The sequence below is a fragment of the Trichomycterus rosablanca genome, chromosome 19 (assembly GCF_030014385.1).
Source record: "Trichomycterus rosablanca isolate fTriRos1 chromosome 19, fTriRos1.hap1, whole genome shotgun sequence".
In the NCBI taxonomy this organism is placed as follows: Eukaryota; Metazoa; Chordata; class Actinopteri; order Siluriformes; family Trichomycteridae; genus Trichomycterus; species Trichomycterus rosablanca.
The window spans coordinates 25,313,283-25,526,526 of NC_086006.1; the positions used below are offsets into that span (position 1 = coordinate 25,313,283).

Below are 213,244 nucleotides of genomic sequence, written 5' to 3' on the forward strand. Positions count from 1 at the left end.
GTGTGTGTGTTATTATATCTAATATATAGTATATTAAGCTGCAAAAAGATGCTTTATCCTCTTCAATGCTTCGCAACTGTATTACCGTAAAACGGGGTGTGGGCGCACAGTAAAATTTGTAGCGCAGACAATCCGTGCGTACGGTTTACTAAACCGAGGGTACGGATTACTAAACCGAGGGTACGGTTTACTAAACTGAGGGTACGGATTACTAAACCGAGGGTACGGTTTACTAAACCGAGGGTACGGTTTACTAAACCGAGGGTACGGATTACTAAACCGTGCGTACGGTTTACTAAACTGAGGGTACGGATTACTAAACTGAGGGTACGGATTACGCTCTTCATATTTTTCCTTAGTGACCCCTAAGGGGCTCCGTAGATTTTAATAAAGACAATAATGTAAATGGTTTGTACTTTGGGCCACATGGGTCTTCACGTGAGGGGGAAAGCACGTGTAATACAGCATGTACCCATCCGACCAAGTACGCAAAGCAAGCTCAGCATATACAGCTTTCTAAACCGAGCAATGCACTTACAGTTAATGCACAGCACAAAAGCAATAATTTAGGTAATGTAACTGTGGTTATTATTTATTTGTTCATTTTTATCTTGCACATTCATGTTACTGTGGGAAACACAAGTGCGCATGCGCTCTATGGTTACGTGTGGTACGTGTGTTGCATGAAACCAGCTCTAATGCTTTTTTAATTCCACATAAATGAAAAGTAATACCTTAATACATTTATTTTATTTATTCTTCTTACTTTTGACTATTATACTGAATACATACACCAATTAGGCATAACATTATGACCACTGACAGGTGACGTGAATAACACAGATTATCTCTTCATCACGGCACCTGTTAGTACAAGCAGGAAAAATGGGCGAGCGTGAGGATCTGAGCGAGTTTGACAAGGGCCAAATTGTGATGGCTAGACGACTGGGTCAGAGCATCTCCAAACCTGCAGCTCTTGTGGGGTGTTCCCGGTCTGCAGTGGTCAGTATCTATCAAAAGTCGTCCAAGGAAGGAACAGTGGTAAACCGACGACAGGGTCATGGGCGGCCAAGGCTCATTGATGCACGTGGGGAGCGAAGGCTGGTCAGTGTGGTCCGATCTAACAGACGAGCTACTGTAGCTCAAATTGCTGAAGAAGTTAATGCTGGTTCTGATTGAAAGGTGTCAGAATACACAGTGCATCACAGTTTGTTGCTTGTGGGGCTGCAAAAGGGGGACCAACACAATATTAGGAAGGTGGTCATAATGTTATGCCTAATCGGTGTATACACTGAGAAATATGAAGTGTGTGGACACCTGACTATGCCCCATTAAAATAGTGTTGACCTCGCTTTCTTTGCAGCTGCAATGATCTGGAAAGACTCTCCACAAGGTTTAAAAGTGTGTCTGTGGGAACCAGCCAAAAGAGCATTTCCGAGGTCCGGCTCTAATGTTAGACAGAAAAGCCTGACATGCAATCGATGTTCTAATTCATCCGAAATGTATTCTGTTGACCTGAACTCTGTGCAGGTCAGTGGCTTGCTTTTTGCACAGGGCCACTGTCATGATGGAACAGGGTTAGGGTTAGGGTTAGGGTTAACCCAGCTGTTGGCTGGATATATTTGGTTGGTAAACAATTCTCAGTCCAGCAGTGACAACACACACTAACACACCACCACCATGTCAGTGTCACTGCAGTGCTGAGAATGATCCACCACCTAAATAATACCTGCTCTGTGGTGGTCCTGTGGGGGTCCTGACCATTGAAGAACAGCATGAAAGGGGGCTAACAAAGCATGCAGAGAAACAGATGGACTACAGTCAGTAATTGTAGAACTACAAAGTGCTTCTATATGGTAAGTGGAGCTGATAATATGGACAGTGAGTGTAGAAACAAGGAGGTGGTTTTAATGTTATGGCTGATCAGTGTATATAGATGACAAAATACATCTACATTTATATTTCTGCATTAGATGCGAGCAAGGTCATAATGAGTTGCCTTCAGGAACATTAATTTAGCTAACTAATGCTCTGAGAGCTTGACTTCTGCTTTTTTCTGTATTTCTCCAGCAGTAAGACTTGCTCACCGTCTTTGTTATACTCGTCCTTCAACACTTTTTTTCTTTTATTCTCTGCAGGCAAAATTTCTCTTTAAAGTTTCGAGGCCACTGCACACTCTCCTACGTACTTTTTCAGCACACTCGCTTTGCAAACGTTTACCTTCTTTCTATCCAGCCTCTTACCTTTGCACCACGCGTTTTAACATGTCATTTCCGTCACCACGGTAACCCGAAGGACGGTGCATTGGCGTCAAAGTGTTCAAAATTAACAAAACAATTTATTTATGGCCTCGGAGAATATCAAACCGTGTGGTTATTACTGTACACGTCAGACATAATTTCACATAGAAATCAATAAGATTTACAACCAATAGCTTCAACACTTCAGACCTCTTGGATCGGTGGACAGCTAACCATGGGCTTGTTGGACGTGCATTACCAAAATCATGAGCATTAATTTAAAGCTCTAGTATCTCCACAAGAATTCTGAGTATGCCTGTGGGAATTTGTGGCCATTCAGCCCTCAGCCCCACTGAACAGCTTTGGAATGAACTGGAACATCAACTGAGGCTTTCTTGACCAGCATCAGTGCCCAGCCGTACAAATGCTCTTTTTTTCTAAATGGACACAAATCCCCACAGACACACTTCAAAGTCTTGCAAGAAGCCTTCTCGGAACAGTTATTGTTTTTATAGCTGAAAAGTTTATGTAGAGGTCACTATTTTTATATGTTTTTAAAGTGGCTGGCACGGTGGCTCAGTGGGTAGCACTGTCGCCTCACAGCAAGAAGGTCCTGGGTTCGAGCCCCCGGCGGGACGGTCCGGGTCCTTTCTGTGTGGAGTTTGCATGTTCTCCCCGTGTCTGTGTGGCCAGGTTAATTGGAGACACTGAATTGCCCTATGGCTGTGTGTGTGTGTGTGTCTGCCCTGCGATGGACTGGCGCCCCATCCAGGGTGTTACTGTGTGCCTTGTGGCCATTGAAAAGCTGGGAAATGCCCCCCCCCCAACTATTTTAGCCAAACAATTCAATGTCAACAAGGCTCAAACCTTAACTAAAACTTCCTAAGCCAGACCTCCTCAAGCATTGTCAGTGCTCGAATTATGGGCACAAATTCCCACAGAAACACACTAGAAATTTGTTGAAAGCCTTCCCAGAACAGTGTCCACAAAAGGCGAGGGATTGTTTTGGAATTGTCAGGTGTCCACATATTCTTGGCCACACAGTGTGTGAAGGAGGTTTTGTTTTATAAAACAAAAGGAGGGAGGACTGCTGCCCCCTACTGTCTGTAGTGAGTAATTAGCAGTAAAAGTCGAAAAATGTGGAGATAGAGGAAGAAGAGGGGAAGGAAAGATTAAAGCAGCGTACTGAATCTTAGTGGATATGAGATTGTGTGCACATGTTTTGGGACATGTAGCTCGATTGTGTTCTTTATTCCCTGCTTTTCTTTCTTTTCTAGATGTCTTTGATCAGCATTAATGCTTTTGCCATTACCATTCATGTGTTTTTGTGTAATGCATATTGATCCATATTTCCATTAGTTCTTGTCTGTCAGGACCAGTAAAATAGGTTGGATGTGTACTATGTACCTGTCAGTCTTGATAAAAGGAGTAAAGCCAAGCTACCTTTCAGTCCTGTGATTGAGGATATGTGCTGATTAACACAGGTAAAGTCACTGTGCCTGTCAGTCCAATTGAAGAAGAAAATCTGTGCCCTGTGTGCTTGTTAGTCCCCGTTAGGAAGGTTAAAAAGGTTTGGATAAGTGTGGTCTGTCAGTCATATTGAAGAAGGTATGATAGTAGGTATGGTATTGTTTCTGATGTCTGAGGTTCAATCCTAAGATTACTGGATCCTCGTCAGGTCACTTCCTCGTATTTCTAATGTTAACCCTCTGTATGTGGGTTTGTGGAATAGACAATTCCCTTAAGTTCTGTGTTTCTAACAGGCATTAGACCCACTGTGAAGCCTGACCAGGAGGAAACACTCACTCACTCACTTCCTTAACCGCTTATCCAATTAGGGTAGTGGGGGGTGCTGGAGCCTATCCCAGCTTTTCAATGGGCGCAAGGCACACAGTAACACCCTGGACGGGGCGCCAGTCGGGGCAGGGCAGACACACACACACACACACACACACACACACACCCATTCACCTATAGGGCAATTCAGTGGCTCCAATTAACCTGACTGCATGTTTTTGGACTGTGGGAGGAAACCGGAGCTCTCGGAGGAAACCCACACAGACACGGGGAGAACATGCAAACTCCACACAGAAAGGACCCGGACCGCCCCGCCTGGGGATCGAACCCAGGACCTTATTGCTGTGAGGCGACAGTGCTACCCACTGAGCCACCATGCCACCCCAGGAGGAAACAGGTTAGTAAAAATACAAAAAAGGGAACATCAGTACCAAAAATTAGGAACACTGATGGGCAAAAATCTCTGCTGAATTCTGCCATTCATCATATTTAGTGTACTGATTAAAATATAAAATGCCAGAAAAGGTGAGCTGTGTGCTGGAGCCAGGAGGGACAGAAGAGAAAATGGTAAGTTTGAATAGCAGCGCAGCTCTCACCTTATCTCAATTCATCGAGGAAAATAACACATCATAATATGACCTTGCTTTGCCGAAGATACAAATGAGAAATGTGACAATGTGTAACAAGAAAGTCTCTCACCACCAGATCCGACAAAAACGAGCACTGCGGAGAAACAGATGATGGGCAGCTTGAGAGATTTTCAGTCGATATTTTCACAGTTTCTGGTTCTGCCTGTGATCTTATTATGGCTAAATGTGAAAATATGTTTTTCATGATCTCATCCCCCCCCCCCCACAGAGTTTGAGTGAGTCATTATGTTTTCCTCACACTTTAAATATAACCGTAATGACGAAGACACGTTTTTCACCACCTCTCCCAGTGATTCATGTATGATGAAATATGTTTTCAATAAACGTCACTGAATACATTTTGAATACTTCGATATTTTTAATGAAGTGGATTTTAGGACGTATTGCTTCATCTGCTGTATCTGGAGAGCATACACCCATCAGCCATAACATTAAAACCATCTCCTGGTTTCTACACACACTGTCCATGTTATCAGCTCCACTTACCATATAGAAGCACTTTGTAGTTCTACAATTACTGACTGTAGTCCATCTGTTTCTCTGCATACCTTTTTAGCCTGCTGTTACCCGGTTCATCAATGGTCAGGACCCCTACAGAGCAAGTATTATTTGGGTGGTGGATCATTCTCAGCACTGCAGTGACAATGACATGGTGGTGGTGTGTTAGTGTGTGTTGTGCTGGTATGAGTGGATCGGAGTTTTTAAATACCGTGTCCACTCACTGTCCACTCTATTAGATACTCCTACCTAGTTGGTCCACCTTGTCATCTATTGCTGCTGTTTGAGTTGGTCATCTTCTAGACCTTCATCAGTGGTCACAGGACGCTGCCCACGGGGCGCTGTTGGCTGGATATTTTTGGTTGGTGGACTATTCTCAATCCAGCAGTGACAGTGAGGTGTTTAAAAACTCCATCAGCGCTGCTGTGTCTGATCCACTCATACCAGCACAACACACACTAACACACCACCACCATGTCAGTGTCACTGCAGTGCTGAGAATGATCCACCACCTAAATAATACCTGCTCTGTGGTGGTCCTGGGAGAGTCCTGACCATTGAAGAACAAGGTGAAAGCAGGTTAAAAAATTATGTAGAGAAACAGATGGACTACAGTCAGTAATTGTAGAACTACACAGTGTTTCTATTTGGTAAGTGGAGCTGATAAAATGGACAGTGAGTGTAGAAACAAGGAGGTGGTTTTAAAGTAAAGCTGCCTATCAAAACTAAAACTACAAATATAACCAAACAGCTCACAATATCTTTTCTTTATTCACTTATTTATGTATTTACTTTTGCTAACTGCTTTATTCTGGTCAGTGTTGCATAGGTTCAATGTAACAAAGAAACCCACAAGGCAGGAAAATACCCATGAGGCCTGAGAGGGCACCGGTCAGTTTAATAGGAACACACATTCGCTCACTCACTCACACATGAGAGCAACTTGGTGTAGGCAATTTATTTTCTTGTATGTTTTAGTTAGGTTGGAGGAAACTGGAGTACACAGAGAAAATTCAAAAGCTTTTAATTACTTTTAGGTCTAAAAAAGTTTAAATAAAGTTTTAAAGTTGTTTGTTTAAATAAATATACACAGCTCATCTATGATTTGGTTATGTGTACCTGTATTTAAGGATATAAAGACTTATTATATTTATGCAAGCAATTGAGAACATGGCAATATTAGTTGTTAAGTGCAGGTTAATTTCATGCTTGCAAGCAGCAAGTCAATATAATTTCATGTGATATTCAATTAGTGACGAAGGATAAGTGTTGATCCATGATGACATGTGATGTCTTAAGTATTAAAACGCTAAAATTTGACCTTTTAAATGCGTGAGAAAACATGCTGTCACTTGGGAAACTTAACCGTAGCACCATGTTCACCATGCACAATTTGGAGTTGATTTCTCACACCCAAATAAATTTAAGGTCATTTTACATATGCTTACATATCCTTTACATACATAAATCTGAGAAATTTCTGATTAATGTTTAATTAGGCTTAACTGACACGTTATAGGATAGATATGATTAAAGTTTAATCATAAAATAAATATTGTGAAACTATTTTAGAGCACATTGAATGAGAATAATGCTTTCACCTGAATAATGGTTAGATTAGCTTTTTACCTTGATCAGCCACTTTAAATAGCCACCCATTTTTTTCCTTTTCTGAAATGTACTTTTCAATTCAGCAGTGTGAATTATACAGTGACAATTGGGGAGGAGGGGGGTTTAAATTAATATATACGTATATAGTTCACATATTCATGCATATTCATATTAGACCGTACCACTTACTAGACGTGTCGGACTTAATGTTCTTTATTGCTTTCTGAGTTACTGAATTAGTGTCAACTTGCTACTGATGAATACTAAATCAGCTAGTTTCTAAGTTTCGCCTGACGTTACATTTTAGCAAACTAACTAAACTCTTTTTGGTGAATATTGTCTATATTATATATTGTATACTTTAAACTGTTAATTTGTCTATTTTTTTGTACTGAGTGCCTTGCTATCCCTTTGCTGCTGCAACACTGTGAATTTCCCCACTGTGGGACTAATAAAGGTTTATCTCATCTTATCTTATCTATAAAATATTTTTTTTTTTTTTTTTTTTTTTTGGAGGGGGGGAGGGGGTGTTCTAAGTATTAATTAAGAGGGTCAGACCACTACACAACAGTAGTCCCCCCCCACACACACTTCTCTTTGCAATTTAAACCATGAAGTCCACATATTTCTGATAAGGATAATGCCTGGACCTTGTAAATCAGTACAGTGTGAATTATACAGTCTCAATTGGGGAGGGGGGAACCTTATATATATACTGTATATATATATATATATATGTATTTCACATATTCATGCCTGAAAGAGTAAGTAAATCAAACACTGTCATGGTCAATTCACCTAATTCACTTAACATGTTTTTGTACTGTGGGAGGATACCGGAGCTCCTGGAGGAAACCCACACAGACACGGGAAAACATGCAAACTTCACACAGTAAATCAAACAGCCAATTTTGTATCTCCATTTCACCTCACTTACATGTTTTTGTACTGTGGGAGTATACCGGAGCTCCTGGAGGAAACCCATGTAAACACGGGGAAGAACATCCAGACAGAAAGGACCCGAACCACTCCATCCAAACCACTTCATTTGCAAATCAAACCCAAGACCTTCAATCCAAATCCAAGTCTAGACTACACTGGAAGGACGGGTCATTTCAAGGTCTTGGTTTCTTTACTCATAACATTTAGGAAATTCTCTTGCCTTTGTTGCCACAAGCTGCTCAGTCGGGCATTTTAGATCTTGATTGTCTATTTTAAAGCGATTTACACATACGCAGGACTTAATTATTAACATCATGGTAACTGAAATGATTCTGGAGAAGAAAAACAGATAAAATGAAACTCCTACAGTCATTATTTCTGGCAGCCACAGATTCTCCTCAGCTGCTATGGTTACCTTCACACCTTCAAACCACGTTCACCAGGGAGTTCAGGTGCTCGACTAAAGCTAAATGTGTCTGTAGTTCTACGTCAGGGAGTCACTGAACTCATTATCCTCACATCACACATTAAATCATCCATACCGCAACAGGTTACACGCAGGGCTGATCTACTCTGAGTTGAAAAAAGGACCTTTGTACGTTTGCCCAGAACCTTGGCAAATGTTGATCAATTCTCAAAATTCTTTCACACGAACATTGTTAGTTTGTAAGTTGCAATTGCGACAGCAGATAATCGATGTTAAATTAGCTGGTCAATTGACATTTTATTGTTTACAGGTTGTCATGTATTGTTAATAAAACATTGTTTGTAAGAACTATAATTTCACAGGGTATTGTAGACACGTCTATGGTGTGGTGGATGATTTAATAAATAGAAAAATGATCATCTTTTGCCAAAATTATGGGCAAAGATACAGAGGTCCGCAGTGGTGTAACTAGGAGCTCATGGGCCCCAGTGCAGAAAATTTTTTTGGGCCCCCTCAACAGATTTCATATATATATTTAATATTGTTAAAAGATTCAAGTTCGGCGAGTCTCATAAACAAAACTAACTGCAGAACGTCCGATAGTGTAATATAATAATAACCACATGGCGAGTGCAACCAATGGGGGGGCTGTGCGGTGGGGGGTTGAGTTCATGTCGTGGAGGGGCCTCCTCCCGCCATGGGCCCCAGTGCACCGGACCACCCTGCCCCCCTGGTAGTTACGCCCCTGGAGGTCCGTTTTTGACTCACAGTGTCTATCACAAGCAAATTACACCAACCCTCACATAAAGGTGAATTATATAATTATATTTAATGTTTGAAGGTAGACCTATTAGGTAGAATTTAGATGCATGAGGTATCAGTGCTGGTCGTAGTTCTGTTTTACGGGTTTAGTTTTGGTGCTGCTGTCAGAAAACACATGAGTAGGAGATGCTGGTGTAGCTAAGAGATGGAGGATTGTAAACACAAGCAGTGGAGCACTAGGGCATATAAACAAGCCTTTTCCGAAGTGGGTGCATCGATAATTGGGATTATGTTTGAACAAGGCCGGTGCAGGATTAATCATTTATACAGGACCAGGTTTATCCAACACAGACGAGGACTGGGTATAAGCAGAGACCTACACACAAACTTCCTGACACTCTGAACATGTGGAAGAACAGTCTAGTTTTTCTAAACTCCTTTTCACACACAGACACACACACACACACACACACATTACAGCTTGCCATAGGCTTCCTGTGCAACACTCATTCACTCCAAGAATGAGGAAATGCAACGAGGACCACGTAAGCTTCCGCTGACCATCCATTCATCTATTTATCCGTCCCTTCATTCATGCTGGGAAAACTCTAATTATGGTCTTTGTGAGAGTAAATTCTGTATAAACCTGCATGCTCAAGGTTTTTCTACAACAATGAAAATCTCTAATCATCTGAAGGTCAGACAAAAATGCACTAATTACTGGGTAAAGAATTTTCCTCTCAGTTAAGTGTGGGTTAGATTAAAATTTTTTTTATTTTTATACAACGTTTGACATTGTAGCTGCTGAATGAGAGTAGCGGTGAGTCACATTACATTTTAGGTATTTAACAGACACCTTTATCCAAAGCGACTTACATTACAGTATACAGTCTGAGCAATTGAGGGTTAAGGGTCTTGCTCAAGGCAGTGGCTGCTGGTTACTAGTCCAGTACCTTAACCACTAGGCTACGGCTTGCCCCGACCGTGCCCCTACTGTGCCCCTACTTTTTGCATTACCATTTTAGCAGATAGAGGGAGCATGGAGGCGTGAGCATTAATTCGCTACAGTTGGAAGTTTTTTAATACATCTTGGTTTCTCCCTTTCAGATGTGCCATCTCCTCTCCTGGAAATGCTGCTGTTTTTACGATGTAATGTATTGCCATAATTATTTTTTTAACACAAATCTTTGTTCATATTAAAAATGAACAATGAACACTGCCACATTACCTCACTGCTGCGTTCTCTTCACTGGCTTCCTGTAGCTGCCCGCATTCAGTTTAAAACACTGATGCTCGCCTACAAAGCCAAAATGTACCAGCCCCAAGCTACCTTATGCTTGGTTCACACTACACGATTTTTGCCCTGATTTTCGCTCGCCGACTGGTCGCCGTTAGATGTGGCAGCTCGGGAGCAACTCTGCATTCACTCGGCGATCTAAACTCGGCTCTCAATCTAGCTATGTGTGAACTGCCCAACGACTTGATCTGAGACTGAGGAGAGATATCTAGCATGCTAAATATCTGGATCAGTCGGTTGATGAGTGTGGTGAGGGGGATAATATAGTTTCTATCAGAATACATCAGCACACACACAAGCTTTACAATATTTATGAACTTATTGTCCACGCCAAACCATAATACCCACAGTGCATTACAAAAAATATTTATTAACCTCCAACTCACTACAGAACAAAACAATCCCTGCTGGTCGCGTTGCCAAATCCACTCAGATTCATTTATTTTTCTCTTTGCTTTTATGCTGCACATCAGCGCACAAACAACTTTGATTGCTCGCTACTTGTTGATGTGCATTTTTGGACATGGTATCAGTAAACCACTCATCACTTCTCACGTTTGTTTTTGTGACAAAACGTAGTTTGGGAGACCAGAGAAGTTGGTGATAGATGGTGTAGTGTGAAACCCCCTATCACCGATCAGTCGTGTAGTGTGAAAGCCACACAGACTAGAAAGACTCCCGATTACAAGAGATCCAGTTGTGTAGTGTGAACTGTACAGCAATCTGTTGACTTGGAAAGTCGTGTGGTGTGAACTTGGCATTAGAGAACTCATAAAACCTCAGTCTGTACCACGCAACCTCTAAGGCATTACTCTCTCTTGCCTAGATCCTCCACCCAGAACTCAAGGAAGACAAGCATCAGCATCAAAGCTCTTCTCTGTACTTGCACCCGAGTGGTGGAACAAGCTTCCCTTGTCTGTTCAAACATCTGAGACTCTCGCTGTCTTCAATTTAAAACCTTCATCACCTCATTACTAAGCACTTAAGCTGACATGTACTTACTAATGCTCTTGCTTATTTCTTTCATTAAAAAAAAAAAAAAAAAAAAAAAACTTTGGTTCTAACAGGGTCTTCAGCAGATTTGTGTTCTTGGACTGTTGTTTACTTACACTAGATTAAGGTAATGTTCACTATGGAAGCTTTTCTGTAAGTCGCTCTGGATAAGAGCATCTGCTTAATGCTGAAAATGTAAATGTAAAACTTAAAGTGAATATATGCACTGGAATTATATTAGAAACAAATTCAATGGTTGAATATTTATTTTCACCAAAGCTGGAAGAGAATTGGGTTGGCTTGACATGATCCTAGGAGTCACTGTAACAGATCAGACACAGTCTTTAATAAACACAAACTCCCTCATAAGAATACTGCAATGAAGGTTGCTTAGGAACCCATAATCAGAACAAATGAAATCAGTGTGAGATCCTTTAGCTCATTATTAAGATAATACATTTGCAATAAGACACAATTCTGTTTTTGATGTAATAACATGAAATGAAATACTTATTATTTACCTTATTTTTCATCAAGGAACTTTGGAAAATAGATCTATTACTAACCCACATTCAAAACCACAAGTGAGTCACGAAAGGTGATGTGAACATGTTTTCCAGTGTGCAATCAAATGTGTTCTTATATCTTTAACTACAAGGACTGCGCTGGTCTTGACCTTTGATCTTCATCAACAACTTAACAAACCATTCGGCTTTGTAGTGGCACAAAGAAAATTACACTCATTAGCATTAGTACTATGAGCTATTGTAGCATCTATATTAAGTATGCTATTATTTTGTTCAAATGATAATCAGCACTATGTGTTATTTTAAGCTCAAAAACATGACATGTTAAAAAAACATCCAATCCATGGAGATCCATGGAGACCCCACCTAACAACTTACAAGATTGCTACTCCTGTCTTCGTGCCAAGTACCACTGGACACAGCAGTGTAGTATTTTGTACCCATAAATGCATGCTATGTCCAAATCCTGACCCACGGTGCAAAAACACTCACTGTGTTTGTCAATATTGAACCCAGCACTGAGTTTGTTAGATTTCCAAATCGACCAGAATTGTTTTCTTTTAGGTCAGCTAAATTAAAGTGCTATTCTGGTTAGTTGTTGTGAGCTTCAACCAGAGCATTGGTGAGAATTTTGTCCCATTTAATAGGGTAATGTTGTGTTTGCTCAGGGTCCATTACCCCCCTCTTTGTTCTCCCTGGCTGCAATTGATTATAAGCTAGATGAAGGAAGCATCATGACGACAAGTTCTTCACTTTGTTTGCTTTCTCATTTGGAAACTGAGGTGACTCATCAGCCGTCACAGTATAGGGTAAATTCAAGTAAATTGGGACATTAGCTAAAACGGGCCGAAGCGCCCCGGCTCTTTACATTTTTATTCGTCTAGTCGTCATTTCATACTGTTGCCACAACAGTAGTTGATATTTAATAAATAATTTAATTGATTAAATAATTCCATAATTAGTGTCCACACATGCAAAATGTTACTGTTATATAACAAGATTAATACATTTAAACCCCACCACCACCAAGCTGCCGCTGTTTGGGCTTCCAGTTGCTTGGGTTGTATCCTTTAGATAAAATGGAAAACATTGTAAGCCACAACTGGACCCCACATAAAACAATATTAAACAGATGTTTCCTCACAAGACAAAAACACACCCTAGACAGAACTCTCATCCTTCTCTGAGCAACAAGCTCTAAAATATACACTACCTTACACCTCAATACAGAGAAGCCAGCTGACCTTCTGTATGGTTTTGTGACCTCTTCTGAAAAGTCTTCTCACAAGAAGGATATCTGTGGGAATGTGTGCTCATTCAATGCAATAATGCTGGTCAACTCCTGTTCCTTCCAAAGTGGGTGGCATGGTGTAGGTAGCGTTGTCGCCTTACAGCAAGAATCACCAGGCGGGGCGGTCCGGGTCCTTTCTGTGTGGACTTTGCATGTTCTTCCCGTGTCTGTGTGGATTTCCCACCACAGTATAAAAACATGCAAGTCAGGTGAACTGGAGATAATAAATTGTCCATGACTGCGTATGATGAATCTTGTGTAATGAGTATACCGTTTATGTCATGAATGTAACCAAAGTGTGTAAAACATGACGTTAAAATCCTAATAAAATAAATAAACAGATCCTTTACAGAGCTTGGTTTGTGCAAGGTGGCACAGTTATGCTGAAGCAGGAAAGGGCCTTTCCTAAACTGTAGCTGCAAAGTTAAAAGCCAATAGTTTCCTTTATATAATTGATATATTCCACCTGTTAGCACCTGTTAGATTGGTACCAATGTTTTTTGTCCTTTTTGTATTTCCAATCGTTAGCATTAAAGATAATGACAGCTCGGCGTAATGAACAAGAATCTCCAAGCACTCATGTGATTCCTTTAACCACCCTTGAGTTCATTAAAGCTGTAAGCGTTAACAAGTTAATTGAGCACCATGTGGGTTAATTAAATCCTGGAGGTGTTCACTCACTGAGGGATGACATGTTAGTTATCAGGAGGTAAAAGGGAAGGTGGGATGGGGGGAGGAACGCGTGGGTGGGCGCATGGAGAACGGGCGGGTGAATACATGGATGGATGGAGGTGGGCGCCAGGTTCCTGCTCCGATTGGTCAACGAAACACGGGCACTCTGATGGCAGTGGGTAAGGGGGCTGTGGGCAGCGGGCACACGGAGGAATAAAGAGGAGAGAACCGGAGAGATCAGCAGCAGAAAGACGCGCTTTATTACAAGGCGCTTGTTTATTAGATAGGAACTACATTATCACGCGGAGAAACACACGGACTGTTCCAAACAGGTAACGCGCCTGGTTTATTACTTTTATTATCACTTTTATTATCACTTTTATTACAACTTTATTTACTTCTGAACAACCAAATCGTTGTTAGCTTTTATTACTATTTAAAAGTGAAAAGCAAAACCTCGGTGGTTAAATGTACTTAAATGTCGTAGTTAGTCAGGTGCATCTAATAAAATCATAAATGCAAAAATGTACATACACAAAAAAATGTAGCTCCTTAAATTTACTTCATTTAAAAGTCATTTAAAAAGTCTTTTTTCATCATATTCACATTAATAAAAAATTTAACTGAATTAAAGTGTAGCTGAATCCACTTCCACTGCTACTACTTATACTACTACTACTATTATTATTATTATTATTATTATTATTGTTATTATTATTATTATTATTATTATACATGGTTAAAGATGCCATGCAGCCACATTTACGAGTGATTAATATATGTTTGAGTTTTAAACCAACTGAATCCATTTAATTAACATTTACACAATTGTCACACTTTTGCTGACTTAGTGTTTATTAAGCAACGAAACATGTAAAATTACTTGGTGTTTTGCTCTGATATCGGGGAAAAAATGGAATTTGTGTCAGTATTTATTTATTTAATGGGCAAAAACACTGGGTTTTTTTTACTGAAAAGTGACCCGTTGATTATTAATACAGATAAATATTGTATTTCTAGAATGTAAATATAATATGAATACACTATTTTAATACTTCTTATATATTAAAGAAAAAATCTGAATTTGCAAACTGAAACACCTGGAACATTTAAGCTTTTCTTAATGTATTTGTCAAATCAAATAATGTATTCATTAATTTATTCAATATGGGCACAGAGAAGTCACCCACTAAAGTCAGTCATAATTAGGAATTAAGGCCATACCACAAAGTTAAATAATACTCTAGGATTTTCTACATTGTAAGTGAAAATTGGACGAAAGTACTGTATATGTTACAGCCATTCAGTCACAGACAAAGAACAGGTGCAGATATTATTAAAATCCCTAGTGTGTGTAAACCTTTAGATTTGATTTGAATATATGAGTTTATTCATCTACACTGTCAAATTAAAACACTAATCCAACTTTACAATTAATGTACGTTCATTAGATCTTACAGGTCTATTTAGGTCTAATTATCTTAAATTACATCTAGCATATACTATCCTGTTGTATGTAGAGTGGTATGAAAAAGTAATTGCCTCCTTTCTGACAACAAATTAAAGCATTACAATGCATACAGGACCTTCCCCAGGTGAATGGGACTTATTATCCTGCTGCAGCATCGTCACAGTGAAATGTGGTTGCAAATACAGTAAATGTGAGCAATCAGTAAAAACAAACAGACAACTGGAACCTGATATTAACGTGTTTGCCATGTAATTATGGAACTAAAAAGTATTAACAAATAAAGCAACTGAGGGGTAAGTACAGCAACATGCTGGTGATGAGGCTTAAAACCTTGACATTCGGTTTAACATCTGGTAGAGCGAGAGAGAGAGAGAGAGTGTGTGTGTGTGTGTGTGTGTGTGTGTGTGTTTACGTTCCCCTGTGATAGACTGCTGCCCTGTCCATTTTTGCCCTGTGACTAGTGTTTTCAGGTTCTGCTGGACTTACAGCAAGACCTTACAATATGATATAGCAGTTAGTATAAATAAATGATGCATATGTACAGTATGTGGACACCTTTTAATTATTGAGTTCCGGTGCGTCCAGGTGGGTCCAATCTCAGTGCAACAGGTAATCAGGTAGATAAAACCAATATGATAAAATAATATGTGGGAACATTATGGAAAGGCTGTTTCAGTCTGACAGTGCTCTGTGTCAAAGTGAGGTTCATAAAAACATGGTTTGGCATGTTTGGTGTGGAGGAATTCCAGTAGCCTGCTCAGAGCAAGCAAGAACTTATAGCATCAGTACCGGACCTCGCACATGATTTTTTTACTAAATGGGCATACATTCCTGAAGCAGACCCCAAATTTTGTGGTAAATCTTACAAGAATAGTAAAGTCAAAATCACAAAGAGGAGCCAACCACATATTATTGTTCATGGTTTTAAGTATTAGCATTGGAGGTTTGGTTTGCAGTTAATAGGACCAGGGAAGTTCAAAACTTAAGAGGTTGTGCTGATTATATATGTTTTTTTTTATTTTGTGCAGGATTTGGAGCAGAAGAAATGGAGTGGTACATCTTGGTGTTGATGCTCAGTTTGCCCTCTGTTTGCTGGACAGATTGTTCTGAAAAGTGTCTGAAATGCGCCATGCACGTCTCCGACTCCCCACCTAACCTGCTGGTAAGATACCCATGTCAATATCTGACAAAACCATGTGGTGCTTATTAGACCAATTTTAAATGATAATAGATCCAGACTGACTTACACAAACATATACAGAAGGTGGACAAAATATTAGACCCTGGCGACACTATATTGTTTTGTTTGTTTATTTAGGATTTTAATGTCATGTTTTACACTTTGGTTACATTCATGACAGGAACGGTAGTTACTCATTACACGAGATTCATCAGTTCACAAATTTATATCGAACACAGTCCTGGACAATTTAGTGTCTCCGGTTCACCTCACTTGCACGTCTTTGGGCTGTGGGAGGAAACAGGAGCACCCGGAGGAAACCCACACAGACACGGGACCCACACAAACTCCACACAGAAAGGATCCGGACCGCCCCACCTGGGGATCGAACCCAGGACCTTCTTTCTGTGAGGCCATAGTGCTACCCACTTAGCCACCGTGTCGCCCCAATATTGTTTTAGGGACTATGACCAGTCTTTGCCACCAGAATGGCTTAATTGCTGTTTTTCTTGAGTCTTGAGTGGTTTGTAGTTTGATGTTAAAAGTATGGAAATAAATATGATGTATTTTGAGGATTGAGAAAGGTTCAGTTAACCTGTAATATGCAGCATTAAAAAAAAGAATTTGCACCATAGGGTGCACATAGTCTTGTTTAAATTTGTAAGGTGTTGTGTGGTATTTGTGGAGAATTCAGTAACTATTCTGTTAAGTTGTGTCCGTCCATGTCAGCCTATTTCCACGTGTGACCACTGTTCCTCTGGCTGATTCTGTAATCCATGTATTACAGTTGTAGCCTAGCGTTTAAGGTACTGGACTAGTAATCAGAAGGTTGCTGTTTCAAACCCCACTACTGCCAGGTTGCCACTGTTGGGCCCTTGAGCAAGACCCTTAACTCTCAATTGCTTAGACTGTATACTGTAAGTTGCATTGGATAAAAGCGTCTGCTAAATGCTGAAAATGTAAATGTATGACATTCACTGCCATGACTGTGGGGACTGTTTCCTTTGAATCAATATATGCTCACTGAGCACTTTATTAGGCACATCAGTATGGTGCTCATATTTATTTATAATTTATGTGCTACACTTACCATACAGATGAACTTTGTTGGTATACAATTACTGACTGTAGCCCACCTGTTACCTTCCTGTTTCCCATTTATCTGTCAAAATGACCCATATAGTACTCTCACTGATCAGATCATGTTTGTGTGGTGGATCATTCTCAGTATGGTACATGGTAATAACATGGTTGTGTGTGCAGTACTGGTATGAGTGTGTTAGGTGCATTAATGTTTTCTGTTCTAGGGCTCTCCCTATAAAGACTAAGTATAAAATATGACCCGACTGTAAAAAAAAAAATAGTGACAAAAAGGTAAATTATGAATTTAAAAATGTAATAAAGTGTTTTATCTCATTTATAAATTCAAATTTCCTTTTTTCCTATCAGGCCTGCACTTTAGAGTGTGAAGGGACTCTTCCATCCAGCGGTGAGCTAGATCGATGTGAAAAAGCTTTACAGCAACAAAATGAGGACGAATCAGAAGATCCTTCAGTGTCAAACTTAGTGAAGCGCTACGGAGGATTCATAAAGAGGATCGACAAGAACAAGAACAAAAAAATACTCACTTTACCCTGGATGGAGAACGCTGTAGACAAGGGATTGCTGACTAAGAAATACGGCGACGCTTTGCTAAAGCTAGTGGAGAGGAACCTTCCCGAAATGACGGAGGATGTTGAAGGGGAAGACGTCACCTCGCAGAACGAAGAGGGACTTTACGACGGCGAGAACGTTTACAACAGCATGATTCCTCTAAACAAGGTGAAACGCTACGGAGGCTTCCGGAGAAAATTCATCCCAAAGAGAAGTGAGCCTGAAGAGGAAAACGGCCAGCAGGAGCTGCAGAAACGTTATGGCGGGTTTATGAGGAGGATTCGTCCTAAATTAAAGTGGGACAACCAAAAGAGATATGGTGGCTTTTTACGCCGCCATTTTAAAATTTCGATGCGGTCCGACGAGGAGCCTTCGATATACGATGACTTCGGTCTTTAAATCATCTTGTAAAGAGTAGCTGAACTCATACTAGAAGTCGAAATATTCACGACTTTTCATTGTACTAGCCAAACTTGCTGCTAAACATTTGGACCATGCGTTCACCTTTGTGGCTACCGTGTATCTAAATGATCCGGCCATTTCGTTGTTAGCCGATAGTAACAGATGTAAATAAACATATATGCTGCAGTTAATGCTTGTTCAAAATTATAATAAAGGTTGAGACCTTGTTTTGCCAGACTTGCACTGGAATTATGTTTTGTGTGAATTAATTTAAAAAGAATATTTAATAAAATAAAAACATTTTGTACTCTTCGGAAACGGTGAACTATTGAGTTTGTGGTTTATTGTTGCCACCATGTGGTCAGGTGTGGAATAACAACTGCAAAATATACATGTACCATCAGGGACGTGGCGAGTTAGGATGGGTCCAAGGGCAAGAATTTCCATAACGTCATGTTTCTCCATACGTTTGGGCTCTCTGTATCTGCTCCTGGCATTTATTAAGAAGTTAAAGGTTTAACCCTTTGTGACTTCCTGAATGAGTTGTCAATAAGTCTAAATTAGTTGATAACCTGTTGGCAATGACCATATAAATAACCTTAAATATTGTGGCGCCGGCGAGCAGGAAGGATAGCGTCGGGGCCGCAAGTGAGCTGCCTTTGGCAGTTCACTCAGTGGTTTAGGGACAGACACCCATTCATACACACATACAATCATACAACAGACAAACATATAAGCTACTTACCCAACCCTCACCGCAGCCACCCCACTCCCAACAACGGGATACACGGCTACGGTGAGCTTAGACACCACTGCCGCAAGGCTTTCCGGGTAAAGCCCGTGTCAGGCCCCCAGTGGCGACGCTACATTGCCCCCTCCCAAATGGTCAACCGACCCGGTGACCAACTCACCAGCGTCCACTGGGTGGCTCCATGTCCGGACCGCACCCCATTACACTGCCGAGCCGCCGTTCTACCCACTGCTGCACCTGGCCTACTGGAACACCGCACTGACCCGATCAGTGGGCAGGGCACAAGGAGACGAACACCGTCCTCCCAGCCACCAGTAACACATGCCCCCGCAGCAACACCTGGGCTAGCGCAATCAGACAGATCGGGCATATTGACCCACCAAACCATCAGAGCCACCCAAGCACCACGATCCCACTTCTGACACCAAATGTGGCACCGGCGAGCAGGAAGGATAGCATCGGGGCCGCAAGTGAGCTGCCTTTGGCAGTTCACTCAGTGGTTTAGGGACAGACACCCATTCATACACACATACAATCATACAACAGACAAACATATAAGCTACTTACCCAACCCTCACCGCAGCCACCCCACTCCCCACTCCCCACTCCCAACAACGGGATACACGGCTACGGTGAGCTTAGACACCACTGCCGCAAGGCTTTCTGGGTAAAGCCCGTGCCAGGCCCCCAGTGGCGACGCTACAATATTAAGTTCAGCCGACCACTTTTGATAGACTCACCAGGGTTCCATATTTTGCATGCTGGTGTTTCTGCATTTCTTAGCAATAGGTTGATATAAAACCCACTAATGAACTTTTTTTCCATCTTAAAATGGGTGTAACTGCACATCTACTAAATCCATGGATGAAAAATCGGTTATAATCTGTTCCCACAGTGCATCACTGCCTTGTGCATTTATTATAGCTGTAAAACACACGTTTCTCCTGGACTGGAATATTGCAGGCTATGTCTCATATGGACATCCAGTAATAGACACCATAAAGCCCTATATTGAATTGTGAATTAAATGTGTATAAGTGGAAACCAGAACATTCTGGGATTCCAATGAAATTGTAAATATACTGGATTAAACCTGTGGTTGGGTATCACAGGGCATTAGTTAAATATATGACTGGTTATAATATATAATATATAGTTTCCCTTTAACTGCTGATACAGAGGTGAAATAAAGTGACTAAGCCAGCTAATGCCATCGAAAAATGCCATTTAAAATGTTCAAGATCTTTTTTTCCTCCAGAAAGGCAGTAAAACTGTGACATTTTCATCAGCATGCAGTCTGGCTAAATGTTAATTAGCTGTGTAGGACCATGTTAACACGTCTATGATGTGACAACAGGATATCAAGACCTGAGGCTTTAGCTCAAACAATTTGGACACTTTGGAATATATACAGTATCCTTGAATATGTATGTGTGCATAAAAACAGAACATTCAGCATTTAGCAGATACTTTTATCATTAGTTGTGATCGGATGCCTCGTTTAAGGTCCCACTAAAGGCAAATGTAGATTGTGGTGGTGGTGGTGTGGTTCAGCGACCCTCTGATCACACGTTTAGTACCCTATCCACCATGCTACCACTGCCCATCACTGATGTCTGATTCGTACACATTTATTAATTTATAATATACCTACAAACTGTCAACTAACGGAGAAAACTCAGGAGTGTGTCCTGCAAAGACCACACCAAGATCATGTCCGATTTCATGCACAAAGCTATAAGAGATCAATAAGATCCAGTCATTTCCAAAACTTGCTAAATAATTTGTTTGTGTTTAATAAAGGAACAAAAAAGTGCTGAAAGATGGAAAGAACAGAAGAAAACACTTTAAAAAGCAGCAGGTGTGGAAGTTGATGCTCCAGTAGAAATCTTCTGAATCTGAATCAAACTGAATCATCTATATTGGAATCAAATAGAAATCCTCTGAATCAGAATCAAATAGAATTCCTCTGAATCAATATCAGAAGTCTCTCGCTCCTCCTGCTCAGTGTCATTTAAATGTGTCTCACAGCAGCTACTGTTGGAGCCACACAGCTCCAGGGACCCAGGTTTGATCCTTAATTCTGGTCACTTCTGTATTTTCTCCTGATAGTCCAATGTCCAAGAAACATGTCAGTAGGTGGATTAGCTCCTCTCAGATATCCACAGGTATGAGTGAACAGGACAAATAATGAATAAATAAATTCATAAGAGACTGCAGCAGGTGCTTTTATTTCATTTATTCAGTAATAATAATAATTTGGGTTATAATAATAATTTGGGTTATAATAATAATTCGCTGCTGGTGGTGTCCACATGTTTCTCCTCTCCCAATGATGGCCTCCATATCTCCAGGTGTTCCTCTCATCCATCCTATAATTTCTCCACACAGGTTCTGGGGGGTGCTGGCCATATTGGTACCAGTCTTGTCCATACCAGCTTCTTCCTCCATAAGCATTTCTCACCACCTCTGAATAGGCGGCTTCTCTTCGTCCTCCTGCTCTTTCCTGACCTTCAGCAGATCTTCTCTGTTCTTCTGCCTTACCATCAGCTGCAGCTCCTCCGTGAGGCTCTTTATTCTCCACAATCTGTTCCACTGTGGTAGAGAAACAGAGAAGCAGCAGCAGTTTCATAACACGGAATCCAATCCAGAGGGTTAAATCACATGAATACACATCAAGCACAGCTGAACTGTCTTGTGGAGAAAGTTCTACTGTCCACCTGCCGAAAACATGCAGAAGGTGGATTGGCTGATTTAAATTAGCACTAGGTGTTCTACTGTTGCCCATGTTTGTTTTTCTTTCTGATGTTTTACCTTCTTCCTTCTTCTTGTAATTAATTTTTCGTCCTTTTCCTCTTGTTCCTCTCCTCCTCCAGTTTTTGGGTTTTCCACCCCCATCTTTATCCACTAACTTCATTGTGGGTTCTTTTTCTGGAATGGTTTTAAATAATAATAACGTTATTATTTAATTACCAGCAGCTGATGTTCCTGATCATCATGATCTACTGATCATAACTCACCCTGATGTTGGTCTTTTTCGGATTCCTCTTTTTCTTTCTTCTTGTAATTGATTTTCCGGCCATGCCCCCGTGTTCCTCTCCTCCTTTTCATTGTTAGGGTTCCCTCCCCTCCATCATTCAGGAGCTCATCTTTCTTAATGTCCTTCTCTTCATCTTTAATCACTGAAAATTAAAAGCAGAAGATCAACCTGATTATCATTGTTATATTGTCCAGGTGAACAGGTATCTGCTCTTCAGCTTCCACCTGAACTTCAGCTTCCATCAGCAGCTCATTTCCTGCTTTCATTTAGAAAAGATCAGTAATTATCTGGCCGTTCTTCTTCTAAAATGAGATGTTTCGTTTTCATGTCTTACTCAGAATCTGCTGGTTTATCTTCTCCATCTCGTCCACTTCATTCTGCTGCTTTGTTACTTTCAGCTCGATCTCATCCAGGACGAGGTTCAGTATCTGTTCGACCTCAGCTCTAATGTCGTTTTCATCTTCCACCACATTCTTCACCTCCACCACCATTTCTGCTTTAAACATCCAACCAATACAATTATGAGCTGGATCATTAGCAGAACATCTGGTGCTTTGTAGCAGCTACTATCCATGTTTTACTCACCAAGCCCTTCATCCATGCTGGCTTCACTCTTATTGAGGAGAAACTTCTTCACGTCCTCAGCAGTCTCAACTGCTTCATCCATAACTTCTGGAACCTTCTCTCCTGCTTTAACATGAAGAAATAATCAGAACTGCTCGACTGCTCTGCTGGATCTCCATCACAGTAGCTGATATTAGGTGGCTTCACTTACCCAGAAGCTGCTCTCCAGATCCATCCAGATCATCCAGCATGTTCTCCATGATGTTTTCAGTTTTATTAAGGAGAAACTTCTTCACGTTCTCAGCCGTTTCAGCCTCAACTGCTTCATCCATTACTTGCATGTTGGCTTCATTCTCATTAAGGAGGAACTTCTTCACGTCTTCAGCCGTTTCCATCTCAACGTCTTCATCCATAACTTCTGGAACCTTCTCTCCTGCTTTAACATGAAGAAATAATCAGAACTGCTCGACTGCTCTGCTGGATCTCCATCACAGTAGCTGATATTAGGTGGCTTCACTTACCCAGAAGCTGCTCTCCAGATCCATCCAGATCATCCAGCATGTTCTCCATGACGTTTTCAGTTTTATTAAGGAGAAACTTCTTCATGTTCTCAGCCGTTTCAGCCTCAACTGCTTCATCCATTACTTGCATGTTGGCTTCATTCTCATTAAGGAGGAACTTCTTCACGTCTTCAGCCGTTTCCATCTCAACGTCTTCATCCATAACTTCTGGAACCTTCTCTCCTGCTTTAACATGAAGAAATAATCAGAACTGCTCGACTGCTCTGCTGGATCTCCATCACAGTATCTGATATTAGGTGGCTTCACTTACCCAGAAGCTGCTCTCCAGATCCATCCAGATCATCCAGCATGTTCTCCATGACGTTTTTAGTTTTATTAAGGAGAAACTTCTTCACGTTCTCAGCCGTTTCAGCCTCAACTGCTTCATCCATTACTTGCATGTAGGCTTCATTCTCATTAAGGAGGAACTTCTTCACGTCTTCAGCCGTTTCCATCTCAACGTCTTCATCCATAACTTCTGGAACCTTCTCTCCTGCTTTAACATGAAGAAATAATCAGAACTGCTCGACTGCTCTGCTGGATCTCCATCACAGTATCTGATATTAGGTGGCTTTACTTACCCAGAAGCTGCTCTCCAGATCCATCCAGATCATCCAGCATGTTCTCCATGAGGTTTTCAGTCTCAGCTTCTGCATCTTGTACATTCAGAAGCTCAATCTTTTCCTCTGTCTTTTCCAGGAGAACGTTCACCAACTCTTTAACAAGTGCAAATCCACCTTCTGCATCCATCTCCTCTGTGATTGGATCTCCTACTTGAACAAGAAGAAATATTGAGAACTTCATATCTTTTGGGCCTCTGTTAAAACAGCATGTTTTTGTTTACTTACCCAGAAGCTTGTTGCTCGGTGTCTCCACATCATCCGTCATGTTTTCCTTAAGCTCTGTGATGGCCTCAACCTCAGCTTCTGTATCCTTCATCTTTAGGAGCTCAATCTGTTCCTCAGTTTTATCTTGGAGGAAGTTCATAAGCTCTCTAATATCCTCATCCTCAGTCCCTGTGTTTAGGTCCATCACTTCCAAGGTCTCATTTCCTGCTTGACAATAAAAAAGTTCTTTATTTCTCCAGGTGGTGTTCCAATAACCACTTTTACCCTGTGCCCAGCCGTGTTGGTACCATGTGACCTGATCCAGGTTTACTTTACTCACCTAGAAGACGCACGGCACCAGCCTCATTCTCATCCAGTGGGAAGTTCCCGACATCTTCAGCAGCTCTATCCTCATCCAGCATGAAGTTGCTGAGATCTTCAGTAGCTCGTTCTTCAGCTGCTGTATCAGTTCCATCTAGGATTTGATCTGGAGCTTTAAAATGAAGAAATATTATGAATAATGAACTTCATGATGGTTTCCAGCATCACACCACCCTGTTATTGATGATGTTTCTATTATAGGACCCTCCCCGTCCTGTTCAAGTGGTTTCATCTACTCACTCTGCTGCTGGCTGATGATCTTCTCAGCTCCATCCAGCCTGCAGCTCATCAAATCCTCTCCATCTGCAGGATCAGGTTCAGGTTTCTCCACCAGAGCCATGAGCACTTCAGCACCATCTTTATGGTCCATGTTTGATGGCCTCGGTGTTACACTGCTCTGTCCTGCCTCTCCATCACCCTCCACCTTCTTCTTTTTCTTAAAAATCCTCCTCCAGTTTTTACCCGTCCATTTCTTTCCACGTTTGCTTTTTTTCTGGGTCTCAGGTCCGTCCTCTTCAGGGTCGCCATCCGGCCGTTCCCGGGTCTTCGGACGGAGCTTCGACAAAAACCACAGCAGACAAGACATTTTTTCACCTGCTCTCTTCCACGGTCAAACTCACACTGAGCTGAAATGCTCCGGTGCTCAGACTTACCTGCTGCAGAACCATTATGACATCACACAGTTCTATACATCGTCACATCAGTGCCCCCCCCCCCCCCCACACACACACACACACCTCTCCACTCTCACTGCTCAGCCCTCACACACCTCTCCACTCTTTATTTTAACCACCCACTTTATCCTGGTCAGGGTTGCGGTGGGTCCGGTTCACTCCCAGTAACATTGGGTGTGAGACTCGAATATTTGGACAGTGTGCCTGCCAATCATCACAGGGCTTCAGACAATACCCCTCAACCCAGGAGACACAGCCAATCATGCCAACTGACAGCCAATTTTTACCTGTTAAAACATTTTAGTTTACAACTTTGTTATTTTACCATTAAAATGGTTGATGGAATTTTGGTCATTTTACATTTCAACTGTCAGACTGAAGCAGAAAATATCAGATTAATCAGATTAATCAGACACACATTCATTTCCACAATCCATGTATAATCACAAGGTTTTTGTCTAATTAATCTGATATGTTCAACTGTGTTAAAGTGAAATATTGAAAAATAATGATTGTAACGACAGAATTATGGGCCTGATTTTACTTTTATGTTAGTCTAGTGCCACACTACGATGGCGTATTAGGGCCACTGTAAAAACAATATTTTTATGTTTTCATTACGAGAATAAAGGCGTATAAGTTTTCGATTTTGAAACAAAAGTCTAAATGATTTTGAGATTAAAGTCGAAATATTATGGCCAAAGAGTGTTCAGCCGTCGCAGGCTTGTCAGTTCAGAGAAGCTCGGGTCTCAGTACCTGGATCGGCATGCAAGCGCCGAGAGCAGCTTATAATGAGCGTTATTGTGGTTATTCAATAACCCACGATTATTTCTGGGTGCTTGTTTGTGTTGTACACTTCCATCCACATGACATGACGACTAAACCTGTCAATGCAACCATTTACAGCGATGCCGTACGGCTTTAGTTTATCGTATACAAGGCTCGGTTGAAGTACTGCTGACGACGCAGACGCCGAACGCACTGGTGGCGCACATTCTTCTAAATAAACCCAGTTTATTGCAAAGCCGTTTCACTGTCCTTATACTAATAACAAACTGGTGCTGATGTGCAGGAGATTGGGGATTTCTTTATTTGTAAAACCGATATGAAAGTATAACAAATCATGAACATCCCTTATTTTAACTCAAGGAGGTTGCTATGGCCATAATATTTCCACTTTAATCTCGTAATTATTTCGACCTTAATCTAAAACCTAAAACCAAAATTGAAACTTGTACGACTTTATTCTTAAAATATTTTGACTTTTTTCTCAAAATCAAAACTTATAAAAATATTTTTCTTTAAAGTTGCCCTAACACGCCGTCATAACACACTGTGCACTGGTTAACATTATAACACAACGTCCTGTAACGGTTCAGCCTATTAACACCAACAGTTCTCATCTAACAGAGAGGACATGTACATAAGGGCAGAATGTAGTAAGCAGAAGGTTGCTGGTTCAAGCCCCACCGCTGCCAGGTTGCCACTGTTGGGTCCTTGAGCAAGGCCATTAACCCTCAATTGCTTGGACTGTATACTGTAAGCCACTTAGGATAAAAGCATCTGCTAAATGCCAAAAATGTCAATACATAACAGGGTAACCACTTAAATAGTTTCTACACCTTTAACATCAGGTTTTATATGTTTAAAATGTCTAATTTATGATGAATTGATGAAATTACTCTGTTTTTGCTGTGGTTAGCTATAGATGGTGATGTTACTTGTATTAAATTTGCAGCTGATTCATGCAGTAGTAGTACAAACCATTACGTAACCTCAGTGTCATGGATGTGTACATCGTGCCCTCAATAAACACAAAAAATGAGTCTTTTTAAAGAAATACTTTTTATTTTTCATTTACTTTAAGTACATTTACAGCATCGATTCTCAACCCGTTGGTAGGTAGCACGGAACACCACATTCAGAACACCATGGATTTTGTGGACAAGGTGAAGGGCGTCATCATTGAGATGGAGGAAACAATGGTCTCGTATGATGTTACATCCCTCTTCACATGCATTCCGGTTGCTGAGGCAGTGGAGGTGGTCCGTAGGAAACTACAAGGCGACCGCACCCGGAGCACGAGGACCACTCTTACCACGGACCAGGTGTGCACACTCCTAGAACTGTGTCTTCAGTCCACCTACTTCTCGTACAGAGGACAGTTCTACAAACAGAAACATGGGTGTGCTATGGGGTCCCCAGTCTCACCTATTGTTGCAAACCTGTACATGGAGGAAGTGGAAAAGAAGGCACTAAGGACCTACTCAGGGACACCACCGAGTCATTGGTTCAGATATGTGGACGACACCTGGGTTAAAATAAAATCAGAGGAAGTACCACATTTCACGGACCACATCAACTCGGTGGACAAACACATCAAGTTCACAAGGGAGGATGCAAGCGACAACGTTTTATCCTTCTTAGACTGTGAAATTGCTAGTAAAGATGGGGGACGGTTGAAAGTAAATGTTTACCGCAAACCAACGCACACGGACCAGTACTTAAGGTTTGACTCCCATCATCCTTTGGAGCACAAACTAGGAGTCATCAGGACGCTGCACCACCGGGCGAACAGCATCCCCACAGACACTACGGCCAAGGATAGAGAGAAATCTCATGTCAAGAAGGCCCTGGGTGAATGTGGTTATCCCAACTGGGCATTCGTAAAAGCGGGAAAAATGCCCAAACACAGCTCCAGTGGATCGAAGGGAGGAGAAGAACAACCGCGGTCTAAGCGCAAACCAGTGGTGATTCCGTATGTGGTGGGAGTATCGGAACAATTAAGACGGATATTCTCCAAACACCGTGTTTCAGTTGCTTTCAAACCCCAGAACACGCTACGCCAGAAATTAGTTCACCCTAAGGACCGGGTTCCTCGACACAAACAGAGTAACGTAGTGTATGCTGTTAGGTGCCGGGAGGATTGTCGGGAACTGTACATCGGGGAAACTAAACAGCCACTGGCGAAACGGATGGCCCAACATAGAAGATCGACCTCTTCTGGCCAGGACTCTGCGGTTTACACCCACCTGCAAGCCAGCGGCCACTCATTTAATGATGAAGATGTGCAGATCCTTGACAAGGAGGAACGCTGGTTTGAACGTGGAGTCAAAGAGGCCATTTACGTGAAGAGGGAACGACCATCTCTGAGAGTACATCTCTCACCACCATCTCTCACCATCATACAACGCCGTAATTGGAGCTTTACCCCAATCATGTGTGAAAGACACACATGGCCATTGTAATTAATGGTCATTGTGAATTTCATATGGACCTGATCACCAGTTCCATTGTTATGCAGTGGGCAGTGATCAGTGATCGGTCATTATGCAAATCAACTGCATATAAGGTTGGGGTTATTCACCACCAGCTCAGACTGAAGAAGTCATTCGGATTGAGTGACGAAACGTATCTCTACAACAAACTTGTGTCCAGATGAACTGATTCAACTTTGTGGATTTGTGTACCTGGATTATTGAGCATGCATCAACAGATACATTTATGCATGTGCTTTTTATAAGCCATACGTCAACCTTTATCTGAACCTTTTATATAGGATTAATAGTGTTTAAGAACGTCACACTTCTGCCAGTTCTGATAATGGAACAGTTGTTTAGGAGAAACTTTTAATTTGATGATATGTAGATTTTAGCAAAATCTGCATTCCGTTCAAGTAACAAATAAAACAAAACTTGCTAAATAATTTGTTTGTATTTAATAAAGGAACAAAAAAGTGCTGAAAGATGGAAAGAACAGAAGAAAACACTTTAAAAAGCAGCAGGTGTGGAAGTTGATGCTCCAGTAGAAATCTTCTGAATCTGAATCAAACTGAATCATCTATATTGGAATCAAATAGAAATCCTCTGAATCAGAATCAAATGAAAATCCTCTGAATCAATATCAGAAGTCTCTCGCTCCTCCTGCTCAGTGTCATTTAAATGTGTCTCACAGCAGCTACTGTTGGAGCCACACAGCTCCAGGGACCCAGGTTTGATCCTTAATTCTGGTCACTTCTGCATTTTCTCCTGATAGTCCAATGTCCAAGAAACATGTCAGTAGGTGGATTAGCTCCTCTAAAATATCCACAGGTATGAGTGAACAGGACAAATAATGAATAAATAAATTCATAAGAGACTGCAGCAGGTGCTTTTATTTCATTTATTCAGTAATAATAATCATTTGGATTATAATAATAATTTGGGTTATAATAATAATTCGCTGCTGGTGGTGTCCACATGTTTCTCCTCTCCCAATGACGGCCTCCATATCTCCAGGTGTTCCTCTCATCCATCCTATAATTTCTCCACACAGGTTCTGGGGGGTGCTGGCCATATTGGTACCAGTCTTGTCCATACCAGCTTCTTCCTACATAGGCATTTCTCACCACCTCTGAATAGGCGGCTTCTCTTCGTCCTCCTGCTCTTTCATGACCTTCAGCAGATCTTCTCTGTTCTTCTGCCTTACCATCAGCTGCAGCTCCTCCGTGAGGCTCTTTATTCTCCACAATCTGTTCCACTGTGGTAGACAAACAGAGAAGCAGCAGCAGTTTCATAACAAGGAATCCAATCCAGAGGGTTCAAATCACATGAATACACATCAAGCACAGCTGAACTGTCTTGTGGAGAAAGTTCTACTGTCCACCTGACGAAAACACGCAGATGGTGGATTGGCTGATTTAAATTAGCACTAGGTGTTCTACTGTGGCCCATGTTTGTTTTTCTTTCTGATGTTTTACCTTCTTCCTTCTTCTTGTAATTAATTTTTCGTCCTTTTCCTCTTGTTCCTCTCCTCCTCCAGTTTTTGGGTTTTCCACCCCCATCTTTATCCACTAACTTCATTGTGGGTTCTTTTTCTGGAATGGTTTTAAATAATAATAACGTTAATATTTAATTAGCAGCAGCTGATGTTCCTGATTATCATGATCTACTGATCATAACTCACCCTGATGTTGGTCTTTTTCGGATTCCTCTTTTTCTTTCTTCTTGTAATTGATTTTCCGGCCATGCCCCCGTGTTCCTCTCCTCCTTTTCATTGTTAGGGTTCCCTCCCCTCCATCATTCAGGAGCTCATCTTTCTTAATGTCCTTCTCTTCATCTTTAATCACTGAAAATGAAAAGCAGAAGATCAACCTGATTATCATTGTTATATTGTCCAGGTGAACAGGTATCTGCTCTTCAGCTTCCACCTGAATTTCAGCTTCCATCAGCAGCTCATTTCCTGCTTTCATTTAGAAAAGATCAGTAATTATCTGGCCGTTCTTCTTCTAAAATGAGATGTTTCGTTTTCATGTCTTACTCAGAATCTGCTGGTTTATCTTCTCCATCTCGTCCACTTCATTCTGCTGCTTTGTTACTTTCAGCTCGATCTCATCCAGGACGAGGTTCAGTATCTGTTCGACCTCAGCTCTAATGTCGTTTTCATCTTCCACCACATTCTTCACCTCCACCACCATTTCTGCTTTAAACATCCAACCAATAGAATTATGAGCTGGATCATTAGCAGAACATCTGGTGCTTTGTAGCAGCTACTATCCATGTTTTTACTCACCAAGCCCTTCATCCATGCTGGCTTCACTCTTATTGAGGAGAAACTTCTTCACGTCCTCAGCAGTCTCAACTGCTTCATCCATAACTTCAGGAACCTTCTCTCCTGCTTTAACATGAAGAAATAATCAGAACTGCTCGACTGCTCTGCTGGATCTTTATCACAGTATCTGATATTAGGTGGCTTCACTTACCCAGAAGCTGCTCTCCAGATCCATCCAGATCATCCAGCATGTTCTCCATGACGTTTTCAGTTTTATTAAGGAGAAACTTCTTCACGTTCTCAGCCGTTTCAGCCTCAACTGCTTCATCCATTACTTGCATGTTGGCTTCATTCTCATTAAGGAGGAACTTCTTCACGTCTTCAGCCGTTTCCATCTCAACGTCTTCATCCATAACTTCTGGAACCTTCTCTCCTGCTTTAACATGAAGAAATAATCAGAACTGCTCGACTGCTCTGCTGGATCTTTATCACAGTAGCTGATATTAGGTGGCTTCACTTACCCAGAAGCTGCTCTCCAGATCTATCCAGATCATCCAGCATGTTCTCCATGACGTTTTCAGTTTTATTAAGGAGAAACTTCTTCACGTTCTCAGCCGTTTCAGCCTCAACTGCTTCATCCATTACTTGCATGTTGGCTTCATTCTCATTACGGAGGAACTTCTTCACGTCTTCAGCCGTTTCAATCTCAACGTCTTCATCCATAACTTCTGGAACCTTTTCTCTTGCTTAAACATGAAGAAATATGCAGAACTGCTCGACTGCTCTGCTGGATCTCCATCACAGTATCTGATATTAGGTGGCTTCACTTACCCAGAAGCTGCTCTCCAGATCCATCCAGATCATCCAGCATGTTCTCCATGACGTTTTCAGTTTTATTAAGGAGAAACTTCTTCATGTTCTCAGCCGTTTCAGCCTCAACTGCTTCATCCATTACTTGCATGTTGGCTTCATTCTCATTAAGGAGGAACTTCTTCACGTCTTCAGCCGTTTCCATCTCAACGTCTTCATCCATAACTTCTGGAACCTTCTCTCCTGCTTTAACATGAAGAAATATTCAGAACTGCTCGACTGCTCTGCTGGATCTCCATCACAGTATCTGATATTAGGTGGCTTCACTTACCCAGAAGCTGCTCTCCAGATCCATCCAGATCATCCAGCATGTTCTCCATGAGGTTTTCAGTCTCAGCTTCTGCATCTTGTACATTCAGAAGCTCAATCTTTTCCTCTGTCTTTTCCAGGAGAACGTTCACCAACTCTTTAACAAGTGCAAATCCACCTTCTGCATCCATCTCCTCTGTGATTGGATCTCCTACTTGAACAAGAAGAAATATTGAGAACTTCATATCTTTTGGGCCTCTGTTAAAACAGCATGTTTTTGTTTACTTACCCAGAAGCTTGTTGCTCGGTGTCTCCACATCATCCGTCATGTTTTCCTTAAGCTCTGTGATGGCCTCAACCTCAGCTTCTGTATCCTTCATCTTTAGGAGCTCAATCTGTTCCTCAGTTTTATCTTGGAGGAAGTTCATAAGCTCTCTAATATCCTCATCCTCAGTCCCTGTGTTTAGGTCCATCACTTCCAAGGTCTCATTTCCTGCTTGACAATAAAAAACAGAGTTCTTTATTTCTCCAGGTGGTGTTTTAATAACCACTTTTACCCTGTGCCCAGCCGTGTTGGTACTATGTGACCTGATCCAGGTTTAACTTTACTCACCTAAAAGACGCTCGGCACCAGCCTCATTCTCATCCAGTGGGAAGTTCCCGACATCTTCAGCAGCTCTATCCTCATCCAGCATGAAGTTGCTGAGATCTTCAGTAGCTCGTTCTTCATCTGCTGCATCAGTTTCATCCAGGATTTGATCTGGAGCTTTAAAATGAAGAAATATTATGAATAATGAACTTAATGATGGTTTCCAGCATCACACCACCCTGTTATTGTTGATGTTTCTATTATAGGACTCTCCCCGTCCTGTTCAAGTGGTTTCATCTACTCACTCTGCTGCTGGCTGATGATCTTCTCAGCTCCATCCAGCCTGCAGCTCATCAAATCCTCTCCATCTGCAGGATCAGGTTCAGGTTTCTCCACCAGAGCCATGAGCACTTCAGCACCATCTTTATGGTCCATGTTCGATGGCCTTGGTGTTACACTGCTCTGTCCTGCCTCTCCATCACCCTCCACCTTCTTCTTTTTCTTAAAAATCCTCCTCCAGTTTTTACCCGTCCATTTCTTTCCACGTTTGCTTTTTTTCTGGGTCTCAGGTCCGTCCTCTTCAGGGTCGCCATCCGGCCGTTCCCGGGTCTTCGGACGGAACTTCGACAAAAACCACAGCAGACAAGACATTTTTTCACCTGCTCTCTTCCACGGTCAAACTCACACTGAGCTGAAATGCTCCGGTGCTCAGACTTACCTGCTGCAGGACCATTATGACATCACACAGTTCTATACATCGTCACATCAGTGCCCCCCCCCCCCCACACACACACACCCACCTCTCCACTCTCACTGCTCACCCCTCACACACCTCTCCACTCTTTATTTTAACCACCCACTTTATCCTGGTCAGGGTTGCGGTGGGTCCGGTTCACTCCCAGTAACATTGGGTGTGCGACTCGAATATTTGGACAGTGTGCCTGCCAATCATCACAGGGCTTCAGACAATACCCCTCAACCCAGGAGACACAGCCAATCATGCCAACTGACAGCCAATTTTTACCTGTTAAAACATTTTAGTTTACAACTTTGTTATTTTACCATTAAAATGGTTGATGGAATTTTGGTCATTTTACATTTCAACTGTCAGACTGAAGCAGAAAATATCAGATTAATCAGATTAATCAGACACACATTCATTTCCACAATCCATGTATAATCACAAGGTTTTTGTCTAATTAATCTGATATGTTCAACTGTGTTAAAGTGAAATATTGAAAAAAAATGATTGTAACGACACAGAATTATGGGCCTGATTTTACTTTTATGTTAGTCTAGTGCCACACTACGATGGCGTATTAGGGCCACTGTAAAAACAATATTTTTATGTTTTCATTACGAGAATAAAGGCGTATAAGTTTTCGATTTTGAAACAAAAGTCTAAATGATTTTGAGATTAAAGTCGAAATATTATGGCCAAAGAGTGTTCAGCCGTCGCAGGCTTGTCAGTTCAGAGAAGCTCGGGTCTCAGTACCTGGATCGGCATGCAAGCGCCGAGAGCAGCTTATAATGAGCGTTATTGTGGTTATTCAATAACCCACGATTATTTCTGGGTGCTTGTTTGTGTTGTACACTTCCATCCACATGACATGACGACTAAACCTGTCAATGCAACCATTTACAGCGATGCCGTACGGCTTTAGTTTATCGTATACAAGGCTCGGTTGAAGTACTGCTGACGACGCAGACGCCGAACGCACTGGTGGCACACATTCTTCTAAATAAACCCAGTTTATTGCAAAGCCGTTTCACTGTCCTTATACTAATAACAAACTGGTGCTGATGTGCAGGAGATTGGGGATTTCTTTATTTGTAAAACCGATATGAAAGTATAACAAATCATGAACATCCCTTATTTTAACTCAAGGAGGTTGCTATGGCCATAATATTTCCGCTTTAATCTCGTAATTATTTCGACCTTAATCTAAAACCTAAAACCAAAATTGAAACTTGTACGACTTTATTCTTTAAAATATTTTGACTTTTTTCTCAAAATCGAAACTTATAAAAATATTTTTCTTTAAAGTTGCCCTAACACGCCGTCATAACACACTGTGCACTGGTTAACATTATAACACAACGTCCTGTAACGGTTCAGCCTATTAACACCAACAGTTCTCATCTAACAGAGAGGACATGTACATAAGGGCAGAATGTAGTAAGCTGAAGGTTGCTGGTTCAAGCCCCACCACTGCCAGGTTGCCACTGTTGGGTCCTTGAGCAAGGCCATTAACCCTCAATTGCTTGGACTGTATACTGTAAGCCACTTAGGTTAAAAGCATCTGCTAAATGCCTTTAGCATTAAAGGCATTTAATGACCTTTAACATCAGGTTTTATATGTTTAAAATGTCTAATTTATGATGAATTGATGAAATTACTCTGTTTTTGCTGTGGTTAGCTATAGATGGTGATGTTACTTGTATTAAATTTGCAGCTGATTCATGCAGTAGTAGTACAAACCATTACGTAACCTCAGTGTCATGGATGTGTACATCGTGCCCTCAATAAACACAAAAAATGAGTCTTTTTAAAGAAATACTTTTTATTTTTCATTTACTTTAAGTACATTTACAGCATCGATTCTCAACCCGTTGGTAGGTAGCACGGAACACCACATTCAGAACACCATGGATTTTGTGGACAAGGTGAAGGGCGTCATCATTGAGACGGAGGAAACAATGGTCTCGTATGATGTTACATCCCTCTTCACATGCATTCCGGTTGCTGAGGCAGTGGAGGTGGTCCGTAGGAAACTACAAGGCGACCCCACCCGGAGCACGAGGACCACCCTTACCACGGACCAGGTGTGCACACTCCTAGAACTGTGTCTTCAGTCCACCTACTTCTCGTACAGAGGACAGTTCTACAAACAGAAACATGGGTGTGCTATGGGGTCCCCAGTCTCACCTATTGTTGCAAACCTGTACATGGAGGAAGTGGAAAAGAAGGCACTAAGGACCTACTCAGGGACACCACCGAGTCATTGGTTCAGATATGTGGACGACACCTGGGTGAAAATAAAATCAGAGGAAGTACCACATTTCACGGACCACATCAACTCGGTGGACAAACACATCAAGTTCACAAGGGAGGATGCAAGCGACAACGTTTTAGCCTTCTTAGACTGTGAAATTGCTAGTAAAGATGGGGGACGGTTGAAAGTAAATGTTTACCGCAAACCAACGCACACGGACCAGTACTTAAGGTTTGACTCCCATCATCCTTTGGAGCACAAACTAGGAGTCATCAGGACGCTGCACCACCGGGCGAACAGCATCCCCACAGACACTACGGCCAAGTATAGAGAGAAATCTCATGTCAAGAAGGCCCTGGGTGAATGTGGTTATCCCAACTGGGCATTCGTAAAAGCGGGAAAAATGCCCAAACACAGCTCCAGTGGATCGAAGGGAGGAGAAGAACAACCGCGGTCTAAGCGCAAACCAGTGGTGATGCCGTATGTGGTGGGAGTATCGGAACAATTAAGACGGATATTCTCCAAACACCGTGTTTCAGTTGCTTTCAAACCCCAGAACACGCTACGCCAGAAATTAGTTCACCCTAAGGACCGGGTTCCTCGACACAAACAGAGTAACGTAGTGTATGCTGTTAGGTGCCGGGAGGATTGTCGGGAACTGTACATCGGGGAAACTAAACAGCCACTGGCGAAACGGATGGCCCAACATAGAAGATCGACCTCTTCTGGCCAGGACTCTGCGGTTTACACCCACCTGCAAGCCAGCGGCCACTCATTTAATGATGAAGATGTGCAGATCCTTGACAAGGAGGAACGCTGGTTTGAACGTGGAGTCAAAGAGGCGATTTACGTGAAGAGGGAACAACCATCTCTGAGAGTACATCTCTCACCACCATCTCTCACCATCATACAACGCCGTAATTGGAGCTTTACCCCAATCATGTGTGAAAGACACACATGGCCATTGTAATTAATGGTCATTGTGAATTTCATATGGACCTGATCACCAGTTCCATTGTTATGCAGTGGGCAGTGATCGGTCGTTATGCAAATCAACTGCATATAAGGTTGGGGTTATTCACCACCAGCTCAGACTGAAGAAGTCATTCGGATTGAGTGACGAAACGTATCTCTACAACAAACTTGTGTCCAGATGAACTGATTCAACTTTGTGGATTTGTGTGCCTGGATTATTGAGCATGCATCAACAGATACATTTATGCATGTGCTTTTTATAAGCCATACGTCAACCTTTATCTGAACCTTTTATATAGGATTAAGAACGTCACTCTTCTGCCAGTTTAGGAGAAACTTTTAATTTGATGATATGTAGATTTTAGCAAAATCTGCATTCCGTTCAAGTAACAAATAAAACAAAACTTGCTAAATAATTTGTTTGTATTTAATAAAGGAACAAAAAAGTGCTGAAAGATGGAAAGAACAGAAGAAAACACTTTAAAAAGCAGCACGTGTGGAAGTTGATGCTGCAGTAGAAATCTTCTGAATCTGAATCAAACTGAATCATCTATATTGGAATCAAATAGAAATCCTCTGAATCAGAATCAAATAGAAATCCTCTGAATCAATATCAGAAGTCTCTCGCTCCTCCTGCTCAGTGTCATTTAAATGTGTCTCACAGCAGCTACTGTTGGAGCCACACAGCTCCAGGGACCCAGGTTTGATCCTTAATTCTGGTCACTTCTGTATTTTCTCCTGATAGTCCAATGTCCAAGAAACATGTCAGTAGGTGGATTAGCTCCTCTCAGATATCCACAGGTATGAGTGAACAGGACAAATAATGAATAAATAAATTCATAAGAGACTGCAGCAGGTGCTTTTATTTCATTTATTCAGTAATAATAATAATTTGGATTATATTAATAATTTGGGTTATAATAATAATTCGCTGCTGGTGGTGTCCACATGTTTCTCCTCTCCCAATGACGGCCTCCATATCTCCAGGTGTTCCTCTCATCCATCCTATAATTTCTCCACACAGGTTCTGGTGGGTGCTGGCCATATTGGTACCAGTCTTGTCTATACCAGCTTCTTCCTCCATAGGCATTTCTCACCACCTCTGAATAGGCGGCTTCTCTTCGTCCTCCTGCTCTTTCATGACCTTCAGCAGATCTTCTCTGTTCTTCTGCCTTACCATCAGCTGCAGCTCCTCCGTGAGGCTCTTTATTCTCCACAATCTGTTCCACTGTGGTAGACAAACAGAGAAGCAGCAGCAGTTTCATAACAAGGAATCCAATCCAGAGGGTTCAAATCACATGAATACACATCAAGCACAGCTGAACTGTCTTGTGGAGAAAGTTCTACTGTCCACCTGCCGAAAACACGCAGACGGTGGATTGGCTGATTTAAATTAGCACTAGGTGTTCTACTGTGGCCCATGTTTGTTTTTCTTTCTGACGTTTTACCTTCTTCCTTCTTCTTGTAATTAATTTTTCGTCCTTTTCCTCTTGTTCCTCTCCTCCTCCAGTTTTTGGGTTTTCCACCCCCATCTTTATCCACTAACTTCATTGTGGGTTCTTTTTCTGGAATGGTTTTAAATAATAATAACGTTATTATTTAATTAGCAGCAGCTGATGTTCCTGATTATCATGATCTACTGATCATAACTCACCCTGATGTTGGTCTTTTTCGGATTCCTCTTTTTCTTTCTTCTTGTAATTGATTTTCCGGCCATGCCCCCGTGTTCCTCTCCTCCTTTTCATTGTTAGGGTTCCCTCCCCTCCATCATTCAGGAGCTCATCTTTCTTAATGTCCTTCTCTTCATCTTTAATCACTGAAAATTAAAAGCAGAAGATCAACCTGATTATCATTGTTATATTGTCCAGGTGAACAGGTATCTGCTCTTCAGCTTCCACCTGAACTTCAGCTTCCATCAGCAGCTCATTTCCTGCTTTCATTTAGAAAAGATCAGTAATTATCTGGCCGTTCTTCTTCTAAAATGAGATGTTTCGTTTTCATGTCTTACTCAGAATCTGCTGGTTTATCTTCTCCATCTCGTCCACTTCATTCTGCTGCTTTGTTACTTTCAGCTCGATCTCATCCAGGACGAGGTTCAGTATCTGTTCGACCTCAGCTCTAATGTCGTTTTCATCTTCCACCACATTCTTCACCTCCACCACCATTTCTGCTTTAAACATCCAACCAATAGAATTATGAGCTGGATCATTAGCAGAACATCTGGTGCTTTGTAGCAGCTACTATCCATGTTTTTACTCACCAAGCCCTTCATCCATGCTGGCTTCACTCTTATTGAGGAGAAACTTCTTCACGTCCTCAGCAGTCTCAACTGCTTCATCCATAACTTCAGGAACCTTCTCTCCTGCTTTAACATGAAGAAATAATCAGAACTGCTCGACTGCTCTGCTGGATCTTTATCACAGTATCTGATATTAGGTGGCTTCACTTACCCAGAAGCTGCTCTCCAGATCCATCCAGATCATCCAGCATGTTCTCCATGACGTTTTCAGTTTTATTAAGGAGAAACTTCTTCACGTTCTCAGCCGTTTCAGCCTCAACTGCTTCATCCATTACTTGCATGTTGGCTTCATTCTCATTAAGGAGGAACTTCTTCACGTCTTCAGCCGTTTCCATCTCAACGTCTTCATCCATAACTTCTGGAACCTTCTCTCCTGCTTTAACATGAAGAAATAATCAGAACTGCTCGACTGCTCTGCTGGATCTTTATCACAGTAGCTGATATTAGGTGGCTTCACTTACCCAGAAGCTGCTCTCCAGATCTATCCAGATCATCCAGCATGTTCTCCATGACGTTTTCAGTTTTATTAAGGAGAAACTTCTTCACGTTCTCAGCCGTTTCAGCCTCAACTGCTTCATCCATTACTTGCATGTTGGCTTCATTCTCATTACGGAGGAACTTCTTCACGTCTTCAGCCGTTTCCATCTCAACGTCTTCATCCATAACTTCTGGAACCTTTTCTCTTGCTTAAACATGAAGAAATATGCAGAACTGCTCGACTGCTCTGCTGGATCTCCATCACAGTATCTGATATTAGGTGGCTTCACTTACCCAGAAGCTGCTCTCCAGATCCATCCAGATCATCCAGCATGTTCTCCATGACGTTTTCAGTTTTATTAAGGAGAAACTTCTTCACGTTCTCAGCCGTTTCAGCCTCAACTGCTTCATCCATTACTTGCATGTTGGCTTCATTCTCATTAAGGAGGAACTTCTTCACGTCTTCAGCCGTTTCCATCTCAACGTCTTCATCCATAACTTCTGGAACCTTCTCTCCTGCTTTAACATGAAGAAATAATCAGAACTGCTCGACTGCTCTGCTGGATCTCCATCACAGTATCTGATATTAGGTGGCTTCACTTACTCAGAAGCTGCTCTCCAGATCCATCCAGATCATCCAGCATGTTCTCCATGAGGTTTTCAGTCTCAGCTTCTGCATCTTGTACATTCAGAAGCTCAATCTTTTCCTCTGTCTTTTCCAGGAGAACGTTCACCAAATCTTTAACAAGTGCAAATCCACCTTCTGCATCCATCTCCTCTGTGATCGGATCTCCTACTTGAACAAGAAGAAATATTGAGAACTTCATATCTTTTGGGCCTCTGTTAAAACAGCATGTTTTTGTTTACTTACCCAGAAGCTTGTTGCTCGGTGTCTCCACATCATCCGTCATGTTTTCCTTAAGCTCTGTGATGGCCTCAATCTCAGCTTCTGTATCCTTCATCTTTAGGAGCTCAATCTGTTCCTCAGTTTTATCTTGGAGGAAGTTCATAAGCTCTCTAATATCCTCATCCTCAGTCCCTGTGTTTAGGTCCATCACTTCCAAGGTCTCATTTCCTGCTTGACAATAAAAAACAGAGTTCTTTATTTCTCCAGGTGGTGTTTTAATAACCACTTTTACCCTGTGCCCAGCCGTGTTGGTACCATGTGACCTGATCCAGGTTTACTTTACTCACCTAGAAGACGCTCGGCACCAGCCTCATTCTCATCCAGTGGGAAGTTCCCGACATCTTCAGCAGCTCTATCCTCATCCAGCATGAAGTTGCTGAGATCTTCAGTAGCTCGTTCTTCAGCTGCTGTATCAGTTCCATCTAGGATTTGATCTGGAGCTTTAAAATGAACTTCATGATGGTTTCCAGCATCACACCACCCTGTTATTGTTGATGTTTCTATTATAGGACCCTCCCCGTCCTGTTCAAGTGGTTTCATCTACTCACTCTGCTGCTGGCTGATGATCTTCTCAGCTCCATCCAGCCTGCAGCTCATCAAATCCTCTCCATCTGCAGGATCAGGTTCAGGTTTCTCCACCAGAGCCATGAGCACTTCAGCACCATCTCCATGGTCCATGTTTGATGGCCTCGGTGTTACACTGCTCTGTCCTGCCTCTCCATCACCCTCCACCTTCTTCTTTTTCTTAAAAATCCTCCTCCAGTTTTTACCCGTCCATTTCTTTCCACGTTTGCTTTTTTTCTGGGTCTCAGGTCCGTCCTCTTCAGGGTCGCCATCCGGCCGTTCCCGGGTCTTTGGACGGAACTTCGACAAAAACCACAGCAGACAAGACATTTTTTCACCTGCTCTCTTCCACGCCCAAACTCACACTGAGCTGAAATGCTCCGGTGCTCAGACTTACCTGCTGCAGAACCATTATGACATCACACAGTTCTATACATCGTCACATCAGTGACCCCCCCCCCCCCCACCCACCTCCCCCCCACACCCACCTCTCCACTCTCACTGCTCACCCCTCACACACCTCTCCACTCTTTATTTTAACCACCCACTTTATCCTGGTCAGGGTTGCGGTGGGTCCGGTTTACTCCCAGTAACAATGGGTGTGAGACTCGAATATTTGGACAGTGTGTCTGCCAATCATCACAGGGCTTCAGACAATACCCCTCAACCCAGGAGACACAGCCAATCATGCCAACTGACAGCCAATTTTTACCTGTTAAAACATTTTAGTTTACAACTTTGTTATTTTACCATTAAAATGGTTGATGGAATTTTGGTCATTTTACATTTCAACTGTCAGACTGAAGCAGAAAATATCAGATTAATCAGATTAATCAGACACACATTCATTTCCACAATCCATGTATAATCACAAGGTTTTTGTCTAATTAATCTGATATGTTCAACTGTGTTAAAGTGAAATATTGAAAAATAATGATTGTAACGACACAGAATTATGGGCCTGATTTTACTTTTATGTTAGTCTAGTGCCACACTACGATGGCGTATTAGGGCCACTGTAAAAACAATATTTTTATGTTTTCATTACGAGAATAAAGGCGTATAAGTTTCTATTTTGAAACAAAAGTCTAAATGATTTTGAGATTAAAGTCGAAATATTATGGCCAAAGAGTGTTCAGCCGTCGCAGGCTTGTCAGTTCAGAGAAGCTCGGGTCTCAGTACCTGGATCGGCATGCAAGCGCCGAGAGCAGCTTATAATGAGCGTTATTGTGGTTATTCAATAACCCACGATTATTTCTGGGTGCTTGTTTGTGTTGTACACTTCCATCCACATGACATGACGACTAAACCTGTCAATGCAACCATTTACAGCGATGCCGTACGGCTTTAGTTTATCGTATACAAGGCTCGGTTGAAGTACTGCTGACGACGCAGACGCCGAACGCACTGGTGGCACACATTCTTCTAAATAAACCCAGTTTATTGCAAAGCCGTTTCACTGTCCTTATACTAATAACAAACTGGTGCTGATGTGCAGGAGATTGGGGATTTCTTTATTTGTGAAACCGATATGAAAGTATAACAAATCATGAACATCCCTTATTTTAACTCAAGGAGGTTGCTATGGCCATAATATTTCCACTTTAATCTCGTAATTATTTCGACCTTAATCTCGTAATTATTTCAACTTTAATCTCGTAATCATTTCGACTTTAATCTCAAAATTGAAACTTGTACAACTTTATTCTTAAAAATATTTTGACTTTTTTCCTCAAAATCGAAACTTATAAAAATATTTTTCTTTAAAGTTGCCCTAACACGCCGTCATGACACACTGTGCACTGGTTAACATTATAACAGAACGTCCTGTAACAGTTCAGCCTATTAACACCAACAGTTCTCATCTAACAGTTCTCCACTTGGCGGATCCAAGATGGCGGCGCGTTAACACGCAGCGGCCGCTCTGGGGTCGAAAAACGGTGTTTTTTTGTTGTTTTCAGAAAAAGTTTGTAAGTTTGTTTAGGACAGTTTTGTTTATAAACGTATGGAAACCACTTTTGACTCAGTTTACAACCGCCAAACACTGCTACAACTGAGGAAACAGTCAGAAACTAACCTGCGGGATGATCTGCGGCGAACTCTGCATGGACTCTGCCTACTTCGCGAACCAGGCCTACAGTCCTCGGTGTTACCTGAAGCAGGTGACCGGGGGAGGGGGCGCCGCAAGCGGTGCTCGAGGAAGCAGAAGCGTGGAAAGCGAGCCGGGGTCCGTGCTAGGCTAAAAGCTAACCCAAGCCGGCCGGCTCTACCATCGTTATTCCTCGCAAATGCATGCTCTCTGGAGAATAAACTGGACTGTATCAGACTTCAGCGAACGACCCAATGTGAGTACAGAGACTGTTGTGTTTTAATTTTCACTGAAACATGGCTTAGCGACAACATTCCAGACAGTGCCATTCAGCTAGACGGGCTGGCATCGTATCGCGCCGATAGAAATGCAGCTCAGTCCGGTAAAACACGAGGAGGAGGCGTTTGTGTTTACATTAACACCGAATGGTGCAAGGACTCTGTGCTTGTTGTGGCGTACTGTTCTCCGATGGTGGAATTTGCTATTGTTAGATGCAGACCTTTTTATTTACCACGGGAATTCACCAGCGTGCTTATTGTCGCGGTGTATCTCCCACCCAGCGCGAACGCGAAGGAAGCATTAAGCGAACTCTACAGAGCCATCAGCGAACTACAGACCATTCATCCAGACGGACTGTTTATTATCGCTGGGGATTTTAATCATGCAAATCTCAAGTCTGTTCTCCCTAAATTCCATCAGAATGTGGACTTTGCTACGAGAGGAGCGAACACGCTGGATAATGTTTACACTAACATTGCCGGTGCGTACCGGGCGGAGCCCCGCCCCCACCTCGGATACTCAGACCACATCTCTGTAATGCTAATCCCAGCATACAGAGCACTCATCAGGCGCTCCAGACCTGTACAGAAACAGGTGAAAACCTGGCCAGAAGGATCCATCTCTGCTCTTCAGGACTGTTTTGAGTGCACTGACTGGGACATGTTTAGGGAGGCTGCAACATACGGCGATTACACTGATCTAGAGGAGTACACGACTTCAGTGACCTGCTACATCAGCAAGTGCATTGAGGACGTCACTACCACTAGAACCATCACTTCCAGACCCAACCAGAAGCTGTGGATGACTCCAGAGGTGCGTGCACTGCTGAGGGCCCGAGACTCCGCTTTTAAAGCAGGTGACCAGCCGGCTCTGAGAACAGCGAGAGCCAGACTGTCCCGGGCGATCCGAGAAGCAAAGCGCGCACACGGCCAGAACATCCACAGCCACTTCCAGAACAGCGGTGACACACGGCGCTTGTGGCAGGGCATCCAGGCCATCACCAACTACAGGACGACTCCACCCGTCTGTGACAGTGATGCCTCCCTTCCAGATGCGCTGAATGACTTCTACGCTCGGTTCGAGGCACAGAACAACATGTTGGCGAGGAAGATGATCCCACCTTGTGATGACCAGGTGCTTCGTCTCACCACAGCGGACGTGAGGAGAACTCTGCACAGAGTCAACCCACGGAAGGCTTCTGGACCAGACAACATTCCTGGCCGAGTGCTCAAGGGATGTGCAGACCAGCTGGCAGATGTATTCACTGACATCTTCAACATCTCCCTGAGCAGCGCCATCGTTCCAACGTGCCTCAAGACGACCACCATCGTACCCGTGCCAAAGAAGTCATCTGTGTCATGCTTCAACGACTATCGTCCCGTAGCACTCACGCCTATCATCACGAAGTGCTTCGAGAAACTAGTCATGAGGCATATTAAGACACTACTGCCTCCCACCATGGACCCACTGCAGTTTGCGTACCGTCCTAACCGCTCAACGGACGACGCCATATCCACCACACTTCACCTGGCTTCTACACACCTGGACAGAAAGAACACTTACGTCAGGATGCTGTTCATAGACTTTAGCTCAGCATTCAACACCATCATTCCTCAGCATCTAATTGGAAAGCTGAGCACGCTGGGCCTGAACACCTCTCTCTGCAACTGGATCCTGGACTTCTTGACTGAGAGACCTCAGTCCGTCCGGATCGGTAAGAACACCTCCAGCACCACCACACTGAGCACCGGCGCTCCCCAAGGCTGTGTGCTCAGTCCACTGCTGTTTACTCTGCTTACGCACGACTGTACAGCTATGCACAGCTCGAATTCCATCGTTAAGTTTGCAGACGACACAACTGTGGTGGGACTCATCAGCAACAACGATGAGTCAGCGTACAGAGAGGAGGTACAACATCTAACGGACTGGTGCCAAGTCAACAACCTGTCTCTGAACGTGGATAAAACCAAAGAGATGGTCATTGACTTTAGAAAGACACTAAGGGACCACTCCCCACTGCACATCGACGGCTCATCTGTTGAGATCGTCAAGAGCACCAAATTTCTCGGTGTTCATCTGGAGGAGAATCTCACCTGGACCCTTAACACCAGTTCCATCACCAAGAAAGCCCAGCAGCGTCTCTACTTTTTGAGAAGACTGAGGAAAGCTCATCTGCCACCCCCCATTCTCACCACGTTCTACAGAGGAACAATCGAGAGCATCCTGAGCGGCTGCATCACTGTCTGGTTCGGAAATTGTACTGCGTCGGTCCGCAGGACTCTCCAGCGAGTAGTGAGGACAGCTGAAAAGATCATCGGGGTCGCTCTTCCATCTCTCACGGACATTTTTAACACCCGCTGCATCCGCAAAGCTCTCAGCATTGTGGACGATCCCACCCATCCATCACATGGACTTTTTACTCTGCTCCCGTCTGGGAGACGATACCGCAGCATCCGGACTAACACAACCAGACTGTGTAACAGTTTTATCCCTCAAGCAATCAGACTCCTCAATTCAGTACTATAACAATTTCCTCTGGAAATTTTCTGCTGCCACACACTAAACTGTATTGACTGTTACTTGCATTTTTGACTATGTTACTTGCATTTTTGACTGTTACTTGCATTTTTGCACACCTCCTGGAAATGCACAATAATTTCTGCACCTTACTTGTATTTTGCACCATATTTACTTTTTAGGCACCTTATCTGCAATGCCAATTTTACGCTGCTAATGTACAACATGTCACTACCTCATGAACCATTGTACCATCTATTCACCATCATGTACTAACACTTGTCTTTAGTCCTGTCTTCTAAGTACTTGTTTAGATTAGGGATAATTAGGAATATCTTTTGTAGTTATTTATTATAGGATTTTTTGTATTATTGTTGTATTTGCACTGTTTTGTATTGTCTTGCACTTTTTGTACCGTGTTACACCGTGATCCTAGAGGAACGCTGTTTCGTTTCAATATGTACTTGTATGTAGCTGAAATGACAATAAAACCTCTCTGACTCTGACTCTGACTAACAGAGAGGACATGTACATAAGGGCAGAATGTAGTAAGCAGAAGGTTGCTGGTTCAAGCCCCACCGCTGCCAGGTTGCCACTGTTGGGTCCTTGAGCAAGGCCATTAACCCTCAATTGCTTGGACTGTATACTGTAAGCCACTTAGGATAAAAGCATCTGCTAAATGCCAAAAATGTCAATACATAACAGGGTAACCATTTAAATAGTTTCTACACCTTTAACATCAGGTTTTATATGTTTAAAATGTCTAATTTATGATGAATTGATGAAATTACTCTGTTTTTGCTGTGGTTAGCTATAGATGGTGATGTTACTTGTATTAAATTTGCAGCTGATTCATGCAGTAGTAGTACAAACCATTACGTAACCTCAGTGTCATGGATGTGTACATCGTGCCCTCAATAAACACAAAAAACTTTTTATTTTTCATTTACTTTAAGTACATTTACAGCATCGATTCTCAACCCGTTGGTAGGTAGCACGGAACACCACATTCAGAACACCATGGATTTTGTGGACAAGGTGAAGGGCGTCATCATTGAGACGGAGGAAACAATGGTCTCGTATGATGTTACATCCCTCTTCACATGCATTCCGGTTGCTGAGGCAGTGGAGGTGGTCCGTAGGAAACTACAAGGCGACCCCACCCGGAGCACGAGGACCACCCTTACCACGGACCAGGTGTGCACACTCCTAGAACTGTGTCTTCAGTCCACCTACTTCTCGTACAGAGGACAGTTCTACAAACAGAAACATGGGTGTGCTATGGGGTCCCCAGTCTCACCTATTGTTGCAAACCTGTACATGGAGGAAGTGGAAAAGAAGGCACTAAGGACCTACTCAGGGACACCACCGAGTCATTGGTTCAGATATGTGGACGACACCTGGGTTAAAATAAAATCAGAGGAAGTACCACATTTCACGGACCACATCAACTCGGTGGACAAACACATCAAGTTCACAAGGGAGGATGCAAGCGACAACGTTTTAGCCTTCTTAGACTGTGAAATTGCTAGTAAAGATGGGGGACGGTTGAAAGTAAATGTTTACCGCAAACCAACGCACACAGACCAGTACTTAAGGTTTGACTCCCATCATCCTTTGGAGCACAAACTAGGAGTCATCAGGACGCTGCACCACCGGGCGAACAGCATCCCCACAGACACTACGGCCAAGTATAGAGAGAAATCTCATGTCAAGAAGGCCCTGGGTGAATGTGGTTATCCCAACTGGGCATTCGTAAAAGTGGGAAAAATGCCCAAACACAGCTCCAGTGGATCGAAGGGAGGAGAAGAACAACCGCGGTCTAAGCGCAAACCAGTGGTGATTCCGTATGTGGTGGGAGTATCGGAACAATTAAGACGGATATTCTCCAAACACCGTGTTTCAGTTGCTTTCAAACCCCAGAACACGCTACGCCAGAAATTAGTTCACCCTAAGGACCGGGTTCCTCGACACAAACAGAGTAACGTAGTGTATGCTGTTAGGTGCCGGGAGGATTGTCGGGAACTGTACATCGGGGAAACTAAACAGCCACTGGCGAAACGGATGGCCCAACATAGAAGATCGACCTCTTCTGGCCAGGACTCTGCGGTTTACACCCACCTGCAAGCCAGCGGCCACTCATTTAATGATGAAGATGTGCAGATCCTTGACAAGGAGGAACGCTGGTTTGAACGTGGAGTCAAAGAGGCCATTTACGTGAAGAGGGAACAACCATCTCTGAGAGTACATCTCTCACCACCATCTCTCACCATCATACAACGCCGTAATTGGAGCTTTACCCCAATCATGTGTGAAAGACACACATGGTCATTGTAATTAATGGTCATTGTGAATTTCATATGGACCTGATCACCAGTTCCATTGTTATGCAGTGGGCAGTGATCGGTCGTTATGCAAATCAACTGCATATAAGGTTGGGGTTATTCACCACCAGCTCAGACTGAAGAAGTCATTCGGATTGAGTGACGAAACGTATCTCTACAACAAACTTGTGTCCAGATGAACTGATTCAACTTTGTGGATTTGTGTACCTGGATTATTGAGCATGCATCAACAGATACATTTATGCATGTGCTTTTTATAAGCCATACGTCAACCTTTATCTGAACCTTTTATATAGGATTAAGAACGTCACACTTCTGCCAGTTCTGATAATGGAACAGTTGTTTAGGAGAAACTTTTAATTTGATGATATGTAGATTTTAGCAAAATCTGCATTCCGTTCAAGTAACAAATAAAACAAAACTTGCTAAATAATTTGTTTGTATTTAATAAAGGAACAAAAAGGTGCTGAAAGATGGAAAGAACAGAAGAAAACACTTTAAAAAGCAGCAGGTGTGGAAGTTGATGCTCCAGTAGAAATCTTCTGAATCTGAATCAAACTGAATCATTTATATTGGAATCAAATAGAAATCCTCTGAATCAGAATCAAATAGAATTCCTCTGAATCAATATCAGAAGTCTCTCGCTCCTCCTGCTCAGTGTCATTTAAATGTGTCTCACAGCAGCTACTGTTGGAGCCACACAGCTCCAGGGACCCAGGTTTGATCCTTAATTCTGGTCACTTCTATATTTTCTCCTAATAGACCAATGTCCAAGAAACATGTCAGTAGGTGGATTAGCTCCTCTAAAATATCCACAGGTATGAGTGAACAGGACAAATAATGAATAAATAAATTCATAAGAGACTGCAGCAGGTGTTTTTTTTTCATTTATTCAGTAATAATAATCATTTGGATTATAATAATAATTTGGGTTATAATAATAATTCGCTGCTGGTGGTGTCCACATGTTTCTCCTCTCCCAATGATGGCCTCCATATCTCCAGGTGTTCCTCTCATCCATCCTATAATTTCTCCACACAGGTTCTGGGGGGTGCTGGCCATATTGGTACCAGTAGGTTGTTTTCATTCTGTATTCTTGTCCATACCAGCTTCTTCCTCCATAGGCATTTCTCACCACCTCTGAATAGGCGGCTTCTCTTCGTCCTCCTGCTCTTTCATGACCTTCAGCAGATCTTCTCTGTTCTTCTGCCTTACCATCAGCTGCAGCTCCTCCATGAGGCTCTTTATTCTCCACAATCTGTTCCACTGTGGTAGACAAACAGAGAAGCAGCAGCAGTTTTATAACAAGGAATCCAATCCAGAGGGTTAAATCACATGAATACACATCAAGCACAGCTGAACTGTCTTGTGGAGAAAGTTCTACTGTCCACCTGCCGAAAACATGCAGAAGGTGGATTGGCTGATTTAAATTAGCACTAGGTGTTCTACTGTGGCCCATGTTTGTTTTTCTTTCTGATGTTTTACCTTCTTCCTTCTTCTTGTAATTAATTTTTTGTCCTTTTCCTCTTGTTCCTCTCCTCCTCCAGTTTTTGGGTTTTCCACCCCCATCTTTATCCACTAACTTCATTGTGGGTTCTTTTTCTGGAATGGTTTTAAATAATAATAACGTTAATATTTAATTACCAGCAGCTGATGTTCCTGATCATCATGATCTACTGATCATAACTCACCCTGATGTTGGTCTTTTTCAGATTCCTCTTTTTCTTTCTTCTTGTAATTGATTTTCCGGCCGTGCCCCCGTGTTCCTCTCCTCCTTTTCATTGTTAGGGTTCCCTCCCCTCCATCATTCAGGAGCTCATCTTTCTTAATGTCCTTCTCTTCATTTTTAATCACTGAAAATTAAAAGCAGAAGATCAACCTGATTATCATTGTTATATTGTCCAGGTGAACAGGTATCTGCTCTTCAGCTTCCACCTGAATTTCAGCTTCCATCAGCAGCTCATTTCCTGCTTTCATTTAGAAAAGATCAGTAATTATCTGGCCGTTCTTCTTCTAAAATGAGATGTTTCGTTTTCATGTCTTACTCAGAATCTGCTGATTTATCTTCTCCATCTCGTCCACTTCATTCTGCTGCTTTGTTACTTTCAGCTCGATCTCATCCAGGACGAGGTTCAGTATCTGTTCGACCTCAGCTCTAATGTCGTTTTCATCTTCCACCACATTCTTCACCTCCACCACCATTTCTGCTTTAAACATGCAACCAATAGAATTATGATCTGGATCATTAGCAGAACATCTGGTGCTTTGTAGCAGCTACTATCCATGTTTTTACTCACCAAGCCCTTCATCCATGCTGGCTTCACTCTTATTGAGGAGAAACTTCTTCACGTCCTCAGCAGTCTCAACTGCTTCATCCATAACTTCAGGAACCTTCTCTCCTGCTTTAACATGAAGAAATAATCAGAACTGCTCGACTGCTCTGCTGGATCTCCATCACAGTAGCTGATATTAGGTGGCTTCACTTACCCAGAAGCTGCTCTCCAGATCCATCCAGATCATCCAGCATGTTCTCCATGATGTTTTCAGTTTTATTAAGGAGAAACTTCTTCACGTTCTCAGCCGTTTCAGCCTCAACTGCTTCATCCATTACTTGCATGTTGGCTTCATTCTCATTAAGGAGGAACTTCTTCACGTCTTCAGCCGTTTCCATCTCAACGTCTTTATCCATAACTTCTGGAACCTTCTCTCCTGCTTTAACATAAGGAAATAATCAGAACTGCTCGACTGCTCTGCTGGATCTTTATCACAGTAGCTGATATTAGGTGGCTTCACTTACCCAGAAGCTGCTCTCCAGATCTATCCAGATCATCCAGCATGTTCTCCATGACGTTTTCAGTTTTATTAAGGAGAAACTTCTTCACGTTCTCAGCCGTTTCAGCCTCAACTGCTTCATCCATTACTTGCATGTTGGCTTCATTCTCATTACGGAGGAACTTCTTCACGTCTTCAGCTGTTTCCATCTCAACGTCTTCATCCATAACTTCTGGAACCTTTTCTTCTGCTTTAACATGAAGAAATATTCAGAACTGCTCGACTGCTCTGCTGGATCTCCATCACAGTATCTGATATTAGGTGGCTTCACTTACCCAGAAGCTGCTCTCCAGATCCATCCAGATCATCCAGCATGTTCTCCATGACGTTTTCAGTTTTATTAAGGAGAAACTTCTTCACGTTCTCAGCCGTTTCAGCTTCAACTGCTTCATCTATTACTTGCATGTTGGCTTCATTCTCATTACGGAGGAACTTCTTCACGTCTTCAGCTGTTTCCATCTCAACGTCTTCATCCATAACTTCTGGAACCTTTTCTTCTGCTTTAACATGAAGAAATATTCAGAACTGCTCGACTGCTCTGCTGGATCTCCATCACAGTATCTGATATTAGGTGGCTTCACTTACCCAGAAGCTGCTCTCCAGATCCATCCAGATCATCCAGCATGTTCTCCATGAGGTTTTCAGTCTCAGCTTCTGCATCTTGTACATTCAGAAGCTCAATCTTTTCCTCTGTCTTTTCCAGGAGAACGTTCACCAAATCTTTAACAAGTGCAAATCCACCTTCTGCATCCATCTCCTCTGTGATCGGATCTCCTACTTGAACAAGAAGAAATATTGAGAACTTCATGTCTTTTAAGCCTCTGTTAAAACAGCATGTTTTTGTTTACTTACCCAGAAGCTTGTTGCTCGGTGTCTCCACATCATCCGTCAGGTTTTCCTTAAGCTCTGTGATGGCCTCAACCTCAGCTTCTGTATCCTTCATCTTTAGGAGCTCAATCTGTTCCTCAGTTTTATCTTGGAGGAAGTTCATAAGCTCTCTAATATCCTCATCCTCAGTCCCTGTGTTTAGGTCCATCACTTCCAAGGTCTCATTTCCTGCTTGACAATAAAAAACAGAGTTCTTTATTTCTCCAGGTGGTGTTTTAATAACCACTTTTACCCTGTGCCCAGCCGTGTTGGTACTATGTGACCTGATCCAGGTTTAACTTTACTCACCTAAAAGACGCTCGGCACCAGCCTCATTCTCATCCAGTGGGAAGTTCCCGACATCTTCAGCAGCTCTATCCTCATCCAGCATGATGTTGCTGAGATCTTCAGTAGCTCTTTCTTCATCTGCTGCATCAGTTTCATCCAGGATTTGATCTGGAGCTTTAAAATGAAGAAATATTATGAATAATGAACTTCATGATGGTTTCCAGCATCACACCACCCTGTTATTGTTGATGTGTCTATTATAGGACCCTCCCCGTCCCGTCCAAGTGGTTTCATCTACTCACTCTGCTGCTGGCTGATGATCTTCTCAGCTCCATCCAGCCTGCAGCTCATCAAATCCTCTCCATCTGCAGGATCAGGTTCAGTTTTCTCCACCAGAAGCACTTCAGCACCATCTCCATGGTCCATGTTCGATGGCCTCGGTGTTACACTGCTCTGTCCTGCCTCTCCATCACCCTCCACCTTCTTCTTTTTCTTAAAAATCCTCCTCCAGTTTTTACCCAACCATTTCTTTCCACGTTTGCTTTTTTTCTGGGTCTCAGGTCCGTCCTCTTCAGGGTCGCCATCTGGCCGTTCCCGAGTCTTCGGACGGAGCTTCGACAAAAACCACAGCAGACAAGACATTTTTTCACCTGCTCTCTTCCACGGTCAAACTCACACTGAGCTGAAATGCTCCGGTGCTCAGACTTACCTGCTGCAGGACCATTATGACATCACACAGTTCTATACATCATCACATTAGTGCCACTCTCACTGTTCACCCCTCCCACCCCTCTTCACTCTCACTGCTCACCCCTCACACACCTCTCCACTCTTTATGTTAACCACCCACTTTATCCTGGTCAGGGTCTCAGTGTGTCCGGTTTACTCCCAGTAACATTGGGTGTAAGACTCAAATAGCCTGGACAGTGTGCCAATCATCACAGGGCTTTGGACAACCCAAGAGACACAGCCAATCATGTCAACTGACATGTAAATTTTTACCTGTTAAAACATTTTAGTTGACATTTTTGTTATTTTACCATTAAAATAATTGATGGAATTTTGGTGATTTTACATTTACACTGTCAGACTGAAGCACAAAATATCAGATTAATCAGACACACATTTATATCCACAATCCATCTGTAATCACAGGGTTTTTGTCTAATTAATCTGATATGTTCAAAAGTGAAATATAAAAAAAATAGTGAGATTTTATGATTGTAACGACACAGAATTATGATCCTGATTTTACTTTTATGTTAGTCTAGTGCCACACTACGACGGCGTATTAGGGCCACTGTGGAAAAAAATTTTTTTTATGTTTTCATTACGAGAATAAAGGCGTATAAGTTTCGATTTCGAGATTAAAGTCGAAATGATTATGAGAATAAAGTCGAAATATTATGGCCAAAGAGTGTGCAGCCGTCGCAGTTCAGAGAAGCTCGGGTCTCAGTACCTGGATCAGCATGCAAGCGCCGAGAGCAGCTTATAATGAGCGTTATTGTGGCTATTCAATAACCCGCGATTATTTCTGGGTGCTTGTTTGTGTTGTACACTTCCATCCACATGACATGACGACTAAACCTGTCAATGCAACCATTTACAGCGATGCCGTACGGCTTTAGTTTATCGTATACAAGGCTCGGTTGAAGTACTGCTGACGACGCAGACGCCGAACGCACTGGTGGCACACATTCTTCTAAATAAACCCAGTTTATTACAAAGCTGTTTCACTGTCCTTATACTAATAACAAACTGGTGCTGATGTGCAGGAGATTGGGGATTTCTTTATTTGTGAAACCGATATGAAAGTATAACAAATCATGAACATCCCTTATTTTAACTCAAGGAGGTTGCTATGGCCATAATATTTCCACTTTAATCTCGTAATTATTTCGACTTTAATCTCGTTATTATTTCAACTTTAATCTCGTAATCATTTCGACTTTAATCTCAAAATCGAAACTTGTACGACTTTATTCTTGAAATTATTTAGACTTTTTTCTCAAAATCGAAACTTAAAATAAAAATATTTTTCTTTAAAGTTGCCCTAACACGCCGTCATAACACACTGTGCACTGGTTAACATTATAACAGAACGTCCTGTAACGGTTCAGCCTATTAACACAAACAGTTCTCATCTAACAAAGAGGACATGACATGTACATAAGGGCAGAATGTAGTAAGCAGAAGGTTGCTGGTTCAAGCCCCACCGCTGCCAGGTTGCCACTGTTGGGTCCTTGAGCAAGGCCATTAACCTTCAATTGCCTGGACTGTATACTGTAAGCCACTTAGGATAAAAGCATCTGCTAAATGCCAAAAATGTCAATACATAACAGGCTAACCACTTAAATAGTTTCTACACCTTTAACATCAGGTTTTATATGTTTAAAATGTCTAATTTATGATGAATTGATGAAATTACTCTGTTTTTGCTGTGGTTAGCTATAGATGGTGATGTTACTTGTATTAAATTTGAAGCTGATTCATGCAGTAGTAGTACAAACCATTACGTAACCTCAGTGTCATGGATGTGTACATCGTGCCCTCAATAAACACAAAAAATGAGTCTTTTTAAAGAAATACTTTTTATTTTTCATTTACTTTAAGTACATTTATGCATGTGCTTTTTATAAGCCATACGTCAACCTTTATCTGAACCTTTTATATAGGATTAATAGTGCTTAAGAACGTCACACTTCTGCCAGTTCTGATAATGGAACAGTTATTTAGGAGAAACTTTTAATATGATGATATGTACATTTTAGCAAAATCTGCATTTCGTTCAAGTAACAAATAAAAGGAATAAAATACAGTAATACAATACACTGCATTAAAATAATAAGACATGATACGAATATAATGTTCTGCAGTGGCCGATTCCTCTTTTTTTAACAGTCCAGTTCAGTCTTTCAGTTCCAGTATGAAATATTTACCCAGGAATTAAAAATTGTTTGATTTTCAAATGTATTCTTACAAATCAGTACATTTCAGTAGAACAGCAATCGTTCCTGACATGTCATGTAAACACACCCTTAAAAAGAAAGCATATATCTATCTGTGTGTTAAACATTACACATTTATTTCCACAATCCATTTATAATCATGCAGAAGGTTTTTCTTCGTCAAACGAAACTGTAGTGATTTTAATTGACTTAAAATTCATTTTGGCTGTGTCCGAAATCACAAACTTAAACAGTACATACTAGATTGGAGGCAGTATGCACTGCTCAGCCGGTAAAGTAGTACGCTCTTTCAGTACGCAAGTGTGCACGCAACCTCGTACGTACTTATATTTCTTATAATATTTCTTATGCATTTCTTTAGCCTATTCAATTAATAATTTTAACGAAGTCTTTTATTTACTTAATACTTTTTTCTATTGTACCTTGAGCTGTTGTAATACTTGACTTTCCCTCTGGGATTAATAAAGTGATCTATCTATCTATCTATCTATCTATCTATCTATCTATCTATCTATCTATCTATCTACCTACCTACCTACCTACCTACCTACCTACCTACCTACCTATCTATCTATCTATCTATCTATCTATCTATCTATCTATCTATCTAATGTATACAACGTATTCAGGCACACTACCCTCTCACGTACTGCTTTCGCGTACTGTTCAGTATGGAAGTATGCGATTTCTGACGCAGCTTTTGTCTCTTCTGACCAAATGAGTTTGCACATACAGATAAAAAATTAAACCTTTAGAGAAATTTGCACACAAGTCATTACAATGTGATGGAAGCAAATAAACCAGTGAGCAGTAGCAGTAGCGTAGCTGAAGACAATTTTATGGACCCCGCTGAAATTACAGCCTCACGAATGGAACTAATTGTCATCATTTCCAGACTGGGTTCCACTTCAGCGTCTGATACAGGACTATCTGTCATTCTCATGTCCAGACTGGGTTCCACTGAACCTTCATCCTCTGGTGTTGGACTGACTGTCGGCCACATCTCCGGACTGGGTTCCACTGAACCTTCATCCTCTGGTGTTGGACTGACTGTCGGCCACATCTCCAGACTGGGTTCCACTGAAAATATCTCTATATCATCTGTAAGAAAAATGAATTGTTTTTATTATTTTACTGTTTACAAAATGACTGAAATTCAGAACTGTAAATGTATTAGTACTCAGTGACAACTGAGATTTAATCTGACTTTTAGAAAAGATCTCTAGACTAAAAAGGCAAAGTAAAGATGAAACAGATTTCTTCCAGAATGATGTACTACATTATACACTTAAGCAATTCACATCCTACCCCGCTGTGTGGCATGAGCAGGCAGTTTTGTTATTTGTTTTATTTTTCTTCCATTTTCACCTTTCTTTCTCAATTGAATTTGCTGCTTGCACCACCCCCACGCTGTCCGAAGAAGGCAGGTGAACTCAGCCACTTCTTTACACCAGTCAGTGTTAGATTGTCATTGAGAACCATACGGTGTAAGGAGGTTGTCGCTGTGTCCTATGTGTCTCCATTACTCGTGTCAGTGCCTCGACCAGACAGCTAAGATTGTTTGGTGTTGTTTTTCCTTATAGAGTATAATCACTGACACTTGGGTGGTGAAGCTCTGCCCTTACTCTAGCCCACCACTGCTGGAACAAAGGTTTGAATCTCAGTGGTGCAACTGGCCTGGTCAGGTGCTATACAGATATGATTGGCTGTTTTTGAGGTAGGCAGATGAAGAATGACTGCATTGTCACTGCAGCAGCGTCTCCTACTGTCTGAAATGCTTGAGTCTAGTGTGTTCCTTCAAAGCTCTATGAAAGAATTCAGTGCTGGCTGGTGAAATGAAGAGTCTGATAGCGATACACTTACCAGAGGGGGTACATGCTAATACAATTCAATTAAGACTTTCACAATTATGTCTTTTAGACTTGTGTGTTCTAATCATCTGTTGTTTTAATTCCCCCTGCAGAGTGAGAACTTCAGAGTCCTCACTGCACAGAGTGAACCGTTCAGATGGGCTAGAGCATAGTGATGATCACTTTAGAATAAACAGAAGGCTACATGTAGAGGAAAGGAAGTTAATTTTACCACAAGCATTGTCAATGCAGTCTGCCTTATCATCCGGGCATCTGGAACATGACTCTCCTGCCTCATATGGCTGGACTCCTACCATATTACCACTAGAAACAGAAAGAGACGTAGCTTAGATGCATGGATTTAGCAGTTGATGTTATTGATATACAATTAACCCCATCAGATACATTTAAATTAAAATAATTAAATAAATTAAAATAAATCCATCTGTTGCTTGGTTATTAAGCATGTTGTTTAAGAAGCATAAAAATAGCTCCTGAGACCGGTCTTGGTTCGGGAGCCTGGTCTAAAGACCGCTGTGCCCTGATCTTGGTCAAACCACCATGACTGTGTCAGTCTGGAGCACTTTTATCTTTGACTTGTCTTGACCATTCAGCTACACACAGTTGTAAAGCTCATGCATATATTGACTTTGTCCAAAAAAGTTCACAGAAATTAGTTTTTTAAGTTAGAAACTGGTATAGCATGCACAATACTAAGCTCATCCCAGCCCCAAAAAGCCCCTGCTTTAGGATCAGTACCAACATAGCTTGACTGAAATCTGTCACTACTTACGATAAGCAAGCACAGAGCACAGACTTACGCTGGTTCATAGTTGCAGACCAGCAACCATGCGTGTTTATAGTCCGAACCTTGAACAGTCTCACAGAGATTTGCAGCACAGCCGACCAGAGTGCTCTGAGCCCAAACCATCTAAAACAACCACACAACGTTTAGAACCACTAACCTTCCTTATAGTACACTGTTTAATCAGAATTTCTTACAATTGTATTTTTATTCACAAATAAATACAGGCTAGGTTAGGTTAGGCTAGGTATGCTGGGAGGATCTCACCTGTGTGTAGTGTCCACACAGTTTATCGGCAGCACAGTCATCACTATCGAAGTCATAATGCTCACGTTCATTAAACCTGGTTGGAAAAAATAACTGCATTTGATTCATGATTACGGTAAAATCCAGTCACACGAAGCATTTTATTATATGATGTACTGTTAGGTTAGCTTTGTTGAATGAGTTATAGTTTGAGCCGTACCAGTTAGCCAGGCTTTTGTTGATGTTCGGTGATCCGGTGGTCATGAAGAGGTTCTCCCCAAGTGTTCCCTCTATGTCTGGGTTATGATTCCATATGCACTGAGCAGAATAATTCACAGCCACCTTACTGATTCTCTCAGCCCATTTCTAGAACAACAGAAATCCACATAGGTGCATGATTTCATTCATTCATTTTTATGTTTGACCAGGGTACAGTGGGTCCAGTTTTCACAGGATCACTGAGCACGATGTCGTAATGCACCTCAGACTGGACGCCAATCCATCGTTGGGCCTCATTACTCCAAGGATCATGATTAGGATTTGCAAAGATGTTGACATTATAGGGGTTAACAAGTCTCAAAATTCTCAAATACATGCCACAACTCAGCGCCAACAAACCATTTAAAAGGTAAAGTAAAAAAAACCACTATTTTCTCTTGAAGACTGAGGAACGCCTCAGATTCTTTGCTTCGGCTTCTTTAGTATTATCTGTTATAGGAGAAGACTGAATGATGTTAACTTGTGACAAATGTTATAAAATATTTTAATGAGGGTTCATGTTAATAAAGTATTTAATACCTCTAATATCTCCAGTTTGAGATAGAGCTAATTAAACACAAAATCACATTTTATTTATCCTGGTTAGTCAAGTTCACCAGCACTATCAATAGTCCTGTACATCTGTGGTTCTCAACCAGGGGGCCAGAAACCTTTATCCAAAGCATCTTACAACTGAGACTGTATACATTGCAAAAAAATTTAGGATTAAGGGTCTCGCTCAAGGGCCCAACAGTGGCCACTGGCAGATGATTGAACCCGCGACCTTTTAGTTACTAGTCCTGTACTTTAACCGCTCAGCTACCACTGCCCTTATGTTCAGTGTTCCGGTGGTTTGTTCAGTGGTTCAGTGGTTTAAATGTCACCAAAAATGAATAAATAGCTGCAATAAATCATTCAATTAATTTAATCAAATTAGGATTCAGTGTGAAGTTTAGAGCTCAAATCACCAGCTTTGCCTTTTACCTTATTTCACAGGAAGAGTGTAACAGTAAGATGCAACCCCTGACACATTTCTGTACACATCACTGCTGAATCAGCAGAATTCACACAAATAACCGCTAAAAGCTTTCCGTCAAACGTACACTCCAAATGTCATGCACTCACTTTCACCCCTGAATCTAGCCAAGCAGGATGCCAGAATGAACACATGAGAATTACACACACACACACACACACACACACACACACACACACACACACACACACACACACACACACACACAGGGTGTACACAAACCTGGACACAGACAACACTCTCATTCCTCTGTGTGCTTTCATATCTTGCAGTGGTATTTACAGAATCATCGACCATCTACATCCCTCTACACCCCTCTACACGCTGTCTGCTCAGTATCAACACTGGAATGTAGAACTGATTATACGGAGTTTTTTCAAAAAGTTTTAGCACTTTTTAAACTCTATTTATTAAGATTAAGATTATTATATCATTTTTCTATATCTGCACCTTTCGATGCATTTTTTTTTTAATGCCATCAGCACATAGCCACTGACACAGTGCTGATGCAGCGCATGAAAATCTTATTCCCCTTAAAGCTTTGAGCGTCCAAAAAGGTGGAAATCAGATGGCGCTAAATCCGGAATATAAGTGTCTCTCAATCTCTCAGACACGACTGATTACTCCTCCTCCCACCCTCACCGCTGATGACCAAAATATAAAAGTGCAGAAACTTTTTGAAGATGCTTCGTAGAACCATGTTCAACACTTTAGTTTTTAATAGTTTGGTTGTTTAATTCACTTTTAGTATGGATGAAATAGGACACAATAAAATTATGTATTTATCAGTATAAACAATGGCATAAAGAAATAACTAGCTTTTGCAGCACTGGGATTTAGTTATGGCCCATTTCTTTTGGCACACTGTCTTCAGTTCCACAATGTTAAGACAAATTCTTAATAGGATTCAGGTCATAAAATTGGATAGGCTATGCTCCAAAAATATTGGCGGAGAAGCCATCGCATATTATGATGCTCCCACCGCCATACTTCACTGTGTGTGGGGTGTTCTTGAGATTATATACACAACCTTCATAAATTATATAAAGGAAATGATACGCTCACATGACTTGAAGAAATACTCGGTTTGAAGAAACTCCAGTGTATGACTGGAACAGATATGGAAACACTGTTAGAAGTAAAGGCTGGTTCTAGTCTATTTTTGCCTCTTTAATCATCCACCTCACTGAGCATGGAGACATTTACATATACATCCAAAGCGACTTACAGTATTGTGACAGTATACTGTCTAAGCAATTGAGGGTTGAGGGCCTTGCTCAAGAGTCCAACAGTGCCAACCTGGCAGTGGTGGGGCTTGAACCAGCAACCTTTCAATTACTAGTCCAGTATCTTAGCCACTAGGCTACAACTTTTAAATAAACAAGGTTTATTAAAGTTCTGGATTTTTCTAGAACTTGCTAGATAATTCTGGATGTACATGTGCCATCAAATGTTATCACTAATAATCTGTCACCCAATCGCTTGTGTTCTGTGTTTATAAAGCTTCAGGTTTCTCACACATCAGCTCTGTTATGAACCTCGATTTATAGGCTGTAAAATCCACAGTTAATCACAGTCACGAGAAATGATCTAGTGCCCGAACTGCATCACTAGAGAACATTGTTCACAACCCTTAAACTGTCACTTATAAAATTAATAGAAACATTATTTTGTTTCACAAATCCCAAATGAAACGTCTGACATCTGTTTGAACAAAATACACAGAGCTAGAGATGAAATACATGAAATAAAACAAGCACTGGCCAAACCCAAATGAATAAAATAACACACGTAATTTCATCCAGATGTCAGGTTTAATGGTTCTGCTGTTTGCTTTACATGATGTTTCAACATCTCTGATTCCCAAACATAAACGCCTAGAATATTTATACAATATACAAACAATGTCCGTTTAAAGTGAAGTATTCTTTAGGGGTCCAGAACAGTCTAGCTTGGTTTAGGACAGTTCTAGCACAGTTCTGTGATAACATTGCTCAGTTATTTCAGGTCCGGCATTGTGCAGCCCAGTAAACTAGTAATTTACTAATAATTCCAGAGGTTAAAATGAATCCATTTACCTGAAGAGCTCACAAATGTTTAGTTTAGTTGTCAGTTATGGTAATAATACAAGAGAGGGTCAAATCAAAAAGTGCACAGAGCAACACATGCACTACAGTCAGTAATATTATATATTATATTATATATTATACCTGTAAAGTGCTTAAACCTATAATGAAGTATAATGAGTGTACATACCAAATAGCTGAACCTAATAAAGGGGCAGATTAAGAAATAAATAAATAAATACACATGCTAGGTGCTCAGGTGGCACAGCAGTAAAACACGCTAACACTCCAGAGCTGATATCTCAAGCTTTAGGATGCCTACATGAACAATGATTTGCTCATCAGAGGAAGGAAATGCTGAAGAGGATTCTTCATAACTGCTGCAATTGCGACCTCTGCTGGCTGATTGATGGAGACAGGGGATAATGTAGATCAGTGCGTGACCCTCCGTGCACAATACAGATCTCCTTGTGTCTCCTTAGTTATGGTCCTACGGTCATGAGGTGGTGAAGGTCAGCAGCATCAGAGGCGGAAAATACAATCAGGTATAATTGGATACGACTAAATTGGGAGAAAAACTAAAGGACAATGCAAATGCAATGTGCATCTGGTAACTCTTACTCAATTTCTATTTAATTCTATTCTGTTTAATTTTGTTTAACATAGAATCAAAGTAAATGCACTTTATGACCCCTCCTAATTATTGAGTTCAGGTGTTTCAGCCACACCCACTGCTTAATAAAAAAATAATAATGTGCAGCTTGACTGTGCCACTGTGAACAGTGACATGATTTGATGCGTTTGGTGTGGACAAGCCCTGACCAAATGGTCAGAGCAAATGACTCTAAGCACACCCCAAAATCCTTTGGAAAAGCCTTCCCAAGTGGAATGGGGGGGGGGGGGGGGGGGGGGGAGTCGTCATAACAGTGACAATTGTAACTATCCAACAAGCTCATGGTCAAGTGTCCACATACTTTTAGCCATATAGTGTAGTTTTTATTGTAGTATAGTGTAGTCCTTGTTGTTTACAGCCTGTACTGTAGTTCTAAAATGAACTAGTTGTTAGATTAAACATCTACGTCTGCACACAGTCGGCATGTTCGGTTTGTGGGACTGAGAGACGTGGGGTTGTGTTTATTGTGATGGGTTGCCCCTATTAAACATCTAAGATGGCTCTGTTCTCATTTGATAAACGGGCATTTAGTACACCTGCTAGTTGTCCTTATTAGCCCAGTGATGTTACATGAACTCGTTATGGGGTAGCTGGCTGGTTTATTGGGTTAAAGGAAAAGCGTGCCAGCCTTTACCCTTTGTAGTTGGTAAGTTCAGAAGAAGGAATTAAGATTGTCTATATTAGGGAAGATTTTAGGTAAAAAATAAAGGCATCCTTGGGGTTTAAGGTAAGAATGACTGTGGCATCATGGATAGCAAACCTGGTCAAGGTAGCCAAACTATTATCTTTGTCGAAGGCCAACTAAATTACTGTTTTCTTTGAGTGATAAATTTTAGCTGCACTGGAAAATAAGATGCCATGAAATACCGTAGTACAGTTTGGCATATATTTATAATGCAACCCCACCCTATTATACCACTGCTACCCACTGTCTATTAAATTCCATACATGTGCATTCTGATGCAGGTGTATTGTAAGCTCACCATTCTTATCATATTGGCGGCACTGGGTTCCACCTTGGAGCGGTACATGTTGTGCAAATCCACAATCTGCTCCTTCTGCTCCTCAGTGAGATGGCCGGTCACGGTGGTCAAGACGAGCCAGAGTTGGGTGCAACAGATGGCTGCTTTCCAAATCATCCTCTCCGAGCAAGTGTACTCCTAGAAATGATCACTATTAAACGTCCAGATACCTTTTGTAATGTAAATCCAGATCTAGTCCAGGTTCAGTTCAGGTTCTGTGCAGGTTTGGTCCAGGTTCAGTTCAGGTTCTGTGCAGGTTTGGTCCAGGTTCAGTCCAGGTTCTGTTCCAGTTTAGTCCAGATGTGTGCACGTAAAGGTATGTGATGGTATATGCGCAAAGAGAAGCTGGAGGGTGTTTTTGAGTTAAAGAGGAGTCACTGGACCCTCTCAACGCCTGCAACTGGAACTCCCACACGTCTAACCCTTGCTCAACCCTCTCTGAGTCAAGTTACAAAAATCGTTCATGCAAATACCAGCTGACACAAACACTCAGATTAGTCACCGACATCTGCACTGTAAATCCTAACTCATCGTCTCAGATAAATCTTACCCATCTTCCGCTGAAAATGTCATGGCCTGTAGCAACAGATCTAAACGTACTGGCCTTGTTTCCGCCTCCCAGGGTTTCATAAGTGAAAGGAATGCCACAGAAAACAAATGATGCAGTGAGATTCACCTCACCCTTGTTTTCTCTACTGTACTCGAGTTACTTTCATCATTTCCTCAGTGCAGGGCTGCAGAATTTGGGGATTTCAGATGCAGCCCAGGGCTTGTTCTCAGACCAAAATCAGACAGGAACTTTTGTTATTTTTATAGACCAGAGTGTAAATGTAAAAAATAAAATAAATGTAATGTACCATGTCCAAACAGTTTTAGAGAGGAAGTTTCTTAACAATGGTAAATAATTTTATTTATGTATAATCAAAGACCTGTTACTTATTGCAATACATTAATTCACTCACTCACTTTCTTAACTGCTTATTCAATCCGGTCGCGGGGGTGTGGTCCTGGAGCCTATCCCAGCTTTTCAATGGGCGCAAGGCACACAGTAACACCCTGGACAAGGCGCCAGTCCATCGCAGAGCAGACACATATACACACACCCATTCACCTATAGGGCAATTCAGTGTCTCCAATTAACCTGACTGTTTTTGGACTGTGGGAGGAAACCGCACGCACATGGGGAGAACATGCAAACTCCACACAGAAAGTACCCGGACCACCCCGCTCTAGGATCGAACCCAGGAGCTTCTTGCTGTGAGGCGACAGTGCTACCCACTGAGCCACCGTGCCTCCCTATTGCAATACAACATTATGTAATTGTTATTCATACTCTATAGCTTTTTATTTTTCTTTAGCTAATCTGCCAGTGATTTGTTTACAGTTTTAGGTTGGCATTTCCATAAGAATTTGGAGGGTGTCTGTGAGAATTTGTGCCTATTCAGTCTGTTTGTGAGGTCTGAGACTGATGTTAAATGAGAAGGCCTGGCTCACAACCAAATGTGTTAAGTAAAGTGTGAAACCATTTATTTTTATATAATTCATGTTTCATTTACCTGTCAGAAGTGAGTGTGGCTGAAACACCTGATCATTAAGAAGGGTGTCCAAATACTTTTGGCATGTTATCTTTAGCAGTACTACTACTAATCTTAACATTTTTCTTAAGCTTAGTCAGTCGCTTATTTCGAAACGATCACACTCATGCAGGTTGTTCAGTCACATCAGCGATTCGTAATCCAGGTTTGAGATGATCACACCTAAGAAATATGAAGAGGAACCACCAGACCCAGGAAAGCCAGAGCGTGGGAGGAACCCAAAGGTATGTTGGGAACTTGCATTTACTGTAATATGGGAACCTCTGGGAATCAGAGGTGGTGAGTGAAATATTTCTACTCAAGTGTACGTGCAGCCAGAGGTGGACGTCCATATGGACATGAATTGATGTGGAGAAACTCTGTTGGCCTACACAGCTCCCTGACCTGAACCCCTTTTGGATGAATTGGAACTTGATTGACTTTAGTACCTAACCTCAATATTAACTGACTTAAATGGGTGCAAATTCTCAGAGACACACTCCATGACACCTTGCACCAGAAAGTTATGGACCTGAAACTGTCAGGAACATGGTCTCCCCCCATGCAGCTTTTTTGACCGGTCAGCAAAATGCTGCAATTTGCAATTTTCAAAATGTATGTGACCCAATCGTTGAAGACAGAACATTTGAAGGAATCATGACATTCAATTACAACACAAATTGATGTAAAGTACACATACCTTGACCCCTAAGCAGTCTTTTTTGATAAAGATGAAGATTTAGTAAATTTAAGGTTCCGATAATTGTGAGCTGACCCCTGAGTCCCTGTGGTTTAAATTTAAAGCTGGGCTCACAAATCCAGGAGACGCATGGTGGTAAGTGTACCTAGCCATTAGGGGGACACAAATCATATAAGTGCACTATTTGTGCAGGTCCCAAGCCCTGATTGATAGGAGGGATGCATTAGGAAGGGTAAAAACTGTGGATGTGGATGAACAATCAGCTCAGGCGAGCCCTAAGGAGAGCAGTCGAAAGAAATCATTCATACCTTCATTTATTATGTAATGAAATTATTTACAATAAGTAATACATAGAATTAGAGTTGTATTCACTGGGGTTTAAGGATCAGATATTAAAAACTTGAACAATATTGTGCTTGTGCACTTAAGATAAAATTCATCAATTCTGTTTTGGTCTGTTATCGTAGTAACGAGAGCTAACATAATAAAAGCCTGATGATTTTGGTTCAATGTGGTTTTAGAGTGTAGAGCCACACCTTTATGTGTTGTTCACAGCAATGAACGGAACAGTATGTTCTCCAGCTGGGTCCAGACCAGTTGTTCTCATTTCATCTTAAAAAAAATCATCGTATTGCTACTTACAGGGCTGAAATAGTGGAGCGACTTAGCTGTGGCTTTAATCAAATCATTTATGATTCATTTTAATTATCTTTTTTCCCTCTGGGGCAGATGGGTGCTTGGCATATTTAAGTATAAAGTAAAAGTAAAAACAAACTTAGCAAAATAATAGTGTTGTGAAGATGCCAAACAATCCTCTATAACAATAATTCAGAAAAGAAGTCTTGTTGTCGTCAATGGTAACAATACTAATGATCATTAGATCAACACTGATATCTGAGGTGTTAAAACAGCATTTACATTGATGGTAGTTAGTAGAAGCTTTTGTCCAAAGCAACTTACAATTATGAGTGTGTGTGTGTGTGTGTCTGTGTCTGTGTTTGCATGTAAATATGTGTACAAGTGTGGTGTATGTGTCTGTATGTGTGTCTTTTAGTGTATATGTGAGTATGTATGTGTATATACTATGTGTGAGTGTATATTCGAATGTACTGTATGTGCGTATGTGTATGTGCATGTGCCTGTGTATGCATGTGTATGCATGTGTATGTGTGTTTATGTATGTGTATGCATGTGTCTTTGTGTGTATGTGTGTTTTGTATGTGTGTGTGTGTGTGTATTTGTATGTACTGTATATGTATATGTATGTGTCTATGTGTATGTGAGCATGTATGAATATGTGGGTTTATGTGCATGTAATTTTGAGTGTGCATGTGTCTATGTATTTGTGTGTATGTATGTGCGTATGCATGTGTATATGTGTGTATGCATGTGTATATGTGTATATGTGTGTATGCATGTGTATATGTGAGTATACATGTTTACATGCATGTTTATATGTAGGGGGCCAGTGATAGCTCAGTGGTTAAGGTACTGGACTAGTAAACAGAAGGTTGCCGGTTCAAACCCCGCCACCACCAAGTTGCCACTGTTGGGTCCCTGAGCAAGACCCTTAACCCTCAATTGCTCATTGTGTAAGTCGCTTTGGATAAAAGCGTCTGCTAAATGCTGTGTGTGTAAGTGCATGTATCTGTGTATGCATGTGTATATACTGTACGTGTACTATGTAGTGTATGAGCATGTACAGTGTATCACAAAAGTGAGTACACCCCTCACATTTCTGCAAATATTTCATTATATCTTTTCATGGGACAACACTATAGACATGAAACTTGGATATAACTTAGAGTAGTCAGTGTACAGCTTGTATAGCAGTGTAGATTTTCTGTCTTCTGAAAATAACTCAACACACAGCCATTAATGTCTAAATAGCTGGCAACATAAGTGAGTACACCCCACAGTGAACATGTCCAAATTGTGCCCAAATGTGTCGTTGTCCCTCCCTGGTGTCATGTGTCAAGGTCCCAGGTGTGACTGGGGAGCAGGGCTGTTAAATTTGGTGTTTTGGGTACAATTCTCTCATACTGGCCACTGGATATTCAACATGGCACCTCATGGCAAATAACTCTCTGAGGATGTGAGAAATAGAATTGTTGCTCTCCACAAAGATGGCCTGGGCTATAAGAAGATTGCTAACACCCTGAAACTGAGCTACAGCATGGTGGCCAAGGTCATACAGCGGTTTTCCAGGACAGGTTCCACTCGGAACAGGCTTCGCCAGGGTCGACCAAAGAAGTTGAGTCCACGTGTTCGGCGTCATATCCAGAGGTTGGCTTTAAAAAATAGACACATGAGTGCTGCCAGCATTGCTGCAGAGGTTGAAGACGTTGGAGGTCAGCCTGTCAGTGCTCAGACCATACGCCGCACACTGCATCAACTCGGTCTGCATGGTCGTCATCCCAGAAGGAAGCTGACGCACAAGAAAGCCCGCAAACAGTTTGCTGAAGACAAGCAGTCCAAGAACATGGATTACTGGAATGCCCTGTGGTCTGACGAGACCAAGATAAACTTGTTTGGCTCAGATGGTGTCCAGCATGTGTGGCGGCGCCCTGGTGAGAAGTACCAAGACAACTGTATCTTGCCTACAGTCAAGCATGGTGGTGGTAGCATCATGGTCTTGGGCTGCATGAGTGTTGCTGGCACTGGGGAGCTGCAGTTCATTGAGGGAAACATGAATTCCAACATGTACTGTGACATTCTGAAACAGAGCATGATCCCCTCCCTTCGAAAACTGGGCCTCATGGCAGTTTTCCAACAGGATAATGACCCCAAACACAACCTCCAAGATGACAACTGCCTTGCTGAGGAAGCTGAAGGTAAAGGTGATGGACTAAACCCAATTGAGCACCTGTGGCGCATCCTCAAGTGGAAGGTGGAGGAGTTCAAGGTGTCTAACATCCACCAGCTCCGTGATGTCATCATGGAGGAGTGGAAGAGGATTCTAGTAGCAACCTGTGCAGCTCTGGTGAATTCCATGCCCAGGAGGGTTAAGGCAGTGCTGGATAATAATGGAGTCACACAAAATATTGACACTTTGGGCACAATTTGGACATGTTCACTGTGGGGTGTACTCACTTATGTTGCCAGCCATTTAGACATTAATGGCTGTGTGTTGAGTTATTTTCAGAAGACAGTAAATCTACACTGCTATACAAGTTGTACACTGACTACTCTAAGTTATATCCAAGTTTTATTTCTATAGTGTTGTCCCATGAAAAGATATAATAAAATATTTGCAGAAATGTGAGGGGTGTACTCACTTTTGTGATACACTGTATGTGTACTTAAATTACCCCATTTCGGGGTAATTTATCATAGCCAGTCCACCCTCTGTCATGTCTTTGGTAGATGAAGGAAAATCTACCTACATATGTACAGGGAATCTTTTGGAACAATGGTGATCCACCCCTCCAGTAGAACTGAAACGGCACCGATGCTTACAAATGGTATTTTTCAATGCATAACAACAAAGTGCACCACTATGGTGGCCATACCCAATAAAAACATCCAAAAAGGTTACCCACGTAAATATCAGCTTATAGATGGGCTGCGAGTGCAGAATTGTTCCCACCCAAAATTTAAAGTACTTAGCCATGACCCTCTCCAGATGTTTGAGAGGAAATGGAGCTTGACGCTTAGGGGATCTCCATAGTCCAGGCCTTCACGTGTCCCACAGATGTTGTCATTGTGTGGACCCACCCTTTAGCTGCATGGATTTCAGTTTTGCTCCCAGGGCAACCACGAAACATAGCTGAGATGTTTGTGGCTGGGCTGTTACAAAACAAAACGTTGTATGACTCGGAGTATCTGTAACAAATCTGTAAAGTGGCATCAGTACCAGTGAGTGAGCTTTCATTTGTGACCACTGTTCCTCACTGATGACTTGTCAAAGTGTTCCTCTTAAAACAGGGGGAATCTCAGGTCTGCAACCTATAAAATAAAGAAATTTATTTAATATAGATTATATTATACACCGATCAGGCATAACATTATGACCACCTTCTTAACTGTCTGCAGTTATGCTGCCCCATACACAACAAACTGTGCTGCACTGTGTATTCTGACACCTTTCTATCAGAACCAGCATGAACTTCAGCAATCTGAGCTACAGTAGCTCGTCTGTTGGATCGGACCACACGGGCCAGCCTTCCCTCCCCATGTGCATCAATGAGCCTTGGCCGCCCATGACCCTGTCGCCGGTTTACCACTGTTCCTTCCTTGGACCACTTTTGACAGATACTGACCACTGCAGACCGGGACACACCCCACAAGAGCTGCAGTTTTGGAGATGCTCTGACCCAGTCGTCTAGCCATCACAATTTGGCCCTTGTCAAACTCGCTCAGATCCTCAAGCACGCCTATTATTCCTGCTTCTAACATCAACTTTGAGGATAAAATGTTCACTTGCTGCCTAATATATCCCCCCCATTAACAGGTGCCGTGATGAAGAGATAATCAGTGTTATTCACTTCACCATCATAACATCATAACCATCATCACTTCACAGTCATAATGTTATGCCTGGTTGGTGTATATAAATATATAGCCACAAACATCTCAGCTATGTTTTGTGTGTGTGTGTGTGTGTGTGTGTGTTTGTGTTTCAGCCTCAAAATCTGCTGGCAGGTGCTAGCACAGGTGTATAAATCTTTTATAATCTATTTTTATAACAGAAATGATATGCGTCCAACTTTGTAGTAACAGTTTAGGGATGGTCTTTTCCTGTTCTTCAGGTTTAAGAAACTTAAGTGTCCTGCTCAGTTCCCTGACCTCAGTCCCACTGAACTGCTTTCTAACCAACAAACATACCCAGCCATATACATGCTCTGTTGACTAAAAAGGCACAAATTCCCACAGACATACTTCAAAATCTTGTGAGAAGCTCTCAGAGAAGTGGCTGTTGTTATAGCTGAAAAGATCACATGGATCACATCACTGTTTTATTACCATTTGTTTTTTAAACGAGATCTCCAACAGACTCATGGTCAGGTGTATTTATACCTAATCTGCACTTTTGAACATGAAACGAAATGATTAAGGTCCTAATAATATTGTCAGCTTATTGCGTTGCATTTCAGATTTCTTCCTCTAGAGGACGCTGTGAACTAGACATTAAAACCAGAGCAGAATTACTGCAATGCCTCCTCACCCTTTGTCAACATGTCATATAATAAAGTCTTTTATATTTAACACGGGCTGGGTACCATTCATGGGGGGGGGGGGGTCCATTCTCAAACATTCCTGCCTTATCAGCAACTAATGGGATCACTGACAGATCTTAACTTTACGCAAAGCTAGTAAGTGGAATATGTTTATTTATCATTTTGGCATCTGTATATGGGGGGGGGGGGGGGGGGGCATTTAGAGCATAGAACTAAAGAATTAGAATGGTCATGATGAAGACCAGAACACTGACCCATAAACTCTGATTTAAAATAATAATAAACTCTATCCTCACTCATCCAGGTTTTTCATATTTAATACTAATACAACAGGTTTCTGTTTGTTGTTGTTTTCCAGGGTTCCAGGGTTTGAATCCCAGTGATGCTCTTGGGTGTCTACGTACAAACATGACTGGCTATGTTTAAAAGTGAAAACCAGACCCACCGTGACCCTGACCAGGATAAAGCACTCAGGATTAAGCTAGAATATCTCTTTTAAATTAAGGCAGCAGTGCAGCAGCTGGTAGAGTGGGTGCAGCTCATCCACATTGCTCTGGGTTTGATCCTTGATTGTGCTCCCTGTTGTTGAGTTGAACATGTTCTCACCGTGTCTACATGGCCGTCAGTTTTCTTTCAGCCTCCCAAATAAAAGCAGACGGTAACTGAAGTCTGTTCTTCCCAGATGTGAGTAATCGAATTGCCAGTCCATCACAGTGCAGACAAACACACACACACACACACACACACACACACACACACACACACATTTATAAGCGCGTGTCCCATTAGGAATAGAATCTGTTATTTTGTAAATGTGCTTATAATTAAAAACCTCAAAACTTTTCCCGGTTGTGAAGTAAAACACGAACTCGTTAGAAAGCCAATCAAGCGTTTTATTGACACATCATCTGTGTGACGCAAACTGAATAAATGCAAATAACAGCATCAGATGTATATATATATAATTGATATAATTGTCACACATAACTAATGTTAACACATGCTGACGCTAGGGACTCTTGTTGTTCACGAGTCATTTTTTGTGAGCCATGAGTCCGAGTCAAATCTGAAGTCGCTGTTTGTGTGACTTGCCCATCTCTGCCCAGGCCTTTCGCCTATGAGGCGACAGCGCTACCCACTGCACCAATGTGCCACCCTGAGTGAAAATGAACGACAAAGTAAATTTAGTTGACGTGTGAGTTGGGTTTTATTTAGTTGAATTTGTGCGATTGTTTATAAAGGCTGGGTTCAGTTTTAGCTGTTGAGTTTTAGGAATGTCTGATCTTATAAAAGAATGCATGATTCACATGAGTATCGCATCGGCCTCGTCATTCTGTCCATGGAATGTACAAAATCTTTATCGTATCATGACCGGCCTACGAGAACCTTATCTGTACGTGTGTCGAGTACAGCACAGCATAACTAAATGTTCTATAATGTTTTCCTGTCTTTGTTTTTAGCTTTATATTTACACAGTGCTGTTGTTTCCAGCCTAACAGAGCTAATCTACAACTTATTTATTTTTTTATTGTTGAAAAGCCATTAATAAGGTCCTAGGAATGTACCGAAACACAGAAGGAGCCATTTTAACAACCAGTTTTGTGCTAGGCGTAGGTTTCATATCATTCTTCTGCTGGAAGATCTAACTCTAAATCTAGTTTTATTTAAATCTCCTGATACTTTATGGAGTCCATGATGAGTTTTTTTCAACCCCAAATGATCACACATTTCCCACCATACAGTACACACAGTTACAGTTACACGGTTTGTCATTATACGGCGCCCCTGGAGCCATGAGAGTTAAGAGTTTTGCTGAAGAGCCCAACAGTGGCTGCTTAGCCAAGCCGGGTTTCGAACCCACAACGTTTGGGTTATCATGAGATAAAAAAAGAATTTCATTGCACTGTACATGTGTATTTGTTTAAACAGTATGACAAATAAATGCATTTTAGTCTATTGTGCCCATGTGGATTTGGCATGTTCTCCCTGTGTCCCCCTGTGTGAACGTATCCTTCATGTACTCTGATTTCCTCTCATCTACTAAAGTCATGCTGGTAGGTGAATTGGTTTCTCTAAATTGCTCTTAGGTGTAAGTGAATAAGAAACTGTGTGTATGTTTGTGTGTGTGTGTGTGTGTGTGTGTGTGTGTGTGTGTGTGTGTGTGTGTGTGTGTGTGTGTGTGTGTGTGTGTGTGTGTGTGTGTGTGGGTGGGTGTGTGTGTGTGTGTGTGGTATGTGTGGCACGTGGCGCAGCTGGTTGAGTGGGTGGTGCACAGTAACACTGGGACTTTGGACCTGGGTTTGTTCATTACCTTGGTTTAGTATTTAATGCAGTTATACAATATAGCACTGGCAAAACTCTGACCGAATATGGTCATACTAATTAAGCTTATTGAATTAAAAACTGATTGAGTATGGGTGAGAAGTTTTGTATGTTCTCCACATAGGTCTCCTCCCAACTCCTAAAACATGCAGAGGGTGTATTGGCTATCTAAAACTGCCCCTAGACCAGTGGCGGCTGCTGGTCTTTCAAAGAGGGGAAGCTCATTGTCGGCTTCCATCATAAAATTTGTCAATTTATTTATATATAAATGTATAAATTCTCCCCTTTGTTAGTTTTCAAGAAAATGGCATGAAATGGGTTGCAGTTTGTCTATCGACTTCACTCGCAAAATCCGCGATGGGACTGAAGCTCCTAGTGATAGCTGTCAATCAAAACGGGATTCAGCCTTTCGACTGATCCTCCAATCATCTTGCAGAAGCTCAGCGTCCAGACCCGCCCACAGCTCCATTCACCCCCAGAGACGCTCAGCGTCCGGGGGCGAGACAAAATCGTGGCATTTATCTAATGACCGGCGAGTTTCGAAGTCCCGCCCATGCAGCCCCATAGAAGCAAAGAGACGCTCAGCGTCTGTGGGTAAATGCATTGACGCTCCGGGAACGTATGAGTTAAGTTAACAAAATCGAGTCGATTTGTGATAAGTAGCTGATTCTGAACGAACTCGTCTTCAAGATGAACGTGTTCTAACGCATTTGTAGTCAATGAAATGTTAACACAACTGTACATATTTCACCATTTAATTTTTGACATTTTAGGGGAAGCTGAGCTTCCCTTGCAGTCTTAGAGAAATCGCCACTGCCCTAGACCTACATTTACATTTTCAGCATTTAGCAGACACTTTTATCTAAAGTGACTTACAGTACTGTGACAGTATACTGTCTAAGCAATTAAGGGTTAAGGGCCTTGCTCAAGGGCCCAACAGTGGCAACCTGGCAGTGGTGGGGCTTGAACCAGTGACCTTTCGATTACTGGTCCAGTATCTTAACCACTAGGCTACAACTGCCCTTACTTAAGCCTAGACTTGAGTAAGTGAATGGTCATGTGGGGGCCCTACAATGAATTAGTGCCGTGTCCAGAGCACCGGGGTATTCCAGATGTGTGCCCAGTGCTCTAGATCAGCACAAACTTGACTAGAATGAAGTGGTGAATCAGGATGAATGATGTGCAAATAATTTAAAGTGGATTTTACCCATCTACCCCTCTAAGTAAAATTAGAGACATTACTATAATTACCGGTGTAAACATGAATCTGAATCGTACTTAATCGGCTGCAGGTAAATTATATGAACGGTGGGCACCCACTCAAAGCACTAGCCCACCACCACTACTGAGATCTTGAGCTCAGCGAGATCCGAATTCCGGCTGGTGCTATTGACCTGGCTGGGCATCCAAACAAACAGACATATCTGGCTGTGCCTGAGGGAGTAAGGGCAACTGGGCTTTATTGTCTGTGTACAAGTGTGACCTCTACTGTCAGGTTGAGGTGCCTACACCAGGGTAAGGTGTTTGTGGAGGTCATGGCGTGTTTTTCAATAATTGGTACAGCTCTCTCAGAGACTCCGCCACTGGCAGGTGAAAAGACTGAGTGAGGGGTGTACACTATATGGTCAAAAGTATTTGGACACCAGACCATGATATATAAAAGAGTGACTTGTATGTGATCATTATGCGAAGGCATCTCACAAGACTTTAAACTATGTCTGTGGGAATTTGTACCCGTTAAGTCAGAAGAGAACTTGTATGGCTGGTCAAGAAAACCTCGACTGATGTTCCAGTTTATCCCAAAGCAGTGGGGCTGAGGTCAGGGCTCTGTGCAGGACACTGAGCTTTTCTTCATGCCTTTATAGAGCTTGCTTTGTGCACATGCAGGGAAAGCAAAGGGCCTTCCCTAAACTGTTGCTGCAAAGTTAAATAAATAAAGAGTAGAATGCTGTCAGACATAAAAATTCCATGACAGTAATAACAGGCGTGAACCTGCGTTGAAACGATGTCTTGCGTGCAGCACACGTGCTTACTCAGCAGGTAACACATCAGGGCAGGTAATTCAGGCTCTGGACTGGAAATACACTGGGGAAGGGCAACGTGTTAAAAGGTGCAGCAATGGGCCCGGCTTGTCAGACTAGTCCCAAGTGTGAAGATAAACACATTCACATGTCAAGAAGCCACGCCAAAACAAGCAACACCTACAGCTGATTGCGCACAACGTCACGTCAAATTAACCTCATGTTCTCTAAAGTAACCGCATTATTTTAAGTGGAGTTTGTAGTATAAACATAAAGCTGTAAAATGTAAACGATGGGCCAAACAGGAAAAATTAAATCCTGATGGTAGATTATTATATACTGTACATACTGCTACAAATCCATACACACATAAACATTTGAATATGTTTTTCTCAAATACAGTGGTAACCTTGTAACTCAACGTTCCCTAAACTCACTGCCCTTTGTTGAGAAATTTGTGCCCTTAAACTCAACGTTTCCCTTAAACTCAACGTGTTTGGTTTGTTTTTTAAATTTTTTGATTTATTTAATTTTAAATTAACAATGAACAGTCGCTTTGTTCAGTGCTCGGCTTGATCGGTGTGGTAAAATGTCATCAAAGTGTGAATATGAGACAAATTTGCATTTGTGTGGAATAACCATCGAATCCACTCTGAAAGCTCCACATATATCTGTGTTTAGCTGGATTTTCCTTCTGTTTCACTTTTAAACTTGTGTTACAGCTCGGGGTTCTGAGAAATTGTAAGAACCATCTTTTTATTTCAGCGATTTTATATCATATTTGTGTTATTTTCAGTCTATAAGTGTCAAAAACAACCCCATTATTTTATATTAGTCTAAATTATATGCAAGTCCACGGGACCATGGAACACATTAACAGGTTTCTCAAAAATCCTTATGGGAAAAAATACCTTGAAACTCAACGCCAGTCCCAGAACCAGTTGACAGTACCACTGTAACTCTAATTATTAAAAAAAGTATTTGGACGCCCCTTCTAATTTTTGAATTCATGTATCTCAGCCACAACAATCGCTAACAGGTATAATAAATCAATTACATAAAGGAAATGATATGCTTCCGACTTTGCTTTGCAACAGTTTAGGGAAGGCCATTTAATGATATCTGACAGTCTGAACAAATTTAATGTCATCACCAAAAAATAAATAAATAATATGAATTGCTTCATGGATTTTTTTTTTTACAAGCAAGACTCATAAAACCCAGAATAAACTAATAAAATCTCAAGACTGCTGTGATGTTCGTGTCCCTAATGTTCTTATGTTTTTGTTGAATATTTGTAGTTCAATATTACCATTTAAAAATCTAGCTTAATGGAAAAAGAGCTGATAAAGGAACTTAAATATTTAAAAAAATAAATACATTATGCCATGATTAAATAGGAATTATTCACCAAAAGCTAATTAAAATGCCACTGTGACCATGCACTCATTTCTTTATCTTCCTCTTCTGTTTGCTAAAGGTTATTGCGTAATACCTGACCCTTGCTAATATCAACAACATGAATTCTGCCTTTGTCAGCCTTCTGAAATCAAAACTTCCTTTATTTATCTACACAAATGTGTGTTATTCAAATCAAAGTTCAGTGCCTAACACTGCCAGTAATAAAAAGATAAAACCCTTTTTGAGTTGCATTTTGTTACTGTTAACACTGTTCCAGGATATTACAACCAAAACATGATCTTTTTTATTGCATTTGTATCAAACACTTTGTCCTGATCAGGTTTGTGAGGGTCCGGTTTCTTCAGAATCACTGGGTGCAATGCAGTAACACACCTCAAACCGGATGGTAATCTATTGCAGGGAGTCGCCATTCCTGCTTCCCTTAGACATAGCCAATCATGTCTGTGTAGACAACAGTAGTTTACTAGTGTATAAAAACACGTTTTCTGACATAAATTGTAATTGTAGAGTTAGTTTTAATCTTGTGCAACTCATTGCCTCAGGCCAGTCGGGCATCTAAACAGTTATGATCAGCTAAGTCTGGGATAGCAGAGCCTTTGCGATGGATTGGCGTCCTGTGCAAAGTATTTCTACCTCGTGCCTAGTGTTTCCTGGTGGAACAGCTTCTGCTGTGACCATGACCAGGAGGGGTGGCACAGTGGCTTAGTGGGTAGAACTGTCGCCTCACAGCAAGAAGGTCCTGGGTTCGCTTCCCAGATGGGGCAGTCTGGGTCCTATCTGTATGGAGTTTGCATGTTCTCCCAGTGTCTGCGTGGGTTTCCTCCCACAGTACAAAGTTGTGCAAGTGAGGTGAATTGGAGATACTAAATTGTCCATGACTGTGTTTGATATTAAAAACTTGAACTGATGAATCATGTGTAACCAGTAATTATTTGTCCTGTCATGAATGTAACCAAAGTGTGTAAAACATGACCCTAAAGTCCTAATAAATCAATAATAATAAATAAGGGAATGGACCCTGACCAGTGGTAGATGAAAATAAGAAAAAAACATCAAATTTAGTTTAAAAATGTGTCGAGTTTTTGAGTAATAGATATTTGGAGTCAAATGAAACAAGATACAAATAATCACAGTATTTTACTCAGAACTAAAAGAAAAACCAATGGTTTATTTATTTATACTGTAGTAATACCTGACCTGAGCTTTTCCTGTAACCTGTTCACTACACCTGTGCACGTCAGGCCCCTCCCGTTCACCTCTGATTGGTTGAAAGCTGCAGTGGGCGGGCTTATGTGCTCTGTTTCAGGCTGTATGGTGAACTGTAGTGTACAGAGGTTAATCAGCTGGAGATTTGCTGAGATTTGTGTTTCGTGTTGCTCTACAGACTCTCACAGCAGAGTCGGTGTAACTGTGTGTGAGCTCAGGTGAGACGCTCAGGACAGGTGTGGTGCTTCACTCAAGTATCAGCGGCTTCTTTCCACACAGGTAAGCACTTCTGCTTCAACATCAACACTTTAGAGAACTTTTTCCTGACGACTCTAAGTGTCTTCTTGACCTCTGTGTTATCATGTTATCGTTATAAAACTCGCACTTTGTACTCAAAACAAATATAGAGTAGATACTGTTCAACAGACTGGAATGGTGTCAGGTTACACACACTGGTCTGTGTATGTGTGTGTGTTAGTAACACAAAATACCTGCGAGCTGAAATTGTTTGGCTGAATACCAGATGTATCTCTGTTTCAAAAGCACTGCGGTGTGAGGGTGTAAAAGATCTGATTTATACTTAATGCACTTGATACTTAGGGTGGGACTTTCTTTTAAACAAAGGATCACTTTTTTAAGATTGTCATTGCTTTGAAAATACTGTTTTAACTGTTAGAAACAAGGTAAAAATGATTTGCTTCAACAATGCAAGCAAGCAAGTGTAACTATAAAAAACGCATGACTGGGCGGTTTAGTGTGTACTGATGAAGATCTAGAAGATGACCGACTCAAACAGCAGCAATAGATGAGCGATCGTCTCTGACTTTACATCTACAAGGTGAACCAACTAGGTAGGAGTGTCTAATAGAGTGGGCAGTGAGTGGACACAGTATTTAAAAAGTCCAGCAGCGCTGCTGTGTCTGATCCACTCATACCAGCACAACACACACTAACACACCACCACCATGTCAGTGTCACTGCAGTGCTGAGAATGATCAACTACCTAAATAATACCTGCTCTGTGGTGGTCCTGTGGTGGTCCTGACCATTGAAGAACAGCATGAAAGGGGGCAAACAAAGCATGCAGAGAAACAGATGGACTACAGTCAGTAATTGTAGAACTACAAAGTGCTTCTTTTTGGTAAGTGGAGCTGATAAAATGGACAGTGAGTGTAGAAACAAGGAGGTGGTTTTAATTTTATGGCTGATCGGTGTATTATATATATATTGTAAATTACAATTATAATCACCAAAATAATTATTATATTTTCAACATTGCCAATAATAAGCCAACAATTTGACCCCGATATGCTCCTGTATATAGGGGTCACCAGAGCGAATGTGGTCTGCATACCAGACTTGGCATGGCACCATTTTTACCCCGGATGCCCTTACTGGCACAGCCTCCTTTTTGTATTTGGGAGTTTGAGACTGGCACTGACAGCGCACTGACAGGTGCACCTCCCAAGGGCTGGGCTGTTCCCTTAGGTAACTCGTTTTGACACTCCCCCGTCTGCATCCACAGAATTGGTTGGGAGTTTTCCAAATGCAGTTATCCGAGTCGTGTTTTTAGCTGCTTTACACTTTGACATCTTGGACATTTTGACCAACCAATTGCTAACTGAACTGCCGTAGGATTGCAAGAACATACCAGTGAACACTGGCCACAACATTATACAGGATGCCAGTCCATCGCAGTTCACCACATACCCATTTACTAACCCACACCGGTCAGATCCTTTCTGCACCCTTTTGGGAGGTGGGAGGAAATCCTTTAGAAAAGATTTTTACAGAACAAATCAAACTCTTGGAGGCCTCTTGAACCCTGTTTTAGGCCAGCCTGGAGATGTGCAGCACCCACACTACTTTCGTTTTTGTACTGTGCTGAAGCTGGATGGCTTTTCCCTTGTTATTATATTCAGGCTTGGTACCAGGACTGAGAGTGCACTGACAAATGCACCTACCAATGGCTGGACTGTCCGGCTACCCCCTCTCAGACATAGTCAATTGGGTCTGTGTAGCAGTGCTGGGATTCAAACACCGGATCTCAGTGGTCATGGGCTCATATATTGTACTACTGCACCACCTGAGTGCCCCAATAATGATAATAATAATGATAATTAGCTTCATTTTAAAATGTATTATTTAAAATAACCTTTCACAATTTTGGCAATTGAATTTTAGCTTTTTTTGGTTATAAAAGCTCCATGGATTTGTACAGTACACAAGATTTACATCCACATCCACATGTTTGGAACACAACAGAGGAAAGAATTCCATAGAAACTTGTTTTTGATCACTTAAATAAAGAAAAAAGCCCCCTGGAGAAGGTGTTTTTGATTATATACGACACAGATCAAGTTATCCGGCCCAGTTGAGTCATTCAAGCCCAACAAGAATCGTGTTCTGGAACTATTTTACCGTAAATGAATCATGTGTGTAGCAGAACGTGGACAGAATAATAAAGAACAAAGATTTCTGGAGCACAGTTGAATCTTCCAGCAGGACAAAGTTGCCAAAAGCACAATAGACCTGTTTTGAAAGGCTAAATCAGGTTAAAATTTGGCTTCTGGAATGACCTAACCTCAACTCTGCCAAAAATATGTAGACTGCATAAAATGTCTATGCCTGTTAGAGCCAGAGTTGTGACATAAGCTTGTCGATGACTGTTGAAGAAAGAGCAAAGGGACTCGAACCCAAGTCCCGAATATTTACTGTACTTCTTGTATTTTTATTAATAAATCCTCAATTAACTTAAATTCTTAAACATTTCTGGAACAAAAAAGTCCCGGACACATACAGCTGCATTCCCAAAACTATCAGACACACTAAATAGCCAAAAGTATGTAAACACCAGGCTGTGAGCTTCTTTTACAGCCCGTTCTGAAATCATTTGTGATATGAAATTGATATGAAGTCCTTTCTCCACTTTTTTGTTAAAATATGAACCAGAATTTTGGAGTGTGTAGGAGGGAATTTTTTGTTTAAAATTTGTTTAAAAAGAGCTCTTGCTCACAACTGACACTTTAGGTCATCCTACCGGTGTTCAGTAACATTTCATTTTGTTTCAGGGTAGCTCAGTGGTTAAGGTACTGGACTAGCAATCAGAAGGTTGATGGTTCAAGTCCCACCGTTGCTAAGTTGCCACTGTTGGACCCCTGAGCGAGGCCATTAACCCTCAATTGCTTGAAATATTGGATAAAAGCATCTGTTAAATTCTGCAAATGTAAAATTCTTTTTTGTTGTTTACCACTGCTTTATCATGGTCAGGGTGGGTCCACCTTCCCCAGTGTTTAACCCTAACTGTCCAAATATTATCATCATCATCATTATTTTCATAGTAGTGGTAGTAATGTGATGCACCAGTGTTTGCCACTGTTGGGCCCTTGAGCAAGGCCCTTAACCCTTGATTGCTTAGACAATATACTGTCACAGTACTGTAAGTTGCTTTGGATAAAAGTGTCTGCTAAATGCCGTAATTGTAAATTAATAATTAATAATGTGCCTATGTTTAATTTTCAATAAATTTGCAGCCCCATCCAACAGCACTTAGAGACGTACAGACATGTTTCAGTGTGTCAGTGTGTTTTCCATCACATGCGCATTAGTGATATCAGTTCTGACAGTACACTGATGTTCACAGCAGGATGATCGTGAAGAAACTGCGTCATTTTCACCGGTCTGGTTTTGCATGAGCTCTAAGTGTCTGTGTATCCGTTAGGAAAGATTTAATCCAGGAGAGTCACAGTACTTAAAAATAGCCTGTGCTGGCCGTGCTGCTAGGTGTGTGTATGTGTTTACTGTTAATCATTGACCAGTTCTGATGACCAACCCCAGTTTCAAAGCAAATGTTTTACATTCCTCTTAGCTCTGGTTGTGTTATCTAAGTAAATCTACACTATTTTGAATAGAGTATGATCCGTGGAACTGGAATTACAAGTCTTTTTGTAATGTAATATTATTATAGGCTGGATTCAGGGTAATGTCTTCCCAGAAATGTAGTTTTTGCACCATAAGATGAACAACATGCCAAACAAAAATGCCATTTTGATTATTCAGTGCAACATGCAATACCTTGGAAATGATAAAGGAGGTGAATATTTTATTACACCAGCACAATTATGTTACTGCAATATACACTCACTGGTCTCTTTATCAGACACAACATACTAATTCTGGTTATGATCAATCCTTGTGTTACAAACATTCCTTTCATATGTCGGTCCATGTTGACAAGATTACATGACCTAATTGATGCAGGTGCTCTGTTTTATTCAAATCTGATGCCTGGAGAGGCCACTAAAATACACCTAACCCATAGTCATGATCATTAAACTACAGTAGTGTAAGATGCTTTGTGAAATTGAGCATTATCATACTGGACATAGTCATGATAAGATGGTAAACTGCGACCATAAAAAGATGCACATGGTCAGTGCAGGATTTATAGTCAGTGTTCCAATGCAACCCAAAGATGTTTAATAGGGTTTAGACAGGTTCTCCTCACCAGACCTGCAAACCATGTTTTGGTTGCACAAACAGAAAAGGGCTTTTCCCAAACCAAATCTTATATTGTTATCTCTCTATATTTATATTTTCTTTATGCATTTTCTCCCCTTTTTCTGCCTTTTAGCGCGTCCAATTGCCCGATTGCGTCATGCTTCCTCTCCACCAATGCCGATCCCTGCTCTGATTGAGGACAACAAAGCTAACCCACGCCCCCTCTGACACGTGGGCAGCAGCCGTATGCATTTTGTCACCTACACTTTGACGAGTGCAGTGCGGATCAGCCCTGTGTACGGAGAGACACACCCTGATCCGCACTCTTTTTCCCGTCTCTGTGCAGGCGCCATCAATCAGCCAGCAGGGGTCGTAATTGCATTAGTTATGAGAGAGACCCCATCTGCACAACAGGCCAATCGTTGTTCATGTGGCTGCTCAGCCCAGTCGGCAGGCAGAGCTAAGACTCGATACGATGTATTTGAGATCCCAGCTCTGGTGTTATATATATTGATATCTCTTTAATTTATCAATTTATATAATTTTTACAAAAGTTAACAATGTTTACACAATCAGGTAGACCAAAAGTGACCACACCATTGGAAAACCATCTCATAACAGCAACGTCTGCTCAGATACAGAATGTGCTGAGTTTAGAGCAAGCTGCTCCAATTATAACAAAATACAGTATAATAGATAATTACGTTATTGCTTAGTGATAGATGACTGTTATGATAGATAATTACGTTATTGCTTAGTGATATATGACAGTTATGATAGACAGCTATGTTATTGTTAGTGATAGATGACTGTTATGTAAGGAGAGGAACCAGAGAGATTGATTGAACCAGAGAGATAGTGTATTAAAACTATACTGAAGCATGGTGGTGGGAATATTCACGTCTAGGGGTGTTGTGTCTGCTCTAGAGTGGGGTACCTGAACAGAATCGACTACACCCTGACAAAGGAGAAGTACCACTCCATTCTTCAAATACATGCTGTACTACATGCAGCAGGATAGTGACCCAAAACATCTCAAAGCTTTGAAACAACAATCAGAAGACTAAAGATCAAAGAGCGCTGACTGTCATGAATGTTTCCCACAGTCATCTGACCAAAACCCCATTGAACATTTATGTGGGGCAGCTGAAGAGAGAGAAAACCAAGTGTTCAGTAACATCATGAGCTGCTCTTTGGAATATTGGGAAATCATGCTGGGAGAACATGGATCACTAGATTTTACACAGACCTGCAGGGTCCATGCCAGCTCCAGTGCATGCTGTCATTATAGTAAAAATACTAATAAATTCAAAAATATATATGTGAATTGTTTAACAGTTTGACTTGTTACTGTTATACCAGTTTTATGCATTAAATTTGACCAGCCATGAATATTTTACACCTTCCAGTATGACTTAAAGCATTTCAAGATCTCTTAGTTTTTTTAAGATTCCAAAATATGTATTTCACATAGGAACATCCCAAATACCAGCCTATATTAAGATACAACCGATGAATGTATGCCCCTAAAAATAACTCATACTCCCTTTACAACCTCCTTAATCTTCACAATTCAGTTCCATGAGCAATTAACTTCTATTGAAACCTGACATAAACGTATCCAAATCCTGCTGCATGACATCATTTGTTTCCCCTCCGTCAGACTCCTTCGTCCGTCCTTTTTTATGACATGAAAAAAAAAGACTAGCGTGTCAGAACGTAACCAGAAACGAGAAGGACAACTTCACGCACAATAACTTTCCAAGACTAATATGATCAGGTATGTGCAGGCGGAGACCTGCTCCATCGCCCTACCCACTCGCTATTCAGGTTCACAGGGAGGACTAAACAGCTTCATCTCTTTGTGCATCTTTTAATGACGTCTGACTTCTCTTTCAATTAACAGGGTTTAACGAGGCAACATTAAAGCCTTTGGCATGCCGAAGAACTTGAAAACCTCTCTGTCGTGAACAATGTTCAGCATTCAGGCTTGTTTTGTGTTCCATAAAGCTCTGTCCTCTCCCAGCCTGAACTATTGAAGAGAACTGGATATGAACTTGATTCACTTGTTTTATATGGTACCACCCACAAGAGCTTAAAATCATTCTAATATTATAATTTAATCGTTCTTTGTGGATATTTATTAGCGAGAAATGAGAGGTTTGAATCCTCTAGGATACAAACTTGTATTTATACAACAACATTCAAGTTCACGTTTACGTTCAAGTGGCTTTATTGTCATTTCAACTATGTACAAGTTCATACTGAATCAAAACAACATTCCTCCAGGACCAGGACCAGACCAGGGTGCAACACAATACAAGTGGAAACAATCCAATACAGTACAGTAAATACAGGCACAGTGGTATTCTAGTAGAGCTTTGGGTTATTAATCGGAAAACTGAGGGTTTAAATCCCGGCTCTGCCATGCAGACAGTGCATGCCGTACAATGGCTGACCCTGCGCTCTGACCCCGTACTCTGACCCCAGCTTCCAAACAAGCTGGAATATGTGAAAAAAGAATTTCATTGTACTTTACTCATGTATCTGTATATATGGAATATACATGACAAATAAAGACGTTCTGTTCTTCTACAAGGTACATTTTTGGACCTACAAAAGTGAGGGGACGGGACACCATGGGTGTGATTGTGTTTACACAGGCTCTATCCTGAACCACATCCAAACATAACACATGCTGTTGTAATGATATGTCAAGGATGTACTGATTATACTACAGTACTATAGTTAGTACTAAAGGTGCAGCGCGTTATTTAGAAAATTGCAGAATTGCATGACCTAATAATCCAGTCCGAGCAAGCGCCCAGATTTTGGAGTGTACAGGTTCGGCAGTCCGTGGATTTATATTTGTAAACTTCTATTGCTAAGCACAAAATCTTTACCAGTTTGGATTTAGAAGGTTTTGTTTCACCGTAAGCTACAAATTAGTACAGAGCAGTTTAAACACTTAGGTAAGAATGTAGCCTGACATCTGTGATGGGCGCAGTCAGGTTTGGGACGTCCAGCCCTTCTGACACCTTTCATTTTAACAAAACAGAGGAGCCATGGAGCGTAATGGGACATATGATTTTTTTTAAACTCCTTCATGCATCTCATTGGTGTTGTTTTTTTTTTAGCCCAGATGTAGTGAATTGTTTTCCTATGTAATTGCAAGAGACCAACACCAGAAGAGGTTTTAGAATGACAAACTTTGAAAATCAGTGGGACCAAGTTGTATGTTCCAGATGCTGCAGTGGACATACAAAACCCTAAGAGGGGAAGGTACCCTAGACAAGGGACTGGCCAAACTCCCCTTACAGTCAACCACTTACTAACAAAATGTGAAGCACCACATAGCACCAACTATAAAGGACATTTTTACTCAAACCAAAGCTGAAATTGTACTCAACTTCTGGGAGGACTATCAGGACCTAAAGCACGCATCTGATACCCCCACCATACCACCACCACTACCATTCCCACCAGGAAAATGGTCTATGAGTTGTCCTTGGTGTTAAATCTCCAGTAATTCCCATTCAACTGGGAGAAAATTCAACATTTTACTGATTCCATCTTAGTTTAACAATAGATGTGTAAGTCCTTTTCACCTTAATATTTTAACACTGTGCACATTTTAATGATTTGTTTGTCTCTGTTCCTACAGTGTGGTAACGTTCCTCTGAAGCAGCATATCTGTAGCATATCGTCCGGACTACCCACCAACATTCCCCATGTGCAGAGCCAATGTATAACTCCTGGCAATGTGGCGTCGGATCAGGATCTCCAGTCATTATGAATAGTGCAGGAAGCTGTGACAGCATGATCAGCATCAACTCCGGCTACGTAAGTTCCTTTGCACTGCATTTATCGTGAAATAGAGCTGGTGGAACCTGGTCCACCCTGACCCTGATCAGGATTAAGCAATATACACAGGTTTTAAAATATTATCTTTCATTTTGCACTGTGTAGAGTGACGACAGTATGGAGCACCTCTCTCCTGAGGAACGGGCATGCCTTATGTTCCTGGAGGAGACCATCGAGTCTCTGGAGGTAGAGGACGACAGCGGCCTGTCGAATGATGAACCAGAGCGGCCACCTCTGCCCAGCAAAACGACACACCTCGGCTCCAGTAACCAAACTGGTGAGTACCAACCTCTGCATACAATGTCATTTTCCTCCTAATCTAGTCGTATTCAAAAAACCACTCAAATGCAACATGGGTGTTTGTGTTCCATTTTAACCTAGTATGTTAGATATGCAAATAAGAACCAGAACCTAATTAGCTGCACCTCTGCTACAGGCTAAAAGCTGTAAATCTGCCTGCCACTCCTCAATAGTGAATCTGCACAGAAAAAAAGGGGGTTTTGTAAACTGCTACTCATTGCATGAGGCACTTTTTGAAATAAATAAATTGAGGGAGTCTGCTAAGCCTTCACATGCGTTATTGTGATTCTTCTATAAATGATCATACAGGTAGCAAACAGAGGTAAACTACAGACGTACAGAGTACATTTTTCATTCATTTTATTTATCATCTGCTGTATCCTGGTCAGGATCACTGCAAGTATATTACACCAGTTTCAAACACTTCAGAACCCCTCCCACCCCCAAACCCCCTTCCTGTGAGATTTGAACCCAGATCTCGGGGGTAGTTGTCAAGCATAAAAAATGATTTTTCAAAAGAAATAGGCTTACAACACCTTATTAAAGGAAAAAACAACCTGTATAACCTGCTGAATGCTCATCACACTGAAGCATTCATATAGAATTCCCTAAATACACAAATACAACAACTACACGTCTGAAACCATAAAAGATCCTCATCCACGCCAACACAAGACATGTTCTAACTTACCTTGAGCCATAAAAATAAAAATGAAAATATAAAATAAACCCTAGATATAAATACGGAAAACAAAGATATCAAAATATAAGTGGTGGCAGTTGTAGCCTAGTTGTTAAGGAACTTGACTAGTAATCAGAAGGTTGCTGGTTCAAGCCCCACCACTGCCAGGTTGCCACTGTTGGGCCCTTGAGCAAGGCCCTAACCCTTGATTGCTCAGACTGTATACTGTCACAGTACTGTAAGTCGCTTTGGATAAAGGTGTTTGCTAAATGCTGAAAATGTAAATGTAAATATAACACCCGGTCTGCTATAAATTACACAGATATGTGTTCTACATGGTGTTAAATAAATTAAATAAAGAAATAAGCTTAGTATTTGACTTAGTTCTCTCAAATATGTTTTAATTAAACTACAGTACTGTACTTTCAGCATCCTTATTTAAATTAAAACCCTTGTGTTTATGTTCCTACGACCAAAGCAGCTAATTCCTTTAACATCTATTAACTTGGACTGTGATCAGCAAACACACACAGTACCATGATTTACTTTTGCTACCTGTAAAAAGAGTAACTGAACAGCTAATGCCATCAAATATCAGCAAGTAATGTGTGTATTATATTCTTCACGGTCACATAACTCGACGTTTCAGGTGTTTGCTTAATTGTTTACTTATTTATTATTTATTTTGTACGCCTACATTCATGGTTATGACCAGAAGGCATTGTTTACACAACATACAAGCGATTTTCTGACTGCATCTCTAAACACATTGTATGTGCTACATAGTGTATAACTATTCCATAGTGCACTAGTCAGACAGAATATTTATTTATAATATTTTGTGGTGTGGAGTGCAGCCTATTTTAGTTGCTGCCATTTATCTGGACTCTGTCTTCAGAACCTCTGAGAAGGAAGTCTGGCCATGCCGTTATAGAGCTTTTTAATTAGTTCAAGTCTGCAGTTTATTCTTAAAATATGTCTCATTTTTATGCCCACTTTTATGCAAACAGGGTCAAAGTTCAGTCAGATTGAACTTTAAATCAGCAGCACCACCCAACTCCATATGAACATGGAACATGGCCAGAACCTAGATTTCCAGGACCTTAGTTCTGCACAGCATTCACTTTACCTGCTTCACCACCATGTTGCATAATATGTAAAATATTGTTTTTAAATTTGACACTTATAACTAAAAAACAAAACAAAACAAATGTTCTGGCTTACCTGTCTGATAACTGTCTCTGATTAGTCAACTTTCTGCACTTGCCTGTGTGACTGGGAGGTTTTCTAGTCTTAGTTGCTTCTTGCTTCTGTGGTGATAAGATCTTCAGTACATTTATTTACACAATTGTTTTTTTCTTTCAGAGCTCCTGGACCACGATGATCCCAACAGAATCCTGAGGAAAGACCATAAACTCAAAAATCTGCTTGTGCCAACTCCACTAGTTATTGCTAATGGCAACGCCAACCTTGTGAAAAAGCCAGCTCTTCTGGCCAGTAAACCTAATTCTCCTGCATTAAAATCCTTCCATTCTACAAATTTCCTCACTAGTGGACCTCCTAGATCTCCTTCAAGTCCTGGTGCACCTCCAAAGTCACCTTCAAGTCCTGCTGTACCTCCAAAGTCCTTATCAAGTCCTGGTGTACCTCCAAGGTCTCCTTCAGGTCCTGGCATATCTCCAAGGTCCCAATCAAGTCCTGGTGTACCTCCAAGGTCTCCTTTAAGTTATGACATATCTCCAAGGTCCCAATCAAGTCCTGGTGTACCTCCAAGGTCTCCTTTAAGTTATGACATATCTCCAAGGTCCCAATCAAGTCCTGGTGTACCTCCAAGGTCTCCTTTAAGTTATGACATATCTCCAAGGTCCTCTTCAATGTCTAAAACACCTGAATCAAATGGTGAGCTTGCTGATTTGCCACCTTCTTTTATTCCAAGGCCTCCCATAAAATCTGGCTTTTCCAATGGCGCGAATGTTAAAGAAAGTCCTTCAACAAGCTATCAGGATCCCAATCTGGACCAAAGGCACGAAAGTTCTTCATCTCAAATGGTAATGAAACTGCTTCCTCCTCCTTCCGACTTCATGGATGAGCCAGGAATTAATTCTAAAGTAAGCCCTCTGCCAACAGAACCAAGTCAACCTCAAGCCTCAAGTCAACTTCAACCCCATTTCCAGAAACAGTCGCCTCCACAAGGTATAAAAGTTCCCCATCGCTCAAGTTTTGGTATGCATGAGGTTGATGGTTCTATAAGCCCAACAACTTCATCCCCCAGAGGAATGTTGACCCCCAGCACACTAGAAAACTTGCGCAAAAAAGCCTCGATGAAAGGAGTCCCTGACAGAGTACCAGTACCTGTAGTGGTACCTCCAGCCCAAACGGTGCCTAACCAAGCAGGTTTTCTTACGTCTGGTCAGGATATACGTTCAGCACATACTGTGGACTCTGGTGAACCTAAAAGCCCACCAGCTGTGGCACCCAAACCCAAGAAACTACCTTCTAGCATTGTCTTAAAAAACCACAAAGATTCTGCACCTGGTCATTCGCTTGTTTCACCTGGTGATCGTGTGATAATGAACCCACAGAAGGTTCACACAGAAGCTTTAAAGAAACTGGGCTTGCTAAAGAGTGATGTACCAGACTCCGTCCCTGGCCTCAGTCCACCACACAGGGTCTCTCCTCGAGCGTCCTTTAATGCAAGTACTCATGCTGCACCCCCTTCTGTACAAGAGTCTTTTCCTGCAGTGCTGACAGAGTCACCTCCGCCCATACACCCTAAAAGAGGATCAAGGGAAAGTCTGTTGATTGCAAAGTCACCAAGTCAAAAACCTTTTGAGATGAAATCAGCCACACTGGAGAGACCACGCACAGATCCAAAAAGCCTCACGCTTGAGCGCTCTAACCCTTCCCGGGAAAGAAGTCAGCATGCAACAAGCAACATGGAGTTGTTGCCCGGAGAGTTGAGGAAAAATCGATCTGCCTCTGCGGGTAGCAGGAAAGACTTTGGTATTGACCAGTTGCCTTCTAATTTAAACCGAGAACCAGAGATCAGGACATCTCGGAACTCGTTACTCGCTCATCCACCTGTACAGCTGAGCACGGAATCACAGAGGTCTTTACGGTCACATGGCATCAGCGTGGTCATCTCTCCCCAAAACAAGCAGGCCCTAAAGAAACTGGGACTGATGAAAAATTAAGGATGTTTAGATGGTTTACTGGCCCATTGTGCTTCTTATGACAGAAATGCTGATCCAAGATCAGTCCTTGACATTACCTAGTAATCCGGCTGGATTGGGGCACTTTTACTTCAAGATGTAAATACAAATTGGTCTCTAATATAAAGTGTATTGGACATTCTTGTATGACAAAAGTTGCTGGGGACTTTTTAATATTATTTTTAGGTGCTGTAGGAACTTGCTTGACTGGTGGACCTTGAACAAATGGTGACTTAACAAGTGAGCTGGCTGACTTGCCACCTTTCAGATCTGGCTTTTTAGCTTCTTCCTTCTCCTTTAGCCCTTAGACCTGGATGAGCAAGCACTTACTTTCACGCTACATCCTCAGCCAGCTAAATAGACTTCAGATATGGCCACTTTTCAAACCGCTGCCAACAAGGACACCTGAACACACTTGGAGGATAAAGCCTACTTACTCTACATTCAGACCGGCAGCAAAGCAACACATGAAAGCAACCGGCTGTCATTTATTTTTAATTACAGGTGCCGATTTCCAGTGACAAGAAGCAGTGTGAACATTGGTGACACGGAGTGGGAACAATGTGGCGATGATCAATAGGAATTGAGCATTGTGCAGAGCGGTACACACTTCATCTCCACTGTTGTGAAATGTTATATTACATTTTTGGTTCCTAGATGATAGTTCCAACTAGAGATGGAAGAGAAACGTATGGTCACAGTGTCGAACTTCCACCAATAGATGCAGCGATTGCAAAGACCAGACACAGTTTTCTTTTTATGTTGACTGCACAGACAGTGATGGACTATTTAGAGATTAAATTAATAGACAATCAGTTTTCCTCCAGGATTTTTTAGCAGGAACACGTCTGATTTGTGATAAAAACTGGGTGGGAAGGAATCTGATTTGTATCTGGTTTTAGGTAATATTGTTTTTTTTTCCTATACGCTCTGTAAATAGCCAGTAAAGTACGCTGCACTGTGTCATGGCACTTTTTTCTTTCCTTGGCATCAGATAAACTTGGGCAACTAAACACGTACAGGCGAAGATGCCTGTGTAAACACAATCACTGCCAGCGTGACTGTAGGGTAACTACCTAGTAGTTTCTACTACTGTATGGAAGTTACTACTTAAAGACCAGACGTGGCACCTTTCAAACCGTTCCTTGTGTAACGCCATGCGCCATCTGAGCATGCTCTGATTAGGGTGTTAACTTCTTTTCTTCATTTTTATGAGCCTATATATCAATCCTTATGGAAAGAAATGCAATCCTTCCCAGCCAAAGCTCACAGTCAGTTGTGGTGACCTGGAGTCCTAGCCAGAGATGACTGGTATTATCAGGATTTAAACCTTTGATCTTTTGCAAAGATCAAGCCCTACATGGTGCACCACTTTACTGGAGCCTTGGAGAAAATAAAACTGTGGCGAGTATGTTGGCACGTTGGCTCATTATAAGTTTGTAAATGTATATTTTTTATGGAAAAATGCAATATTAAGGGAGGTTTTATAATGAATTGATTGTAAATAAAGGAGCTGCCATATGTTAAAAAAGTTTTATTGTAAATGACATGAAGTGGAAGCTGCTTTGCATATTCATGAACGATACGCTTTGTTTACATTAAAATCTGCTGTCCTTCAACAAACCATTGAAATGCACCAATTGTCATTTTTCAGTTTGTTTTCTTTTTGCCCCACTTTAGGACAGTGTAGGTTCTAATACCTTTACTTTGTAATAAAAGTATACTGTAGACTAATTACAGGTGCACACTGGGGTTGAAGTTCAGCGAGGAGATTTCCTAGCTTTGTCATGCCTGCTATGCCCGGAAATGATCAGATAACATGTCTCAGATGACGTGTGAGCAGGGAAATCACCGACCTGTGTTGAGTCGGGCCGGATTTGTGCAGATCAGCATATTGTTTGGAAAAATTATGAATAGGTGAATGTTTGTGTAATTAGCATTGTGTTTAATAGATGATGGTGTGACATAAAGGCATGAGCTACAACTGAAATCCAAAGTCTTTCATAGATCTAAAGGGACAAACACTAGATGACCAAAAGTATGTGGACAACGCTTCTGTTTATTAAATTCTAGTGTTTCAGCCACTCCCCGTTCTAAAATATGTGAAATCAATATTTTTTGAATATTTCAATATAATAAGACTTTGTAAAAGTTAGAAATAAATGTATTAACTGCATCACCAGTTGTCTCTATTAACATGGTCAAATAATGTTAGCCGGCAAACACTGGTGGTTGTGACCTGTTCTGTGGCATAAAATACATTTTGCTCACTGTTTCATTCATCCATTCATTTCTTTATTTATTCATCTTTATTATTTGTTTATCCTGGTTATGATCCACCTAATGAAAAACTGCCCTGTGAGGCAGAAATACCCAGTCCATTAAAATGTAATGCCTACTTACCCACCGACTCACAACCATGCAGACACAAAACGGCCTGGTTCCACTGGGGAAAACAGAACTGGCACAGTTGGTAGGTTGAGTCTAATATTGGGTGTTTATTGGCAAACAGCATCCAATAAAAAGTCTCTTTAATCTGGTCAAGATTTCAGGCTCACTTCATGATTTTAGAAACACAATGTGCTCATCCTGAAGCCTATAAAAAGAGTTATTGTGTTTCTATTACCAAGCTAGAAGAAGCAGTGCTGATCTAGGGTCAGTATGTTGTTAAATACACTGGAAGAACCTGATCTGAACTGGTTTGTGAATGCCAGTACATGGAGATCAGAGTGTGATGTACAGATCTTAAGTCATCAAGTTCCCAGTTCATTCAGGCTCTGACGTACAGGGAAAAAAACCTTCGTCATGTCCTCCAAACATGCTCATCCATGTTTTAATATCAACACAGGTACCGCATACTTCAGCTTCTTTTCATAGCTTCAGCAGGTTCCTGTCTAATCTGAGAGAAACCGGTCAAACCTGATGCCAGGCATTAGGCCTTAATGTTTTTGGGTCTGTTTTCTGTAACATTACCCTATTCTTAGCTTGTAATTTACACCTACATGCCTTTAGGATGTTCAAGGTTTCGACAGTCTTATTTTTGGTAAGAACAGTGATGACACAGATTGTAATCACAGTGGCAGAATGTAAGGGAGATTATTTTGAAGCGTTAGTGGTGATGCTGAAGTGAAAATGAAAATAAATCATATATAATACTATAAAAAAATAAAAGATATAATAAAATTAAATCAAATGTATGTTTAAAATGAAAAATAAAACTTTTTTATACAGTTGAATACATTGAATATTGTATAAAGATTTTTATGTTCAGGCTTGAGACTTGACCTGTTTTAATTAAATTTATTTTATTTATTTATTTTGTTTCAAATTAACTTTTGGTGGTGATACGGTGGCTTAGTGGGTAGCATGTCGCCTCACAGCAAGAAGGTCCTGGGTTCGATCCCCAGGTCCTTTCTGTGTGGAGTTTGCATGTTCTCCTCGTGCCTGTGTGGGTTTCCTCCCACAGTCTAAAAACATTGTCAGGTTAATTGAAGACACTGAATTGCCGTGTGTGTGTGTGTGTGTGTGTGTGTGTGTGTGTGTGTGTGTTTGTTTGTTTGTCTGCCCTGCGATGGTGTGCCATGCGCCCATTGAAAAGCTGGGATAGGCTCCAGCGAGCCTAATTGGATAGGCGGATAAGACAATGAATGAATGAATTAACTTTTGTCCAGAATTGACTTTTAATTTACAACTACTGTTTTGTTAATGTGTGTTAATGTTTCCCATCTGGCCCGCGGTAAAAAAAAAAAAAAAAATCAGATTTTTGGGTTGCAGCATCATCTAGTGGATTTAAGAGTACAATACAGCACTAGTAAATGTGCAACTCATCAAAGTTGCATTTATTTTATTTATTTATTCTATAAATGTGTTTATGCACACAGTTAACAGAAAATAAAATACATAAGTTGTTATTATCAAATACATGAAGTCCACAGTTAGGCAAGGCAGGGCAAAGTTTATTAATCCAGCGCCTTATACACAACCGTCAAGGTCAGTATCAGTCTTTGGAATTCTGAAACCTTCAGAAGTCTCTTTTACCCCTGCTAATTGAACTAAGAAAGCAAAAACTTATGAGTTTAATGCAAATAACTAATAAAATATAACATTTCCAGCCACGGGAGGAAGTTACACCATAAATTGGACCTGGTTCTGTAAAATAATCCCATATCTGGTAGCTGTTATGTCCTTGCAAAGCAAAAATCTGACCAAATGTTTTCACTCAGATGCGGCTAATAACATTGTGAATATACCACTTTATTAAAGTTGGCAGCAGGCATTGTGGGATGGAAGAAACTTTTGTCCAAATTTGTTCCAAATTGTACATTTTAACTAAAGTTTACTGGAATGGTTTAGTGAAAATGAAATATTTAATGCATAAAATATAATTATTGAATTTGGCTCTGGAGCTACAATGCTAATGTAGACAACATAGTAGTCATACTGGATTCTATATAAATAAACAAAACGTCACCTTGTAGCTAAACAGTATTCCACAAAAAATCAGATGCTGTATTTATGCTGTATAGCTTTATTTCTATTTTAAACACATTATGTGGTCAAAGAAATAGCATTTGTACCTCTGGGACCTCACGGGTGTTGGAATATTATGTCTAACAAGCTCATGGTCAGATGTCCACATACTTTTGGCCATATGTTGAATGGCAGTGGTTGTAGTTTACTTAATAGAATTGTTTGGGCACAATGACAAGAAGTAAAAGTAAAAGCAGGAAATGATGGGGCATTTCATCCCAACAATACTGTACCTACTGTTATGAAGCCTTTAGTGGAACTGGTGCCTTAAACAAAGAGAATAGAGCATTAAAAAGGCATTCATATATTCATTAATTTTCATGTTGTACCATTGCTATATCCTGGTTAGGGTCACTGGGGGCCCAGTTTCCCTGGATTCACTAGGTGCAATGTAGTAACACACCCGGACAGGATGCTGATCCATCATGAGGCCTCGGACATCCATACCAACCCAGATTTTACCAGAGTTGTACCACCTGAGCAAACCTCCTGAGGAAGGTGGATTACTTTTCAGTTCCTGATCTTTAATTATTGCGTGTTCAGTTAGACACACTGACCTTGGCTGATATTGTTGCAACTTTTCTTTTTGGTTCTGAATGATTAAGACGAACCTTTCAATCGAAAAACACCATTACAATCACATACATGTCCCAAACAAGTGCATGTAAACTTTTGACCCTGGCTGTAGCTTTTGTAAGCTTGTTTTTATGGAACGTTTTTGAATAAGATTCCAGTAACGCAAACGTCATATGCTAAATGTCTGACCATAAAAAATCCGGTATGCTTTGTTTTTGCTAATCTGTTCATTGGAGCATCTTGTTTTTAAGAACTGAGGTGACACATTAGCTGAGAAGTTGGAGAACTCTGTAAGCCCACACAAGAGGACGAGGATGATGAGTAACATTAGCGTCCTGCTGATGTGGTTTATGTCTCACAGCTGCTCCTTCCAGCCTCTCAGCATGAGGCCGCTTCCACATAAACAACAACCAAAGGCCTGTGGTTCACCAGCAATCTGCTTAATAACTCCCACCAGGCACCACGCTAATGCCTAAACAACGGCTCGGATATTTGCGGACATCATGCTGCGGCTGGCGACAGATCTAATGCTTAGTGAATTTGTGCCTCTCCTCTGTTTGTTGATTTGAGGAGGGAAGAAATTTGCATTTCAAAGATTAAGAGGTCTGTTTTGCTGTAGGACTGAGGTCGACCTCACTCTGCTGGAGCAATGATGAGAAATTAAAAACTCTAGGCTAGTTAATTCTACTTCATTAAAATGTTTGTGTGAGCGTGTATCAGTGGGTGTACTGTAGTGCACAGTGGTAGAGCTAATAGAGTGGGACCTGGTTTCATGAAGTTTCACATGTTCTTCACTTGTCTGTGTGGGTCTCCTTCAGGTAGTCTGATTTCTTTGCACCTCACAAGGTCGATTTTGCAGAAGGTGCATAAAAGCGTTGGTGTCTAATGTTTAATATTGTAAGTAGATTCGGATAGAAATGTCTGCTAATTGCTGTAAATGAAATTCATCAACGTTTTTTTAGGGCAGTGGCGGCTCAGTGTTTAAAGTACTGGACTAGTAATCAGAATGTCACTGGTTTGAGCACCACCACTACCACGTTGCCACTGTTGGGCCCCAGAGCAAGGCCTTAACCTTTGATGGACCCAACTGATTAACAGTAATTAGCTACTGTGAGTCACTGTGGATAAAGGCATTTGCTAAATGCCAATAATGTAAATCTAGCCGCTCAGGTGGCGCAGCGGTAAAAAGAAACGCGCTGCAACCAGGGCTGGATTCTGAGAAGCGTGGTATCGAATCCAGCCTTGCTTTACCGGTTTGAAGCGGAGTGGCTATATGAGCAACGATTGGCCGGTTGCTCATGTGGGGGGTGGGACAAAGAACCGGATGTGGGTCTCTCTCTGTCAGAATGCGATTGCGTTCTCTGCCGGCTGATTGGAGGCGCTTACACAGAGATGGGAGAGGGTGCCCTTAGGGTGTGTCTCTCCGCATGCAACGCTAGGTGGCGCCAAACTCATCAATGTGTGGGTGGCAAAGATGCATCTGGCTGCTGCTCGTGTTTCGGAGGGGATACGGGTTAGCTTCAATCACCTCCGTCAGGGCAGGGTTCGGCATAGACAGAGAGGAAGCACGATGCTAATTGAACAATTGGATGTGCTAAAAGGGGAGAAAAAGGGGTAAAAATTTAAAAAATATAAAAAATTAAAATTAAATAATGTAAATCTAATGTATTAACTACAAAAATAAGGAAACTAAGATTGACTTGGAAAAAAGAGTTGTCTCCTTTGTTAATAGACTTGTGGGTTGTATGGATTTAAAAGAAATGAAATAAAACAAATTCAGGGTAGCGAGTGCATTTCCTGATCCTGCCCTGAACGACGACTGCTTCTTGTTTTGTCTGTTTGCTGTAACAAGATTCGCAACTGAAAAAAGAACAGATAAGCATAATTAAACATTGTAAATTCAGAACATCCTTTGGCCTTACTGATTCACTCGAGGACATGAACAGACTGTAGAATAGAATCAAATATCTGGAAGCTCATTGCAGATCAGTAGGCAAACATCTGGTGCTGGTGACTTCATGTTAGCCACTACACAAGGCTGAGTGTGTGATCTCAGTGTGTAATGAGATTAATTTAAGAAAGGTGTTTTCAATGGCTTAGAGATAGAGACTGATAGATTGTAGTTTAGATATGGTGCACAACACGATTGTAGGTGCATTGACTGAGTAAATTCAGAAATAAGACTGACCTAGTGTTCCATTGTATAGACTAGGTGAGAAGTTGAGTAACCAGTTACCTTTTCACAAGGCTGATATGGGTGTTGGATCATTTTGTTTCCTAAATATACGCTTTTTATCTGCACAAAATGTGTTGTGTATCCATGTTTTTCCTGGTCATAAACACCTGGACGGCCAAAGCCTTCCCCTAGTCCAGAGTCTATTCCTGCATTAAGCGTATTGTTTTTGGGATAGGCTTTAGGCCCATCATTACCATGTCCAGAGTTAATAAATTAAAGTGGTAGGGAAAGTTTACAAGACAGTAGTGAGAACTACTATGTTGTACGGCTTGGCACATGTGGCACTGACAAAAACACAGGAGAAAAAGCTGGAGGTGGCAGAGATGAAGATGCTGAGATTCTCCATGGGAGTGACAAGGATGGACGGAGGGCAGGACGTTTTGGAGACAGACCTAGAAAGTCGAGATTGAGACAGGAGTTTTGTCTAGAGAGGGGTGCTGAGAAGGAGAGGGAGGTCAAATGGGAGGTGTATGGATGCGCTGAGGGAGGACAGGCAGGATGTTCAGGACAGGACAAGATGGAGACGAAAGATCTGCTGTGCCAACCGTGAACGATAGCAGCTGAAAGAAGAAGACTGTAAACAGAATAGCTAATCATGGTATTTGAACGAATTAACGTTTAACCACCATGTTTTGCTTCTAGCCTGAGTTAAGCGCATCTGACCATATTTAATACTATGTCGAAGAGCACCATCTCACTATATATCAGCTAGAAATGTATGCCAAGTAGAAAGATGAGGCTCAGCAAATTAATCAACCACGTGTTGACTGTAAATACCAGTGTAGTTTGAGCTACAGGATGAAACGTGCCTTCACCTGCTTTACTCCACAAGTTTTCAGGATAGAAAATTGCTTATTGAAGGCAAAGCTGAAACACTTCAAATGAGTTTCATTTACACCAGTGCTCACACTGCACCGATTAGAATTAGAATATACGATTAAAATACATTCAAATATGTAGCGCAGGCAAGGGACACTCTGTGGACCGGGACACGTTTAGGTGTGGCCCTTACTTCTGTACTTTGTTTTATTTTATTATTTTACCAGCTTTTGTTAGGTGTTATGGCCTATTTTGCCCAAGTAACTGACAAAAAGCTGTGAGCCACTGCCCCAGGACTTGATTTAGAACTTGAGTTGAGAAGACACTAACGTAGAGTCCATAAACTTGCAGACTTTTGCCAGCAGGGGGAGCCAGCACTCGTGTGTGAGGATGACTGAACCCGCAGGCATGTCTTTAATTACTCTGTGGTTTAATTGATGTTAAAACAAATAGAAAAACTTTGCATGTCTGCTTAGACATGCCAAAACATGATCTCGCTTCTATTTGAATATTGCATAGGTAAAGACAGAATTTAGTCACAGTGTTCATTTGCACTAATGACAATGCTACTGCTCCAGTTTAAATGTTAGGAACAGGCTGCTGTGGTTTGATTTTTTGCTCCCAGTTTACTGTTCTTTTGTCCACATCAAGTATTATGGTTTTCTTAATATGTTCCCACCTTCCAAAAACATGCGTGTATGTGAATTGGTTACTCTAAATCACCTCTTGGTGTAAGTAAATTGTTTTGGGTTTTTTTGCATCTGCACACTTACACATCTTTGTCATGCCAGTCCAGAAAAAAACATGCTCCTACTAAAAGCATTACAACCCCAAATCAAAAAAGGGACAGCATGGAAAATGCAAATAATAAAAAAAACACAGAGTTTCTTACATTTATTTTGACTTTTATTTCATTGCAGACAGAATATCTCATGTCAGAGATATCTCATGTTTTTTTCTGCTCAACTTAATTTTATTTATTAATAAACATCCATTCCTGCATTTCAGGCCTGCAACACATTCCAAAAAAAGTTGGGACAGTAAAGCATTTACCACTTTGTAATTATGCTGTTCCTTTTCACCACACTTAAAAGACGCTTTGGCACTAACGATACCAAGTGATTTTGTCTTTCAACTTTTATTTTGCAATAGTACGGGGTCGTCGTGGTCACATTTTTCGTTTCAAAACTCCCCACATTCTCTATTGGGGACAGGTCAGGACTGCAGGCAGGCCAGTCCAGTACCCGTACCCTCTTCTTCCACAGCCATGCCTTTGTAATGTGTGCAGCAGGAGGTTTTGCATTGTCTTGTTGAAAAATTCATTGTCATCCCTGGAAAAGATGACGTCTTGAAGGCAGCACATGTTGCTCTAAGATCTCAATGTACTTTTTACTAACCACTTTTTACTGGTCAGGGTCATGGTGGATCTGGTTTCACATTAAAACAATCCCTGCAGGCAGTACTACTGCACCTAGAGACAGTTAAATGCTTTGAGTTAGTGGTAAAAGGCTAGTGTATCTGAAAAACACCAAACTGGACATGGAAAGCACATGCAAAACTTGTACTAGACAGTGACTGGAGGTTAGAATCGTTCCAATGTCGCCAGGCCATGGTCATATTGTGGATCCTAATTTGCTAGATAACAGTGTTTTGTAGACAAACTGGTTCAATAGTTTATGTTCCTACAGTCAGTTTTGATAGTCTCATGATTGTTTTGGTGATGCTAATAACAGTGCTGGTGTTGACCTGTCGACTCTGCACGCATATGTATCGACTGTGACCATTTTGGTCTCTCATACCTTAATGTCCAGTCCATTGATCGGACGCGGTCTTGCAGCGTCTGACCTCTTGCGCCTACAGAAGCCCTCTCCATGGCAACCCCCCACTTCGGCCAATTGTGAATTCCACCCAAAAAGAGAGACAGGGCGAGAGAGAAAGAGGTAACACGGGGAAGGGGGAGGAAAGAGACTCTCTCTCTCTCTCTCGCTGTATGTGCGTCTCTCTCATTCTCCTATAGAAACAGTTCGGTGGAGAACATGAGCAGTGGCGCGCGCTCCTGTCGCGAGCCGGACACTGCAACCCGTGGCCGCGCGCTGAGCAACATAACGCAGAGAGGATCAGCGCGCACGGAATACTGGACGCAAACCGAGCGCTCCGGAACCATATCAGACAAGAAGGGGTGTGTTTACCCCTAATAAAAACCTGGAATATCCAGATCCAGAATCATAAAGTCCCGGATAATCATTCGGTTTGTTTGTGCCCGAGCGCGCTGACTGAGTGAATGAGATGTCGGTGCGGGCAGTGCTGCGCTCCTGTGCCGGGTGGCTCTCCTTCCTCCTGCTCGCCTTTGTCCCGCAGCCAGCGGTCACATCTCTCCGATCTGCACACGGTGAAACTTTATAAACTTTATTCCTCCACTTATTCTCCTCCTGCGTGTGCATGTGCGTGTGTCTGTGCTCTGTATTTCTGTGCACTTGAGTATGTTTACATCCTGCAATCATGTTGATTGAGATAAATGCAGTGCGCGTTTAAAACTATGTGATCACTTTATATAGGACTTGTTTTACTATTAATGAGTGATGACACTTGATCTTGATCATGTAGATTGCTACAACTACACATACAGTGAAGTTTTCACTTCACCTCATATCCTTCCTCTGTCCTTGTGTGTAATGCTGTTGCAGTGTAAGTGTGCATTTAAAGTCCACATCATGTATACTGCTGATGTCAAAAGTTTGCATGCACTTTAATATATATATATATATATATATATATATATATATATATATATATATATATATATACTGGGTCAAAATACACATCATGCAACTTAGATTATTAATTGGGTGGCATCTAAAGTTTGTGATTATTATATTATTATTATTATACATTTCTCTGTAAAAACTACATCTAGTCTGACTGCATCATTGACATGACATGAAAGAGTGGAAAAACCCAGTTATCTTACATGTATTTAGATAGAATGATTAGATAGAATTCAAGAACCATCAAAACAGTTCTGGCCTAAATTAGACCTAAAACTGTCCACACCATGAGCTTCAAAGCTGCACAGTCAAAGTTTGTCAAAGTTGCTGATCATATATAGGACTTGGGTTGCTATTAATAAGTGATGACATTTGATCGTGATCAGTGAGTGCATTTTTAGATTGCTGCAACTACACCGTTGTGATTTTCTATAACTGATTAATTACATTAAAACACATACTATTTAGATATATACATTCTGCAGCTTGGATTATTAATTAAGTGGCATCCAAAGTTTGTGATTATTTAATTAATATATGTGGTGACTTACCGGTGCCTATAAAATAGAGCTAGTCTGAATGCACCCATCATTAAAATGACACAAAAGAGTGGAAAAAAACCCTGTTACCTTACTTATTTACTTTAAGAACAATCAAAACAGTATATTTGAAGATCGTGGAACATAGGTAAAACTGTCCACACCATATGCATCAAAGCTGCACAGTCAAAGTTCGACTGAAGTTTGTTGCTCATCACACAAACAAAGGAAAAGCAGAAGGAAACTTCAATCACCTGACTGCCACGACAAAGATGTACCTTACGAATAAATTAAAACTTTTGATTTGAACTGTATAGACTGGCTCTAAATGGTGCTGTATAGAGTTGCATTTCACATCCTGATAATACCTGATTAATGTAGTTTTAGTTCAAGTCTCAACAGTTTCCTCAGACAGTTTCCCTCTTTATTTTTGGCCGATTTAATGCTGAGTTTTTTGCTATTATAGACACATTATTTTACTTTTACAAAGGATCAACCCATAAAAGTTTTGATCTACATTACCTACATTTACAATTAGCTGAAACCTCTTACAGCTGTGACAGAGATCAATTTAAGCAATTGAGGCTTGAAGACTTGCTCACAGCCCAAACAGCGGCATCCTGGCAGATACAGGTAGATACAGGCAGATACAGATTGAGCCAGCAACCTTCAGATGACTAGCCCAATACTTTAACCACTGAGCTACTGCTGCCCCACCCTGACCTGCTCTTGCTTTACTACACAGTTAAGCTGCAAGTTACTTTAAATAATGTAATTTAGCTACACCAAACTGCTTCTGAGAAATGTAGATAACTACACTACAAGCTACAAAAGTCACAGAACTACATTATAAAATTACCACATAAAGCTATTAAATAACAATCATGCTGCTCAGGTGATGCTCGGATCTATCACGCTAGCACATCACTGCTGAATCTAACCGGTGCTATCGGCAGGCCGAGCGTCTACACAGACATGATTGGCTAGGTGTAACTACTCATTGCACCACTGTGCTGCTCCAGCTGCAATCAGCAAATCATTACGTATTACATTCTTAATGACCGTTGCTTAGACCAGCATTAACATTACTCGTCTCATATTAATCTTGAGATTGAGAGAACTGAAACAGGTGAGCATCACATAGTGCCCTCTGGAAAGGGCATCCCTTAAACTCGTGCTGCAAAGTTGGAAGCATATAGTATCCGTTATGTGTCCTACCTGATTTTAAATGGCTAAGCAAGGAACTGCATCAGGAATGCACCACCTCAGCATCCTGCACTGTGTGTGAGGTGCACAGTTAAGGTTCACGCTCATACACACAAAAAAGTCGTCCCCCTGGGCCACTGACAGGGACAGAGTATTGGAGGGGGGGTGCATCTTGGGTGGTCTGCTTTCCATTGTGGGAAAACCCAATATTTACATTTTGCAGTTTGAAGCACTTTTCGTGTTTTTCGGTTTCCACAACGTACAAACGTACAACACATTCAACATCAGTGGTACAGGGCTGGAGGTGTTGGTGGTGGTGCTGCACCTGTTCACTGTGTGCTGTCCGACAGTGTGTGTGTGTGTGTGTGTGTGTGTGTGGCTTATCTCCAGGTTTTAGCGAATATCCAAAACATTTCTTGAATAATGAAGATCTTACTGATAATGTAGGTGTTTAGATGATGTTTATGAGTCCTGGAGAGCTCACTTGATTTTAGTGGGTATCCGGACCTGAATGAGGCAGAATGAAGTTAGGAGGACCTTTCTCAAACTGTTGTCATAAAGTTGAAAGCATAAAGTACATTTTCTCACAATAATTTGTTACACATATTAGCTGAAACACCTGAACTTAATAATGCGGTGTCTACATACTTCTGGCTATATAGTTTATATAATTCTCTAGTCTTTTAGTGCAGAAACAAGCTGGATTTCATTCTACAGGCTCCCTAAGTTGGTTAAATCTGGTCATGTAAGCATCATGTAGGCAGCAATTTTTGACCGTTTCTTTGTTTTATAAAGTAGTAGTTTGGCTAAACATGTTACTAGTCAACATTTACCTCAGGATAACTAATCGCAAACTATTGCTATGTAAAAATTGACTAGCTAAACTAGTTTTCTGGCCAATTTTGCAATGTTCATAGACGTTCGCAAGTTACTTTCACATCATTGGTAGTGGGGTGATTGGAACGCACCTTTAGTCTCTGTCTTGATACGTCTCAGTTGTTTTATTTCATTTATGATTACAATTATGGCATTTAGCAGATGCTTTAACCACGTGCTTGCATGGTACTCAGTCATAATTGTAAGTTGTAGAAATGTAAACATGGGTTTTAAAAATGCATCCGAAAAGTGGTCAAAACTCAGTGTGTTACCAGGATGTGGATCATGTGGTGCAGTAACAATTACGGTATTAAAATAGAGTGACCTCTATGTGGTCTATTCTCTGAAGGCTTCTCACAAGACTGTGAAGTATGTCTGTGGGAATTTGTGCCCATTCAGTCAAAATTTGTATGGCTGGGCACTGATTTTTCCTTTCAAATCTGTTTAGTGGGGCTGAGGTCAGGACTCTGTGCAGGTCACTGGAGTTTCTATACTTGAAACTGAGCTTTTCTTCATGTCTTTATAGAGCTTGCTTTGTGGGCAGGGGCACAGTCATGCTGGAACAAGAAAGGACCTTCCCTAAACTGTTGCTGCCAAGTTAGAAGCATATAATTTCTTTTATGTAATTAAATTATTACACCTGTTAAAGATCTTTTTGGGCTGCTATTGCAACAACTGAATCACGTCATCCAGCCCTTAGTACAAGACACTGATGTTCCGATTTCTCGAGTGCGACCTGACTACATGATTGTGGTAAAATACAATGACTTTAACTTGTTTTTTATTATATTTATATTTCGAAGTTATATTAAAGGAAAAAAAAGGGGTCCAAGAGAGTTGATTGAGAACTGGTGTGTATCGTAGCACCAAGGCAACCGGTGGGTGAGATGTGACATGCTGCAGCGGTGTGTGTTGGTGTAACCTCTGCTCCATCTCCCAGCCAAAAACCCCCTCAAGTCCAAACGAGAGAAAGCAAGACGGAGTAGGAAACGCTTAGCGAGAGTCTCCCAGACAGAGATGGATGGACTGATACACAGTGAGAGCGTTATGTGTGTTACATGAACCATCTACAGGATGCTCCGTCTCCCTTTTGCTCAGTGTGGGAACTGAACCCACTGGCCTGATTGAACTGAGCACCGGGTGCCAGAGAGCAGAGAAAAGGCCAAACTGGTACCGCAGACTCCCACGGAGAGGGGAGGGGACGCACCAATACAACTTACTCCCTCTTTATTCCGCCGGGGGGTTTGTTTGCTTTGTCTTGCCTTTCACTCGGTGCTTTTGTCGGCTCGAGCAATGGCCTTGTACGCAGCAGATCTCCTGCTGTAGCCTGCTGCTGGTAGTTTCTTAGTTAAGGCTACCTATATGATGAAAGGCTAACGTCCAAACTCATGTTGACATCAGAAGTTTTATTTTTAATGATGACTGTTTGGTGTTTTGTATCTTAGATAGCCACTCAGTAAACAGCTGGAATTCATGCATTGGTAAAGACGTGTGTCAGTTCTAGTGTGAAATTATTATCGACAGTACTTTTTAAATATTGTCACCTTAGTTGACAAAATCTGGTGGCACAGTGGAAAATTGAAGCAGCCCACTACCACTTGGATCCGGGTTCGAATCTTCAGCTGTGCTATCGGACAATCATGCATCTACGTAGAGAAATTGATTGGCTTTGTCGAAGGTGAAGAGATGGCAGCATAAATTCATTTTCATCAACCACATTATCTTGGTTAGGGTTGTGGCGGGTCTAGTTCCATTAAGAAACACTATGCACAAGGCAGGATTACCCTGGTTCTGTTATTTGGTCCACCTGTATATACCAGTGTCCTTTAATTTGTATTTAATCTGTTCTTTACCAGAAGCTTTTGAGCGAAGTGCAGATGATCCCACCACAACCCCAGTGCACACCTCCGAGCTATTTAAAACGCATTACTGTGCATAAGTGCATATTACACACATTGTTAGCTTCATAAACATACATAAAAAGTCTATGCTCATAAAATTAAGACATACTGTGTTTTTATTCTAAAACATTTCTGAGATTTAATGGGAATTTAATGTTGAGAACTGCTGTTTTTAACATTTAATTCCAGAACTGTGAGTATCATATACAGTATGTGTAGAGCTCAGGTTGTATTAAAGGCTGTTATTTTTGTAAAGGAACAATAACATCTTTATGGTCGACCACATGGCAAACTGGCTTTACTGTCCAGATTAAACTTGGCTGAAGACTAAGAAATATATTTTATTGAACAACAGCAGTGTTTAATAATAATAAGAAGAAGAAAATAATAACAGTAATAATAACAATACAATAATAATAATAGAAATAATAATAAAATAATAATAATGAATATTAAGTGCTCTTATTAAGTAAATGGCAAAAAGTATTCTTATCTGTACAGTGACTTTAGACACACATACCCATCATTTATTTTATTTATTTATTTATTTATTTATTTTTTAGCTGTCCTGGTTCTTCCTTTATAAAAATCCAGAAGCTATGTAAAATACTTTTCTTTTATCTCCTTTGGAGAGTCTCACACTAAATTATTTTGTATGCAAGAATAATGAGAGTAAAGCTTCTTCTTTTTCTTAAGATGTATATTATCTTATAAATCTGACTTCATTTGGAATTATGGGCTGCACATACGTACTGGGGTCCTGGGCTAAAACCTTGTTACTGTATGTGAAGAGTTTGGAATGTTCTTCCCGTGTGCGAGTTTCCTCCTGGTATTTGTACGGTCCTGTTTTATAAGTTGGTTTGTGATACAGTGTTGGACTGTTCTTCACATTTAATCTTTTGTATTTTGTAGATTTAACACTAGGAGGCACTTCTCTGTTGATGAACTACTTTTCTTTGAAACGTTCAGTAAAACCACCATGTTAATACAGCGTGAAACTCCTACACTGCTTGGAAAACTCATTTTTCATAGAAGCAGCGGACGGCGTTTTGTGTTGTCCAGAACAGCTACAGAGTCTCAGAGAAACCCATCAGTGTTACAGTTTCCCTTCATTCCTCATGTGGTCATGGACATTCTCGTGTAGTTGTAAAATCCTGAGTGTGTCAGACAGGCTTCTATTTTCGGGACCTGCTCAGTGTCTGAGAGATGAAACTGTTATTTTGCTTTTCACTGGATTTTGTGTTTTTCTTCTATTCACACACAATCTCAGACACAATCTCAATATCAGTCGTTTTCCTGACAACAAAGCCGATAAAAGACACCAAGTTTATGGTACACTAGACATGCAGACATTTTGACTGACAGTACAGACGAAACAGACAGTTTTTGACAGACGGTCTGTAAATGCAGTTTCAAAGATTGCAATCTACTTGTTTACTCACTCACATTCTGAAAAATTGTGAGTAAAATCTTCTAGCCAATATTAAATAAGGAACTGGTAAGAATCCTCATGTAAGTTGTGGGGTTTGTTAAATTATATACAGTACATACAGACGTCCTCTGTAAATCCCATACATTTATTTTACTATTTCTGTGAGCTATAGTGCATCTTCTAGGCAAACCCAACAAAATATAGAGTTATTATAGAGTCCTGTCTAACACAGTGGTCATAGTTATGTTAGGGCTGTTCATCCTAGTTAGTATCAAGTAATCAACCTCCTTTTTATACTCATAAAGTGACCATTGTTCCATGTGGCTAGGCAGTAAAATACTAAAAGCGACCACTCCTATTATGATAGAAATGTTTCATCATATTGAACAGGTGGTCAGTCAGAAAAACCTTGCAGTGACCTTTCTCTATTTCATAGGAAGCCACCGTACCCCCTGACTGTAGGGGTCTGTACTGTATACATGTATCACTTACCACACTTCTGTAGACCGGTCACTGTTTTTTGGACCACAGATTGTCTTATTCCCCTGCCATGTTAATCCATTATTTTGAATTTCACTGCCTGGTGACACGACCTGCGTATGTTAATGCAGGACTCAGTGTTTAACAGATTTCCATCAATTAAAAAAAAGACGGCTGCAGTTGGAGCTCTGATCATGTTTTGTCCAGAGGGAAATTTCTAAACCACTGTCAATTTTCAGAGCTGGATCCAATCAGATATAACCAAAACATCTGATATCATCCTGGCCACCTCTGTTCTAGGTCTGAATCTGATTAGCATTTTAATCACTTTTTTATTAAAACAATAAGATCGCTGTATGATAGGAAACCATGAAAAATGCTCTCGCCATGTGGAAGTTGGCACAGATCTTGACTATTGAATTATTCGAAACAGGGCTGCATTTTGTTAAGCACGGCCCAGCTGTGTAGTTCTTAAACATCAGTTTCTGCCCACAGCAGGTGGGGGGCAGTGTCCGTACAGTCAGACTGCCAGGCTCATCCAGACATCATGTACATATACTGCTAATTTTTCTGAAACAAATTGAATATTTGAATGAACATGTGCAGTCTAGTAATTGCATTTTCTGGCTGAGAGAGACCGCAGACTCCCACATGTCCCTTACGTGTCACGCCTTTGGCTCTTCTTTTCAGCAGCCAGCACCGGATTTCTTCTTAAACCACAAACTCCAGTAATTAATAGTGTGTCCTATTAGTACCTTATCAAATTGGGTTTGGGAATTTAAAAAGAATAAAGTTGATGTTCAGCTATATGCAACAGTAATGTATGGACCATTATGATTTATTAATTTATTTATTCTTAGGATTTCAACCTCATGTTTTACAAACTTTGGTTACATTAATGACAGGACACGTAATAACTGGTTACACAAGATTCATCAGTTCAAGTTTTTCATGTCAAACACAGTCATGGACAATTTCACATTTCCACTTGCATGTTTTTGGACTGTGGGAGGAAACCGGAGCTACCGGAGGAAACCTACACAGACACAGGGAGAACATACAAACCTCACACAGAAAGGACCGGGCTCGCTCTACCTGGGAATCAAACCCAGGACCTTCTTGCTGTAAGGCAACAGTGCTACCCACTGAGCCACTGTGCCACCCAACCATTATGATCCTACATTATTAAATGCACTGACTGATTGATCAATGCAACTGATTGATCAATGCAACAAGAATTGTTAACATTCTTTTAATTTTTTCCCAGAAATACTCTCTGTCTTAAAACCACAAGATGAATCAATTCTATTTTACATTAAAAATTACAGCTGCGTGGGTAGCACAAGGAGTCTGAAGTTTGTAGCATAGACACATGTGTGCTAATGACTAAACAGAAAGCTCAGAAAACAGTGCAGGCCCCTGGTGTTATGGAACATTAAGCTGTATGTGTGTTGCTGTTTGGTTTATGTGTTTACCGACGGAAAGTGTTTACAGTTCAAGCCCTGTAGTAAATGAACCAAAGGAAATGCTTTATTCTGCTGGGCAGGAAAAACAGTCCACGTATTCAGCTTTTTAAAAACTGAACGTTGATTCATACTGGCTTTACACTGAGATGGCACAGTGGTGATGACATTTAGAGGTGCGATGGCAAAATCAGAGGAGCCGTGTGAATATTACAGCTGACCCGGCAACCTCCACATGAGAGACCTGATGTCACACGATGGGTTGAAACTGCGACTGATGTTTGGAACTGCGAAAACGGTGGCCTGCAGTTTGTCCTCAATCACATGCACATGTTGATTGTGCACTAACGCAAATGTTTCATGAAGTGTAGTAGGAATCAGCCCGCTGATTCAGATTTTTGATTTAAATATTGTTTAAATATTGTTTACTGGCTCGAGGGTTGAATGTAGCATGCAGAAAAATGTCATCTGGCTTCTGATTTCTTTTGTACGATACATTTATAGATTGCTGTTCATATGTTAATATGCTTAAATGCTAAAAAAGATAAATTAGCTGTTAGTTTATTCAATTTATTTTTTTGCCATACAAAACGATGACCACAGGTTAATGTACTGGACTAGTGATCAGAAGGTCTCACATACCTGCTCATATTAGCATATGTTACATAAAATGTAACATATTTAAATTATTATTATTTATTCATTTAAATTTTTTTTTGCATTTTCTCCCCTTTTTCTCCTGATTTTTAGCGCTTCCAATTCCAATTTTTACCCAATTGTGTTATGCTTCCTCTCTACTGGAGCTGACTCCCTGCCCTGATTAAGGAGAGCGAGACGTCCCCTCCAACACGTGCGCATTAATCGCACATCTTTTCACCCGCATGAGACGAGTTCACATGCCGATCAGCTACACCCTGATCCACACTCTGATCAGCATTATTCCTCGACTCTTGTGCAGACGCCATCAACCAGCCAGCAGAGGTCGTAGCTCACTCAGTCATGAGGAGACCCTGTCCGGCTTGTCCTACCCTATGAACAATAGCCAATCGTTGTTCATACAGCCGCTCAGCCCAGCTGGATGGCAGAGCTGAGATTCGATACGATGTATTCGAAATCCCAATTCTGGTGTGCTAGCGTGTTTTAGCGCTGCGCCACCTGAGCGGCTATTAAATTATTATTTTGAAACAACTTGCACAAAAAACAAATCAGCAGATTTTATTTTAATGTATAGATTTTCTCCACTTGCTTTAAAAACGCAGGTATGATGACAAAGTGGCATCAGTGGAAACCAGACCCAGTGCAACCCTGACCAGGATGAGATGTAGTGAAACATAAAAATGAGGCAAAAAGTGCTTTTTTGAGGTACAGTACAAGGTGGATCTGTAATAGAGGGCAGGTTTATGGTCTAATGGGGACACAAGCCGAGGAATGTGAGGTCGTCTGATGTTGAAAGACCTGAAACCCCAATATACAACACTAATGATGTGTCCCAGCATGGATCCAGAGGATGTATCTTTAAAGCTTGAGTAAATTTTGTTTAAAATGTGTCTTATCTAAATAACGAAGTGTTTAAAATAAGAGCCCTATGAGGTCAGTATTGACATTATGCTCACTAGCCTCTTTGATTTATAGACTATTAGCAATGTTAGTGTTTGAGGTAGTTTTTGCCAGTGTAATCTATAGAAGTCAGTATATATATATATATATATATATATATATTTTTTTTTTTATATATATACTGTATATTACACTGGTAGGATAGTTGGTTTATTACGTTTACTGAGAGTCCATCATCATATATCAGATCTTTTATGTGGCGGACTAAATCTAACTGTGTGCTATAAAACGCTGTTATTTATTCATGTTAATTTTTAGCACCTTGCATACAATGTAGTACAGTGTGCAGCGCTTGCTGCTAAAGAGCCGTTTCTATGCTGCCTTGATCACCCAGACCCAGTAATTTTATGGTTTGGTTCTACAGGAAATGCCTAAAATATCAGACTAACACTTGTGCTGTAATTGCCATGTTGGCTCCTCTTAAAGCCACTTTAGTAACGAGCTAAAGCGGTAGAGCGAAAGGCTAATTGGCACCTGCAGTGAAGAAAGAGACTTAGCACCTCAGTTAGCCTTAGTTACAAGTGTGTGCAATAAAACTCTCAGTATCAAACTCTATAAAAAGAGTCGGACACCATCAATTCAAACCTTATAGACTTGTAGTCTGCCCTCCCTGACATTTTGAAAATGGATATGTTGGTTTATCCCTAAGGGGTGGAATACGACCAGGCGTATGTAATTTGCAGAGATGGGTTCATTAGTCTTTTTATTCCTACCTGAATACATTTGTAAAGACGAATCTGTATCCTGACCCACCAATACCCTGTGGATTCATCTCAAATCCCCGTTTCATGAACTCCTTTTCCACATGTAAGTTTGTCCTGTTGAATATTACTTCATTGATATTACTCATGAATGATAATAACCTAAATGGGTGATGGGGTGGCACAGCGGTAAAAAAGCTAGCCTGCTAAGCTTATCACTGCTATAAGTCTACACAGACCTGACTGTCTATGTCTTCAAGAGGGTAGTATTTGGTCAGGTAGGGAAACTATATATATAAATATGGAGTTCCCCTACCTTACCAATAACAGGCTTCACTAAATTTTGGAGTGTGTGGGAATTTGTTCCCATTTAGCCAAAAAAGCATTTGTGATGTCAAGTGCAGAGTTTGGATTAAAAGGCCTGGCTTGTAATTGATGTGTTAAAGGGTTGAGGTCAAAACTGTTTCTCTATACTAAACCCTTCAAACTATAAACCTTGCTTTATGAACCTTGCTTTGTGCACAGGAACACAGTCATGCTGGAACAGGAAGATGACATTATTTACACTTATTTAGTATAGTTGATTTTAATTTTAACTTTTTTATTATACTTAACAATATACAGGGTTGTATAGTGCAATTCTAGTCATTGCAGCAAAGCAAATGACTTAAGTTAAGTTAAGTTGTAAAATGCTGATGCTCTAGATGCTGAAACTTGTTTGGACACTTTTCTTGTGTCGCTTGTCTGATTCTAGTAAAAACATTCAAGAGAAAATTGGTGACGCTTGAGTTTGAAGTGCTGATGAGTAAAAGTTGCTTAATGAGAATGATTCTCGTAATCCCTTTACTTTAAGCTTTACGTGACTTCGTGATTCATGTTGTGTTTATTTAATTTGGCGTTATGCTAATGCAAACATCTCATGACCGGGTCATGATGCATCATTATAATAATAAACGAATATAGATAGTAAATTGATTCTAGTTCATTTGTAAAGGAAAAAAGATTTAAAGACAGGGATGAAAAAGACAGAAAGTGGCTGGAAAAGAAAGCAAGAGAAATAATGAAAAAGAAACAAGCACAACAACAACAATAATAACAATAATAATAATAATAATTAACTATGTGCGTTTTCTAAAGAAAATACGTGTGATTGCATCTCAGCAGTGGCAGTCTAAAAGAGTCGACTCTTTAAGCTTCTAATCGCCCCTTCACTCAGTACTATTGACTCATCAAATTGACTCTTAACAGCGAGTCATCTCCTGATAATCAATTAAGAGAATCGGTTTAAAGATTCTCATTCAGCTCATTCGACTCATTTGAATTACGTGCACGCGACGTCATTTTTCCAACCGTCAACTTGGAGACTGAAATTAAAACGTCGACGTTGGATCATTTTTCGTCAAAGTAAATAAAGGTAATAAATTATTTTGTATGTTTTAGCAAATTAATCATCTATATAAACTGTATATGACGCTTGTTTTTAACTTCAGTTATCAATGTACGTACTTGCTGGTTGACGTAGCTAGCTTGTCAAGTGCAAAAAACGAAGTTCAGAACGACTGGTCATATGTTTATATTAACCTCACACACAGTGAGGAGGATGGTTCAAGTGGCCAAAGAATCTCCAAGTATAACACTTTGCAAATTTGCAAATATTAATTAAGTATTGAGGTCAGAAATCCCAGCTACGATCAGATGTCACCAGACAACACTAGACAGATGGCATTGGAGAACGTTGATCCATCTGTGCAGCCAACCATCGCAAAGTGATCACTGAGTAGTGGCATGACCATAGGAACTTGTTTTGTGGTTAGATGAGACCAAAATTTGACAATAAACAGACACAAAGATGGTCATTCAGAGAAGTACCTCATCCCAGGTGTGAAGTGTGGTGGTGAAACCCTGATGTTGGATTGGATTGTTAAATCAAACCCTGAGTGCCTGAGCCAGGAGGTTTAATCTGGATTGTACAGTAGCTTGATATTCCGACAGGTCAGTGATTTAAAACAAACCTTAAAATCACCAAAAGAATGGTTCACTGACCACAGAATCAAGGTTTTGCCATTACCAAGCCCCCTGACCTAAACCCCATAGCAAACATGTGAGATGAGCTAAAGAGGACAGTACACAAGCATAGACCTTAAAATCTGAAGGATCTAGAGAGATGTAATGGTCTCAGATCCCCTGCCATGTGTTTCACAGCCCTTTAAAGATTATTTTAGCAACATTAGGCTGCACAAAATACTAAATGAAAGGGTTCAGACAGGGACTCTCTGGCTTTTTCATTTGAGCTCCTGTCAGCAGTTTTAAGCTTTAATTTCTGAGAACTTAGTGGGTAAATGGTACCAATGATACTTACTGTAATGATACTTACTAAGTCTGATCTCAAGTAAATGAAATCTAATTATTTTATGATCGGAGCCTAAAGACTTATCAGAGCCTGCATACTTCTTGACTGAGCCAACTAGTTTTAAGATTTTTTGTCACCTTGGAAAATGTTCTTGCTGCATGGACAGACAATTTCACCAGTATTAAATCATTTTCTCCTCAAATTCAGTGTTTTTTTTGTATTCTAGCTAATCGTTTCTGCAGTGTAGAGTTTGTTGCCCTGCGCTGAAGGTGCACATGAATATTGGTGGCTGTCGGGTAAAGGAAAGTTTTTTTGGTTTTAAAAAAAATCAAATAATCGGATCGTATATAACAAAAAAGGCGATTTTTGTCTTGTGTCCAGTGTTATCAGGGAAACTGAATTTATTGTGACCTTGACAAGATTAAATTAGTGCTAAAAATGAAATGAAAAAAAAAAAAAATTATGTATATATATACAGTATATAAAATGTTGATGATTGATAAAAGCTGGCTTAATGGCTCAGTGGGTCGCACTGTCACCTCACAGAGTAAAGAGCCTGGGTTTGATTCCTTGGCCAGGCCACCTGGAATTTGCATGTTCTCCCTGTGTCCTTGAGGGTTTCCTCTGGGTGCTCCGGTTTTCTCCTGATGTGTGTGCAATGTATGTGTGTGCCTTGTGATGGACTGGCAACCTGTCTGGTGTGTTTACTGCCTTTCGCTCAATGAATCATACCCACAGCGACCCTGACCAGGATTAAACTGTGGTAAAACAGACAATGAACGAATGATGCGTGGTATCAGCAATTTGAAATATTACCTGTGCATTATTGGATATTCCTAGTTAAAGTGTTTAGGAGTGTCTTCTATTCAATGTTGAGGTGTTGCTCAGTGTTGTTATGTTGGAATAACAGCACATTTAATCCAACAGTAGCGATTTTCTTGTTTTACCGCTGCTTTATCCTGGTCAAGGTTGCTTGACAGGACGGCAGTTCATCGTGAGTCCTCTGCCACATCCTCTCAGCTCCAGACATAGCCAATCATGTCTTTATGTAGATGCCTGACTGACCAAAAGCATCGCTGGTAGTGGGCTAGTGTAGTTTACCGCTGAGCTACTCGAGTGCCACATACATGGTTTTATTTAACAAAAATATATCGATCATTTTCTTTTTAAGGGTGTCAATAATTTAGAAGTTAATTTCACATGTTCTGTAAATGCAGAAATCCCCTGACCCTAGGGCAGGTTTCACTCAGGGGCAAGTGGCAAGCATTAGCAGCGCTCGGAGGATAAGTGGAAGCAGGTAGAGTAGGAGTGATATTTCTTTTATGAGCTGCTCCATCTACGCACAGTGCGCTCCTTCATTAGCCTTAGGGAAAAGGGCAGGAAGGGCGAAAGCTAAATTCTGCTCTCATGTTGATGTCTGCATTTCATCAACAACCTTTTTTTGGCCGAGCAGCCTGCGCGTCGCCTAATAACCCAGTGCCAGGCAGCGTGATGAGCTGTCAGTGTTTTCACCCCCCTCACTCACATACGCTTTACAGCACTTCATCACTCGCTGATTTTCTTAGATTCAGTGGCGCAAAGCTACAAGTCTGTCAAAGCTCTTCTCACACGCGCAGGTTTAGCCGAGTTTTACCGGCTTTCATGTGTGAAAGCTTGACACACGTGTGAACGAAAGCTGATATGTTAGCAGAGATGAGAAATACTGAGGCTAGTGATTTAAACATGAAGTGTAAATGTGACACGTGGTATTTGGACATCTGCTCTGTATCTGTACAGTGATGCTACTGTAGGACGGCTAAAACGCTATATTAAGTTAAGGTTGATGAAAGAACAAGCTCTAGCGTCGCTCTCAATAGGAATTAAGCATCAGCTGTTAAAAATAAATTTTAATGACATTTAAATAACTAAAATTTTTTGTTGATTATTGGTTAACTGGTAAATCATTGCTCATTTGGACAACATGCTTTGTCACACAACAAGAATGTAGTTTTAATAGAGCTTTATTATTTTATTTAACTAATTGTATTTTCTTCTATTCTATTTAAACATTTCCCCACCAAATTTCTCCCAGTGTTGTTGTATCCAATTACCTGATTTGCATTTTGGCATCCACTGCTGCAGTCCTCTCCTCCTGATCTGAGGAGAGCCACAACCATCGCACGCCCCCTTCGATACGAAGCCTAGCACTTCTTTGTCACCTACAAAGAAGGTGTACGGAGAGACATGCACTGTTCGCTATTATCCCCCTTGTGCAGGTGCAATCGAGCAGCCAGCAGAGGTCTTAATTGCAGCAGTTATGAGGAATCCTCAACAGCATTCCCACCCCACAGGCGAGCTTATAACTGGCCATATAGGTGCCTGGCCTGCCGATAGCAGAGCTGAGATTTGAACTTACAAATTTTATTGGTAAGAAATGTATACAGCAAAGGTCTCTCACACAGGTTCTATAGAGGATTATTTCTAGTAACTGAGGTCAAGGGAGGAGGTGATTAAGTGTGAGTATATATATGTGTATAAACACTAATGCTCTCAGAGCTTTAAGTAAACATCACCCCGTGTTTGAACTGTACAGCTTTTTAATGTGACCGGCACCTAAATATACCCACCAGCACCTCAGCACTAGAGCCAGAGGGCAGGAAAAGGAAACAAACTCCTGTGACAGACTCAGGAATTAGTACAGAGCCCCGGGGTAAAGAACAACACAACGTAAAGCACACACGTGTGTACAATCACTGACTGTAGCTCACCTGTTGCACTTTACACTTTGTCAACCTCTGTACCCCATAGGATCCCAATAGAACCTCCAAAGACCTGATGTTATTTGGATGATGGATCATTCTTAGCTCTGCAATGACCCTATCATGGTTATGACGTTCTGATATGAGTGTATCAGGTGCAGCAGTGTTGTTGGGATTCTTAAGTACTGTTTAAACCTACCAGCCTAACAATGATATACACACCAGAACAACACACACCGCTTTCTCATTACCATGTTAGCATAATTGCAGTGCTGACCACCCAAATAACATCTGAACAGTGACCTCCAGGGGTCTCTTTTAATTGATGAATGGGTTAAAGAGAGTGGCAGACTGTACAGAACAACAGATAGGTTGCAGTCAGTATTTGTATGCCCACAAAGCTTATCTATTTTAGTCAATGCATATTTGGGTCCGATCACTGGGCGCAGTGAGGTACAACATCCCGAACAGGACAACAAACCATTGTGGGCCCTCGGCCACCCTTAGACATAGCCAGTCATGTTTGAATGAAGACGTCTGACTCTGAAAGGCCAACAGCACCGCTAGAGATTCAAACCATGGATCCCATGCATAATTCTGCAACACCCAAACGCCCATGTATATATTGTGAGTCAAAGTAGAAACGAGCTCTAACCTGTGTAAGTGTGTGTGTGTGTGTGTGTGTGTGTGTGTGTGTGTGTGTGTGTGTGTGTGTGTGTGTGTGTGTGTGAGTGTGTGTGTGCGCGAGCTATATAAACTACTATATAACTGAAATCAGACTCTTCAGACCTAATAACTGGTAATAGCAGCCTGGTGTCTGATTGATGGATTAGGGGTTTTGACAGCACTGTAATCTAACAGTTTGTTTACGTCATGATTAAATTACAGTGATTATGATTCACTAAGCTTCTGACTTGTAAAAACTGCTCCCCTCTTTAGCAAACTTGCAATTACCAGCATAATTGCAAAGAAACTGGTAATTGGGAAACACTGACAGTTGTTAGGGTGAAGTAGGGCATTCCCATTCCCTAGGGCTTAGATGGTGGGTGGCAGGAGTGATGATAGTTTCGGTAGCAGCAGAAGCGAGAGAGATGTAATAGATATGATGTTAGTTATGAAGTTTCTTTGCATCAGTGAGTTTATTAATGTAAAAACAAGTCACAGTTTCATTTTAATAATCATTTTTGGTCAGAATTATGAGGGGCATTAGTTAGGAAAGCAGCTTAAAGACCAAAGGTAACTCCTTGAATGAACCGAAGAGATCCACAGCGTAGATGAATCACTGTGGACACTCTGGACAGCACAGCCATACCCGGGCAATCCACAAAGCTAGGTTTAATGAGAAACTAATAAAACATTTTCCTGTCTGATGAGATTAAAAGTAACCTTTTAGTCTTGCTGTGAAACTCCATCACCACAGTGAATCATGGTGGTGGCAGCATGATAATGTTTTTCATTACTGACCCTAAGCATACTGCTGGAGTTACATGAGAGTGGTTAAAGAAACAAGAACCGTAATATTTTAGACTAGTCTAGTCGAAGCCCAGACCTCAGTCTGATTAGGAAACGATCTCCATCCAGTCTGACAGAGGTGAAACAATTTTGCCAAGCAGAATGTTCAGGTCCGGTTGTGTAAGGCTGTCAAGTATTGACCTGGGGGTTGATACTTATGCAACCAACAAAATACTTTTAAGTTGCAATTTTATAGAATGTGTGGAGTGGGGGGTTAATTAATGCCGGATACTGTATATCATATTTTATGTATTGTTATAGTGATTTGTTTGGATTTTTAGTAGTCAGTCCCTCCAAAATCTGTTTATTAATCTATTTAAGATATAAACCAATGGACAGGAAAATGAAAACATATATAACTATAATAAGTGTGTTTTTTAGTTAATGGTAATACCTATACTAAAAACATAAAATGTACCAAAGTCTCTGGGATGAAGAGCAGATTCTCATGGGATTGAACATGTTTTTGTTTGGGATGTAATTTTGGCTGACCTGTCGGAGTAAAAAATTGGCACATAATTACTCAATTTATCCCCGATCATCTGGAGAGCAGCATTTCTGACCCTGAGCCAAGGCTGATTAAATTAACCATCATTAGCCAGTCCTGCAAGGGTCGGATCTGTCCAGACTTTCCCTCACAGGTTCACACACCAATCATTTCAAAGCTTTTTCAGCCGTATCCAAATTTAGTGAGCTTAAGCTGGCATCACTTTCTCTCTGTGAAGGCACATCGTCAGGAATAGTGTGGACATCAAATCACATCGCAGTGATGAAAAGGTGATGTGTTTGAGCTACAAATTAAAAAAGATCATCTCTACATTTTTGCCTTGTTAATGTTCATGAAGATAAAAATGGGAAATGACCCCTCGTTCTCCTGCCATCCCATGACAGGAGGTTGTCCAAGTGCTTAAAAGATAAATGAGCTAACCATGAGCTTGATGGAAAAGCATGTGCATTATCATGGAGCTGTTCCTTCACTTTTGTGGAAATAACAGCCTCCACTCTTCTGGGAACAATTACCACAATTTTTTGGAATATGTCTCTAAGAGTTTGTGCCCATTTAGAAAAAAACAGCATTTGTAAAAAAAAAAAAAAAAAAAAAGGAATGGGTTTTAATTAATGTTCCAATTAATCTCAAATGTACTTAATGAGTTTAAGGTCAGGGCTTTGTTGAGGCCAATGAACTTCCTTCACATTAAACCATATCTTTATGGACCTTATGTAATTCTACTTGTATTTATATTGCTGTACTTATATATTATTTTATATACATGTTAGCAGTGGGTGTGAGTAAACACCTAATTAAAATAATAATAAGGATAGGTGTCCACATATTTTTGGCCATACATCGTCTGTTGGTCTGCTGCGAACATCCTCACTCGTCTGCTGTGTCTCATCTCAGTGAAGTGATAGTGGACCCGGTCTGCATTACTCTTCATTTTAGGACGTCCTCTGACACGTGTGTTAAGTTGAAGCGTTCTGTTGATTTACCAAAGCGGCTCTAAAAGCCTCGTCATGTAAACAGATTTTTATCTGATGCACTTTAGAAGTGAGTTTTATCGAGTAATATCATTCCTGGCTTTAAAAATGATTCAGCACAAAGCTGACGATATTTCCCCACATACCCCACCACTCACTTTTACAGAAAAGCTCATCTTTGTACTGTCATAGACAAAATAAAAACAACAGCAATCACAGGGGTTCAGCAGGTATTTGGGTGGCACATAATAAAAATGGGTCCTGGAAAACTGGGATTGATCCTCCTTTTCAGTAATGATTTGGTATGTTCTTCCAGTGTGTGCACAGGTTTTCTTTTCTTTGTGTAGTTCCGTTGCTCAAATTAATTTAAGGTGTGAATCAGTGAAACGTGTGTAATGGGTTTTGTACTCAACAGAACCATTTGAAAAGGTAAGCCTGGTCCTCTGTACATGCTGAAATATCTGGGAAAATCTCTGCAGTGCTATCAGCCGGTCAGGCATCTACACAGACACGATTGGTCAAGTTTGGCTATGTCTCCTGTCCTGTTCTTGTTATTTTATTTTTTGTTTCTTACCACTTATTTATTTTGGTCAGGGTTTCCCCAGACTCACTCTGCACAATGCAGTAACACATCACAGAGATGCCAACCCATCGCAGGCCTTGGCCATCCTTCCCCTCAGACACAGCCAATCATGTCTGAATGTAGACGTGCGAGAGGCTGACAGCACTGCTGGAGATTGGAACCATGGATGACAGTGGGCTAGCCTAATTTAGCACTGCCCCACCTGAGTTCCTGTTATTTATTAATTTTTTACTATTTTCTTTTATTTTTGATGTTGCCTTTTCCCCTAATAATAGCTTTTAGTCATGTATCATGGGACTTTTCATTTAAAAATAATGAAGTATCCTTTTTCCCATTAAATCGGTTAATAGTTGGTTATTGTTGTACTGGCTCTTATTTTAGTGTCTTTTCTTTCAGGTTGTAAATAACAGTGTATGTGGTTCGACTTCTTTCCCCTCATTTTGATCTTTTTTTGTGTGAAAATAACTTATGCTAGATGTTTGAGTAGCTTAAACCACTCTAAACTGTTAGCCAGTTTAGAAAGTGTGTTGTGGTCAGTTTTCTTATGAAGGAAAGTCATTAACAGTCGTTTCCTCTTATTTATGGTTTCTCATTTCTTTGTTTTTAATGTTTTAATGACTCTGTGTGATGCAGTAGTTTGGACAGTAGTACAACTTTTCATTTTCATGTACATTATAACAATAAGCTGTGTTACCTTATGAGGTCTAAAAAATTCCCTTTTCTGGAAGGGGTTGAAGCCGCCGCTGGGCCTACAATGTTTTATGGATGGAAACTTAAGTCTCTAACCTTATTAAGTCTACCAGGATCAGTTTATTTATGACTCTAATTAGCTAGAAATATAAAATTGGATACCAAAATAAACATTCCATTCCAGGTCAGTTCCACTTTTCCAGCCTTGCATCTCCGGTCAGGAATTTCTCTGAGCTTTCGTTTAGAGGACATCGAGTTTCTGGGGTAAAATTCGAACTTTTTCATATTAGAAAAAGACGAGCGCTGTATTGAAAGTGGCAGGCAGCTGCTTCTGTAATGACTAGCGCTCGGTATGTGATTATTCAGTCATGATTTGGATAAAACTTTTTCCTTCTCTCATCTGTCTGCAGGGGCCTGAATAAGTGAAAGCCATGTGTAATGTCAATCACAGGCACTCTTGATGTGATGCAGCAAACGTGATGCACAAAGAAGCAGTAATTTGCATTGTTGCCGTCCACATTCTTTTCTGATTAGGCTGTTTATTGCCAAATTAGTGCCATGTCTGCTCCTATTAGCGCTAACATCAGAACTGTTTGTTGTTCTGTTGAAAATGTGAGTCTCTGTCTAACTTGTTCAGCATGCAGCCACGTCTTAGCACGTTTTTAGGTATAAAACAGCGGCACACGTTTTTTATCCCGTAAATCAATGCCAGATTATCACAACAGGCCAATCATGATCATTATCCAGGCCTGAAGAGATCTTAAGCAGATATCAGCCCCGACTTTTGCTGATTTTAAACAGTGTAGGTAGAAGCAGCTAGAAGGTCCGGGAACCACTGAGTAGGTTTTCTGAGGCGGGAATGATCTTTTTACGGGAAACGTGGGTACAGGAAATTATAAAGAGAGAATAAAGGTCAGCACTTATTTAAAATAATAGTAAATAAAGATGTGCAAGAGAACTGACTGCAGATTAGAACCTTCAGACACGGTCACAGCAAAACATGCGAAATGATTTACTGTTAGAAGTCATGATGTGGACAAAACAACAGAAACCCGTAACATTAACATAACATTACAGCTTTAATCTTTGTCCTAAATAACAAGGTCAGTTTTCAATCCTATTTTTGCATATTTGCATATTAATATTAGACAGACTCAGATAAACACACAGTGCTTTTTTATTTCATTTATTGAAGGAATAATGTCTATGTATTTGCTCCCTTAGCTCCTAAATCAACCAGTCAACCAAATTCAGTTGACAATTGGGTTCAATATTATTCAACACACCCAGGAACGATTTCTGCCAGATCTGTTGAATCTAAACACCACTTAAATAAAACCTGTCTGCCAGTGGAAAGCCATTTCTAAGGCTCTGGGACCTTAACAAACCACAGTGAGGGCCATTATCCACAAATGGAGGTAACTCGGCACAGTGGTGAACCGTCCCAGGACTGGCCGGCCAACCAAAATTACACCCAAGAACCCACCACGACTCACCCTTCAAACCTTTTAATCATTAATAAATGGAATGATTATTTAAAAGCTGCATTTTGTGTTTGCTTGTGACTTCATTGTTTATTAAAATTAGTTGGAAATTTACATTTTAATTGTGACAGGAAATTATAGAAGAAATCTTGAGGGGCAAATACTTTCTCACAGCTCTCTAGCTCTCACCTTATTGCATAATCTACAGTTACAAGTGCTTGACAGTCACGGTACTTTTTCTTTTTAAGACATGAAAACAGCCGGACACACGAAGGTACTGAGTGATTAAATCATTTACAGATGAAGTCGGTTGGATTGTGTTCTTTGCCGTGTTAATGTAAATTAATGAAAGCTTTAAAAAATGTTTTCTGGCACACTGGCTAAATCTAATCAGTCATTTTGAGACACCACATGTTTTCACTCCTCCGTTGTGCTTATTCATGGCTAACTTCAGCACCTCCAAGCCAAACCTTTGATTCTGTGATGACATGCACCATAATAAAAAAACAGGTCAAAGCAAGTCGCGTCTGCTGATAAATGTCTTGTTTTTAACTACTTGCATGTAATTTCAAACACGACTGCTGTCTCCTGTAAGCTGAACACAAGCAGAAGAAATCGGAGCCGATTCCTTCAACGTATTTTCTCGTGTGTGTTTCCTCTCTAGACGTGGACGAGTGTGTGGAGACCACCGACAACTGCAGCATCGACGCTATCTGCCAGAACACACTGCGATCGTACAAGTGTATCTGCAAGTCCGGTTATAAAGGAGACGGAAAGCATTGTGAAGGTGAGACTGAGAAGCAGAAGGACTCTGATTATGATGATCATTATGATGATGATGGCCAGAAATGGTTGTGCCACACTAAACAGTAACAATCTGCAAATAAATGTTTGTCATCTGACCTTCCCCAGTTGATGCTCATTCCCCAATTATCAAGCCTTCCATAAATACCCTTCCCTCCAGATTCAGTGCATGGCATTACACCTCTTTCATGTGTGTTCCTTGTTCAGCGGTTAAGGTACAGGGCTAGCAATTAGAAGGTTGCTGGTTCAAGCCCCACATCTGCCAGTTTGCCACCATTGGGCCCTTGAGCAAGACCCTTAATTCTCAATTGCTTGCAATGTATGTGGTTTCTTTTTTCTATTTGAGTCATGTTGAACACTGCAGTGTTGCTTGTATACCCCCCCCCCCCCAAATCCAAAAATAAAAACGTAAAATTTAACATGCCGCCCCAACTCAAGAAATCACTGGAAATAAATCGTAAGTGTAAAATACATTAATAAATTATAACTGTAAAATAAAACATTATCTACACCTGACCAGCCAAACTGTGCACCCTGGCTATATTTTATAGTCCTGAGGCAATACGAACCTTTTATTGCAGTATATTAGTGTAAAATGATGCTGTGTGATTTGAGAAATAGAGTTTGACAGATCTGTGGTAGATTGTCATCAGTACTTGGAAGTGCATGCAGACCTTTAAAATTAAATATTTAACCTGTAATACTTTTTTGTAACCCAGCTGTTAGTTTGTATGATTTGTGTTATGTTCATTAACTGGAATTGTAAATCCCTATGTGTGTATATGCATGATATTGTGTGTGTGCACGTGACTGGTTAAGCTCCTTGGCTGCACTTTCCAACTCACCATAGGGAACGTAGTTCAGGATCAATTGCACGCCTAAAAAAGAAGTGTTTAGATTTTATGAAGCTCTCCTCACTGGCCGTGTAATAGCAGGAAATTTATTACACATGTATAGCAAATGAAATTATAAGTCTGCAAACGCTGCCAAACGGACAGAAGTGATTCTCCGCAGGGGATCCCCGAGGCAGCCGGCTGATTTTCGCTCCAGCTTTTATGCTGATCTTGGATCTCGCTAAACGCTCGTCCATCTCAGGTTTATCAGTCAACCCATTTTCACCCTGTCCCATCAGCATAACTCCTTACTTGAGCCTCTTGGCCTTGTGTTGTATTTGGCCGGCCTTCATTAATGTAATAAACGTTATAAATGAGGACATAAAGCTAGTAATAAAAGTATGGAAAGCTTAGACGTTGGTGGCGAAGTGCCTGTTAAAGAGAGGATGTCCGCGGAGATTTGCGGTTTAAGCGGCCGCTCTGTTTGCCCGGCTGCCTTGGCTTTCCAAATAACGTTCTCTCTGGCTTTCTCGAAAGCGCCCCGGGCGGTTCAGAAGTGTTTGTGCTTTGGTTGGATTGCTGTCCTCACTGACCTAGGTTCAGTCAGTCTCTAAGGTCCTTTTAAGCCACATGATGCTGCAAATGTGGGCAGACGAGGTTGTCTGGATGTCCAGTGTCCAAACTGTACATGCATCAGTCAGAAAGAATTAAAGATTCGTTTTTAAAGAAATACTCAAAAGTCATGGCGTTACATGTTAGACATAAACAGTGTCAGCAAAAAGAAACAGTGGTTGCCATTAAAAATAAACGAAGACCACTTTAAAGGATGGTTAAATGGCTCAAAAGTATCATGAGCCTAAAGAATAGCAACATGAACATCTTTATGATATGATATGACATCTTTACAAGAGACACTGCATCTAGAGAGGACGATAGACTGCAAAACACCAAACTCAGAAAGACTGAGATTTTTTAATGAAAACGAGACACGAAATGTGCTTAAATCTACAGCACCAGGGAAAATAATCAGGGAAGTTTATATTGCCTCAGCAATATAATGGCCTCTCTGATAGAATCACCCTGTGTTTACAGTCCTTTAGGGTTTAATAGAATAGAATCTTTTAGTCACTATACACAGGTACAATGAAATTTTGCATGGCATCTCTTCAATAGAGGTAGTAAAAATAAAGAAAAATAGTAGCAGTACTCACAAAAAGTATTTACACTCTGACTCTGACGGCTGCAAGTGCTTCGTTCAAGGTGTAATAAAGCAATAAGCCACCAGAGACCCTGCGTTACTGTGATTTTATCACTGGGAAGGTTGTTTTGGCACGACGGAAGCGGAGCCATAGCAGTAACGCACGGTCTCGAGTGGCTTATTGCTTTTATAAAACGGCGGTCAACATGACATAATAAAATACAACAATGTTCAATTTATAAATGTTTTTGTTTACAAAAACACTTACAAAAAGCATTCTTCCGCGACCCCAGGTAGTTCGTTAACAGTGTTGCTAGGCAACATGAGGGCGAACATAACATTCACTTTTTCTTTTCAGTGGCGTATTAATATGGAATGATGTGAGGTGGTCCTAGGTCTGCGTTTATCTGGGATTTTACAACGACTTAGAACACGGCTCAGCCAGTCAGATTTTAGGACCGGAACTATCCGTTTAATAATGATGCATAAATCATGTGATTATTATAAACTAAGGTGAAGAGAACTACAGGGATGATTAAAACTCGGCCCTGTTGAAGTTCCTCTCCTCTGACCTGGTGTTATGACTCAGACGTTATTGTTTGATTTATAGAGTCCAAAATACAATTCTGTTACGCTTACTGGACCGTCGATTCCAGAAATCCCTGTCTGACCAGACTGGTTTCCTGGACACAATTACTCAACAGATGATGGCTTTAATTTTAAGTTCCATTAAAGCCTTTTTGACACGTCACGGGGAAAAAAACAGATGTGTTTAGTATGAACCCAGGCCGAGGTTCAGGGTTCCTGACTCTTTATCTACTCAGGCATAAAGAACTGCAGGAACATGGCTCATTGAGAAAGAGAGGACAAAGCAAAGGACAAAGCTTAGTCTCTAAGCTGCAGACCTAAGTTAGACACGCCTACACTTCCAGAGTACGAGTGATGTCTGGGTTATTAGCACCAAATTAGGCGGCAAACGAGAGGGGCCATCTGCATCCCCCTGACCCTGTTATGTTGAGAAAAAGAAGAAAAATGTTCCTTCTGGTGAAGCGGAAAGTTGGAAAAAAATAGTTGTTTCAACTGTTGAGTTTCTCAATATCAAATCAACAAGGTCAAACTCCTGTTGCCGGGCAGCTTAACAAAAAAAAACAAAAAAAAAAAACAGTCGCAGCCTATATTATGTCCATTTTACAACCGAACTGTCAATTTGTTAATGGACGTGGTAGTCCACAACAGTAGACATGTCATATCTTAATTCTACTCTTAAGTTAAAGACCTAACTTGGTCTTCAGTGCTGAGATCTCAAGCTCTTGAATTGGGCGCCTAGACAGACACACGATCGGCTGTGTGTCTGCAGGGGGCGGGACAATGGCTGGAACAGGGTTCCTTGTCGCTGGTTCAAGTGCGGCCTCTGCTGACTGGTTGCCTGGTTGTGCGTGGCTCTCTGCACACGATACCTCGCCCCTAACAGGTAAAAAGAAGCGATCGCCTGGTGCTCATGTCAGTGGTGGTGTGTGACAGCCTCAGCTCTCCAGGAGCAGGGGTGGAAGTGGCAGCAGTAGTGAAAGAGAGAAATCACTTTAATTGGCCATGAATGGATTGGATATAAAAATAATAAAATGTAATTAAAATAAAAAATAAACCCAATTTTCTCTGTTCAAGCCCCAAGCTAAGAATAGCCACCAAATGTAATTAATCTTGAGTAGTTTAATTGTGCTGTTTTACTGCCTCACAGCATCATTAAGCTCTTTTTTCTTTTTATTTCAAACAGAGGCTTTAATGAACCGAGTAAAAATGAAGCCGCCTGCTCAGAGTTAAAAAAGGAATGCGTCTCCGACCAGAAATGCACCACAAAATATCTGGACGGGCTTCATATCGGTCTGTGTATCCATTACTGGAACGAAGCGGTGCGATGGATAGCAGAACTGCACAGCTGCTCAGAATATAAATGATTGTAACTTGTTTTTAACAAGAACAGCACGACCACCTTAATACCATTTAATACCACCTTATTAAATACTGTTTAACACGGCATCTCACAACAGAGTGGAAGCTCCGTCCACATCCATTCACACATCTGTACTAACTCATTACTGCGAATGCCGGTGAAGTTTTCAGGCGCCTCTGGTTCGGAGAGTGTCCTTTTAGGGGGTCTGTTGTCCCTCTCAGTTCCTGGTTCCAGAGTTGATGTAAAAGCTGATGTGGAACGTCGTGTCTCATCATCCTGCCCGTCTGTGTGTGTATATATCGTCCCTGTCTTTGCTAGTGGGCTCTTCAAAGTCTTGTTAGTGTTTACTTAACCATGTTTCCTCATTCCTCAGTTTGCATGTATCTCTTATTCAAGTGTTTTTCTGCTTTAGCTCCTTGTTTCTGGAATTTCCTTCGTTGACTCATGAGCTGATTCTGTACTTACGGCTCATAAATACAGGCCAAATAAAATGACTTGGCAGCTTTTTCAAGGATTCAGGGAGCAAATGTGAATTTCTATTAGACAAAAATGAGAAAATACAGTTGCTGTATGTTATAGTGGACTCTTATCCAGAACGACTTAGAATTATGACTCAACACAATTCAAGCAATTGAGAGTTAAGGGTCTTGCTTAAGCGCTAAGTTAGCACTGTTTTGTTCCATGCTCATCATGTCTCTTTTCTTCTTCTCTCTCTTTTTATTCAGATATTGACGAGTGTGCGAGCGAGTATAACGGAGGATGTGTCCACGAGTGCATCAACATCCCGGGGAACTACAGGTGCACGTGTTACGATGGCTTCCGTCTAGCCCACGACGGTCATAACTGCCTGGGTTAGTCCATGTGTGTGCATGTCTGTGGATGTTTGTCTTGTTTCTTTGCACAGACGCTCAGTAAAAGCCAGTAAAAGTTCACGTACCGCTTCCGAAAACGACAAAACAAGAGAAACCAGTCACAGGCTTAAACTCAGGGTTAAAGTCAATCCTGTAGATCTCACCTCACCGGAGAGACTTAATAATAAAAATAAAAGTCTGGAGAAACTTTCAAAGAGATTTGTAGAGATTTTAGAGTTAAAATAAGGTGTTACTACAGCAGGAATAAACTCATTACAGTTTTGAAGCTTCTCAGTCAGAAATGGAGGTCTGCACCACTAGAGAAAGCAATTTCAGGTATAATTGGATATGACTTTATTGGGGGAGACAATGCATAAAAATAACAAACTTTTACAAATTAAATTACGTCACACTTTAAAAATTAATAATTAATATTTACATTTACATTTTAGATTTTTACATGGTAGCATCTAAACCCAAGGGATTGTCAATCTTTTTTTACTATAGACACTCATGTCACTCATGTTTTATTCATTCATTCATTAACTGTCTGTTTTATCGTTGCTTTATCCTGGTCAGGGTTGAAGTGGGTCTGATTTATTGTCCTAATTATAGGAAACACCCTGGACAGGTCCCCAGTCCATCACAGGGCAAACACACACACACACACACCCAGGGCAATTTTCAGTAGCTCTCATTGTCATGACTGCATGTCTTCGAACTTGTGAGAAGAAACCGGAGCACCTGGAGGAAACCCACACAGACGCAGGGAGAACATGCAAACTCCACACCTGGCTGAGAAGTTGACACCTGGCTGACCAGGCCCTTCTTGTTGTAAGGGACAGCGCCACCCACTGCACAACCATGCCACCTAGAATCAGATCCATGTTTTTGCAGCTTTAAATTCATAACAGGACGTTTTTTGGTTTGACTTCCGACTACCATTTACCCACAGCGTTCTTTATATAGCCACTTTTTGGTGAATTATTGGATGATAAGTTATCACTAACATTCCTGCAAAAGAACTGTAGTCGGCCATGAGGTTTCTGAAAGAAGCTTAAATGTTTCGGGTACAAATGTGACGGTTTGTTTAAAAGAACAAGGGGAAGCTGACCGTAAACAACACATGAAGATATGGCAGATATCAAAGGTGGACCAGAGAACCAGGGGAAGCAAATAACACACCTGCCAGCACGGTCACAAATGATCCACACCAGGATCAGTGAGGCTTAATGAACTGGAAGGACTGGAAGTGTGTTTGGAAGTGAAAGGGAGATGAAGTGAGAGATTGCTCGAGAGCTCTTAATGGATGAGGATTTGATTACTTTGTGTGCCTGGTGATAGAGATCAGTTAGAAAAAGCTTTAAGAGGGACAGCTTGTTCCTCACCAAGCCCCCACCTGCAATCCAGAAGTCGTAAACAGCCGTTGTTATATTTTATACAATTTAAAAGCATTTTTTTAAAGCGCAATAAGCAGAGTAATACAGACGAAGTGTTTCACTAACAGGAATGGAATGGAACACAGTGAGGGGAACGAGTGGTTCTCAGTGGTCTGTGAGACGAGACGATGATTTATTTACTGCACAGTCATCAGCTTATTGGGACAGAAAATGACATTGAGATTAAAAGAATTTGTTCATGTCATAAAGTTTCTCAAAGTGTAAATATGCTATCTGTACTGCCCTCCACATCCAACTAGGTCTTTCCAGTTTCTGCACCATTTCTCTGATACGGAGCACAGGCCAGGCATGTTCTTTACGCTGCTTGGTAATTTAATATTATTGCTTTAAAGAAATCCACTCCGATTGTCTGTGAGCCGAGGGGATAATTCATCGTGACCGCCAAGATCTGTGTATCAAACGTGTGTTTGTTTGTTCCGTTTCAGATCTGAAGCAGTTACGGAACTCAAATCTGAATCACACAGCTTTGTTTAGATTGGCGTCACTTATCTGGAACTGTCAGTGGTTGAATATAGAAGAAACAAATACACTAATGCTAACCATTTAACAATACTGTGCTGTGTTCAGCTGTCTGCTGGGACTCAGATCCTGAACCTGTTCAGTTTTATATCAGTTACCTGTGATCATCAAAGCACTTGACATGAGAAACTTGACATATGATGTAGTCAAAATGAAGCCCTGACACGCCTGAGAGAAACAGATTCTTACTGTGAATGCTGCGTAAATGTGCTTCCAGCCTCACTGTGAACGAATTCGAATCATGTAAATTTTGAAGTTCAACCCTTATTGTAACAAATTCCACTATGATTTGTATTTTTTGCTCTCACATAAAACTGGTGTAGTTGGACCCTATTAATCATTATGACAACTAATTCAAATTAATACATGAAAAAACACACTAGCTAACCAGTGCTGAGATCTCGAGCTCTTAAGTTTAAATATCAGCTCTGCTATTGGTTGGCTGGGAGCCTACGCATGCATGATTGGCAGTGTCTGAGGACGGGCAGACCGAAGGGATTTTTCATTGCTACTGCAATTGAGGCCTCTGCTGGCTGGTTGATGGAGCCTGCACAGAGATGGTGAATAATGGAGAGCAGTAAGCAAGAAGGCCTTACTCGCAATCAACATTCCAAATCATTCCAGTGGTTTTCAGCAGGGTTAAGGTTAAGGTTTGAAATATCTCAACTTACTAATTAGGAGGGACGTCCCAATACTTTTTTCCACATAGTGTACATCAGTAATTTACTGCAGGCTGTAGCATCACGTTCCAGCCGCCTGGTTAAACTGAGTTATTGTGAAGTTCTGGCGTCTCCCAAGTGCAACTAAAAATACCAGACTCTGCTGACTCCTCGTTTCCATGGGAGGAAAAAAATCCTTTAATCTCGTCAGGACGACTTTACACTGTTTGTTTGAATTTGGTTTTACCCGCGCCCGTCCCTCGAGCTGGTGAAAGGACGGGTTCTGTTTTGTAGGTGGATCTTTGGATTAGTGTCGAGAGAGCTGAGTCTCGGTCAGATCTTTTGGTCGGTTCGGAGTTTTCCACCTTGCCTGCTGAAAGCCAGGCCGAAGCCAGTGTGGTGTTTATGTTCGTCATCATTTCTGCTCACCTTGCTAGCAGAGGCGTGTGGCTGGATATTTGTGGACGTGCGCTTCGTTTGGTGGCGCACCGAAAGTCATGTAGTCTCTAAAAGCCTTCAATTAAAAGCACAAACACTGTAATGGGAGGCCACAGTCCAGGTCAGAGAATTCAGAGACTGGAGCTGACCGAGCTGGAGCAGTTTTACCTGAACTGGTTGGACAAGGCCAGTCTGTGTTAGGCTGCACACACACAAGGACACACTAAGACACACACACACACAAACCACAATGTGCGTTCTTTAAAATACGTTTGCTATGCTATCAGCCGGTCAGGCGCCTACACAGGCTCACGATTGCAAGGGCAGTTATAACCTCTGCTGACCGGTCAAGGCACCTGCACACGGACGCACCCCATATCAGACTAACACTGCCTACTTGACCTCGCTTCACCAGCACATTCTGCAGCATTTGATTTTCTACTTCCCAAAAAGAAGAGGAAATAAGAGGGAGTGAATTTCAAAGCTCATCTGTGGTTTTAAATTAAGACATATTAATATGAAATCGACAATAGATTAATTAATTGATTAATAGTCTTGCTCTTGGCCAGTTCATAATAAGAAATTAGGAACGGCTAATCTACACAATTCAAGTGTCATTATGATCATGAGTGACCACTGTAGCCATTACAGCCTGTTAAGTTATTTAGAAGTCCAGCAAACCTTCATGCAGCCTTGATGCACAGGCTCTTATCTGACCCGAGATCAGTTTTTGCTTCATCACTAATGATCACTGGAGCAAAAACGGGTCACCGGGGTTCAAAACGACCACTGATAGCATTAACCACACTATTATGTTTTTTCCCCACCATTTCCACTGAGCTATTTTGAGTGTGTGTGTGTGTGTGTGTGTGTGTGTGAAGGAGACAGAAAGATGTCTCATTTTTTAGCTCTGAGGTACTGCTTTTAACTTGATTGCCTTCTCTGTCCTCTCTGGAGAATTTTTAAAAAATCCTTTTAAGTGCAAATAACCTAAACGCCGGCCAAAATCCCTTTCCTTTTCAAAATATTTGCATTGGAAGGCCGCCACCTCCATCACAGCGCAGGCCTGTGTAGGAGCCGAATGACGAGGAGACGCTCTCCGCCGAGGAAACGGCTCATTTAAAAGTGTGAGAGAGAGTCTGGTTATGCGCTAATGTCCAAACTGGATTATAACATCTGGTCCTCGAATCAATGATCTCGCGGCGCTGGTCCTGTATTTTGTGTACTCATGAGTCTCCAGCTCAGCTCATTTTTCATTGATTACTTTCATCTGCATTAAAGGAAATTCATCTTCGTACTCCAGATGTTTCTCCTGTCCGAATTTATTATCTTTGCATTATATTACAGCCCTCAGTTATTCTTTGATACGGTGATTAATAATTTAATTGTGAACCAGAATTGCTTCAACATATCAAATAAAGATTAAACCATTATTTTATTAAGGTCAGGTGATGACTTGGAATTGAATTAAAAAATGAAAGGCATGACTGGGAAAAATATCTGTTCTACAGATTTCATCACAAGTAGTCAGTCAGCTGGGACATGTTTGTGTTCATTGTCTTTGGTTTTACAGACTAATTTAGCCTAATTCAACCTCAGACTGAATGTGAGTAATGATTTAATAATGAATGAATGGATTGTATAGTTTGTTTGTTGAAAGGAGAGTTAGATGAGTGGAAGTAGAACAGTAGGTATTACAAAATGTGTTATATATATTGATAGACAAATAAAAGCTTTGGTTGCTTGGCCAAATGAATAGATAGATGGATGAATGAGAAGATAGATGGGTAGATCATTGGCTGGACATAGATAGATAGATGGATAGACGAACAGAAGGACAGACGGGTTGAGGTATGTTTAGGGAAGTAGGGTATGGCAGGTATGTAAGGTAGGGTATACAGGTAAGGTATGGTATTTAGGTATGGTAGATAGGAGGGTTATGGTAGGAAGGTAAGGTACGGCATATAGGTAAGGCACGGTAGACAGGGTATGGTATGTAGCTACGGTAGTGCATGTAGGTATGGTAGGGTATGGTATGTAGGTGAGGTAGGTAGATGGATCTGCCCCCCTCCCCTTGATGTATATTTATGGCTTTTAGCAGACTTACAATTGTGACCGATACCATACGGCAAGCAATTGGTACTTAAAGCCCTTCCTTGCTCAAGGACCTAATATTGCAACTTGGTGGTGGTGGGGCTTGAACTAGCGACCTTCTGATCAACATACATAAAGGTCTTGATTGCAATTCACTTTCCAGTTCAAGTCAGATTGATTGCAAACCTGATATTGCCATCCAACATAAGTACCTAACCCTAAACATGCTCTTCTAAATGTTGGAGCACAAATTCATACAAATATCCTATAAAATCTTATGTAAGGTTTGGCTGTTAAAGCCACAAAGAGGGTTTTAACTCTATATTAATGCCATGGTTTTAAAAGATCGTGTCCAATAAGCTCATGGTCTGGTGTGCACACACATCTGGCTGAGTTGTGTAAGTTTTGTTCACTTCTGACATTTCACCTTCAGAAAATGAAGTGTGTATATAATAGAGAGGAAGATGAGAAGCACTGATCGAGATTAAGTTTCCTGGGGCTGAAAGTGATCAGAAACTTTTATCTTCTGTACTTTTTAGCCTGGACAAATAAACTGAATTAGTTCTGCATGAAGACTTATTAAGAACGAGCTTATGAGTTCTGGCTCTTACTGATGATACTGGATCACTAACGGGATTGAGTTGCATCCAGGCTGAAGTGTTAGCCAGACAACACAGAGAGTGCTGAACAAATGTGTGTGTTTAATCAGAGGATCTTACTGTACAATCTCACGGGCACTTTAGGTGGCACAGCTGTAAATTCTGCTTGCCCACTACCAGCCACTGATGTGCTAATGGCCAGTCGGGGACCTACACAGACGTGATTGGTTCTTCTTATGATAATGTGTTCATAATAACATCTGGGCTGCGAGTAAGTGCACTGACAAGTGTGCCTGCTAATGGCTAGGCTGTTTGGGCTTGATAGACCGACAGCAGCACTGAGATTTGAACCCTGGATCCTCAGATCTCAGCAGTAGTGGGCTAGTGTACTTCACCACCTGTTTTTCATGATTTTTATACGTCTGCTATTTTTGCACAGGTCAAGGCTCACCATGGTTTCTTCCTGTAATTTTAGGGGAGTTTCTTTCTCGCCACTGCTGCCCTCGGCTTGCTCAGCTAGGTTTTTTTTGGTCTGTCGGACCAGGATTCTGTAAAGTTGCTTCAAGACAACGTCTATTGTAAAAGGCGCCATACAAAAAAACTTGACTTGACTTGAATTTGACATGACCATGGCCAAGTTGTCAATGTTGAGCTTCTGAGCAAGACCCGTAACCCTCAACAGCTTAAAATGTATTCAGACGCAGTTGCTTTAGATTAAGGGTTTTTCTAAATGCCATTAACACGTGAAAAAAAAAAAACATTTACAGTAAGAAAACTATAAAAAGTGGGAATTTTGCAGAATCCTTTTAACCATGAACATTTACAGCATGTCGTTTTTTATGAGCCTAATGTTGCAGTGATGGTTATGATATTCTGTGCAGATTTTAAAGCTGTAGACAGAAACCTGGAATGAAAAGAAGGAAAGCAAAAGACTGACTGAAGTCCCAGTGTAATATTTTCCTGACTGTCTCTCAGTCTCAGCTTTACAGCCCTGCAGAAATCATCCTCCCCCTGAGACTTGTATATTCTGTACAAAATGGGGTGCAGATTCAGACTGATGGAGCAGATATTATAATAAAAGTGTCTGTCTCAGCGCTTTGGCCTGAGCAACACAGAGCTTATTTTAGGAACGTATCACACTCAGGAATATTACCGTGTCTGCAGGGGGCGAAGATCACGGCTGAAGTTTAGAACATTTTTCTTTAACTTTCTATCTTCCCAAAAACCTGAGCGCAGGCTTCATGAGCCAGACGGTAACGGCAGCAGCTCTGTAGCAAACCCGATCTTTTTACGAGTCCCAATAACTCAGCAGGGGTTTTTTTAATGCCAGTTTTACTGACTATTAGCTTGAATATACGCCCGCGTGAAAAGATTTACAACAACAGAGACGGACGTTTAGAGGCACGAATTCACATGTAAGTGTAATGAAGAAATTTCACGCACGAGCCAGAGCAACATAAATTTTTGTGTCTTGTTTTCTTCAAATAATGAATTATTATCCTCAATTTGTTTTATTGAGATAGAAAAAAAGCTAGGCTGTGGAATTCTTTTGAATCTACACTATATGGCCAGAAGTATTCGGACACCTGACCACGAGCTTGTTGATGACCATGATCTTTCAGCTAAAACAACAGACCCTGAAGCATGTTTATGTGTGGGAATTTGTGCACATTCAGTCAAAAGATGACAGCATTTGTATCTTGGTCAGTGAAGCCTCAGTTGATGTTCCAGTTCATTCCAAAGCTGTTCAGTAAGGCTTAGGGTCAGAGCTCTGTGCAGGACACTGGAGTTCCTTTAAACTGAGGAGGAGGAGGACAGTCATGCTGGTACAGGAAAGGGAAATGGCCTTTTCCAAACTGTTGCAACATTCTGGGAAGCATATAAGTAATTTTACATGATTGATTTTATATTTTTGATAGGAATGAGTGTGTGAAATATTCAACTTAATAATTGAATGGGTGTCCCAATACTGTTGTTTACATGTAATACTGTTGTTCACCATATAGTGACTGGAACATAAAGCTGTTGAGGGTAAATGACCTTGAAATACAACATAGTTTACTAATTTTAAATTCTTATTGAACATGAGTAAGTGAAACGTACAAAACCTTTATTTTTAAACATTTTAAAGAAATTAGAGCCGAAAGCAGAGCCGCTAATCTGTGGAGAAAAGAACAGGACTCGACTCGCTGGTCTCATTAGTCTCTGCCTCATACGTTTGTCATCTGTAACATATGGAGACGTTTCGTCGGGCACTATGTCTTGCTGATTGCTCACTGTGTCTCTGCAGATGTGGACGAGTGTGTGGAGGGCAACGGCGGCTGTCAGCAGGTGTGTGTGAACATGATGGGAAGCTACGAGTGCCGCTGCAAAGAGGGCTTCTTCCTCTCTGACAACCAGCACACCTGCATCCAGCGGCCCAAATGTGAGTGGTTCCACATTCGCTCTACCCTTAAACGTTCATCTTCATGTTTGTTTGTTTGTTTATTAGAATTTTAACGTCATGTTTTACACTTTTGGTTACATTCATGACAGAAACTGTAGTCACCCATTACACAATGGGTTCATCAGTTCACAAGTTTATATCGAACACAGTCATGGACAGTTTAGTGTCTCCAATTTACCTCACTTGCATGTCTTTGGACTGTGGGAGGAAACCGGAGCTCCCAGAGGAAACCCATGCAGGCACGGGGAGAACATGCAAACTCCACACAGAAAGGTCCCGGACCGCCCCACCTGGGGATTGAACCCAGGACCTTCTTGCTGTGAGGCGACAGTGCCGCCCCATCTTCATGTTTTATACACTATGTGGCCAATACAATAAATACAACTAGTACATTGTACATGGTTTATGACACGAGTTTGCCAGTGATGTGAGAGGAAATAAAACTCAGCTTCACACCTCTATATGGTTTTTTTTACGCAGCCTAATTTAGCCACACCAAGCCAGTCTCGAGATCCCTGAACTCTCTGTGTTTGCCTTTCATAAACTCGGTGTTATTTTGAGTGTGTCAGTCGTCGGATCGTGTGTTTCAACTGCAGTAAGAAGCAAAAGCCTTCGTTGTGTTTGCTTAAATCTTTCTCTTTCCCCCTCCTGTTAGAACGAGCTTAATAAATGTCTCAGCTAATCCTTTTTTTCCATATTTCATGTTAGTGTTGGTTTTATTTCTCCCTAATTAAATCCTCTTGGACAGAGGGGTCAGAATTGTAATAAATCCAGCAACACCACGTCTTTGCTCCCCGGTTTACTCCTTCCCTCTTCCCACAGCAGTACTTCTCATCAGCAATTCACTTCTCTGCTGCTGAGGAGAATAGCAGGTGGACCGGAACGTTAGTTGTGACAGAAAATGCTAAGAAAACCCAGACTAGCACACTAGACTTCTCTGACACATGTAAAACATTGGGCCTTGCAGCCCGAGTCCTTAGAATGCTGATATTCTTTTGTTGCTTATTCATCCACAGTGGCCAGACATTAGAACTCGTTGTTGCAGCCGCAATAAAGAGAATCTCCACCAAAGGCTCTGGCATTAAACAGCCTTTTCTGGTAACGATACAATGATCAGAGTCAAGATGATTTTAAACTAAGCATTATGTTAGAATACATCTAATACATCGTATCGAATTTCAGCTGGGCTGGGCGCCTACATGAACAACGATTGGCATAAGCCGGAACAGGGTTCCTCATAACTGGCGCAATTACGACCTCTGCTGGCTGATTGATGGTGCCTGCGCAGAGGAACAATGCTGATCAGGGTGTGGCTCTCCGTGCGCAAGGCTGATCCGCATATGAACTCGCTTTGTGCAAAGATGTAGTCGGTACTGCACACGTGTCGGAGGGGGCGTGTGTCAGTTGCGAAGCTCCTCAGTCAGCAGTGGAGGGTTGTATCAGTAGAGGAGTAGCGTAACGCAATCAGGGTACTTGGATACGACTACATTAGGGGAAAAAATTGGAGAAAAAGAAAAAAAAAAAAACATTATGTGCATTTAAGGTGTGATTGTGTTTTTTTTTTTTTATGCCCGTAGTGGCAGCATGAGTTGATGTTCTGTCAGGTCGGCTGATATTTTTTTTCCCCATTATCCTTGGTTATATGGGTGCTCAGCCAGCTACTCAGTCCACCAGTGAATTACAACTCTGATTTTCTGATTTATAACCGCGGTCGCCTTTTTCCCAAGCACCAGTGCTTATTTTATATGTAAACATATGCAAAGCAGCTGCTTTTCAAAAGAACCACCAGTTTCAGGTTTTGGTCATAGTAGAGCGCCAACAAGTTTTACAGCTCTAATAAATAACCCGATATGACCAAATTGTCGGGAAACTACATCTCTCTCACCTCAGGAACTTCAGGAAGTGGATCGAAAGTAGCAATGCCCTTGATGCAACATGACTGGTCAGATAAGGACAGCAAGTTGGCTGGATGTAAAATCTTGTGTTAATGATATAATAGTGGACGTTGTCTGTTTTATTCCTATTTTTTATAACTAATAATTAAAAACTAACTGCGAGAATACTTAACTACACCCAGTGTGTGGATGATTTGGTTGAAACCTGTTATTCAGATGCTGTTTTTTCCTCATTATTGCAGTTACTGGCGAGTATTACACCACTCTATAAATCTCATTTTATGTGTCTGTGGGCTTTTAGGTGCTCATTAGAGCTGTTGAAAGGTGTAAGGCTTTAATGGTTAGGAACCTTTAATCACTTTTTCTGTTTTTAACGGATCATCAGTGTGTAGTACTGATACTGACAGGTGCTAATAACGATTAATTCCAATAAATAAAGTTTGTGTGTCCATTCAGCCCGGCCGACCGATAGCACTGCTAACATTCGAACTCTAGATATTCTCTGCAGTATTGACCTTTCCTCTGCACCACCTGAGCGGCCAGTTCCACTTACCTTTTTGGCTTCAGTAAATTTTATTAGATGACCAGAAGCATTTAACAGACAAGGCCAGATGTTTTTTTTTCTGTGGAACACAAATTTAACCGACTAAAATGTGCATCTCCACTTTGTACCATTTACTCCCACACTGAAGGAAAACTATTAATTAAAAATACAATACATCGTACCACCAGCGTATTGTATTGTAGCCCTAACCACTAACATCTAGAAGGATGTTGTTCAGCACAAACAAGACCTTAAATCCCTTAGCTTTTTTTTTAATTGAACAACCAGTGTCACTGGTTGGACTGTATTTGCACAGTATCTTTAAAAAATACAAATACTGATCTAGTCCCATCTGCCTTATCGCCCTTCTGTAGCTACATGAAAACATGGAAATTGAGAGAGAGATTTGGGAACTTCTCCAAATCACAGGGAATTAAATGGCACATTTTTTGGCAGCAAAAGCAGCAAACAGGAACTAATTTAACAAAGGAAAGAAAGCAGATGTGAGAGGCTGTGAGGAAGTAATTGAAACCAAAAACGCTCAGCCCTACTGATATATCCATGGATATATCGGCTCCTTTTTGTTTGGCAGGGTTACAGTGACGGGATGGAATGATGTGATTCTACGTTGCTAGTGAGTTGCCGATGTGTACATGTACAGTGTAATGTAGTCTTGTGAGAACTGTCTGATCGTTCTCTTATTTGGACTGACGGGCAAAGACTCCACTTTTCCACTGTATTTAAAACGATGGCTGCAGAGGCTGAGTTTTATTTACTGGGACTGACAGGTACTGAGATCAACAAATATCCATTTATAGACATCTACTTCCATTTATAGAGGCAACAGGTACTTTCATAAACATCATATGTTTGACTGTGACTGAGAGGTAAAGTGGCCACACTGCCTTTATTGTGACTGACCAGCCACTCTTTTGTACATACTGATTTGTTTTTTTATCATGTTATTATCATCATCACTGTTATTCATGCACCACTGAAAACTTAATTTATACTAATTTCTTTACTTACATATTATCAAAAGTGAGGCTTTAGTTTAATTCTAGCCTTTATCCAGGTTTCTGATCAGATCCTGGTCCCAGATCATCTTCTTCACACCCCTACTGCTGACCAGCTTTAGCAAGCTACTATTTTCCCATTCCCATGTGGTGAATCTGTTGACACAGATGCATCATGAGATCAGGAGTCACTTGGGTGCCACGGTTCTCCTTTTACTGTTTACACAAGGCTGAGCAAAAGTGAGCACCAGGGTCAGTCGAAGAAAAGCATCGTCTGATGCTCCTTCATTCCTCCGTGGCTGCTGATCTTCCACTCGACTGTCTTTATGTACTTTATATACTGTTCCTGCTTTTTTCTTCTTCTTTATAGTGTTAAATAAAGAGATTTTTCAATAAACCTCAGCCAAGCTTAATGACCAGTGAAGTAAGTGTGTGTGTGTATCTGCTGGCCTCTTTACAGTGCGTATGAATGGAACGAAGGATAACCCGAGCTGCATGGACAAGAACCACGGCTGTGCACATATCTGCAGGGAAACCCCAAAAGGAGGCATCGCCTGCGAGTGCAGACCAGGATTCCAGCTCACCAGAAACAACCGCGACTGCAAGTGTAAGCGCATTTATTTATTAGCATTAAAACCTACACTACATTTAAAAAGCTTGATTTATAGAAACTCCAGTGTCCTGCACAGAGCCCTGATTTCTGCCCTACTTAACAGCTTATAAATGAACTGGCATCAGCATAAGTGCCCATCCATACAACTGCTCTTTTGACCAAATGAGCACAAATTCCCATACTTCAAAGTCTTGTGAGAAGCTTTCTTTGAAGAGTGGCTGTTGTTCTAGCTGACAACAGGATCACAGGATGTCCAACAAGCTCCCATTCAAATACTTTTGGCCTTATAGTGTACCAGCCGGAGTTCATGCTGTCAGTCTGTGAGATGGATCGGCTGGTATCTGGAGAAGTGTTACTCTCTATTTTCCACTTGCTAATGAACAAGGGCAGGGAAGGACAGATGGGAGGGTAGAAGGGCGTGTGTAGACAGAGCTGCGGTGTGCAGACGAGGCCGCTTTCTCATCCTGTCATCGGCTGTCTGATCCGGTCGACACACTTTTCACTCTCACCTCTATGAACTGAAAAATCGTTTCACGCTGCAGTTTTAAACTCGGTTTATGAGCTGTTACAGAGGAGCTGCCTTCACGAGTGTTAAAAACACCTTAAAAAATGAGCACATGGCATCAAGTGCCCATGTATCGTTTGGCACATACCAATCATCCACACTATATTATATCAGCTATAGAGGGTTCAATTATTGATCGCAGTGGCATGGTACTGTAAAATCGAACCAAACCAAACAGAACAGATCAGAACAGAACTGAAGAGAATAGATCAGAACAGAACTGATCAGAATAGAACAGAACCGAACAGATCAGATCAGAACAGAACTGATCAGAATAGATCAGAACAGAACTGATCAGAATAGATCAGAACAGAACTGAACAGATCTGAACCGAACTGAACAGAATAGATCAGAACAAATCAGAACAGAACCAAATAGAACAGATCAGAACAGAACTGAACAGAACCCAACAGAACAGAACCAAATGGATCAGAACAGAACCAAACGGATCAGAACAGAACCAAACAAAACAGATCAGAACAGAAGCAAACATAAGCAAACAGAACCGAACAGAACCAAACAGAACAGAACCAAACAGAACAGAACCAAACAAAACAGAACCAAACAGAACAGAACCAAACAAAACAGAGCCAAACAGAACTGATCAGAACACAACCAAACAGAACTGAACAGAACCAAACCGAACAGGTCAGAACAGAACCAAACAGAACTGAACAGAACCAAACAAAACAGATCAGAACAGAACCAAACAGAACAGAACAGAACCAAACAAAACAGAGCCAAACAGAACTGATCAGAACACAACCAAACAGAACTGAACAGAACCAAACCGAACAGGTCAGAACAGAACCGAACAGGTCAAAACAGAGCCAAACAGAACTGATCAGAACAGAACCGAACAGGTCAAAACAGAGCCAAACAGAACCGAACAGAACCAAACAAAACAGAACCAAACAAAACAGAACCAAACAAAACAGAGCCAAACAGAACTGATCAGAACAGAACTGATCAGAACAGAACCAAACAGAACCAGATAAGTTCACACTTGTATTCTTTACCTCATCAGTGACGTGTAACTACGGTAACGGCGGCTGTCAGCACATCTGTGAGGAGACGGACCACGGGCCACGCTGTTCCTGTCACATGAAGTTTGCCCTGCATACCGACGGCAAGACATGTGTAGGTGAGTCAAGCGCTCTGATCCAAACCCTCAGTTCTGTTATCCATCCATCCATTCATCCATATATGACCACATTTCTACCTGACTCCACCTGGTGAGGAAGTCCTAGTCATGTCCCTCGCTATGATCACAGTCTTGTGTCCCTCCCTGACCAAACCCAGGCTGGGTAAAACTTTACCTGAACTTCTAAGGACCTTTTCAGCCATACGCTTACTAAATCCCGCTTGGAAGCCCTACACACTCCTTGCATAAACCATCTAACATATAGAATTAAGCTAGCAACAGGCAGCTTGGCTTTGCTTGCATCATTATTATTATTATTTGTGATGTCAGTCAGGTGGCATCGCTAATAAAAAGCTTGGTCACATAAAGTGAGAAAAATTATCAGAATTGCTTGCAATTTCTAGAAGTTTGGCTGTGCCATTAGCTATCTAAAGATCCACTTTCCTCCAGTAAGAACCTGTTTAATCTCTCAGACTCTACTTGGTCAGGTGGGGTTGTCTTGCCTTGATGCAACTCTACATACACCGGTCAGACCATGTTGCTTAAGTGTTATTTTTTCTTTATTATAAAATCATGCATCACGTCCTGTCTCTGTAGAACCCTGTAGATCCCTTAAGCAGCGTGGAGCATTTAAAGGCTAAGCACCAGCTAATATTGAAGTTTTAAACAAATACATGCATCGAAAGTTGAGTTCCTAACTTGTGATTATTGATAGTTAGAAAAATTTTTTTTTTTACAAATTCAAGGATACGGCTTAAAATTCTGTTGTTTTGCGTCGCTCGCGGTGTTCGGATTCTGTCACAGGCGTCGCACGTGTGACGTAGATGGTGGACAACAACTCAAGAAGTTTTGCAGTCCAAGTCAGTCATAACGGTGTAGTAGTACACTGTTGTCCACCAGTGACGTCACGCTGCAACTTCCTGGAATTTCCGGAGCGACCTCGGGTTTTTCCGTCAATTTACTTGAAATCGTCGATTTTTGAGTGAATTAAACAAGTTATTTACATTTTATTCATGTTTATGGTTTTTAACTAGCTAAACTAATGCGAAATCTTTAGAGTTGTCCATTAGGTGGTGCTTAGCCTTTAAACGTGCTGCATTTTTTACTGTTATTTAACTGACACTATTTGAACACTGTTAAGTTCGCCTTTTTATACATTTTTTAAATCAACTCTTGCTGTCAAACTTGGAATTTTTGCTATTGCATATTTTTTGCAGTATTGTGATCTTTGCAGAACGTCCACTTTTAGGTAGAGTATGGACATTGCTAAATGTCCTACATTTTTATACACATTCGAAGGCCTTTCAATAGTGACACATCTTCTCATTTGTCTTCTCACATGCTTTTTGAATTGTTTTGTGATCATGACATGGTTCAAATGACCAAACTGTCTTTTCTAGTCAGGGCAGGGCACATCCACAGCCTACATTCATTCACTGTGTGTTTTATCGTTGCTTTATTCTGGTCAGTACTGCCATGGGTACAATTAATTGGGCAAAAGGCAGTAAACTCCCCGGATAGGATGCCAGTCTACACACACACACATTTAGGACACTTTTAAGCAGCTCCAGTTGGTCTGGTCTCCACTCGAACGCACACAGACACAGGGAGAACATGCAAACTCCACATAGAAAGGTGAGGTGACAGCTCTTCCCACTACACCACCCTGGTGCCCCATAACCTATATATCTTCAGTAAAAGCCACACAGAAAGGACCTAATCAAACAAAAGCCTACTTTGCTGTAAGGTGACAGCTCTACCCACTGCACCACCTTGGTGCCCATAACCTATATATCTTCAGTCATTTCATTAAGTGTCCCGTGATGGCTGGCGACCTGTCCGGGGTGTTTCCCGCCTTTCGCCCAATGAATCACAACCACTGTGACCCTGATCAGGATAAAGCATTGGTAAAACAGACAATAAATGAATAAATTAACTTTTAAAAGATAAAAAGAAAAAGAAATGTTTTTAAAATGAGTAATGAATTGTGTTCATAAAAGGTAAAACGTCTGATTGTTTGTGTTGAGGCAGAACAGGTTTATAAATCATTCTAACCTGGCTAAACATCAGACCACATTTTATTAATAATCACTGTAGAAATCTTCGGTCATTCCTAAGGTTTCACAAAGTCTTCTCTTGTAACCGTAGCTGTTTTTATTCGAATATGAAAGCTAAAACTGACTCCAGCTTTGATTTATGCGTTTGACCCTGCGACTGGGTTCAGTCCGTGCCCAGAAGTTCTCGTCACCTGATGAGCGATGGGCTGTTCTGCAAAGACACTTTAAGTGTTCCACAATGTGCTCATTGTCCTATAGTAATGCTCCATTTCAATCCATACGTTCCAGCCGCCGTTACTCCAGTCACGAACGAGAATTTATCAGCATCCAGGGAGCAATAAAACCAAAGCTGACTACACAGTCACTTACTCACCAGATAGAGGAGTTTCATGTGTGTGTGACGCCGTATCGGACGTTCGCTCTGTAACTCGGCCAGCGCGGGAGCCGTGGCTCTGCTTGCTCTAACCCAGTACAGCCGTCGCTCAGCGTGAGGCTCCGCTGCTCAGTCTCGCTCGTTTTATGTGCTGGATGTTCATGCTGCTTCCTTTTGATTTTCCACTGCTGTCCATTTTATTGCTGGAGCTGATCGTATGAATCATGATTTATGTAAAAAGCACTAACTTACTGTCGTGATGAATTTGTAGAATCTGTCAACCTTAACAATTCAAGTCAAGGAATTACACTAGATGGCCAACAGTATTTGGACACCTGACCATGAGCTTGTTGGACGTCCCATTTAAAAAAACAAGTGATATTAAAATATAGTAACCTTTATGTGATCTTTTCAGTTATAACAACAGCTTCTGAGAAGACTTCTCACAGGACTTTGAAGTGTTTCTTTGGAAATTCCTCAAGAGATGACAGCATTTGTATGGCTGGGCACTGATTCTGGTCAAGAAAGCCTCAGTTGCCGCTCAGGTGGCGCAGCAGTAAAAACACACGCTGGAACCAGAGCTGGGATCTCGAATACATCGTATCGAATCTCAGTTCTCCCTGCCGACCGGGCTGAGCGGCCACATGAACAACGATTGGCCTGTTGTTCAGATATGGGCGGGACTAAGCCGGATAGGGTCTCTCTCCCATGACTGGCTGATTGATGGCGCCTGCACAGAGATGAGACAAGAGTGCTCTCAGGGTGTGTCTCTCCGTACACAGTGCTGAGCTGCACTGCACTCGTCAAAGTGTAGGTGATAAGATGCATACGGCTACTGCCCACGTGTCGGAGGGGGTGTGGGTTAGCTTCGTTCTCCTCAATCAGAGTGGGGATTGCCATTGGGGGAGAGAAAGCATGGACGTGCTAAAAGGGAGAAAATGCATAAATAAAATATATATATCAGTTGATGTTCCAGTTCATTCCAAAGCTGTTTAGTGTGGCTGATGTCAGGGCTCTGTGCAGGTCACTTTTTTCTTCTTGTGAAGTTTTACATTTACATTTACATTTTCAGCATTTAGCAGACGCTTTTATCCAAAGCGACTTACACAATGAGCAGAACACGAGGGTTAAGGGCCTTGCTCAGGGACCCAACAGTGGCAACTTGGTGGTGGCGGGGCTTGAACCGGCAACCTTCTGTTTACTAGTCCAGTACCTTAACCACTGAGCTATCACTGGCCCAAGTTTTGTGTTTGCAAGTGAAACAGCAGAACGTTCTTCAGCAGAGACCGATAATTTACCCTTTCACACGATTATTACTGAGTAATTAGAACCATAGATTACAGTAGAAAGTAGAAAGCAAACTTTGGATTTCAGAATCTCTAATGTCCAATAAAGTTCAATTTATTGATTCTATTATGATAGCAGCACTGCCACCTTGCTACTGGAAGATTGAGTTTGATAGAAAAACAACACTGGTCGATGCTGTTTTAACAACTTTTAATGCAAAAAAGAAGTTTTGCAGACATCTTGCTCTCTAAATTCTACAGTGTGTGAAAATTAAAAGATCTTTAGAAAGTACTACTGTGTTACCGTGTCCTGATCTCAACCCTACTGAGCACCTCAAATACAACGTTGATTGCAAGCCAGACCTTCTAGTACAATCAGTGCCTGAGCTCACAAATGTTTCTTTGATTAAATGGGCACAAATGTCCACAGGTACACTGCTAAATCTTGTAAGAAAGCCCTCACAGAAGATAGAATTTCCTGTTACACACACATAGACAAACACACATACTTTTATTTACATTTACATTTTCGGCATTTAGCAGACGCTTTTATCCAGAGCGACTTACAATTATGACATGAACATGATTTTAAGCAGTTGAGGGTTAAGGGTCTTGCTCAGGGGCCCAACAGTTGGAACTTAGCAGTGGTGGGGCTTGAACCTGCAACCTTCTGATTACCAGTCCAGTACCTTAACCACTGAGCTATCACTGCCCTTTTATTATAGTACTTTGTGACTGAATGACTGAACGTGGGCTCATTCGGCCTCTTTCTCTTTCTGCTCATGAATGGAAGCAGGCAGCCTGTGATTAGCCCCCGGGCCGGTTCAGACCTTCATCCAGTCTGCGAACGAGACGTCTCGGGGGGCAGAGAGGGTTGCTCGGTCTCAGCAGGAACCCGCTCTCTTTCCCTCACCCCCCGCAGGCATTACCAGGCCTGAAAACCACAATGAAACAAACACAGCTTCCTAATGAGATTTAACCGAGAGGCTGTGAGTGACGGCGAGAGCGCTAAACATTTCAGCGTGTCCTGTGAACGTTCTAGAAACGTCTGTGATCACTGCAGAGACGTCACACCTCTCGGCTCTTCTCTGCTGCTGGTCAGCTGTCTGCGGGTTTGGACTATCAGGCAGCTCATAGCCGTTACAGTCGAATGATCCGCACGCTGGTTTCTAGGGGAAGTTTTTCCACAACGCGGTCGCTGATTTTATTTGTCCGTTAATGCGTCCGTGAGTCAGTCAGACAGCCGGTGTTTATGTTGGCACGGAAAGGTCGGTGGTTTGGAAAAGTCTAGTGGTGGTGAATTCCTGATGAAAACACATCCTACAATCATGTCAGTTTATAATATCTGAATAAAAGTTGGTTTGCTTTGTGGAGTTCACTAAAACCTCAGTCACGCTAGGGTTTCGTCAGCCAGTTTGTGCAGAGTAACATACAATTCTTGGGGAGCAGTGGTTTCACATTGAATATTGCATATTGTCATTGTGAAACTTACTTCACTAGTGACTCTTTAACTAAAGGTACATAGAAATGTGCTTTTTTGGCCAATAGCACAACAGCTTTACTCAGGAGAAGCAGTTTTATAGAGTAGTTGTATGGACCCTTTCTAATTATTGAATTCATGTGTTTCAGCCACTACAATTTCTAACAGGTAAAATAAATCAATTATATAAAGTAAGTTATGTGCTTCCAATATTGCAGCAACAGTTTAGGGAAGGTCTTTTCCTGTTTCAGAATGACTGTGCCCCCGTGCACAAAGCAAGCTCTTTAAAGTCATGAAGAAAAACTCGGTTTAAAAAGCCCGCACAGAGGGGACCGCTCAGGTGGCGCAGCGGTAAAAACACACGCTGGAACCAGAGCTGGGATCTCGAATACATCGTATCGAGTCTCAGCTCTGCCTGCCGGCTAAGGCTGAGCGGCCACATAAACAACGATGGATGGGGTCACCAGATCTCTCATGACAGGTGCAGTTACGACCTCTGCTGGCTGATTGATGGCGCCTGCACAGAGATGAGAAAAGAGTGCTCTCAGGGTGTGTCTCTCCGTACACAACGCTGAGCTGCACTGCACTCGTCAAAGTGTAGGTGATAAGATGCATACGGCCGCTGCCCACGTGTCGGAGGGGGCGTGGGTTCGCTCCGTTCTCCTCAATCAGAGCAGGGATCGGCATTGGTGGAGAGGAAGCATGATGCAATCGGGCAATTGGACGCACTAAAAGGGAGAAAATGCATAAAGAGAAAAAAAGCCTACATAGAGTCCTGACCTCAGCCCCAATGTACAGCTCTGGACTGAACTGGAACATCAACTGAGGCCTTTTTGACCAACATCAGTGCCCAGTCATAAAAATGCTCTTTTGACTAAATGGACACAAATTCCAACAGACATACTTTAAAGGCTTGTGAGAAGTTGAGGTCACTCTATTTTATTACCATTTGCTTTGGAAATGGGACACCCAACAAGCTCATTGCCAGGTGTCCAGATACTTTTATACACTTGTACTTTTTTTATAGTGTAGATTAGTATGAGTAGGTACGTGTCACTTTACTATTTTAAAAATGTGAAATCTAAGCGGTGGTTAAATAATTTGAATGCAGTGACAGGTTAATCAGGCTGGCGCGCCTTCATTCCAGTTTCCACCAGATCTGTTAAATACGATGAGCAGATGCTTAAAAACTAGCGTGAAAACACTGACACACACACACACACACACACACACAGATCACTATTAAATATAGCCAGAGAGAATGAAGAAAACAATTACAGCAGCATGAAAGCATTTTCCTCCCGTTAGCCCAGCCGAATGAAAAATCCTGCAGGTCTTTTTAAACTGGAGGGTCGATCAGTCTCCTGTTTAGTTCTGATGAACTTCTGAAGTCATGAGCATTGCTGGAAAGCGTCTATAATCTCTTATCGAAATCACTAAATGAGGAAACGGTCATGCTGCTAGAAAACTGGATCTTAATCACACGTTCTGTAGCACGGCAGGTTCAGGCAGAACCCCAAATTAAATCATTAGAATCGATTTATGAGTCTAGCTAGCGTGATCCTGTTTAACCACTGCTTCAGACAAATCGAAACACTAATCAAATCCACATCTGCCTGTAAATCTGCAATAAGGCTGATTTCTAGTTCTAATAAATATTAATAACTTAGTACAAATTGTGCGTGCGTTCTGTTATCCTGACGTAATTCGGTCCCTGCTGTTTTAGACCAGTACTAAACCTGTCTGTCATTGTTTAGGCTGCTAAAACCATTAGCTATATGCTATAGTTTCGCTGGCTATCGAGGTTCTCATGAGAAGATTCACTAAGGGTGAGTTTTCCACACACACGATACAGTAACTGCTAACAGGTGTAATAAATCAATTATATAAATGTAAATATATTGCTTTAAACTTTGTGGCAACAGTTTAGGGAAGGCTTCTTCATGTTCCAGCATGAATGTACCCCTGTGCACAAAGCAGCTCTATAAAGACATGAAGAAAAGCTCGATTTAAAGAAACTTAAGTGTTTAAGTGTAACTTAAGAGTCCTGACATCATCCAGATTCAACAGCTCTGGAATGAACTGGAACATCTGCTGAAGTATCAGTGCCCAGCCATACAGATGCTCTATCGACCAAACGGGCACAAATCCCCCTGATATAGTTCAAAGTCTCATTAAAGACTTCTTCTTGGCTGAAATGATCACACAGAGGTCACTCTGTTTTAATAGCATTAGTTTTTGAAATGTGATGTCCAGCACTCTCATGATCAGGTGTCCAAAGACTTTTGGCCATATAATAGGATGATAAGTTCACAGGAGTTCAACAGGCAGATGTTTTCCACATATTTCTGTGATTAGGAAATTCTGTCTTGCTTGCGGATTAGGAAATTTAAATCTGATTCTTGATTAGGAAATCGCTCGTGTTTACTTTTTCGAATCGTAACGGGACCAAACTGTGGGTCAGATTATTGGCTGCTGTGTTTCAGATGGGTCTGTCTTCGAGATGTGAGTCTAAAAAGACGTAGTGTAATGAATTGAGCAGAAGGACCTTAGAGATTGGAGTGTTTAATGATGAGAATAATGCAGCTAATTACTTGTAATAGCAAATCAACACTACAGTGTGTTTTCTTTCTCTTTGTCAACCAGCCAGTTATTTTTAGCCGACGGAATTTTGCTGTTACCTTTGCATCATGCTGTCTATGTGCACACTGCCACCGCCTCAGTGTGCATCCATATATATATATGCAGGTGTACAGTACAATGAATGAATTATTTCCTCGCATATCCAAGCTTGTTTGAAAGCTGGGGTCAGAGCGCAGGGTCAGCCATTGTACGGGCCCCCTGGAGCAGACAGGTTTTAGGGCCTTGCTCAAGGGCCCAACAGCTGGGATTCAAACTCTCAAAGCTCTTGACAAAAAGTTTTGCACTTTTCTCCCTGTGGTGCTTCTTAGTAAACGTTACTAAGCTTTATTATATGTCGTTCAGCCTACATTATTGTCTAGTTTTACCTTTGTTTTTCTCTTTTTTCATCCAGTGCAGTCGTGTCTATTTAGAGTTTATCTCTCGCTGCCCTCATCCACGATCAAGGCAGGCCGAGTCGGTCACTCCCCTCTGAAACGCATGCAGAATTCGATCGCTTCTTTTCACCTGCCAGGGGTGGGGGCTTTGCTCTGACATTCGTGATCAGCTGCCACACCCGCCCATACAGGCCCCTCGACCTGCAGCACCAGCGAGGCCACACTTGCACCAGCAATGAGAATCCCGGTCATGTGTCTGTGCAGTCGCTCGGCTGGCTGATAGCACAGCTGAAATTTGAACTTGAGAGATGGAGATCTCAGCACTGGTGGGTTAGTGGGTCCGATTCTTCAAGCCCTTGTTTGATGTCTTGTTTCATACGTTGAAAATTGATCTGCATTTGGATGCAGATCAACGTAAATGATAGGAATGTCAGCGGCTGCACATATTATGAATATTGTACATTTAATGTAATACTTACAGTAATAATGAAAATCAATAATAATATTAATAATAATAATTAGAGCTGTCGAAGTTAACGTGATAATAACGCATTAACAATTTAACGCGATTTAAAAAATAGTGCCGTTAACGCAAATTCTATTTGGCCCTGCGAGTCATCCGTAGTTCATGTTGAGACTTGACCGTGCACGGCATCTCTCATTAAGAGTAGAGGAGTAAGTGCCCAGTGGCGGAGCCAGACAATTTTCACAGGGGTGGCCAGACTGAGACCATTGCTCACACAGGGGTGGCACAGAAACTGATACCTTTTTTATGTGGTCACTCACTCATTTACCTATACAGGCAGTAAGTGCCATGTAGAATTACATCACGAAGACCCGCATTGTTATGTTTTGTACTTAACCATGAAATACAATGACACTAGTTATATGGAGAACGAGTTTGTCTTTATTGCTTAATCCACAACTTGGAGCATCACACTTAAACATAACACGCCGTTACCCGCTGGTCACCTGATACACATATCAGCTCAGTGACGTACAGCGGTAACGTGATACGCAGATCACGTAAATGATATATATCACACGCATGATAATAATAATAAGCTTTTTTCTCTCTTAATTTTCCCTGACAAGTGAAAAACCAAAATATAGCAACCTTAACATTAAGAGGAAGAATTTCAAAGATATTCCTTTGCAATACTTTATCATTTCAAGAATATGACACAGACTGACCAACACTATTAAGCCAAATCAGCATTGAAAATTGACTTTACTTTTAATAGCCTTCTACAATGCTGGTGCTTCTTAAAACTAAATATTTTCTTTTAAACAGAAGTGTTATTTAAATGCTATTAAATTGTTTTCCAACAAAATCCGCCCAATTTGGCGGATAACCACCCAATCTGGCAACACTGGAACGCGTTATTATTATCGCGTTAACTTCGACAGCCCTAAAAAAAAACGTATTCTGATATCCAGTTAGCAGCGGAGGGTTTATATAGCAGCAGGTAGAATAAGGTGCAAAAACAATGCAATATTGTGCAAAGATGCAAGTAATATAGTCACTAGTATGAGTTGTCAGAACCCAGGGAACAAGACTGTGTTGATTGTGAATGAGTTTTTGTGTGTTAGTGTATGTACACCGATCAGCCATAACAATAAAACCACCTCCTTTAAAAAAAAAAAAAATGTGATTAATCGCGATTAACTATATGAAATTCTGAGATTAATCGCGATTAAAATTTTTAATCGTTTGACAGCCCTAATAATAATACATTGTACTTGATGCACCTTTAAAGTTTGTAATGAATTGTGTAGTTACTTTAGCGATGTTTTGATCCTGATCATTTTTCTATTTAAAATGAAATAATTAAAATTAATAGTAATATTAATAATAATAATACATTGTACTTGATGCACCTTTAAAGTTTTTAATGAATTGTGTAGTTACATTGTCGATGTTTTGATCCTGATCATTTTTCTATTTAAAATGACACAGTTGAATAAGAAGCAGAGCTGGCCATGCTACATCTGGCGGACAGCACCGCTAGTCTTATCGAGCGTTTATCTAAGATTAAGATTGGCTCATACTGGCATGAATGGGGATCGCTGCGTATACAGGCCTGCTGTTAATATGCTTGTGCTCGGCTTGTGTGTCCATGTAATACTTTATGTACGTAGTGATACGTGCTTGTCTGCTTCATCCTGCTGCTTTGCGCCGTAACCCCGCTCCTGCTCGAGGCTTCGCTCTCACTAACACCCGCCTGAATCACGAGCGCCTGCAACTCATTTGCTTCCCGCCGCGACAAGTGTAACCTCAGTGCCCTTTATTGCCATCATTAGGGTGACAGTCTAATTTAGAGCCGGTTAATCAGGTCACGGTCAGATTGTAAACGAAAACAGGCCATTATTGTTAACGGGATCAGTTATCTTGAAACTAATCAGGGATCACATGTCAGAATCAAGGGTGGAAATTAGAACACGCTTTGCTACATGTGTTGCTAATGGTTGAAACCAAACAGCAGTTGGTTACTGTTGCTGCTAATCAGGGGCTGCAGTACAGAAACAGCCTGTCTGTCTGATTCATTTCTGATTTTATTTGCAGAACATTTATGATGACGACTGAAAATTCACACAGCAGTCCCAACTGTACATGAAACGTTTGCCATGACACTTACGTAAGCACTTAATAAACCTATCATGCTGCTGTTATAACAGGTGGCTGCTTATTACAGGTGATTGTATAAGATATTATAAACTGTGTGACAGGTTTATGACAATTTCACACCATCATTGAGAACCTGGCCACAGAAATGTCTAAAAGGGGAAAGATTGGCGCCCTGTCCAGGTTATTCCTGCTTTGTGCAGTATGTTTCCCGGTGGTGCCTTGCCCACCATGACCCTGACCAGAATACAGCAGTTAAAGGAAACGAAGTGGAATGAATGAAGTGGAGTTTTGTGAAAGATGAAGTGTAACTAAAAATGTATTTTATGTTTAGAAATTTAATAGATGACCAGTAGCATAGGAACAACCCACCTACTGGAATTTGTTGAAATGGTGTGACATTTTATTAACACTGTAGCTCACATTTGCACAGTCATTGAATAATGTCAGGCACTTAACGTCAAGCCACATTTGTCTGGTTGATGGACGACACTTTGCAAGCAAGTTACGCAGAATGTCCAATACGTGGTGCTGGTGTCTTTTTATTATTTATTTGTTTCAGTGGATTGGATTAAAAAATGTTAAATTCAGTATGAGCCAGCAGTTTAGGCAAATACTGACACTAATACAACAGTTCAGTTCTCATGTGTCAACAGATACTATATGGACAAGAGTTTTGGGACACCCCTTCTAATTATTGATTTCATGTGTTTTAGCCACAACAATTGTTAACAGGTGTAATAAATCAGTTATATAAGGGGAAAATATATATGCTTTCAGCTTTGCGACAAAAGTTTAGGGAAGGCCTTTTCCTGTTCCAAGATAATTGTGTGCCTTAAGACATGTTTTAAGTTGAGTCCTGACCTCAGCACCACTAAACAGCTCTGGAATAAACTGGAACGCCAGTCTAGTCTTTCTTGACCAACATCAGTGCCCATCCATTCAAATGTTCTTTTGACAGAAAGGGAACAGATTCCCACAGACATGCTTCAAAGTTTAGTGAGAAGCCTTCTCAGAAGAATGGCTGCTCTTATAGCTGAAAAGACCACAAGGGCTCCTCACAACAAGAAGGTCCTGGGTTCCTTTCTGTGTGGAGTTTGCATGTTCTCCTGGAGTCCGCGTAAGTTTCCTCTAGAAGCTCCGGTTTCCTCCCAAAGACGTGCAAGTGAGGTGAATTGGAGAAACAAAATTGTCCATGACTGAGTTTGATATTAAACTTGAACTGATATCTTGTGTAACCAGTAACTACCTGTCCTGTCATGAATGTAACCAAAAATCATAACAATAAAATCCTAATGAATAAATACATAAAAAAACACAGCAGTCACTCAATTTTAATACCAATTTTTTTTTAAATGTCCAACAAGCTCACAGTCAGGCGTCCAAATACTTTTGGCCATACAGTATTTTTGTTAACAGACTATGAGTGAGTAGTTGGATTTTTCTTATATTGTAAAATGTAGCTTGTTTAATCCAGATCTTGAGATCTTAAGACGGGACGTTTCTGTATCGCAGCCCCAGAATCATCACTGTCTGGTGACACTGGCATTTGTGTGAGCACTAAACGAGTGTTTTTATTTTTGGATCTGTGTGTGTGTGTGTATGTGCAGAGGAAAGGAGTATCCAGCAGCAGCTACATCAGCCACAGCTGTTACCTAATGGTAAATATCCAAAATCTGTTTCTTTAGCTCCAATTCTATTTGGCTTTACACATGTTGGTGATGCTGGAACTCTTGACTAACCACGTGGCGACGCTTATTACTCACCTGCCCGCGGCCAGGGTTGGGCTCGGTGACGTCATCTCATCAGGACCGGGGAAAAATCTCTGCATGGCGATTTGCACTGGCTGTTTATTTAATTTGATTTTGGTTTGAGGCAAAAAACAAAAACATGGATGAACAGAGATTAGAATGAGCCCAACCCTGAATGAGGGCACTTCCTTTTTCCTACTTAAAGCATGTGTTGCCGCATCAGTACGCCGGGTTTGGTTCTTAAAGCAGTCACTTTAGCAATGACCAGGTCAGCAATAAAAGATAATGTATGCTTTCTGAGCAAATTAATGGATGTTTCATGGAATCCATCGCTACGTCTATGCTTGCAATGTTTCCTGTGCCTCTGGCTGCCACACACCGCTAAAGCATTATACATTTATGCCCACGCTTTGTTTCATCAACAGCTGCTTTGTTTCTTTTTTAGCAGAAGTCTTTATCATTCCACAGCTCTCGTTTTAGAAACACCGCTGGCTTGTTCAGAACTAGTGTTGCATTATTAAATCGTAGCTGCGTGTTGCTTTAGCTTCTATTTAATCTGACTTATCAGTAATACTCACCCTGTTCTCACACAGGCAGTGATGTTACCCAAATCACTGGTCACTCATCACCCTGTGTTCACACTGGCACCATCATCCTCGCCTGTGGCTGTTTGGTTGCCATGGTTTAACTGATGCCAAGCAAATGACATGGCGGAACAGCTTATCTACAGAGTTATAGAGCGTATAGAAAAAAACAATCTGACCACAAATCAGATACAAATCAGAATCCTTCCCACTCAGTTTTTACCACAAATCAGACATGTTCCCACTAAAAATCCTGAAGGGAAATCGCTCGTCTGTAAATTTCATCCCTGACAACAAAACTGTGTTTGTTCTTTGCTGTTGCATCCAGACACTGTGATCTAGACAACATTAAGTTTCACATTAGCAGAGATCAAGTGCATATCTCTCTGCTCGATGCTTAAATCCTGTTGGTAATCACCACATCGCTCTGCTCCTAATTTGCATACAAATAAACTTTGCTCAACTTTGTCCCATCACAGACTCCACCCACTTCGCGTTGCCAATATTTGCTCCACCTCCTGTCGCCGGAAGTTGCCAGCTCTAACTGTACATTTACGAGAGCCGGTCGCTTTGTCGTATCGCTCCTGGTGAGAACACAGGGTCAGAGATGAGTTTGTTCCTGCCCATTTCTTGATAACGTTTTGTACAAGTCCTAAAAAATCATGTTTGCCAATATGTCTGGGTTAGTTGTATCTCCATTGTCCTAACTCACGACGATCGAATTCAACCAAATTTCTAATCATGATGTGTGGTGGAAAGCAAAAAATGCTGTACAGGAGGTCCTCGACTTACGTCGGAGATCCGTTCCTACGAACTCGACGTAACGTGATTTTCGCCGTAAGTCGGAACCCACCTACATAAGCATCTACGTCACTCACGTGGAGCACATACACAGTACGGTAATGAAGTGAAACAGTAAAAATATTCGTATTCGTCCGCTCCGCTCGCCAACTAGTTCCGTGCGAACTTTGTTTTTACATCTCAATATCGGAACAAGACTTTCGAAACGCCGTATGTCGAGTCCGCCGTAACCCGAGGACTTACTGTACAAGGTTTCAGTTCACCGCAGGACTTTGACCATCCCGTCAGACATTTCCAGTCGTGTCTGTGTAGACGCCGGCTGATCTCTGCGGTGGTGGGCCAGCGTAATCGTAATTTAAGTACCTGAAATTTGCACACTTTTGACATAAAGGCTTTTTTAAATTGAATAAGCATTCTAACTGCTATACAAAAAAGATCCCATATACATGTGCAAAGCAACAAAGTTCCCTGCTGATTTAAAGTAAGCAGATGTGGATTTTTCAGCAGCAAGTGAACAAATTGCCAAACCCGGCTTGAGCTATTTCATTCGCTTACTTGATCCGTTTTACATGTTGTAGCGTAATAAGTCTGTCATGAAAACAGCACTGATGTTTCATTCTGAGCCACACACTTGAACTCGACTCTGCGTGCATGTTGGCTGATGATAAACTTCTGCCCTTTACTCGTCTCCTGGCATCTTTCCATTTCCACGCACTCAGCCATGACCTAGCATGAAGACAATCTTTGTCTCACCACTCAGAAGCCTTTCCCCGATGATCTGTCAGCATCTTTCTGTCAGCTCTGCCTTTTCTTTTAATTCAGAAGACTTTCAGCACTTTGAAAAAGGAACACGTGTGTTTGCACAGCGCTCTTTTAGCATCTCAGCCGGCTTAGCGTAGGATTCTGAAAAGCCTTGTGCCAAGGGCTTGTCATATTTACCAAATAGCTTTATTTGGGGAGGGGGGGGGGGGGGGGTGCATGGATGCATGTTCCAGACTTGTTTGGAGGAATTCATTAAGCCGTAGTGCCAACTTTCTGCAACTGTGAGCAAATTCCGATCATTATGGTAGTTTAAACAAACACCGGAGACTCGACTCTGTGTGCATTATTGGCACAGCATGAAACAAATCAGTTTTAGTGAATCACTCTGGAGTTCTGTTTTGCCTTCACGTTTCTTTCTTTAGGCTAAGAAATTGAGATTAATTAATAATTGCCTGTCTATTGTCTAAGTTTGGCTGAAATCTGAGATCTGTTTGGTTTCAAAGTGTCGTGAGACGTGTTGGAACTGAGTACAATCAGTTACTGGAGATTACTGCAGCTAACAATTAAAATGGCAATTAAGTGACGACTGTAAACAAACTGATTCTTATTTGTTCTTGCTGCAAATAAAGTTTTCCTTTAGTTGGTTTATTTTCTAAAGTATAATTTTTAATACCAACTGTAAATGCATAATACCAATTTAAAACAAACTACACACAAACACATATATAACTACACTATATGGTCAAACGTTTTTGGACACCTGTTGGGCGTCCCAAATAGAGTGACCCATGTGATCTTTTTAGCTATAACAACAGTCACTTCTCTGAGAAGGCTTCTCACAAGACTTTCAAGTATGTCTGTGTATGGGAATTTGTGCCCAATCAGTCAAAAGAGCATTTGTATGGCTGGTTCAGAAAGCCTCAATTGATGTTTCAGTTCATTCCAGAGTTGTTGAGTGGGGCTGAGATCAGGACTTTGACTTTAAATCAAGCTTTTGTTCATGTCTTTATAAAACTTGCTTTGTGCACAGGGGCACAGTCATGCTGGAAAAGGGAAAAGCCTTCCCTAAACTGTTGCTGCAAAGCTGGAAGCATATCATTTCCTTTATATAATTGACTTATTACCTGTTAGCAATTGCTGTGGCTGAAACACATGCATTTAAAAATTAGAAGGGGTGTCCCAATACTTTTGTCCATACAGTGTATGTAGATTGATGGGTGTACTGTATTTATCCCCGGGGGAAATTTGGAAAAATGATAGAATTTGTGTTTTAAATGGGACATCCATTAAGCTCATGGTCAGGTGTCCAAATACATTCGGCCATACAGTGTATATGACGTTTTTGGGCTTGGTTCAGGTGTTCTGGTGCACTAATACACAGGAACAGGACCTAGCATGTTAATTGTTGATGTTTGCTGTTACTTAGCTGGTTACAATTATTGGCTCATATTTGACCCGCATTCTTACACTGGTACCCGGCCAGAAGTTAATGGACCTGAGGAGGAAGTAAATAAATGGCTGAATATAAACAGGTCTGGTCACTGGTTTATAATAAATATAAACAAAACATTATTGTTTGGACTCCAACATCTGATTTAAGTAGTTTTTCCTGGAATGTTCTTGAAGTTCCTATGAACGGGAGATCTACAAAGTATTTAGATTTTCTCACTCGCGGATGCAGTTAAGCAATTTTAGGCCAGTCACACACACACACACACACACACACTTCACTAAAGTTTACATGTACATTGCTTAGCATTAAGTCACAATCATCATACTGTGAATTTTTGTCGCCCTCCGCGCTGCTGATCATTCCAGTTAATGCGGTGACTCTAAATGAGGGATGTCATGACACCTGATGCAGCCTGCCTGGATCCTCCTTTATCTGTCTCTCGCTTCACATTTTAGGAACATTTTCTGCAGTGCACTCACAGGTGTATTAATGGTTTCTAGGGTCTGGTGCTGAGTCAGTGCTCCAAGTGCCCAGGGACATGGACATGGGTTTAAATCTCATCTCGAGTTACTCTGCCTGTATTGTGTGGCATTTTCTCCCTGAGCTTGCCTTGGATTCCTCCAGATATTTAGTCATATGGTTTTGGTTCCACTGCCCAACAACATGCCAGTAGATGAATTGTTTAGGGAATGATATACTTCTGACTACAGCAGCAGTTTAGGGAAGGCCCTTTCCTGTTCCAGCATGACTGTACCCCTGTGCACAAAGCTAACTCTATAAAGACTTGAAGAAAAGCCTGCACCGAGCCTCAGCCCCACTAAACAGCTCTGGAATGAACTGGAACGAATATTCTTTTGACTGAATGGGCACAAATTCCCGCAGACATACTATAAACGTTTGTAAGATTCTCTCTAAGAAGAGTGGATGTTGTTATAGCTGAAAAGATCACACAGAGGTCACTCTGTTTTAATACCATTTGTGTTTGGAATGGGACGTCCAACAGGCTCGTGATCAGTTGTCCAAATTCTTTGGCCATCTAGTGCCATCTGATCGCACTGTCTGTGTTCGGCATTACTGTTTTCTCATTTTATTTAAACCCAGCACAGATAATGAGCAAACAAAAATAAAAACGCTTTATTAATGAGCTTTTGTCAGTCCACGCAAAACATCTGATCTGAGGGAAGAATCAAGTAAGAAATGATGGTAGAATTTCACCGTCAAGGTGAGGAAATGTTAGTGGGTCCGGCTACTCTGGAATCACCGGACTCGATGCAGTAACACACTCTATGTTGGACGCCAATCCATTTCAGGACCCTGACCTTCCCTCCTCTAACACAGCCTGAGCGCCTGGAGACGTTACTGCTAACTAAAAGTTCTAAATATAAGCAACACTGGTACTGATTTGATTTCAGAGCTGTTAGTGATGAATCTCACTAGTGTGTGTGTGTGTGTGTGTGTGTGTGTGTGTGTGTGTGTGTGTGTGTGTGTGTGTGTGTGTGTCCTCAGAGACGTGTGCAGTGAACAACGGTGGATGTGACAGTACGTGTCATGATGCTCTAACAGGAGTGCGCTGCAGCTGCCCGGTCGGATTCACCCTCCAGCCTGACCGCAAGACCTGCAAAGGTTACACACACACACACACACACACACACATTCACACACACACAAACAACATTCACTTTCATCGCTGTGGTTACAGAGAACAAAAGAAACGGACCACTGGCAGAACTGGCAGAAGAAGACTCGGGATTCGCTTCATGCTAGAAGCCCTTATTTTGTCCAGATGATGACAAACCCTTTCTGAGATAAACGCCTCATTTACTGAGATGATTCACCGCTAATTAAAACCATCCAGTGCTTCTACGTTCTAGCTACGCTCCTGCAGTGGCGGTTTATGTACTGGGATCAAACAGGCTGAGGTTCACGGCACAGACTTCTGACAGTCACAAAAATCCCTAAAATATTATAGAAATTAAAAATTGTGTTTGTCAGGACTGAAAACCTCAAGAAAACCATTTAAATTTTGGCTTGGAAAAGGTTTGGAATTTTGAAGGAGTGTTTATTTTATTTGTACTCAGCAGATTATATGAATTCTGTAAGTTTGGCTGAACCCTACAGTACACTTCATTCATTCATGCATTCATTCATTCAGGTCACGGTGGGTCTGATTCTTTGGATGAAATGCAGGAAACACCCCACACAGGTCGCCAGTCCAGACACACACACACACATAGACACACACACACACACACACAGTTATGTTTACATTTGCAGCATTTAGCAGATGCTTTTTTTTATCCAAAGTGACCTACAATTTTTACTGAATACAGTTTAAGCAACTTGGCCGCGGTGGGGCTTGAACCAGCAACCTTCTGATTACTTGTCTAGTAACTTAACCACTAAGCTACCATCACAATCTTAGTAGCTCCAATTATAGTGACTGTTGACTGGCAACTTATTGTAAGTGTGGGAATGGACCCACATCTGGGGGGCGGCACGGTGGGTAGCACAGCAAGAAGGTCCTGGGTTCGATCCCCAGGTGGGGCGGTCCGGTTCCTTTATGTGTGGAGTTTGCATGTTCTCCTTGTGTCCGCGTGGGTTTCCTCCGGGTGCTCCGGTTTCCTCCCACAGTCCAAAGACGTGCAAGTGAGGATACAAAATTGTCCATGACTGTGTTTGATACCTTGTGAACTGATGAATCTTATGTGATGAGTAACTATCGTCCCTGTCATGAACGTAACCAATGTGTAAAATACGACGTTAAAATTCCAATAAAACAAACAAACCAACCCACATCTGGACTGGTCTTGAGTTAAACTCTGGTTCCACCAGGACCTTGATCAGGTTAAAGCACTAACTGAAGACGAGTGACTGCATGGATAATATGATAACTAAAGAGTAACTTTTAGCGGCCACACTATGTAGCCAAAAGTATTTGGACACCTGACCATGAGCTTGTTGGACCAAACAAATGATATTAAAACAGTTTTTACATAATTTATTTATTTCATGTGTAGTTGTTGTGACCGAAACACATAAATTCAGTAATTAGAAGGGGTGTCCCAATACTTTTGCCCATAGTGTGTATTTGGAACCAAGACTTTTTGTTTATTTTTTCATTGTGTCTTTATTGGCTTTTTCTCATTTCTTTATCTTTTTTTTTCACATCTGTCTTCCCAGACATTGATGAATGCCGAATGGGGAACGGCGGCTGTGACCACATCTGCAGGAACACAGTGGGAAGCTTCGAGTGTAGCTGCAAGAAGGGCTACAAGCTGCTGACCAACGAGAGGACCTGTCAAGGTAAGAGTCCAGTGTCCAGTCTCACAACCCCGTTCACCTCGCAAATTCAATTACGGGGAATTCGTCAGTATCCGCCCCTCCGGCAAAACTGACTAATTGTGGGATCTCGGAGGTGAGACTCGTTTCCTGGAACGGTTCCACCGGGGCGATGGAAGAAACGCTCTGCAGGAGAGCAGGAACTCTGAGCCGCTGAGCAAACAGAGCAGCACGCTGGGCCATGCGGAGTCGAGCCGAGATGCAGGTGTGGAGAATTAGAGCGAGCGATCATCTCTACCTCCCCCAACATCTGGAGGCCTCGGGAGAGCGTAAAGCAAACAGAGCCTGCAGAGGAACAGCAGCGAGAGGACAGAGTGGAAATTGAGGGAGGGAAAGAAGAAGAGCAGGGAAATGCGAAGAAGAATGTGTTTAGATATGGTGGTGTGTCTTGTTTTGCCCTTTCTATGTTATTATGAGGATCAGAAAAAGATTACACTGAAATTATACATGTTGAATCACGCAAGTTTTGACTAAAAAAGTTAAAAAGCAACCACACCAGTGCCGATCCAAGTTTGCAAGACCAGTTGTACCCTAGCGGTTAAGGTACTGGACTAGTAAGCAGAAGGTTGCTGGTTCAAACCCCACCACTGTCAGGTTCCAACTGTTGGGCCCTTGAGCAAGGCCCTTAACCCTCAGTTGCTTAGACTGTAAGTCGCTTTGGATAAAAGCGTCGGCTAAATGCTGAAAATGAATCTCAGCTCTGCTAATGCCTGACTGGGCGCCTACGTGGACTATGATCAGCTTGTCCAAGAGAGGGCGGACTGGAGGGGATTCCTTATAACTGCTGCAACTATTACTTCTGCTGGCTTATCGATGGCATCTGCAGAATAAAACGGAGAATAATGGAGATTGGTGTGTGACTCTCCATGCGCAATACAGATCCCCATATGACCCCGCTTTGTGCAGGTGAAAAAAAGTGCACTGCGGAGTTTTTCAAACCCTTGGGTGGGAAAAATAATAATTAATTATATAAACCAATATTAACAGGCACAAACACAAAATGAACTTGTACACAAATGCCCCTTGTGGAGGCTTTACATTACATCTTGTAAACCACAGCGGGACCAGATTGCCACCATTTTCATTAATGAAGTATATTTCGTTTTGTGTTTCATTTTATTGCATTGCTTGTGTTGCCTGGGCCGCCATAAAAGTCATGGACAAAATAGGGGGTCGCAGGTCTGCAGCAGTAGAGGAAGCAACATGTGATCGGGTAATTGGATACGACTAGATTGGGGGAAAATGGGGTAAAAAAGCAGTCTGGTTCTACTAGGAAACACTGGGCACAAGGCAGGAATACCCTGGACAGGAGGGCTATCCATTGCAGAGCTTCAGCCGAGTCAGACAAAGCCAGTCATGTCTGTGTACACCAGACCGCCTGGCCGACAGCACTTTTTTTGATGAATTTGCCTAGAAATGTCAGTTTAATCACCTAGCATGTTTAAATTTTCAAAAACGCTCTGGTACACGGTAGTTTAAATCTATTTTGGTACTTTTTGCGACCAGCTTCACGTTCGGCTGTGTTATTTCCTGCCTGGAAAGCATGAAAGCATTTTATCAGTTACACAAGCACCCAAAAATCTTAATGAAAATTAATGAAATTAGAGAATGCAGTGTCATCATTTAGACCCAGCATGCTTCAGTGCTCCACCGAGACTTTGCTCCATGACCTCTAGTTGTTTTCTTACCCCACTCCCCACCGGGCCATGGGTGAAAGCACGTGAGCGTGGTCAGCACTTTCGCCAGGCTGCTGGGAATGACCTTATTATGCTAATCTGAGAGTCATTTTTTTTGCTGGACCAGTTTTCCTTCGACTGGTTCGTGTCATGCTTCCTGACAGGCTGGTCATGCTTTACGCAAGTCATTAGTGAAGCATCACCATCTCCAGAGCTCGACCGTTTGCTGAGCAGCGTGTGGAATGTTGGGATGAAGTTTGGGGAGTGGACATGTGTGAGATTTGGCCCGCCATTGTTATGATAGGGAAGCGGTGTGTAGGTGTGGGCCGTCAGGGAAAGACTCTTATCTTTATCCTGTTCTCCACACAATGCTGCTTAAGTGCACACTAAGGTGAGGGGTCAAACAGATCGCTAAGCTCAGCGCTTCTCATCTTCAATGCCGTCAGTCCACAGTAGAGCCCCTTCACGCATGCACTTACACTCAGGAATTTACTGCTTATGGGGAACGCGGGACCACAGGCCGGAGTTCCAAGAAGACCGATGTTGCAGTTTACAGTTCGGGACCTTGTACTATTAGCAGCTAAATTTGTGATCACACCGACTTTCTTGGTGTCCCTTGGCATCGCAGAATGATGTGAAAGGACACAGAAAGAGATGCTGATGAGCAACCAGCTGCTGTTTTACCTGGTTGAAGAGGCGTAAACGTACCCACAGATAAAAGCAGTTTATATTCTAACCTGATCTTTGTGAGGTTTGTTCATGACAAATTCGGATTAGATCTGATAATTGTAATTTGTTTTTCTTCCCTCTTCACCTGACGTACATAAATAGAGCGCCTCTGATTGGCTGAGGCATGATAACAGATGAAGATAATCAATAATCTGGGGGAGGTGGAACGTCTTTATTTGTTGAATAGGCATATACACCAATGAAATTCTCTTTCCATGTATCCCAGTTTCTTTGGAAGCTGAGATCAGAGCACACGGGCAGCCGTTGTATGGTTCTCCCAGAACCGAAAGTGTTAAGATCCTTGTTTAAGAGCCCAAAAGTAAGACTACTTACAGCTATGCCAACTAGGCTGCCACCGTCCCAAATGCGAATTCATAGGAACAAGGATGTAATTGTCATACATACAGATACACATTTAAGGTATTATTAAAATCTTGGCTTTGAAGGTCAGGAGCCAGAAGAGTTAAGGCCCAACGTCACTGCTTTGCTTTACTTCATTCTCATCAACCGCTTTATCCTGCTTAGGATTGCAGTGGGTCCGGTCCACTCGGAAACACTAGGTTTAAGGCTTGCATATCCTGAACAGGGTGCCAATCCTTTGCTGGTGAAGCCAATCCTGTCTGTGTAGGTACCTGGACGACTGATAGCGCTGCTGGAATTCCAACCCAGATCTTTAGTGTAACCCTGCACCACCCAATATTTCTATAGACGAAGCTACGGATTAGAAAAGTGTCCAGACATTTGTTATAGTGTTTGTATGTTTGTATAAGCCTAATTAGATTCATATAAAGTAATAGGACTTAAGGAGGCACTCAGGTGGTGCAGAGGTAAATTACACTAGCCCACTACCACTGGGATCCAATGTCCAGGCTTCAATTCCCAGTGGTGCTATCAGCCAGTCGAGTGTCATGCAGACATGCACGTCTGAGTGGGATGGCCGAGGCTCTGCAATGGCGTGTGTTACTGCAATGTGTCCAGTGATTCCGGGAATACAGAACCCACCATGACCCTGACCAGGACAAAGCGATAAAAGGAAATAAAATGAAAAAGAGGAATTCTGGTCAAATACTCGGTCAAGTGAATTTAGCATTAGCATTTGCAAAACCTCTCGGAACATGCCGGTTTCTCCATTCAGAATACGTTTGGCTTTATCTGGTCACGTTCCACCGAGGGGAATCTGTCAGCAGCCACTTGTTTCATCAGTCAGGATGCAGCTTGTACTTCACCACCCTGGTTAAGATCTAGACATTCCTTAAGTGTTGCTAAACGTTTAACTCTCCGTCCTCATCAGGTCATTCAGACGAGACTCTGATCTTATCGTGCCACCATGTCCCTAAAGGCAGAACTCGTATCTGCGCTCTGTTGTTATCTTGTTTGAGAGGGCTATTGTTTCAGTGCAGTGGCCAAGAAGGGCGCTGGAGTTAGCATGAAGGGTGCAAAGGCACCACTATGGAATTTTTTTTTAATCTTTGGCTTCTCATCTTTGCTTTCTGCATATCTCCTTCATATCGATGACAGACACGACCCACTCAACGTAATGCCAGGCCTGTTTCTTGTGCATCTGTTTGTGTGCTAGATAGCACGTACACGGCCCTTCTAGCACTTATCACACATTTTCAAACAGAATTTTCAGTGTGTCTTCTTTCTTTTGTTTTGAGAACAAGTTGTCCCTTTAACAGTTCAAGTTCAGCAAAATAATGTCTTTTAAAATCGAGATTGTTTGGATATTTTAGGAACATACACACATTTTCATTTCCAGGCTTATTTAAAGTGTTTTGGATGATCAGGTCATCAGATGTGTTTTCAACTGCCCAAATATTAACAACCTAAAGAAGTATAATCTCTGGCTTCAAGATCAAAGTCAATCTGTAGCAGCTATACAGTTTACATTATATGGACAAAAGTATTGGGACACCCCTTTTAATTATTAAATGATTGTTGCTTCAGCCACAACAATTGCTTATAGGTGTAATAAATCAATTATATAAAGCTGTGTTGAAACTTAAAATTTAAATCCGAGGATTGACCGGGTCTCCGCTAAAGCTATTAGCATGTGTTGGCGTTAGACAACAAAAACAACAAATGAAGACATTTGGTTGCGACATCAGTGCTGTCGTATGTGTACGGTGTGTCTGGTACAAAATAATAGGAACACATATGCTGCAACCATGCTGGAACACAATCTAGGTAAGAGGAGAACAAACTGAAGTCGTAGTTACAGCAACACTCAGTGAGCCAGACACAAAACAATCAGTTAATGTCACTGTTAAAACTGCTTACGAATCACTTCGTATCACTGAATAATAATGAACACGTTTAGTGGAATGTAATGGAAGCAATTGGCCTACTGGGTTTTACTGGAATTACCCAGGAGCGCTGAATGATTGATGCCTTATGAGGGTCAGAACGCGAGCAGCGGGGTCCGTCGGGTGTAGAAAGCAGACGGCGGTGCCCTTCTGTCCTCCTGAACCCCTGTCAGTCTCTGTGGGAGAAACACAGTCCAGTCTCACTTGATGAATCTGCCAACAGCTCATAAAACTTTTCTGGTGAAGCTTGAAAGACCCAGACTGGAAAAACGAGGAAGAGATTATATAACACAGGCAGCCTGGTGCAGATACCACGCTCCTGAGTACCAGTATGAATGAAACTTGTGTTTTATTTTATTTATAATTCTAACTAATCAACTCGATTTACAGGTATCAGAACTTTGGTACCAGATACTTTCATAGGCATCAGGAGTAAAATAAACAAAAATTACTAAATTAAATCTACAAATTTTACCTACAGAAAATGTTGGTTTCATTTAATTTCCTCAGAGTGAGTGTAAGGGTCACGGCTGGTCCAGCTTCACCTGGAAACACTGAGCAAAAGGCAGGAATACCCGGAACAGGACACCGATCCATCGCAGAGCTTCAAACACCCCCCCACCCCAGACCAGATATAGCCAGTCATGTCTGTATGTGGATGCCTGATTCATACAGCCAATAGCACTACTGAGGATTTGAACCCTGGATCCCAGCTCTAGTGCTCTAATGTAAAATACCTGAGTGTATTCTGGGGTGAATATGAACCGACAAACAGGTTCATTGTTCATTTATAAATATTTAAATCTCAAACAATACACAGACAAAATAAGACAAGAGACAAAAGTGTGCTGACCTTCATAAATTAGCTAATGGGTGCATAAAATGCCAGATAACTAATACTTAGTTTATATATTTTGCCCCCAACCACACATACGCAAAAAAGTTTATATTAAAAAGTTGGATATATTTAATTCCCACGGTTTACTGTGGTGGACGATCTGGATGTTTGGGGCTGATTTTTCTCCTAGGTGAAAGTGTTCAGTGCTCACTAGCACATCACACATTTTGCCTTTGTTGATTTACCATTTACCATTAGGTAAATTATTTCCACATGGTGTGAGAAGAAAATGCTGAGTCTGTTTCTTAGCTTAGACAAGTGAGGACCTGTAGCTTTTAAAAAGTGAGTCATACTGAACAGTGGTGAGTTGTAAAACTGTTATGGTAGGGTACTAATGCTGAGATCCGGTTTAAATCTGATTTTAGCGGTGCTGTTGACTGGCCGGGCGTCTACGCAGACATGATTGGCTATGTATAGCGGGGAAGGGAGCGTAGGGGTAGAAATGACTAAAGCCCTGTAATGGATTGGTGCTCTGTCCATGGTATTCCTGCCTTGTGCTCAGTATTTCCCGGACCTGCAACCACCTGAACCAGGATACAGTAGATGATGGAAAATAAAACAATGAATAAATATGTTTGCTTTTTGAATTCATGACACATATTTCTCTATATGTCTTTGTCTCTGCAGACATTGATGAGTGTTCGTTTGACCGGACGTGTGACCACACCTGCTTGAACTCTCCGGGCAGTTTTGAGTGTCACTGTCAGAAAGGCTACATCCTGTACGGAGTCGCTCACTGTGGAGGTAATGCGCATTAAAACACCATGTAGCTTAGCATGGGAGGAGGAATCTGTCCCAGACTGACCATCTCATATACAGTACGCTCAGTTGCCTTTATATATGTATGTATGTGTGTGTGTGTGTGTTCAACCCCATTCAGATTGACAGGTACTATGGTGATGGTGATGTGTATAGCAGGGATTGACCCAGCAATAAGTCTCAGGAAACAGAGACTGAATATTTACTGATTCACTATATGGCCAAAAGTATTTAGACACCTGATCTTGAGCTCGTTGGACATCACATTAAAAAAACGAATGCTTTTAAAACAGAGTTGCCTCTATGTGATCTTTTCAGCTAGTTCTAGTTCGTTCCAAAGCTGTTCAGTGGGGCTGAGGTCTGGGCTCTGTGTAGGCCGAGTTTTTCCTTATGTCTCGGGGCGGCACAGTGGTTCAGTGGGTAGCACTGTCGTCCAACAGCAAGAAGGTTCTGGGCTCGATCCCCAGGTGGGGCGGTCCGGGTCCTTTCTGTGTGGAGTTTGCATGTTCTCCCCTTGACTGTGTGGGGACGTTAAAGGATGACGTTAAAATCCTAGTAAATAAAATAGGTAAATCTTTATGTCTTTATAGAGCTTGCTTTGTGCACAGGGGAACAGTCATGCTGGAAAAGGAAAGGGCCTTCCCTAAACTGTAGCTGCAAAGTTGGAAGCTTATAATTTCATTTATATAATTTACTTTATATAATTGATTTATTACAGCTGTTAACAATTGCTGTGTCATTAGAAGGGGTGTCCCAATACTTTGGTCCATATAGTATGTGGGGAATGTAGTTGAGAGTTAAGAGCAGACCCAGCCTTTGTCTCCACAGAAGCTTTAATACCACTTAAAATGCCCTTATTCAAGTCCTGAATGGGAACTGGCGAGACCATGGAAAAAAGCGCCTGATCCCCCACAGTGCCAGTTTACAGCAGACGTGGGTTAAAGGCGTCTATTAGCTTCCACCAGTCATAAATCCATTCAAATGTGGGAAACCAGGAGAACGTTGATTTATCGGACCATATTATCTTTATTGTTTAGCGGTTCAGGAGTTACGTGTTCTTACAATTTGGCCTGTGCTTCAAAAACGTCCTGAATGCCAAGACTTTGTGAAGAATTTAATAATCCACTCTTCTGACAAGGCTTCTCGCAGGACTTTGAAGTATGTCTGTGGGAATTTGTGCCCATTCTGTCAAATGAATATGGCATTTTTATGTTGCTCACGAAAGCCTCAGTTGATGTTCCAGTTCATTCCAGAGCTGTTCAGTGGGGCTGAGGTCTGGAGTTGATAGCACAGGGGCGCAGTCATGCTAGAACAGAGGGCCTTCCCTAAACTGTTGCTTCAAAGTTGGAAGCATGTAATATGTCATTGATTTATTACACCTGTAAGCAATTGTGACTGAAACACATGAATTCAATATTAATAGGGGTGTCCCAATACTTTTGTCCATATAGTGTATATCACGGGATTCTCCAGAACTGGTTGACCCAAAGCTTGGATGTCTCCAAATCCCCCCCATAAAGATTGAAAGCAGCTGTTCCAGGGCATAACCCCCTGGTTGAATGATGTGTGGTGAAGCTGGTTTGTTTGTGATCTCCTTTTTACTTCTGTTGCTCAAAGCCAGTGGGTTGGATTAAGGCCAGAGATCAAATATTTTAACAAAGAGAGTCGGGCTGTTCGTGCCATTCGGAGGTAACCATCTAACCACAGTCTTGCTGGGTGATGTAACGCTCAAGAGGAGGAGTGCGTTCCTGTGGTTCAGAGCAAGGGAGGCTAGGCGCTGATGGAGGCGTCAAGATAGAAACACGTGTTTACAGGCGGATTGAGAGCGTCCCGATGGCACAGGGCTCTAATAGCGTGTGAATGAGTCACACAGAGCGGGTACAGGAAGGCAGGGAGGCGGCCTGGCACTGGAGACGGAGCTGCCCAGGCATTGTTGAGATGTTAAGAGGCCCAGCCATGATGAATGAGGCTCTCTGCTTTTCTGTCCACACTCAGCCAGTCTTTAGATAAGAGGCGATGTCGGATTCAGACTCTGCTTTCCCATACGACGTCTTTCAGCATGGAATGAAACTGTAGCAGAACTCTGGCGTGAACAGCTCCCGTCTTAGGACCGACCAGTAAATAAATACTGTTTAGACATTTATTGGTTTTACATAGTTTTGATTCCAAAAAAAAAAAGAACTGGAGGCAGAATCCAGTTAGGAGCTGTAAAATGACCTGATACGCTGAGACAGATGAACTAAGTTTTTACCAGCAGAGCAGCAATGCATGATGGTCCCTGGAGCATTAGCACTGTTTCCTAGATGTCTCTGCTGCAGTTAAAAGTACTTCTAATAGAATTAGTATAAGTCCATGTCTAACTGGTTAAACCGGTGTTAAAAACAGTTAAGATTATGTTCTGACAGACAGACTGACACTTTATTTATCCCGAAGGAAATTATTGGTACAATAAATGTCCTACCACCATGGGTATTAATGTGCCTCAATTTGTGGGTATGACAGCCTCCACCTTTTTCACAAGGATCAAAAGAAATTGTGTGCCTTATTTTTTTTAATTATTATTATTATTAGATGTCGTCCAGTTGATTCCGACTCTTGGTGTTTCTTCAGAACATCTTGTCTTCTGTTGAATCTCAGGCTTCCTAATTGCTCAAAAGATAGTTAATTCACAGATAGTGGTGCGTGACTCTCCTTGTGCAGTGCTAGTCTCTTTTGACACTGGTTGGTCGGTGAATACACATGGCTCTTCTTAGTTAGGGTAGGGGGCTGCAGTGGCACAATTAGTGAACTGAATACAACTACATAATCAGGAAAAGTGGGTAAAGTGCAAAAATAGAATTATATTTTTTAACTGAAATGAACATGCACATAATTTCACCGTCTACCATACATAATATTGTGAAAAGATTTAAGGAATCTGGAAAAATCTCATTTTGTGTGGAGGCAAGGCCAGACCCACTGTAGATCTGTGAACATGGATTGCTGAGTAGCTGAAGTCTCGTATCGACCAACAATGGGCAAAAATTCCCATTTTTTAGGTGTGCTGCAGGCATAAAATCCTAAATTTGTTTATATCTTGATCTTCTTTCTGCATTCCCTTCGGGAATTATTAAAGTAATAAATCAATCAAATTGATCAATTAATTTTAACAAAATACATTTAAGTTGATCAGTGAAAACATTTTCTTTGTACTTTTGTCAGGTTAAATAAAGATTCAAGAGAATTAACAAATACTAGATTCTTTTTTATCGCATTTTATGAAATGTCCCAACTTTTATAAAAATGGGATTTGGGTTTAATAAAACCATTGCAGTTACGGTTTAATAAAAACAAATCTGTGTAGCATGACAATATAATCTAATGGTAATTGAGTAATAGGAAAGAAAAACATCGCTTTAATCCCCTTGCCCCCGTCTGCATGGAGCTCTCCAGCCTCGGAGCCGTGATTCAGGGGTCTTGGGACACTAACAAATGTTACATGAGGTCAATGGAGGTGTCAATCAAACAAGCATTTTTCTTTCTCTCCATTTTGCTCCCCCATTTTCCGAGATTAATGAGAGCTCCGAACGCAGACGGGTAAAAAAAGGAAACGCAAAGTCAAAGGTTTTAGTCTGTAGACTAATGAGGGAGAAAGGGGAAAAAAACGACCCCAAGAAGAAAAGGGAAACCAGACCAGCCTAGTAAGCACAAGCTTTATTCATTAACAAACATTAGACTCATTGCTTTTCTCTTCCTCTCCAGCTTTAAAGCCTTTGATATGCTTAAAGACTCTTTATGTTGTCTTCTCGGTCTGCGTCTACTTCAAAACCACTCAGTCAACCAGCTCTGCGTCGCTCTTTGTTTTTTATTCAGCTCCCATCTGGTTTGCTGTGTGTTACACAGTGATTGTGGTTTTACTTTTTCCTTTTCAGGGGGAAAAAACGTGCTTAGAGGCAGAGATGAGGAAATGCAAACCAGTGAATGCACACAAACCTCTGGCCGGGCCTCGCAATTGAGTCAAGGTGGAAAAACGATTACTGACAGCGTCAAATTAGCTCAAAGAAGCCGCTGCCCAATCGCTCCCTACATTTTCTCTGGGTTTATTCTTTTTACGTAAATCTACTTACTTCAAAGCTCAACTTAAGACGTTCTCTTCTCATGACACGTCAATCCGTTCTTGTTCTTTCATTTCTGGTTTGAACCAACTGACCCGAATTGTCTGTAGAACAAAACACATACACATACAGTACAATGAAATGCTTTTTCTGTCTATCCCAGCTTGTTTTGGAGGCTGAGGTCAGATCGCAGGGTCAGCCATTGTATGGCGCCAACAGTGTCTGCCCAAACCCACAACCTTCAGACTGATAGTGTCCCAGGTCATATATTGCTATTCCAACTTTTTAATGAACTGAATAATGTGAACACATACTTGTTTGTCTGAAATATTTTCACAAATTTGAGCTTTGTGATTTATGGTTACTATGCTCCAATCCAGTACATGAGTACACAAACTCGTTAAGATTAAATAAGTAAGGGATAGTGGTACAACCTTAAAATAAGTAGTTTGATGAGTTTGGTGTGGAGGAACCACTTTTGTGGATTGCTCAGATCAGTTCGTATGATTGCTTATGGTATAAACAGAAACCTTTTGATCAGGTGTCACTATACTTTAGACATATTGTGTATATATTCAGATTGCAACAAAATACACATTATGGGTGGGTGGATGGATGGACGGGTAGGTGGTTGGACGGACGGGTGGGTGGATTGATGGGTCTTGCTCAAGGGCCCAACAGCAGCAACCAGTATTGGGCTTGAACCAGCAACCTTCTGATTACTAGTCCTGTACCTTAACCACTAGGCTACAGCTTGCCCTAGTTAGATGGATGGATGGATTTTTGGAGGTTTATGTGGTTGGTTGGATGGATGGGTGGATGGATGGGTGGGTGGATGGACGGGTGGATGGATGGATGGATGGATGGATGGATGGGTGAGTGGATGGGTGAGTGGATGTGTGGATGGGTGGGTGGGTGGATGAGTGAGTGGATGGGTGGGTGAGTGGATGGGTGTGTGGATGAGTGGTTTGGGTGAGTGGATGGATGGGTGGGTGGGTGGGTGGTTGGATGGATGGATGGGTGGGTGGGTGGTTGGATGGATGGATGGATGGATGGATGGATGGGTGGGTGGGTGGTTGGATGGATGGATGGATGGATGGATGGATGGGTGGGTGGTTGGATGGATGGGTGGGTGGTTGGATGGATGGGTGGCTGGGTGGTTGGATGGGTGGGTGGGTGGTTGGATGGATCAGTGGGTGGGTGGGTGGGTGGTTGGTTGGATGGATGGGTGGGTGGTTGGATGGATGGATGGGTGGGTGGGTGGATGGATGGATGGGTGGGTGGTGGTTGGATGGATGGATGGGTGGGTGGGTGGTTAGATGGATGGATGGGGGGGTTGGATGGATGGGTTGGTGGATGGGTGGGTGGGTGGTTGGATGGATGGGTGGGTGGGTGGGCGGATGGATGGATGGGTGAGTGGATGGGTTGGTGGATGGGTGGGTGGGTGGGTGGGCGGATGGATGGATGGGTGAGTGGATGGGTTGGTGGATATGGCGGGCGGATGGATGGATGGGTTGGTGGATGGGTGGGTGGGTGAGTGGGTGGGTGGGCAGGCGGATGGATGGATGGGTGAGTGGATGGGTGGGTGGGTGAGTGGATGGGTTGGTGGATGGGTGGGTGGGTTGGTGGATGGGTGGGTGGGTGGACGGGTGGATGGATGGATGGGTGAGTGGATGGGTGAGTGGATGGGTGGGTGGATGGATGGGTGGGTGGGCGGGCGGATGGATGGGTGGGTGGTTGGATGGATGGGTGGGTGGTTGGTTGGATGGATGGGTGGGTGGGCGGGCGGGCGGATGGATGGGTGAGTGGATGGGTGGGTGGGCGGGCAGATGGATGGGTGAGTGGATGGGTGGGTGGATGGATGGGTTGGTGGATGGGTGGGTGGGTGGATGGGTGAGTGGATGGGTGGGTGGGTGAGTGGATGGGTGGGTGGGTGGATGGATGGGTTGGTGGGTGGGTGGGTGGTTGGATGGATGGGTGGGTGGACGGGCGAATGGATGGATGGGTGGGTGGGTGGGTGGGTGGGTGTGTGGGTGGGTGGATGGGTGGGTGTGTGGGTGGGTGGGTGGATGGGTGGATGGTTAATGTGGTTGGAAGGATGTATGGACTCTTGGACAGATGGATAGACGGATGGATGGATAGATGGTTTCCTAAATGAATAATCGATCTGTTTGTTTTGTTTTCAGATTTTGATGAGTGCAGTGTAAACCATGGTGGCTGTAAGCATGGCTGTGTGAACACACTGGGCAGCTACGAGTGTACGTGCCCACCAGGATCCCGACTGCACTGGAACAAGAAGGACTGTTTTGGTAAATATACAACACCTACACTTACTGGTCAGAGTACACATAGCACCAATGCAGTACTTGCAGGGTAGTTTAGACTTTAGATTTCACATGGGGACAGGGAAAAATATCCATGCCTTTGATCTTTGGTTCTGGCAAAGACTTTTAAGAGCAGCTTGGATGCAAAAGAAGAGACAAATGAATCGCTGACAAAATCAACCAACCCAAATATGAGAAGAACCGATTAATTGGAAAGGGCAATCATGTTGGAAAGTGTTGAGGGTAATGGAGAAAGAGGACAGCCAGCAACAAGATGGATGGATATAATCAGAGGAACTGTGAATGAGCCATTAAGAAGCCTAAAGACCCAAACACTGGTAAAACACTGTCCATATGGTCTCCAGGAGTCAGAATCGAGTTGACTGTACTTAATAACCCTAATTGGTCATTAACTAAACAGCCCTGCCTCCTGCTTAATAGCAAGTTATTAATTGATTACGGGTTTGTACAAAGTATTTCTTAATGATGGACTAAAGTGAAATTTGCTTTTAATTACAGAGGTTTTGAAGTGTGCAGCCAACCTGGTGGCTCCCAAAGCGATGCTGTCCTGCAGCAAGACGGGCAAGAAAGAAAGCTGTTCATTGACCTGTGCATCCAAAGCGCATTACCTGTCAGGTACACACTGCAAAAAATATTTGCAATCTTATAATTCATTACAATGTGTGTGCATTTTTTTTTTACCTTATTCATATGTCATTCCTATTTTGATTCTTGTGACACATTAAAAAAACTGGCACAGGTCAAAGTTTGTGTGTGGCTTCATACTAAGAGAGTTCTGGTGCTAGACTGGCTGGCCTGCAGACCAGACCTGTCTCTCATTAAAGACATGTGGAGCATTATGAAGTGTAGTACGAAACAATGCATATTTCATATGGCTGAGCATCTGAAGCAAGAACGGAACTAATCTAGTTTCACCTGCCACTGTTGGGCCCCTGAGCAAGGCCCCTGACGCTTAGTTTTTGCATTTCATTCAGCAAGTATAAGTAATTTTGGATAAAAGCATCAGCTAAATGCAATCATGTAAATATCATTAGGGGCCCCTCATAAATGTTCAGTGGGATTGAAGTGAAGTGACTGTATAGTGTTTGAAAAGGGCCAGTACTCACTGGTACTGCTACATTTTACTCTTCCTTCTGGGCTATTCTAAATGACCGTAGATAAGCTACATTACCCAGGGGGCACCAGTGATGCTCACCTGTTCCTCGTCTACAATTAACGTTAACTCAGTATGTATGCTTTACTCTACCTGTAGAGTCTGACAGCAGTTACACAGTCAGCTGCGGCGTCCCTGTCATCCGAGGAAAAACTCAGAGCAGAATAAACTCCAGCAGCAGTCAGAGCTGCGTAGGTAAGATCTATAAGGCTACACGATATGGTCAGAAAAGTATGTGGACACCCCTCTTAACTGTTGAGTTCAGGTGACTGTTCCCTTGTGTACAAAGCGAGGTTAGTAAACACATGGTTTAATGAGTTTGGTGTGAAGGAACTCAAACCCCTGACCTCAATGTTACTGAACACCCAAGGAAGAAATCAGGATATCACACGTTTTTGATACTCTCACAACAAATTCCCACAGGCGTACTTCAAAATGTTGTGGAAGGCCTTCCCAGAACAGAGTAGGCTGTGACATCTGCGAAATGGGGGTCAACATTATACTTATGCCCATGGTTTTAGACTGGGATGTCCAACAAGCCCCTTGTGTGTCCACATACTTTTTTGATCATTTAATGTACATCACACTTGACACAGAAGTAAAGTACTAAATCACTTTATCCAGTTAAATGACAACTCATGGGTAGTAGCTGTGTACAGTTTGGTAAAATGGATCTGTAGATAGTGAAGTGTATGGATGGATAGGTAGATGTAAGTGGATAAATGTATGTACGGATGGATAGATGAATGAATAAATGAATGGATTAATAAATAAATGGATGGATGGATGTATGAATGAACAAATGGATGGATGGATGGATATAACAGATAGATAAATGAACGGATTATTGTATGTATGGATGTACAGTACAGGCCAAAAGTTTGGACACACCTTCTCATTCCTGTGGTTTTTCTTAGTTTTTTTTAAATTTTCTACATTGTAGATTAATACTAAAGACATCCAAACTATGAAGGAACACATATGGAATTATGTAGTAAACAAAAAAGTGTTAAACAAACCAGAATATGTTTTATATTTCAGATTCTTTAAAGTAGCCATATTTTGCTTTAATGACAGATTTGCACACTCTTTGAAATTTTCTCAACCAGCTTTATTAGGTTTCCACCTGGAATGGTTTTCAATGAATGTTTGTGCCTTTTCTAGAGTGAATTTTTGGAATTTGTTGCTTTTTTAATGTGTTTGAGACCATCAGTTGGGTTGTGCAGAGGTAGAGTTGGTAAAATATAAAACATATTCTGGTTTGTTTAACACTTTTTGGTTCACTACATAATTCTTCATAGTTTGGATGTCTTCAGTATTAATCTACAATGTAGAAAATAAAAATAATCAAGAAAAAACATTGAAGAGAAGGTGTGTCCAAACTTTTGGCTGGTGTGTCCAAACTTTTGGCCTGTACTGTATGTATGTATGGATAGTTGAATAGATGAATTGGATTAATAGAATTAATTAAATTTTTAGTTTTACCCATGTTACTTCGGTTTGCCTGTAGAGACTCTGACTGCCCCAGTGAAGCAGACGGCCTCGTTCCGAATCAAGAATGCCAAATGTCACCTGCACCCCAAACTCCGGGGACGAGTGGATGACGGAGGCAAGCAGATTGGACCAGGTGAAAGATCGTAGGTCATAAACCAGGACCTACAAACACACTGCGTATATGGTAGTTAAGAGGGCATAGATTATACCTGTGCTAATAATTCTACAGGACTGCCTATAATAATATTTATTACAGTAGGTTGGCCCAATGTGCCTGATTTCTGGGGACAGTCCCTGAAATATCCTTGTGTTTATTGCTGCACATTCAGATTTTAAGGAACAAGTCAAAAGAAAAACACGTCTGTAGTTCTGTACTTAAATCATTAAAAACAAAATAAATAAATGTAAAAAAAAATGATCAGCCAAACCACCTTTAAGTAAAGGCAATGCTATTAAGATACTCAGCATTTAATGGCCTCATACTGTTATTAGTTACTATGTTTGATGAATAAGTTTATAAATAGTGAATTGTAAGTGATGCCTCAGTTGTCTTTTGCCTGCTAAATAAAAGAATGTGTCCAGTTTTTATTTAAGAGAATTTAAGCTACCAGTTTAGCACTGTTCAAATCATCAGACACTAAACTCACCGTGGTTGATCGACTACATTTATTGTTTGGCAATCGTTAAACAATTGACCATCACACTACATCCATATCTAGATCTAGATAAGTGGCTCACGATAAGCAAATAGCAAGTTACTTACAACTGCTTATAATGTTGTTTGTTAGCCCTTTAGCATGAATGAGTTATTTAAGTGTGTGGACTGTAGGTGGCCAGCTCTGCAACAACTGCCAAGTCACCTTCGTCAACCTGAAGTGCGAGTCCTCCAAAAAGGCCAGGGGTCGGCGCACACGGAACCCAACGAACAAAGAGATCCTGCGGATTACTCTGGAACTGGAAGCGGAAATCAAGACGAGTGATACGACTGGTGAGTGTGTGCACGAAATGCACAGTCTACAAGAAATACCTGAGACCCCAGAGCATCTTTAAACAGCTCACAGTATATCCTGAGCCCTTTTCAGTCAGCTTGATACTTCAGGACTGTTCCTAATTTTATGGAAACTACAAATAAACAATATTTTATACTGATATTGTGTTCCACACACCCTCTAATTTATTCACTTCTGTTGAAGGTATCAGAGACTCCAGCTCGACTACACGATTTAATCAGCATCAGATTTTAATCGTCAACAGATTTTCATGCGTTTTTAGTTTGTCTCTGGTGTTGAGGGTACAACTGACTCTCATCCACGCGCACACACACACACACACACACACACACACACACACACACACTCTCAATACAATTTTATTATACCCACACAACACTGGGTTCTCTGGAAACCCTAAGAACAAGCCAATAAAGTCAATATCAACAGAACACAAGGGTTAAAGAAGTTTGGCAGATTTAAACCTAAATGTTTTAATGTTTAAATATATTTGCAGTATTACACAGGCTGTTATCTTTGAAACCGAACAATTAAGGGACAGTCCTTACCACAACTTATCAGTTATAATACGATGTTACATGCTGATGTTATTCATTCATTCATTCATTCATTCATTATCTGTTTTCCCACCGCTTTATCTTATTCAGATCCACTGTAAAGTACAATCATACATTTAAAGTCATTTGTCGTTGTTTTTGATGCTTGATTTTATGCATTTTGATAAAATGTTCCACCTTTTTATGAAACGGGGTCTGTAGTTTGAAACAATCAGAAGCTGAGGCGTTTTTAGATGTAATGGCGCCACCAAGTGTTCAAACTAGGATCTTCACGTCTTTACTTCAATATAAATTGTTTTTGTGTTTGTTTTTTAATGTACTGTATATAAAATGTATATAATTCATCGAGCACACATTTAGTAACTTATAGTTTGTACAGCACTGGTCTAAATGCTTCTTCCTGTAGGGAGCTGTGACCTGAACTGTGTAAGGAAGCAGATGGAGCAAAAGATGAGATCTTCCATCAAAGCTCTGAAGAAATCCATCAACCAGGAGAGGTTCCTCATCCGTGTAGCTGGACTGGAGTACGAGGTCGCTCAGAAGGTGTCACAATCCACAGAGAGACAGGAGAACTGTGGACCCGGGCGAGAGAAGGACAGCGGGCGATGTGGTAAGAGCGCTTACTCTGGTGTCACGTGTTTTGTGCTTCAGGGGTCGAGCTTGCTCATTTAGACTACCAGACCTGCCTCAGTACAGTCTGGTCATAATTGATGTGGGTATTTTTTTTAATAATTAATAAAGAATGTATTATTTTGATTGATATTACTGGTAATCATGATTATCCTGTGTCTCATACTGAGCTTGATGAGCTGGTAAGGTGATTCAGGTAGCTTTACTTGCCTTGAGATGGATTGGCGCCCTCTCCAGGGTATTCCTGCCTTGTGACCAGTGTATCCCTGTTGGAACCAGACTTGCTGCGACCCTGATCAGGATAAATGGGCTGATAAACACGAAATGCAATGAAATTAAATGAAAATATTGATAATGCTTCTGGATGGTGAAGGTTGTGGGCCAACAGCGCCCTCTGGTGACTGATCTCACTGTCTCCCTCTGCTCTTGTAGTCAGATGTTTGCCTGGTTCGTATTATCATGGTGAAATGGAGCGCTGTGTTCATTGTCCTCCCGGGACTTTTCAGGAGCGTGAGGGTCAGCTAGCATGTGACCTTTGCCCTGGAGGGGATCGCCACGGCCCACCAGGAGCCCGCAACATCACTTCGTGCTCTGGTAAGTGCAGGCAATCCATTAGCAGTCAGAAGACAGTCAAATGTAAAATGTTTAGAGCTGTCCTAATTATTATTGACAATTTGTTCAAGTTGGACAAAATTTCTACTGTAGAAATGCCAAACCAATAAAGAGTTTAGGTCACTATCAAGTGGTCAATTAAGAAACAAAAAGATTGACTGATTTTTATTAAGTGCCTGTGCAAAATAAATATCAATTAATTAATGATTCCTTTCAACTGCTTCTGTTAGATGTCACCAAAGCAGATCATTTATGTGCATATTTGATTAGGACAGTTTTTACACCAGGTGCCCTTCCTTATGCAACCCCTTTATTTATCCAGGCTTGTGAGTGGCCCTAAGTGTCCACTGATATGATGTTCGTCCCCTTAATGGCTAGGTTCACGTACATGTCATGCACCTTCTGTGTTTGAGAGCCCAGCCCAGGATTTGAAACCTGTAACTCAGGCACTGCTTTTACCGGCAGCCTGGATCTTACTGTTACGCCACAACGGATTACAACATAATTCCTGAGCTAAACTGCATAGCTTAACATGTTTGTGTGATTATATTGTTAATTATACTTGCTCTGCTTCTCATAATTAATCCTGCTTACTTTAATACTTACTAGACTGAACAACAGACCCACGTACAAAATCATTAGCACTGTCAGCATGGAACCATGCGTTATTAAAAGCCAGACAGTACCTGCTCTAGTGTGTTGTGTTTGAGATAAAACTTGTATTTCATGTTTCTAGGTCAGTGTCTAGCAGGATATTACTCAAGCGATGGGTTTAAGCCATGCCAGCCCTGCCCCCGGGGCACCTACCAGTCTGACCCTGGGAGAACGCTCTGCTTTTCCTGTGGAGGTGGCCTCGACACTAAGAGAGACGGATCGAGCTCGTTCCATGACTGTGAAGTCAAAGGTCAGACCTTTCTTGGTTTACACTTACCACTAGAATTAAGTAACAAAGTCTATGTCCAAACCTCAGCCCCACTGAACAGCTTTGAAATGAACTGGAACGTCAGTTGAGGCTTTCTTGTCCAAACATCAGTGCCCAGCCATAGCAGTGTTCTTTTGGCTGAATGGGCACAAATTCCCACAGTTTTGTGACTATTTTTCTCACTTTTCCCCCCCAATTTTATCCCCCAGTCTAGTCGTGTCCAATTTACCCTGAATGTATCCTCCATACTGATTCGACCCTGCCTCCAAACTGACATGCGCCCCCTCCGGCAGTCAGTACGGACTGCGTTTTTCACCTGCACGAGTCGAGTTCATACACTTGACGGGCACTGTGTACGGAGGGCCACACCCCCATCAGCGTTATTCCTCAGCCCTGTGCAGGCGCCATCAGTCAGCCAGCAGGGGCCGCAGTCGCACCAGTCATGAGGACCTATGATCCGACTTTCTTTACCCTCTAACCCTGAACAACAGCCGATCGTTGTTCATGCGGCCGCCCAGCCCAGTCGGAGAGGCAGAGCTGAGCTTCGATACGACGTATTCGAAACCCCAACTCTGGGGAGCTAGCGTACTTTACCGCTGCGCCACCTGAGCGACCTGAGCTCATGAATTTAATAGTATTTATATTTAAAGTAAATCAAGCTAATGGTCAGGTGTCCAAATACTTTAGGCCATAGATTGTACTATGTCAGACTGTAAACTATTAACATGTCACAATATATGGATGTTAGTAACCTTATCACAATATGTAATTGTTAACAAACCACATGAACCAGTATGTAACCATATTTATGATAAACTTCGTCATGCTATGTAACCACATCAACCCTTGTAACAGGTTTTGATAGTTTGTAGAGATGTTAGGAAATCTTTGTTACGATGACTGGTAGCATCATCTGTGTTTATGCTTCCTTGTTAATGTGTTTTTCACATGTGTGCTCGTCCCTGCAGTGTCCTGTCCTCCGGGACATTACTACAACACCTCGGTGCATCGGTGTATTCGCTGTCCTGTGGGAACCTACCAGACCGACTTCAAACAGAACTACTGCATCACCTGCCCTGGAAACACAACTACAGACTTCGATGGTGCAACCAGTGTATCTCAGTGCAAGAGTAAGCAGATCCGTCACGACTCCAACGTTAGCCGAATACACTCCTTGTTGTAACTAGTCCCATTAGCCCTCACAGTCACGTTTAAGGATATCCTACATGGACTAAAGTATTGGGACACCACTTCTAAGTTTTGACTTCATACGGTTCAGCCACAATAGTTTCTAATGTGTAATGAATTAATTATATAGTGGAAATGATATGCTGAAAGTAACAAAGTAAGCTCTTTAAAGACACGTCTATAAAGATCTCTGCCTCACTGAACAGCTTTGGGATGAACTGGAACATTAATTGAGGTTTTGTTGACCAACATCAGCGCCCAGCTATACAAATGCTCTTTTGATTGCATTGACACAACTTTTTCATAAAAATACTATCAAGTCATGTGAGAAGCCTTCTCAGAAGAGTGGCTGCCGTTCTACCTAAAAAGATCACATAAAGGTCACTATTGTTTTTGAACAGAGTTGTTCAATAACTTTTGGCCATATAGTTTAGGTGTTTCATTATCATTTGCCATAAAACTACATTATGCAGTTGCTGAAGTCGCCCAACCAAGCAAACCGTGTTAATATAAGGTCTGCTGGCTATTGTCTCTTGTACTAGATACGTAGTTGAACCATTCCATTCCTTTTAGGTTTTTATTAATAATTTAGACAAACATACGTGCTTTCTATTGTATTATGTCCTTTTATTGGCTTTTTGGCTTGCCTCACGAACATGAATCATTAAATATACATTTTTATTTCGTCTGCAGAGAGGGAATGTGGCGGTGAAATCGGAGAGTACATCGGGTACATCGAGTCTCCAAACTACCCCGGAGATTACCCTGCCAACGTGGACTGTATATGGACCATCAACCCTCCCAGCAAGCGCAAAATCCTAATCGTTGTACCAGAGATCTTTCTCCCATCTGAGGATGATTGTGGAGATGTGCTAGTCATGAGAAAGAACTGTGAGTCATGAAGGATGAACCAAATTACCGTGGGAATGTACCCGAAATTAACCATATAAAACCATAATAATAGCTTGCTTACCAGCCAAACAGACAGATCAAATGAATAACATGAATTATTATGTCCTCAGTGTCTGTGCTGTATCTCAGTGTGTATAAACACTAGCGCACTATATTAATAGGAATATAAATGCTATGTATGTTTTGGATTCTCTCAGGGTCAGTGACCTCCATAACCACGTACGAGACGTGTCAGACGTACGAGCGTCCCATCGCCTTTACAGCTCGGTCTCGCCGCCTCTGGATCAATTTTAAATCCAACGATGCCAACAGTGCTCGTGGATTTCACATTCCTTACGTCACGTACGATGGTATGTACTTATCTCACTTTTCAGTGCTGCCTCATGAGATAGTGAAATCTTTCTGTTTACTAAAAAGTCTAGAGTATTAAAAATAAGTCTTGGGGTTTTTAACTACTGTAATGCAAAAATCCTGATGATGATGATGTATCATGATTAAAAAAGGATAAACCGACAAGTATAATATTGAATCTGACACCTGATTTGTTTCAGAGGATTATGAGCAGCTAGTGGAAGACATTGTGAGGGATGGAAGACTTTACGCCTCAGAAAATCATCAAGAAATCCTAAAGGTTAGATCTGCTTTATTTACAAAAAAACTATCAGCAATATTTTTTATTCATCGACTGTTTTTGTTCTCATTTCGACATTACGCTGGTGTTTTCATCCATCCGTGTGACGTTGTGTAGGCTGTATGATAAAATTCATTTATACCTGGACATGCACAGTACAAGTCAGGTGAAATTCTGGTGGTGCAACACCAGGTTAGTTAAAATGATTTAGCAGTTAAGACTACCTGATTGAAGACACTTCGCCAACATGAACTTTCCCAGGCATAACATTTCCACCGTAATCCTTGTGATTTGTTGCTATTTTATCTCAAAAGCACATCAGTTATATTTCTATTCAACAGTCCTTTGATGGTGGTTATGATCAGTTGGCTGGAAGAGACCTGTGTAAACATCCACACACTGACCATATTTACTACAGTGGGATAAAAACTTCTTTCACTGGACTGTACATGACTGGAAAAATCATTGGTTTCATGGAAAGTGTTTTTTATATGGGTGTGTACAGTTAAGCTCAGTCTTGGTTGCATCCAGTCATAACTTTGGTTAAAGCAACTGGCTGTAAAATGTTTATATCTCACTCTGACGCATAGTGGGGTGGCACGGTGGCGCAGCTGGCACTGCGTGAGGATCTTGACGTGTTCTCCCCACTGCCTCAGTGTGTTTGCTCTTTAGTTAATTGGTGCCCTGTCCGGGGTGTATTCCTGCATGGTATCCATTGTTCGGAGTTACATCAAGTCCGAGTGTGTGTCGATTTCACTGTGTACCTCAGACTGTCTCCGTCAAGCTGTTTGTCTCTCACCAGGACAGGAAATTAATCAAGACGCTCTTCGACGTGCTGGCACATCCGAACAACTACTACAAGTACACGGCTCGAGATTCCAACGAGATGCTCCCGCGATCCTTCATCCGACTCATCAGCAGCAAAGTGTCGGCCTTCCTCCGACCGTACAAGTAGCGCTGGAGCTCACTTCACACACACGATCCAGCCGACTCATTTCAGTCTCCAGGACTCCGCACACGCTTTGTACACAAATCAGACCAGGGTAACCATGATAGAAGCAACTTTAACTCCTTCACTATGCAGATTTGTTTATTTTATCAGTCATCTCTGATTAGGACAGGGTGTGAGGGTAAACGGTCGGATCATTCATTTGACTCGAGGGTTTTTTATGTTTGTCGCCACTCTTTGGGTGTTTGTGTGTTTGTTGGTGATTTGAATGTGTGTTTGTATATTTTAATATCCCAGTGAGCACTCGCTGTCTTAATTATCCAGCCCTCCCACATAATACATATTTCTGGAGGTTTTATGTATATCTAGTCATTTCCAGTTCCCCGATTGCTCCACCACCGTCCAGACCAAGGAGCTGCAAACTATCATGCACCTCAGTGGTTGCATTTGCACCAGCAGTAACAGACCCAGTCGACCCTCCCTCTATCAGGCATGGCTGATTGTGCCTGCTGAAATGCGCACAGGTTGATAGCATGGCTGAGATCCGAGTTAGTGATGTTGTTTTATAAGACTACATAACTTTCTTGAATGTTAAATTTAGCCACACAATTGGAATGTCAATTGGGGACATCAATTAAATGCAAATACAATATTTAAAATCATTACAATTGGTTAGATAGAGTACATTGTGTTCTTGTGAAAGGCCGATGGTGTAACTACAGGCAGTGGATGCTGAGAGGCACTAGCATCTAAGATCTGTGTAGGGTTTAATATACCAGCCTCCAACACACTTCAAAGGAACCCTAACTAAGTAATGCAAGTAACTTACATTGCCATATTTATTATTTACTTGCTGATTACCTGCTGATCAGAATCAAGGTGGGTCCAGAGCCCACCTGGCAACATTGGGCGCAAGGCTGGAATTCTGTCCGGCCCATCTCACACTCACATGGCATTCTTCAGAGCGCTGAGAGGACAGGCCCTATTATCCAACAATCATGTTAACTGATGTGGGGAGAACATACTAAAACTCACCTGAACCTGAAGCTAAACGAGCGCCACACTTTCTGCTTCACCATAGTAACGATTTTATTTATTAACATAAATTGTAGTGAGCACGGGTCCATCATAGAACAAACAAAATCTTAGCAATGCAGTCTTATCCTGTAGTTACCTTTGAACCCACGCCCAAACATGGCGTGAATGGCAGCACAAGAATTTATAAAGTAAATGACAAGTAGAGAAACCTTTAAGGCTTGATTGGTTAAATTTTTTCTTGTTTACAAAACGTAGATCATACATTTTATATAACCTGTTCCGTCCTTAAATCGCTGACTGCACCTTTAATGGTTTATGTGCTCACTGGGATATCCATTAAGGGACTCGATGGATTTTTGAGAAATTCAGATGAGTGGAGAAATGAAGTGTGTGTGTTAAAGGTGTGCTATAAATTTGTGACTTTTATATTTACACAACGGTTCTTAAAAGCCCCTCACTATGCAGTTAAAAGCACCAGAATTCATGTATGTCATCCATCTTACTTCATATAATACATTTTACATTGTTAGTATTACCGTGTTGCAGCTCTTAGAGCACCTTTAATCTTGCTGCCATGCTGTTAAAACAGTACATCTCCATCTGCTCCGACTGTATTATTAATTACAGAGTGTTTATTCTTTTATGACCTTTTATTTGAGGTAATTTAACGAGACATAGAATATGTTGTTGTGCATTATGTTCCAGACTGAAAGGAAAGAGTTTTGGTGAGTTTGTGAGTATGTTTAACGAGCAGTTCTGTGGAGGAACGAGACTGAGGCGTGTATTTTTTGCAGGACATGCAATTGCTGCTTCTTCAAACATGTCACTTTAAACCTGCTAAGCAACATTCAGGCCTTTTCCTCCTCGTACGCCCTTAAAGGGGAGTTCCAGCCAGAAACGTATCACAGACCTGTATATATTTGTTTATTGTTTGTTAATTTTGTTCGTGCGCTCCAATCTGAAGTGATGAAGCCGGTTTAAGGGGAGCGCTCACGGCAGCCATGTGCAGTGTTAGAACCCCCTTCTGATTAGTGAATTCACATGTTTCAGCCACGACAATTGCTGACAGCTGCAATATAAAGGGAATTATATGCTTCCAACTTTGCAGCAACAGTTTAGGGAAGGCCCTTTCCTATTTCAGCATGACTGCTGAAAAAAAGACATGAAAAAATCTCGGTTTAAAGAAACTCCTGCACAGAGCCCTGACCTCGACCCCACTGAACAGCTTTGGAATTAACTGGAACCTCAACTGAGGCTTTCTTGACCAACATCACACTCTATTTTAATACCATTTGTTTTTGAAATAGGATGTCCAACAAGCTCATGGTCAGGTGTCCAAATTCTTTTGGCCATTAGTGTATGTTGTGGTGAATCAGGCTAGTATCATCCTGTGTGACTGATTTAAAACCAAGAGATCATGTCGCCTCTTTTCCTTAGTTCTGTGCATGACAGAAAAGTGGAGCACCTCGACCTTGTCCAGCAAAATCAAACTCATCTAAAAAGTATTGGAAACTGTATTTGATGATGCTGGGGTCAAAAGTAGGGCACGCTCGGGTCTCGGGTGGCAGCTGTGTTATCAGCAGGCCGGGCGTCTACACAGACATGATCAGCTGTGTCTGAAAGGGGGCCTTGCGATGGACTGGCACCAGTGGATTGGTTCTCCTGCCCTGTGCACAGTGTTAACTGACCAGGGTAAAGAAAGTGAACAAATGTCTAGTTCACCCAAGTCGAGTCCAGCTATACTGACCGCTGATTATCAGAGACAGTAATACTGTCCTCCACATTATGGCTCAGCCAACCATTTTGCCAGCTGGTATTAGGTAGCTACTGTACAGCTTATCTGAGCGCTTGGTTGATGTTTTATTTTCTACCTTCATTAAGGCACATTAAGATCACTTCAGAATGAACCGCAGCCAGGAAGTCACTTCAGTATTTTTGCTAGACTCTTTTTTGTCCCATTATTCGGGGTAAAATGATCCCCTTAAATGCTCATTCCTTAAAACATAAGCCTGACTTTTTTTATTCCAGTTTAAGCACCAACATGTTATATGTGTGGTTGAAGGTGATAATGAAGATGTGAGCGCCTTACAGATTGTGCTTCTCATCCAGGAGAGTCCAAAACGCTGTCCAAAACGTGAAAAAGGCAAAACAACCTCACAACACCAAACGTCTCTTAGATATTACTGGTCAAATGTATTAGTGTAGTGCTGTTCACATTTGACATTGTCTCAAAGCAACTTTACAGCATCCAGGACCGAAAAATCTAAACCCCCTTGCTGAACAGCTGAGGGCGACAGTGGCAAAGAAAAACTCCCTTAAAGCCAGTCTCAACAGAGATCTCCATCCTTCTTAAGTGGCCTGGAGAATAACTAAAATGAATTCAATTTAAACAGACCATACAGATACAAAAGTACATTTAAATTACAGTTATAACAAGTGAGAGTTCATCATCTTTCAGTAAAGATAAAGTCTAATAGTGAGTTCTGGACATTTCAAGTGCAGACATGGAACTGAAAAGTACTTATAAATACTCTCCACAGCTGAATTTACTCATGTTACACTTTTACCTTCCCATTTAAACATATTATAGGTTGTTGTTTTAGTACAAGCCACATTGAGCCTTTAAATGAGAAGATAAAAGCTTAATGTAAAAATGATTCTTTACAACCACAAGCTCTTCACTTCAGCAGTGGAGAGTATTTATGACCAGTAGTAACTGAGAGAAGTTAGTTTGGTGTATCTAGGTCATTACTTTATTCCATTAAGCCAAGTTAAGCTTCTTTCACGCTAAGCAGTTTAGACTCTTCCTCTCTCTCACCCCCCTACAGTGTTAATGTTGGTTATACAGAGAAAGTGAATGTCTCTCTCCAACCCAGATTGTTTGTATATTGTAAATATTAAATAAACGTAGACTAACGTTAAGTCTGAGATTCCAGTCCCAAGTAATGTTATGATAATAAATGATGTTATATAATCTTTTATCAAGTATTAAGGGGTAAATTCCCATTAAAAAAAGAAAGAAATACCAACTCAAATCTGATATCATAAATTTACACACTTTAGACCTTTTAAAAGAAAAGAAATCATGTTTTTTTTTTTCTGGCTTGTGTGTAAGTTTTTTTTAAGCATTTTCCCTTCCAAAAGATCAAACCAAGACTGCAATACATTTTGCGTCCAGTATTATTACAACACACCCGTCAACAGTACAACAGCATTCGCATCATAATCATTCAGTAAGTGTTTGCCTGGACTGGTTGTAAATAGTGTCACTTGTTAGTATCCAACAGCCACAGAGGAGAAATGTTCCCATTAGTTTTACAGTTCAAACCACATACAAAGTGGGAGCAGAACTGGTGGTTTAAATGGTACGTAAACCGTGTCCGAAAAAACTTCAGCACAAATATCCCTTCAAGCTGCTTCCTTAGCATAGAGAGGCTGAACATGCTAGCAGGAGAGCACTTCTTCATCCACAGCTTTGATTGTTCTTTCTACATCACACATGGCTGCTTGTGACAAGCGTGGCTCAGAATGTCAGAATACAGGGTTTTGTTTTTTTAAGAACAGATACAAGTAATCTTGTCAATTATGTAACTTCATTTTATAGGTTTAGTACCTCAGTCTGTTTAATACTACCAAACTCTTCATGATCAGCTTCTTGCTTTTTTTTGTTTTGTTTTTAAAGGGTTGTTTATAATACGATATAAATTTGACAGCCCATGGCAAAGGAAGAACTCTGTTGGTTGTCTTTGGTGAAGTAAATGCAAATTCAGACGCATTCGTTAAAAATTATGTTTAATTGTAATTTTTTTTTGTTTCATTTCCTTTGAGAATAAGACTTGGCCACAGTGTTTTTATGGAGTTGGTTATGGTATTTGCACTTGAAATTGTTTATGCTCATGTAAAAATGTCTGGATTTTGTAATGTCTTTTTCAATGAAAAGTATTGGTGTTCATACAAACGACTGTCAGTCTTGTTTATTTTCTTTGCCATTTGCACTTCTTAAAAAATGTAAACACAATCATGTAGAACATCGTAAATACTCACGTTACTAAAAGTCTACATCAGTACCCATCCATGCTTTCCTCTGTATGGATCTTCTTACATTTGGGGAAATCATGATGTACAATATATGGACTAAAGTATTCGGACACTCCTTCTAATTATTAAATCCATGTTTTAGTCACAGCAATTTCAATTACAGGTGTAATAAATCAGTTATATGAAGAAAATTATATGCTTCCAACTTTGCAGCAACAGTTAAGGGAAGGCCCTTTTCTGCGCCAGCATAAGCTCTAGAAAAACATGAAGAGAATTTTGGTTTAAAGAAACTCCTGCACAGAGCCCTGACCTCAGCCCCACTTAACAGCCTTGGAATGAACTGGAACATCAACTAAGGCTTTCTTGAGCTGCATCAGTACCCAGCCATACAAAGCCTTGTTTGACTGAATGGGCACAAATTCCTTGTGAGAAGCCTTCTCAGAAGAGTGGCTGTAGCTTAAAAGATCACATTTTAATGTCATTTATTTGGAAATCGGATGACCGACAAGCTCATTGTAGGTGTCCAAATACTTTTGGCCATATAGTGTATAGTCGGGACACACAAGTGGCACAGCAATAATAAATTACACTAGCCCACTACCACTGGGATTTATGGTTATGATTGATTATGCCCCCTTGATGGATTGGCATCTTGTCCGTCGTGTGTTAATGTTTTACGCTCAGTGACGAAGACTGGACCTATCAAGACCTTGACCAGGATACAGCAGTGGTACAACATGAAAAAGAAATGAAAAGATAATGCATATTCATGTTCCTTTATGACTTTTCCTTTGATGTTTCATATTTACACCAACATGCAAATAATAATCTTCAACACACACTTCGTCATGCTTTGTATAATTTTATTGATAATAGAACAGATATTTCATTTTAAAAAGAGACATCCATCAACCAGCCATAATGATTAAGCTACAAAAAAACATATCGATTATTTAGTTACACTGATAAAGATACTAAGCCGAAGCATTCAGCACATTTTACCTCAGAGATCTACCTGGGCAAGCGCTGGCAACCTTGAGGGTGCAAACTGAATCCAGGTAAAGTCTGTATTTCAGCTCCTAAAGTCATTCAACCCTTCTACACTGTTTCTGTTGCATTAAATGATCGAATTATTAAACACATTATAACATAGAACGTAAGTTAATAAAGATAAAATAAAGATATTCAGCTTACACATCACTATTGTGGGGGAAAAAAAGCAATTTCCTCTTAGTTAACTGATAAAGCAATTTCAATAATTATAAATAAGTTAAATAAAACGGCCAGCCTTGATTTTATCAGTACTGAAACCAGCAAAATCAAGCAACATTTTAATGTGAACACCATGTCATGATCGTGATTTATTGATTATTAAGATTAAACGAGCAGTTTTAATATAAAATAACTAATTTAATGCCGGTCTGCACAAAGAAAATACATTAAAATGTACCCAAAATTCATGTATTTCCATTTAGTTGCTGTGTAGTTGCTATGGTACCAATTAAGCATTTTTATGGGTACTATAAAGTTGAAGGTAAGAGAGAAAGAGGACGTCTAGCCACAAGATGAACGGATACAGTTAGAGGGACAATGAAGGAATAATGAGCGAGTTGAGGGTGCCTGGGTGGCTCAATGATTTATTACGCAAGCCCACCACTGCTCAGATCTGGGTTTGAATCTCGGTAGTGCTATCAGCCAGCTGGGCTTCTACACAGACATTTATGTTTTTGGCATTTAGCCAAAGCGACTTACAGTGATGTGACAGTATATATTGTCTAAGCTAATGAGGGTTGAGGGCCTTGCTCAAGGGCTCAACAGTGGAAACCTGGCAGTGGTGGGGCTTGAACCAGCAACCTTTCATTTACTAGTCCAGAACCTTAACCACTAGGCTACAACTGCCCATTCCATTTACTGAACTAAACTCATTCCGGGTTCAAATGAATAGTAAACAAAGCAAAGAAAAGGGGGCAATTACTTTTTCTTACACTACCTGTATTGTTCTAATAATATTATTATAAGTGCAGCACAAAAAAATCTTTACCTGAAGATTAATGAGAATGATTTGATTTTATTAAATATTATATTTATAAGCATTTAAATATTAAGTTTGTAAGTTAAGTCACAGCTCAGAAAGTGCAGTAAATAATAATATGGACTGAAGAAGAGCTTATACATGATGTTGCTCCATCAGGCAGCGCAGCTTTGTTCTCATTCACGAAACTGTGGGGGGGGGGGGGAACACACAATCAACATCAGAGCATTCTGGGAAAGTGACACTATATGGCCAAAAGACACCTGACCATGAGCTTGCTGGACATAACAGAGTGACCTCTATGTGATACTTTCAGCTATCACAACAGCTGCTCTTTTGAGATGGCTTCTCACAACTCTTTCAAGTACACCTGTGGGAATTTGTGCCCATTCAGTCAAAAAGAGTATGGCATTTGTATGGTCGGGCACTGATGTTGGTCAAGAAAGCCTCAGTTGGGCTAAGGACGGGACTCTCTCTGTGCAGGACACTGTGCACAAAGCAAACTCTATACTTTATAGAAACTCCAGTCATGCTGGAATAGGAAAGGGCCTTCCCTAAACTGTTACAGCTAAAACACATTCATTCAGTAATTAAGTAATTACAGGGGGTGTGCCGATGTTTTTGGTGTCCCAACAACATTGCTGCACCTGATACACTCATATCATACACTCATAATCACTCAAATATTATCTGGTCAGTCAGCCTCTTTCAATTACTAGCTAGGACACACAGGGGTGACAGTGATTGTATACCCACAGAGTGCATCTATATAGAAAATGTGTGTCATAATTTCACAAAACCTGTGCTAACCTCGACAGCGGGGTAGCGGCTCGCTCCAGGTGCCGTCTCTGGTGCAGTAAATGTCCGAATCGCCGATCAACATGCCATAGCGACATCTGTACGATGCTGTGTTACGATATCTGATTGGTCCATCTGCCACTACAAACACTTCTGCACCAGGTACTCTCGGGGGGTCAGGACACATCACAGCTTTAACACACACACACAGAAATATGATTTATTTATTTATTAATTAAGATTTTAACGTCATGTTTTACACACTTTGGTTCCATTCATGACAGAACAGGTAGTTACTGCTCACACAAGATTCATCAGTTCAAGTTTAATATCAGACACAGTCATGGACAATTTTGTATCTCCAATTCACCTCACTTGTACTGTACTGTATTCTCAGCACTGTAGTGATACTGACATGGTGGTGGTGTGTTAGTGTGTGTTGTGCTGGTATGAGTGGATCAGACACAGCAGCGCTGCTGAAGTTTTTAAACACCTCACTGTCACTGCTGGACTGAGAATCGTCCACTAACCAAAAATATCCAGCCAACAGCGCCCCCTGGGCAGCGTCCTGTGACCACTGATGAAGGTCTAGAAGATGACCGACTCAAACAGCAGCAATAGATGAGCGATCGTCTCTGACTTTACATCTACAAGGTGGACCAGCTAGGTAGGAGTGTCTAATAGAGTGGACAGTGAGTGGACACAGTATTTAAAAACTCCAGCTGTGCTGCTGTGTCTGATCCACTCATACCAGCACAACACACACTAACACACCACCACCATGTCAGTGTCACTACAGTGCTGAGAACGATCCACCACCTAAATAATACCTGCTCTGTGGTGGTCCTGTGGGGGTCCTGACCATTGAAGAACAGGGTGAAAGCAGGCTAAAAAAGTATGTAGGGAAATAAATGGACTACAGTCAGTAATTGTAGAACTACGAAGTGCTTCTATATGGTAAGTGGAGCTGATAAAATGAACAGTGAGTGTAGAAACAAGGAGGTGGTTTTAATGTTATGGCTGATCAATCCTGTTTCCCAGACATAGCCAATCATGTCTGACTATCTCACCACTGAGATTAGAACCTGGATCCTTGCAGTGTTGTGTTTGCGTAACAGACAGCTGCACCACCCAAGCGCCCGGCTTGCTACAAACCAATAAAAACAAGCTCACCAGTGTTTACATTCACAATACAGAAACACCTACCCTCACAGACGGGCACCCTGCCATCCCATCCATACGCTGTACAGGTCCTGATCTCCGGACCGACCAGCTGGTACCTACGAACACAAACACGTGATCATCAGAACGTCATGTGTGATGCACTTGGTACAGAGTTCTTGTGTTCCAGAGCTTCAGTCCTCACCCTTCATTACACTGAGCTGTAGCCATGTCACCGAACGAAGCACCCGAGTATCGAAACTGGCCGTTCTCGATCTCCCCGGCAGAGCCGCATTTCTTCTCTAGATAGAAAGGAAAATAATTCCAACTTTGAAATGATTACAAACATACACTATATGGACGAAAGTATTGGGACACCCCTTCTATTTTGTGAATGTGTTTGAGCCACAGCTATTGCTAACAGGTGTAATACATCAATTATTTATTTATTAGGATTTTAATGTCATGTTTTATACTTTGGTTACAATCATGACAGAAATGCTAGTTACTGGTTACACAAGATTCATCAGAGGAAACCGGAGCTCCCGGAGGAAACCCACACAGACACGGGGAGAACATGCAAACTCCACATAGAAAGGACCTTTTTTCTGTGAGGCCACCGGCCGCCCTACTACATCAATTATCAGTTATTTATGGTTCACATGTAATATATTATTAATAGTATTATTTGTATTAAAAATGAAAAAACATTTATTCATTCATTCACTGTCTTGTTTCATCGCCAATTTCACCGGGTGAAAGGTAGGAAACACCCCGGCTGGGTCGCCAGTCCATCACAGGGAAGGCACACACACACACACACACACACACACACACACACACACTGAGGGCAAATTTCCAATGACTGTATGTCGGAGATCAGCATCAGTAGAGAGGAAGCGTAATGCAATCAGGTAATTGGATACAATCAGATTGGGAGGAAAATTGGGAAAAAAAGGACTCTGGCCGTCTGGGAATCAAACTCAGACCCTTCTTGCTGTGAGGTGACTGTGCTACTTACTACGCCACTGTGCTACCCTGAATAACCCTGAATAAAAATACATATATTTATAAAAATATAACATTTATTATGAGTAGTGCTTCTAAATTCTGAGTATAATAAGTGTTGTTATTAATATTAATATTAGTAAGTGCCCCTCTGAGACTCACATACTCAAGCAAGTACATATTCACAAATTAAAGTACAATAAAAGAAGGTACGTACTTTCACATCTCATGTCTAATTTGGTCCAGCGGCCGTTCCTGCACTCGATCCTCCTCAATCCTCCAGCAAAGCGGTGACCAACATGACAAATGTACTCAATGTTCTCACCATCACTATACTGATCCTTCAGCTCATGTCTGGCGTACGCATTGGCAAAGTACGGGGGGCGCAGGCACCTCTCAGGAGTGGACATGACTTGATGACACTCAGGTGTGTCATGCCATTGCCCTCTCTGTCCACATGTGATCTCTGATGACCCTGACAGTTCAAAGCCGTCCTGACAGACGATGGTGGCGCGCTCTCCAACGTTGTAGGACATTTTGTTTCGGACTTGTCCCAGGCTGTTGGGCACGGCGGGAGGTGGACAGGTGACCTTCACCCGCGACAGAGACACGCCTGGCACACAAAGCAAAGCAACAATGAGAAAGAGAAAAAAAGACAATCCATCGTACACTGTGATCTACATGCTAATGAAGACTTACATAATCAGGTCTTTTTAACTATAAAGCTTTTTTATATATGACATGTTTAAGCTTTTTAACTCCACAGAGCCCCAACAGGTCCAAAGTAAATTATATGTTTATAATAATAATTGAATAACAAATACATAGAATATAACATACAGTGTATCACAAAAGTGAGTACACCCCTTACATTTCTGCAAATATTTTATTATATCTTTTCATGGGACAACACTAGACATGAAACTTGGATATAACTTAGAGTAGTCAGTGTACAACTTGTATAGCAGTGTAGATTTACTGTCTTCTAAAAATAACTCAACACACAGCCATTCATGTCTAAATGGCTGGCAACATAAGTGAGTACACCCCACAGTGAACATGTCCAAATTGTGCCCAAAGTGTCAATATTTTGTGTGACCACCATTATTATCCAGCACTGCCTTAACCCTCCTGGGCATGGAATTCACCAGAGCTGCACAGGTTGCTACTGGAATCCTCTTCCACTCCTCCATGATGACATCACGGAGCTGGTGGACGTTAGACACCTTGAACTCCTCCACCTTCCACTTGAGGATGCGCCACAGGTGCTCAATTGGGTTTAGTCCATCACCTTTACCTTCAGCTTCCTCAGCAAGGCAGTTGTCATCTTAGAGGTTGTGTTTGGGGTCGTTATCCTGTTGGAAAACTGCCATGAGGCCCAGTTTTCGAAGGGAGGGGATCATGCTCTGTTTCAGAATGTCACAGTACATGTTGGAATTCATGTTTCCCTCAATGAACCGCAGCTCCCCAGTGCCAGCAACACTCATGCAGCCCAAGACCATGATGCTACCACCACCATGCTTGACTGTAGGCAAGATACAGTTGTCTTGGTACTTCTCACCAGGGCGCCGCCACACATGCTGGACACCATCTGAGCCAAACAAGTTTATCTTGGTCTCGTCAGACCACAGGGCATTCCAGTAATCCATGTTCTTGGACTGCTTGTCTTCAGCAAACTGTTTGCGGGCTTTCTTGTGCGTCAGCTTCCTTCTGGGATGACGACCATGCAGACCGAGTTGATGCAGTGAGCGGCGTATGGTCTGAGCACTGACAGGCTGACCTCCCACGTCTTCAACCTCTGCAGCAATGCTGGCAGCACTCATGTGTCTATTTTTTAAAGCCAACCTCTGGATATGACGCCGAACACGTGGACTCAACTTCTTTGGTCGACCCTGGCGAAGCCTGTTCCGAGTGGAACCTGTCCTGGAAAACCGCTGTATGACCTTGGCCACCATGCTGTAGCTCAGTTTCAGGGTGTTAGCAATCTTCTTATAGCCCAGGCCATCTTTGTGGAGAACAACAATTCTATTTCTCACATCCTCAGAGAGTTCTTTGCCATGAGGTGCCATGTTGAATATCCAGTGGCCAGTATGAGAGAATTGTACCCAAAACACCAAATTTAACAGCCCTGCTCCCCATTTACACCTGGGACCTTGACACATGACACCAGGGAGGGACAACGACACATTTGGGCACAATTTGGACATGTTCACTGTGGGGTGTACTCACTTATGTTGCCAACTATTTAGACATTAATGGCTGTGTGTTGAGTTATTTTCAGAAGACAGTAAATCTACACTGCTATACAAGTTGTACACTGACTACTCTAAGTTATATCCAAGTTTCATGTCTATAGTGTTGTCCCATGAAAAGATATAATGAAATATTTGCAGAAATGTGAGGGGTGTACTCACTTTTGTGATACACTGTACACATAACAAATAAATAGAATATAAATAAATATAAATCTATTTAGCTGAAAGTTACTTACAATAAATTAAAGACATTCACATATTTATGCTTATTTATTTTTCATTTTAATTTTTTTAAGTGTTAGTATCTATCTATCTATTATTAATACTATTATTACTATTAGTAGTAGTATTAGTAGTAGTATTAAAGCATTAAACTTATTTTATTTCAAAGCTTACTATTATTATGCATAAAATATAACAAAATATATTATAGAATGACTAAATGCTAAAATATTATTAAAATTTTAATATAATAATTAAAGAAAATCAATGTTATTATTATTTCTATTATTATTTACTATTATGAATACTTTATGTATATTTATGCATGCTATAATGTGTACATATATATGATAATAATTAATATATTTTTATTATATATTAATTTAACCTATTATTGATATTAACATTTTATATAAATGTAAAGAAATATTATTAAAAATATAATTAAAAATACATTATGTAATAATAACACATTAAAAGAATTAATTAATAAATAGAGAAAAAATATTACTTTTTAATATATATCATATTTATATAATTACTTTTATTTATAACAATTTTAAAAAGAAAAAAGCATACTAGGTGTATTAATTATAAGGGAATCCATTATTACAAGTATACAAGTATAATTATAATGCAGTGATCAGGTTTTATTAGTTATACTTTTCAGTAATGCTGATTTATGCATATTTGATTTATTAATCTATAAATAATCTTGTGATGTTGAACTATAATCCATAATCTATAAATAATTCTGTTTATTTCTAAGCTTACAGAAGAGAGCATGTAGTGTTAATTTACACATTTGGCTTGTATAGCAGCGTCTGATATCAGAAGTATTCGAGGTATATGAGGTACAGGATTGTGTATTTGAGGTATATGAAGTACAGAATTGTGTACTCGAGGTATATGAGGTACAGGATTGTGTACTCGAGGTATATGAGGTACAGGATTGTGTACTCGAGGTATATGAGGTACAGAATTGTGTACTCGAGGTATATGAGGTACAGAATTGTGTATTCGAGGTATATGAGGTACAGGATTGTGTATTTGAGGTATATGAGGTACAGGATTGTGTATTTGAGGTATATGAAGTACAGAATTGTGTACTCGAGGTATATGAGGTACAGGATTGTGTACTCGAGGTATATGAGGTACAGGATTGTGTACTCGAGGTATATGAGGTACAGGATTGTGTACTCGAGGTATATGAGGTACAGGATTGTGTACTCGAGGTATATGAGGTACAGGATTGTGTACTCGAGGTATATGAGGTACAGGATTGTGTACTCGAGGTATATGAGGTACAGAATTGTGTATTCGAGGTATATGAGGTACAGGATTGTGTATTTGAGGTATATGAGGTACAGGATTGTGTATTTGAGGTATATGAAGTACAGAATTGTGTACTCGAGGTATATGAGGTACAGGATTGTGTACTCGAGGTATATGAGGTACAGAATTGTGTATTCGAGGTATATGAGGTACAGGATTGTGTATTCGAGGTATATGAGGTACAGGATTGTGTATTCGAGGTATATGAGGTACAGGATTGTGTATTTGAGGTATATGAGGTACAGGATTGTGTATTTGAGGTATATGAAGTACAGAATTGTGTATTCGAGGTATATGAAGTACAGAATTGTGTATATGAGGTATATGAAGTACAGAATTGTGTATTCGAGGTATATGAGGTACAGGATTGTGTATTTGAGGTATATGAGGTACAGAATTGTGTATTCGAGGTATATGAGGTACAGGATTGTGTATTTGAGGTATATGAAGTACAGAATTGTGTATTCGAGGTATATGAGGTACAGAATTGTGTATTCGAGGTATATGAGGTACAGGATTGTGTATTTGAGGTATATGAAGTACAGAATTGTGTATTCGAGGTATATGAGGTACAGGATTGTGTATTCGAGGTATATGAGGTACAGGATTGTGTATTTGAGGTATATGAGGTACAGGATTGTGTATTTGAGGTATATGAGGTACAGGATTGTGTATTTGAGGTATATGAAGTACAGAATTGTGTATATGAGGTACAGGATTGTGTATTCGAGGTATATGAGGTACAGAGTTGTGTATATGAGGCACAGAATTGTGTATTTGAGGTAGAAGGAATCAGCTGATGAGTTACCTGGTTCACAGATGGGTACAGCCGGTACCCAGGAGCTATTCATGGCACAGGTGACGACTCTCGCCCCTCTCAGTCTGTAACCCCTTCTGCAGGTGATGGTTGCGTTGGTGTTGAACCTCAGATTGTTCTTGCTCACTGTTCCGCCGTCGACTTGAAATTCTGGACACTTGATTTCTACAAACAAATAAAGATTATAAATCAACCTGCCTCACTTTGAAGAATTTAGTCAAAAGAAGGCTTGGACTTTATCTGGACTTACTTTCACAGTTGGGGGTAGCAGGTCTCCACCGGCCGAGGTCGTCACACAGGAGCTCCCGGTTGATGCCATTCTGTCTGAATCCATCGTTGCAGGAGTAAGAGATGGACTCTCCTGGTTTATATGCTGCTTTGGTTCCGTGGAATGTTGCACTTTTTTTGTGTGGTGGTGAACATGTTACTGTAGGAATGGCCGCGACTACAGAGATGGAATGATTAAGAGAGAGAGAATCAATTATATTATTTCATGCCATGTTAAAAATCATGCTAGCCACTGATCAGGGATTCGAATCTCAGTGGCGCCGTTCAGGGCGGTTCCACCACAACGGCCGCAAAGTGCAAAACAGGCCGAGTTCCATGGAAAAACAAGAGTGAGTGACGACATCTGCTTGGGTAGAAATCCGGACAGGATTGAGCCCAGTATCGTGGTTTCCAGAAAACAGGTTGCCAACAGAGGAACCAGCAATTATGTGAGGAAGAAATTGTGATGAAGAAGAGGCACAATGAGTAAAGGGAACCGATACAATAAAACACCAGCGCCTACATGCACCCTGCTGGCCACAATGGCATGGCAGATCTGTACGACAGGAGGGCCCGATACAGTTTGTGTATAAAGCGTATCTTACCTTCACAAATAGGAGGACTTCCACTCCATCCATCAGCAAGGCAATGTCTAACATCATCTCCTTTTAGTACATAGCTGAAAAATACAGAAATTCATTTCATTATCAAATTAATAATTCATGAACAATAATGAGAGATTTATCTTCAGAAAAGTCAGTGATCAGGCGTAACATCATGACCATGTTCCTAATACTGTGTTGGTCCCCCTTTTGCTGCCAAAACAGCCCTGCAACTGCGCTGCTCTGTGTATTCTGACACCTTTCTATCAGAACCAGCATGAACTCCTTCAGCAGTTTGAGCTACAGTAGCTCGTCTGTTGGATCGGACCACACGGGCCATCCTTCGCTCCCCACGTGCATCAATGAGCCTTGGCTGCTGTCGCCGGTTTACCACCGGTTCCTTTCCACTTTTGATAGATACTGACCACTGCAGACCGGAAACACCCCACAAGAGCTGCAGTTTTGGAGATGCTCTGACCCAGTCGTCTAGCCATCACAATCTGGCCCTCGGATCCTCACACTCGCCCATTTTTCCTGCTTCTAACATCAACTTTGAGGATAAAATGTTCACTTGCTGCCTAATATATCCCACTAACAGGTGCCGTAATGAAGAGATAATCAGTGTTATTCACTTCACCTGTCAGTGGTCATAATGTTATGCCTGGTCGGTGTATATATGTACACCACTTCTAATTATTGAATTTATGTGTTTTAGCCACAACAACAGCTGCAAACAGGTGTAATAAATCAATTCTATAAATTATATACACACTATTTTAACACAGTTTGTTTTCGAAGTAAGATGTCCAACAAGCTCATGGTCAGGTGCCCAAATACTTTTGGCCAGATATTGTATAAAGCTCTTTGTATTACCCTTCGTTGCACTCAGCGTAGACTGCATCCCCAAATAAGTTGCCTTCATATTTTATATGACCGTTCAGTATTTCTCCAGCCGAGCTGCACTTTTTTTCTGTAAGAAAATTAAATAATAAGAATAAAAACGACATGAGCAACAAATCCATCCATTCAAATTCATTCAGTGTCTGTTTTACCACCGCTTTATCTACTCAGGGTCACGGTGGATTCAGTTCACTAGGTAGGAAACACCCTGGACAGGTCACCAATCAATCACAGGGCGAACACACACACCACGATGGATTGGCGTACTGTCCAAAGTGTGTGAATCCAGGGAAGCTGCACCTACCACGACCCTGACCAGGATGAAGTGGTGGTAAAATAAAAAAAATGATCATGAATTATTTGATTAATAAAGAAAAAAATGCAAGCTGCATATTATTATGTTACTGGAATTATCATCACTGATATATCAGTAACTGCTTGACTATTAGTGACACTGTGCTCGTCTGCAAGGAGTTTGGCATGTTCTCTCCACGCCCCGTTTTCCTTTTTCCTCCCAAAATCATGTAAAAGGTGAATGAGCTGCTCCGTATTGCCTCTAGGTGTACGTAAATAAATGTAAGTGTGTGTGTGTGTGATGCACTGTAATGTCCTATACAGACTGTATTCCTGACCCACCACAGCCCTGACCAGGATGAATAGGTGAGTAAAAGTGAACTGTGTACAGAATGTATAGAGAGTAGCAGCAGATCATCATGCTTACTGGCACACTGCAGGCTGATGGGACTCCACTGTCCCCTCTCACAGTAGGACACGCGTGTGCTGCCCGGTATGGTCACGTACCCCACTGCACATTTATACTTCACTTTATCTCCGTGGTTAAACTGCGAGCGCTGAGCGTACAGATCCTCCAGATGTGCGTTAGCATACAGCTCCGGAGAGCCGCATGTACCCACGACCTGGCACACTGAAACACACACAACACACACTAACTGAACTCTGTAGTGTAACGGTACTCCAACTGAACTCTGTACTGTACTGTTACTCTAACTGAACTCTGTAGTGTAACGGTACTCCAACTGAACTCTGTACTGTACTGTTACTCTAACTGAACTCTGTAGTGTAACGGTACTCCAACTGAACTCTGTACTGTACTGTTACTCTAACTGAACTCTGTACTGTACTGTTACTCTAACTGAACTCTGTACTGTACTGTTACTCTAACTGAACTCTGTACTGTACTGTTACTCTAACTGAACTCTGTAGTGTAACGGTACTCTAACTGAACTCTGTACTGTACTGTTACTCTAACTGAACTCTGTACTGTACTGTTACTCTAACTGAACTCTGTACTGTACTGTTACTCTAACTGAACTCTGTAGTGTAACGGTACTCTAACTGAACTCTGTACTGTACTGTTACTCTAACTGAACTCTGTACTGTACTGTTACTCTAACTGAACTCTGTACTGTACTGTTACTCTAACTGAACTCTGTACTGTACTGTTACTCTAACTGAACTCTGTACTGTACTGTTACTCTAACTGAACTCTGTACTGTACTGTTACTCTAACTGAACTCTGTAGTGTAACGGTACTCTAACTGAACTCTGTACTGTACTGTTACTCTAACTGAACTCTGTACTGTACTGTTACTCTAACTGAACTCTGTACTGTACTGTTACTCTAACTGAACTCTGTAGTGTAACAGTACTCCAACTGAACTCTGTACTGTACTGTTACTCTAACTGAACTCTGTAGTGTAACGGTACTCTAACTGAACTCTGTAGTGTAACGGTACTCTAACTGAACTCTGTACTGTACTGTTACTCTAACTGAACTCTGTACTGTACTGTTACTCTAACTGAACTCTGTACTGTACTGTTACTCTAACTGAACTCTGTACTGTACTGTTACTCTAACTGAACTCTGTAGTGTAACAGTACTCCAACTGAACTCTGTACTGTACTGTTACTCTAACTGAACTCTGTAGTGTAACGGTACTCTAACTGAACTCTGTAGTGTAACAGTACTCCAACTGAACTCTGTAGTGTAACAGTACTCCAACTGAACTCTGTACTGTACTGTTACTCTAACTGAACTCTGTAGTGTAACGGTACTCCAACTGAACTCTGTACTGTACTGTTACTCTAACTGAACTCTGTAGTGTAACGGTACTCTAACTGAACTCTGTAGTGTAACGGTACTCCAACTGAACTCTGTACTGTACTGTTACTCTAACTGAACTCTGTAGTGTAACGGTACTCTAACTGAACTCTGTAGTGTAACAGTACTCCAACTGAACTCTGTAGTGTAACAGTACTCCAACTGAACTCTGTACTGTACTGTTACTCTAACTGAACTCTGTAGTGTAACAGTACTCTAACTGAACTCTATGCTGTAGTGGTACTTTAACTGAACTCTGTACTGTAACGGTACTCTAACTGAACTCTGTACTGTAACGGTACTCTAACTGAACTCTGTAGTGTAACAGTACTCCAACTGAACTCTGTAGTGTACTGTTACTCTAACTGAACTCTGTAGTGTAACAGTACTCTAACTGAACTCTATGCTGTAGTGGTACTCTAAATAAACTCTGTACTGTACTGTTACTCTAACTGAACTCTGTAGTGTAACGGTACTCTAACTGAACTCTATGCTGTAACGGTACTTTAACTGAACTCTGTAGTGTAACGGTACTCTAACTGAACTCTGTACTGTACTGTTACTCTAACTGAACTCTGTAGTGTAACAGTACTCCAACTGAACTCTGTAGTGTAACGGTACTCTAACTGAACTCTGTAGTGTACTGTTACTCTAACTGAACTCTGTAGTGTAACAGTACTCCAACTGAACTCTGTAGTGTAACAGTACTCCAACTGAACTCTGTACTGTACTGTTACTCTAACTGAACTCTGTAGTGTAACAGTACTCTAACTGAACTCTATGCTGTAGTGGTACTTTAACTGAACTCTGTACTGTAACGGTACTCTAACTGAACTCTGTAGTGTAACAGTACTCTAACTGAACTCTATGCTGTAGTGGTACTTTAACTGAACTCTGTACTGTAACGGTACTCTAACTGAACTCTGTAGTGTAACAGTACTCCAACTGAACTCTGTAGTGTACTGTTACTCTAACTGAACTCTGTAGTGTAACAGTACTCTAACTGAACTCTATGCTGTAGTGGTACTCTAAGTAAACTCTGTACTGTACTGTTACTCTAACTGAACTCTGTAGTGTAACGGTACTCTAACTGAACTCTATGCTGTAACGGTACTTTAACTGAACTCTGTAGTGTAACAGTACTCTAACTAAACTCTATGCTGTAACAGTACTCTAACTGAACTCTATGCTGTAACAGTACTCTAAATGAACTCTATGCTGTAGTGGTACTCTAAATAAACTCTGTACTGTACTGTTACTCTAACTGAACTCTATGCTGTAACAGTACTCCAAATGAACTCTATGCTGTAGTGGTACTCTAAATAAACTCTGTACTGTACTGTTACTCTAACTGAACTCTGTAGTGTAACGGTACTCTAACTGAACTCTATGCTGTAACGGTACTCTAACTGAACTCTGTAGTGTAACAGTACTCTAACTGAACTCTATGCTGTAACAGTACTCTAACTGAACTCTATGCTGTAACAGTACTCTAACTGAACTCTATGCTGTAGTGGTACTCTAAATAAACTCTGTACTGTACTGTTACTCTAACTGAACTCTATGCTGTAACAGTACTCTAACTGAACTCTATGCTGTAGTGGTACTCTAAATAAACTCTGTACTGTACTGTTACTCTAACTGAACTGTGTAGAGTACTCTAACTGAAATCTATGCTGTAACAGTACTCTAACTGAACTCTATGCTGTAACTAGAGATGGGACGATCGATCGGCTACGAATCGGTATCGGATGATTTTTAATCAAAATATGCTATCGGCGATATTTCCTAAAAGTAGCCGATCCGATCGTGTGATATATAAAGACCATGTTAAGTTAACAGCTCAGTGGATTGATCCAGACTTTGAGCTACGAAGCACCAACCATCACATCACCATTCATCAACCATCGTACAGAAACTATCGTGAAAGCTCTTACGATGTAATTTTGCTGATTGTAATATTTACTTTAAAAAGATAATTCAACCCGGTCACATCTGAGTCGATTCTATCAGCACGTTATATAAACTCCTGGTTCACTTTGGTAAATCGTAAGCGGTTCTTACTTGTGATGTAGATGAGAACAGAAGACGTTACAGAGCCAATACGAGGCAAAAGTTTATTCATTACCAAATTCGTTAGTTCAGGATCATCTGCTGAACTTTTAGAAAACTTTTAGCTCCTTAGATGGAACGAGTCTGACTCGGTTACAGATCTGTGGTAATAGCAGTTTAATGAAGCTTTTTAATGTAAGAGAGTCACACAGAATGTTCTGTAGTAGCTGGTGTTTATTTAAAACCACGACATTTAATTAATAACAGTAAACACGGAGAGATAACTGAGAAGAGAAACTTACGCTTCACATAAAAACGAATCAACTCATGAATCAATGAATCACTTATAGCGATACTGTGAACTCTGCGTCTCTGTAACTCTGTAACTGCGTCTCTTCTAAAGGCACAAACACACACACACGCGCCCCGCTCCGGTTTATCTTTACTGTGAGGCTCTTTTTAAGTTTATTTACTGCTAATCCCCCCCCCCCCCCCCATCGGCCAATGTCCCTGAAAGGAGATCGGAGATCGGAATCGGTGCCAAAAACCCCGATCTGTCCATCTCTAGCTGTAACAGTACTCTAACTGAACTCTATGCTGTAGTGGTACTCTAAATAAACTCTGTACTGTACTGTTACTCTAACTGAACTCTGTAGTGTAACAGTACTCTAACTGAACTCTATGCTGTAACAGTACTCTAACTGAACTCTATGCTGTAGTGGTACTCTAAATAAACTCTGTACTGTACTGTTACTCTAACTGAACTCTATGCTGTAACAGTACTCTAACTGAACTCTATGCTGTAGTGGTACTCTAAATAAACTCTGTACTGTACTGTTACTCTAACTGAACTCTATGCTGTAACAGTACTCTAACTGAACTCTATGCTGTAACAGTACTCCAACTGAACTCTATGCTGTAGTGGTACTCTAAATAAACTCTGTACTGTACTGTTACTCTAACTGAACTCTATGCTGTAACAGTACTCTAACTGAACTCTATGCTGTAGTGGTACTCTAAATAAACTCTGTACTGTACTGTTACTCTAACTGAACTCTATGCTGTAACAGTACTCCAACTGAACTCTATGCTGTAGTGGTACTCTAAATAAACTCTGTACTGTACTGTTACTCTAACTGAACTCTATGCTGTAACAGTACTCCAACTGAACTCTATGCTGTAGTGGTACTCTAAATAAACTCTGTACTGTACTGTTACTCTAACTGAACTCTGTAGTGTAACAGTACTCTAACTGAACTCTATGCTGTAACAGTACTCTAACTGAACTCTATGCTGTAGTGGTACTCTAAATAAACTCTGTACTGTACTGTTACTCTAACTGAACTCTATGCTGTAACAGTACTCTAACTGAACTCTATGCTGTAGTGGTACTCTAAATAAACTCTGTACTGTACTGTTACTCTAACTGAACTCTATGCTGTAACAGTACTCTAACTGAACTCTATGCTGTAACAGTACTCCAACTGAACTCTATGCTGTAGTGGTACTCTAAATAAACTCTGTACTGTACTGTTACTCTAACTGAACTCTATGCTGTAACAGTACTCTAACTGAACTCTGCTGTAGTGGTACTCTAAATAAACTCTGTACTGTACTGTTACTCTAACTGAACTCTATGCTGTAACAGTACTCCAACTGAACTCTATGCTGTAGTGGTACTCTAAATAAACTCTGTACTGTACTGTTACTCTAACTGAACTCTGTAGTGTAACAGTACTCTAACTGAACTCTATGCTGTAACAGTACTCCAACTGAACTCTATGCTGTAGTGGTACTCTAAATAAACTCTGTACTGTACTGTTACTGTAACTGAACTCTATGCTGTAACAGTACTCTAACTGAACTCTATGCTGTAGTGGTACTCTAAATAAACTCTGTACTGTTACTCTAACTGAACTCTGTAGTGTAACGGTACTCTAACTGAGCTGTAACGGGACTATAACTGAACTCTAACTGAGCTGTAACGGTACTCACCCGTTAAATGCGCAGAGCTTAGCAGTAACAGTCCTGTTAAAAACATGTCCGCCATATTAGCGCGCTGTGAGCGTTCAGTATGGTGTGGCCAGAGATGTGAGCTCACCGAGCCCGGGTTCGAACTGATCTGAGCTGAAGTTACAGCCTGTGTAGATGAGACGCTGCGCAGCCTCAGTCCCGCCCAGCGTGAGCGGAGCAACACTGCAGCCTGAACACAAACAGTGGGCGGGGACATGTGGCGAATCAACCAATGAAATTATAGCTCGTGACCGTCAATCACCAGCTCATCTATTTATAACGTGAATTTTATTCTCCGTCTATAAACATGATTTATTAGTTCTGATGTTTGATGAGTGATTAAATATAAAAATAACTTTATAATAAATTATTTCAAAATGTGTTCATGTTAAATGTGGATCCTAAAGATCTAACCTGCTATTAAACCACAGTAATGATTCCACTAGGACTGGATTTATTTTTATTCATCAGCAAAACAACTTAAACTCTGAACTTAATTACTCACTTAATCACTCAGTCTTTATGACTCACAACAGCTGAACAAGAATGTTTTTGGATTATTAAAAGAGTAATTTGACTTGTCCTTTCAGATGTCTTTGTGTGGATTTGTGTAGGATTTGAATGTGTGTGTTTATGGTTTATTGGGGTTCTGTGTTGGGATTATACTTGCAATCATAATGTGTAATAATTTGATTATATATTGTGTTAGAATTATTATTTATATGTACTTTGTATTTACATGTAATTTCAATTAAATGAAAGTGTCTCAAGGTGCTGTGTTTCTTTCTGTCCTCTCAGTGTTATGTTGTTTTTGTGGGGGTTTTTTTGTACCTGTCTGCTGTATTCCTGCCTTGTGCCCAGTGTTTTCCAGTGGCCACAACCCTGGACAGGATAAAAAAGACTGATGAAAATGATAAAGATCAGGTTGGCATTATTTTGGCTTTATTGTCATTAAGTTAAATTTTAATGTAGCTGCTCTGTTTAAATGTGGGTGTTGGGTGACTAGTTAAGTAGGTAGTTAGATATTTTATGCATGTTTGTATGGTTTTAAAAGTCAAACGAACATCATAGATAGAAGATTGTACATCAAATAACCAGATGTTGATGGGGTTTATGCTTGAACATAAATACATCTCTGAAATGCTGTTTTTCAGATATTGTTTAGAATTTACTGTGTTAATTGTTTGTTTGTTTGATTATTAGGATTTTAACGTCATGTTTTACACTTTGGTTACATTCATGACAGAAACAGTAGTTACTCATCACACAAGATTCATCAGTTTACAAGTTCAATATTGAACACAGTCGAACACAATTTTGTATCTCCAATTCACCTCACTTGCATGTTTTTGGACTGTGGGAGGAAACTGGAGCACCCGGAGGAAACCCACACAGGCACGGGGAGAACATGCAAACTCCACACAGAAAGGACCCGGACCGCCCCGCCTGGGGATCGAACCCACGACCTTCTTGCTGTGAGGCGACGGTGCTACCCACTTAGCCACTGTGCCACCCTGTTGTGTTAATCATATAAATAATGTGTTTTCTGACCAAGCAAATTTCTACAGTTGGTGTGAGTGTGAAGTAGACTTTTTTGTTTCCAAACCGTTAGCAGAGTATAGTTTAATGATGAATAATTTTATATTCAGAGCCATACTGTTGTAGGGTGTTGGAACAGGTTAACTTAATGTACGAGGGATCTTCAAAAAGTTTCCACATTTTTATATTTTGGTTGGAAACAGTGAGGGTGGGAGGAGTAGTAATCGGTCGTGTCTGAGAGACTGAGAAACGCTTATATTCTGGATTCAGCACCTTCAGATTTCCACCTTTTTGGACGCTTAAAGAAGCTTTAAGAGGAAGAAGATTTTAATGTGATGATGATGTGAAAGCAGTGGTGCATCAGTGGCTCAACCAAAAAAATTTTTTGCTAATGGCATTAAAATGTTGGTACGTGGCTGGAAAAATGCAGCAGAAGGTGACGATGTAGAAAAGTGATGTGATTTGTTTTTGAAATTCTCAATAAATAGAGTTTTTTTAAAAAGTGCGGAAACGTTTTGAAGAACCCTCGTACATGTATTTACAAAAGTAGCTTATACTATCCACATAATCTATATTGTGTATTACACTTTGGACACATGGTAAAGTCTGTTAAAAGATCAGACATTAGAATTAAATCAGAGGAAAAAGTATAAAACACCATTGCTGTACCAGCAAACCTGCCTCTGCTTTACTCAAACCTTTGGCTAGAAAAAATATCAAAGCCCTTCCAGCAAGCAAATTTCAGTGTCCGAACAGTAATAAAGAAAAGGCAGTTAAGAGAAACTGTAAAAGTCAAGGCAGGATCTGGAAATCTAATGTAGCTCTGTTAGAACTGCTGTCCTGAAAGGCAAAAGAAAGCCCTTAATAAAAGCAAAGGACCTGCAGACAGATTTAGTTGGCACAAGTACATTGTTCTGTTGTTCTTCTGTGAAACATTGCTTGCACTAACATGATCTGCATAGCATCTATGACCTTGTTGTGAAAGTTAACATCTGAAGATTATCTAGATATACATTTAGATAAGCAATATGAAAACGAGTTTTGTTCAAAACAGAAATATTTGGTACCAATCAAATGTATGTTTGGGGAAAAATAAGGAGTAGCAATTAATGAAATGAATGAAAGATGAACTTTGCCAACTGCTAGGCATGATCGCGTGTATATCATGGTTTGGGGTGCGGCAGTCAGTGAAACTAGAAACATTCCTAGTTGGAAAAATAGATTCCACAAAAAATCAGCCAATCTTAAAAGCAAATAGAACAAAGTCAGTAAAGAACATAAAACTACAATGAGGCTTCACAACAGGACACTGATCCAAATCAACCTTGAACTTCTTGATTTTAGAGTAGATGTGATGATGCTTTGATTTAAACGTCATTAAAATCTGATAGAAGATCTTGGCCCAAGAATATTTTAAAATTTCAGGATGAGAAGCGTTTCACAGGTAACAGTGGAAAAGTTGCCCAAACCCCTGCACATGCCACAAATACCATTTTATTTCTTTGTATTTTTCAACCAAATATAAAGTAAATCTACACTAACATCAGAAAGTTATTTTTCCTATATATATTTTTTAAGGTCAGTAGACGTTGTATTCACTTATATAGCGCCTGTACCTTACCCGAGGACACTTTACAATACACTGAACAGCAAAAGAAAAAAAGTACTTGGAAGAAGAATTGTGAACAGTAAGTACACTGAAGCTGAACTGCAAAGAAAGAGAGAGAGAGTTGAGAAGAGATTGTTGAAGTTCCAAACACTTGGGAGCAGTAGCACAGAGACCTGACGCCTACAGATGTGAGTTCTGCTTGTAAGACTGCCAATAGTCCACTGGCAGAAAATAACTGCTATGGTTGATAAAGCTGAGTTTGCAGCTGATACGCAGAACCTCCTCCCACCTTCCAGTGATGTGAACAGCCCAGGAGCTTGTATGAAGATCTGGACTGGACGTTGATTCTGCAGCAGGCAGGTTCTGAACCGCAGGAGGAGCCCACGGACCCCCATGAACAGCACTGCTATGGGTCCTAATTCCCCCACTCCAGTACTCAGTAAACCTTTTGATTTGGATGAAGCAGTTAGTAGGGCAGTTGTAGCCTAGCGGTTAAGGTACTGGACTAGTAATCAAAATGTTGCTGGTTCAAGCCCCACCATTGCCTGGTTCGGCCCTTGAGCAAGGCCCTTGACCCACAATTGCTTAGACAACATACTGTCACAGTGCTGTATGTTGCTTTGATTAAAGTGTCTGCCAAATGTAAATTGATGACACAGACAACTGGAATCATGCTGCAATCCAACAAAGAAGCAGCCAAACGTGCAAGACCATGAGAAGAGAGCTTGTAGCAGAAGAGGAAAAACGAAATGAACACAAAAGCAAAAGGAAAAATCTAGTAAAGTCTAGTAAAACAAAAAGTACCACAGAAAAGTTCAAAACAAAAGCCAGAAAGTAAAATATCTGGCAAAAAGAGGCAGCAACAAACGGACACGGCGTACTCTCAACTGGAAGCTGAAAATCATTTCCATTATACTCATATGAATTAAACCATTCAGTGACCCCTAATGCTCTGTGGATGAGACAGTGCTACCCATTCATGGGTGCGTGTTTGCATTAAAAGTTCAAGAAGGTGAATTGGTTACATGAGTGTATCATGGGTATAAAAGGAGAATCTACTGAAATACTCATTCCTTACAAGCAAGAAAGAGCATTTGCAAATAATTTAAGGCTTTCACCATCTACCGTCCAAAATATTGTAAACAGATTCAGGAGAAATCCCAGTCTATGTAGGCATGTCCAGAAACCACTGTTGAATGTGTGTGACTTTCAAGCCCTCGGCATGAGAAGCCATCATGCTGCTGTGATATAAACATGGCAGTGATGGGACTTGAATCAGCAACCTTCACATTAATAGTCTAGTACCTTTAATGTTGAGCAACCTTTGCTACCGCTGATTGGGAAACAATTACTAATTAATTGTAAATAAACTGTTATGAATCAGTATCCAGCAGCTACTACTGGATTTAGGGATTAAAGATCAGTCAGGACATGTCCTGAAATAACAGACCGCGTGCGTTTTGACACCGTGCATGTTTAGACCTGCAGGATTAGGATCTATTTAGATCTTGGTTCATATTCCAAAGTAATGCTTGTTGCAAAATGTTATTCATTATTATGGAGCCAGGAATGAGTATTTCATCACGTAATGGCAGGAAATATTGGCAAAGTATTATTTATCTAACAGGACAAGCTCAGAATTCTGGAACTGCCTGTTTTATGAGACTCTCCCTCTATTCATGGATAATGAATCTTCACTTCTGCACCCAAAACCATACAAGCACCGTAAACCATAACATTAAAATACTACAGTGACTCAGTTATTCCTTGTAAACACGTAACACCTCTTCCTTTTCACCAAAACACCCACATCTGGGGAATTATGGGACACACACCTATCTATCCTCACCCTACAAGTCTTAAATTAGCTGTTGTAGAGCTAGGATTTGATCACAAACATCCTAAGGAGGAAAACAGACTTACTTGGCAGCAGGAAATGGACATCTGGTACCACCCTTAAACTTATGACAGTCATGACTCCCACATCCTTGGATCTGTCTAAAGGGCACTGTCACTAAGTGTGCAACCAAATGGAAAGGCAAACGTGGCAGACTAAACCTCTAGAGGTTTTATTGGTCTAGTTTTTTACAGCCACATGTAAAAATGACATGATCCAAGCTTGACTTAGGAAGATTTTGTTAGACATTATTGGTTATTTGATTCATTCTACAGTAAAGTAACCCAGGATAATGAGTCGGACTTGTGGTGAAGTTGGGTTTAACACATGGGAATATTTAAGCAACTCATAGTACTTCTCACCATCCTAAAGCTCACCTCAAATGTTGCAAAACGGTGGCGTCATGCTTACAACTATCTAGTCAAACCCACACACAAGCTGGTAAAGTTCAGTCAGCACACATGACAGAGCTGTTCATGGATAAGTGTCTTCCTTTAAATCCCAACAACGTCTTTTGAAGGTACTGGGAAGACTTTTAACTGGTTGTGCCGGCCGTGGCAGTAACAATGTCCATTCATACATTCACAATAAATTGCGATGAGTCTTGTACATCACTTTTTTGTAGAACTGATTTAATTTGGTTACACTGGAGGGTTTCCAGCATATCAATGGGATTCAAGTCAGCCAATAGATGCCTTCAGTTCTGCATAACTTCCAGAATATGAACAAGTCTGACACCTACACAATGTTACTGGTGAAGGAATTAATTGAGGATCTTGAAAGGTTACAACAGACCTTGGTCTCAGAAGGGAATAAAACAGGCACCCTTGGTATTTCTTGGTCTCTGTGAGTATTGGATCAATCAATTTGGGTTCCAGTACTGCTAAATATCATCCTAAAGTCCCACCACTGCCTCATTACCACCTGACAGGATCATATATTATTATTCAGGAGGTGGGGTAAAACATATTAAATGCCCCCGTAGGATATAAAAGAGAGTACGAATTACTTTTGAGTTGCCAGGGTACTACAGGAAATTTGAGACAAACATTTCCTCTAAAGCTCGCCCCCTCAGTTCTAACAAAAAAAACCCCAGAGCAAATAAGGTGGAGACGTGGAGCCCTGTCATTAAAGCCACAAGGCTGCCGGCCAAAACAGGCCATGGCCTCACTCTTAAATAACAGCTTTAGATCAGTTATTCACTTCCCAGACATATGAGCTGAAGAAAGAGGGCGGTGAAAAACACCAGTTGAGGGAAGCCATCAAACACCTTAAATCCTCTTAATTACCCCTGATCTCCAACAAAACAAAAATACAGAAATAAGAGAACACAAACCTTTGTACCTGTTACACAATGGCTTCACAGATGACCAGATTAGAGCATTAATGAGTCCCAACACTAGAAAGCATTATAGGTAGTCTGTCCCAATGCTGACCCAGTACTAAGATAGGTGCTGACGGTGGAACTGTGACCAAAGGCTTTTTACAGTGGTAACATTACCCATTAAAGGGCCGGTGGGACACCTTGGTCAGCTACCTTGAAACTTTATGACTGTAGGTCAACAAGCAATAGGCTCATTTGCAGATAGCTTTGGCATCAAAGTAATAAAATGTGATTTCCTGGCAGGATAAAACGACTCCTGGGAGCTTCTCTATCCAGCAGTAAAGCTCCATGCCATTTAGATGATGGAGCACTCACACGTTCAAGGTGCACTATAAAAGAGGCAAGGATGCCACTGGTAGGACCACTGG

At 41.2% G+C, this 213,244-nt stretch overlaps 8 protein-coding genes across 31 annotated transcripts; 3 read left to right on the top strand and 5 right to left on the bottom strand.

Annotated features, from left to right (window-relative positions):
- Positions 1-16,223: 16,223 nt before the first annotated feature.
- pdyn (prodynorphin) lies at positions 16,224-18,730 on the top strand. Its single transcript, XM_063015782.1, has 2 exons — positions 16,224-16,340; positions 17,808-18,730. The coding sequence occupies exons 1-2, from the start codon at positions 16,224-16,226 to the stop codon at positions 18,408-18,410; spliced, it is 720 nt and encodes a 239-aa protein (XP_062871852.1). The 3' UTR covers positions 18,411-18,730.
- Positions 18,731-21,388: 2,658 nt separating this feature from the next.
- LOC134333585 (transcription factor TFIIIB component B'' homolog) lies at positions 21,389-25,123 on the bottom strand. Of its 7 annotated transcripts, none has more exons than XM_063015628.1 (12): positions 24,777-25,123; positions 24,496-24,648; positions 24,177-24,380; positions 23,910-24,098; positions 23,600-23,824; positions 23,290-23,514; positions 22,980-23,204; positions 22,790-22,894; positions 22,539-22,700; positions 22,185-22,346; positions 21,979-22,095; positions 21,389-21,759 (listed from the first exon to the last, which is right to left on the bottom strand). In XM_063015628.1, the coding sequence occupies exons 1-12, from the start codon at positions 25,120-25,122 to the stop codon at positions 21,407-21,409; spliced, it is 2,466 nt and encodes an 821-aa protein (XP_062871698.1). In that variant the 5' UTR covers position 25,123; the 3' UTR covers positions 21,389-21,406. The 7 variants fall into 7 exon arrangements, with proteins under 7 accessions (XP_062871698.1, XP_062871700.1, XP_062871701.1 ...); XM_063015630.1 differs by having other exon boundaries at positions 23,600-23,821; positions 23,910-24,101; XM_063015631.1 differs by having other exon boundaries at positions 23,290-23,511; positions 23,910-24,101.
- A 4,236-nt stretch (positions 25,124-29,359) lies between these two features.
- Positions 29,360-33,110, bottom strand: LOC134333601 (calponin homology domain-containing protein DDB_G0272472-like). Of its 9 annotated transcripts, none has more exons than XM_063015660.1 (12): positions 32,753-33,110; positions 32,472-32,624; positions 32,148-32,351; positions 31,881-32,072; positions 31,571-31,795; positions 31,261-31,485; positions 30,951-31,175; positions 30,761-30,865; positions 30,509-30,670; positions 30,155-30,316; positions 29,949-30,065; positions 29,360-29,728 (listed from the first exon to the last, which is right to left on the bottom strand). In XM_063015660.1, the coding sequence occupies exons 1-12, from the start codon at positions 33,096-33,098 to the stop codon at positions 29,376-29,378; spliced, it is 2,469 nt and encodes an 822-aa protein (XP_062871730.1). In that variant the 5' UTR covers positions 33,099-33,110; the 3' UTR covers positions 29,360-29,375. The 9 variants fall into 9 exon arrangements, with proteins under 9 accessions (XP_062871730.1, XP_062871728.1, XP_062871732.1 ...); XM_063015658.1 differs by having other exon boundaries at positions 31,881-32,069; positions 32,148-32,354; XM_063015662.1 differs by having other exon boundaries at positions 31,571-31,792; positions 32,148-32,354.
- Positions 33,111-37,275: 4,165 nt separating this feature from the next.
- Positions 37,276-41,077, bottom strand: LOC134333925 (transcription factor TFIIIB component B'' homolog). Its single transcript, XM_063016091.1, has 13 exons — positions 41,063-41,077; positions 40,650-40,965; positions 40,389-40,535; positions 40,066-40,272; positions 39,799-39,987; positions 39,489-39,713; positions 39,179-39,403; positions 38,869-39,093; positions 38,679-38,783; positions 38,427-38,588; positions 38,073-38,234; positions 37,867-37,983; positions 37,276-37,646 (listed from the first exon to the last, which is right to left on the bottom strand). The coding sequence occupies exons 1-13, from the start codon at positions 41,075-41,077 to the stop codon at positions 37,321-37,323; spliced, it is 2,421 nt and encodes an 806-aa protein (XP_062872161.1). The 3' UTR covers positions 37,276-37,320.
- A 7,693-nt stretch (positions 41,078-48,770) lies between these two features.
- Positions 48,771-63,104, bottom strand: LOC134333501 (uncharacterized). Of its 7 annotated transcripts, none has more exons than XM_063015502.1 (13): positions 62,769-63,104; positions 52,185-52,494; positions 51,904-52,056; positions 51,580-51,783; positions 51,313-51,504; positions 51,003-51,227; positions 50,693-50,917; positions 50,383-50,607; positions 50,193-50,294; positions 49,941-50,102; positions 49,587-49,748; positions 49,381-49,497; positions 48,771-49,161 (listed from the first exon to the last, which is right to left on the bottom strand). In XM_063015502.1, the coding sequence occupies exons 1-13, from the start codon at positions 62,922-62,924 to the stop codon at positions 48,788-48,790; spliced, it is 2,607 nt and encodes an 868-aa protein (XP_062871572.1). In that variant the 5' UTR covers positions 62,925-63,104; the 3' UTR covers positions 48,771-48,787. The 7 variants fall into 7 exon arrangements, with proteins under 7 accessions (XP_062871572.1, XP_062871568.1, XP_062871571.1 ...); XM_063015498.1 differs by having other exon boundaries at positions 50,193-50,297; positions 51,313-51,501; positions 62,769-63,103; XM_063015501.1 differs by having other exon boundaries at positions 50,193-50,297; positions 51,003-51,224; positions 62,769-63,103.
- Positions 63,105-85,512: 22,408 nt separating this feature from the next.
- Positions 85,513-91,874, top strand: LOC134333926 (specifically androgen-regulated gene protein). The gene is made up of 3 exons (XM_063016092.1): positions 85,513-85,575; positions 85,702-85,873; positions 87,944-91,874. The coding sequence occupies exons 1-3, from the start codon at positions 85,525-85,527 to the stop codon at positions 89,770-89,772; spliced, it is 2,052 nt and encodes a 683-aa protein (XP_062872162.1). The 5' UTR covers positions 85,513-85,524; the 3' UTR covers positions 89,773-91,874.
- Positions 91,875-99,994: 8,120 nt separating this feature from the next.
- On the top strand, positions 99,995-185,429 carry scube3 (signal peptide, CUB domain, EGF-like 3). Of its 3 annotated transcripts, XM_063015283.1 has the most exons (23): positions 99,995-100,340; positions 122,432-122,554; positions 127,276-127,401; positions 135,461-135,595; positions 139,532-139,678; positions 141,277-141,393; positions 153,843-153,893; positions 159,090-159,206; positions 160,764-160,886; positions 167,159-167,275; positions 173,571-173,693; positions 174,228-174,344; positions 174,982-175,077; positions 176,393-176,509; positions 177,206-177,364; positions 178,350-178,553; positions 179,006-179,167; positions 179,922-180,089; positions 181,076-181,237; positions 181,989-182,186; positions 182,405-182,557; positions 182,759-182,838; positions 183,641-185,429. In XM_063015283.1, exons 1-23 carry the CDS (start codon positions 100,238-100,240, stop codon positions 183,791-183,793), a joined length of 3,051 nt encoding a protein of 1,016 aa, XP_062871353.1. In that variant the 5' UTR covers positions 99,995-100,237; the 3' UTR covers positions 183,794-185,429. The 3 variants fall into 3 exon arrangements, with proteins under 3 accessions (XP_062871353.1, XP_062871350.1, XP_062871352.1); XM_063015280.1 differs by lacking the exon at positions 153,843-153,893; XM_063015282.1 differs by lacking the exons at positions 141,277-141,393; positions 153,843-153,893 and having other exon boundaries at positions 159,102-159,206.
- A 4,280-nt stretch (positions 185,430-189,709) lies between these two features.
- Positions 189,710-206,485, bottom strand: si:ch73-217n20.1 (sushi, von Willebrand factor type A, EGF and pentraxin domain-containing protein 1). 2 transcript variants are annotated; one of them, XM_063015889.1, is made up of 12 exons: positions 206,430-206,485; positions 200,982-201,185; positions 200,234-200,330; positions 199,364-199,437; positions 198,742-198,936; positions 198,483-198,656; positions 194,080-194,475; positions 193,876-193,902; positions 193,060-193,156; positions 192,900-192,973; positions 191,706-191,885; positions 189,710-191,083 (listed from the first exon to the last, which is right to left on the bottom strand). In XM_063015889.1, the coding sequence occupies exons 1-12, from the start codon at positions 206,482-206,484 to the stop codon at positions 191,076-191,078; spliced, it is 1,581 nt and encodes a 526-aa protein (XP_062871959.1). In that variant the 5' UTR covers position 206,485; the 3' UTR covers positions 189,710-191,075. The 2 variants fall into 2 exon arrangements, with proteins under 2 accessions (XP_062871959.1, XP_062871960.1); XM_063015890.1 differs by lacking the exon at positions 193,876-193,902.
- Positions 206,486-213,244: the final 6,759 nt, after the last annotated feature.

Bases quoted from the DNA above. Each gene is read 5' to 3' on its own strand.
- LOC134333926 (XM_063016092.1), top strand. From the start codon at position 85,525: ATGAATAGTGCAGGAAGCTGTGACAGCATGATCAGCATCAACTCCGGC. The intron at 85,576-85,701 runs GTAAGTTCCTTT...TGCACTGTGTAG, and splicing joins TCAGCATCAACTCCGGCTAC to AGTGACGACAGTATGGAGCA. The intron at 85,874-87,943 runs GTGAGTACCAAC...TTTTTCTTTCAG, and splicing joins CGGCTCCAGTAACCAAACTG to AGCTCCTGGACCACGATGAT.
- scube3 (XM_063015283.1), top strand. From the start codon at position 100,238: ATGTCGGTGCGGGCAGTGCTGCGCTCCTGTGCCGGGTGGCTCTCCTTC. The intron at 173,694-174,227 runs GTAAATATACAA...TTTTAATTACAG, and splicing joins GAACAAGAAGGACTGTTTTG to AGGTTTTGAAGTGTGCAGCC. The intron at 182,558-182,758 runs GTATGTACTTAT...GATTTGTTTCAG, and splicing joins TCCTTACGTCACGTACGATG to AGGATTATGAGCAGCTAGTG.
- si:ch73-217n20.1 (XM_063015889.1), bottom strand. From the start codon at position 206,484: ATGGCGGACATGTTTTTAACAGGACTGTTACTGCTAAGCTCTGCGCAT. The intron at 198,657-198,741 runs GTAAGTCCAGAT...ATTTGTTTGTAG, and splicing joins TGCTACCCCCAACTGTGAAA to AAATCAAGTGTCCAGAATTT. The intron at 191,886-192,899 runs GTAGGTGTTTCT...TGTGTGTTAAAG, and splicing joins CAGGGTGCCCGTCTGTGAGG to CTGTGATGTGTCCTGACCCC.
- LOC134333925 (XM_063016091.1), bottom strand. The intron at 39,988-40,065 runs GTAAGTAAACAA...TTGTTCAAGTAG, and splicing joins ACCGAGCAACAAGCTTCTGG to GAGATCCGATCACAGAGGAG. The intron at 39,714-39,798 runs GTAAGTGAAGCC...TTCATGTTAAAG, and splicing joins ATCTGGAGAGCAGCTTCTGA to CAGGAGAGAAGGTTCCAGAA.
- LOC134333601 (XM_063015656.1), bottom strand. From the start codon at position 33,098: ATGTCTTGTCTGCTGTGGTTTTTGTCGAAGTTCCGTCCGAAGACCCGG. The intron at 32,355-32,471 runs GTGAGTAAAGTT...TTTATTGTCAAG, and splicing joins TGGTGCCGAGCGTCTTTTAG to CAGGAAATGAGACCTTGGAA. The intron at 31,796-31,880 runs GTAAGTGAAGCC...TTCATGTTAAAG, and splicing joins ATCTGGAGAGCAGCTTCTGG to CAGGAGAGAAGGTTCCAGAA.
- LOC134333501 (XM_063015496.1), bottom strand. From the start codon at position 62,924: ATGATTTGGAAAGCAGCCATCTGTTGCACCCAACTCTGGCTCGTCTTG. The intron at 51,505-51,579 runs GTAAGTAAACAA...TTCTTGTTCAAG, and splicing joins ACCGAGCAACAAGCTTCTGG to TAGGAGATCCGATCACAGAG. The intron at 50,298-50,382 runs GTAAGTGAAGCC...TTCATGTTAAAG, and splicing joins ATCTGGAGAGCAGCTTCTGG to CAGGAGAGAAGGTTCCTGAA.
- LOC134333585 (XM_063015626.1), bottom strand. From the start codon at position 25,122: ATGTCTTGTCTGCTGTGGTTTTTGTCGAAGCTCCGTCCGAAGACCCGG. The intron at 24,381-24,495 runs GTGAGTAAAGTA...ATTGTCAAGCAG, and splicing joins TGGTGCCGTGCGTCTTCTAG to GAAATGAGACCTTGGAAGTG. The intron at 23,515-23,599 runs GTAAGTGAAGCC...TTCATGTTAAAG, and splicing joins ATCTGGAGAGCAGCTTCTGG to CAGGAGAGAAGGTTCCAGAA.
- pdyn (XM_063015782.1), top strand. From the start codon at position 16,224: ATGGAGTGGTACATCTTGGTGTTGATGCTCAGTTTGCCCTCTGTTTGC. The intron at 16,341-17,807 runs GTAAGATACCCA...TTTTCCTATCAG, and splicing joins ACTCCCCACCTAACCTGCTG to GCCTGCACTTTAGAGTGTGA.